The 211334-nt window shown below is 43.6% G+C and overlaps 2 protein-coding genes, 3 long non-coding RNA genes and 1 pseudogene across 7 annotated transcripts, besides 34 other annotated features; 2 read left to right on the top strand and 4 right to left on the bottom strand.

Annotated features, from left to right (window-relative positions):
• Positions 17972-18471: an enhancer, noted in NCBI's record as "H3K4me1 hESC enhancer chr2:85305409-85305908 (GRCh37/hg19 assembly coordinates)". NCBI's record gives its function as "activates a minimal SCP1, AML or CMV promoter by ChIP-STARR-seq in primed H9 embryonic stem cells {active_cell/tissue: H9 hESC(primed)}" and the evidence as "EXISTENCE:reporter gene assay evidence [ECO:0000049][PMID:30033119]".
• Positions 18472-18973: an enhancer, noted in NCBI's record as "H3K4me1 hESC enhancer chr2:85304907-85305408 (GRCh37/hg19 assembly coordinates)". NCBI's record gives its function as "activates a minimal SCP1, AML or CMV promoter by ChIP-STARR-seq in primed H9 embryonic stem cells {active_cell/tissue: H9 hESC(primed)}" and the evidence as "EXISTENCE:reporter gene assay evidence [ECO:0000049][PMID:30033119]".
• LINC01964 (long intergenic non-protein coding RNA 1964) lies at positions 29410-32647 on the top strand. Its single transcript, NR_146453.1, has 2 exons — positions 29410-31974; positions 32078-32647. It is a non-coding gene; the product is annotated as a long intergenic non-protein coding RNA 1964 (long non-coding RNA).
• A 4637-nt stretch (positions 32648-37284) lies between these two features.
• On the bottom strand, positions 37285-125596 carry KCMF1 (potassium channel modulatory factor 1). Of its 3 annotated transcripts, XM_047445126.1 has the most exons (8): positions 125290-125596; positions 82704-82821; positions 68701-68868; positions 61602-61741; positions 53092-53193; positions 50479-50653; positions 47109-47391; positions 37285-43609 (listed from the first exon to the last, which is right to left on the bottom strand). In XM_047445126.1, exons 3-8 carry the CDS (start codon positions 68729-68731, stop codon positions 43348-43350), a joined length of 993 nt encoding a protein of 330 aa, XP_047301082.1. In that variant the 5' UTR covers positions 68732-68868; positions 82704-82821; positions 125290-125596; the 3' UTR covers positions 37285-43347. The 3 variants fall into 3 exon arrangements, with proteins under 3 accessions (XP_047301082.1, NP_064507.3, XP_006712115.1); NM_020122.5 differs by lacking the exon at positions 82704-82821; XM_006712052.4 differs by lacking the exons at positions 82704-82821; positions 125290-125596 and adding an exon at positions 124517-124906.
• Positions 72799-73483: an enhancer, noted in NCBI's record as "H3K4me1 hESC enhancer chr2:85250397-85251081 (GRCh37/hg19 assembly coordinates)". NCBI's record gives its function as "activates a minimal SCP1, AML or CMV promoter by ChIP-STARR-seq in naive H9 embryonic stem cells {active_cell/tissue: H9 hESC(naive)}" and the evidence as "EXISTENCE:reporter gene assay evidence [ECO:0000049][PMID:30033119]".
• Positions 87483-87532: an enhancer, noted in NCBI's record as "active region_16115". NCBI's record gives its function as "activates an Ori minimal core promoter by ATAC-STARR-seq in GM12878 lymphoblastoid cells {active_cell/tissue: GM12878}" and the evidence as "EXISTENCE:reporter gene assay evidence [ECO:0000049][PMID:35858748]".
• Positions 121240-121781: an enhancer, noted in NCBI's record as "H3K4me1 hESC enhancer chr2:85202099-85202640 (GRCh37/hg19 assembly coordinates)". NCBI's record gives its function as "activates a minimal SCP1, AML or CMV promoter by ChIP-STARR-seq in primed H9 embryonic stem cells {active_cell/tissue: H9 hESC(primed)}" and the evidence as "EXISTENCE:reporter gene assay evidence [ECO:0000049][PMID:30033119]".
• Positions 121782-122323: an enhancer, noted in NCBI's record as "H3K4me1 hESC enhancer chr2:85201557-85202098 (GRCh37/hg19 assembly coordinates)". NCBI's record gives its function as "activates a minimal SCP1, AML or CMV promoter by ChIP-STARR-seq in primed H9 embryonic stem cells {active_cell/tissue: H9 hESC(primed)}" and the evidence as "EXISTENCE:reporter gene assay evidence [ECO:0000049][PMID:30033119]".
• Positions 124722-125811: a silencer, noted in NCBI's record as "silent region_11693". NCBI's record gives its function as "represses an Ori minimal core promoter by ATAC-STARR-seq in GM12878 lymphoblastoid cells {active_cell/tissue: GM12878}" and the evidence as "EXISTENCE:reporter gene assay evidence [ECO:0000049][PMID:35858748]".
• Positions 125842-126091: a silencer, noted in NCBI's record as "silent region_11692". NCBI's record gives its function as "represses an Ori minimal core promoter by ATAC-STARR-seq in GM12878 lymphoblastoid cells {active_cell/tissue: GM12878}" and the evidence as "EXISTENCE:reporter gene assay evidence [ECO:0000049][PMID:35858748]".
• Positions 126590-126669: an enhancer, noted in NCBI's record as "active region_16114". NCBI's record gives its function as "activates an Ori minimal core promoter by ATAC-STARR-seq in GM12878 lymphoblastoid cells {active_cell/tissue: GM12878}" and the evidence as "EXISTENCE:reporter gene assay evidence [ECO:0000049][PMID:35858748]".
• Positions 136228-136917: an enhancer, noted in NCBI's record as "OCT4-NANOG-H3K27ac-H3K4me1 hESC enhancer chr2:85186963-85187652 (GRCh37/hg19 assembly coordinates)". NCBI's record gives its function as "activates a minimal SCP1, AML or CMV promoter by ChIP-STARR-seq in naive and primed H9 embryonic stem cells {active_cell/tissue: H9 hESC(naive and primed)}" and the evidence as "EXISTENCE:reporter gene assay evidence [ECO:0000049][PMID:30033119]".
• Positions 136918-137607: an enhancer, noted in NCBI's record as "OCT4-NANOG-H3K27ac-H3K4me1 hESC enhancer chr2:85186273-85186962 (GRCh37/hg19 assembly coordinates)". NCBI's record gives its function as "activates a minimal SCP1, AML or CMV promoter by ChIP-STARR-seq in primed H9 embryonic stem cells {active_cell/tissue: H9 hESC(primed)}" and the evidence as "EXISTENCE:reporter gene assay evidence [ECO:0000049][PMID:30033119]".
• Positions 137608-138298: an enhancer, noted in NCBI's record as "OCT4-NANOG-H3K27ac-H3K4me1 hESC enhancer chr2:85185582-85186272 (GRCh37/hg19 assembly coordinates)". NCBI's record gives its function as "activates a minimal SCP1, AML or CMV promoter by ChIP-STARR-seq in primed H9 embryonic stem cells {active_cell/tissue: H9 hESC(primed)}" and the evidence as "EXISTENCE:reporter gene assay evidence [ECO:0000049][PMID:30033119]".
• Positions 138299-138987: an enhancer, noted in NCBI's record as "OCT4-NANOG-H3K27ac-H3K4me1 hESC enhancer chr2:85184893-85185581 (GRCh37/hg19 assembly coordinates)". NCBI's record gives its function as "activates a minimal SCP1, AML or CMV promoter by ChIP-STARR-seq in primed H9 embryonic stem cells {active_cell/tissue: H9 hESC(primed)}" and the evidence as "EXISTENCE:reporter gene assay evidence [ECO:0000049][PMID:30033119]".
• Positions 138317-138611: a silencer, noted in NCBI's record as "tiled region #477; K562 Repressive non-DNase unmatched - State 18:Pol2". NCBI's record gives its function as "represses a minimal TATA promoter and a strong SV40 promoter by Sharpr-MPRA in K562 cells {active_cell/tissue: K562}" and the evidence as "EXISTENCE:reporter gene assay evidence [ECO:0000049][PMID:27701403]".
• Positions 150174-150343: an enhancer, noted in NCBI's record as "active region_16113". NCBI's record gives its function as "activates an Ori minimal core promoter by ATAC-STARR-seq in GM12878 lymphoblastoid cells {active_cell/tissue: GM12878}" and the evidence as "EXISTENCE:reporter gene assay evidence [ECO:0000049][PMID:35858748]".
• Positions 150514-150663: a silencer, noted in NCBI's record as "silent region_11691". NCBI's record gives its function as "represses an Ori minimal core promoter by ATAC-STARR-seq in GM12878 lymphoblastoid cells {active_cell/tissue: GM12878}" and the evidence as "EXISTENCE:reporter gene assay evidence [ECO:0000049][PMID:35858748]".
• Positions 153369-153458: an enhancer, noted in NCBI's record as "active region_16112". NCBI's record gives its function as "activates an Ori minimal core promoter by ATAC-STARR-seq in GM12878 lymphoblastoid cells {active_cell/tissue: GM12878}" and the evidence as "EXISTENCE:reporter gene assay evidence [ECO:0000049][PMID:35858748]".
• Positions 156739-157248: an enhancer, noted in NCBI's record as "active region_16111". NCBI's record gives its function as "activates an Ori minimal core promoter by ATAC-STARR-seq in GM12878 lymphoblastoid cells {active_cell/tissue: GM12878}" and the evidence as "EXISTENCE:reporter gene assay evidence [ECO:0000049][PMID:35858748]".
• Positions 164942-165011: an enhancer, noted in NCBI's record as "active region_16110". NCBI's record gives its function as "activates an Ori minimal core promoter by ATAC-STARR-seq in GM12878 lymphoblastoid cells {active_cell/tissue: GM12878}" and the evidence as "EXISTENCE:reporter gene assay evidence [ECO:0000049][PMID:35858748]".
• Positions 169542-169591: an enhancer, noted in NCBI's record as "active region_16109". NCBI's record gives its function as "activates an Ori minimal core promoter by ATAC-STARR-seq in GM12878 lymphoblastoid cells {active_cell/tissue: GM12878}" and the evidence as "EXISTENCE:reporter gene assay evidence [ECO:0000049][PMID:35858748]".
• Positions 170033-170694: an enhancer, noted in NCBI's record as "H3K27ac-H3K4me1 hESC enhancer chr2:85153187-85153848 (GRCh37/hg19 assembly coordinates)". NCBI's record gives its function as "activates a minimal SCP1, AML or CMV promoter by ChIP-STARR-seq in naive H9 embryonic stem cells {active_cell/tissue: H9 hESC(naive)}" and the evidence as "EXISTENCE:reporter gene assay evidence [ECO:0000049][PMID:30033119]".
• Positions 170232-170281: an enhancer, noted in NCBI's record as "active region_16108". NCBI's record gives its function as "activates an Ori minimal core promoter by ATAC-STARR-seq in GM12878 lymphoblastoid cells {active_cell/tissue: GM12878}" and the evidence as "EXISTENCE:reporter gene assay evidence [ECO:0000049][PMID:35858748]".
• Positions 171629-171678: an enhancer, noted in NCBI's record as "active region_16107". NCBI's record gives its function as "activates an Ori minimal core promoter by ATAC-STARR-seq in GM12878 lymphoblastoid cells {active_cell/tissue: GM12878}" and the evidence as "EXISTENCE:reporter gene assay evidence [ECO:0000049][PMID:35858748]".
• Positions 176193-177392: an enhancer, noted in NCBI's record as "P300/CBP strongly-dependent group 1 enhancer chr2:85146489-85147688 (GRCh37/hg19 assembly coordinates)". NCBI's record gives its function as "activates an origin of replication core promoter dependent on BRD2, BRD4, P300/CBP, MED14 and CDK7 cofactors, with strong dependence on P300/CBP, by STARR-seq in HCT116 cells {active_cell/tissue: HCT116}" and the evidence as "EXISTENCE:reporter gene assay evidence [ECO:0000049][PMID:35650434]".
• Positions 176193-177431: a biological region, named in NCBI's record as "P300/CBP strongly-dependent group 1 enhancer GRCh37_chr2:85146489-85147688". NCBI's record gives its function as "regulatory_interactions: TMSB10".
• Positions 176232-176421: an enhancer, noted in NCBI's record as "active region_16106". NCBI's record gives its function as "activates an Ori minimal core promoter by ATAC-STARR-seq in GM12878 lymphoblastoid cells {active_cell/tissue: GM12878}" and the evidence as "EXISTENCE:reporter gene assay evidence [ECO:0000049][PMID:35858748]".
• Positions 176292-176880: a transcriptional cis regulatory region, noted in NCBI's record as "candidate enhancer chr2.3019 targeted for multiplex CRISPR interference". NCBI's record gives its function as "positively regulates TMSB10 gene expression with high confidence in K562 cells {active_cell/tissue: K562}" and the evidence as "EXISTENCE:mutant phenotype evidence [ECO:0000015][PMID:30612741]".
• Positions 177372-177431: an enhancer, noted in NCBI's record as "active region_16105". NCBI's record gives its function as "activates an Ori minimal core promoter by ATAC-STARR-seq in GM12878 lymphoblastoid cells {active_cell/tissue: GM12878}" and the evidence as "EXISTENCE:reporter gene assay evidence [ECO:0000049][PMID:35858748]".
• On the bottom strand, positions 180055-180994 carry RPS2P17 (ribosomal protein S2 pseudogene 17; annotated as a pseudogene).
• Positions 187555-187604: a silencer, noted in NCBI's record as "silent region_11690". NCBI's record gives its function as "represses an Ori minimal core promoter by ATAC-STARR-seq in GM12878 lymphoblastoid cells {active_cell/tissue: GM12878}" and the evidence as "EXISTENCE:reporter gene assay evidence [ECO:0000049][PMID:35858748]".
• Positions 189639-190838: an enhancer, noted in NCBI's record as "CDK7 strongly-dependent group 2 enhancer chr2:85133043-85134242 (GRCh37/hg19 assembly coordinates)". NCBI's record gives its function as "activates an origin of replication core promoter dependent on BRD2, BRD4, P300/CBP, MED14 and CDK7 cofactors, with strong dependence on CDK7, by STARR-seq in HCT116 cells {active_cell/tissue: HCT116}" and the evidence as "EXISTENCE:reporter gene assay evidence [ECO:0000049][PMID:35650434]".
• Positions 189736-195114, top strand: LOC105374836 (uncharacterized). The gene is made up of 2 exons (XR_940308.3): positions 189736-190094; positions 194879-195114. It is a non-coding gene; the product is annotated as an uncharacterized LOC105374836 (long non-coding RNA).
• Positions 189775-189834: an enhancer, noted in NCBI's record as "active region_16104". NCBI's record gives its function as "activates an Ori minimal core promoter by ATAC-STARR-seq in GM12878 lymphoblastoid cells {active_cell/tissue: GM12878}" and the evidence as "EXISTENCE:reporter gene assay evidence [ECO:0000049][PMID:35858748]".
• TMSB10 (thymosin beta 10) lies at positions 190086-191101 on the bottom strand. The gene is made up of 3 exons (NM_021103.4): positions 191039-191101; positions 190640-190754; positions 190086-190368 (listed from the first exon to the last, which is right to left on the bottom strand). Exons 2-3 carry the CDS (start codon positions 190737-190739, stop codon positions 190334-190336), a joined length of 135 nt encoding a protein of 44 aa, NP_066926.1. The 5' UTR covers positions 190740-190754; positions 191039-191101; the 3' UTR covers positions 190086-190333.
• Positions 190805-191344: a silencer, noted in NCBI's record as "silent region_11689". NCBI's record gives its function as "represses an Ori minimal core promoter by ATAC-STARR-seq in GM12878 lymphoblastoid cells {active_cell/tissue: GM12878}" and the evidence as "EXISTENCE:reporter gene assay evidence [ECO:0000049][PMID:35858748]".
• On the bottom strand, positions 193821-207787 carry LOC105374837 (uncharacterized). Its single transcript, XR_940309.3, has 3 exons — positions 207734-207787; positions 207187-207271; positions 193821-194197 (listed from the first exon to the last, which is right to left on the bottom strand). It is a non-coding gene; the product is annotated as an uncharacterized LOC105374837 (long non-coding RNA).
• Positions 207788-207887: an enhancer, noted in NCBI's record as "active region_16103". NCBI's record gives its function as "activates an Ori minimal core promoter by ATAC-STARR-seq in GM12878 lymphoblastoid cells {active_cell/tissue: GM12878}" and the evidence as "EXISTENCE:reporter gene assay evidence [ECO:0000049][PMID:35858748]".
• Positions 207898-207967: an enhancer, noted in NCBI's record as "active region_16102". NCBI's record gives its function as "activates an Ori minimal core promoter by ATAC-STARR-seq in GM12878 lymphoblastoid cells {active_cell/tissue: GM12878}" and the evidence as "EXISTENCE:reporter gene assay evidence [ECO:0000049][PMID:35858748]".

Raw genomic sequence — 211334 nt, 5'->3', positions numbered from 1 at the left:
AAAAAAAAAATGCCAGTGTAGTGGCTCATGCTTATAATCTCAGCACTTTGGGAGGCTGAGGTGGGTGGGTCACCTGAGGTCAGGAGATCGAGACCAGCCTGGCCAACGTGGTAGAACCCCGTCTCTACTAAAAATACAAAAATTAGCCAGGAGTGGTGGCAGACGCCTATAATCCTGGCTACTTGGGAGGCTGAGGCAGGACAATCACTTGAACCTGGGGTGTGGAGGTTGCAGTGAACCGAGATCATGCCACTGCACTCCAGCCTGGGTGATGGATTGAGACTCCATCACAAAAAAGAAAGGAAAAAAAAAAAAAAAGAAGAAAAAGGAAAAAAGGGAAGTTTCTGTAAACCTAGGCTTTGAATCCCCCTTTTCTTTTTTATACTACATCTATCTTCAAAAATCAGCATATTGGACTATCAAACATGTTGGTAAGACACAAACGCTAGTTCTAAGAGGATATAACTGGAAGAGTATGGTAAATATCTACCTGAGAAAATTGAAAAAATGATGAATGTGTCACAGTATGCATCACTTCTAATATATGCAATTCACATTTTGCAATGTTTACAGTAACTGCAAAATGACAAGGATGGATGTCCTTGTCATTGTAGCACTAAAAATTCCATCTTTAGCATGAAACTTTACCTCTTATTTTCTACTAAACTGATAAGGCGTGTTTGCCTTGTGAGTAAAATGGCAGTGTGTAAGGAAGCTGGGAAAGGAAATTTGAGTAAGAGAGTGTGGTGTTCTAAAATATGTCCACAAAAAAGGTGGAGCTGGCTCATGCCTGTAATCCCAGCACTTTGGGAGGCCGAGGCGGGTGGATCACCTGAGGCCAGGAGTTCGAGACCAGCCTGGCCAACATGGTGAAACCCCGTCTCTACTAAAAATGCAAAAAAATTAGCCAGGCGTGGTGGCACACACCTGTAATCCCAACTACTAGGGAGGCTGAGGCAGGAGAATCACTTGAACTTGGGAGGTGGAAGTTGCAATAAGCTGAGATCAGGACACTGCACTCCAGCCTAGGTGACAGAACCAGACTCCATCTCAAAAAAAAAAAAAAAAAAAAAAAAGTGGAGCCCATTTCCACTCCCTCATCCCCTCAAGCATGAGCTATCCCTAGTGATTTGCTTAGTGAATGGCATGTGGCAGAAGTGACAGTGTGTGATATTCAAGATCAGGACATACAGAGCATGTGCAGCTGTGCAAGGGGCTCACACCTGTAATCCTAGCACTTGGGGAGGCCAAGGCGGGAGGGTCGCTTTTGGACAGGAGTTTGAGACTAGCCTGGGAAATATAGCAAGACCCTGTCTGTACAAAAAACTTTAAAAATTAGCCAGGCATGGTGGCACGTGCCTGTAGTTCCAGTGAGGTGGGAGGCTGAGGCAGGAGGATGGCTGGAACCCAGAAGTTAGAGGTTACAGTGAGTAATGATTGCACCACTGCATTCCAGTCTTTGCAACAGAGCAATATCCTGTCTCTAAGAAAAGGAAAGCACTGTGGCTTTCTCCATGCGCTCTCTCTTGGATCACTCTCCTGGGGGAAAACCAGAAACCAAGATGTCAGGACACTTAAGCAGCCCTAGGAAGAGTCCCACATGGCAAGGAACTGAAACCTTCTGCCAATAATAAAGTAAGGTCCTTTGTTCACATGTTTATCTGCTGACCTTCCCTCCACTATTGTCCTATGACCCTGCCAAATCCCCCTCTCCGAGAAACACCCAAGAATGATCAATAAATACTAAAAAAATAAAAAATAATAATAATAAAGTAAGGGAGCCATCTTGGAGGTAGACCCCCACCAGACCCTGTCAAGCCTTCAGGTGACTGAATCCCCAGATGACATCCTGATTGCAACCCTACAAGAGCCTGAGCTAGAGTTGCCCACCTAAACTACCAAATTCCTGTCCCACAGAAACCATAATATGAGATAAATTGTTGGTTGTAAATTTTGGAGTGATTTGTTATGCAGCAACAGATAACTAATACAGATTGGGGCTTACGCCACCAGCTTACCATCCTCCTCCACACAATACAGAGCTCGTCCTCTATTAGCAGCCTCCCCATCTTGTGTCGAAACTGAGAATGGCCTCAGCCAAATGAACTCAGCGCTACTCTGCACTATCAACAACGTTCCACTGACCAAAGCAAGGTACATGGCCAAGTCCAGATTCAAAGGTAGGAGAAATAAACCATATGTCTTGGTGGGAGAGGCTGGATAAAGATGTTAATTTTACTGTATTACATAAAACCTCTTTGACATTAGGTAACATGTCATTAACAGAGGGCCTTATTCATCAGAGAAATGCAAATTAAAACCACAATGAGATACCATCTCACACCAGTTAGAATGGCAATCATTAAAAAGTCAGGAAACAACAGGTGCTGGAGAGGATGTGGAGAAATAGGAACACTTTTACACTGTTGGTGGGACGGTAAACTGGTTCAACCATTGTGGAAGTCAGTGCGGCGATTCCTCAGGGATCTAGAACTAGAAATACCATTTGACCCAGCCATCCCATTACTGGATATATACCCAAAGGACCATAAATCATGCTGCTATAAAGACAACATGAACACGTATGTTTATTGCGGCACTATTCACAATAGCAAAGACTTGGAACCAACCCAAATGTCCAACAATGATAGACTGGATTAAGAAAATGTGGCACATACACACCATGGAATACTATGCAGCCATAAAAAATGATGAGTTCATGTCCTTTGTAGGGACATGGATGAAATTGGAAATCATCATTCTCAGTAAACTATCGCAAGGACAAAAAACCAAACACCGCATGTTCTCACTCATAGATGGGAATTGAACAATGAGAACACATGGACACAGGAAGGGGAACATCACACTCTGGGGACTGTTGTGGGGTGGGGGGAAGGGGGAGCGATAGCATTAGGAGATATACCTAATGCTAAATGACGAGTTAATGGGTGCAGCACACCACCATGGCACATGTATACATATGTAACTAACCTGCACATTGTGCACATGTACCCTAAAACTTAAAGTATAATAATAATAAAAAAAAGAAAAAGAATGGAGATTATCTCAGGTAAATGGTTTATAAATAAACTTTTGCCTTCTTTCTTAAAAAACAAAACAAAACAAAACAAAAAACAAAAACACAGAGGGCCTTATTGCACTTTGGGGGAGCAAAATCCTCCCATTTCTCATGCTGCATATTGTTCTAGAGTCCATTCAACTCTAAGTTGCAAAGTCATATTGCAAAGAAGCCTGCATACAGGAAAGAGAGGGATTTGTAACCATTTTTAAAAATCTACCACTAGCAGGAATATTTTGTTGTGCCAGGAAGCACAGAAACTGTCAAAGACTAATGAAGTCATTTGAAAAGGACATATGAGACAACTTGAGGGGGCTTCACTGGCCTAACATGGAAAAATTAGGATTTGTTTTTAAATACTCAAGAAAAGTCCAGGCACAGTGGCTCATGCCTATAATCCCACAGCTTTGGGAGGCTGAGGCAAGGGAGGATCACTTGAAGCCAGGAGTTCAAGACCAAACTGGGCAACATAGTGAGACCCTATCTCTAAAAATAAATAAATAATTAACCGGGCATGGTGACATGTGCCTGTAGTCCCAACTACTTGGGAGGCTGAGGTGGGAGGATTGCTTGAGCCAGAGAGGTCGAGGCTGCAGTGAGCCATGGTTGTGTCACTGCACTCTGGCCTGGGTGGCAGAGTGAGACCCTGTCCCAATAAAATAAAACAAAATACTGAAGAAAAAACAAAATTGGAGTGTGGAGAGATAAAACAGGTTTGACAGAATGTTGAGAATAGCCAAAGCTTAGTGATGGACAGAGGAAGATTAATTTTTTTTAGTCTCTTTACTTTTGGTATGTTTGACATTTTTCTTAATAAGAATTTTCAAAAAGTCACATGTATTTAGGACAAAAAAATTTAGAAAACACAGAAATGTAAAAAGTGAAAAATAATTGGTTAATCCCACCACTCAGAGATAAGTGTTGGTAATACCGGACTGTCCTTCTAGGCTGTTCCTATTCATATTTGCAAACTGTGGCCTCCCAGCCTTGCTCAGAATGTCACTAACCATTGTTGTCTTAGTCTGTTTTGTGCTGCGATAGCAGAATACCACACACTGGCTAATTTGTAACAAACAGAAATTTATTTGGTTCATGGTTCTGGAGGCTGGGAAGTCCAAGATTGAGGAATGCATCTGGCGAGGGTTTCTTGCTGCGTCATAACATGACTGAAGGTATTGCATGGTGAGAGAAGGCAAGAGATTGAATTTGCAGTCTCAAGCTCTTTTAAAATTGGCATGAATCTATTCATAAGGGTGGAGCCCTCATGATCTAAACTGCTCCCATTGGGCCCCGTCTCCCAATACTGCTGCACTGGGGATTACATTTCCAACACATACTTTTTGGGGGACACATTCAAGCCATAGCAATCGTTAAGTAAACACAGCCTTCTGCGACACACCAGGGAGCTGTGCCTCATGGTTACTGGTAGGAGAAGCAACTTGCTTGCACATTGTTACCTGTAATTTGGATCCTATGGACTTGGCACTGTGGCTTTGGGTCCCATGTCTGAAACCCTTTTTTGTTTTGTGCGTTTTTTGTTTGTTTGTTTTGTTTTGCCCTGACTCAGGATCTTAACACTTTGGGAGGCAGATCCCTTCTGGCCCTTAGGGAGATCTCTTCTGAAACCTGTTTAGCTGCCTATTTCTGGGCAGGCCGCCACAACTACAAAGGGAATTGTGAGTATGCCACAAACCTATATTTGAATGCAACCTATCCTAAGCATACCCTAAGCTTCCCTTTCCTTTTCACATTATTAGGTAATAAGAAGACTGAAATGTTGAAATGTTGTTTAATTTATATGGATTTATTTTACAAATGTCACCAAATCAGAACCATATTCTACTTTTTCCACCTTACATATCCTGGGAATATTTTTGTGTGCTATTAAATATATATATATCTATATATATATATATATTTTTTTTGAGATGGAGTTTTGCTCTTGTCACCCAGGCTGGAGTGCAATGGCACGATCTCAGCTCACGGCAACATCCGCCTCCAAGGTTCAAGTGATTCTCCTGCCTCAGCCTCCCATGTAGCTGGGAATACAGGCGCCTGCCACCACACCTGGCTAATTTTTGTATTTTTTGTAGAGACAGGGTTTCACCATGTTGGCCAGACTGGTCTTGAACTCCTGACCTCAGGTGATCTGCCCGCCTCAGTCTCCCAAAGTGCTGGGGACAGGTGTGAGCCACCACGCCCGGCCTTAAATATACTTTCTAATATGATATTTTGTGCTGGCATAATTTTCTGAAGTTGCGTGTTATACATTCAAATTATTTTCCACAGCAATTTTCACAGCTCTAAATAATGCCACAATGAATATTTTTATAAATAAATCTTCCACTACCTCTCTGTCTCTTAGAATAGGTTCCTCGATATGGAATTACTGAATCAAGGCATTTGAACATTCATTTAAAACTCTTCATATGCATCTTGTTTTATGTTAAAATGTTGCCAATGTGATATGTGAAAAAATGATATTTTCCTTTTTTTTTTTCTTGAGACAGCAGGTTTCTCTGTCACCCAGGCTGGGGTTCAGTGATGCAATCATAGCTCGCTGCAGCCTTGATCTCCTGGGCTCAAGCAGTCCTCCTGCCTCAGCCTCCCAAGTAGCTGGGACTATAGGCACGCACCACCATACCTGGCTAGTGTTTTATTTTTTGTAGAGACGGGGGTCTCACTATATTGCCTAGACTGGTCTCTAACTCCTGTGCTCAAGCGATTCTCCCTCCTTAGCCTCCCAAAGTGCTGGGATTACAGGCATGGGCCGCAGCATCTGGCTGATTTGCTTTTCTTTGATCACTGGTGAAACAAACAAACGAAAGCATTTTAATGATTTTGGCGAAAGGTCAGGAGACATTAAGTGAAAAAGGACCCAGAACTCACTCTTTTGAATGACAATTTCTATAATATGACCTGCCACTACTTTAGCACTTGGTAGGAATTAGTATTAGAACATTGGAGCTGGACAGATTTGGGCTTGAAGTCCAGCACCTTCCAGATGTAACCTTGCGCAGATTCCTCACCCCATTTCTTCAACCTGTGGGAAGGGAGTCATAGGAGTCCCCGCCATCCTGTGTGCCGTGGCAATTTCATGAAGTCAAGTCTTAGCTTTTGCCTGCCCTGGAGTAAACACTCAACAAGTTAACTGTCAGGGCCATGACATACACGGACATTTGGAAATATTATCAAGTGTAAACAGATTATTGCTAAATGGTGGTGTACCATGTGATATTTTTGTTGTTCCTTTTTTACCTTGTTCTGTGCTGTTGAAGTTTTCTTTGTGTTTTTGTTTTTTTGTGTGTTTTTTTGAGGTGGAGTCTCCCTCTGTCGCCTATGCTGGAGTGCAGTGGCGTGATCTCAGCTCACTGCAACTCCGCCTCCTGGGTTCAAGTGATTCTCCTCCCTCAGCCTCCTGAGTAGCTGCGACTACAGGCGTGCACAACCACATCTGGCTAATTTTTGTATTTTTAGTAGTAACGGGGTTTCACCATGTTGGCCAGGATGGTCTCAATCTCCTGACCTCGTGATCCACCTGCCCCGGCCTCCCAAACTGCTGGGATTACAGGTGTGAGTCACTGCACCTGGCCGCTGTTGAAATTTTTAATAATTATCATGTGTTTTTTAATGAAGCCGGAAAACTTTTTTAGATGTTTTTTTTTCAAATGCAGCACCTCCTAGCTGGAAGTCCCCACTCCCCAAGGCTTGCAAATGCTTCAGCACTAAGCTGGCCCCCAGACAGCTGACCCCCCAGCCCACCCGCAGCTGATGTCTCAGAAGGCTGCAAGGATCAGTGTGTCGGGGCCGTCTGCCAGGTGCACAGCTGTGACCTCTTACAGTCTGAGCTGCTCTTGCCACAGCGAATTGGGGGCCCTGCTGGCTGGGGAGAGGGTCCAGCTGGAACTGAGCAGAAATGGGGAAGCTGAGAACTGCTGTGATAGCCCCAACCCATCCGGTACTACCATCTGTGCCTCTGGCCTGACAATCCCCGCAGGAGTTGGAATATTTTTAGAGCTGACAGAGGCCTTCCTGATCACCTAGCCCATGGTTCAGCCTTGGCTGCATGTGAGAATCATTCAGGAAGCATCTTCAAACAAGCTGATGCCTGTGTTCCACTCCAGACCTTTTAGAGCAGGATGTCCGGAGGTGGGCCCAGGTATTGGCAGGTGATTCTAATAGGCAGACAGGGTAAAAAACCACCACATCCATTTTTTTCCTTTCAGAATCAGAGAAGCTGAGTGCCTCTCGTAGCATCACATGGTAGGACACATGGTAGGACCCCAGTGGAGTCCTCAGCTGGTACAACAGCACAAATCATCATAGTCCTCCCTTACAACCTGAGAAGACTGAGTGGTTTGCAGAGATTTTTTTTCAGTCATCTCAATTAGTCCACATAATGTGGGGTGAGGAAGGCAGGTGGATATTTTCTCTGTTCCATGGGTCAGAAAACTGAGGCTCAGGAGGGTGATGTGAATTGCAAATTTGAGATAGAAGCAGAATGACAATGTGACTTAATTCCCAAGACATCCAAAGGCAGGGCTACTTCCCAGGGAGCCACTAAGGTGGAAATGCCTTTGCGGGCTGGCTGAGAGGGGCATTCTCGAGCCCTGTTCCAGACCTGCTGCACCAGCACATCTGGGTGTGGGAAGGTGTATGTACAGTTTTTAGAAACTCCTCAAGGGATTATAGTGGACACTACAATTTGAAGATCATTTCAAGTGCCTCTACTGTGGGGACCTGTGGCTACACAGCAACAGTATATTCCAATTTCTAATTGAATTTTAATCATGGGAGGCTGAGCAGAAGAAAATCTCAAAGAAACTATAATTCATATTCTCAGAGAGATAAGATACTATACTCACTAAGCTAGCATAGGATGGTATTTAATTTTAAGAGAAATGGCGACATTGAAAAATAAAAGGCAATGGAGATACGTTGACAAAATTCTGAGTGCCAATGCTTATTTTTGTTTTGGGGGGATTTTTTGTTTTGGTTTGGTTTTTTTGAGACAGAGTCTTGCTCTGTTGCCCAGACTGGAGTGCAGTAGCATAATCATGGCTTACTGTGGCCTTGAACTCCTGGGCAAAAGCAATTCTCCCACCTCAGCTTCCTGAGTAGCTGGGACCCCAGGTGTGATCCACCATATCTGGCTAATTTTTTTTTCTAGAGATGGGGGTGTCACTGTGTTGCCCAGGCTGTTCTCAAACTCCTGAGCTCAAGAGATCCTCCCATCTCAGCCTCCTAAAGTGTTGGGATTATAGGCATGAGCCACCATGACCAGACTTATTTTTGTTTTTTGAGATGGGGGCTCCCTATATTGCTCAGGCTGGCCTCAAACTTCTGGACTCAATCTTCCTGCTTCAGCCTCCCTAGTAGCTGAGATTACAGGTACATGCCTCTGCACCCAGCTGACAATGTGTGTTTTTTGTTTTTTTGAGATAGAGTTTCGCTCTCTTGCCCAGGCTGGACTGCAGTGGCACGATCTCGGCTCACTGCAACCTACGGCCCCTGGGTTCAAGTGATTCTCCTGCCTCAGACTCCCTGGTAGCTGGTATTACAGGCACCCACCACCACGCCCTGCTAATTTTTGTATTTTTGGTAGAGACGGGGTTTCACCATGTTGGCCAGGCTGGTCTCGAATTCCTGGCCTCAGGTGATCCACCTGCCTCGGCCTCCCAAAGTGCTGGGATTACAGGCATGAAGCCACCACGCCTGGCCAAAGCTGACAATGTTTTTTAACCAAAGAACTCATTCTATGCCTAGCCAAACTATCAATGAAATGTCTATGAAACAGAAAGACGTATTAGGACTTGCAAAATGAAAAATGAGCCAACTAATAACTGAGCAAACAAACGTATGTGCCTTTTCTCAGAAGCTACTGTGCACCACAGTTAGAAACTGGCCAGTTCAGACTGCAGCAAGAGGACAGACGACAGAGGCTCTAGGATGGATGCTTTGAGAAAAACAATGGAATGGATGCCTTTGGTCCTAGGGATAATCGTGCTAAGAGGCCTTTGGATAGAGCTGTAGAGCCGCTGGAATTTAGGGAAAGATGTGGCCAGAGATTCAGAGAGAACTAAACAAATGGAAAAGAATGAGGCAAACACAAAAAGTTATGTCAGAAAGGAAATGCAATCACAATACTCCACCTGCTTATTGTGGAGTAGAGTTTCAGAAGCATAATAATGGAAACACTAACTATGGATTTCAGCAAAAATTGTCATATATTTAGGGGACAGCGGAAGCAGGGGGAAGTCATCAGGAGGCTTATTGCTTGAACACACATGTTAGTGACGGGTACCCAGAAATGAGCAATAACTAGGTAAAAGTCAAAACAAGCAGTGCGGTTGGTGGGAGTGTAAATTAGTTCAACCATTGTGGGAGACAGTGTGGCGATTCCTCAAGGATCTAGAACAAGAAATACCATTTGACCCAGCAATCCCATTACTGGGTGTATACCCAAAGGACTATAAATCATTCTACTATAAAGACACATGCACACGTATGTTTTTTTGTGGCACTATTTGCAATAGCAAAGACTTGGAACCAACCCAAATGCCCATCAATGATAGACTGGATAAAGAAAATGTGGCACATACACACTATGGAATACTATGCAGCCATAAGAAGAATGAGTTCATGTCCTTTACAGGGACATCGATGAAGCTGGAAACCATCATTCTCAGCAAACTAACACAGGAACAGAAAACCAAACACGACATCTTCTCACTCATAAGTGGGAGTTGAACAATGAGAATACATGGACACAGGGAGGGGAATATCACATGGGGCCTGTCGGGGGTGAGGGGCAAGGGGAGGGAGAACATTAGAACAAATACCTAATGCATGCGAGGCTTAAAAGCTATGATGGATTGATAGGTGCAGTAAACCACCATGGCACATATATACCTATGTAACAAACCTGCATGTTCTGCACTTGTATCCCAGAACTTAAAGTAAAATAAAAAAACAAAACAAAACAAAATTAAGCAGGGTGGGTGCTAACACTCAGGGAGTCATTGAGGCAACAAGTGACAGCTTTATATTACATGTCCATCAATGGATGAGTGGATAAATAAGATGTAGCATATCCATATAATCAAATGTTATTCAGCAATAAAAAGAAATGAAGTATTGATACATGCAACAAATAGGATGAACCTTGAAGACATTATACTAAGCAAAACAAGCCAGTCAGGAAAGACTGTGCCTTGTGTGATTCCATTTATATGCAATATTTGGAACAGGCAAATCTATAGAGACAGAAAGCAGACTACTGGTTGCCAGGGATTGGGGTGAGAGGAGCGGGAGAATAGGGGAATGACAGTAATGGATACGGGGTGCCTTTTAGGGTAGATGAAAATGTCCTTAAATTGATTGTGGTGATAGTTAATATATTAAAAACACTCAATTCTACACTCTAACTGGGAGAATCACATGGTATGTAAATTAAATATTTAAAACAATTTAAAAAATACATCAACCTAGCAATCATGCTTCTTGGTATTTATCCAAATGAACTGAAAACTTATGTGCACAGAAAACCTGCACATGGATGCACAGAGCAACATTATTCATGAGTGCCAAAACCTGGAAGCAACCAAGATGCCCTTCAGTAGGTGAATGGATAAACGAACCCTGGTACATTCAAACGTGGATTATTATTCAGAGCTAAAAAGAAAAAAGAAGTGAGCTAAAAAGAAATCAAGTCATGAAAAAATACGGAGGAAACTTAAATGAGTATTACTAAGTGAAAGAAGCCAATTTGAAACGGATACATACTGTATGATTCAAACTATATGACATTCTGGAAAAAGTGAAACAGTAAAAAACAAACAAAGATAGTAAAAAGATCAGTGGTTGTTAGAGGTTGAGGGGAGAAAGGGATGAGTAGGCAGATCACAGAGGATTTTTAGGGCAGTAGAATTATTCTGCATGATCCTATAGTGGTAGATACAGTTCATGATTCATTTTTCAAAACCCATAGAACATGCAACACCACAGGTGAACCCTAATGTTAACTATAGACTTTGAGTGATAACCGTGTGTCAATATAGGTTCATTAGTTGTAATAAATGCAACACTCCAGTGTAGAATATTGTCAGCTGGGAAGGTTGGTGGGGACAGGGAGTATATGAGAAGTCTCTGTCCAACACTCCAGTGTAGAATATTGTCAGCTGGGAAGGTTGGTGGGGACAGGGAGTATATGAGAAGTCTCTGTACTTTCCATTCAATTTTGCTGTGAAGCTAAAACTCTTCTGAAAAATAGTCTATTTTAAAAAGAAAAGAAAGCAATATCCCTATTTTATGTGTGTGTGCATGCATGATTATGTGTGTGTATATATAATTTCACTGTGTTCTAACTTTTATAATTGCTATGAGAAATTGACTGCAGATCTAATTCTAGCTTCTTTATAGGTGATCTTTTTCCTGTGGTCTTTTAAAATATTTCTGTCTTACATGTTCTGCATTTCCACTGCAGTGTGTTTAGGTATTGATTCCTTTTTATTTATCCTGTTTCCTATAGCTATGGGTCCTAGTCTATCCTCAGTACTAGACATTTCTCAGCCATTATCACTTCAAAGACGCCTCTCTTCCATTTTCTGTATTTCATCCTCGTGAAGTTTTGACTGGGGTATGTTGAACCTTCTCACCCTACTCTTCTTATTTTCTTATTCTTTTTTTTTTTTTTGTGATGGAGTCTCACTGTGTCGCCCAGGCTGGCAAACACTGGCGCGATCTCAGCTCCCTGCAAGCTCCTCTTCCCAGGTTCACGCCATTCTCCTGCCTCAGCCTCCCAAGTAGCTGGGACTACAGGTGCCTGCCACCACACACAGCTAATTTTGTTTTTGTATTTTTAGTAGAGACGGGGTTTCACCGTGTTAGCCAGGATGGTCTCGATCTCCTGACCTCATGATCCGCCCGCCTCGGCCTCCCAAAGTGCTGGGATTACAGGCGAGAGCCACCGCGCCCGGCCTCTTATTTTCTTACTCTTATTTTCTATCTCCTTGGTCTCTCTCTTTCCATTTTCGATAAATTCTCTCTTCATCTTTATATACTCTTCTCTTTAACCCTTCCATGGAGTAGTTTTGTTCACTTTTTAGTTTGAGAGAATTGTAGATTCACATGCAGTTTTGAGAAAAAACATAGAAAATTCCCACGTACTCTATCCAGTTTCTGCCAATGGTAACATCTTGCAAAACTACAGAACAGTATCATAACCAGGACATTGACAATGATACAGTCAAGATACAGAATATTTCCATCACCCTCATGGAATCTCATGGAACATTTCCTCACCCAAGAATCCCTCATGCTGCCCTTTTATACCCACCCCTACCCACCCCTACTTTTCTCCCACCCCACCCACTTCTGGCAACCATTAATCTATTTGCCATTCTCCATTTCTATAATTCTGTCATTTTAAGAATGTTATATAAATGGAATCATACAGTATGTAACCTTTTGGATTGACTTTTTTTTCCTCTCAGCATAATTCTGTGGAGATTCATCCCCTCTATTCCTATTTTTCTGAGAGTCGTTTGTTTGTTTGTTTAATCATGAACAGGTGTTGAATTTTGTCCAATACTGTTTTTTTGCACCAATTGATATAATCTCATAGGTATTTTTCTTTAGTCTATTAATATGGTAGATTATATTGATTGATGTTCAAATATTGAACCGGCTTTCCATCGCTGGAACCCTGTTTAGTCATGAGGTACAATTCTTTTTGTATATTGCCAAATTTTATTTGCTAATATTTGTTAAGGATTTGTACATCTATATTCATAAGGGAGATTGGTTTATTGAGTTTTTATTTCAACAATTATATTTTTAATTTCTAACCTTTAGTTTGTTTTAAAATCTGTCTTGCTACTGACAATCTCTTGTTGCCTTCATATTTTTGTGTTTCTAGCTTTGTTTCTTTGGTGATAATGAATTGTGAGTTCATATTTTGTTTATCTAAATCTGGGAGGAAACCCTAGAGCTTACATTGGGGATGGTTTCCTCCAAATAGAATTCGCATTTTCTTTTGCTGCAGGCCAGAGAGCCACTCACCTAGGGCCACTTTAACCCTCTTTGTTCCTATCTCCTCTCATCAGGTCTCAGGCCAAGGTCCCCATTCCAGCCCTTTGCTACTGGCCCATGGATCAATCTCGACTGCAAGACAGCAGGTAGCATTTACTGTCCAGGCAACTCTGTCTCTCAAGACTTTTCCCTCTTGAAAATTTCCCTCCATTTCTCACAAAGCCAGCAAAGCAACACAAACAATGGTTTAGGCAAGATCTAGGATTTCCTTCCCTTCCTTCCTTCCTTCTTTCCTTCCTTCCTTCCTTCCTCCCTCCTCCCTCCCTCCTTCCACTCCCTCTCTCCTTCCTTCCTTCCTTCTTTCCTTCCTTCCTTCCCTCCTTCCTTCCTTCCCTCCTTCCTTCCTTTATTCCTTCCTTCCCTCTCTCTCTCTTTCTTATTTCTTTTCATTTTCATAGGAGGTGCCCTAAGAATATCTTGTCTACCACACTGCTGGTAGTGGAATGACATTCCATTGTACATCCACCATATAACAAATACTTCAATGTTTGACACTTCAAATGTTAAGAAGACAGAGTAATTGAACCCTTACACATTGCTGGTAGGAGCATAAATTCAAGACAATAATTTTGGAGAGCTAGTTACTATTATCTAGAAAATTTGAAAATGCACATATCCTACATTTTATTTGTAGCCCATACTCTACAGGAACTCTTCCGCATATGGCTAATAGAGACATAGAATATTCATTGTGCATTGTTTATAAAAGAACTCATTGGAAACAGACTAAATGTTCATTAATAGCATAATTGTGGTATGTTTATGCAATGGAATACTATGCAACAGTGGAAAAGAATAAACCAGACCCACAAGTATTAATATGGGCAAGTATACATAATAAGAGTAAACACAAAGCAAGTTGCAGAGAAATACATATAACATGACTATGTTTGCAAAAAGTTTAAAACATGCAAAACAACAATAAACATGACTTAAGAATGCCTACATATGTAGTAAGAATATGAAGAAATGCATAATAACAATAAACACCAAACTCAGGACAGCAGCCTGAAGAGAAGGCTGAAAATATAAAATATAAATAGAAATAGAAAGGGGGGCCCAGGGACTGAACTGGTATTGTTTGTTTTATTTCTTAAACTGGTGATGAGGACATGGTTATTCACTATATTACTCCTTGTACCTTTTAGGAGGTCTTGCCTTGTCTTCTGGTCAGCTTAATACCTCTGAGTACTTCTAATGGCGTGAATCCCAGAATCACTAGTAGCAATGGAATTAAGTTCAACTAGGGAGAAGATGTGTATGAGAAGACAGCTGAGGCCCACCAATATCTCTGGAGGCTGAGAAGGGGGAGAACTTGGCAAGTGTGGTGTTTTCAAATCCATAGGAGGGGAGAGCTTCAAAAAGGCTTATGTAGTAGGCAGCTTCTGAACTGGCTCCAAAAAATCTCCACCTCCTGGTATTCACATCCTCATGTAATCCCCTCCCATCGAACATGGGATGGACCCAGTCACTTGATTCTAACAAATAGAATATGGTAAATTGATTTCCTAGCTTAGGTTACAAAAGAGTGTGAATTCTGTCTTGTCCAGACTTTCTTTTTCTGGCTCATCTTACTGGCTTGCTGTGATGAAGCAAGCTGCCATGTTGTGAGTTGTCTGATGGAGAGACCCACATGACAATAGACTGAGGGTGGCTGCTAGCCTACAACAAGCAATGAACTGAGGTCTTTGGTCCAACAACACTTGAGGGACTGAATCCTGTCAACAATAATGTGAGTAAGCATGGAACTGGAGCCTTCCTTTGTCAAGCTTTCAGATGAGACCACAGCCCCAGCCAACACCTTGATTGTAGCAAGCCATGCAATCTGCATGCCATAGTTTCAACCTACAGAAACTATGAGGTAATAATGTTGTTGTTATAAGTCATTACATTTTGGGGTAATTTGTTGTGCCTCCATCAATAACAAATACAGATTTTGGTAACTGGAAATAGGAGGCTGCTGCTAACTAACACCTAAAAGTGTGGGAGCAGCTTTGGAACCCTTGGTGTGCACAGACTGGGAAGATTTAGAGGAGCATATTAGAAAAAGCCTAAATTGCCTTGAACACATTGTTAGTAAACATCTTGACTTTGAGGAGGCTGCCAGTGGGGGCTAAAAAGGAAATGAGGAAAATATTATTAGAAACTAGAGGAAGGATGGGTGTGTGCTTATTGTATAGTGACAGAAAGCTTAGTGACATGTCAATCTGAAATCATGTGGAAGCCAGAATACGTGGCTAATGAACTAGGTGATTTAGTTAAGAAGATTTTCAAGTGAAGTATTGAAGGTGTCTCCTGGTTTCTTCTTGCTGCTTATAGTAAATTGCAAGAGATGAAAGATAAATCAAAGGAAGGACTATTAAAACTATTAAACAGGCCAGGTGTGGTGGCTCATGCCTGTAATCCCAGCACTTTGGGAGGCCGAGGTGGGTGGATCATTAGGTCAGGAGATCAAGACCATCCTGGCTAACATGGTGAAACCCCATCTCTACTAAAAATACAAAATACTAGCCAGGCGTGGTGGCGGGCACCTGTAGTCCCAGCTACCTGGGAGGCTGAGGCAGGAGAATGGCATGAACCCAGGAGGTGGAGCTTGCAGTGAGCTGAGATCCAGCCACTGCACTCCAGTCTGGGCAACAGAGTGAGACTCCGTCTCAAAAAAAAAACAAAAAACAAAAAAACAAAAAACTATTAAACAAAAAAGAAGCCAGGACTTTATGATTTTGAAAGTTTGCAGTCTCTCTAGATGGCAAACTATATGAAAGTTAAGAAATGGCTTCTTGGCTGGGTGCAGTGACTCACGCCTATAATTCCTATAGTTTGGGAGGCTGAGGCAGGAGGGTTGCTTGAGCCCAGAGGTTCAAGACCAGCCTTGGCAACATAGTGAGACCCCTGTCTCTACAAAAATAAAAAAAATTAGCTGGGTATGGTGGTGCATACCTGTAGTCCTAGTACTACAGAGGCTAAGGTGGCAGGATCACTTGAGCCTGAGAGGTTGAGGCTGCAGTGAGTCAAGATTGTGCCACTGCATTCCAGCCTGGGCAACAGAGTGAGACCCCATTTCTTTCTTTCTTTCTTTTTTTTTTTTGAGACAGAGTCTCGCTCTCTGCTGCCCAGGCTGGAGTGCAGTGGCGCAATCTCGGCTCACTGCAAGCTCCGCCTCCCGGGTTCATGCCATCCTCCTGCCTCAGCCTCCCCAGTAGCTGGGACTACAGGCGCCCGCCACCATGGCCGGCTAATTTGTTCTGTATTTTTAGTAGAGACGGGGTTTCACTATGTTAGCCAGGATGGTCGAGTGAGACCCCATTTCTAAAAAGAAAAAAAGTATTACTTCTGGGCACTGGCAGAAAAACATGGTCTGGTAATAAAATAAAGGCAAGAGTGTGACTCTACAACCTTTCATTAAGACTCAGGGCCGGGCGCGGTGGCTCACGCCTGTGATCCCAGCACTTTGGGAGGCCGAGGCGGTTGGATCACGAAGTTAGGAGATTGAGACCATCCTGGCTAACACGGTGAAACCCCGTCTGTACTGAAAATACAAAAAAATTAGCGGGGCGTGGTGGCGGGCGCCTGTAGTCCCAGCTACTCAGGAGGCTGAGGCAGGAGAATGCTGTGAACCCGGGAGGTGGAGCTTGCAGGGAGCAGAGATCGCGCCACTGCACTCCAGGCTGGGCGACACAGCAAGACTCCATCTCAAAAAGAAAACAACAACAACAAAAAACTCAGAAAGACCAAAGAATCAGAGTATTACTCAGTCACATATGGGGCTCTTTCAGGAGAATTAGGGTGTCCCTCCCTGATTCTTTCCAATAAAACAATAGGCCCTCCAGAAAGTTTAAGAGCATCGGCCCCCAGCAGTAGCCCAAGACTTTTGACAAATAGAGTGAACCCTGGTGAGATTCACAGAAAATGCACAAAGTTTTTGAGAAAATTATCTAAGCAGAAATACTGCCAGTTTGGGCTGAAAGGGACCAAGATGTACAAAATGAAAGAAGTCTATTGGACCTCCAACATTTTACTGGAAGGAAACAGGCTGAGAAAACCATTCAGGTGCAAAGGATTGTTACCTTTTATGATAAAGGAGGGATGGCTCAGAGGCCGAGCCAAGAGCCTAAAAGATGCAGCCAAAAGTCATGGAGAATTATTCCTAAGTCTTGAAACCTCATCAAGGAACTCCCAATATTTTAGTCAGCTGGATTTGAGAATTTTTGTGGACCAGTGGTTTTCTTACCTCTCATTTTCCCAATTTTTGAGCAGGAATCTCTACAGCTGTGATCCATGTCTGTCCCACCACTGCATGTCAGGTGGATTGGTGCAGGGCAGACATCTGGTCTCTTTGGTTTCATGAATCCACAGATGGAGAGGAAACACACTTGAAAGTTGGAGCTACACCCCAGGCGCTCCCATCACAGCTGGACCTGATTGAGATGATGATGCGGAACTGGACTTTCAGCTGATGCTGAAATGGAAGGAGAATTTAGGGCACCTTGGGAAGGAGTTAATGCGTTTTGTCTGTGAGGGAGTTCTGAATCTTTGGGGGCCAAAGAGTGGACTGTGGTAGGCAGCTTTTGAGAGGGCCCTCTATGTCCTCACCTCTGAGTGTTCATAAGTGTGATGTAATTCCCTCTCCTTGAGCTGCTGGACTTAATGAGCCTTCCTGAAACCAAGGGCACAGACTTGAGGCCCTCCAGACCTGGGTCCTGTGGTTCAATGCATGGCCCTGTAGCTGCAGGTTCCCGGAGAAGGGCGGATGGCAGAGCAGACTGTGACATCTCCAGGTGGCTCCTGAGCACCTGCTCTGCTCTCCTTCCCCTCCAGGCTCTCTGATTTTGGCTGCTTGGCTGCTCGCCATCTTCCAGGCTCTACGCTCATCCTGTGAGGGCATGAACTGATCTGTGCTTCGCCTGCAAGCTCTATTCTCTCCCCCAGACACCTCACACTCTGTGGGGACCCTGGAGAGAAAGGTAGCCTTGGGCTTCTTGGAAGTGCCAGGAAAGGAAAACAATCCAACAGTTTAGGGGCCCCACTTCTCATTGGAGCTGGAGACACTCATCCCCTAGGAAATGCTGGTCCTTAATCACTGCCCTCCTGAACAGACCTGCTGCTGCTATGCCCAGCATCTTTGCTCACCAGCCTCGTCCTAATATGAAGGCCGAAGGCACATTTGGGCTGTGCCAGGAGCCAGGGTGATTGACAGCTGGAGCTCCTAGTGGGGCTCATTAAGGGAAGCTGGGTGGGGCCTAGGGGAGCTCACTCTCCCCTGCCAGCCCCAGACCCAGGCGATGAGCTGGGAGGGGGCAGGAGAGGGGGTCAGATCAGCCAAGCTGGATGTCCTCTGCAGCCTGCCAGCTTGAGGCCCCAGCTGTGCCCACTGCCGAGGGCCAGGCTCTGCTCCTGAAGGCCCAACAGCCAGCCTGGAATATTCATAAGTGCCAAAGCCTCCCACCCCTGGGCCTCTGGGCTTCCTTAGACCCCCCCTGGAACATGCCCTTCATGGCTTTTCGTTCTAGAGACATCACAAGTTACTACGCACTACTCCCAATGCTGCCTCCTCCCTGTCCAAGTCCTCGCTTTCCATAATTTCCCAGTCTTGCAACACACACTGGGCCTGCCTGTCATTTTGATTTGCAAATTGAATCTCCCAAGAGCTAGTTATAATATGCAACATTATAAACCAGAAGTAAACTTCTCTATGTCTAACAAGGGCTACTGGAGAGACTTCTTTCTGTTTATACCCTTTTATCTTGTTTAAATATTTTTGTGTCTTTTTAGTTCCTTTCAAAATCAGGAAAAACAAGAGATATTTCCTTTTTAGAAGGAGAAAAAGCCCATTATTTCCCCTCCTGGTGGTAAAGAGCAAGGACCCTACAACCAGGCTGATTGTGTTTGAATCCCTATCCTGGGTGATCTTGGGCAAGTCACTTAACCTCTCTGTGCCTTAGCGTTCTCATGTGTAAAATGGAGTTAATAATTCCTTCCTGAGGGTTGTGAGGATTAAATGCATTAGTGTATATAAAACGCTTACTGATACATAGCAAATCTTTTTTTTTTTTTTTTTTGAGATGGAGTCTCGCTCTATTGCCCAGGCTGGAGTGCAGTGGCGCGATCTTGGCTCACTGCAACCTCCATCTCCTGGGTTCAAGCGATTCTCCTGCCTCAGCCTCCCAAGTAGCTGGGATTACAGGCGTGTGCCACCATGCCTGGCTAATTTTTGTATTTTTAGTAGAGACGGGGTTTCACCATGTTGGCCAGGCTGGTCTCCTGACCTCGTGATCTGCCCGTCTCGGCCTCCCAAAGTGCTGGGATTATAGGCATGAGCCATCGCACCCAGCCGATACACAGTAAATCTTAAATAAATATTTGTTAAATAAAATTTAAAACTCAGCTGCCTGAGAAAGGAGGCCAGTGAGTCGTAAGGTCCAGTGGCTCCCATCTCAGCCCCTGCCTCCATCTCTTCCTACGCATTTCCGACCACAGGGTCCAGATGTGAGAATTTGTGCTGGTTTCAGTTCCTACTCCAAGCTATTGGCCCAGGACACTGCCCAACTCCGAGGCTCCTGGGCAGGTCCTGTGCACTTTCAGCCACCTGTGTCCTCTGCCTGTAAGCTCCATCCTGAGGACAAGCAGAGCCTGTGGACAGGCCATGCACACCCCAGCTGCCCTCCCATCTGACTTCCCAGTGTACTGAATCCTTCCCTGGGCCACCTTAAGGCCCTAGGACCCTGACTGCAGCTTGCCTGGTCCTCCAACAGCACCACACAGGCCTGTAGCTCCACAAGCTGTGCTGACCTCTTGCCATGGGCCATGGTCTAGGACCAAGTCCCAGGCTTCCCTCTCTGGGTGCAAAGTCCTCTCCCTGCCGGTGAAGTCTGCGGTTCCCTCCCAAGGACCCAATCTCTGTCATCATCCTTTCTCAGCCCTGCCCTGCTTCTCTTGGGACAGAGACGAACTTGAAGATTCTTAAGGATTCAGTTGTCACTAGTGAAGAATCAGGCTGGGCTCAGGCTGCAAAGACTGCTTTCTGGTATGACCAGGGAGGGGGACTGCGGGCAGAGCCAGGGGCAGTGAAAGGGGATGTGTAATGGTAAGGGGTCTTCCTCATAGAAGAAGAGGCAGGGCTGGGGTCACATGAAGGCCAGAGTTTGGGAACAAGACAGCCAAGAGAGAGAAGACAGCTAGCTAGATAGAGTACTTCCTTGTGATGCTTTCTGTCTGAGCATCAGGGCTATTCTAGAGATGGTTTCCGAAAGGAGCATCTGTTCATCTGTTTAACTAGTGTCCTGGGGCAATGATCAACCTCTCTGACCTTTAGTCTCTTTATCTGTAGGATGGGATGATAATGCCTTCCTCAAAGACTTGTCAGGAAGATCCCATGAGATATTGTGGTGGTGACTGCAAAGCGTTTAGTACCTTGCCTGGCATGATAAATCTTAAACATGAATGCTGGGACTGGACCTGGTGACTTACGCCTGTAATCCCAGCATTTTGGGAGGCCAGGTGGGAGAATTGCTTGAGACCAGGAGTTTGAGACCAGCCTGGGCAGCATAGTGAGACCCTGTCTGTAATAAACAAACAAGTAAATTTAAAAAATGCTGAAAAGCCTTCTTGACTGTTATTAACAAGGTCTGTCTTGGGAGGTGGGTCCTAGAATAAGAGCCTGACTATGGGTGAGGGGTCGCAGGCCAGATCATAAAATGACAGGAGGCGTGAGGTGAGCCTGGCAATGATGGCAGCTATATTCTCCCGACATTAATTCCCCAAGAAGTTATCTACTCCCAAATTCTATTTTCTGTCTTTTTTTTTTTTTTTTTTAATCACAACTTAAAGAAACCCTAAGCCTGAAATGGGACCAGAGATAACAGGTTCCACAAGCCTGGTTCGTACCTGGCGCTCATAACAGTGCTGTGGCGGGCTGTTCTGTCTGTGTGGAATGGCCCTGTCTCCCTCCCCAGGAAGGACCAGGGCATAGCTTGGGGTACCACTAAAAAGCAAATTCATAAAGACGGAAAGTATAATACAAGTTACCAGGGGCTGAGGGGAGGGGATAACAGGGAGTTATTTTTTAATGGGTACAGAGTTTCTGTTTGCGATGATGAAAAAGTTCTGGAAATGGATAGTGATGGTTGGATAACATTGTAATACCATTAAACTGTACACTTAAAAATGGTTAAAATGGTCAGGCACAGTGGCTCACGCATGTAATCCCAGCACTTTGGGGGGCCAAGGCGGGTGGATCACAGGAGGTCGGGAGTTCGAGACCAGCCTGACCAACACAGTGAAACCCCATCTCTACTAAATACAAAACATTAGCCGGGTGTGGTGGTGCACCCCTATAATCCCCACTACTTGGGAGGCTGAGATAGGAGAATAGCTTGAACTCGGGAGGCGGAGGTTGCAGTGAGCTGAGATTGTGCCACTGCACTCCAGCCTGGGCAACAACAGTGAAACTCCATCTCAAAAAATAAAAATAAATAAATAAATGGTTAAAATGGTCAATGTTATGTTATGTATAGAAACATATGTGTATGCATATACACATTTTTCTCAAGTGCATATAGATCATTCTCCAGGATAGACCTCTGCTAGGCCACAAAAGAAGTCTTAATAAATTTTAAAAGATTGAATTATCATACAATATATCTTTTCTGAATACAATGGAATAAAAATAAGAATGAATCACAGAAAGAAAACTGAAAAAGTCACGAATATGTGGAAATTAAACTTACTCTTAACCAATGGTTGTTTAAGAAGAAATCACTTGGGAGTTGCTCTGAACCTGTTCTGGTTCGGGGGGTGCCCAGAAAAAAAAAAGAAGAAATCACAAAGGAAATTTAAAAATACTTAGAGATGAATGAAAAATATAAAAACAGGCTGGATGTAGTGGCTCACACCTGTAGTCCCAGCACTTTGGGAGGCCGAGGTGGTGGATTGCTTGAGCTCAGGAGTGCAAGACCAGCCTGAGCAATATAGTGAAACCCATCTCTACCAAAAATACAAAAAATTAGCCGGGCGTGGTGGCACATGCCTGTAGACCCAGCTACTGAGGAGGCTGAGGTAGGAGGACTGCTTGAGCCTGGGAGGGGGAGTTTGTAGTGAGTCAAGATCTTGTCACTACACTCCAGCCTGGGTAACAGAATAAGATCCTGACTCCAAAAACAAACAAACAACAACAAAATATATATATATATATAAACAATACATCAAAACTTATGAAATGCAGTGTTTTGAGGGAAATTTATAATAGTTAATGACCTCATTAAAAAAGAAGAAAGATCTCAAATTAATAACCTAGCCCAACTTTTCAAGAAACTTAGAAAAAGAAGAGCAAACTAAACCCAATGCTAGCATAAGAAATTAATAATAAAAAAATGGAGATAAATGAAATCGAGAATGGAAAAACAATAGAGAGAACCACTAAAACCAAGATTGGTTCTTTAAAAGATCAACAAAACTGGCAAACCTTTAGCTACACCAACAAAGAAAAAAGATAGAGGATGCAAATAACTAAAATCAGGAACAAAAGTGTGGGTATTACTACTGACTTTACAAAACTAAAAAGGATCATAAGAAAATACTATGAATAATTGTACACTAATAAGTTAAATAACCTTGGTAAAATGGGCAAATTCTTTGAAAAACACAAACTACCACACTTACTCAGAAGACATAAAACATCTGAACAGACCTATAACAATTAAAGGGATTGAATTAATAATCAAAAACTTCCAAACAAAGAAAAGTCCAGGGCCAGATAGCTTCACTGGTGAATTCTACAAATACAGAGAAACTAATGCCAGTACCTCTCAAACTCTTCCAAAATTTAGAAGAGGGAACACTTTTTAATTCATCTTATGAGGTCAGTGTTATCCTGATACCAAAGCAAGTCAAGGACACCACAAGAAAAGAACACTATAGAGGGTGGCCCTTATGAACATAGGTGCAGAAATCCTCAACAAAATACTAGCAAACTGAATCCAAGAGCATATTAAAACACCATGGCCAAGTCAGATTTATCCCAGGAATGAAAGGGTGGTTCAACATAAAAAAAAAATCAATCAGTGTAATATACCACATTAATAGAGCAAAAGAAGAAAATCATGAGATCATGATCAAAAAAACATTTCACAAAATCCAAGCACCTTTCATGGTAAGAACACTCAGAAAACTAGGGATAGAAGGGAATTTCTCAATCTAATAAACGGCATTTCTGAGAAACCCACAGCTAACATCATAGTCAATGGTGAACGACTGAAAGCTTTCCTCTAAGATCAAGAACAAGACATGATGTCCATTTTCACCACGACTATTCAACATTGTACTAGAAGTTCTAGCCAGGCAATTGGGCAAGAAAAGGTAATGAAAACCACCCAAATTGAAAAAGGAAGAAGTAAAACTATCTGTATTTGCAGATGACATGATCCTATATTTGGAAAATCCCAAGTAAGTCACAAAACTACTATTGCTAATAAACAATTTTAGCAACTTGTGGGTGCAAAATCAACACATGAAAATGAGTTGTGTTTCTATATGCTATTATGGATAATTCAATTTACAGTAGCTTCTAAAAGAATAAAATATCTAGGAATAAATTTAACCAAGGAAGTGAAAGACTTGTATATTGCAAACCATAAAACATTGCTGAAAGACCTTAAGGAAGACCTAAATAAGTGGAAAGACATCCCATGTGCATAAATTGGAAGACTTACCCTTAAGATGGTAGTACTACCCAAAGCTATCTAGAGATTCACTGCAATCTCTATTAAAATTCTGCCTATTTTTTTTTGAAGAAATGGGAAAGCCAGTTCTCAAATTCATATGATATTTTTAGAAACATTGAGTAGCCAGAACAATACTGAAAATGAAGAACAAAGTTGGAGGACTCATATTTTCTGATTTAAACACTAACTATAGAGCTACAGTAATCGTTCGGGCACGGTGGCTCATGCCTGTAATCCCAGCACTTTGAGAGGCCGAGGCATGGGCATCATGAGGTCAGGAGTTCAAGACCAGCCTGGCCAACATGGTGAAACCCTGTCTCTACTAAAAATATAAAAATTAGCCGGGCTTGGTGGCGCACACCTGTAATCCCAGCTACTCAGGAGGCTGAGGCAGGAGAATCGCTTGAAGCCGGGAGGCAGAGGTTACAGTGAGCCGAGATCATGCCACTGCACTCCAGCCTGGGCGACAGAGCAAGACTCTGTCTCAAAAAAAAAAAAAAAAAAAAAAAAAAAAAAAAAAAAGCTACAGTAATTGAAACAGTATAGTACTGCCACTGGGATAAACATGTAGAAAAATGGAATAAAATTGAGAGTCCAGGAATAAACCCATTCACTTAGGGTCAATTGATTTTTAACATATGTAACAAGACCATTCAACTGAGGAAAGACTGTCTCCTTAACAAATGTTGCTCAACAAATCCACATACAAAAGAATGAGTTTTTTCATTCTTATCTCATACAATATACAAAAATTAACTCAAATACTTGAGGGGATAGATACCCCATTTTCCATGATGTGATTATTATGCATTGCATGCCTGTATCAAAACATCTCATGTACCCCATAAATATGTATACCTACTATTGTACCCACACAAATTAAAAAATTTAAAAATTGGGCTGGGTGCGGTGGCTCATGCCTGTAATCCCAGCACTTTGGGAGGCCGAGGCGGGCAGATTGCTTGAACTCCCAAGATCAGCCTGGGCAACATGGCGAAACCCCATCTCCACAAAAAATACAAAAATTAGCCAGGCATGGTGGCACAAGCCTGTGGTCCCAGCTACTCGGGAGGCTGAGGTTGGAGGATTGCTTGAACCCAGGAGGCAGAGGTTTCAGTGAGCCAAGATTGTGCCACTGCACTTCAGCCTGGGAGCCAGAGAGAGACAAAAAAAAATAAAAAAAATATTTTTACAAATTTAAAAATTAACTCAAAGTGGATCAACAACCTGGCTAGAAGGGATAACACTATAAAACTCTTAGAAGTAAACATATGGGAAGTCTCATGACCTTGGATTTGCCAGTGGATTTTCAAATGTGACAACAAAAGCATGAGCAACAAAAGAAAAAATAGATAAATTGAACTATGAAAACTGTAAGTTTCTGTGTATCAAAAGACATTATGAGGAAAGTAAAAAGACAACTTGCAGAATGGTAGAAGATGTTTGCAAATCATAAAGAACTCTTAGAACTCAAAAGCGAAAAGACAAACAACCCAATTCAAAAATGAGCAAAAGGACTTGGATAGGCATTTCTCCAAAGAAGTGATACAAATGACCAATAAGCACATGGAAAGATGTTCAACATCATTAGTCATTAGGAAAACGCAAACCAAAAACCACAGTGAGATACCACTGCATATTTACTAGTACGAGAATAATTTTTAAACACCAGAAAATAGCAAGTGTTGATGAGAAAGTTTTTCTGATTTAAAAACCTAAATTGGAATCCCTGCATATTGCTGGGATTAATGTAAAATGGTGCAGCCACTGTGGAAAGCAGTTTGGCAGATCCTCAAAAAGTTAAACATAGAATGATCATTTGACCCAGCCATTCCGTTCCTGGGCATTTACCTGAAAGAACTGAAAAAAAGTAGTCAAACTAATATTTGTATGCATGTGTTCATAGCAGTGTTATTCACAACAGCCTAAAGGTAAAAACCACCCAAATGTCCCTCAGTGGATGAATGGAGAAACAAATCGAGGGACACACATGCACTGGGATATTCAGCAGGAAAAAGGAATGAAGTACTGATACATGGTACACATGGATGAACCTTGAGAACATGCTAAGTAAAAGAACAGAGGGTCACATATTGTATGATTCCATTTATATGCAATGTACAGAATAGGTAAATCTATAGAAACAAACCAGATTGGTGGTTGTCAGGGGTTGTGGGGAAGAGAGAATGGAGAGTAATCACTGAGTGGGTTTTCTGGAGTGATGAAAATGTTTTAGAAATAGAAGTGGTGGTTGCTCAACATTGTAAATGCACTAAATGCCACTGAATTGTCCACTTTAAAATGGTTAACTTGGCCGGGCACAGTGGCTCGTGGCTCATGCCTGTAATCCCAGCACTTTGAGAGGCCGAGGTGGGTGGATCACCTGAGGCCAGAAGTTCAAGACCAGCCTGGTCAACATGGTGAAACTCAGTCTCTACTAAAAATACAAAAAATTAGCCAGGCGTAGTGGTGCATGCCTGTAGTCCCAGCTACTTGGGAGGCTGAGGCAGGAGAATTGCTTGAACCTGGGAGGCAGAGGTTGCAGTGATCCAAGATCACGCCACTGTACTCCAGCCTGGACAACAGGAGTGAAACTCTGCCTCAAAAAAAATAAATAAATAAAAAATAAAATGGTTACCTTTATATTATGTGAATTTAAACTCAATAAAAATGTAATTGTGTAGTTCTTGGATGATGTAATAGAATTTGGTGGTAAAATAAACTTGATTATAGATGTAAATGTATAAAATAAAATTATAAAACTTTTAGAAGAAAACAGGAAAAAAACATCATGACCTGGTGTTAGGCAAATAATTCTTAGACATGACACCAAAAGCATGATCCATAAAAGAAAAATTGAGTTTCATTAAAATTAAAAACTTCTCTGTGAAAGATGCCATTAAGAAAATGAAAAGCACTGGGCGTGGTGGCTCATGCCTGTAATCTCAGCACTTTGGGAGGCTGAGGCGGGCGGATCACTTGAGGTCAGGAGTTCGAGACCAGCCTGGCCAACACAGTGAAACCTTGTCTCTTCTAAAAATACAAAAATTAGCTGGATGTGGTGGCACATACATGTAGTCCCAGCTACTTGGGAAGTTGAGGCATGAGAATCCCTTGAACCCAGGAGGCAGAGGCTGCAGTGAGCTGAGATTCCACCACTGCACTCCAGCCTGGGCAACAGAGTGAGACCCAGTTTAAAAAAAAAAAAAAAGAGAGACTGGGAGCGGTGGCTCACGCCTGTAATCCCAGCACTTTGGGAGGCCGAGGCGGGCGGATCACGAGGTCAGGAGATTGAGACCATCCTGGCTAACACGGTGAAAACCCCTTCTTTAGTAAAAATACAAAAAATTAGCTGGGCGTGGTGGCACGCGCCTGTAGTCCCAACTACTCGGGAGGCTGAGGCAGAATTGCTTAAACCCGGGAGGCAGAGGTTGCAGTGAGTTGAGATCTTGCCACTGCACACCAGCCTGGGCAACAGAGAGAGACTCCATCTAAAAAAAAAAAAAGAAAAAGAAAAAAAGAAAGAAAGAAAGAAAATGAAAAGCTAAGCCACAGACTGGGAAAAATTATTTGCACAGTATATATGTGATAAGGACTTGTATCCAGAATATATAAAGAATTCAACCCTGACTGGTCACAGTGGCTCATACCTGTAATCCCAGTACTTCAGGAGTCTGAGGCAGGAGGATCACTTGAGTCCAGGAGTTTGAGACCAGCCTGGGCAACATAGTGAGACCTTGTTCATACAAAAAATGAACAAAATTAGGCCAGGCGCAGTGGCTCATGCCTGTAATCCCAGCACTTTGGGAGGCCAAGGCAGGTGGATAATTTGAGGCATCAAAGTTTTTAGCTGACTTGCTATGCTTCACGGCAGCAATACCAAATGATCCCCCGCAATGCTGTGAGCCCTAGGATTTATTTTCCTTTTTATGGTAGGAGGCCTAACCGGCACTGTACTAGCCAACTCATCATTAGACATTGTGTTATATGACAGATACTATGTTGTAGCCCACTTCCACTACGTCTTATTAATAGGAGCCATATTCACTATTATAGGGGGCTTTAGGAGTTCAAGACCAGCCTGGCAAACATGATGTAACCCTGTCTCTACTAAAAATACACAAAAAATTAGCCAGGCGTGGTGGTGCGCGCCTGTAGTCCCAGCTATTCAGGAGGCTGAGGTATGAGAATCGCTTGAACCTGGGAGAAGGAGGTTGCAGTGAGCTGAGATCGCCCCACTGCACTCCAGCCTGGGCGACAGAGCGAGACAGTGGTGTGTGCCTATAGTCCCATCTACTTGGGAGGCTGAGGTGGAAGGATATCTCCAGGCTGGGATGTCAAGGCTGCAGTGAGCTGAGTTCGTGCCACTGCACTCCAGTCTGGGCAACAGAGCGAGACCTTGTCTCAAGGGAAATAAAAAAAGAAATCAATTCAGTAACAAGGTAAACTGCCAACCCAATTAAAATATGTACAAAATAGACATTTCACCAAAGAGGATATACAAATAACTATAAGCACATGAAAGATGCTCAATATAGTCAATTTGGAAAAGCAAATTTAATCCACATTGAGAACCACTACACACCCATTCAAACTGCTATAATGAAAAGAACTGTTGAGATTAGGCCAACTACCAAGAATCTCTATTTCATATACATTTGGGAACTGAGGAAATGCCCACTGCTCAATGGACATATTCTGAGCTGGAGTTTAGCCAGAACTCCATTTATACCTAGTCGCTATATGCTCTTATTCCGTTTTTTTGTTTTTTGTTTTTTGTTTTTAGAGACAGCTTCTTGCTCTGTGGCCCAGGCTGGGCTGGAGTACCCTGACATGATCATAGGTCACTGCAGCCTTGAACTCCTGGGTTTAAGTGGTCCTCCCGCCTCGCCTCCTGAGTAGCTGGAACTGCGGGCGTGCACCACCACACCTGGCTAATTTTAAAATTTTTTGTAGAGATAGGTTCTTCCTATACTGCCCGGGCTGGTCTCCAACTCCTGGCCTCAAGTGATCCTCCCCTCTTAATCTCTCAAAGTGCTGAGATTATAGGTATGCGCCACTGTGCCCAGCCTGTATGTGCCTAATTCTAACAGGGGCCATGATTACACTTGGGATCTAAGGTTATTCATATCTACTATAAGTCTGTGTCTAATTGTCCTCAAGATGTTTAGTATTTTTTTTCCCCAGTGCTCAATTACCCAAGTAAATAGTCTTAGGTCCCTTTGAGGGAAGGCCTGAAGGAGTCATTACATGTTCAATTGCCACGTGTCGCAGGATTCTTCCTGCTGGAGTTGCAGGCGCTGCTTCAATCAGTGGGTTCTGGGTTCAAAAACTGACCCAGTGTAGAAACTGGGCAAAGGAGAGCGACTTTTTATTGGAGCAACTATCCTCAGCTTCATCATCACCCATCCTTGATTTCTTTTGATGGTTCAATTTGAATAGCACTCTGTTGGCTAATGCAAGTATTTCGCCGTTTGTTTATACCAAGTTCTATTAACCATCTCCAGAAGTGTCTTCTGAACTGACCGTTAGCGCCACTCCCACCGTGCTGCTCGCTACGATAATCGCGCCACCACTTGTCCTCCGTAGCTCTGGAGTCCTGGCCTGCCGGTTGCTAACTGGGCCACTTTACAGAGGCAGAAGCAAGCTCAGGGAGGGTAAACAGGAAGGGTAACTAATTTTCCTGGGATTACACAGTCGGTAAATAATGGAGGCAGCATCGACCCCAGGCAGTCTGGCCCCAGACACCACACTTTTACCCAATTCCCACAGCTGCCTGGAAAATAAATAGAAATCAAATAGATGTTAACAAGGACCTTTGGGAGTTGTCCGGCGTTTGGGCAACGGATTGCTTTTCTGTTTCATGTTAGTCCACCGCCCTCACGTGGCCCCGTCCTGAACTTCACCCTTGTTTGGTCCCAAACTGTAAAGACCCTCACGGTGCTGGGAAACACAGCCCTGCTGGCCTCGGACTGCAGGACAGAATCCTTACCCCTCCTGGGCCTCCGTTGTGTTCTTTCCAAAATGGGATAATGGTAGCAGGTTAATGGAAATAATTAAATAAAATAGTCCATCTAAATTCCTGGATCGAACGAAGGGTCCAATAAACATTAGCTGTGCTGTTGTAGTGCTCAGTGCCTCTCTCTCAAAAGCGGGTGGCAACAGACACCCTCACACCTTCGCTGTAATGAGAGCTCTGCAAAGCCAACTGCAAATATTAGGAATCAGTGTCCTCACGAGGCCAACCCCTTTCCAAGGCTGCTTGGAAAATGCTTTGCTAGACTAGCTTGGATCTTGCTGGCTTGACTCAGATCACAGTTGAGCAAATGTGCAGAAGAGGAAGAGATGAGGGAAGGCCTGGCTCAGTGTGCTCAGAGCTTCGATTTTGAGACTGTTCGGGAGGAAAAGTTCCTCACCAGACAGTGCTCTGCTACTCTTAAAGCTAGAAGGACAGAAAGATTTCTCCACAGTTGGGGTCATGGAAATGTGTATTTTCTCCAAACCTTTTTTTCACTGAACCAGTTGTTGGAGCCTTCCATTTGAGACCTTGTGATGCCTTCATGGACATTATTTCTGCTCATCCACACAGCCAGCAGGGACTTGTGCAGCAGGAGGGGCAGGCTCAGAGTTAAGCAGCTGCTCCAACGTCACACGGCTAGCCTGGGCCTGATCTGGAGCTTGTCCCAGATCTGGAGCTTCCCAGGTTTGGACCTGGGTCACTAGAGCAGAGCCTCCTTGCCTCTTCGTGGATATGGAGCCAATTCACTGTGGCCGATCACCAGCCTCACAGACTAAGGGGGCAGCCCTGCCCCTGCCTACGCCCCTACCACTGCTGAAGCCATCTCCTTGCCGACAAACACAAGCAGAAACTTCTCAGGATCTGCTGCCTCTTGTTCCAAGGATTAGGCGAGCTTCTGTCTTGAGGACAGAAGAGGCAGCTGGAAGATCAGGGTTGTGGTTGAAGAAGGCCTAGGTAAGGTGCCATGACTCAAATGTCCCTAATGGGTGAGGGCTTTCAACTTTTGGAAACTGCAGGGGCAATTTTGGAGACAATGTTTAACTATAGTGTAAAGACTGCCAGTTTAATTTCTAATCCTGAAGAAATGTATATGTGGTCACAGGCTAATATTTCTAAAAGTCATCGAGTGACTTTACGTGTCCTAGCCCCATATTTCCCCAAAGATGACTGTCTAAATGCCCCTAAGAGAGGCTTTGGAGTTCCTTGACTTCTCTGAATTGTTGTAGTAAAGATAAGGCAGAAATTTTGAAGAGATCAGAAAGAAAAACTTTAGAACAAATCTCGTCTTTTCTAGAACTGTCTTCATTTTAATTTACTGTCATATCAGATAACCTGCCAGATGGCTTTTACTGTGTCTGAATTGAGTCAGACCAGCTGGGATGGGATCCTGCCTCCAGCAGTGGTGGGCCCCAGGAACATTTATTTCATCTCAGCATCAAGCATTCCCAAAGCAGCAGGGGCTAACGGGGCCGTAGAGATTACCCCTGCAGCTGTGGGGCTGGCCAGCCACACTTCCATAGATTTGTCTGTAGGGAGACATTGAGCCACATGGATTTGGACAGGTTGTTACATACGCAGACAGCAAAAGCTAAATCAGCATGACATGTCGCTCCTTGTGTCCCTCGTCCCACAGGAGGACACAAGGCTGGAAGGTTGGGACACCAGATGGCATGGACAGTGGGTTGCCCTGCTGTGCAGCAGCCAGCTCTCAACTGCAACCGAGCACTCTACAGACTTAGCAGGCACCTGCAGACGTAACTTGTGGGAGTGGGGAGAGAGGAGGAAAGCGCTGCGCTCAACAGAAACTAGGAAGATCGATGAGAAATGGCCTTGCAGCAGTTCCAAAAGGGTGGGGAGGCAGGTGAGACCACTCACGGCAGCGATGCACAGGGCCACTTAACGCCCCTTGCTCCATGAGGAGTTGCAGGGTGTTCCACCAAGACGCAGGTCAGGTTGCCGTCGAGCCCGGTGGAGATGTGCAGGGTTGCTGGGCACCTGGCAGAGCTGGTCCCTGACACGCACTTTTATCATCAGTAAAATGGGGATGTTAAGAATACCTACCGCAGGTATGTTTGACTTTTTTTTTTTTTTTGAGATAAACTTTACATAAAATTCACCATTTTAACCATTTCGAAGTGTACAAATTAGTGGCTTTTCATATCTTCACAGAGTTATGCAACCGTCGCCATTATCTAATTCGAGAACCTCTTCAACACTCCAGAAAGAAACCCAGTGCACACGAGCTGCCACTCCCCACTCTCTCCTTGCCCAACCCCTGGCAACCACTAATCCACTTTCTGTGTCCATGGATTTGCCTGTTCTGGGAATTTCATTTAAATGGAATCATATACTCTGTGGCGTTTTGCGACTGACTTTTTTCACTTACCATGTTTGCAAAGTTCATCCAAGTTGCAGCATGCGTCAGTACATCATTCTTTTTTATGGCCGCATAATAGTCCATTGTGTAGATCATGTTTGTTTAACCTTTCATCAGTGAATGGACATTTGGGTTGTTTCCTCTTTTCAGTTATTATGAATGATGCTGTTCTGAGCATGAATGTAGGAGGTTTTGTGTGAACATATGTTTTCAATTCTCTTGGATATACCTGGGAGTGGAATTGCTGGGTCACATGGTAATTCTATGTTTAATGTTTTGAGGAACTGCCAAATTGTTTTCCACAGGGACTGAGTATTTTATATTGGTATGCACTTTTGAAATAATAAAAAACACTCTTAACAGAGTCTGGCCCACACCATTCATTCTTTTATCCCATAAATATTTATGGAGCACTTACCGTGTGCCATGCCTTATAGACATGGAGATACAAGGGTGACTAATGGACAGCCCTGCCCTCAGGAAGCTGGCATCTATGTGTGTGTGTATGTAGGGGTGTGTGTGTGTGTGTGTGTGTGCACATAATGTGTATATGGGGTAGGGAGGATGTCAGATGGTGATAAGAGTTATGGAGAAACAGTCCAGGTGCAGTGTCTTACGCCTGTAATCCCAGCACTTTGAGAAGCTGAGGTGGGTGGATCACCTGAGGTCAGGAGTTCGAGACCAGCCTGGCCAACATGGTGAAACCCTGTCTCTACTAAAAATACAAAAATTAGTTGGGTGTGGTGGTGGGTGCCTGTAATTCCAGCTACTTGGGAGGCTGAGGCAGGAGAATAGCTGGAACCCTGGAGGTGGGGCTGGGGTGTACCGGGTGGGCCTGGGATCCCTGTTTTCATTTGGGTAGTCAGAGAAGGCCTCACCGACAAAGAGAAGGAGGCAAGGAAATATGGATCTTCCAAGAAAAGGGGACTGCAAAGGCAAAAGTCCCAGAGCTGTGGCATGCCCGAGGGACAGCAAGGTGGTCAGTGAGGCTTGGGGGAGGGAATAGAGTAGCAGGGGATGAACCCCAAAAAGGAATAAGAGCCACAGCCTGTGGGAGCCAGGGGCTGTGGTGAGGACTCCGCCTTTCCTCTGAGAGGGAGGAGCGGCAGAGGGATTGGAGGTGTAGGTTCTGACAAGATTACCCAGGTGCTGTGCTGGGACATGGAAGTGCGGGGGCAGGCATGCCACTTGGAAGCTATAGCGATGACCCTGTGGGGATATGATGGAGGCCTGGGCCAGCGGCAGCAGTGAAGATGGTGGGAAGGGGGCAGTTTCTGGAAAAGTGTGGAAATAGAGACAGCGGGATCTGCTGACGAAATGGATGTGAGGTTCAAGAAAAAGAGTAGAAAATGATTCCAACAGGTTTTGGACTGAGCAACTGGGAAGCTGTGCTATTTAGTGAGCTGGGGACCTCTTTGCTTTATTCACTGGAGAACCCCAAGTGCCTAGAACAGTGCCAGGCACTTAGTAGATGCCCAAGAAACTGACTGAGTAAATGAAGAGGTGGTGGGATCCATAGTAAAGCCTCAGTTGATGTTTATTCTTTGATACCTATGGTCTCCTGACCTAGGGTGATTCCCGTCCTTCCCCAGCTCTTGAACTCCTCAGATAAAGAAACTTGAGCTTCCACGATTTTTACCAGGTCACTGACCCTCATGGAGTTTTGCCAGAATGACTTAGAAGTATTTGAAGCAGGATGGGGCTAATTAAATCAATGTGCTGTGTTTGCGTAGAAGTTATCTGGCTCTGTCTTTGCTCCCAAGCAAATCCCACTCTTTCTTTCCTTATTTATTTATTTATTTTTTGACAGAGTCTCACTGTGTTGCCCAGGCCGGAGTGCAGTGGCGCGATCTTGGCTCACTGCAACCTCTGCCTTCCTCAAGTGATTCTCATGCCTCAGCCTCCTGAGTAGTGGGGGTTACAGTCACCCACCAATGCCCCTGGCTAATTTTTTGTACTTTTAGTAGAGATAGGGTTTCACCATGTTGGCCAGGTTGGTCTTGAACTCCTGTCTTCAAGTGATCTGCCCGCCTTGGCCTCCCAAAGTGCTGGGATTACAGCTATGAGCCACTGCTCCTGGCCCAAATTCCACTATTGGTCACCTTTGGGTCCCTGTTATGTTGGTTGCCTTCTGAGGCACCTGCCATTTTTTTATGGTTACTTCACACCAGGCACTGTATTAGCACATTATTTAATACTATGATTAGCTACATTTAAGAATGAGACAATAGGCATACTGTTTAATTAAAGTTAATTAACTTGGCCAAGATCACACAGCTAGTAAGCGGTAGGGCTAAGATTGAAACTCACATCTGTGCTTGTAACCACAGCACTTTATCTTCTCCCTGTTCTGGGTGGATATTTACTTGTCAGGAAGGTTTCCATGGGAACTCCTGCACCCAGAGAGCAATTAGACCTTTCCAATTCTAAGCTTTAATTCCAGAGTTCCATTCTCCAGGTTTTCCCTAACTTCACCTCCAACCCAGCTTGATTTTGAGTCCCATCCACTGCCCTTGACACAAAAATGTGCATCTCCTTATCCCCACCGTGAATTCCAAGTTCTAACATCTGATCAAGCAAGACCACCATTTTCCCTTTTTCTTTCACAGCGCAGGCAATGTCAGTAATCCAGGAAATTCCGCAAATTTTACCTCCCCAGAATTGACCTACCAATTATTACCCATGACTTGCCTCCTAGTCCAAGCATGATCTGGGTACTTTTGAGGTAAGAGAGAGAATCCCAAGAGAGAGAACCCTAATTTCTAATACAGAAGATTCACATCCATTCTCATGATTCATTGTAATTTTTCCAACCACTTCTTTTTACAAACTTAATTCCATTCTTTCTCCCAGCCAACATCTGTTATGGCTGGCTACAGAATTTATAAGCATCTAAAAGCTATCTTACAAACACTTCATCAAATGCTGTCTACTTGAAATGTAACAATGTCTAAAATGTGTGCCTTACAACAGTATAAGATGTGAAAAGTGCTATTTGTTGCAACCTTTACATTTTAGGATTCGTGGAGTAATCAACCAACCCACCCCAATCCTTGGTGGCCAGACTCTACCAGAGCTGAAGGCAGTTTGAAAGACAGCTGTGTGAAAAGAATGTGTTGCCCAGGACCACTGGACAAGCGCCTGCGAGTGGACATGGTGGGTTTTGGTTTTCTTAGGTGGACTTGTTCGGGGCTTTATAACCATAGAATGGTGAACACTTGGAAAATACTATGAAAGGATTAAAAGTTTTATCGAAATATGCCAAAAGTGTTCTTAAAAAGATCCGGCCAGGCATGGTGGCTCATGCCTGTAATCCCAGCACTTTGGGAGGCCAAGGTGGGCAAATCGCTTGAGCCCAGGAATTTGAGACCAGGCTGGGCAACATGGTGAAACCCCATCTCTACAAAAAACACAAAAATTAGCTGGGTATGGTGGCATGTGCCTGTAGCTCCCAGCTACTCGGGAGGCAGAGGTGGGAGGATAGCTTGAGTTCAGGAGATCTAGGCTGCAGTGAGCCGAGATTGCACCACTGCACTCCAGCCTGGGAGACAGAGTGAGACCCTGTCTTAAAAAAAAAAAAAAAATACAATCCACCATCCTCCTCAGAACACAGTGACTTGGGGGACAACCCTAGAGCCCTAGGCTGGAGTGAAAGGCATTTGTTCAGGTAGATACTAAAAGGTAATTTTCACTACTTGCTTTTAAACCTGCCATTGGCTTGGCCGGGCACGGTCGTTCATTCCTGTAATCCCAGCACTTAGGGAGGCTGAGGTGGGCGGATCACCTGAGGTGAGGAGTATGAGACCAGCCTGGCCAACATAGTGAAACCCCGTCTCTCCTAAAAAACAAAAAATTTGCTGGATGTGGTGGCGCGGGCCTGTAGTCCCAGCTACTCAGGAAGCTGAGGCAGAAGAATCGCTTGAATCCGGGAGGTGGAGGTTGCAGTGAGCCGAGATTGCGCCACTGCACTCCAGCATGGGCGACAGAGTGAGACTCCGTCTCAAAAACAAAACAAACAAACACCAAACAAACACACAAAACAAAAAAAACCCTGCCATTGGCTAGAGGCAGTTGAGTGTTCAAAATGGGGAAAAACAACCACCAAAAGCCAACAGGAACTCTGAAGAGGGAAAAAAAAAATGGATAAGGAACAAGTCTTGTCCCTTCCGGTCCTGAGTGGGTGGGGCTTATGTTCATGCTGAAGTTCAGGGGGCTCCTTCTCAAGTCCTTCTTTCTAGTCTTGCCCTGTGAAGCTGTAAGTAGAATCAGTATTCCAAAGTCCTTTTCTGGACTGAGGAGAGAGGCCACATGTTCACCCCTCAGGCTCAGACACCAGCAACAGTGGTAACCAGGGTGGTCCTGAAAATTCCGTAGGCAAATGGAACTGAAACTGCAGATGTCACTGGAAGCATTAATAAAACACACACACACACACACACACACACACACACACACACACACACAGAAACAGGAGAGGACGCAGACAGGGACAATAGGAGTAATGGTATTTCACAGGGGATTTAAAACTATAGAAATGAGGCCAGGTGTGGTGGCTCACGCTTGTAATCCCAGCATTTTGGGAGGCCGAGGCAGGTGGATCACCTGAGGTTAGGAGTTTGAGACCAGCCTGACCAACATGGTGAAACCCCGTCTCTACTAAAAATACAAATACAAAATACAAAATACTAAAAATACAAAAAAGTAGCTGGGCGTGGTGGCACACATCTGTAATCCCAGCTACTTGGGAGGCTGAGGCAGGAGAATCATTTGAACCCAGAAGGCGGAGATTGCAGTGAGCCGAGATAGTGCCACTGCACTCCAGCCTGGGCAACAAGAGCAAAACTCCATCTCAAAAAACAAAACAAAACAAAAACTATAGAAATGCCGAAACACCAGTGCCACAGATGACCAAGTCTGTGTTGAACATTACTGACATCTTAAGATGACACAACACTGAAGTCACACTCAGCTATCTCAGTGAATGCAATGGAAACTGAGGTGCACAACACAAAGTTTATTCAAATCAGAAAACAGATAAGCTTCATGACAGGTGGTGATGTTATAAAAGGTAATCTATATCAAGGGTTCAGTACAAATTAGTCTCGGAGCCTGATACAATATGCAATTTATTCTAAAGTACTGTATCGTCAGTGTGATATTTTCCAAGGTAAGTCTGAATCGTGAGTGGTCAGCACACATGGTGGCTGCTATCCGATAGGGCAATTCAACAGACACTGCTAATTAGCATACTATATATTTAAAAATGGACTTTTATGGGGAAACTAGTGTCTTGTTAATTGTCATGAAAGGTTCTCGTGGGCAAAATTAAATGGATTCAAGGCTGGCCAGAATAGCTTTCATGACTAGGGGGTAAGAATCCATGAACTCTCCTTCAGTCCCTAGCGACAGTGGCTGAGGCCTGTGTCTGTTGGTCCAGTCCACTTGCCAATACAGGAGTATTATAGAATCTTACCCCAGGAATATTGCTGCATCTACCTCAAGAAAACCTTATATACAGGGTGTGGTCTCCTTATATACAAGGAGAGAGAGCTGGGACTCCATCCAGCTTACAGAAGAGGATGCTTCTGGGCTGGCTTCACTATTAAATGAATATGGATCTCTTATGTGTGAGGCAGATTCCAAATGCTGTCAGTCTAATTTGGTAGATTTAAGGGAGCAGCTCACTCACCAGCTCTGATTGGTCACGTGACTGACCAAACGCAACCGGCTTGATGACCTTTGAAAACGTTTCAATTGTGTAAGGGAGAAAGGCTCTTTTAGAAAATTCTTACAGGGGAAGTCTGTAAAAATCGCAGTTGGTAAATAATGTTTAGACAAAGCTTCGTACCTACTGGGAACTCAAAAAGTATGTATGAATGAGAGAGCAGCGAACTGATGGTTTCTATAGACAGAGGAGCCAACATTCTACAGGCTACATGCACTGTCTGCCAAGGACACAGTCAGATGCTAGGTTCCCTGTGGTTAGTAAAGGCCTCCTTGAAGAGAAACATCATTATCCAGGCCTGTGGAAAGCAGCCCCAGGCTGTGCACATGCGGCCCACATGGGTTTTCTTTCTTTTTTTTTTGTTTTGAGGAGAGTCTCACTGTGTCGCCCAGGCTGGAGTGCAGTGGCGCAATCTCGGCTCACTGCAACCTCCGCCTCCCGGGTTCAAGCAATTCTCTGCCTCAGCCTCCCGAGTAGCAGGAATTACAGGCATCTGCCACCAAGCCCAGCTAATTTTCGTATTTTTAGTAGAGATGGGGTTTCACCATCTTGGCCAGGCTGGTCCTGAACTAACCTCGTGATCCACCCGCCTTGGCCTCCCAAAGTGCTGGGATTACAGGCGTGAGCCACCACACCCGGCCCCACATGGGTTTTCAAATCAGCCATGTGCAGCCCTCATCCATATCTGTGCACTATCTGTACAGCAAGTAAAGTTACCTGGGACAGTCAGACTTAAGGGTTCTTTTTAATTGATCTCTTTAGTTGCTGTAAAGTTAACTGACTTACTAAAGTTAACATGAGGACTTGAGAGCATTCTCCTTTGTGATTTGAGGAACCCATGTTATTAGGCATTACCCACCTAATAGCAACCGACTAAAATGTGACGTGGAGGTTCAGGATCAACTTCTCTGAGACGAATCGTCTTTCAAAACTTGAATTTGCTAACCAAGTTGAGGAAGTGGCAACAAACATCAAGTCACATTTTATTCGAGGTCTGCTGCAGGGTTCCTTAAATAACGAATGTATGCATTTATAGAACACTGACAGAAATGGGTTGAAAAACTACAGAAACCAAGAGGCAAGAGTACGAATTAGAAACAAACGTTGTGTAAGCACAGTTGAAGCCGATAAGCACAGGGAATTAGATTTTTATACTATTCAGAAAAACAGTCACTTGAATTTGGCTTTGGAATACCGTAATGACTGACTCAGACATAGCCATGTTTAATAGCACAGAATTTCATGACATCGTCACAACCTGAAAGTCTGCAGACTGCTGCTCCATCCTGCACTCTAACCCTAACCTCTACCCACTCCAGGCCAGGCATAGGGTTTCAATTACTGTTGAGGCTGAAATGAGATGAGATGAGAGGCTCCTCCCCAGCCTCTTCCCTTCCACCTGCCCACCCCCATCCCACTTCCGGTCTCAAGGAGAGAACTGTTTTAGTGTCTAGTTGAGCTTTAGAAAGAGCACAGATAACCGTAACTGTTTTCCAGCATGAACACCAACTTTCGCGTATAATTCTGGGATAATTTCGTACCTAGTGTTTTAATTTTTTTTTTTTTTGAGACAGAGTCTTGCACCGTCGCCCGGGCTGGAGTGCAATGGCGGCGTGATCTCAGCTCACTGCAACCTCTGCCTCCCAGGTTCAAGCGATTCTCCTGCCTCAGCCTCCCGAGTAGCTGGGATTACAGGTGCCTGCCACCATGCCCAGCTAACTTTTTGTATTTTTTAGTAGAGATGGGGTTTCACTATGCTGGCCAAAATGGTCTCAAACTCGACCTCGTGATCCACCCGCCTCGGCCTCGCAAAGTGCTGGGATTACAGGCGTGAGCCACCACGCTCAGCCGTGTTTTAATTTTTACTGCACATGAAACCAATATTGCATGTGCCCCTTAAACTGTGCATGCAAACTAAGAAACAGGCATGTCATATATAGTAAACACGGCTGCAGGGCTTCTCTACAAAACTGTTAAGAGCTTTTAGCACCCATTCCTCCATCACACTTAGTTTTTTACACATGCCTGTATCAGTAAGCCATATCAGACCCCACTTACAGTAGACTTAATATTGGTACTGAACACTGTTACAGGAATCCCATTCAAAAGATTCTTTTCTGCAGCCACCTGCTACCGTAACCTCTCTAGTATTCTCCTTCTACCCCCCAACCCACTTTGTCCTTAACTAGAGCTATGAACTATTGATATATGTGCTTACCCCAACATCCATGGAGTAAATATATAAAGCGTTAATATTTGCAGTGAGGAGCCTAGCTTTTTTCCTGGAAACTAAGGCTTGGACGTATCAAGAGAACTCTGAACCTGTTACCCGTTCTTTTAACTGTGGCCCACAGACCGGAAAAAAACACAAAAGCCTTGGTGACCTTTGAAAATCTGTCAGCATATTATTGAAATTTCTAATATTGAGAGGGAAAATGGGGGGTGGGGATAATGGGCTGGATTTTTTTTGTTACGTCTATTATTTCTAATAGTGTAATCTGCTATCCTACTTCATTTCTCTGGGGGCCACAGGGAGAGAAGTTTTCTCTTACTTTACCTGAGCCTAATTATAAGAATCCACTACTTTGTTAGTAGCAAACCTAGGTTCTACTTCTGTGGATTTTTTTTTTTTTAACAAAACAATGCAATATAAATACAAAGATTTCACGGTAGCCAACCACAGAAATTCTGTCTTATGATTGCAGCCATACAAGGAAGCACAGTTATTTCTACTTGTTCAGAGCTGAAATTAAACTTCTTCCAGAGCACCTCGAGGGGAAAGATTTAAATGATTTCTAAACAGGAAGTAAAGACAAGCACTGTAGAACATTTATAAACTTATATCCTAGACACTCAAAACTCAACGAAACAAAAAATTCTCAAAATTCAGGATCTGGTCCTTAGAAATTTGAAGGTGCTGCCAAAATAAACAGTGGTATATTTTGATTTTGTCTCCATCAAAGTCTTTGCAATTAATTTTTATTCAATAGTACATCCAGTAATAAGATTTTCATTCAGAAACTAAAGAAAAAGGACACAAGAATTTCAAGGGCTTGAATATATTTTTATATTGATATTCTGTGTCGTTCTACCCTAAAATAATACATTATTGATTACATACAGGATGAGGTGAGGTATTTGTAAAATATCTGGTAAAAAATAATTAATATACAGTATTCTACATGAGATGGAATCTTATGACTCCTTAGGTCTTCTGCAGTGTTAAAAGTGATCATCTAAATTAAACTGCTCTGAATGGACTTACAGTTGTTCCCTAAAACCATGTTAAAAAATGAAGGCTTTTACATTTTCCCAGAATTTGTGCAGAAAAGGGAAAGTACATATAATTGGCATTTATTTCTCACATCCAAAATAATGCATTCACACAAAACCAGGATCTCCCATGTTTAGCATAAAAAGAAAAAAAATACTGGATTAGAGATATAAAATCTCAGAGTAATGGTTAGGTTAATCCACTAACACCAAAGAAATTCAAGTGGTCAACAGTCTTGAAAATGCTTTATTGAAATGTGTGACTTATGTGCAGATGTGTTTGAAAGACCACAGCTTGAAAACTGATTTTTGAAACTTCTCAACAACCAAATGAAAAAAAATGAAAATCCCTAATGGGCTTGACTTCTAGTGTAACCAGAAGCCTGGTGTAAAGTTTTCCTTTAAACATTATCCATTACAGAACTAAAGAAAACAAAGCTATTGTATTTGGAAATCGTTGGAGTTTGAAGTTTCAGAGGAGAAGCAACAGTTTTTCAGACATGTAGGGTGACTTCTTTTTTGGTTACATTTGGATGAACATGGACTTCACAGTTCTCGGAAGAACACCGGAGGGGTGTTCAAGTCTGTATGCTTGTCATGTTGAAGAAACGGAGATACACGGACAGGAAAGGAAAAGGATGACAGGAGAAAGAGAGGAGACTTTGAAAAGGGCTCAGAGAAAAGAGAACTGGAACGAGACATGATTAGGTTAAGTCTAGTTATAAATTTATCAGAAGCTGTGCGCACCTTTTTAAAAGTCCTAAATTTACATTCCAAAAACTGCCCTCCCAACCCCCAAACCCGCTGTCCCTGCCTTGGAGCTATTGTGAAAGTCTATGCACAAAAACTGAAACAGGAAATAAAAAATAACCCGGCCCTTCCAAACCCCAAAACAAACCCAAAAAAAGCTGTACATTTTTTTTACACATAGGATTAATAATATAGGCATATAGGTGGCATGATTCAATTAAAAGGCTTTACTTTTTATGCCAGAAAAAACCCAATAAATAAAAGGTGCTAAAATTAGCATTAAGAATTTGGTTGTAATATACTGACAAATCTGGGAAGGCAAATCCTCAAAGCTCCCCTGATACTGATCTGTCTCAGCAAACTACAAAGCAAATACATAAATAATGCAAAATATGATTGAGAATGTGAGATTTTTAAAAACAAAGACAACATAATTCAGGTTAACTCTGTTGAACAGTCAATAAATGAAATTCATCTACACCTGAATAAAACATATTTAACAATTGAAAAAATTTTAAACAACCACAAAAAGTAAAAACTTTAAACAAACATGAACAGGATTTGTTTTTAGGGCACACAAAGGCCCCTGCAGCAGATTCCAACAGTAGCTTTACTGGTGTGTCTTCTACAGATGAGTTAAAGAGACAGGCTGAGCTCCACACAGGCAAGATGACTAACAGGGCGACAGGACAGTCACACAGGGCGGAGTGCCACACCCGGCTATAATCCCCAGATTCCACTGCAGAGCTGGCTTTGTGCGTAGGAGGCACACAAAGAAAGGTGATTCAGGCAGACATTATTCAAAAGCTACTTCGTCGTGTAACCATTGAATAATGTTTGGGAAAGCTTTGGGCTTTGTATTTTTTTTTTAAGTTTTACTCCTTGTATTTAACTTCTTAAATAACAAGGTCACTAAAACTCATGCACGCTGCAAAAAACCTCATGCAGTAGTTAAGGTAAACCATCCAAGCAGTTTTTATTCATTAATATTCATAAATACACACAGCAGCTTCATTAGAGATTTCAATTTTCCTCTTCAGTTTGAATGTGGAGTATTAGGAGAGCCTTTTGCATGTCAAGGTACAGGAAGCAGAGATCACCCCTGCACTGCTACCTACATTTACCTGCTAGAAGTAAAAATTAGTTAAGTGGAAATGATTATCATATATATTTTCTCTCTTCCTTTTGAATGTACACAATGTAACAAGAGTGACAGACCTGAAATTACAATCACCAAACAAACCCAAGATAGTTGTTGTCCACTTTCATTGGCAAATACAGCACAGAGGACATTGTCTGCGAATTGGGATGTCATCAAAGAGGAGGTGGTGGAGGCTCATTTCCTTTATTACTCTCTTTTAAATTTAGGTTTTCTAAAGCAACATCTAAAGGCATAATATCTACACAGCCCATAGCACCAAAATCTGCCATCTCCCCCCGATCATCCTCATCTGAGGATGAGCTCTCTTCACGCACTAAAGTGGACAGAAGGAGCTCTTGGACAAACAGGCTGCGGTCTGCACGCTCGCTTTCCATGGACTGGCGCTCCGTTTCAGACATTTTAGGATCATTCAACCTGTGTAAGTTAAAAAGAAAAGACCTTATTGTTAAAAAGTCAATGAACAATGGCATGGCCAATTTCTACAGTGCTCTCCACTGTGAAGTTTTACAGGTGGCAAAATTCAGAATGAGACATTGCTGGAATACTTGGCTGTAATTTATCCTTAATTGTGTTGAGACGAATTCCCCACACTTGTTGCAATACTGTTACCTGGAGGTGCAAATCTATGCTTTAATTAGACTCAATGAGAAAAAAAAAGACATTTAGACTTTTTCCACTCCAGAGAAAGCTAGGTGAAAATTTTCTAAGGAAAACAGGATTTCTTACAGATTAGATGCTTGGGAAAGTATCTAACCAGAATTTCATCTGGGGGTAAATAAAAAGAGGAAAATAAAACACAAAAACAAAATCTGCAGTGAACAGAATATTCAACTGAAAAATATCCTAAGATTTCCTCTGACTTTTCTCTATTACTCTATTTAATTCTTCTTGGTATATGCAGAAGCTAGAAAGGGCAAGAAAACACATACATACAAACTCCTACATTTCTTCTACCAAGGACCTACAGTGTAGCAGGGCAGACACAAGGTCTACCTGCCTGACTTGCTCCCCTGATGCATGTACTTATGAGATCTGGGCTATGCTGGGAAACCTGGCTCATCTGCACAGAGACTAGACAAATTTCTTGATGAAATATAACATTTAGGATATAAATGAAACTGCAAGGCTTGTGAGGATCTTCAAGTTGGGGTTAGCAAAATGAACTGGTCCCACTGTCAAAAGATTAGATCTGGCCAGGCACGGTGGCTCATGACTGTAATCCCAGCACTTTGGGAGGCCAAGGCGGGCGGATCACCTGAGGTCAGGAGTTTGAGACCAGCCTGGCTAATGTGGTGAAACCCCATTTCTACTAAAAATACAAAAAATTAGCCAGGTGTGGGGGTGCGTGCCTATAATCCCAGCTACTCGGGAGGCTGAAGTAGGAGAATCGCTTAAACCTGGGAGGCGGTGGTTGCAGTGAGCCGAGATCGTGCCATTGCACTCCAGCTTGGGCAACAAGAGCGAAATTCTATCTCAAAAAAAGACCGATCTGACTTACACACTCCAATAATCACTTTCTAAAAGGTCAACTATCTTGGACTTCAAAGAAACTGTGACCTTACCATCAGTTGCAGGGCAACATGAATAGGAACTGCCCCTGGTCAAAGAAAAGACCAAAAATAAGGCTTGGGCCCTATATATATCACATAAGAGCTGTGTGACCAGAGAGCAGGATCTCCCCTGCATACACTGCAGCCGTTCTCCTTGCCTTGAAAATTCACAATGCATGTTAATATATTTGAAGTTCTAAGAAGCCCAACAGTAAATAATCTCTTAATTTTCCTTACTTTGCTTTCTGCAACCTTATTAATTGGGGGTGGAAGAACATAAGTAATTACATATATTCCTTTGAATATATGAAGTTAAGAGAGTATTTCTGGGGAAATATTGCCTTAAATAAATCATATGAATATAATACAATAAAAGATGTGGAAAGTGGTTTGCAAACTGCATGGTACCATAGAATGTACAGTATCAGATGATAGAAGGGGGATTTCAAGAAGCTACAACCAGAATCCACAGACAGCACTCAGAGGTCACTCATACCATGCTCTGAGAGTTGGGTGTGGAATAAATGCACAGAAAAAAATTACAGATCAAGCTGAGTAGTTTGGGTCTTAAAAAAAAAAAGGATAGGGCAAGGGTGGGTAGGAAGATGTCTTTTCCAAAGGGCACTGGCAAGACATTCCACCCACAGTTCTGTGAACTCTCAGTAGAAATGCACGCTAGTAGATCTCCTTTTTGAGGTAGGGACTTAGATCTGGTATGTTATAGACCTGCTGCTGGTCAGTCCCTATGGGGAAGGCTACATGGCAGCAGGTAGCTCCATCTGTGGCTCTGTGGTTTTCTTACATTAAAGCAGCATTATCTGGTAATAACCAGGCACAGTTACTGACCTTGCAGAGATAATTCAAAGGTAAATTACCCATTTAAAATGTTTTTCTTGGTTTCATAACAAATGTTGATAACGAGTACCATTAATTGGACCTTTACTATAGGCCAGATAGTGAGCCAGACCATACACATACCAGTATTCCATTTAATCCTCAAAATAATTATCTCTCTAAAGGCAAAACTTCTGGGATACTGATGATAAAATTGAGGTTTGGAGGAGTGAAATGACTTGCCTGAGGTCCAAAACTTGTAATTGGCAAAGCTGGGGCTCTAGCCCAGGGATTTTCAAGCATTTTTTATTCTGCACCCACAATATGTTATTTATAACTATACACATGCACCACTGTATTAACAGAGTATGAGATAAAAGAAACATAAGTAGAAATTATAATATTTTCCTCTAACATCCCAATGAATTGTCATACACACTGCATTTTGGAAATAATCATGTATTACACAAACTTTATTCTTCATTTTACAGTTCTTCCTTTATGTTCCTCTCTGCTCCCTTAAAAGCCCAATTAGTCCAGGTTCATTATCTGTTGAGGCTAAGTCTCCACTCATCATTGCTCTTTTAAGAATTCTTTATATTCCTAAAAGTCACATAAAATGCCTGTGAAGTTTTGGCAGACAAATACATGCAGTTGCTAACAGTTTCAGAAGCAAACAAGAACTCCATCTAGTAGAGTAGTTTACTGTTTTACTAAATATTATTTATACCATAGGAAGCCATTTTTTTAAGTTACTTTTGTGTGCCAACCATAAAAATTTAAATCTAGCTTTTTTAGAAATTCACAGGAGAAAACTGCCACTGTATTATGAAATCCTTCTTATACTTTTAATATTTCAAAGCAGATTAAAACTGGCAATAACAAGCAACGTTAATTATGATAAATACACCTAATATGAACCATATATATATAATGATATAGTGTTTAAGTTTTATGGGTACTATGGCAAAACAATTCATATTATATGATGATATATACCTTGAGAACAAGACCAGTTATTTTATTTTAGAGACAGGGTCTCACTCTTGTCACCCAGGCTGGAGTGCATGGTGCAATCTTGGCTACTGCAACCTCTGTCTCCAGGGCTCAAGCGATCCTCCCACCTCAGCCTCCTGAGTAGCGGGGACTACAGGTGCGCACCATCACACCTGGCTCATTTTTGTAGAGATAAGATTTCATCATGTTACCCAGGGTGGTTTGGAACTCCTGGGCTCTGGCGATCTGCTTGCCTTGGCCTCCCAAAGTGCTGGGATTACAGGTGTGAGGTGCTGGGATTACAGGTGTGAGCCACTGGGTCTGGCCCAGTATTCTTAATTTATCTAAAATAATTACTATGTTTCACATTCTTGGGGAAATACTGAATATGCGTTTTAATCAGAGATCTGTGAGTTTTAATCAAACACAAAATTTTAAAGAAATATAATGCACAAAAGAGAAAAGATAATTCCAGACTGTAGTGGCAATAAAATATTACTTCCCAAACAAAATTCTATTAACAAATGAGCTACCTTGTTAAAAGAAACTGGGAATTCTGTAGAGTCTGCTGACTGCTTTCTGTATTAGCTATGTTGGTTGTTGCTGTGGATTGTGTGATTGTAGTGGTGACACTGCTTGTGTTAGTACGCCGGGTTGCGTTGCGTGCGGTCTCCAGTTGTTGCCGTGCTGCCTGGGCATGCTGCCGTTCTAGCTGCAGCTGCATCTGCAGTTGTTGTAACTGAGAAGCGGAAGGGCCAGAGGAATTAAGCTGTCCTCCTGCAGAACGTCTCACTCCTGATAACTGAGATAAAAGCTCTGCCAATGGAAATGAAGACAATTAATGTCTGCTTAATACTGAGGAAAACAAAACGCTACAGATCACTCTTTTACTGGAACAACATCAAAAGCATTGTGAACAGGTAGGTAACCACCACAGCACACAGTTTAAGAGCTGAATCCTTCTAGAATGCCTCCTGAAGGCAGGAGTTACTGTGGACAGAGAATGCAAATGCATACGAATATTAACCCAGACTGAATTATGTTTGAAGTAAAACTTAAATTGTCTTTAAAATTATTTGCATAATAGACTAATTTAGTGAAGCTTTCTCTTAGTATTTAATGAAGTGGTTTATCTGTGGGCCCAATTATAATATAAGCTCTCTCAATATGTGTTCCATGGAAGCAGGGATGAGGTCTACTGTTGACTATATTCCCAGCTATCAGAACAGGGCCTGATATAGCAGGAATTCAAACATTTACTGAATGACTGAATGAATTATTAGGATTCAGTCCAAGAGGCCTGGATCATTTCTGATGGTGGCCCTTGCACACTCTCTGCCTCTGCTTTCTCCCTCTAGTACCTTCTGGTACTGCTGTTTCAGAGTACCACTGCAGTAGATACCACTACCAGTGCTCAGCAAGGCTGACTGGCTCCTGAGAACCTGCTGCATCTGACTGTACAGCCTACTTAGTGGCCTGTTATGATCCAGACTGTCTTGTGTCCATAAGGCTGTACTCATTAAGAGAGGTGTAAACTTTTGTCCCCGCATCCTCATCTAAGTAAGGTACAGTGAAATGCCTTCTTCCAAGTGGAGGGTCCACCTCGCTTATAGGGAATCGATGACTGCCTTGCAGACACTTTCAGGCCAGCAAAAACTCTTTATCATTAAAACTCATTAACAGTTTGTTTTCTTGCTCACTGTTGCTTTATCCCAGGCTTTTTATAGCACTCTTATACCACTCTTTCATGGAATATACAGTCTATCACTAAAATAAACTAATTTTCACTGACAGAAAAAAAATCAAATGAAGAAAATTTCTCAATTTTGAATTTTGCTCCCAGAAACTACTTTAATTTTTAGTGCCTGCCACCAAAATAGCAGGTAAATATTCCCTTTGGATGAAGAAATATTTTTTAAATCCCCCAAACTCAGTTTATTAGGCTTGTTTTTGTTGTTGCACACACAAATGTCCAAAGCACATTTGGAATTAAAATTTTATATGGTATATCTAACTTTTAAATAACATGATAGGTATAAAATTGTTCTTAGGTTGTTTTTCTTTTTTAAATTTTTATTTTAGGTTTGGGGGTACATGTGAAGGTCCGTTACACAGTTAAACACCTGCCACGAGGGTTTGTCATACATATTATTACATCACCCAGGACCCAATTAAGCCCAGTACCCAACAGTTATCTTTCTGCTCCTCTCTCTCTTGCTACCCTCCCCCAGTGTCTGCTGTCTCCTCCTTTGTGTTCCTAAGTTGTCATTTAGCTCTGATGTTCTCAGTTTCTATTACAGATTTACACTTATCAATGTTTCAGGTGTTCTGCAGGGTGCTCATGGCTTCCAGGTAGGTGCACACTTCACCACATGGACACATTTCAGAATTGTTGCTTTAAATGTGTGCACACTTCCCACTGTCTTACCACTTGTCTGCTTGGTGTGTCTTGCAGATTATCAGGCTACAGTGATTTCTTGTATTTTATTTTGACCCTGTGTTCTGCTACCAACTTCCTAGGTTTGTCATGTACTAGACTCAGTGACATGGCCAGGTTCAAAAACTGTGTTTTTTTTTTTTTTTTTAAGATTTTTCCCAAGCTATTAAACATGTACCTTTCAGTATGTTCTACAACAATATAGTTCTCAAATCAAGGTCAGGACATTAAGTCCTACTTTCCTTTCTTCCATGAGAAGAGCTTAATTCTTTAGTCTTTTCAATTAGCTATAGATAACAGTTCTGAAATGTGTCCATGTGGTGGAATGTGTACCTGGAAGCCATGAGGCGCCTTGCACAACATCTGAGATAGGCATAAATCTGTGACAGAATTTTACACATAACATGTTCTTAAAAATGTTAGCTATACCTTATAAAACCTTAATTTCAAATGTGCTTTGGACATTTTTTTATGTGTACTTATGGAGATTTAACCATGACATTTTGGAGGTATTCAAGTTGAAATCTTTTATGATTTCCTTGGGCTTCAATAGAGGCCACAAATACAACATAAAACCATTTCTTATCATCTTTTGTCTCTAAGAACAGTAGTCTCCCTTTACCTGCAGGAGATACGTTCCAAAACCCCCAGTGAATGGCTGAAATGGGCATTTGGATAATACAGAACCCTATACATACTATGTTTTTTCCTATACATACTTATCTGTTGTGCTAAAGTTTAATTTATAAATTAGGCACCTAATTTATAAATTAGGAACATGAGATTCCCAACAAAATAGAGTAAATCTAAAAATATACTATGAAAGTTATGTGATGTGGTCTCTCTCTAAGTATCTTATTGTCCTGTACTCACCTATTTTTTGACTGTAGTTGGTTGTGGGTAACTGAAACCCAGGAAAGCAAAACCACATGACGGGGGGACTACTGGACTTAAGCAATGCCAGAAGAGTATGAATTACTTTATGTTAAGTGTCTGCTTTTAACACATTTTACACTTTTAATGTATTTGGGAATTTTGTGAAGGAACATGGCTTATGATCAGAGAGGTGAGACTTAAGAACACAAATCTCACAAAAAGTTTTTTTTTTTTTTTTTGAGACAGGGTCTCACTCCATCACCCAGGCTGGACTGCAGTGGTGCGATCTCGGCTCCCTGGAACCTCCACCTTTCAGGCTCAAGCGATTCTCATGCCTCAGCATCCAGAGTAGCTGCGATTACAGGCACCCACCACCAAATCTGGCTAATTTTTTTATTTTTAGTAGAGATGGAGTTTTGCCATGTTGGCCAGGCTGGTCTTGAATTCCTGGCCTCAAGTGATCCACCCGCTCCAGCCTCCCAGAGTGCTGGGATTAAAGGTGTGAGCCACCGCACCTGGCATCACAAAAAGTTTTAAAAGGAGCTCCTCCTTCCCCTGCCATTTCCCTTATTAATGTGAAACTAACTTACCAGCTATAGGATCCATGGCTTCCCTATTGCTTGGAGAATATGAACTCTGAGAAGAAGAAAGTCCACCAGTAGAACTGCTAGTAAAGTGCATGTTTGATCTACGAGCACGAGGACCTCCTAATCCCCGGCCAGGGTGAAACATTCTACGTACATGTCGAACACCACTCGATTCATCATAACCCAAAAGTTAAGAAAAAAACGAAAGTATTTCACAGAAAGAAAAAAAATCACCTGAGTCCTTGCTAGACAGATGTAAAGATTTCCTGAATTGTAAGCATTTAAAAACAGCACATTTAACTTAAAGTGCAAATGTCCCAACTCTATCTATGAGGGCTATTAACCCTAAAAAGACACTCAAATGTAAGGCAACATGTGAGTGTGTGTGTGTGTATTGGGTGTGTGAGGTAAAAAAGTTTCTCTATATAGCTCATGAAATCTCAAATACCACCTATAATGAAAAAGGAACAATACTGAATGTATATTCAGCACATCAAAGGTTCCTTTTGGATTATTAGTTTTACTCTGTCTTCAAGCTTCTTTCCAATGCCGCTGCTAAGCAGAAAACAGATTTGCATTTCTTGTATAAGACACACAGATAGATTAACATGACATTTATCACGAAGAAAAATTCCCAGCAGCCTCAACCGTCTTACACAGCTGAGTGTAAGTCAAACTGAAAAAGGTCCTGAGTTGCAAATAGCTGTCAAAACTCATGAAGACAACCTTACGTTTCCACAAAGGCAAATGAGAGGTGGGGGAGGCCAGATCATATAGAAGAGATTTTTCCTTTAAAGTACCAAACAGACCAGCTTTATAATGCAGATTAATTTTTTGGCTGGCTTCTCAGTTTTTCAGCTGATGGTTCTGGAGTTATTTAAGGACCGGATGGGTAGCTCCAAGAGGCCTTCAGGTGTCACGGTACATGCCCTGTTCCATCATATTCATGAGGATGGTTTGGGTTCTAGAGAAAGTGATATGATCATATTTATATATTTGATAATTTTATATTATGATTATATATACATATATATATGTATCTTGAGACAGGGTCTCACTTTGTTGCCAGGCTGGAGTGCAGTGGTGCAATCATAGCTTACTGCAGCCTTGAGCTCATGGGCTCAAGTGATCCTCCTACCTCAGCCTCTTGAGTAGCTGGGACCACAGGTGTGTGCCACCAGCTGAGCTCATTATTTTGGTAGAGATGGGGTCTTCCTATGTTGTCCAGGTTGGTTTCAAACTTCTAGGCTCAAGTGATCCTCCCACCTTGGCCTTTCAAAGTGCTGGGAGTATAGGCATGAGCCACTGTACCCAGCTGGTGACAGTTTTAGACGAACAATTCATAACCTGAAATCAGAAGCATTGAGTCCACAAAATTAATCGCTCTGGTAGGCCAGTAATCTCAGGGAACACTGCCAGAAACTGTTGAGAGACAAGGAAGGGAATGCAGAAATAAAAGCAAGAGGCTGGGCGTGGTGGCTCACGCCTGAATCCCAGCACTTTGGGAAGCTGAGGTGGGCAGATCACCTGAGGTCAGGAGTTCGAGACCAGCCTGGCCAACATGGTGAAACCCCATCTCTACTAAAAAAATACAAAAATTGGCCAGGCGCAGTGGTTCATGCCTGTAATCCCAGCACTTTGGGAGGCTGAGGCAGGCAGTCAGGAGTTCAAGACCAGCATGGCCAAGAGACCAGCCTGGCCAATATGGTGAAACCCCATCTCTACTAAAAATACAAAAATTAGCTGGGTGTGGTGGCGGGCACCTGTAATCTTAGCTACTTGGGAGGCTGAGGCAGGAGAATTACTTGAATCCAGGAGGTGGAGGTTGCAATAAGCTGAAGATAGCACCATTGTACTCCAGCCTGGCTGACAGAGCAAGACTCCGACTTTTAAAAAAAAAAGAAAAGAAAAGAAAAGCAGGAAAGGAAATTTAAAGCTAGAGCTGACCTTATGCTATCCTACTCAGGAACTCGGCAGGAAATGGCTCTCTCTGGAGAAGGGGACCCCAAAAAGGAAAGGAACACCAAGATGCACACCTGTCCCCACCATCTCACCACACCACACCCACAACAGGGTAAGGCAGCAGAGGAACAGAGAGGGAAAGCAAATAATGCCTCTTCATATTTAACTAATTAAATTTTAATTTGGATTAACATTTTCCTCTTTTGTATGAAAACGCCATCCTGGAAGACACAATTTGGTCAAACTGCCTTAAAAAAAATCTAATTGTAATGAACTAAAGATGAAGGACAAGTCAACTTTCACTTAATGAAAATGGTTCATACAATGGTGATAGTATATAAAAAGAGAAATAAATTGCATCTCAGCACTGAGTCACTTTTAGGAAAAGTTCAAATAAGTAAAAATAATTTGGACATTACTTTTCCTCTTTTGGGGGATATGATCCTTAAAAAAAATCAAAATGACAAGCTGGATGCAGTGGCACATGTGTGCCTATAGTCCCAGCTACTCAAGAGGCTGAAGCAGGAGGATCACTTGAGCTCAGGAGTTTGAGACCAGCCAGGTCGACACAGCGAGATCTTGTCTCCAAAACAAAAAATCAAAATGACAAACATTACAAACAACTCTTTTCCTTGTCATCTCTTAAAAGGATATTAAATCTCTAGGGGCTCTGTGTTCAAGTGTAAGATGAGCTGCAAAGTCATCCGTGACATGATTAGGATCGCCTCCAGGTAACGCTGCACATATTGGACAAATCTGAAATGGAAGTAAAGAAAGCAGCTTAATAAATGAACGTCAATAAGACATCTTTCTGGACGAGTATTCTGCTGTAAGTTTTACTATTATCAAGTTTTAACCAACAGAAAACACAGCAGATCCTAAATCAGTGAAAAGCAGTAGAAACCTAAGCAAGAACTGTTCACACAAGGTCCCTCAGGGTCAAACACAACAGTTTCAGACACACCAAACTTGATCTCTGGCAGGGCCTTCTAACAGCCTGCCTGATTCATTTGTATGGTCTAGCAAAATAGTTTCCATTAAAAAAAACTTTAAAATGTGCTATTTAGTGCACATTTACGTGTAAGTCCAGTCTTGAATGGTAAAGACAGATACAAGCCTATGGCACACTTCTCCAAAGCAAGCTATACTTGAGAGCCAATTCCCAAATAAGACAGCAGAGATCTGATTAAATGCAACTGTGCAAACATTCAACAGACATGTTGAATGTAAGACAAATTATGATTACTGATAATATGCAAATGTGGTCTATAAATTTATGAATGTGACTTCCAAGGGGAATATGGTATGGAAGCCCATTTTTAAACCTTATTTCCTGAAGAAATGGGGTGGTAGGCCAGAAGCTTGTAACCAGGTCAGGCTCAAGGAGTAGTAGAACAACTTTCCATGGGCCTCTTGGCAAGAGATGGGAGAAAGTAGGAATAAAATGGTGTGTACACAGTCACAGTTCGGGGAGCGGGTGACAGGTTGGGAAGGTGGTTTCTATAGTTAACAGAATTGGTGAAACAGAGGGAAGGAGAGGGGAAGGCTAGAAAGAATGAGGAACGTTTTAAAGAGGAAAGGCCCTTACTCTTCCGAAATTCAAATGGACAGATAATGTTCTAACAATGGTAGCCAAGCCTTGAAGTATGAACAACTTCAATCTTAAAGAACAGGGCCAAGAAGAAAGGTCTGAAGCAAGGGGCATGACCAAAAGGAGCCCCAGGAAGTGCACAGTTCAAGTTGTAGACTTGTGTCTTTATCCATAAATAAGAAGGTTAAAGATAGGATATGTGATTCATTGCCAGTACATGTGCCGAAATTCTTTCACTTAGGCAAAATCTAGGCAATTGGTCAACCTTATTGTCTGCTGCCAGCACAGTGGGAGTAGGTGGTAGCGCTGGAGATGAGGGGAGATGGAAAAGGTGAGACTTGGAAGGACAATCCTGGGGTACGGAGGGAAAACAAACTGCTCTGATTCCTGAAGCCCAAACAAACATAACTTTCCATCTTCTAACAACTAGAAAGCAGAAGTCTCCTGAGAGTTCAACTCTGATTTGATATCAGTCTCTCTTATGCCTAATCAGCTGTCCTGATTATGTGACTCAGGACTCTGAGAAATATCCTCAGGAAAACCTAAATATGTTCATGAGAAATAACATTTAAGCATGACAGTGTGCAGAAGAACTAGACAGGTCACAATGGAATGTGATGAGGCAAAAGAGAAAAAGAAGTAGATAGACCTGCCTATGCCTTTCTTAGAAGATGCCAGGAAGGTGGTCAGATTCTTTCCTCTGTCAGAAAAGTAGCTGTATGTGTCAAAGTTTACAGATTATCCATCCACTCTCTCTTTACTAGGGATTTAACTTTTACTATCTGTACCATTCCTGTACTCTGACATTACCTGGTTATGTCTGATATACATATTTTACTTTTCACGTGCTTCTGGTCTTACCTAGCTAAACTGTAAACTCTTTGAGAGATGCAGGACAATGTGATTTGTCTTTGGTTTTAAACTCCGGCCAGACTTGCTTTTTTTAAAAAAAAAAAAAAAAAAAAAAGACCAGCAATGTTTGGAGAAACAGAAAACAAGTTCCAGTTATTTAAAAATAAAACAAGCTACCTTAGAGACTCATCATTCTGAAAAAGTTAACAAGTGCTGGGTTATAGTTTTATTACAATATTATAAGGCTGTATAAGATTTTTATTTAAAGAGAAAATAACCACCAAAAGGAAAAGGCATCTTTCTTCTAAGATACTTTCCTTTAGATTGGCCTTCGGGTAAAATCTATAAACAACTTGAGCTGTCCAATGATAGCTGCAAAGGCTTCAGTACTTGAGGGGACATAAAAATGTTGGTAGATGAGAAAAGTCTCCACAAGGATATAGATTCCTAGAAGGAAAACAGAATGGGAAGCAGAGACATCAAACGTACAAAGAATGTCCTAATAAGATAGATAATTTAACAAGTAGAAAAGCACCTTCGAGACAAGGATGTAAAATAAAATCAAGATCCTTCCTTATCGTGTATTGACTTTGGTTCTATACTCAAAATCTTTTTTATTTCATTGCAGTAATTCTGCTAAGATGGCAGGATGAAGGTATTCAGAACTGCTTCATTCAAAGAGAAATAATATAAAACCAACCAATCAACCAACCAAACTTCCATAACTACTAGGGATAAAGAATTACTGAGGATAAGAAATTACTGTGGTGGGAGGATCACCCAGGTTGACAGCTGGCATAGAAAAATCAAGAGGCTAGGCCAGGCACGGTGGCTCATGCCTGTAATCCCAGCACTTTGGAAGGCTGAGGTGGGTGGATCACAAGGTCAGGAGTTCGAGACCAGCCTGACCAACATGGTGAAACCCCATCTCTACTAAAAAATACAAAAATGACCTGGGCATGGTGGCACACGCCTGTAATCCCAGCTACTCAGGAGGCTGAGGCAGGAGAATCACTTGAACCCGGGAAGCGGAGGTTGCAGTGAGCCAAGATCGCACCACTGCACTCCAGCCTGAGCGACAGAGACTCCATCTCAAAAAAAAAAAAAAGAAAAGAAAAAAGAAAATCAAGAGGCTAGATTTAGAACCAAGTGGAAGATGTTGCCACACTTGGGTCACATGAAGTTAACTCAAATGAGGAGTTGGAAAGGAAAACTAAGCTCAGATGCTGATGCGATCACAGAGGCCTGGTCACCTTTTAGGTTTTACATTTTATATTTAGCAAGCTAACTCATGCTTTAAGACAAAAATGCTTGTTCTCAAGACTGTGTTTTCTGAGAGGAAATGAAGGGAACAAGACGAAGAAAGAAAAAGGAGAGCAAAGCGGGGCAGGAGAAATGGAAAAGAGGTGGTGGGGAGTGGGAGGAGAGACAAAGCAAGCCACTGTGCCACTCATGGGCACAAATACTGCTTAGTTTTGAGTGTGTCTTTATTTCTACATCATGGTGCCTAATATCTCTTACAGGACAGGAAAACTCGACACAAAGGGTAACTTTAGGGTACTGACCCTAAAATTATGACAGCTTGTCAACATTAATATTTATCATACTTCCACTGCCACACGATAGAGTAATATCTATTATTCATATGGAAACATTCCATGTAACACACAAGCTTAAAATTACAACAACTTGTCAATTAAGATTTACTTAACTGGCTTAAGTCAGTATTTCTTTAATTTGGCTAAGAATATAAATCATCTGGGCCAGGTGCAGTGGCTCACGCCTACAATCGCAGCACTTTGGGAGGCCAAGGCAGATGGATTGCCTGAGGTTAGGAGTTTGAGACCAGTCTGGCCAACATGGTGAAACCCCATCTCTACTAAAAATACAAAAAAAATTAGCCAGGCGTGGTGGCACATGCCTGTAATCCCAGCTACTCGGGAGGCTGAGGCAGGAGAATTGCTTGAACTTGGGAGGCAGAGGTTGCAGTGAGCCGAGATCGCACCATCGCACTCGAGCCTGGGCAACAAGAGCAAAATCTCTGTCTCCAAAAAAAAAGGAAAAAACATTTGTATTCACAAATGTCCTTGCTGTTCTCAGTGTCGTCTCTGCTGTTGCTCGAGTTTCCTCTTCTCCTTCACCTTGCCACTGAGGGTCACCATCAGTCTTGCTTTTTATCTGCAGCCCCTTTGGAAGCCTTTACCAATTGAGATGAGGTCCCATCCCAAGAACGTACAGAGTCTCCATTTTTCCACATGGTTCCAGGGCATGACTACCAGCCAGCAACCAGTTAGGACACATTATAGCACAGTTTGTTGCCAATGTCTTTAAAATATACCTTCTGAAGTCATTACTCCACATATAAACACCGAATCACTGCTGAATATACAGAACTTTTCCTCTATGAAAGCACCTAAAGTCAGCATGCCTGATTTTTTTTTTAAAAACAACAGCTCCACACATTTTTCCCCATACAATTATCAACCATTTTAAAGCAAGTTTGGATTTCCTCTGGCCTCTCTCTTGAACTAATACAACTACAGCAGACAGCATTCTCTCGATGGGTACTATTCACAGCTTTAAAAACTATTCTTTATAACCACATTCCTATTTCTAGTTCAAGGATCTATGCTATGAAATCCAGGTAAGTTGGTAAAGTTAAAGTTCTGACTGGCTAAATTTGTTATATTATATAATTTTGTTACCATGGACTAATCCGTTAAGCACTTACTGAGTACCAAATCAGAACTAACTTAACACTTTAGTTTAAAACATTATCAAGAAATGAGCATAGTTCCTGCCAACATTAAAGTTCATATGAATTTCATCTCTTTTTAAAAACTGGGGCCAAAATTGGGGCAGGGCACAGTGGCTTATGCCTGTAACCCCAACACTTTGGGAGAATGAGGCAGGGGGATCACTTGCAGACAAGAGTTTGAGACCAGCCTGGGCCACACGGTGAGACGAAGTCTCTACCAAAATATTTTTTTTAAATTGGTATTTTTCATTATTTCTTCAAACTGGGGTACAATTCACGTCTCTGCTTTTGAGCGGCTCTTAGAACTCAGCTACAGAAACACCCAGGCTTATTATGCCAAGGGATTTTCTGATCACCTGCAATACAATGGGGGGAATGGGGTTTAAAACAGTTTTTCCACAGAAGAGTGATGACCCAAAAAGAGCCATCTAAATTTAAAGCCATCATACAAAACCTGTTGACACATATTATACTTTAGTGCTTATACAAAAAAAGAAAAAAAAGAAGAAGAAGAAGAAGAAAGACATTCTACTGAGTTAACTAAATGCCACGGCCAATGACAACTTCAGGCTTTTGGATCTCCTGCCCAATTAAAAGTATTAGTTGATCCTACAAAATCTGCAGATATAATGAATACAAGACTGAAATTCAAGTTTTGCTTGGAGAATATACATAAAGGACTAGTGGATGATCTATGCTATGTGGTCAAGAAACTCCTTTTGGGCCTTGTAGAACCGTCTAGCTTGTAGCTACCTGCACCTTGGCCATCCATTTTGCCAATATAAATAAAGGTCCTTTCAAGAGTTGAGTGAGCATACTGTTCAACTAGATTACAGTCTAATTTTCTGTTGCTGCAGTGAACAGTTATAGTAAGTGTTCAATTATAAGTGAAATTAACTTATAATTGTGAATTACTTCATATTAAATTATTTTCCCTGTCGATTCCATTCTCCCATCATAGTGCTGAAGTTAGATTTGTCACTGGCTTCTAAAGAGCAGCATTTACAAGTAATTTAGAAAGTCCTAAAAAGCAATTATGTTTTACTTTTAAACATGGTTCTTGTACAAAAATTTATGTGTATGATGACATCTTGGGAATTCACAAAACTTGAAATAGTATTAATATAATTTAGCTACACTGAAAAATAATTCCAAAGAAATCAGAAGGCAGTTCACAAAAGGGATTGCGCTCCTGTGAGAATCTAATGATGTTGCTGATCTGACAGGGAGTGGAGTTCAGGCGGTAATGTCCGCTGGCCCACTGCTCACCTTCTGCTCTGTGGCTTGGTTCCAAACAGGTCATGGACGGGTATTAGTCTGGTCCCGTCCGTGGCCCAGGGGTTGGGGAACCCTGGTCTAGAGGACACATGCAGGTAACGTGGGGCAAAGCAAGATAGCAAACAGAGCATTTAGAAAGGAATATGTTAAGAGGAATAGAAAAGGAGATATATAGCAAGTTGCTGTGTAGATATAATCCCCTAAACCAAAATGATGTAAATCACTCTTGAATTCCCTAATTAAAAAATGCAAAACATTGAGGGGTGAGAGGGGACACACAGTAATATCACCTGGACATTTACATATAACTGTAGCACACTGGAGCTGATAGTATGTTTCACATATATGCAGAGAGGCATTCAAAACACTTAACAACTGGTATGGCATAGGCACCAATCCTTCAGAATGGACACTAGTCAGCATGCTACACTTGGCTGTACCTGCTGAATGCCAGCCCTGCCTCTAGGACTTGACCCACATGACCTGAAGAAATCCTGTACTTTTATATTAAAGATTCTTATCTGCTTGCCATTTTTCACTTTGAAATGTCTAGGTGTATGGGTGGGAACATATGTAGATATAGTACTCATGCAAAGATTAAGGGCTAATGAGGAGAGATAAATCCTTAAAATATTCCACAAAAACCAATATGAAAATAGAGTGACAACTGCCTTGGGCTATGTACCAAAAGCCTGGAAACTTAATGAAGGCATAAACACAACTCACAAGAAACAGACCATGATAGCATTTGTAGGTGGTGGGTATTTAATTTTCAAACTGTGTATCAGGTATGCCAGAGTGTAAACAACAAATTTTGAGTATTTACTTTCAGGGGCGGGATGGGGGGGCATGGGGCAAACCAACCAGAGGCAAGGTTGTGGAAAACTGAGGAGTTGCCTTGCCCCTGAGGGGTGATGAAAATACTATACTAGGGACTATTGGCTGATAATAATAACAAAATATAATAATAAATATTATCAATTAATGTTATATATTTATTAATATATTTATATATTATATATAATAATACATAATTTTTTTTTGGAGACAGGGTCTTGTTCTGTTACCCAGGCTGCAGTGCAATGCAGTGGCACAATCATGGCTCACTGCAGCCTCAACCTCCTGAGCTCAAGCAATTCTCCCACCTCAACTTCCCAAGTAGCTGGGACCACAGGTATGTGCCACCACGTCCAGCTAATTTTTAAATTTTGTGGAGACAAGGCCCCACTTTGTTGTCCAGGCCAATCTCAAACTTCTGGGCTCAAGCAATGCTCTCACCTCAGCTTCCCAGTGTTGGGATTACAGTCATGAGTCACTGTGCACAGTCTAATAATGATTTTAAGGATGCCTAATTTACAATAAGAACTCCATGTTTGTGTTATGGTATTTAGGTAAAGGACCCAAACTTAACAGAAATTAAATCAAAGAAAAATGACTGCAAGTTTTCCACATCAACCAGCATGGAGATGCAACTGAGTTAGGATTCTTCATACTGTACCAAAAGGAAGCAAAGTCACTTTACAGAATAAAAAGAATAAACTAAGAATAGTAATAAAATGTGACAACAGTAGTCTGAGGCTCTCCTAGGTAAAAGATCAGAGCATTTCTGAGCTGTTAAGACAGCAAAATTTGGCTTGATGTCTATAAAAAATAAATTTACCTACTGTTTGAACTATACATGTTATAACAACTTCAAACATCAAACTAGCAGTGTCAGTGGGAATAAAAGTAACCCTATATTATATGCATAGCTGTAGCAGAGTTAAGTAGAGACTCTGGAACCCAGAGGGACTCTAGCTGAGTCCAAACACCTGCCCCTACCCCTGCCCCTTACTAAGCTGTATGTCCTTGAGCATGCTACTTTATTTCTCTGGGTTTCAATTAATTTGTTTTGAGTACATTTACGGGCTTATTAGTTGATGCAATATGCAATTACTGTGCCAAAATTCTCCCAATTCAGTATCTATAGTTCCATATAAAGCCTTCACTTTACCTATTATTATCAATGGTAAAGAGGTGGGGGAGAGACTCTTAGGTGTACTTTATCATTTCTTGAAGGTGGATGCATGCTGACTCAGATGTCAAGTAAAAAATCCAACAAGCTTTCAAGGTAAGACTTTCTTTGTGTATTATTCTGGGTCCATGGCCTTTAGCCACTGGAAAGATCAGGATAGGAAGAACTTCTAGGGACCCCAGAGCTTGACCTAGGAAGCAAGAGATGTGATCTGATGAAAACCAGGTAAGATCAGCGATATGCTACAATGAGATGTGACAATGGATTATTATGATACTACCAAAGGTTTTTAAATTTCCTTGTGAAGTTCCTTGTAGAAGAAAAGTTAAGCAGATAGCAAGGATACTATAACAAGAGATGCACTGCAGGTTGCCATCCTTTTAACCTTTCACAATGCATTGAATAAAGGGCTCCTGAATTTGGTCAAGACTCCATGCTGTGGGTTTAGCTACAGGTTAAGAAACCCAGTGTGGACAGTAAGAGGTATTATTTTGCAAAAATGCAGCCTCCCATGATGTATAAAATTTGCTGTTAAAAGATGATTTTAATAACTATGCAAACGGTATCATTACACTGAGCAGGAAGCAGATGACAGTGACCTAGCTTTATTAATGTTAGAAATAATATACTTTACAACATCATTTTAGTCATAAGGTTGCTGCTTCACTTACCACTTCTGTTGATGTTTCTGCATGTTCAGAAGTAACATGTTCTTGAAGAGATGTCTCCGTATAGCCCATTTTTCCACAATAGGGACAAGTAAAAGACTGTGGCTGCTCTACAGAGAAAGCTTCCCCACCATAGTATAAATCTGAAAAATAAGGTAGAATTGCATTGAGGAATATTAGTTTTTAAACATATAAAAATGTAATCGTACGATACAATAATGTAAAAAAGAAAGTGTGGGCCAGGAGCAGTGGTTCATGCCTGCAATCCCAGCACGTTGGGAGGACAAGGTGGGTGGATCACTTGAGGTCAGGAGTTTGAGACCAGCCTGGTGAACATGGTAAAACCTCGTGTCTACTAAAAATACAAAAATTAGCCAGGCATGGTGGCAGATGCCTGTAATCTCAGCTGCTCCGGAGGCTGAGCCAGGAGAATCGCTTGAACTTGGAAGGCAGAGGTTGCAGTGAGCCGAGATCATGCCACTGCACTCCAAAAGAAAGTGTGCCTAAAATATTCAACAACGTCACGTGATCAAGGAGTGCTTAGGTACCTGTTTACATTTGTAATATCCTTATTCCCATGAGGACTCCATGTTATTCCTCCAAAATTCCTTCCCCAGATAGCTACTACATATATAGCCTTAAGAGAGAACGAGACAAACAACTCCATCCTCCTTCATTTATTTGAAACATTGGTCATTTCACATCTGGCTCTAATTTTATTGTAATTTATTTTTTCCTTATCTGTATATACTGGGGCAACACTGACATTGACAGTAAAAATCAGCAGGGTCTACCATGTAACAGGGACAAATGTGCTCAGAGGGAAAGAACAGACAACCATGATCAATATGAGAACTCCCAGATGTAGCTAGTTGTCTATAGAACATGCTGCTTTTAGAGCAGGAAGGACCCTGAACATTCATTTTTTGTAAATGCTAACTTAAGATACTACCAACAACATTAAGAAATTTTTTTTGAGACAAGGTCTTACTCTGTCGCACAGGCTGGATGATCACAGCTCACTGCAGACTCAGTATCTGGGCTCAAATGATCCTCCTGCCTCAGCCTCCAACATAACTGAACTACAGGTGTGTGCCATCACATCCGGCTAATTAAAAAAAAAATTTTTTTTTTTTTTTGGAAAGATGGGGTCCCACCATGTTGCCTAGGCTGGTTTTGAACTCCTAGGCTCAAGTCATCCTCCCACCTCAGCCTCCCAAAGTGCTGGGACTACAGGCATGAGCCACCACGCCTGGCCTGTCACAAAATATTTTGCCCAACTGGGTTACTGGAAAACTAACCAGTTAGTCTGTAGGAATAATTTGTTCACCTCGTAAGTGTATCTGAAGGAATAAGTCTTTTTTTCCCAGTAGGTAATTGCTATGGTTTGAATATGGTTTGTCCCCACCAAAGCTCATGCTGTGGCTTCATCTCCAATGTGGTGGTGTTGGAAGGTGGTGTCTTTAGGAGGTGATAGGGTTGTTAAGAGGTATTAACACCTTTCTCAGGAGTGAATTCTCGCTCTCTCAGGACTGAATTAGCTCCCTTGAGAGTGAGTTGTTTTAAAGGGAGGCTGTCTGTCACTTACAACTGTTTGGTCTCTTTACACATGCCCACTTCCCCATCTGCTTCTCTGCCATGTTATGACACAGCTGAGGCCCTCACCTGAAGTCGACCAGATGAAGCTGAACAATCTTGGCCCCTTTAGCCTCAACAATTGTGAGCTAAATAGACCCCTTTCCTTTAGAAATTATCTAATTTCAAGGATTTTCTTATACTAAGATAAAACAGAGAGACAGAAACATAAAATAAAATTAAAGTATATTCAGTGTGTTACGCCACTAAAAAGAATTATTTAATTATTTAGCATAAAACAAACACCAAATTTAAGAGAGCTTTTGTGAGAAAAGAAAATGGAAGAAAGTGTTCATTACGTGATAGATTTGTTCATATTCATTTTTAGGGAGATTTAAATGATCATAAAAGTTTTATGTATTATGTATATATTGACCATTTATTAGGTGCACAAGACTTGTTAGGTGAATTTGGAGTAGCTGGGGATAAATATATTAAAAAGAATAGAACTTCCTCATCTGATAAAGGGCATCTACCAAAAACTGAGCAAACATCATTTACTGGTGAAAGACTGGATGCTTTCCCCTAAGATCAGAACAAGACAAGTGTGTCCACTCTTGCCACTCCTATTTAGTATTTTACTGGAGGATCTATCCAGAGTAAATGAAAGGCATCCAGACAGAAAGGAAGAAGTAAAATGATTTTTATTTGCAGATGACATGACCTTGTGTACAGAAAGACTTAAAGAATCCACTAAAAAACTCTTGGCGCCGGGCGAGGTGGCTCACGCCTATAATCCTAGCACTTTGGGAGGGAGAGCGAAGTGGGTGAATCACTTGAGGTCAGGAGTTCAAGACCAGCCTGGCCAACTAGGAAAACCCCATCTCTACTAAAAATACAAAAATTAGGCTGGGCTTGGTGGCTCACATCTGTAATCCCAGCACTTTGGCAGACCAAGGTGGGCGGATCACCTAAGGTCAGGAGCTCAAGACTAGCCTGGCCAACATGGTGAAACCCCGTCTCTACTAAAAATACAAAAATTAGCTGGGCATGGTGGTGCACGCCTGTAGTCTCAGCTACTCAGGAGGCTGAGGCAGGAGAATCACTTGAACCCGGGAGGCAGAGGTTGCAGTGAGCCGAGATCGCACCATTGCACTCCAGCCTGGGTGACAAGAGCGAAACTCTGTCTCAAAATAAAATAAAATAAAATAAAAATAAAATAAAATAAAAATAAAAATAAAAAAATTAGCCAGACATCGTGGTGCATGCCTGTGATCTCAGCTACTTGGGAGGCTGAGGCAGGAGAATCGCTTGAAGCCAGGAGGCGGAAGTTGCAGTGAGCCGAGACTGCACCACTGCACTCCAGCCTGGGCAACAGACGGAGACTCCATCTCAAAGAAAACCAACCAACCAACAAACAAAACAAACCACTCTTGGAATGAATAAACAAGTTCAGTAACACTGTAGGATATGAGATCTATATGAAAAAAAAAATCAATTGTTTGTCTATATGGTTGCAATGAACAATTCAAAAATAAAATTTAAAAAACAGCCGCGGTGGCTCATGCCTATAATCCCAGCGCTTTTGGAGGTGGAGGCGGGGACCACTTGAGCTCAGGAGTTTGAGACAAGCCTTTACAATGTAACAAGACTTCACCTCTACAAAAAATTAAAAATTCAGTCAGCTGTGGTGGCATGTGCATGTGGTGTGGGCTACTCGGAAGGCTGAGATGGGAAGATCACTTGAGCCTGAGATTGAGACTGCAATGAGCCATGATGGCACCACTGCAGTCCAGCCTAGGTGGCAGTGAGAACCTTTCAAAATAGATAGATAAATAAGTAAGATAAAAATTCCATTTAAGACAGTAAAAAGAATACAGATGCTCCTTGACTTACAATGGGGTTATATCCTAATAAACTTGATAAACCTATTTTAAGTTGAAAATGCATTTAATACACCTAACCTACCAAACATCATAGCTTAGCCTAGTCTACATTAAACGTGCTCAGAACACTTATGTAAGCCTACAGTTGGGCAAAATCACCTAAAACAAAGCCTATTTTATGTAATTTATTGAAGACCGCACTGAAAATGAAAAACAGCATGGTTGTATGTCCTTAAAGTTCTGTTTCTACTGAACATATATTGCTTTTGTACCACTATAAGATAAAAAAAGCATAAGCTGAACCATCATAAACTGGGGACCATCTATTCTTAGGAATAAATTCAATGGAAGTGCAAAACTCATACTGTGATAACTACAAAAGTTTGTCAAAAGAAATTAAAAACCTACAAAAATGGAAGCATATCCCATGTTCATGTATCAGCAGATTTAATATTATTAAGATGGCAATACTCTCCAAACTAATCTACCGATTCGACATAATTCCATTCAAAATCCTAGTTGGCTTCTTTGCAGAAACTGACAAGCTGAATCTAAAATACAGAAATGAAACGGACACAGAATACCCAAAATAATATTGAAAAAGAACAAAGTTGGAAGACTCACTCTTCTTGATTTCAAAGCTTACTATGAAGCTACAGAAATCAAGACAGTGTAGTACTGGCATAAAGACAGACATGTAGGCTTGGCATGGTGGCTCACGCCTGCAATCTCAGCACTTTGGGAGGCTGAGGCAGGCAGATCACTTTGAGCTCAGGAGTTTGATACCAGTTTGGGCAATGTGGAAAAACCCCATCTCCACAAAAAATTTAAAAATCAGCTAGGCGTGGTGGCTTCCACCTGTGATCCCAATTACTTGGAAGGCTGAGGGTGGAGGATTGCTTGAGCCTGGGAAGCGGAGGCTGCAGTGAGCCAAGATCGCACCACTGCACTCCAGCCTGGGTGAAAGTGAGACTCTGTGTCAAAAAACAAACAAAAACACCAGGCATATAGATCAATGTGAATAGACTGAGAGTCTAGAAATAAACCCTCATTTATAGTCAACCTATTTTTAACAAGAGTGCCAAGACAATGCATTGGGTAAAGAATAGTCTTTCCAACAAAAGATACTGGGACAACTGAATACTCACATGCAAAAGAATAAAGTTGGCCCTTTACCTCATTCCACATATAAAAATTAATTCTAAATGGGTCAAATATCTAAATGTAAGAGCTAAAACTATAAAACTCTTAGAAGAACACACAAGTTTAAATCTTCGTGACTTTGAATTAGGCAGTGATTTTCTAGATACAGCATCAAATGCACAACAAATGAAAAAATACATAAACGGGACATTATCAGAATTAGAAGTTTTGTGCTTCAAAGCACACCACCAAGAAAGTGAAAACACAACCCACAGAATGGGAGAAAATTTTTGCAAATCATCTATCAGATAAAAAAACTTACATAAGGAATAAAAAACTATTACAATTCAATAACAAAGACACATTATCCAATTAAAAAATGGGCAAAGGATCAAGGTATTTCTTCAAAGTAGATATACAAATGGCCCATAAGCACAAGAAAAGATGCTCAACATAATTTATATTTCAGAGAAATATAAATCAAAACCACCTGAGATACTACTTTACACCTACTAGGATGGCTGAAATAAAAAGGACAAAAAGTGTGGGCTAGGTAAGAAATTATAGCACGAAGCCAGGCGTGGTGGCTCATGTCTGTAATCTCAGCACTCTGGGAGGCCCGCAAGTGGATCACCTAAGATTAGGAGTTCAAGACCAGCCTGGCCAACATGGTGAAACCCTGTCTCTATTAAAAATACAAAAAAAATTTTCTGGGCATGGTGGCGGGCACCTGTAATCCCAGCTATTCAGGAGGCTGAGGCAGGAGAATCGCTTGAACCCAGGAGGTGGAGGTTGCAGTGAGCTGAGATGGCGCCATTGCACTCCAGCCTAGGCGACAAGAGTGAAACTCTTGTCTCAAAAAAAAAAAAAAAAAAAATTATAGCATGAAACATTTATATATTTTCTTACAATGTCTTCTAATCAACTGTAGAAACAATCTGCCTTTTTTTTTTTTTGAGATAGCGTCTTGCTTTGTTGGCCAGGCCGGAATGTAGTGGCACAATCAGGGTTCACTGCACACTTGACCTCCTGGGCTCAAGTGATCCTCCCATCTCAGCCTCCCAAGTAGCTAGGGCTACAGATGCATGTGCGCCACCACATCCAGCTAATTTATTGTATTTTTCGGGGGTGGATGCAGAGACAGGGTTTTTGCCATGTTGCCCAGGCTCATCTCAAACTCCTGGGCTCAAGTGATCTGACCATCTTAAGCCTCCCAAAGGGCTGGGATTACAGGCGTTAGCCACCATAACCAGCCAACAATCTGTTTTCTGGTCACTACAAAAGCTATTATTGCTGGGCATGGTGGCTCACGTCTGTAATCCCAGCACTTTGGGAGGCGAAGGCAGGTGGATAACTTGAGGTCAAGACCAGCCTGGCCAACATAGTGAAACTTCATCTCTACTAAAAATACAAAAAAATTAGCTGGGCAAGGTGGCACACACCTGTAGTCTCAGCTACTCAAGAGGCTGAGGCACGAGAATTGCTTGAAGCCAGGAGGCAGATGTTGCAGTGAGCCGAAATCCGGCCACTGCATTCCAGCGTGGGCGACAGAGTGAGACTCTGTCTTAAAAAAATAAAAAATAAAATAAAATAAAGCTATTATTTGTGTGTTAATAGCACGAACAAAAGACAGAGCATATTTCTTCTTTACTGAAGCACTCTTCTATTTCATTCCTTGTCAGTTGTGTATATTTCTGAATGGTTTTTTTAAACAAGTAAACTATGATTAAGATGAACAGACAGAATTACTTAGTACGTAAAAAGTAAGGCCGGGCGCGGTGGCTTACGCCTGTAATCCCAGCACTTTGGAGGCCGAGGCAGGTGTATCATTAGGTTAGGAGTTCAAGACCAGCCTGGTTAACATGGTGAAACCCTATCTCTACTAAAGATACAAAAAATCAGCCGGGCATGGTGGTGCACGCCTGTAATCCCAGCTCCTTGGGAGGCTGAGGCAGGAGAATCGCTTGAACCTGGGGGGTGGAGGTTGCAGCGAGCTGAGATCACGACATTGCACTCCAGCCTAGGCGACAGGGTAAGACTCCTCAAAAAAAAAAAAAAAAAAAAAAAAAAAGCCAGGCACAGTGGCTCACGCCTATAATCCCAGCACTTTGGGCGGCTGAGTCGGGCAGATTGACTGAGGTCAGGAGTTCGAGACCAGTCTGGCCAACGTGGTGAAACCCTGTCTCTACTAAAAATACAAAAAAATTAGCCAGGCGTGGTGGTGTGCACCTGTAATCCCAGCTACTCGGGTGGCTGAGGCAGGGGAATTGCTTGAACCAGGGAGGTGGAGGTTGCAGTGAGCCAAGATCGCGCCATTGCACTCCAGCCTGGGCAACAAGAGCGAAACTCCGTCTCAAAAAAAAGTAAGATTTATTTCATGTTTAATGAATTTGGGGCTTATGGTATGCTGCTGGGGAGTTTTAGAACACTTTGCCTTTACTTCTTCAACGTACATAAAATTCTAAATGATGTAATTCATTAAATTTTTAATTACTTACCAAAATCTACCCTTGTTAATATGCACTGCATTGGGTGGTCAGTTGTATGCCTTGTTGTTGTTGCACCACTTTCATAACAAGATGCACAAAGATCGTAATCGTAGCAAATTAAACACTTATATCTGCGACCTCGAAAATTTCCTTTTAAACATGCATCACAGCTGACACCTATAAAAAAAAGAAATATCTTTAGTTACCAGTTGTAAAGGCCACTCTTGATTTCATTTTTATGAATGTTTCAGGTGCTCATTTAACCTCATATGTCCTTTCCAAAATGACTAGAAATGACTTAGTAAAATGATACGGGAAGTTTTAGCCATGTGCTGGATTCATTACTCTGATTTATACTCCACATGAAAATAATTTAAAATGACTGATACAGGCTGGGTGCAGTGGCTCACGCCTGTAATCTGAGCACTTTGCGGGGGTCGAGGCGGGTGGATCACTTGAGGTCAGTAGTCCAAGACCAGCCTGGTCAACATGTTGAAACCCCGTCTCTACTAAAAATGCAAAAATTAGCTGGGCGTGGTGGCTGGCACCTGTAATCCCAACTACTTGGGAGGCTGAGGCATGAGAATTGCTTAAACCCAGGAGGTAGGGTTGCAGTGAGCTGAGATCGCGCCACTGCACTCCAGCCTCACAACAGAGTGAGGCTTTGTCTCAAAAAAAAAAAAAAAAAAAAAAAAAAAAGCCTTGATAAGCCAGCAAGAAGGTAAAAACCAAGACGAAGAGGAACTGGTGACTGGAAGCACTAAAGAAGGCTTTTCACCATGAGGGTATTTGCCCAAGCAGGTAAAAATCTAAGCTTAAGGTCCACAGCATTATTGGACAAAGGCCTAGTGAAGGTGGGATAATTAACAGAAGATTCCTCATAAAACCAAGACCCTAATATACTCTCAATGCATGGGTAGGCTAGAAATCCTCCCTAGGGGATTACAAAAATTACCCCAGTGAAAGCCCCCTGCCCTAGGGGCACAAAATAACACAAAAAGCCATAACCACAAACCAGTCCTCATGGGTTTATAGCCCAAATTCTATCAAATGGTTCCAAAGACCTTGGGTCAAGAATTTTAAGTGGTCTTAAATTAGAATTGATACCAAGCATCTGGCATATATAAACATCCAAAGAATAAGTTCATAATTTAAACCATAAAATACACACAAAAAAACAAAGCACCATCAGAAAGAACTAGCAGGAGCAGCAGAATCAGTCATGAGTTCATATCAGAATTGGGGCATCAAATAATTCTTGACCTGTTAAAAGAAATAACTGGGTGTGGTGGCTAACACCTATAATCCCAAGCACTTTGGCAAGGCGAGGCAGGGGGATGGCTTGAGGCCAGGAGTTCAAGACCAGCCTGGGCAACATAGAGAGATCCTGTCTACAAAAAAATTTAAAAATTAGCTGGGCATTGTGGCCTGTGCCTGTAGCCTTAGCTACTTGGAAGGTTGAGGTGGGAGGAATGCTTGAGCCCAGGAGCTCGAAGCTGCAGTGACCATGATCAAACTACTGCACTCCAGCTTGGGAACAGAACAAGACCCTGTCTGGAAAAAATAAAAATAATAATAATAATAATAATAATAATAATAATAATAAAGGAAAGAAAGAAGCTTGAACAGGGCTGGGTGCCATAGCTCACACCTGTAATTCCAACACTTTGGGAGGCTAAGACAAGAGGGCTGCTTGAGGCCAGGAGTTCAAGACCAGCCAAGGCAACATAGAGAGATCTCATTTGTATTTGTTTAAAAAAAAAAAAGTTAAAATATGCCAGGCGCAGTGGCTCACGCCTGTAATCTCAGCACTTTGGGAGACTGAGGTGGGCGGATCACCTGAGGTCAGGAGTTCAAGACCACCCTGACCAACCTGGTGAAACCCCATCTCTACTAAACATACAAAAATTAGCCGGGCGTGGTGGTGGGCGCCTGTAATCTCAGCTACTTGGGAGGCTGAAGCAGAAGAATGGCTTGAACTCAGGAGACGGAGGTTGCAGTGAGCCGAGATCATGCCACTGCACTCCAGCCTAGGCGACAGAGTGAGACTCTGTCTTTAAAAAATATTTTTAAAAAAGTTAAAATTTAAAATTCTGTAGGTGGGTTTCATAGTTTTATTCACATGTGATCTGCTTGTTTATGCTGAAAACCCAAATACAGCTAAGTTATTAGAAGCAGTAAGCAAAGCTGTTAGATAGAGACCTCCTAAATAAAGTACTGATTGTATTTCTTCACTGCAAAACAGACAGAAAAACATATTATTAAAAATATGTCATTTATTACAAAAAAATTAGTGAGGCATGGTGGTGTGTGCCTGTAATCTCAGCTACTCGGGTGGCTGAGGGAAGAGAATCACTTGAACCCAGGAGGCAGAGGTTGCAGTAAGCTGAGGTTGCGCCACTGCACTCCAGCCTGGGTGACAGAGCGGGACTCCTATCTCAAAAAACCAAAAAAATGTCATTTGTGATTCCATCGAGATGTGCCAAATTCAAAGAGAAGGAAAGTAGAACAGTGGTTGCCAGAAGCTTGAGGAAAGGGAGAACGGGGAGTTACGGTTTAGTGGGTAGAGAGTTTTCAAGTTTGGGATAATGGAAGAATTCTGGAGATGGACAGTGGTGATGGTTCCAAGAATGTGAATATACTTAATGCTACTGAACTGTACACCTAAAAGGGGTTAAAATAAATTTTATGCTATGTATATTTTACTGCAATAAAAAAATAAGCCATTTGCAACAGCATTTTAAAAAAGTGCCTATGAATAAATCTAACCAAAGATAGGCAGCCCTTTATGAAGCAAATTAGTAAAAATGTATTCAAAGACACTAAAGGACTTTAAAAAATATAAATACCAACTTCATGGACTGGAAGGTTCATAATAAAATGTCAACAGATTTGTGGATTCAATACAATTAATAACCAAAATTTAAAAAGAATTTTTTTGTGGGGCATGGTAAGCTGACTCAAATGTTGATGCAAGTTACAAAAAGGGCCAAGGAGAGTCAAGATGCTCCCAAGAAAAATGAGATAGAGGGACTTGTTTTATATATCAAGAGCTAAACTAATAAATAATAAGTAACACCATAACAAATAATAAACCTATAATAACTACAGTAAGATGGAATGGCACCAGGGTAGAGACAAACTGGCCCATGGAATAGAACGGAAAGACCAGAAACAGATGTTGAAATCTGTTTTACAACAGCAAGGTCACTAAAGAGCACTGAGAAAAAAAGGGAATGGACAATAAATGGTGCTGAACAGGTGATTATCTGCATGTGGGGAAAACAGAATTGGATCTCTCCCCATATCCTATACACACAAAAAATCAATTCCACATGGTTTAAAGACGGATTCAAAAGAACAATGAAAAATATCTCTAGAAGACAATATAGAATATTTTTATGAGTCTAAAGTAGAAAACAATTTCTTAAATCTTTCTCTTTCTCACACACACACGCGCACACACACACACACACACACACTCTCTCTCTCTCTCTCTCTCTCTCTCTCTCACTCTCCAAATCAAAAAGTAAGAGATAAGTCCAACTACGTTAAGACTTTTTCTTCATCTTTTGTTTTTGTTTTATTCTTTTGAGATAGAGTCTCACTCTGTCGCCGGGGCTGGAGTGCAATGGTGAGATCTTGGCTCACTGCAACCTCCGCCTCCTGGGTTCAAGCAATTCTCCTGCCTCAGCCTCCCAAGGAGTTGGGATCATAGGCGCCTGGCACCATGCCCAGCTAATTTTTGTATTTTTAGTAGAGACGGGGTTTCACCACGTTGGCCAGGCTGGTCTCGAACTCCGGGTGATCTGCCCGCCTGGGCCTCCCAAAGTGCTGGAATTACAACAGGCGTGAGCCACCACGCTCGGCCTTTTTCTTCGTCTTTTCACAGCCTACATTGATTGAAAATATAAGGTTCAGAAACTGGCGATATGTACAACATACATGACAGACAAAAGTTTGGTATTCAGAATGCATTATGAACTCTTACATATCAGTAAGTAAATGATGAATGCTTAGTAGAAAAATGGAGAAACCTGTCAAAGGGCACTCAAAGAACAACAAACATAAATGGCCAGTAAACATATGAAAAGATGCTCAATCTCATTAGTCATCAAAGAAGTGCATGATTAACATCCGTGAGCTAGCATTTTACATTTACCAAACCGGTAAGAAACTACAAGTTTCATGATATCAAGTGTTAGTGAAGATAAAGGGCAGCAGAAGTGCTTATACCCTGCTGGTAGGAGTGTAAATCAGCACAACCACTTTGAAAAATTTGTTCATATTTTTAGTCAAGTTAAACACATATACCTCCTATGATACCGTAATTTCACTCTTAAATAAATTCCCGGGGAGGGAATCTTTTGTCTGTGTGCACCTAGAGAATGTGGAAGAATGTTGACGGCAGTTTTTGTAACTGAATTTTAAAAAGGCTACTCAGGGGCTGGGCGCGGTGGCTCACGCCTGTAATCCCAGCACTTTGGGAGACCGAGGCGGGCGGATCACAAGGTCAGTAGATCGACACCATCCTGGCTAACACGGTGAAACCCCGTCTCTACTAAAAATACAAAAAAAAATTAGCCAGGCGTGGTGGCGGGCGCCTGTAGTCCCAGCTACTCAGGAAGCTGAGGCAGGAGAATGGCGTGAACCCAGGAGGCGGAGCTTGCAGTGAGCTGAGATCGCGCCACTGCACTCCAGCCTGGGCGAGAAAGTGCGAGACTCCGTCTCAAAAAAAAAAAAAAAAAGGCTATTCAGATTCAAAGGCTCAACAGTTCAATATGCACAGAATGAATTGGAAAAAGAATGAATCACAGCAACGGTAAGAACATCTGCCTCAGATGAGTGAAAGGAAATTTCAAAGAATACATACAGTATTGGCCGGGCGCGGTGGCTCACGCCTGTAATCCCAGCACTTTGGGAGGCCGAGGCGGGCGGCTCATGAGGTCAGGAGATCGAGACCATCCTGGCTAACACAGTGAAACCCCGTCTCTACTAAAAATACAAAAAATTAGCCAGGCGTGATGGCGGCCGCCTGTAGTTCCAGCTTCTGGGGAGACTGAGGCAGGAGAATGGCGTGAACCCAGGAGGCGGAGCTTGCAGTGAGCTGAGATCAGCCACCGCACTCTAGCCTGGGCAACAGAGCGAGACTCCGTCTCAAAAAAAAAAAAAAAAAAAAGAATACATACAGTATAAAGTTGAAAACCAGTATCTAGTTTAGGAAATCAAACATGTAGTAAAACTATAAAAGGAAAATGAGGGAATGATAAAATTTTGGTCAGTGGCTCCCTCTGGGGTTTAAGGTGATGAAGAGATGAGTATGTGAAGCTTTTACGGATCTTGAAATGCAACGTTTTTACATCTGGCCAAGAGGATCTGTAGTACCATTCTTCTCTTTTGCATTTATTTTATGAAAATTCTCATATATCCAACCAATATTTTATTTTTAAAAGTCCCTTCCTTCTAAACAAAAACAAACAAACAAAAAAACAGAAAGCAAAGCTGGAATTGTTTACAACAACCTTTGGGCTGTCAGTGGACTGTCAGGTGGAAAACTGGAAAACCAACATAGTTTTGGCAGATTGTAGATTTTTGAGACAAGGTCTCACTGTCACCCTGGCTGGAGAGCAGTTGCACAATCTCGGCTCACTACAGCCTCGACCTCCTGGATTTAAGCAATCCTTCTACCTCAGCCTCCTGAGTAGCTGGGACTACTGGTGTGCGCCACCATGCCCGCATAATTTTTGTATTTTTTTTGTAGAGATGGGATTTCGCCAAGTTGCCCAGACTGGTCTCAAACTCCTGGACTCAAGCAATCTGCCTGTGTCAGCCTCCCAAAGCACTGAGATTACAGGCATGAGCCACCGAGACCAGCCTAGGTTGTAGATTCTTATTGTTTGTTGAATGAATATGTTTTTATTAAAACAAAAAACAACAACAAAAAAAACAGGCCGGGCGTGGTGGCTCACACCTGTAAGCCCAGCACTTTGGGAGGCCGAGGCAGGTGGATCACCTGAGGTCAGGAGTTCAAGACCAGCCTGACCAACATGGTGAAACCCCATCTCTACTAAAAATACAAAAATTAGCCAGGCGTGGTGGCAGGCACCTGTAATCCCAGCTACTCCGGAGGCTGAGGCAGGAGAATTGCTTGAACCTGGGAGGCGGAGGTTGTAGTGAGCCGAGATCGCACCATTGTACTTCAGCCTGGGGAACAAGAGCAAGATTTCTTCTCAACAAAACAAAACAAAACAAAACACCATGGGATTCCCTGTTATTACTTAGCCATTAACAATAAGCACTTAGACAAATCAATGTTCTCTGCTCAATTTCTCTTCATCTATGAAGTTTGCTACGAGAATCAAATGAGGAAAAAAAAAGACATGAAAGCCCTAAATTTTAAAATGGTAGTATTATCTCATTCAGATGCAGTAAGATTTTTTTTTTTTGTGACAGTCTCGCTCTGTTGCCCAGGCTGGAGTGCAGTGGCGCAATCTTGGCTCACTGCAAGCTCTGTCTCCTGGTTTCATGCCATTGTCCTGCCTCAGCCTCCCGAGCAGCTGGGACTACAGGTGCCCACCACCACACCCGGCTAATTTTTGTACTTTTAGTAGAGACAGGGTTTCACCACATTGGCCAGGATGTTCTCGATCTCCTGACCTCGTGATCCGCCCGCCTTGGCCTCCCAAAGTGCTGGGATTACACGCGTGAGCCACCGCGCCCGGCTGCAGTAAGATTATTTTATCGCTTTCCCAGAATACAATTTGATCTCAATAATATACACCTTTTAAATTAGTTTTCAAAATATCCTTCGAGATCCTTGAGATCTCAAAAGCTGCAGTGAGACTCCCCGATCAACTTAAGACAACCAAATGATGGCATCATGGCAGCAATTTTTCAGCAAATTCAACAAATATCGATTATCTAATATGTAATATGTTTTAGGTGCTGAGGATACAGCAATGAACAAAACAAAGCCCTGCCCCCAAGAAACTAACATTTAGTGCGTGAAGACAAGCATAAAAATAAAAGTTGGCTAAGTGTGGTGGTGCATGCCTGTAGTCCCAGCTACTCAGGAGGCTGAAGTGGGAGAATTGCTTCAGCCCAGGAGGTCGAGGCTGCTGTGAGCTATGATCATACAACTGCACTCCAGCCTGGAGACAGAGCAAACCCTGACTCCAATAAAAGAAAAAAAGTTGTAGAGCAAGGTGGAAGTAAGTGCTATGGAGAAACATAAAGCAGTGAAGGACAGCGTGGGCAAAGAAAGTATTACTAAAAAAGATACCTGAGCAAAGAGATGGAATACTTAAAAATTTTCTTATTCAAAATAGCTTCCAGGTCAGGCGCAGTGGCTCAGGCCTGTAATCAATACGAACACTTTGGGAGACTAAAGGGAACAGATTGTTTGAGTGCAGGAGTTTGAGACCAGCCTGGGAAACATGGAGAAACCCAGTTTCTACAAAAAACATACAAAAATTAGCCAGGTGTAGTGGTGAGCACCTGTAGTCCCTACTTCTCAGGTTGAGGTGGGAGGATCACTTGAGTCTAGGAGGTTGAGACTGCAGTGAGCGGAGATTGTGCCACTGCGCTCCAGCCTGGGTGCCAGAGTGAGACCCTATCTCAAATAAAAACAAAAAACAAAATAGCTTCCATGCATGACGATGCTTTAAGCATAACACTGAATTAATCAATGGGGGGAGATACCTATGATATCTATTTAGGTTCACAAATGAAAGTTTAACATGATAGTATAATAATATTGACAAAAAATTGTAGTGTGAATTTAGGTGCCAGGAAGGTAAACCCAGCTCTGAACTTTTTGGTGTGTAGCCTGACATTATTCTGCAGGCCTGCCTTTTCTTTCTGAGGTGGGGATGCCTACTGGCAAGTATAGATGAACAAAGCTTAAGGCAACTGTGCATGGTGATACTGACACTCTTATCTTTCAGTAAAAAGATGCTGATACTTATCCCTTGCTCGCTCTACTCTTGTGATTTAATTCAAAGCTACCTAAATGGTTCACATAAGGGATAGGGGGTGGTAGCCTCAGGCTTCACTTAAACCCAGCTAGAGTTCCGTAACTGTAAGCCCTTTAAAAAGGAAACAGGGTTTTTTTTAAATTTACTATCTATTTTTGATAAAATCATTTCTGTAATATATATATTTTAGCTTCTCAAACACCGAAAGGCCTTTTATGATTCAAGGTCAGTATTTCAAATACAGATACATATATACATACGTATATATATACGTATGTATATATACACACACATATATACGTATATATATACACGTATATGTATATATACACACACATATATACATATATATACACACACACATATATATTTAAGTCAAACAGGTAAGTTTACAGCAGGGTTTCTTACAACATAAGATTCACTTTATTAATAATAATCTATGTGGCAGGCATGCTACAGAGGGTTTTTTGGTGATTAGCATACTATGAATAAGAAGTCGAGGGAAGTAAAAATGTTTTATAACATACAGTTTTTCCATATAGCCTGCTATCATCCTTTCTCATTGTTTAGTTTATGAAAGCTCTGTCCTTTAATTCCTTCTGTTGTCATGAACTTTTTGAAGTTAATATTTAATTTTATAGAACATTCCATACTACCTAAGTCTCTAAATAAAAGTACAGAAGCACAGGCTTTTTCAGTTTCTCAACAGTAGCCCATTGTCCCCTTTAGAATGACTCTCACTCAATACAGAGGCCCTCCTAAGTATATGTGTCAGAATCTGTGTCATTTTATGACACAGACTAACAAAACCTGCTCCACTACTGTCAACTACAGGTAATCTAAAGTTCCTATGGGAGGAAATAAGTTAGCTCTTTGCTGCAGTCCCTTGGTTTAACAATAGTGATTTTACCTGGTATCAGGAAGTCAGAGAAATCTGAAACAGAACAGATACATGGCATATGTAAAACTATCAATTCCTTCACAGGAAGAATGAAGTTGCTTCTGATGAGATATCAGTACACTCTATTTAAGATATTAAAAAATCAAAGTTCTGGCTGGGCGTGGTGGCTCACGCCTGTAATCCCAGCACTTTGGGAGGCCGAGGTGGGCGGATCACCTGTGGTCAGGAGTTCAAGACCAGCCTGGTCAACATGGTGAAATCCCATCTCTACTAAAAATACAAGAATTAGCTGGGAGGTCGAGGTTGCAGTGAGCCAAGATCACGCCACTGCACTCCAGCCTGGGCGACAGAGCGAGACTCTGTCTCAAAAAAAAAAAAAAAAAAAAAAAAAAATCAAAGTTCTGAAAAGTATTATAACAGAAACAAGAGTTCAAATATTGTAAAATAATGCCTTGAGAGGCAAAGCTGAATAACCACTAGTTGTCTAGATAGCACTGACATCCATTACATTAAAAAATATTTAGGTTTCATTTACCTTATACTACATATATTCTGCAAAAACTGAGTTAACCAAATAATAACATGTGCAACCCATCACTGAATAATCTAGCTTAGTCATGGCTGGGTGCAGTGGCTCATGCCTGTAATCCCAGGGCTTTGGGAGGCCGAAGCGGGCAGATCACCTGAGGTCAGGAGTTCGAGACCAGCCTGGCCAACATGGCAAAACCCCATCTCTACTAAATATACAAAAATTAGCCTGGCGTGCTGGCCTGTGCCTGTAATCCCATGTACTCGGGAGGCTGAGGAAAGAGAATCGCTTGAACCTGGGAGGCAGAGGTTGCAGTGAGCCGAGTTTGCGCACTGCACTCCAGTCTGGTGACAGAGCGGGACTCCGTCTCAAAAAAAAAAAAAAAAAAAAAATCTAGCTTAGTCATACTGTGTCATAAAGAAGTTCAGAAATCACTAGTTTGTAAAATGCTAACTTGAACAAGCTACATCATAAGGTTACGGTGTTATATTTGTAATCCCCCATCCAATCAAGTTCACCTAGCAAGATAAATGAAAATGCTAGGACATACAGTTTAACCCCTTTTTCAACACTGTCACAGATAAAACCTAAATGAAAAAAATGGTGTATATCTGACAACCACCTATCTGAAAAAGTTATATCTGAACACATTCATATTATCAGCATATATCTTGTATTTAGCAGTTCTGTAAAACAAATGAAAGCTATGAACTAAAATTTTAAGGAGAAAAGGATGCCCTCTAGTGGGAACACATTTTTAAAAAGCCACTGAAATAATACGTAGTCTTTTCTTTCTTATTAAAAAAATAAAAATAAAAGAGGTTTTTAATATTCGTTTACAGCTTTTTAAAGGAGAAAATCTCAGGTTGGTATACCTTTTACTTTTTAATAAAATTAGTTTTTAGCTAGGGAATAGAGAGTTGATGGGAAAGAAAAGGTCAACAAAGGGCAAGTTACTTTCAAGAAACACAGGGAAAAAAGAATACAACAGGAAGTCGACCTCATTTGGAATTTGAAGGCCTGGGATTATATAGCACTTGCCATTGACAGCCGATTTTGACTTCTAGCTATCATGTGATTTGGGGGGGTGGGGTGGAGGGAGGGAGGGCCTCTTTTCTATTCTGTGAAATGTCTGTGTATTATCTCTTCAAGGCCCTTGCATCTCTCCAAGTGTGACTTTTTTTAAAAAACGGTGTGTATCATATAGGCTATATAATTTTGATACTGAGAACTATACAGAGAACAATACTATTAAATGATAGACAATCTCCAAGAAGAGACTCTGCATTTAAGCAGTTGAAAAATTGTGCAACCCTTAGAAGAGGATCTTAGATGGCCGGGCGCGGTGGCTCACGCCTGTAATCCCAGCACTTTGGGAGGCCGAAGCGGGTGGATCATGAGGTCAGGAGATCGAGACCATCCTGGCTAACAAGGTGAAACCCCGTCTCTACTAAAAATACAAAAAAAATTAGCCGGGCGCAGTGGCGGGCGCCTGTAGTCCCAGCTACTCGGGAGGCTGAGGCAGGAGAATGGCGTGAACCCGGGAAGCGGAGCTTGCAGTGAGCCGAGATTGCGCCACTGCAGTCCGCAGTCCCGCCTGGGCGACAGAGCGAGACTCCATCTCAAAAAAAAAAAAAAAAAAAAAAAGAAGAGGATCTTAGATGAATACAAAAGCAAGTAAAAAAGATGAACTAGGCTGGGCGCAGTGGCTCACGCCTGAGATGGGTGGATCACCTAAGGTCAGGGGTTCGAGACCAGCCTGGCCAACATTGTGAAACCTCGTCTCTACTAAAGATACAAAAATTAGCTGGGTGTGATGGCGGGTGCCTGTAATCCCAGTTACTCGGGAGACTGAGGCAGAATCACTTGAATCCAGGAGGTGGAGGTTGCAGTGAGCCAAAATTGTGCCAATGTGCTCCAGCCTGAGTGAAAAAGCGAGACTCTGTCTCAAAAAAAAAAAAAAAGATAAACTATAGTATAAGTAACTCAGTGAAAAGCAGAAGTAACCAGAATTATTTTGCTTAAAGAAAATGGTCAAAGGATACTTCCAGATGTGAAACTGCTGGAGAAAGGAAATCTAAGACAAAGTTTATAATGCTTCATAAACTGGGAGCCTAGATCAGGAGTGGAGAGCTGTTTCATCTTCTACTTAAGAATCACAGAGGAAATATAAATCATCCCTTGCCAAAATAAAAAGAAACTCTAGGGTTTGTCTGTTTTTTTTTAGAGAGCTTTCCTTAGTTATTTTTAGAAATAGGAAGAGAATAAAAAGATCTATTAAATATACATATAACTCTATATACGCATATTTTTAAAAACCTATGCCCTGTGTTTAAGGGACAGACTCAAGAGGAGAGAGAAATGGGGTATCGAGACCCGTACAAACACACTCTTCAAGAGAAAACCTATGGCTAAAGAGATTCCACAGCAGAGAAAGAGAAATGAAATAGGGGGAGAGCATGATCCAGGAGCAAGATCCAGAAGAAAGAGAACCGGGAAGCTTAGTAAGTAGGTTTTGCAATATGTGTAGTCTTCACGCAGTAGTCTTACTTGAAACTGATACATTCATTCAGCATTTAAAACATTTAAAACAACCCTTTCTGACTGGAAATCGGCTTTTCTACTTTTTTTTTCCAGGTAGAATTCTGTGAGTCCTGTGATATGTAACAACAAGGAGCATCCACCCATCCTTTCATTATTTATTATTTATTATATGCCAAGATACAGCAGTGAACAAAAATATTTGCTGAGGACACAGCAGTGAATAAAAATTCTTGCCACACAGAGGTCGTCCCTCTAGTGGTTTAATAGCAAGTTCCTTCACTTTTAATTATGTACCTAATGACTTACATATATTACTTTGTCAATCTTCACAAAGTCATGAGGTAGGTGGAAAGTGTGATAAAACTTCTTTTGTGGCTACAGATGATTTAAAGCTGGTTCAAATCTGCCCAACAAAGTGAATAGAAAAATGGGTGAAATATTGTATTTAAAGAGTTCTTTATGAACTTTGTGAAAGAGGGAAGTTTAATTCATTTCTAAAAGTTTTCAGTATAGAGGAACTTGGTCCACTTTGGAATAACTGATTGGTTTGCCTCATTTTAAAGAACTGATCTACACTCTTTTATTTGTTCATAGAAATGCATCCCTGTTCTGAAAACAGAAACTTATCTTAGCAACAATGGACTTGCTCATGAGTGAGCTTAGGAACAGCCTTTCAGAGCCTCTTATCTGGAAATAGAGGAGCTTCTATATTACTCAATCTACTATTATACTCAGCCATGATTAGAGCTGTTTTCTGACTCATAAAATGAAGGAAGAGGAGGTGGATAAAGAGTGCCTGGGACAATGTGGGAATTCAATAATATCTGTTGAATGAATTAAGCAAATGAAAAGAAGGGGACGTTTTCCTAGAGTAATTAGATAAGAGCTCAAAAAGAGAGAAGGGAAAGCGGGGGGGATTAATGTGTGTCTATAACAGACTTTTTTTTTTTTTTTTTTTTTTTGAGATGGAGTCTCACTCTGTCGCCCAGGCTGGAGTGCAGTGGCGCGATCTCGGCTCACTGCAACCTCCGCCTCCTTGGTATAAGACTTCTTGACAGAAGAATTACTGAATAATGAAAGTAGAGGGGGGAAAAAGAAGGCCCTGAACAAGTACTTGTTTTCTACAGGAGAAAAAAGTAGATAAAAATGCTGTACCAAATACCTCTAGGAGTAAGCCACCAGGTGGCAACAATAGCCCAGGAGACCCAGGTTGCAAGTTTTAACATGCAATAGGGTGGTTAGTGGGAAACAGGTGGCTTTGGGAGGCTGAGGGAAACACTTTGGGAGGCTGAGGCAGGAGGACTGCTTGAGCCCAGGAGTTTGAGACCAGCCTGGGCAACATAGCAAGACCTCATCTCTATTTAAAAACACACACACACACACACACACACGCACGCACGCACGCACGCGCGCGCCAGTATTTCCATATACATGTGCAATTCAGTTTAGTTGCTTTAAACAATGCACACTAGATAGAAACTGCTCTGTTTTGAAAATTCTGCAGACAGGTCTGTGGCAGCAAGGCAGAGAGAGCTTGGTTTAGGCTCCAACTTTCCCAAAAAAAGAAAAGCCCTTTTAAGGGAAGGTGATGATTTTTAATCTGCTAAAGACCTAGTCACTGAACTGTTGATTCTTTTACAGATGGATAAACTGAGGCACACAGGCACTAAGTAATTTGCTCCAAAGGCAAAGAGCCATTACATGGCAAACCAGTGATTAAGATAAAGGGTTGCCTACTGAAGCATATCTTTTGATAATAATCCTTTTTTCCCCAGAAGTAGATGCCTTCAGAACTTTATTTATTATGATACGGAGATATATATTTAACACATTGTTTATTGTTTTTCCCTTGACTTCTTATTTTTTAAGAAGATTCTACTAATTACACAACTTCTCTGGAATGAAATCCTGAGATTGAGGAATTACTCTTGAGGCAGGTGCTTACAGATATTTATTTTCAGAGGTTTATCACCAAACAAAACTCTACTTAAAGTCACTATTTTAAGTTCTTACTCTAGAGTAGTGTTTTCTCAACTTTTTGAAAATTACAGGCACAACTTACAGGCAATGCAAAGACTGTGTACCACTGAGCACTGAAAACAGGGTCTAAGAGCTGTTTAGAAAGCCTTCCCATCATATACTCGGCTAATAATATATGCACAGCAACAGGGACCTCTGGCCTGAAAAAGACACACTACATGTTAAGAGAATAATGTCATTTCAAACAATGAAAGGGGGGAAACACATTTAATGTCTCCCCTCCCCCACCCCTGCCTAGGATTTTTTGGTCTACTGTTTAAACATTCTTTTTTTTTTTTGAGACAGAGTCTCGCTCTGTCGCCCAGGCTGGAGCACAGTGGTGTGATCTCGGCTCACTGACACTTCTGCCTCCCGCGGTCAAGTGATTCTCCTACCTCAGCCTCCCGAGTAGCTGGGATTACAAGTGCGTGCCACCATGCCTGGCTAATTTTTGTACTTTTAGTAGAGACGGGGTTTCACCATGCTGGCCAGGCTGGTCTCGAACTACCGGCCTCGTGATCCGCCCACCTCGGCCTCCCAAAGTGCTGGGATTACAAGCATGAGCCACTGCGCCCGGTCTAAACACTCTTATACTGACTTTCTGCAACTGTTTGAGGGAAAGGAAAACTGGAAATCCTTAATGTACTGCAAGATGTATAAGGAGGGAGCAGAATACATACTGTTCGCTAAATGTTTTTTTAATGTTATCTAAACTAGAAATGTCTGCACATGTATTTGTGATAGATTCCCAGTCAAGTAAGGCACATGACAGCTCATTGTACTGAGGTGGGAAAAGATCTGCCCTGGGTCTATATTTTAAGACCATTTCTCATTGACTTAACACTACTATTTCTAGCAACCAAAATTTTTGAGCACTTGCAGTACCCACTTAGTGCTTAGAGCCTAAATGGGGAATAAGGATAAGTAAATAAGCATTTAAAACAGTATGAAGACTAAGGGATAGAGACCTACAGAAACAAAGCCAAACATATGAAAATGATGAAAGATGACTTGTTCTAGCTGGGGAAGTACAACAGACTCACCCTGACACAACTCTTCATACCAAGCAGTTCCTGAAATCCTCGCTAAGACACTGAAATATAACTTCAGGTCCCTTTGTTCTAATGTTCTCCACATATAGAGCAGTTATCCTAAATCCAGTCTCAAAAACTCACCACAAACATGAACTAAGTCACTTTCCCCTGTTTTGTAGGCTAACCAATTTAAAATGTTAGCAAGTCCTCCAAAATCCTACCGTCAACTGTTAAATTACATTTCTTTATGTCTGCTCCAGTTTCTTCACGGATTTTAAAATAAAGGGACCTACAACAAACATAAAGCTCTGTATAGGAGTAGGAATAATTAATACAAAGTATAGAGAATACTCTAGCACTGGCGGAAAAGAGTTGTGGTTTATGTCTGGTTTAGGAGGCATGTGAGTCTGATTTTAGACATGTTTGGTTTGAAGTGATAAGACATGCAAGCTGAAAGGTACAGTAAACAGTTGGTTAGGATGAACTGATCTTTGGGAGACTTTCTCTGAGAAAGGATGTCTTTGTATCACTGAGAGTGATATACGGTAATACGGAAAAGAAAGAAGGAAGGGACTAAGCATAAACATAAAATGAGGAAAATGGATAGTGCTTATACAGTTTGATGTGAATCTCAAACCAAGGTATACAAATACAGTATAATTATACAAAATTTAAAAGTTTTTAAACACTGGCTTTAATATTCATTAACAATGCATCAAGAATGACTGAAATGCAACACACAAAAAACAGTTCACTCATGAAAAAATAGTATGGTAATAACTCCAATCCAGAAAATTCAACAACACACTTTAAGAGCATGTAAACAAATACCAACTTTATCAGGAGTTGACTCTTGCCTGGCTATAGAGATTGCTTACCTGATCTTTGCTTTCCTCGTCAATGAAAAAGAAAAAGAAAAAGCATCATCTCTCTACATTACAGGACCATCACAGGCCCATAAACATAATCCCTTTGCCCTTCCTCTACATTTCAAGAACACTTGAAGTAAAGTTGGTCGATGGTTAGTTATTACTACTGTTTCTCAGCTCCAAGCCCCTTCTGCTGGGTCTAGGAAATGGGTCTCAACCAGTGGCCATGTTGCCCCCTAGGGGTCACTTAGCAATGTATGGAGACACTCTCAGTTCTAACTATTAGCGGGACAGGGAGGGCTAATGGCATCAATTTCAGGGAGGCTAAGAATGTTACTAAACATCCTACAAAACACAGGACAGCCCCCTGGCCCAAAATGTCTACGATGCCAAGGCTGAGAAACCATGGTCTAGGATCTGCCAACTCATTTATTCAGAATCCCTTAGCAGCTTGCTTCCGGTTTACACTCTGCCAATGGGAGGCTTCAGAGGGACAAAAAAAAATGGGAAGAGGTCAGCATCTTTCTGGCAGCAGGTCTTCTTCCATCCAGAGCTCCAATACTAGCGTCTTCAGGCACTCTCATCACCAGCTAGTTGCATCCTGCTCAGAAGGCCAAATACCAACTGTGTGGAGATGTGCAGGTGGGCCTTTGAACTCCTAAATTCTAGTAACTCAAGTTTTTCCTTTTTTGCAATGATGGTTTTACATCTGTACTGTCCAATAATAGCCATTAGCAATTAAAATGCCTTGTCAGGTGACAGGGCCCAGAAGCAGTGATACAATAAGTACACCAAGCAAGCACCAAGTAAGTCTAAACAGCATCCTCCACTAAGAGGAACCAGGGTTCCTCACAGAAATGAAGGATTCTATGGGTTGGGCAGGGCAAATACATGAGCCTGTAATATATCCAGTTCTAAAATGAATCATCTAGAAATGACTAATGAAGAAAGATGGGGACATATCAAAAGTACACAGAAGAAACCTTAAAGGGGTTTCACCAGCCAAACCTGGGACAATTTGAGCATCAAGATAAATAATAAAAGTAATAGACTGGCCGGGCACGGTGGCTCACGTCTGTAATCCAAGCACTTTGGGAAGTGAGGCAGGCACATCACAAGGTCAAGAGATCGAGACCATCATGGCCAACACGGTGAAACCCCACTTCTACTAAAAATATAAAAATTGGCTGGGCGTGGTGGCATGCGCCTATAGTCCCAGCTACTCGGGAGGCTGAGGAAGAAGAATTGCTTGAACCCGGGAGGTGGAGGTTGCAGTGAGCTGAGATTATGCCACTGCACTCCAGCTTGATGACACAGTGAGACTCCGTCTCAAAAAAAAAAAAAAAAGTAATAGATTATAACTCACTGAATAACACAGGAATCCACGACTCCATACTGATATAAAGGAATAAATAAATCAGAAGAAGGAAGCAGAAAAAAAATCTTCCTAGTGGTAGAGACTGACTAGAAATTACATTCCAGCTCCTTACTTCACTGGTACTAGAAGTATGCTGTCCAATATGGTAGCCACTAGGCACATGTCACTATTTAAATGTAATCTGCTAAAATTAAACTAAAAATTCAGTTCCTCAATTGCACTGGCCACATTTCAAGTGCTCATGTGGCTGGTGGCTACTGCACTGGATAGTGGTGCACCGGACAATGACATTTGAGAGACTGAGCCATAATTTTGTGAAAATAAGGTCTAGAACAGTCTTTTTTATTGAAGACAGTCTCAATTTGGTCACCCAGGCTGGAGTACAGTGAGGCAATCTAGGCTAACTGCAGCCTCTGATGCCCTGGTTCAAGCAATTCTCATGCCTCAGCCACCCAAGTAGCTAGGGTTACAGGTGTGCACCACTACACCCAGCTAATTTTTGTGTTTTTAGCAGAGACGGGGTTTCACTACGTTGCCCAGGCTGGTCTTGAACTCCTGGCCTAAACTGATCCCACCTCAGCCTCCCAAAGTGCTGGGATTACAGGGGTGAGCCACCACGCCCGGCCAAGAGCAGTCTTAAGGTAAGATCTCATTTTGTTGCTTTCTGAAACTCTTAAAATTTTGTATTGAAATTGAAATAAAAGACAATTTCAAAAGGATGAAGAGAATAAAAAGAAACAACAGGAATACAATTCTGGATGTGAAAAGCAGAATTAGGTAACTGAATTAGGAGACTGGAAAGAACTGAATCCCAGTATGGGCAAAGGGGAAAGCTAAGAATCCAATTTACAAAGCAAATTCAACAAAATGTCTGGGACTGGCAGCAACATTGCTGGAACCCTAGTTAGGGTGAAGAACTGCTGAAGGATAGAAGATGGATAAAAGGTCTTTAAGAAGCAGTTAAATTTCTAAGTTGCTTCTTCAACATTATGCTGCACTTCAAGTGGAAAGTAGAAGTTTATTCATTAAAGAGGGTCTCTGACCCCCAGGAACTCAAGGCATCGTTGAAAACGGAATAAAGTGCATATTTTATTGAAAACAGAGGGATTAAGTAAGTATATCATTTCCAGAAACAGAAAAAAGAAAGAAGAGGGGGGAAGAGAGAAAGAGACAGAAATCAGAACATGGAAGAAAACTGGAACCCTACTCTAGAAGCTTCAATATCCTCAAAGTAAGAAAAATGGAAGGGAGGAAATAACCAACAGAGTAATTCAAGAAAACTTTCCAGAACAGAGAATAGGAATTGCCAGGCTGAAAGAGCCCCTGTACAGCACGACCTCACTGAAAGGGCATCTGTACAGCAATGTCCCACTTTCTTGGCACCAATTTCCTGTATTAGTCCATTTTCACACTAGTATAAAGAACTACCTGAGACTGGGTAATTTATGAAGAAGAGAGGTTTGACTGACTCACAGTTCTGCAGGTTTAACAGGATGCATGACTGGGAGGCCTCAGGAAACTTACAATCATGGCAGAAGGTGAAGGGGAAGCAGACACCTACTTCACAATGGTGGAGCAGGAGAGAGACAGCACGAAAGGGGAAGTGCCACACACTTTCAAACAACCAGATCTCATGAGAACTTACTATCTCAAGAACAGCAAGGGGGAAGTCTGCCCCCATGATTCAATCACCTCCCACTGACATATGAGGATTACAATTTGAGATGGGATTTGGGTGGGGATACAGAGCCAAACCATAACATATACATACAAAAGTACGCATCAAGGCTGGGCATGGTGGCTCACACTTATAATCTCAGTACTTTGGGAGGCCAAGGTGGGAAGACTGCTAGAGCCCAAGAGTTTGAGACCAACCAGGGCGATATAGTAAGACCTCCTATCTACAAAAAAACTGCCAGCTATTTGAGAGACTGAGCGGGGGAGGACTGCCTGAGCCCGGGAGGCAGAGGTTGCAGTGAGGTGAGATTGAGCCACTGCACTCCAGCCTGGTAGACAAAGCAAGACCCTGTCTCCAAAAAAAAAAAAAAAAGAGTACATGTCAATACTTGCAGTGCTTTCAGTCTTTCCAGTGAGCGACTGAAAACAGGCACAGAGCAGCATGAAAGTTGAGTGGCTTGATACGCATGTTTCCAGCTCAGGTCCAACAAAGCAATGCTCTGCCTCCTTCTTTCAGCTCTCATTTTGTAAACAAGTGTCGTTTTCATGGTCTATTTAGTCCCATGTTTTCACCTTTTTGTGCTGTTTCTTGGTAGTTTCGCTATTTAAATGGCTCCCAAGTGTAGTGCTGAAATGCTGCTAAATATATATAAGATATATGAGATATATATCATGTAACATATATCTCAGATATATGATGTATATATCATATATATCACATAATATATAATATGATATATAATATATATCATATATAATATATCATATGATATATAATATATATTATATATTATATATCATATTATATATTATATATGATATATATATCATATTATATATTATATATATTATATATCATATTATATATTATATATGATATATAATATATATCATATATAATATAATATGTGATGTATTTTAGCAGAAATACACATAAAACAAGGTTACGTATTGATCCATCGAAAAAATGTTATAACCAGAGGCTCAGAGGAACCTCACCCTGAGATTCCTCTAGGAACAGAGGTTCAGTAATTGCTAACTTGGTGTTCATGTAAACTTTATAGAACACAACTAGCGGCTGGGCACGGTGGCTCACGCCTGTAATCCCAGCACTTTGGGAGGTCAAGATGGGTGGATCACTTGAGGTCAGGAGTTCAAAGCCAGCCTGGTCAACATGGTGAAACCCCATCTCTACTAAAAATACAAAAAAATTAGCCAGGCGTGGTGGCAGTGCCTGTAATCCCAGCTACTTGGGAGGCTGAGGCAGGAGAATCACTTGAACCCAGGAGGTGGCGGTTGCAGTGAGATCACGCCATTGCACTCCAGACTGGGTGACGAGACTCTGTCTCAAAAACAACAACAAGAAAAACACAATTAGCACCTATAACAAGAATTAATTACACATACATACATAAAATCACACAATATCATACATTTTCTTTGTAACCTGAGGACACAGTGGTACCTGGGGCCCAGTCCCCGTATCTTATCTGGACTTGGCTGGTCCTGCCCAAGTGATGTCGAAGTTCCTGATCTCGCCTTAAGGAAAAAGGTTCAGCTGATCTCATTTCACCCCATGAGAGTGTCCCCCTCTGACCTGTTCCTGGGAGCTGGAGGTGGGCCAAGTGAAGGGCAGTCCTCTGACTACCCCTGTGCTGGAAATCCAAGCTGGTCCATACAATAACCCTGCTAAACGCTCCATATATGTTGGGTCCTGAGTTTCCAAGGTGCATTTGTGACCTTGCCCAATGATTTCTCCAGACTCTTGGAAACTCGGGGAAGCCGAAGGCAGACTCTGTTCAGCTTCTCTTCTAAGGGCTTCCACCTAATAGTGCAAACTGCTCTTTCCTCACATGGTGAGACCTGGGCTTGCTATTCCATGTTTCATAACTAAACAATATGTGGCTCAGATAGAAATGGATATACTGGGAGTAAACCTGCAGAGAAAGGGAAGAGGATTATCAAAACAAAGATCCAGTTAGTGGATATGGACATGTGGATGAGATGTTCTATTTCTTTTTTTTTTTTTTTTTTTTTGAGACTGAGTTTTGCTCTTGTTGCCCAGGCTGGAGTGCAGTGGTGCGATCTCGACTCACTGCAACCTCTGGCTCCCGGGTCCAAGCGATTCTCCTGCCTCAGCCTTCCTGAGTGGCTGGGATTACAGGCATGTGCCTGGCTAATTTTGTATTTTTAGTGGAGATGGGGTTTCTCCATGTTGGTCAGCCTGGTCTCAAACTCCCGACCTCAGATGATCCACCTGCCTTGGCCTCCGTAAGTGCTGGGATTACAGGCATGAGCACCGCGCCTGGCCGAGATGTTCTATTTCTTAATATGAGTAGTGGATGTGTGGACGTTGGTTTTATTCTCTTTTTACTAGATACATACTTTTGTACACTCTTCTAAATGTTATGACACATTTCACACACATACATAAAAATTCCATTCTCAAAGAAAAGAACTGGCTGGCCATATGTCTTTAAAATGGCAAATATTATTTAGATTTTTTTTAAAAAGACATAAACTTCTTAAAAGAAAATGAGGGCCGGGCGCGGTGGCTCACGCCTGTAATCCCAGCACTTTGGGAGACCAAGGTGGTGGATCACAAGGTCAGAAGATCGAGATCATCCTGCCTAATACGGTGAAACCCTGTCTCTACTAAAAATACAAAAAATTAGCCGGGCATGGTGGCGGGCGCCTGTAGTCCCAGCTACTCGGGAGGCTGAGGCAGGAGAATGGCGTGAACCTGAGAGGCAGAGCTTGCAGTGAGCCGAGATGGCGCCACTGCACTCCAGCCTGGGTGAGAGTGCGAGACTCCATCTCAAAAAAAAAAAAAAAAAAAAAAAGAAAATGAGAATATTTAGTGGGTAAGGCCTTTCTAAGCAATATAAGGAAAGTGAAACTATAAATAGGGGAGGGTGGAGCACACTGTAAATTTGATCATAAATAAGTATAACACTTTAATATTGGCAAAAGGTTCCATAAACAAACTCAAATGACAACAAGTAGGGAGAAATATCGGTAACAAATATAACAATGGGCTCCTAAACATTAAGAAAAAGACCAGTAGGAGGGGAAAAAAAATAGAAAAATAGGAACTGATATGTGACCAGGCATTACTGAAGAGGAAGTATGTCATTCAAATACATGCTTGGTAAATAAAAGAAGTATGCTTAGTTAACAATAATTTATTGTATATTTTCAAATAGCTGGAAGAGAGGATTTTGAATGCTCTTAACACAAATGAGTGATAAATGTTTGAGGTGATAGATAAGCTAATTACCCAGATCTGGTCATTACACACTATATGTATTTACTGAAATATCACTATGGGCTGGGTGTGGTGGCTTATGCCTATAATCCCAGCATTTTGTGAGGCCAAGATGGGAAGACCATTTAAGGCCAGGGTTTGAGAACATCCTGGGAAACATAGTGAGACCTCATCTCTAGTTTATTAAAAAATAAAAATAAAAAAATAAAAAAGCAAAGTATCACCATGTACCCTAGAAATATGTATAATTATCACGTGTCAATTAAAAATAAAAAAAGTTAGGCCAGGCACAGTGGCTCATGCCTGTAATCCCAGCACTTTGGGAGGCCGAGGCAGGTGGATCATCTGAGGTCAGGAGTTCGAGACCATCCTGGCTAACACGGTGAAACCCTGTCTCTACTAAAAATACAAAAAATTAGTTGGGTGTGGTGGTGGGCGCCTGTAGTCCCAGCTACTCAGGAGGCTGAGGGAGGAGAATGGCATGACCCCAATAGGCGGAGCTTGCAGTGAGCTGAGATCGTGCCACTGCACTCCAGCCTGGGAGACAGTGTGAGACTCTGTCTCAAAAAAAAAATAAATAAATAAATAAAAAAGCAAAATATCACCATGTACGTACCCTAGAAATACGTATAATTATGATGTGTCAATTAAAAATAAAAATTTAGGCCAGGCACGGCGGCTCATGCCTGTAATGCCAGCACTTTGGGAGGCTGAGGCGGGTGGATCTTGTGAGGTCAGGAGTTCAAGACCAGCCTGGCCAACGTGGTGAAACCCTGTCTCTACTAAAAATACAGAAATTAGCTGGGCACGGTGGCAGGTGCCCGTAATCCCAGCTACTTGGGAGGCTGAGGCAGAAGAATCACTTGAACCTGGGAGGCGGAGGCTGGAGTGAGCTGAATCCCAGCTACTTGAGAGGCTGAGGCAGGAGAATCACTTGAATCCGGGAGGCGGAGGTTGCAGTGAGCTGAAATTGTGCCACTGCACTCCAGCCTGGGCGACAAGAGTGAAACTCCATCTCAAAAATAAATAAATAAATAAATAAATAGGCCTACAGTCCTCCAAAATTTTCAGTGTCATTCATAAAAAGGCCTAGTTCAAGCAAGACTCATGAAAATCTCAAGATAGAAGACTGAGGCATGACCGGTAATATAAAGGGTAAGCAAACAATCCTACGAATCACAACTGGCTTCATTCTCAGTTAAGACAGACCCTGTGCCCACCTGCCCCCCTCCAAAAAATTCAGTTGTTCTCACACTCTGCAAGAGTTCTAGCTTAGGCACCACCCACAGGTCAGAATATACTGCAGTCCTCCCAACCCAAAGTTTTGCTTTCTCTTTTTTTTTATTATTATTTTTTTTTGAGATGGAGTCTTGCTCTGTCGCCCAGGCTGGAGTGCAGTGGCGCGATCTCGGCTCACTGCAAACTCCACCTCCTGGGTTCACGCCATTCTCCTGCCTCAGCCTCCAGAGTAGCTGGGACTACAAGGTGCCCGCCACCATGCCTGCCTAATTTTTTGTACTTTTAGTAGAGGCAGGTTTTCACCATGTTAGCCAGGATAGTCTCAATCTCCTGACATCGTGATCTGCCCGCCTTGGCCTCCCAAAGTGCTGGGATTACAGGTGTGAGCCACCACGCCCCGCCCCAAAGTTTTGCTTTCTGAGGTTTCAGTTATCCGTGGTCAACAGTGGTCTGAAAATATTAAATGGAAAATTCCAGAGACAAACAATTCATAAGTTTTAAACTACCTACTGTTTTGAATAGTGTGATGACATCATGCACTGTCCCACTCGGAGGTGAATCATCCCTTTGCTTGGCGTATCTGTGCTGTATACCTGCCCACTAGTCACTTAGCAGCTGGTTATCAGATGAATAACAGGATACATAGGGTTCAGTACTATCCACAGGTTCAGGCATCCACTGGGTGGTCTTGGAAAAATGTCCCCCCTCAGATAAAGGGTGACTACTGTAAGGCAGAACCAGGGCCTTTACCCTATGCTAACCCTTTTTAGCTTCCTCACACAATTACATGCTTGCTACATCTTCTTTCATTTGCCCAGTTATCTTGGGCCTGTAAGGTCCTGTACTTGACCCTATTTTATATATGTTTTTATTAGTGACTTAGAAAATGACAGTAGGCCAGGTGTGGTAGCTCACGCCTGTAATCCTAGGCAGGAGGATTCCTAGAGCCCAGGAGTTTGAGATCCACCTGGGTAACATCGGGAGACCCGGTTTCTATTTAAAACAAACAAACAAAAAATTAAAAATAAAAAAAATAAAATGACAGCAAACATTTATAAGCTTGTGCATAAAACAAACAGTTAAAATACTAGATGACAGAACAGAGATTGAAGCGAGGCAAACGGGTATGTAAAACAAGACTTATTTTTTTTTTTGAGACGGAGTCTCACTCTGTCGCCCAGGCTGGAGTGCACTGGCACGATCTTGGCTCACTGCAAGCTATGCCTCCAGGGTTTGCACCATTCTCCTGCCTCAGCCTCCCGAGTAGCTAGGACTACAGGTGCCCGCCACCACGCCTGGCTAATTTTTTTTTTCTTTTTTTTAGTAGAGACGGGGTTTCACCGTGTTAGCCAGAATGGTCTCAATCTCCTGACCTCGTTATCTGCCCGCCTTGGCCTCCCAAAGTGCTGGGATTACAGGCGTGAGCCACCGCGCCCGGCCAACAAGATGAATTTTAAAAGGACTTCGTACAAAGTTTTGCCTTTGGATAAAACAATTCATGTGATAAGAAATCCTGGATTAATTAACTAAGCAAAACCTTAGCGTCAATATTAGCCCAAGATGAGATGCAGTTGCTAAAAATGCCAGCAAATAAACAAGCAAGCTTAGATTGCATTAATAACCATACAAGATTCATAACTGTGATATATCTACAACATTTTACTCTGCCAGACCATATGTGAAGAACTACATTCAGTTCTGTGTGTCTTGTTTTAAAATGGGAAACAAGTACAGTAGTATATATAGTTATATAGTTAGTATATATAGTATATAGACAGAATGGCAAAGTATCTAGAAACTACACCAAGAGAAATTACTAAAGGACAAAATGGGCTGTTCAGCAAAAGAGCTGGGAACAGGCAACACTGAGGGGATGCCACAGCTCCATACAGAGCTATCACAAAGAGGCAGTACACTCAGTTCTCTGTAGCTACTAAGGTCAAAACCAGGAGACACTAAATGCAACCTGGTATCCTGGATCCCACACAGAAAAGGGATATTAGTGAAAAAAAAAAAACACAGTTAAGACCTCAATAAAGTCAGGAGCTTTATTAGTAATAATGTACTAGTGTTGGTTTCTTAGTTTTGCCAAATGTACCAATGTAATGCAAACTATTAACATTAGGAAAAACCAGGTAAGGAATATATGGGAAGTCTCTATACTACCTTTGCAACTTTTCTGTAAATCAAAAATTATCCCAAAATAAAAGTTTATTTTTAAAAAGTAAGCTAACAAGGAGGCAGGTGGTTCAAAGGATGATTCTCTGATGGTACAGTGAATGCTCTGTCAATGCATGCGTTATGGTCAAAGATTAAAAGACAAACTGAAATGCTTTTGAAAGGGTTTCTGCATATTTCATAGGACACTGGTACCATCTAAACTGGAGGTTAAATGAATTTAGTAGGGCCATTAATATTTATACTGGAGACTGAAAACCAGAATGTAAAGAACAAAGCTAACTGAAGTAGATCCATCACTACTAGGAAAGTAACAATTTTGTATTTGCAATAATGTTATTAATATAATCAATTCTTCTACCTGTTTTGAGGAGGATGCCAAAGCCTACCATGGTTAGGTCAATGAAGGACTGCATATATGATGGTGGTCCCACAAGTTTATTTTTACTGATACCTTTTTTATGTTTAGGTATGTTTAGAACCACAAATAGCATTGTGTTATAACTGCCTACAGTATTGAGTACAGCAACATATTATGCAGGTTTCTAGCTTAGATAAACAACAAGCTATCCATATAGCCTAGGTGTACAGTAGGGGTTTGTGTTAGTACACTATGATATTCACACGATTATGAAATTGTTTAACAATGGATCTCAGAATGTATCTATGTTGCTAGGCAACATGTGATCGTGTGTTTTTCAAACTACAGGTTGTAACTCAGTAAAATAAATTTAGTCACTATCACTCTCAACTGGGAGGTATCACCCACACAGGACATTCTGGAACTGTATGGGGGCTATTTTTTGGTCATCACAATGATTAGGGGCTCTACTGGCATTTATTGAGGAAAAGTGCCAAAGATGCTAGGCATTTTGCAATGCACAGAAAATGCAATAAAGAATTGTTCAGCATCCCAACAGGATTTTCTAAACCTCCTACCAGACATTCAAGAAGGAAACTAAAAACCCAAAACTTTAAAATTATGTAAGGCTGGGGGCCAGGTGCAGTGACTCACACCTGTAATCCCAGCACTTTGGGAGGCTAGGGCAGGCAGCTCACTTGAGGTCAGGAGTTCGAGACCAGCCTGGCCAACATGGTGAGACCCTGTCTCTACCAAAAAATACAAAAATTAGCTGGGCATGGTGGTATACGCCTGTAGTCACAGCTACTCAGGAGGCTGAGGTGGAAGAATCACTTGAACCTGGGAGGCAGAGGTTTCAGTGAGCCAAGATCACGCCACTGCACTCCAGCCTGGGTGACAGACAGAGACCCTGTCTCAAAAAAATGAAAAAATTAATTAATTAATTAATTAAAATAAAATTATATAAGGCTGGGAGTAGTGGCTCACACCTGTAATTCCAGCACTTTGGGAAGTGGAGCAGGAAGATCACTTGAGACCAGGAGTTTAAGACCAGCCTGGGCAATAGTGAGACCCCATCCCTACAAAAAAAAGACAAAAAAGAAAAAAAAAGAAAACCCACAAAACAAAACAAAACAAACCCAAAACTTTAGCTGGGCATGGCGGCACTTATCTGTAGCCCTACCTACTCAGGATGCTGAGGTGGGAGGATTGCTTGAGCCCAGGAGTGCAAAGCTGCAGTGAGCTATGATCGTGCCACTACACTCCAGCCTGGGCAACAAAGCAAGACCCTGACTCTTAAAAAAAAAAAAAAAAAAAAAGTAAAATTATCTAAGCATAATACCTAATTCAATTTTTTAACCTTAACACAGAATATTATTCACAGTTTTAGTAAACACTTACTTTCTAGTATGTCACTATTACACAAATATTGTTTTGCTTCATTTAGGATTTACCAAAGACTGTTTAACATTCCAGAAAACTGGATGACAAAGCTGTTTGTAGCTGACTTTCCAGTACACTGTACCTGATCAGACTGCTTTCGGAGCTATAACTTCCAAATATGAAATAGAGACTGAAGAGATTTATTTCCAAACATTATCAAATTACAAGGGGCTTATGAAACACAGGGTTCTTGCTAGATTTTATTGAGATTAAAAAATATATTTCATAGCTGGGCGCAGTGGCTTACGGCTGTAATCCCAGCACTTTGGGAGGTTGAGATGGGCGGATCACGAGGTCAGGAGATCGAGACCATCCTGGCTAACACGGTGAAACCCCGTCTCTACTAAAAACACGAAATTAGCTGGGCATGGTAGCGGGCACCTGTAGTCCCAGCTACTCGGGAGGCTGAGGCAGGAGAATGGCGTGAACCTGGGAAGCGGAGCTTGCAGTGAGCCGAGACTGTGCCACTGCACTCCAGCCTGGGTGACTCCATCTCAAAAAAAATCAATATCGTCTTAGTTATATTTAATTTTTTATGACACAATAGGTAGAAATCTATGTTGTAAAAATTAAATATTGAACTTATTTATTTTGAGGTTGCTATTATTTTTCTTTTTTTTTTAATGTCCCCTGAAGTCTACCACACATCTATTCCTGTTTCTTTTTCTAATCTATCCTTTATTACTCATTGCCTATTAAGGAGTATTTTCTCCAGGGGACATTTAAGTACTAGGGGCTGAATGTAAATGCCACCAGGTTTTCTGTGAGATTTCCTCACTTCCTTGTCTCCTGTCAGGGCCTCTAACTGGGAATTATTTTGACACTATAATTAGGTCAAACTCACTAGTGACTATGTGATACTATTTTTATTTTTCCATGTGGAAAGTATGTAATTTGTCTTATGTTATCCCTACATCAAACAAAATTATTTCCCCCTTTCTCTTATATGCAAATAATTCTGCTTTTACTCATTCTAACAGTTTTCATTCTGGTATCTACCCATATCTATAAATAGTATAGGAAAATGAAAGTTCTTCTGATCTTATTTCTTTTAAGTCCAACTTATTTATTGTAAGTAGGTATAGGTACTCAGTTATTTCACTGTAACGTCAGATTCTAATGTAGTTAAAGACTCACCTATTAACCTTACTTCAGGATAATCAATAGGCATTAAATTATTTGTTATAAAAAATAAATGAGGCCGGGTGTGGTGGCTCACGCCTGTAATCCCAACACTTTGAGAGGCCGAGGCAGGCAGATCACGAATTCAGGAGTTCAAGACCAGCCTGGCCAACATGGTGAAACCGTGTCTCTACTTAAAAAATACAAAAATTAGCCGGGTGTGTTGGCGGGCACCTGTAATCCCAGCTACTTGGGAGGCTGAGGCAGAAGAATTGCTTCAACCCGGGAGGCTGAGGTGGCAGTGAGCAGAGATCACGCCACTGCACTCCAGCCTGGGCGACAGAGCAAGACTCTGTCTCAGATATATAAATAAATAAATAAGAGGCCAGGCGCAGTGGCTCATGCCTGTAATCCCAGCACTTTGGGATTACTCCAGCCTGGGTGACAGAGCAAGACTACGTCTTGGATGGATGGATGGATGGATGGATGGGTGGGTGGATGGATGGATGGGTGGGTGGGTGGGTGGGTGGACAGATAGGTAGGTAGATAGACAGACAGACAGATAGATAGATAGATAGATAGATAGATAGATAGATAGATAGATAGATAGGTAAGAGGCCCAGCACAGTGGGTCATAGCTGTAATCCCAGCACTTTGGGAGTCCGAGTTGGGTGGATCACTTGAGGTCAGGAGTTCAAGACCAGCCTGACCAACATGGTGAAACCCTGTCTCTACTAAAAATACAAAAAAAAAAAAAATTAATTGGGCGGGGTGGTACACGCCTGTAATCCCAGCTACTTGGGAGGCTGAGGCAGGAAAACAGCTTGAACCCAAGAGGCAGAGGTTGCAGTGAACCGGGATCACGTATCACTGCACTCCAGCCTGGGTGACAGAGCAAGACTCTGTCTCAAATAAGTAAGTAAGTAAGTAAGTAAATAAATAAATAAATAAATAAATAAGGCGTTGGCTCTGACAGGGTTGAGAATTATTAATTTAGTGGATCTTAACCAGAACTTCTTAAAAACAGAAAAGAATTAGAAATTATCAGACTATACTGCAAATCAGGTATTATTTTATAAAGTGTTTGTTTCCATTATGTATGTGTTTTCTGGGTGCTATAAATATGTATTATAGGCTGGCCATGGTGGCTCATGCCTATAATCCCAGCAGTTTGGGAGGCCAAAGCGGGTGGATCACCTGAGGTCAGGAGTTTGAGACCAGCCTGGCTAACATGGTGAAACCCTGTTTCTACTAAAAATACAAAAAAAATCAGCCGGGCATGGTGGCGTGCACCTGTAATCCCAGCTACTCGGGAGGCTGAGGCAGGAGAAGTGCTTGAACCTGGGAGGCAGAGGTTGCAGTGAGCCAAAATCACACCACTGCACTCCAGCTTGGGCAACAAGAGAGAAACTCCGTCTCAAAAATAAATAAATAAATAAGTAAAATGTACTTTTTGGCTGGGCACGGGGGCTTATGCCTGTAATCCCAGCACTATGGGAGTCCGAGGTGGGCAGATCACTTGAGGTCAGGAGTTCAAGACCAGCCTGGCCAACATGGAGAAACCCTGTCTCTACTAAAAATACAAAAAACAATAGCTGGGTGTGGTGATGCACACCTGTAATCCCAGCTACTCGGGAGGCCGAGGCATGAGAACACTTGAATCCAGGAGGCGGACGTTGCAGTGAGCCAGGATTGCACCGCTGCTCTCCAGCCTGGGTGACAAAGTGAGATTCCATCTCAAAAAAAAAAAAAAAAAAAAAAAAGAAAATGTATTTTTTGCTGTAAGTCAACATCAAATTAGTATGCAAGGCACTGCTAAGTGCTCCCTCAACCCCAAGGCCTTTCAACCCTTATAGATGAGGCACAATAACTGAACAGACACCACTCAACAATTTTACAAGGTACCTCATGCTCCTTGCCTCCTTCAGAAAGGTCTCCTCCCTTCCTGAGATCTGTGTCCTACTCTGTGATCCATTTCCTAATATGATGCCTTCCTCTTAAGAGGAGACCATGGGGAGTGAGGGGTAAGAAATATATGCCTTCTTCAAGTCCTCAATTGCTTTTTCACCTTTTCGGTCTTAAAAGCAAACAAAAGAATCATGGGCATGGTAACCGCCTTTTTAGATATGATGAAATCCAGAAAGCAAAAAGGAAAGGCAGAGGATATGTCTATAATAAAAATGAGTATCTTTTGGGGAACCAAGACACTACGTATAAGCCAAATGAAAATGGAAAAAAAATCCTATAATTAAAAAGGTTTAATATCCTCAAGACCTACAACAATCAGGAAGAAACAAGCAATTTTATGAGGGAAAAAAAAGTGAGCACCACAAAAAAATTTTCAGTGAAACTAAGTTGCAAACCTGTTCTATGACTGAGTAGTTGTCACGCTAGGTATAGTCATGCACAACACTTAAATCAACAATAGACTGCATAGCCACGGCAGTCTCATAAGATCATACATTTTTATTGTATCTTTTCTATGTTTACATACAGTTATTATTCTGTTATAATTACCTACAGTATTCAGTACAGTAACATACTGTACAGGTTTGTAGCCTAGGAGCAATAGCTTAGCCTGGCCAACATACATAGCCCAGATGTGTAGTAGGCTATACCGTCTAGGTTTCTGTAAGTACACTCTATGATGTTCACACAATGACAAAATCACCTAACGATGCATTTCTCAGCACGTATCCCTCTCATTAAGCAAAGAATCACTATACATACCCAGCTACTTATTAAATTATCTCATTAATTCTAATAATTTTTAAAGAGACTTTTAGGTTAGGCCAGGCATGGTGGCTCACTCCTCTGTAATCTCAGCAGTTTAGGAGGCCGAGGCAGGTGGATCACCTGAGGTCAGGAGTTTGAGACGAGTCTGGCCAACATGGTGAAACCCTGTCTCTACTAAAAATACAAAAATTGGCCGAGCATGGTGGTGCACATCTGTAATCCCAGCTTCTCAGGAGGCTGAGGCAGGAGAATCGCTTGAACCCAGGAGGCGGAGGTTCCAGTGAGCCGGGATTGCACCACTGCACTCCAGCCTGGGTGACAGAGCCAAGACTCTGTCTCAAAAAAAAAAAAAAAAAAAAAATCTTAGGTTATTTAGGTATAAAGTATTATCAGCAAAAAGAGAGATTATTTTTGATTTTTAGCTCTTATTTTCAAATGTTTGCTTATTTATATTGGTTCTTGATTTCCTGTCTTATTATCGTCAATTTACAAGTGGTTGGGTGACATTACTTTAGAGGGAGAACACTATCAGCAATTCTAGACACCTGCAGTGTAACAGACAATACTACACAACGAAGACTCACCTTTCACATAACTGTCAAATGTCCCAAAAGAAAAACCTGTTTATAATTACTTGAGTGTAGAAGCTAAATCAATTTTTATATAGGTACTAAGTACTTTTGCATGATTTTAACATACACACTGAAATCACCAGTAATACAATTGCTTGGAACTTGAAACTATGAGCTGTTCAAAAAGAAACAACATTGACGGCAATACTGCTTGTGGTATCTGAACTTCAATACAACATGTCTGTTATGGACTTGCATTTGAAGCCATCACATTTATAGAGTATCTGACTTCTTCATTACTTCTTTAAATAACTTCCTAAGCATCTGTATCTTGAAAGGCATATTATCACATATTGTTTTCATTTTTCCTTTACATTTGAGCATTTTACTTAAAGTATGTGAATAAGAGTTCTTTTTAAAAATGGATTTTTTAAAGACACAGGGTTTCAATGTATTGCCCACGCTTGTTTTGAACTCCTGGCCTCAAGTGATCTTTCCAACTTGGCCTCCCAGTGTTGGGATTACAGGCATGAGCCATCGTGCTCAGCCAAGAATTCTTTATAAAAGAATTCTAATGAATAAACACAGAAATAAAAATGATAAAGTTGGAAAGTCAACCTCTTGCAATCACTAACAAAGGATAGATAGATCCAAGTAGCTCACATCAGTGACAGACAATAAAGGAACAGCCTGACATCTGAACCCACTGAGACAACCAGACATTCTAAGCCTGTCAGTATGATGTAATAAGAAGTATAACACTCATATTCTTATAAAAACATATTCGGCACCTACGAAATATTCTTACCAAAGACAAAAACCTGAATCAAGACTCTAGAACTGATACCCTGAAACTCTGAACATATCTATCATAGCAAGAAAAACAAAATAATAAAATTGGCCAGGCACGGTTGGCTCACACCTGTAATCCCAGCACTTTGGGAGGCCAAGGTGGGTGGATCACGAGGTCAGGAGTTCCAGACAAGCCTGACCAACATGGTGAAACCCCGTCTCCACTAAAAATATGAAAATTAGCTGGGGTTGGTGGTGGGCGCCTGTAATCCCAGCTACTCAGAAGGCTGAGGCAGGAGAATTGCTTGAACCCAGGAGGCGGAGGTTGTAGTGAGCCAAGATCGCACCACTGCACTCCAGCATGGGCAACAGAGCAAGACTCCATCTCAAAAAAAAAAAATTAATAAAATTTAAATTTCGAAAAAGGCTCTAGAACTGAGCACCACTTAAAAGAAATACAGGCGATGAAAAGAATGTATTAAAATATCATTAAAATGCAATCCCAAATATGGGAAATACTATCAAAGGAATGATCCAGTTTTTTCAACAAATAAACAGTATTTTCAAGAAGAGGGCTACTATAAATAGACATTTTAAAGGACCTATCAACCAAATGTAACATGTGGATCTTATCTGGATCCTGATTTTAACAAACTAAAAAGACATACTTGACAAATGAGAAAACTGAACATGAACTGAGTATTAAATATTAAAGAAGTGTTGTTGGCTGGGCGTGGTGGCTCATGCCTGTAATCCCAGCACTTTGGGAGGCCGAGGTGGGTGGATCAGCTGAGGTTGGGAGTTTGAAACCATCCTGACCAACATGGAGAAACCCCGTTTCTACTAAAAATGCAAAATTAGCTGGGTGTGGCGGCGCATGCCTGTAAACCCAGCTATTCAGGAGGCTGAGGCAGGAGAATCGCTTGAACCCGGGAGGTGGAGGTTGCAGTGAGCTGAGATCACGCCATTGCACTCCAGCCTGGGCAACAAAAGCGAACCTCCGTCTCAAAAAAAAAAGAAGTATTGTTAGTTTAGTGAGGTGTGATAGTAACATTGCAATTCCATATACACACACAAGTGTGTGTAGTGCATCACTATCCAGTAGTTACAGATAAATACAGAAATATTTGTGAGTAAAAGGATATGCAGGTCTGAAATTTGCTTTAAAATGTTCATACTTGGCCGGGCGCGGTGGCTCACGCCTGTAATCCCAGCACTTTGGGAGGCCGAGATGGGCGGATCACAGGGTCAGGAGATCGAGACCATCCTGGCTAACATGGTGAAACCTCGCCTCTACCAAAGATACAAAAAAATTAGCCGGGCATGGTGGCGAGTGCCAGTAGTCCCAGCTACTTGGAAGGCTGAGACAGGAGAATGGCGTGAACCCAGGAGGCGGAGCTTGCAGTGAGCCGAGGTCACGCCACTGCACTCCAGCCTGGGTGACAGAGCAAGACTCTGTCTCAAACAAAACAAAACAAAACAAAACAAAACAAAACAAAACAAAACAAAACAAAACAAAACAAAAAATGTTCAAACTCAAAAATGGGGGGTAGGTCAAGCGCAGTAGCTCACACCTGTAATCCCAGCACTTTGGGAGGCCAAGGTGGGCGGGTCACTTGAGGTCAGGAGTTTGAGACCAGCCTGGCCAACATGATGAAACCCTGTCTCTACTAAAAATACAAAAAATAGCCAGGCACGGTGGCGCATGCCTGTAATCCCAGCTACTCGGGAGGCTGAGGCAGCAGAATCGCTTGAACCCAGGAGGTGGAGGGTGCAGTGAGCCGAGACTGCACCATTGCACTCCAGCCTGGGGCACAAGAGTAAAATTGCATCTCAAAAATAAATAAATAAATAAATAAATAAATAAATAAATAAATAATGGGGGTAGAGAATTGACCAAAAAATGATAAAATGTTGATGTGAAGCTGGGTAATAGATTAAGGGAGTACATCAACTATGTGTTAATCTCGGTCCATACAAAACAAATTATCTCCCAACAGAAAAAAGTGATTATCACCTCGGTGATCTTCTCTGTATTGCAGGTTGACACTATCTGTGGATCAACACTCTGTGAGCTACTCAGTCGTGATGAGCTCCTCTTATATTACCATCCAACACATCTATTATGTCATGAGGACAGTGACAGTCTTGTCTGATACTCCCTAATGAAGCAAAGATACTGTCTTTGGTTTTTTTGTTTTGTTTTGTTTTTTTCCTGTTTCTTTTCTTTTTTTTTTTTCTGACACAGGGTCTCACTCTATTGCCTGGGCTGGAGTGCAGTGGCACAATCATGGCTCACCACAGCCTCCACCTCCTGGGCTCAGGTGATCCTTTCATCTCAGCCTCCCAAGTAGCTGGGACTACAGGCATGTGCCACCATGCCCGGCTTAATATTTTTGCAGAGAAGGGGTTTCGTCAGTTGTTCAGGCTAGTCTCGAATACCTGGGCTCAAGGGACCTGCCTGCCTCGACCTCCCAAAGTGCTGGGATTATACACTGAGCCCAGCTGAAAGATACTGTCTATGGTGATGCTGTAATCTCAGCACTTTGGGAGGCCGAGGCGGGCGGATCACAAGGTCAGGAGATCGAGACCATCCTGGCTAACACGGTGAAACCCCGTCTCTACAAAAAATCAGCCAGGCATGGTGGTGGGCGCCTGTAGTCCCAGCTACTCAGGAGGCTGAGGCAGAATGGCATGAACCCAGGAGGCGGAGCTTGCAGTGAGCCAAGATGGCACCACTGCACTCCAGCCTGGGCGACAGAGCTAGACTCCGTCTCAAGAAAAAAACAAAAAACAAAAAAAAACCACATATAAATAAAATCGTTAAAACTGTATGCAAAGTATTTATAAGGATGGTAGACAGCTATTTTTCTGTATCCAAGAAGAAAATGAAGATGGTTACTAAGAGCCAAAACGGGCCAGGCGCGGTGGCTCACCTGAGGTCAGGAGTTTGAGACCAGCCTGGCCAACATGGCGAAACCCCATCTCTACTAAAAATACAAAAATTAGCTGGGTGTGGTGGCGTGCGTCTGTAGTCCCAGCTACTTGGGAGGCTGAGGCAGGAGAATCACTTGAACCCGGCAGGCAGATGTTGCAGTGAGCCGAGATCGCGCCACTGTACTCCAGCCTGGGCGACAGAGTGAGATTCCATCTCAAAAAAAGAAAAAGAGCTAAAATGATGATTGCTTACCATATGCCAGGCACTACTCCAAACATTTTATATATAAAACCATCTAATAACAACCATTCTCTGAGGTTACTAAACATTAAGCCTATTTCATAAAATGATGCAGAGAGATAAACAACTTACCCAAGGTCACAGTAAGTGACCAGGCTGGGGTTTGAACTCAGACAGTCTGGCTCCAAAGTTCCATTCCTAACTTCACTACTCATTATCTCAGGAAAAACTTAAGAGTAAACAGGAAAATTTCATCCATTGCAGAAGTGTGGCCTCAGGGTACTGATGAACTAATAAATTCTCTCTGAGCCTGCAGTTTTGGGTCTCTCATACCAGCAGCATACATAGTAGAAAATGGGTTGAAATATGAGTCATGGGATCTAGATTCTAGTCCTGACTTTGTCATTAACTTGTAATATGATCTCAAGTAGTATGGTTCAATCTTTCTTCTAGACCACAGTTGGAGGTATTATGAAAGGGGGCTGGGGAGGAGGCTGTTGCGGCTGATTTCCTTCTGGACCAAAAGGTCTATTATTCTATCTTCCTCTTGATTATATTGGAGAGAAATGGACTAAAATAAACTAATTCATTATCCAGATGCCAAACTGGCCTATTTCCCACAGTGTGATCTCCAGGCCTGGACCTGTCTCACTGTAGCACTGGCACAGAAGACACATCGGGCTTTCTACCACTCTCCTGCAACTGTGGGAAAAAAGACAAAGTTCACAGGCCACCAAAATGATGTCTACCTGATAGAAAGTTTAAACTAGAGAGAAAGGCAACATAATCACATCAACTCCTGACTTCAAGATTTCTAATGATATTGCTGCTGAGCATGTATTTATTCATATTCATTCAACCAAATTAACTACAGTTGGGTCATCCCAATGGCCTATACAACATCTCCACTTGAACATCTAATAGACATCCCTAATTTACGCCTGAAACAGAACTCTTGACCTCCATCTCCAAAATGCTTCTCCCTTCCTCCTGCCTTCCCCATGTCAGTAAATGGCCCTCTTCTCTACCACTTGCTTTCACAGAGATGACTGAGCTGTCATCCTTGATTCCTCCTTTCCCCTACATTACACCAGCAAGTCCTCATTGTCTCTACCTTCAAGATACATCTGGGCCAGGCCACCACTACTCATCACTGTCATGCCTCCATCCTAGCTCAAGGCACCTTCATCTTCTGACTAAAGCAGCCTCCCAATTAGGAGTCTTGCCTTCTACTCTCGCCTCACTCCACCCTGCAGCTAGAATGATCTCGAACACAAGTGGTTAAGTCAGTAACTTGCTCAAAACCATCCACTGGGTTTTGAGCAAGAATCAAAATCAAATTCCTCACCAAGGCCTAAAATGTCCCATATAACCTGGGCCCAGCTTATCCCTACCTCATCTTCTCTACTCCTCTTCTTTGCCTAGCAGCTTCAACCACCCTGTTGTCCTACCGTGTTCCAACTCAGGACTTTTATACTTAATGAAGTCTCTGCTCCAATGTCACCTCCTCAAAAGGCCTTCCCTGATCATCCTTTCTAAAACAGCAACACACACACCAATCATCTGACTTCCAAGGTTATGCAATTTTTTTTTTTTTAATTAAAACAGAGATAGGGTCTCCCTGTGTTGCCCAGGCTGGTCTCAAACTCCTGGGCTTGAGCAATCCTCCCAACTCAGCCTCCCAAAGTATTGAGATTACAGGAGTGAGTCACTGCAATCCTTATTCTCTCACTCTACTTTATTTTCTTCAGAATATTTATCACCTTCCAAAATTATGTTTCATTTCTACTCCACCCCCCAACCCCCAGTCTCCACTAAAATATAAGCTTCAGAGTGAGAAGAAGTTCCTCTTATCTTTCATTACTCTATCCCTAGCTTCAGTAATAGTGTCTGGCACAGTATTTGTAGAATGAATGAGTTTTCCCAGTCTCTATTATGTGCCAAAATATGCACTAGGTGCTAGAGATACCTCCAGCTGTTGTCATCTCTCCTTCCCTTCACAGCCAAACCTTTGGGTAGTGTCCTCAATTTCTCATATTCAGTCAGAATTTAACACATTGCAATCTGGGTCCAGCCCACTCCTTTGAAACTGCTCATTAAGTTCCACAACCTTCCCTATTCCAATGGCTCAAGCCAATGAACACGGCATTCCTTATCTTCTTGACCTTTCTGTAGTGCTATTGACCATATTCTTCTTCAGGAAAATCATCTTCTTAAGTTTCAACACCAATACTCTCACCTGGTCCTCCCATTCTCCAGGCTGTTCAGTTAGTTTCCTGCTCCTCCAATGCTCAATTCAGTTTCCTTATCTTCTCAATCCATGTATTTTCAACATCACTGAGCAATCACTCTACAACAATGGACACCTCTTAGCCTAGTCCTCATGTTCACATGTTCAAATCCCCCTGGACATCTCTACCTGGATGTCCCTCAGGCACCTCAAACCTAACATGCCAAAACCAAAGTCCCTTCTCTTTTCCCTGCTTCCTGCACCCACCCCTGAAAGCATGCTTCTCTGTCCTCTATATGCATCATGATGAATGGCAACGCCCAATTAATCAAGCCAGAAACCCAAGTTTTCTTAGACTTTTCATTCTTCCACAATCCTCATGCTTAATCGATCACCAGATATGACTCTTACTCACCTCTACAACTACAGCAATTATCTTTTCTTGTGGTAATGAAACTGTCTCCCTCCTATACCTTCCTCCCTGCAGATCCATCCTCCAAAGTGCTATCTTTCAGAGCACAAAAATCAGATGTTACTCCCTGGCTTAAAATTACCTAAAAACTCACTCCTCATCACCCTACCCTCTTGACAAAGCTCATCTCCTGGCATTTATCCCTCCCTTTCTGCCTCAGCAATGCTATCTATGCCTTCCCCCTACACCACAAGCCTGGCAATCCATCAACTATCATTATTTTTTGAGATGCCTTTATAAATTCACCATCAAAGTATGGAGCCTCTGTATCTGTTTTTTCCACTATATCTGGTAAATATAAATTTATTACAGTTCTTACTACACTGTATTATAATCACCTGTCTCATAGGACTGAAACTCCCTTTTTTTGTCACCAGTGCCCAGCACATCTCCACAGAGTAAGTTTTCAATACATATTTATTAGAAGAATCGATTAAAGCAGAGGTCAGCAAACTATGGCCCGTGGAGAAATCTGGTCCCCTATCTGGTTTTGTACAACCTGCTAAGAATGGTTTTTACATTTTTAAATGATAGGGTGGGGGGAACTTAGAATATCTGGTGGTGCCTGAAAATTATATGAAATTCAAATTTCAGTGCCCATAAAGATTTACCAGATCATAGTCATGTTCATCTGTTTATACAAAGTCTCATGGCTGCTTTCATACTACAACAGCAGAGTAGAGTAACTGCAATCAAGACCATGTGGCCTACAAAGCCACATTTGCTATGTGGTTCTCCAAAGAAAAAGTCAGATGGCTTCTCAACTAAACATGAATGAACATGGGCTTTGGTCTGTGATAGAGTTTGATTAAAAATCCTGGCTTTCTCTCTTACTACCTATGGGACCTACGACAAATAACCTAACCTCTCTGAAACTCAACTTCCTAATTTGTAAAAGGGAATAACATATGCCTTGCTGGGTGGATCTGAAATTTTAAGCCTTTAAACTGAGGTCTCTGCTGTAGGAACCAGTCTAAAAGTTCTTGGTACAGAGCTTAATGTTAAGAACCCAAACCCAGGTTTGAATTCCAGCTCTATCAAACACTGTGCCATCTTAGGGAAGGTACTTAACTTCTCAGTGCATTAATTTCCTCATCTATAAAACTGAGATAATGATACATATCTCATAGGACTGTTTAGAGAATTAAATGAGTTGGTACATGTGAAATGCTTACAACAGTGCCTGGCACATAGTAAGTATTCAATAAATATTAATATAGCAGATGCTTGGTTAATATTAGTTTCTCCCCTTGCTGCCTCTTCATCTACTCTACTTCCCACCCCCATTCCCAAGAAGCCTACTTTTTTTTTTTTTGAAATGGAGTTTCACTCTTGTTGCCCAGGCTGGAGTGCAATGGCGCGATCTTGGCTCACCGCAACCTCTGCCTCCTGGGTTCAAGTGATTCTCCTGCCTCAGCCTCCCGAGTAGCTGGGATTACAGGCATGCGCCATCACACCCGCCTAATTTTGTATTTATTTATTTTTTTTTAGTAGAGACGGCATTTCTCCATGTTGGTCAGGCTGGTCTTGAACTCCCGACCTCAGGTGATCTGCCTGCCTCGGCCTCCCAAAGTGCTGGGATTACAGGTGTGAGCCACTGTGCCCGGCAGAAGCCTACATTTTTAAAGCAGACAGACAAGTAAGTCAACACTCACATGACAAGTGCTATTATACTATAAAAGATGTCTTCCAAGTCAATACACAAGCAGGGTCCTCCTCTTAGCTCTCTGATTGGGCTGACCCTGACTCCTCTGCTCTTGCTTCTAAATATGAACATACTTCTCCCTTCTCTATGCTTTCATCCTTAGAAATCTAGCCTATCCCCAGGCTTCAGTAAAGAAGGCTATGAAATTCTTAAATCTAGCCCCAATTTCTCTCTCCTGAACCCCAGAGTAGTATTTCCCACTTCTGATTTCTACCTAGTGGCCTACCATCACCTTAAATTCAAAACATCAAAAGCTGAAAATGATTCTTTTTCCTGTCTCTCCCCTCCTAGATGCCCAATTTACTACAAGAACCTGCAATTCTTCCAGCACTCTGGCTGGCTGTCCTGCAATTTATACTTTATTCCTTGCTCTCTCAACAATAAGCCTTTATCTTAAGGCATCTTTTTTCTTTCTGTTCCTGTGACGATTGACTAATTCAGATCCTTTTTATTTCAAGCTCAAGCTCATTCCAGCAAAAAGGTCTACAGGTCTCCCTGCTACAGGCACAGGCACCAATCTCTCACATACTACCATAACAATCTGCTTCAGTGATACCAATTTTCATTGTTCCCTTTCTCTGCTTAAAACTTTTAATGCACTACTCCTTCCTCTGTCCCACAATCTGTATGGGAAAAGAACAAGACTGACCTTCACATGACAATCAAAATCCTTCACTTATCTACCTTGCTCCCACCTTCATTTCTTATCTTATCTACCGTGATAAAAAATACCATCACCTTACATTTATGCAGTGCTTTATCTAATTTAGAAAACCTAACATGCACCGCCATTTCATCTTGACAAAGGCCTTAGAGAGTAGCTAAACAGGCATTAGTGTCCTCCTTTTACAGATGAGAAAACAGACTACTAGCATTGAACCCAAGTCTAAACAAATAAGTCCCTGTCCCACTTCACCCTTGGAACCTTAAGTAAGTCCATCAACCTTTCTTTCTTTTTTTTGAGACGGAGTCTCACTGTGTCGCCCAGGCTGGAGTACAGTGGCGTGATCTCGGCTCACTGCAACCTCCACCTCTCGGGTTCAAGCGAGTCTCCTGCCTCAGCCTCCCGAGTAACTGGGATTACAGGTGCCCACCACCACGCCTGGCTAATTTTTTTTTTTTTTTCTTAAGTACAGACACGGTTTCACCATCTTGGCCAGGCTGGTCTCGAACTCCTGACCTCGTGATCCACCCACCTTGGCCTCCCAAAGTGCTAGGATTACAGGCGTGAGCCACCGCACCCGGCCCAGCCTTTCTAATATACCTCACTCCCCCTGCTAACATACGGGAGTCTTCTGTTCCAGAAACTCTGGTCTCCTCACTGTTGTCCCACCTACCTCTCTCCAACACACTGCATGTTTTCTTAGTTCTGCACTTTACCTCCTACATTCTCTCACTTGGCGGATCCCCTTCCCCCAACTCATCCTATAAAAATACGATACTTCTTCAAGTCTTGAGTTTAAATGCCACCCTAAGGAAATCTCTTCTCTGACACCCAAATAACACCTCATTCCACTTGCCAACACTACAGAACTTGTAGTAAATGAGCTGACACTTTTAATTGCCCCAGTCATACAAGGGTTATTTTATTTTAAATACTTAGACCTTATTGCTTCAGTCATACCACATACTTTAGGAGGAAAAATTCTAAGAGTTTTCTAAATGCCTCATAGTACTTATCATAATACCTTGCACATAAGGACCCAAAGTTTTAGGTTAGACATCCAAGGCCAGTGTTTTTCAATAGGAGGTGACAATCCATGAATAGAATGTGAAATCAATCTAGAAGGTCACAACTAGTATTTTGGTTTTTAATGAAGCAGAATAGAAAACAAAGTATATGTTTCAAAGTAGTGATAAGTACTATTTTGCATTACTCTTGCTTCATTACATATGTATGTGACTACTGCATCAGAATATAAAATATATTTCTGTGTTATATTTTTTTAAAAGTTTGAGAGCTGCTAATGTATGTAGATGACCTAGTTTCTAGGCCCAAGGGTTTTTTTTTTTTGAGATGGAGTCTGGCTCTGTCACCCAGGCTGGAGTGCAGTGACACAATCTCGGCTCACTGCAACCTCCGCCTTCTGGTTTCAAGCTATTCTCCTGCCTCAGTCTCCCCAGTAGCTGGGATTACAGGCACTTACTGCCACACCCAGCTAATTTTTGTATTTTTAGTAGAGACGGGGTTTCACCATGTTGGCCAGGCTGGTCTCAAACTCCTGACCTCGTGAGCCGCCTGCCTGGGCTTCCCAAAGTGCTAAGATTAGAGGCGTGAGCCACCGCGCCAGGCCAGGCCCAAGGGTTTTACATTCAAACTAGGAAGATTCACCTTCCACCAAACCCCACACCCTTCAGGAAACATCAGTTAAATAGAGTAATAGAGTAACAGGGGTCAAGAAAGACAAAGCTTAAAAGAACGGTAAATGTAGGGAAAGTTTGTAAAGAAATGTTCTTAGAGATGTTTGGGACACAAACTGAGTATGTACTTTCCACCCCCTGCCATTTAGTTAGTCAAAAAGACCTTTCTATAGAAGCAGGGCTTCCGAAATGTGTTTCTCAAAGCATTCACAGTTCAACAGTCCTCAACACAGCCTACAATGCGAGGGTGTCCAAGATCTGGCTCGAACTACGCCAACTTCACTTCCTACCCCTTTCCACCCCAATCATTGCCCTCCAGCCACATGGCCTCTGTGCTGTTCCAAGAACATTCCAATTTCAGGACCTCTACACTTGCTGTATCCTCAGTCGTATTTTTTTTTCCTTTAAATCTCTCTCATTTAACTATGGCTTTTCCTTAAATGTCCATCTTCAGATAGGCTTTTCCTGACCACCCTATCTAAAGTAGCCCATACTCTGGCCGGCCATGGTGGCTCAAGCTTGTAATCCCAACACTTTGGGAGGCTGAGGCAAGGGGATTGAGCCCAAGAGTTCGAGGCCATCCTGGGCAACATAGTGAGGCCCCAACTTCACAAAATAAATAAATAATAGAAGTTTCTTTCTTTCTTTCTTTCTTTTTGAGACAGAGTTTTACTTGCTGCCCAGGCTGGACTGGAGTGCAATGGCGCAATCTTGGCTCACCGCAACCTCTGCCTCCCGGGTTCAAGCAATTCTCCTGCCTCAGCCTCCCGAGTAGCTAGGATTATGGGCATGCGCCACCACACCCAGGTTATTTTGTATTTTTAGTAGTGACGGGGTTTCTTCATGTTGGTCAGGCTGGTCTCGAACTCCTCACCTCAGATGAGCCACCCACCTCAGCCTCCCAAAGTGCTGGGATTACAGGTGTGAGCCACCGTACCCAGCCTCTGCTAAGCTTCTTTAAATATAAAAGAAAAAAATAAATAAAAGGTCATGAAACCAGTATATGTTAAAAAATAATTTTAAGGTGAAAAAGAAATGAAAAATCTAAGTTCTTAGGACAGAAACTGAAGCAGAAATCCACAGCCAAGTGTGATGGCTCACATCTGTAATCGTAGCACTTTGGGAGGCTGAGGCGGGAAAATTGCTTGAGCTCAGGAGTTTGAGACCAGCCTTGGCAACACAGCAAGACCCCATCCCTACAAAAAATATATATAGAGTGTGGGCTACTTTATTTACTTATTTTTTCAAAGAAACTTCTATTATTTATTTACTTATTTTGTGAAGATGGGGTCTTACCATGTTGCCCAGCTTTGTCTCAAACAATCCTCCTTCCTCAGCCTCCCAAAGTGCTGGGATTACAAGCATGAGCCACCATGGCCAGCCAGAGTATGAGCTACTTTAGACAGGGTGGTCAGCAAAAGCCTAGCAGACCCTCAACGCATAAATGTGAATATGTTTTTCAACTGAGGCATTTTTTAAATGAAAATTTAGCATTTGAATTAAAATATGATGAATGTAAAATTTAAGATTTAAGACTTTGGCTGGGAATAGGGACTCACTCCTGTAATCCCAGCACTGTAGGAGACCAAGGTAGGATTGCTTGAGGTCAGGAGCTCAGGACCTGCCTGGGCAACATAGGGTGACTCCATCTCTATAAAAAATACAAAAGTCAGCCGGACGCAGTGGCTCACGCCTGTAATCCCAACACTTTGGGAGGCCAAGGTGGGTGGATCACCTGAGGTTAGGAGTTCAAGACCAGCCTGGCCAACACAGTGAAACCCCATTTCAACTAAAAATACAAAAAAATTAGCTGGGTGTGGTGGCAGGTGCCTGTAATCCCAGCTACTTTGGGAGGCTGAGGCAGGAGAATTGCTTGAACCCAGGAGGTGGAGGTTGCAGTGAGCTGAGATCACGCCATTTTACTCCAGCCTGGGCTACAAGAACGAAATTCTATCTCAAACAAACAAGCAAAAAAAACAAAACAAAAGTTAGCCAGGTATGGTGGCACATGTCTGTAGTCCTATCCACTCAGGAGATTGAGGTATGAGAATCTCTTGAGGATGGGAGGTCAAGGCTGCAGTGAGGTACGATCACACCCCCACACTCCAGCCTGGGCAACAGAGTGAGACTCTGTCTCTTAAAAAAAAAAATTTAAGACTTTGTAAGAAAAAAATGTAAATATATCATAAACAATTCTATGTCAGTTACATGTTGAAATGGTATTTTGGATATAGTGGGTTGTTATTTCATTATTAATTTCACCTCCTTTTTTAAAAATGTGGCTACCAGGGAATTTAAGATTATGTATGTGGCTTACATTAGATTTCTATTGGATAGCAATGGTCTATGCCAATTCTGCAAGTAGATTTGTTATTTCTCTTCCAATGGTGGCTTTTAAAAAGCTTGTAGAAAATATGATCTAGAATAACGAAGAAACATGAAAATATACAGCATGTCTGACTCAGAATGAAGACCCTTGATACTGATCTAATATAGGAACACTTGTATTTCTCATCTACTGTCACTTGACGTTCTTATCACCAGTTTTCCTAGAGAAGAGAAAATCAGTCCCACCTCTGTGACCACTATGTATATTCATATGTATAGCCATACAAACACACTGTATAATTTACATTGACTTAGAACCGCAATTAACTACATACAAATCCCTAACAGTGTCAGACTGAACATCAAGATCTTTGAACATGAAAACTACCTGGGTTCCCATTCACCATCCAACCATCCTCAACTCCCAGCATGTATTTCAATATCATAGAAAAGAAGGGCCGGGCATGGTGGCTCAGCCTGTAATCCTAGCACTTTGGGTGGCGAAGGCAGGTAGATCACCTGAGGTCAGGAGTCCAGGACCAGCCTGGCCAACATGGCGAAACCCCGTCTCTACTAAAAATACAAAAATTAGGGCATGGTGGTGCATGCCTGTAATCCCAGCTACTCGGGAGGCTGAGGCAGGAGAATCACTTGAACCCAGGAGGTGGAGGTTGCAGTGAGCCGAGATTGCGCCACTGCACTCCAGCCTGGGCGACAAGTAAGACTGGCTCAAAAAAAAAAAAAAAAAAAAAAAAAAAAAAAAAGAAAATAAGGAACACATCTGTAACTCCTTTATATAATCCCTGCCTGCTCTACTTCAACATCCTTAACTCCTAATTTAGAAAACTTCTCTGCTTACACTGCCAAACCTCTACAACCACAGAGGACACCAAAGGAGAATACTGGTGGAACAAGAACAGTAGGGTACAGCTATTCACCCCAATAGTTGTTAGTTATCTAACCATTCACAAAAACCCGTAACACAAAAACTACACTGAACACAAAAATAAATGTTTAATCCCTTTAGCTCTTTTCTAAGTATCAAAAGATAATCACAAATCTATGAAGAATTGCCAGGCACAGTGGCTCACGCCTGTAATCCCAGCACATTGGGAGGCAGAGGCAGGCGGACCAACTGAGGTCAGAGGTTCGAGACCAGCCTGGATAACATGGTGAAACTCTGTCTCTACTAAAAAAAATACAAAAATTAGCTGGGCATGGTAGTGGGCGCCTGTAATCTCAGCTACTCAGGAGGCTGAGGCAGGAGAATCATTTGAACCCAGGAGGCGGAGGCTGCAGCTGAGCTGATACTGCGGTACTGAACTCCAGCCTGGCCGACAGAACCAGACTCCATCTCAAAAAAACAAACAAACAAACAAACAAACAAAAAGCCTGGAGAATAAGACAGGAGTGCTGCTGGAGAGACCCTTTACTTTGCTGAGTAGGGAGGATGACAGAGTCTCAAAGGAACAATAAAAGTCATAACCAAATAATAAATTATAATCAAATATACCTGTGACTGTTCCAAGTCAACTCATCAACCTAGTACTCTAAAAAGTGACTCTCCTAATGAAAATCCTCTTACTGTAGAAAAAGTTGATATCATGACACTGGCACTGAGTACCAGCAAAAGAGATTAAAAAAACATTAAAATTCAACAGAAAAGGCCAGGCGCGGTGGCTCACGCCTGTAATCCCAGCACTTTGGGAGGCCGAGGTGGGTGGATCACGAGGTCAGGAGATCGAGACCATCCTGGCTAACACGGTGAAACCCTGTCTCTACTAAAAATACAAAAAATTAGCCGGGAGCGGTGGCAGGTGCCTGTAGTCCCAGCTACTTGGGAGGCTGAGGCAGGAGAATGGCATGAACCCGGGAGGCGGAGCTTGCAGTGAGCCGAGATTGCACCACTGCGCTCCAGCCTGGGCAACAGAGTGAGACTCTGTCTCAAAAAAAAAAAAAAAATTCAACAGAAGATAATGTGCAAACCTAATTAGTCATGATATCAAGATGCTTCATCCACTTATTCTTCTGCTATTTCTTCTAGCTGAGGGTAATACAACTGACCCACTCTTCTGATCTCAGTTTTTTTTTTTCTAGTAGCAGTGATTAAGTTACAGGGATCCATCTATACTTCTTTGCCAGTACCCCCGTGGCCACTGGCAAAGTTTGATGGACTGCTGGCTGGCACTGTGGCCATAGAAGAGATGAGGCTAGGCTGGGTGTGGTGCTTCACACCTATAATCCCAGCACATTGTGAGGCCGAGGCAAGAGGATTGCTTGAGCCCAAGAGTTCAAGACCAGCCTGGATGACACAATGAGACCCTATCTCTACAAAAATTTCAAAAATTATTCAGGCGTGGTAGCACATGCCTGTACTCCCAGCTACTTGGGAGGCTGCGGCAGGAGGATCACGTAAGCCCAAAGGTTGAGGCTGCAGTAAGCCTTGTTTATGTCACTGGACTCCAGTCTGGGTGACAGAGTGAGACCCGGCCTCAAGACAAAAAAAAAAAAAGATATGAGGCTAATTGACTGTGTATATGAATTGGATGAACTCATAATTCTACTTTGCTACAACTCAGAGAGCCAACAACTAAAAACAATTCTACAGGCAGTTACCATGGTTAACAAACACCAAGAGGGCCATCAGGGATGTAGCAGAGAGGGAATGGTGGAAGGTGCCTAACAAGGCAATTCATTCATCTCTTGTTCATTTCATTGGGCAGTGTTTTCACTTCCTGGTACCCAGCTCTCAAGACATTCCATCAGGCGTGAGAGCTGGTTTTCTGTTTCCAACATCCTGTAGCTACAGATCCATTTCCAAGCTTCACACCCACCTTGCCTGTCTTTCCTCTGCCAACACCCACCTGGCCACTGGTCCTTACCAACCCAAGAACAGCCTATCTTTTCCTGGCTCCTCACTTCCTTCTCATGTAATCTAGGTAATATGTTCCTTTAGGAAACTGTCTGCCTTATCCCAGATCTTTAACATAAATCAAGACATGGCTAACATATAAAAATAACTGGCTGGGCGCAGTGGCTCATGCCTGTAATCCCAGCACTTGGGAGGCTGAGGTGGGCAGATCACCTGAGGTCAGGAGTTCAAGACCAGCCTGACCAACATGGAGAAACACCATCTCTACTACAAAAAAAAAAAAAATACAAAATTAGCCGGGCGTGGTGGCGCATGCCTGTAATCCCAGCTACTTGGGAGGCTGAAGCAGGAGAAACACTTGAACCCGGGAGGCAGAGGTTGCGGTGAGCCGAGATCGCGCCACTGCACTCCAGCCTGGGCAACAATAGTGAAACTCGGTCTCAAAAAAAAAAAAATTACCAAATTTTAAGATGCTCTGATCTGTATACTGCTTACGGGTTCTTTTCTCAATTTTAATGAATAACTTCAAAGACTGAAAAAATACCTTATAATTTTAAGGAAATGAAAAACATCATGGTCCTTAGCACAACACTAAAATTAATTAAAAAATTAATCTTCTATAAAAAAAGACTTTTATTAGGAACAGCATTCTACTTTTAACTTTTATGAATATGCAGTTTAGGGAGCGCTTCCTTTGAGTCCATATGCATGAAAGTAGCCCCACAGCTATATTTATAAAGTGATTTTTTTTTTTTTTTTAGACAGAATTTCGCTCTTGTTGCTCAGGCTGGAGTGCAATGGGTGATCTCAGCTCACTGCAACCTCCGCCTCCTGGGTTCAAGAGATTCTCCTGCCTCAGCCTCCCGAGTAGCTGGGATTACAGGCGCCTGCCATCACGCCCAGATATTTTTTTGTATTTTTAGTACAGATGGGGTTTCACTATGTTGGCCAGGCTGGTCTCAAAATCCTGACCTTAAGTGATCCACCCATCTTGGTCTCCCATGGGATTACAGGCATAAGCCACAGCGCCCAGCTCATAAAGTGATTTAAAAAACATTATTTCTAGGATAATTCAATGACAGCTTAGCCTTCACTAAAAACTTTTGGAGCTTCTAGTTTAAAAACAAAAAAAACATGGCCAGGCGCGGTGGCTCACACCTGTAATCCCAGCACTTTGGGAGGCAGAAGGGGGAATCACTTGAGGTCAGGAGTTCGAGACGAGCCTGGCCAATATGGTGAAATCCCATCTCTACTAAAAATACAAAAATTAGCCAGGCACGGTGGCTCATGCCTGTATCCTAGCACTTTGGGAGGCTGAGGTGGGCAGATCACCTGAGGTCAGGAGTTCGAGACCAGCCTGACCAACATGGACAAACCCTGTCTCTATAAAAACACAAAATGAGCCAGACATGGTGGCGCATGCCTGTAATCCCAGCTACTCGGGAGGCTGAGGCAGGAGAATCGCTTGAACCCAGGAAGTGGAGGTTGTGGTGAGCTGAGATCGCGCCATTGCACTCCAGCCTGGGCAACAGGAGCGAAACTCCATCTCAAAAAGCAAACAAACAAAAATTAGCCAGGCATGGTGGTACATGCCTGTAATGCAGCTACTTGGGAAGCTGAGGCAGGAGAATTTATTGAACCTGGGAGACAGAGGCCACAGTGAGCCGAGATCATGCCACTGCACTCCAGCCTGGATGACAGAGTGAGACTCTGTCTCAAAAAAAAACCCAAATACATTGTGCACATGTACCCTAAAACTTAAAGTATAAAAAAAAAAAAACCCAAAAACCAAAAGACAAAAAACCTAGGCAAATATATATGATAGATATCATAAAGTTGATGTTTTGAAAATAAGTTATGATGCATGGATTTCTTTTAAAAAGGTTGCAAAGCTTAATATGAAGGGGTCTGTTTAGTTATTTCACATCATAAGTTTCATAAGCTGCTACTGTGAAAAAGTTACCATCTTACAAGACTGCTGCTAAGGCTGGGCACGGTGGCTCATGCCTGTAATCCTAGCACTTTGGGAGGCCGAGGCGGGTGGATGACCTGAGGTCGGGAGTTCAAGACCAGCCTGACTAACATGGAGAAACCCTCTATCTACTAAAAATACAAAATTAGCTGGGTGAGGTGGCGCATGCCTGTAATCCTAGCTACTCGAGAGGCTGAGGCAGGAGAATCACTTGAACCTGGGAGGCGTAGGTTGCGGTGAGTTGAGATCGCCTCATTGCACCCCAGCCTGGGCAACAAGAGCGAGGAAAGAAAAAAAAAAAAAGATTGCTGCTAAAACATCTTAAAATCTCAGACTAAAAGGAATCTCTTCCAAATTGAGTTCCCAATTTGAAACAAGAACATGTAGTTATGTTTTACTACATTTTAACTTAAACATGAATATAAAAATATGGGAAAATGAGCTTCAAAATGAACTTTAAATGAAATTATGAAATCAAAGACCCCAGAAATTAAAATGTGATTCATTTTCCCATAAATTTACATTCTTATATATTCTCTATTGAAAGTCAAGGTAAATGTAATTTACGATTTATTCAAACTGAAAAAGTTGCTGGGCATGGCAGCTCACACCTATAATCCCAGTACTCGAGAGCTGAGGTGGGAGAATCACTTGAGCCCAGGAGTTTGAGACCAGCCTAGGCAATACTGGAAGATCCAGTCTCTACAAAAAAGAAAAAAAAAAAAAGTCGGGTGTGGGGCGCACACCTGTGGTCCGACCTGCTATGGAGGCTGAAGTGGGAGGATTCTTTGAGCCTGCGAGGTCAATGCTGCAGCGGGCTATGCTGGTGCGCAGCATGGGCGACAGAGACCCTGTCTCAAAAACAAAAAACGAACTGAAAAAGTCTTAAGAATGTCATAATCTGTTAACAGATTACAGTTAAAGTACAATAAGTTGTAAGAAGACCTGATGGTAAGGATCTTATCAGTGGGAGTCCACTTACATTTCTATAGGGAGGCAAAAGGCACTGCATTAAAATCACATGCTAATTACCAATCTTGGCTTTGCAGTCCCCAAATCCCAAAACCAAATTATTTCTGTCTATATGTGTGCTTCAGTGGCAGATAACATTTTTTGAGAAGAGAAAATTAAGGCTAGGAGCAATGGCTCACACCTGTAATCCCAACACTCTGGGAGGCTGAGATGGGAGGATCACTTGAGCCTGGGAGATGGAGGTTGCAGTAAGCCAAGATCCCACCAATGTACTCTACTCTAGCCTGGGCAACAGAGAGTAAAAAAAAATAATTATAAAAAAGGAGAGAGAGAGAGAAAATTAGAATCTACTAAGAAAAGAGTGGTACAACTTTCAAAAAGTTGGAGCTGCCATTCTACAATGTATACATATTTCAAAACATCATGTTATACATGATAAATATATACAATTTTTGCCAATTAAAAAAATAAAAACAAAAAAAGTTGGGACTAAGTAGATTAATGGCCTACGTAGTCTTGTATTTTACATTTTAAAAATAAATAGTATCAGATACTTCTGAAACTAGCATAACAATATGACCACCTGCTCATTTATCCACTATCATTTTTACATGTGAAAATCTTCAAAAAGCTAGAGAAATTATAAATCAGATAAAGATAAGGACTCTACTTGAAATCTCAATTTGTTTTTTTTTGTTTTTTTTTTTTTAAAGAAATAGGGTCTCTCAGCCTCCCATCTAGCTGGGACTACATGTGCACATCACTGCAACCGGCTTGAAATCTCAAACAATTTTACCCAAAATCAAAAGTAGCCCAGAAAGAGTTAAGAAGGTGCTGGGCGTGGTGGCTCATACCGGTAATCCCAGCACTTTAGGAGGCTGAGGTGGGTGGATCACTTGCGGTCAGGAGTTCGAGACCAGCCTGGCCAACATGGTGAAACCTGTCTCCACTAAAAATAGAAAAATTAGCCAGTAGCAGTGGCAGGTGCCTATAATCCGAGCTACTCGGGAGGCTGAGGCAGGAGAATCACTCGAACACAGGAGGTGGAGGATGTAGTGAGACAAGATCACGCCACTGCATTCCAGCCTGGGCGACAGAGCGAGACTCTGTCTTTAAAAAAAAAAAAAAAAAAAGGAGTTAAGAAGGCACTCAAGAAAAAAGTGCTAGAATCACAGTAGAGTACCTCTCTGAAATTTGACAAAATTAGTAAAAGTTGGCAATTACTTTGTCATCAGTGTTTATCCCTTCCTTATGGCATGTTTCACAATGCACTGTGGAAGCTACGTAAAAAATGCATCTTCCTTGCCAGACTTAAAGTAAGGAGCTGCATCTTATTCACTTAGCCCCACATTCCTTGGAACCTAGCAGACTGCCTTACACATAGTAGTGACTGAAAGGTTGAATGATTTAAGGCGACACATGTACCTAGATCCAGGTAATCAATTAGGCTCTAATCTATGCAAGAACATTCATGATTTCATTTTAGCTAATAAGCAGCGAGCAATTTGTTAAGTTGCTTTTTTTTATTTGGAAAGCTTTAAAAGTAGATTTTAAGCTCTGAATAACATACTTACATTTTAAATGTATTTGAAAGTATGATAGTGAGACATTTTAAAAAATACATCAAGATAAAAAATGATTGGGTTCACTGTGAACTAGACAGTGTTGGCAGGGTGAACACAAAGTGGGTGCTAAAGTCTATAAAATGTTAACATGACAAGAACACCACAAAGTGAGTTAAAAGTGGCCCTACAATTCTCACTGGAAAAGTATTAACGGGCAAGCAGGAAAAATGTAGGGTACTGCCATCTCCACTAAGGGTCTGTAGGGTGGGGAGCCTGTTGTCCACTCCTGAGGAACAATTATTTCCATTCCTCATGGTGCTGCTGAAAAGTGAAGTACGGAGGAGCTGGTTCAGTCTGTGAACTCATTTCCCATCACCCAAAGAAAATGACGGAATCCCAAGCTGACTGGGCCCCTTCTAGACTCTTGATAGTTCAAGCTCTATCAACTCTCTAAAGCGCCAGTCTAGGGCAGAGGTAAAGTAAGGCAAACTACAGCCCTCAGGCCAAATCCAACCACCACTTTTTTTTTTGGAGATGGATTCTCACTCTGTCGCCCAGGCTGGAGTGCAGTGGCACGACCTCAGCTCACTGCAACCTCCACCTCCTGGGTTCAAGCAATTCTCTGCCTCAGCGTGAGCCACCACGGCCGGTCCACCACCAGCTTTTATATAGCCCGAAAGTTAAGAATGGTTATTTGTATTTTTGAATGGTGGGGGTGTCAAATGACAAATCATATTTCATGACACATGAAAATTATATGAAATTCGGCCAGGTGCGGTGGCTTACGCCTGTAATCCCACCACTTTGGGAGGCCGAGGCCGGCGGATCACGAGGTCAGGAGTTTGAGACCACCCTGGCCAACATGGTGAAACCCCATCTCTACTAAACGAAATACAAAAATTAGCCGGGCGCAGTGGTGGGCGCCTGCAATCCCAGCTACGCGGGAGGCTGAGGCAGGAGAATCACTTGAACCCGGGAGGTGCAGGTTGCAGTGAGCCAAGATCACGCCACTGCACCCTAGCCTGGGCAACAGAGCAAGACTGTGTCTCAAAAAAAAAAAAAAAAAAAAAAAAAAAAAAAATATATATATATATATATATATATATATATATATGAAATTAAAATGTCAGTGTCCACAAATAAAGTTTTAATTGGAACAGAGCCATGATCTTTCAATTACAGGTTGTCTATAGCTGCTTTCGTACTATTACAGCTCCGCCAAGCCTGCAATGTTTGCCACCTAGCCCTTTACAGAAGAAGCATGCTGAACCCGGGACTAGAGCATCTCTCTATGCTCCTGGTTGCATTGCCTTTCTCAGAGGCACTGCTTCACAAGGTTGAGCCTTCAAGCTTGACAGGTGTCCATCTCAGGACTGTGTCATCCAAAGTTACATTAATAAAATCATAGGATTTAGTGTAATTCATTAGGGTGGGTACAAAGACAAAGTAACATATTACCTGCACACATAAGGCCCTGAAAAGGAAGCACCAAGCAAGTACAACATGATAGGCTTGTTCAAACCTTTTACCAGACTATTATATCCAGTTCAGGATCACACTACTGAAAGGAAATGAGAACTACAGAGAATTTGGAGGTGGACAGATGACTGAGAGTGCAAAAATTACACCACTAAAGAAACACGGAGGCTGGGCGTGGTGGCTCACGCCTGTAATCCCAGCACTTTGGGAGGCCAAGGCGGGTGGATCACCTGAGGTCAGGAGTTCAAGACCAGCCTGACCAACATGATGAAACCCGATCTCTACTAAAAATACAAAAATTGGATGGGTGTGGTGGCAGGCGCCTGTAATCCCAGCTACTTGGGAGGCTGAGGCAGGAGAACTGCTTGAATCTGGGAGGTGGAAGTTGCAGTGAGCCGAGATCACGCCACTGCACTCCAACCTGGTGACAGAGTGAGACTCCAGCTAAAAAAAAAAAAAAAAAAAAAAGAAAGAAATAAAGAAAAAGAAAGAAAGAAAGAAATGCTGAAAGAAATGGGATTCTTTGGCCCAAAAAAGGCAAAGGTAAGAAAAGAACTAATAGCAAGGGTGCCAAACACTGTATTTACTGATAGGTCAAAGTCTTACTGATGACAATAATGACAGTCTGAACTAATATTCCACAAAATATGTATCTAATGAGTTAAATGTGATTCGTGAGACTGCTATTCCTGTCTTAGGCCATAAACTAGACCCTTGAAAGAGAATCACTTGTCGAATATTGTACTATAAGTCTTCAACAGATGTATTTAGGTATGTTCCTTTTTCATTAGGTATGTTCTATTTACTGACATTAACATAAGTTACTAGGAAAGGTGTGCTACTAGTGTGCTGAGGTTCAGCAATATTCAAGTAACTAAAAGGTAATATAAGTTTCATAACCACACACCTTTGCACAGCACCAAATGGGGGGAAATGGGCTTAAATTACAGAATATATGTTACATTCAAGAATGTTCCAAATATGAGATTTTAATTACTCTAACAGAGCACTGGGGGTGAAGGAATTTTCTTCCCAGGACACTTCAATTAGAATGCTCGTCTGGAACTATCTGTATGCTTTCTTAGACCAAGGAGAATGGGTCTGAAACACTCTTCCATGGCTGTGATTCTCTAACTAACCCTCCCAGTTTTCAAGAGTAAGAGAGCTTGCAGCCATTGCTCACTTTTGTTTTGTCTTGAAGGTGGTCAATGTACACAGGACTACAGTTTAAGATAAACTTTAATATCCCAAATTGAAAACTGATTATAACTTTAATTACGAGTTCTTAAAATTACAGAGATAAGGATACATTTCGATTAAGCAGACGAAGTGGGGAAAAGAGGCATAGCTTCCTACTTCTGTGTCCCTTTCAATGAGGCTAGGTACCTCATTATTTCAAAATGCCCAACACTTGAACACTGTAAGTACTCAACAAATGCTTTGCGAAGAAAATATAGTATATTTCATATTAGTTTTGTAACTTTTAAAATACAGAATCGTTGAACACAGAATGTTGAGTCAATTTCAACGTCGCAATTAGTAATGCGAATTTTGAAACTTGTTCTAAATACAATTTTAATCAATCTGAGTTTTTCAGCCTTGAAATTCTAAGGTCCGTATTTCCCAAAGAATATCCTTCCCATAGTGCTAAGCACACACTAAACTGACTCACTAAACTTTCTCCACTCCTACATCACCTATACAGGATTTTAAAATCCGGAGTACACAAACTTTCAAGCCACTTCTACAATCTTGTATTAACCTTAGCAGGACAAACTTTTCGCCAAGACTCTTAACACTTTTTATCCAAAAACCTGTAGTAGTGAAACAAAGAAAACACAACCCCCTCCTCCTTTTCTAAACCATATGGCAATAAATTAAAGTTAACTTATTTCTTACCAGCTCAAAGCCTATACATCGACCCTAAACATTTGTCTCTTTGTGCCCTGGGACTGGGCTTAGAGCTGTCTGCTTATTTGCAACTGTACTCCAATCGTGTTTTAAAATGGCAAAACAAGGTCCAAAACGACCCCCGACCATGAACAGACCTCACCATCGTCATTTTCCAAAACCTGGTCTGGTAGGCAGCACATGCCGGCGAGGGCACCAGGGCCGCGGGGAGCGAGCCCTGCTCCGCCTGGGTGACTGAGCAGGGAGTTTGCTTGCTGCGGCGGGGTCGGATCCACCCCGGGAACTTGGTTACCCGAGCCCAGGGACGCGCCGAGGCCTAGCCGCGAGGCCGGGGCGGGCTCCAGGCGGCGAGGGCTTCCCGTCCCTTGGCCGCAGAGCCTTCCCGCCAGCCCCGCGGTCGCCCGCAGGCGGGGACACTCGCCGTCGTCTCCCGGCGACCGGACGCGCCTGCCGGGTCCCGGGCCGGCTCTTTTGCCTCCTGCTGCCGCCCGCGGCCCGGCTCTGCGACCACACCGGGCTCTTCCGGGGCGGCGGGAGCGCTAGGCCGCGCTGGGGCCCGCGGCTCCTGAACCGGCCGGGCGGGCCTTGGCGTCCGGTATCAGTCCCGAAGGCCGAGCTCCCGCCGGTAACGGGCCCCGCCGCCTCCCCTCCCCCTCCGCCCCATGACAGTGCAAACCCTCCGGCCGCCCGGGCCGCCCCGCCTCCAGCACCAGGCCCAGCTAAGGGCCGCGGCCGTGGCGGCAGCGGCGCCGCGGCTCTCCGCCCTCGCTCGCTCGCTCCCGGGTCCAGCGCCTCGGGCCCGGCTCGGGCTCGGCCAAAGTCTCCGCCGCTTCCCGGCCGCCCTCCGCCGCGCCCGGCCCGGGCGGGGTAGGCCGAGGCCCGGGAGGTGCGGGTGGGGGCGGGGGCTCCTCTCACCTTCATGTCGGGACATCCTAGTTCAGACGGTGGCGGCGCGGCCCCTCCCGGGCTCCGGCTGCAGTGTCCCCCGCGGGGTCCCGGCGCTGCCCGCGCCGGCCGGCCGACTCCCACTCGACTCCCGGGCTCGGCCGCGGGGGCGGGGTGGGCAGGGGAGCGCTCCCGCGGCGGCGGCGGCGGCGGCGGCGGGGAGGCGGCGCGGGGCGGGAATGGGGCCGGGCCTGGTCGGGGCTGAGCTCCTCCAGGAGGCGGGTCCGACGCCGCAGCTCCGCCGGCGCCCGCCGTGACTCCGGTCACTCTCGGGCCTGCCGGCTCCCGGCAGCGGCGCGGCGCTCCGCAAATCCCGCTCCTCCCCTCCCCCGGCCCACCCCCCGCCCCTCTCCCCCGGCTCCCGGCCGCCGCCTCCTCCTCCTCCTCTTCCTCCTCCTCCGCCTCCTTCCGCCGCCCGCACGCCAGCCCCGCCTCTCGCTGCCCTCGCCGGGCCCAGCCGCCCGGAGGCCCCGCGGCCGGCGGTCGCGACGGGGGCGACGCGGCGACGGCGGCTCGGGGCGCGGCGCTTGCCCGCGCTAGCCAGCAGGCCGCGATCGGGCGCCCGTGCCCAGCCTCGGCCTGGCCGCCGCCGCCGCCGCCGCGCCGCGCGTAGGGAGGAAGAGGAAATGCCCGGCGCCGGCTCCCGCTGCTCACCGGCGCGGCCCGAGGGGCGCCCGCCCGCCACGCCGCCCCTAGCCCCGCCTGGGGCGGGCCTAGGCCGGGCTATAGGGGCCAGGGCCTTGGGCTGCGCCGGCCGCGGGAGGTGGGTGCTTCTCGGCGGCGAGCTGCGACTCGGAGAGACTCCTGTCCGCAGGTGCATGGCTTCCGGGCGGGCCTCGGGCAGCGAGCTCCAGCCCCACTGAGAGGCCGCGGACCGCCTGGGGACTTGTGTTTGTGTGTATTTTAAGCCAACAGCCCAGAAAGGGAAGGCGACTGGCCCCCGGTCTTCGCCAGTGTTTCCCGGCCGGGTTACTGGTGGTCAGGAGGGAAGCCAGGAGGCTGCCGGGCTCCGAGGCCGATTCCTTGCGAACCATCTCCGTTAAAGACTCCGCGCCGGGCAGCCCGGGAGTCCGGCGGTACCCGCGCAAACTTTGTCCCAGCGCCTTGGCTCACCGTGAATGCCCTGCCTTGAAAATTTGGAGTTTTTTGTTTCCTGAAAGTGGTCTGCTTTTCCGATTTTATCTGTGTTTTCCATTTTTACCTTCTTATTGTCAATTTGTTTTCAGGCATTATTAATTCAACAAATCTTTGTACTGCCCCTTACCACGTGTCGATGGTTCCGTGGTTTGGTGGAAATAGATCGCGCTTTGAAGTCAAGACGGATCGGCCATGGAATTTTGGCTCTGAGATCCTCTGTGTAACCGTGGATGAGCTACAAGGCCTGCTGAGCCTCCATTTGTCTGGTTTTTGTGGTTGTTTTAATTTATCTTTTTCCATTTGAAGTTGTGGGTTTTGCATAAAATTGAACTGTTACCAGGCTAAGTCAACTGAAATTGGAATCTGGGGTACTGCTTGCTTTGAGGTTACTCTTATACTGTCCACCATTTGCTGGCTGTGTGATCTCTAAACCTCTCTGTGCCCTGACTTTTCTATCTTTAAAATGGACGTAACAACAGAGGTTTAATAATAAGAGGTTTGGAGGTTAAGTGCTAAAATGCATATAAAATACCTAGCACAGGACACAGTAAAAAGATTGTTACCGTATTTCATTGAATCTGGTTTTAAGACACTTCCTGATTTCAAAGAAACTAAAAGCTCATCTTGAAGTCCAGGAAGTAGGTTTTGGGTCACTCAGAACTCCCAAGGGACTGTATTTGGTAGTAACTAGTGATAAACAAACTGGAGTTTAAATGAGGACTTTGTCACCAGAGATATTTTTATTGCCTGTATGGAGCTCCTGCACAAATTTATTCCATTTCTCTTGTAGAAAGAGATCCAACCTGGCCGTAAATGGGGTGTGGTGGAGTAGAAAGAAGGGTATTAAGTAAAGCTCTGTGTCGATGCCTTTCTGAGCATTTTACGGTGTTGGCATATGTGATCCTGGGTATCAGGAGCCTCAATTTCTTGGGCTGTAAAAATGGGGAGAACAACGCTGATCCCATTGTCTCCTGATGGGTAAGTGATGTCTATAAATAAATTGTATAGAGATTAAGGCATTATCAGTGCTGTAGTCTGATAAAATGGTGGAGCAGATAGGAAAGCCTACAACAGTACTGAACTGCAGGAGGGACTAAGAGTAAATATAGAGATTTCATTTGCTTGGTTTTGCAGAGGGTTAGCTAACTAAACAGATAACTTTGTTTTCGACAGTTACTTCATTTTTTTCAGTCAGGCAAGAGTAAGGAGAGAGTAACTAAACCATTTTTTTTCCTCTTTAAATAAGAGTAAGCAGAAATATTATGGTTATTTGGGGTTTTCATGACCTTCATTCACTTAGCGGTCAGGCTGTTCAATTTAAAACAACCTTTTGCTTGCTGCCCTGCCATATGGGAAATTTCATTTCCAAAAAAAGGATTAATTTCCAGCCTGGGCGAAACCCTATCTCTACGGAAAATATAAAAATTAGCGGCCAGGAGCAGTGGCTCATACCTGTAATCCCAGCACTTTGGGAGGCCGAGGCAGGTGGATCACGAGGTCAGGAGTTCAAGATCAGCCTGGCCAAGATGGTGAAACCCCATCTCTACTAAAAATACAAAAATTAGCCTGATGTGGTGGCACGCGCCTGTAATCCCAGCTACTTGGGAGGCTGAGGCAGAGAACTGCTTGAACCTGGGAGCATTCCAGCCTGGATGACAGAGTGAGACTCCGTCTCAAAAAAAAAAAAAAAATTAGCTGGGCGTGGTGGCATCCGCCTTTGGTCCCAAATACTCAGGAGGCTGAGGTGGGAGGATTGCTTGAGCCCAGGAGGTCGAGTCTGCAGTGAGCCGTGATTGTACCACCACATCCTAGTCTGAGTGACAGTGTGACACTCTGTCTCAAAAAAGAAAAGAAGATCAAGAAGGATTAATTTAAATCCTTATACCAAATTGTCTACCAAATGATTTTTGTTCCACTCCAGAAATGTTTTCCTCCAGTCCCTTCCTCTCTCTGCACCCTCCTGAGTTCTCCTTTCTTCTGTGGACAACTGTAACTAATGCGTGTTTTTGCTAGGCTGACCCTTCTTTCATACTATGGCCCAATTATGTTTTTTCAAATAAGCTAATGGATGTAAGCACTGGTGAAATCTGAATAAGGTCTGTAGTCTACTTGATAGTATTGTACCAATGTCAGTTTCCTGGCTTTTGATATTTTTCCATAGCTTTGTAAGATGTTCCCATTTGAGAAAGTGTACCTGGGCCCTCTTTGCAACTACCTATGGGTAAATGATTATTTCAAAGTAAAAAATTAAAGTATAGGGACAGAAATTAGATCAATGGTTACTGGCAACTGGAGCTGGGGAAGGGTGGACTGATCACACTTTTTGAGATGATGAGAATATTCTCTAACTTGATTGTGGTATTTACATTACTGGATGACTCTGTGAATCTGTCAAAACTCATAGAACTATACACCTAAAAGGGTGGTTTTTTTTTTTTTTTTTTTTTTTAGATGAAGTCTCGCTCTTGTCCCCCAGGCTGGAGTGCAATGGTGTGATCTCGGCTCATTGCAACCTCCGCCTCCCGGATTCAAGCGATTCTCCTGCCTCAGCCTCCCAAGTAGCTGGGATTACAGGTGCATACCACCACGCCCGGCTAATTTTTTGTATTTTAAGTAGAGGCGGGGTTTCACCATGTTGGCCAGGCTGGTCTCGAACTCCTGACCTCAAGTGATCTACCCGCCTCGGCCACCCAAAGTGCTGGGATTACAGGCGTGAGCCTCCGCACCCAGCCAAAGGGTGGTTTTTACTTCTATATAAATTATACTTCAGTAAACCTGAATTAAGATAAGGAAAGCAAGCTCTTGGCCGGGTGCAGTGGCTCACGCCTGTAACCCCAGCACTTTGGGAGGCGGAGATGGGCGGATCACGAGGTCAAGAGATCGAGAGCATCCTGGCTAAATGGTGAAACCCTGTCTCTACTAAAAATACAAAAAAATTAGCCAGGCGTGGTGGTGGGCATCTGTAGTCCCAGCTACTTGGGAGGCTGAGGCAGGAGAATGGCGTGAACCCGGGAGGCGGAGCTTGCAGTGAGCCGAGATCGCGTCCAGACCTGGGTGACAGAGCGAGACTCCCTCTCAAAAAAAAAAGAAAAGCAAGCTCTCATCACCCCAGCCTCCTGGGGCTTGTAGGATGAAATGTAACTTTAAGGCCCAACGTGCTTTTCCAGCATACGGACTCTTCCTGCCAGCGCACCCTGGGCTTCCTTGTACTGTATTAATTCCTGCCCCTGTGCCTTTGTGCATACTCTTCCTTCTGCTTAGGTGGAGCATAGGAAAGTAAAGTCAAAATTCGGGTTCCCTGTACTCCTGTAAGCCTTCCCTGCCTCCCTTAGGCAAACCAGTAATTTCCTAACTTCCTCCTCTGCTCACTCATGTCGTGCTGTAATTTTTAATTCGTTTTCATCTTTTTTCTCAACTAGACTCCTCAAAGGCAGCGACCACATTGTTCTTTGTCTCTGGGATCCAGTAGTGTTGAATGAGTGAGTGAATGAACAAATTATTTATTTATTTATTTATTTATTTATTTTTTGAGACAGAGCCTCTCTCTGTCGCACAGGCAGGAGTGCAGTGGTGCGATCTCGGCTCACTGCAACCTCTGCCTCCCGGGTTCAAGTGATTCTCCTGCCTCAGCCTCCTGAGTAGCTGGGACTACAGGAGGGTGCCATGACGCCTGGCTAATTTTTGTATATTTAGTAGAGACGGGGTTTCACCATGTTGCCCAGGCTGGTCTCAAACTGCTGGCCTCAGGTGATCCACCCACCTCAGCCTCCCAAAGTCCTGGGATTACAGCCATGAGCCACCAGGCCCGGCTGTGAATGATGTAGAGCTGAAAGAAAAACTAATGGTTCTCAAAGTGCGGTCCAAGGTCCCCAAGAGGTGAGGTGAGGTGCTAGGATTTTCATGCTTTCAGCAAACAGCACATCCTAACAGATTGAATGCAGAAGAAGAGAATCCAGCTGTCTTCATTTAAGCCAAACATTAAAGAGATCTGAAAAACAATATCGTACTTCCACATTTTTTGGGAAAAAATAAGTTATTTTTCTTTAAAATGTGTTCTGTTACTAGATAGTGGGTTTATTACTGTTTTTAAGTGACTACGTTTTTGTTTGTTTGTTTGTTTGTTTGAGACAGTCTCATTCTGCCACCCAGGCTGGAGTACAATGGCGCCATCTCGGCTCACTGTAACCTCTGCCTCCTGGTTTCAAGCAATTCTGCCTCAGCCTCCCAAGTAGCTGAGATTACAGGCCCCCGCCACCACGCCTGGCTAAGTTTTTTGCATTTTTAGGAGAGATGGGGTTTTGCTGTGTTAGCCAGGCTGATCTCAAACTCCTGACCCGCCTTTGCTTCCCAGAGTGCCAGGATTACAGGCGTGAGCCACCACGCCCAGCCGACTATGTATTTTAAAAATATTTTCTCAGTTTTCTAATATGAAAAATATTGACAGATATAATACTTTTTTTTAAAGTTCTTAGGGCTGGGCACAGTAGCTCATGCCTGTAATCCCAGCACTTTGGGAGGCCAAGGCGGGCAGATCACGTGCAGGAGTTCAAGACCAGCCTGATCAACATGGTGTATCCCCATCTCTACAAAATATGCAAAAAATAATTAGCCGGGTGTGGTGGCACACACCTGTAATCCCCGCTACTCAGGAGACAGGAGAATTGCTTGAACCTGGAAGGCGGTTCGCTGGAAGGCAGTGAGCCGAGGTCGCACCACTGCACTCCAGTCTGGGCAACAGAGCGAGACTCTGTCTCAAAGAAAAAAAAAGGTTCTTTGGCGTCTTCGACAATTTTTAAGAATGTAAAAAGATTCTGAGACCAAAATATTTAAGAATCTGTGCCTTAGAGACTGTTAACAAAGCCCTCATTGTTCAAATGAGAAATGGTCATGATGCTGACATTTAGTGCTCTGGTACATGTGGCTGGCCTTATTGTAAGCACTTTACTTGAGGATACTATTATGTCTTCATGTTACTGATAAGGCAAGTGAGGCACAGAGAGGTTAAATTGACTTGCCCAAGGCCATGTAGCTAGTCACTGGTGGAACCACAATTTGAGGCCCTGATGTTGGCTACAGTTTTCTGCCACTTCCATGAAGTCTGGAAAGGGTCAGAAGGCCCAAATGCCATCTGGTTACTTCACCAGTTCTCTGTTATCTATCAATCTCACAGTCACTATGCAGGAGTCACTGAGGCCTCAATTCTGCTTTGCAGTCTTCATCCCAAATTCTGCCACCCTGAATGTTTTCAAGTATGGCCTTACAATTGGCCTTACAAGGCCTTGATTTTTTTCAAATCTGTGTGCACTTCCACTTCAACCACCCATTCCTCTCTTGTGACCATGCTCGAAACTCTAATAATCTGTCTTATTGTAACTTCCTATTTTTCAGTTTTCTTACTCTCTACCACTAAACCTTTTTTTTTTTTCTTTTAATGTCCAGCGTCTTGCTGTGTCACCCAGGCTGGAGTGCAGTGGTGCGATCATGGTTCACTGCAACCTTGAACTCCTGGGCTCGAGCAATCATCTTTATTTATCAGTGGACACTGAGTAGCTGGGACTACAGGCGTGCACCACTGCACCCAGCTAATTTTCTTATTTTTTGTAGAGACAAGGGTCTCGCTTTGTTACCTAGGCCAGTCTTGAACTCCTGGCTTTAAGTGATTCTTCCACCTCAGCCTCCCAAAGTGCTGGAATTAATAGGTATGAGCCACCACGCCTGGCCTAATCCTTGATGTTTGCACTTGCTGTTATGGTTTTTGTTTGTTTTTCTGAGACAGAGTCTTACTCTGTTGCCCAGGCTGGAGTGCAGTGGCCTGATCTCAGCTCACTGCAACCTCCGCCTCCTGGGTTCAAGTGATTCTCCTGCTTCAGCCTCCCGAGTAGCTGGGAATACAGGCGCCTGCCACCACGCCCGGCTAATTTTTATGTTTTTAGTAGAGGCAGGGTTTCACCATGTTGGCCAGGCTGGTCTTGAACTCCCCACCTCAAGTGATCCATCCGCCTCGGCCTCTCAAAATGCTGGGATTACAGGTGTAAGCCACCACGCCCAGCCGGTTTTTTCTTTTGTTTTTCCCTTTTTAACCCCATTCTCTACCTTATGCAACTGGTGCCCTGTGGTCAACTCAGACTTCTCATTCATGCCCTCAGCTCCTTAAACCCCTCATCCTCAAACTCTACCAGCTTTGCAAGCTTCCAAGCCTGAATTGCCTGACTCAGTTTATCCCTGTGTGTATCTGCTTGGGGTGTAGAATATAACAACTAAAAATGATAGAAGTGTACAGATTGTGGCTGTTATGAATCTAGGGCATTCAACTGCGGTTGGACCTCAGTGCCATTGAGCAATCTTTGTCTTTGGTCAGAACCCTCTTCTATAAACATTCACCACTTGGTTCCAACTGCTTACTCACCCACGTGCCTAATAGATAACCTCACCTCCTAATTCACAGAGGGAGGAAAGTTCAAAATGCAGGAACTTTCACTTCCCACTGTGAGCCTCCAAGGGAGTGTGTACATCTGCATCCTGCTGCCTCATGCATGGAGATAGCCTTTCTGTTCAACCTGTCATCTGTTATGATCCCACTTCATCCCATCAATGGGATCTTACTCCTTCAGCCACCCCCTTGGCACCTGTACTTTCAGCTGCTCAGCCTCTACTGGTCCGTTGCCCTCAGCCAAAAAACGCCCCTTCAACCCTGCACTCCTGGTTATTACCCTATTGTTTCTCTCTGTGGACAATCTTCTTGAAAGAATTGTCACTCCCCTTCCTCAGCTTAGAAACTGGTTTATCTGATTGCCTGACTTTTGGTGCTGTTGGTTACCCTCTCATTTTCTGGGATACCACTATCATCATCTTCTCTTTCATGTCTTTGCTGTTTTTGTATCCCCTATTGGATTGAGCAAAGTCATCAGCCTAGTCAAGTCACCCCCCAACAAGATGAAACACAACAGTCATCCTAGACTCCTTCCTCCCATTTATCTTCCATAGCCAATTGCCAAATCCTGTGATGTTTACCCATTAAACATCTGTCAAATCAGTCCCTTTCTCTTTATTCCCATGGCCACCAAACCATTCCAGGCTGCTATCATCTCTTCTCGAGATGTGGAGTGATCTTGGCTCCTCACTATCATACTCCCTTATGTGGTCCTTTGTACTGACCTGAGCAATAATGATGCTGAAGGCCCCACTGTTCGCTGCCAGCCCACAGAGAAGAAGTCTATGCCAGAGAACGAGTGACCAGAAGAGGCTATGCTCACAGAAGTCAGAGAAGCAGAGTCTTCAGGAAGGGAGAACATCGGTGTCCACCAAGCAGAGATACCTCATGAGATAGATTGAAGTGTGGCCCCTGGATTTCAGAAATGGATGTCATCTGTCCATGGAGGAGTAGGGTAAGAAGCTGCATTGCAGTAGGCTGAAGGGTGTCCTTGGAAGCCTAGAAACTGACAGTAGCTATAGATGACTTCTAGAAGATGAGCTGAAATAAGAATGTGAAACAAACTCAACCACTAGGAATCAAATCCAAATTAAAAGGAGACACCATTTCACCTCTTAAATTGGCAGAAAAATACTTTTAATAATACTTGATAATGAGGATGTCAAGAAAGGAATATGACTTGTTACAAGCATTCCAAATGGGATTTTATGGTAGGTTTCAAGAGCAATAGATTTTTGCCCATTCTTTGCCATAGTAATCCCAGCTCAACTCAGTCTATTTAAGTAATTACTGATAGATGCAAAGATTTTAGACACAAGAATGTTTATCACAGTGTTCTTTTTAATATTTAAAATTGAAAACCTATAAATTATTGTCTATCCAAACCAAAAGCAGCAACTAAAAATGGGTAATGAACTAGAAATATGATGTGTTTTTAGTGAAAAAAGCAGGTTACAAAACATTCTTTTCTAAATTATGTATGTACAGCCTGATGTCATTATTGTTTTTGTTTTTTTGAGACTGGGTCTTGCTCTGTCATCCAGGCTGGAGTACAGTGGCATGATCATGGCTCACTGCAGCCTCGACCTCCCAGGTTCAAGCGATCCTCCCACCCTCACTCTCCTGAGTAGCTGAGCCTACAGGCATGTACCACCAGGCCCAGCTAATTTTAAGTTTTTTTTTTTTTTTTAGAGTTGAGGTCTTGCTATGTTGCTCATGCTGGTCTCAAATTCCTGGCATCAAATGATCCTCCCACCTCAGCCTCCCGAAGTGCTGGGATTACAGGCGTGAGCCATGGCACCTGTCCTCATTTTTTATTTTTAATAAAACATGTAAAGATTGGATGGCTATCAGAGTCAATATGGTTATGGGGGTATAATATGGATGATGTATTTTTTTTTATGTTACCCAGGTTTGTTATATGGTATATAGCATGATGCTGAGGTTTGGGGTGTGAATGATTATATCACTCAGGCACTAAGCATTGTACCCAGAAGGTAGGTTTTCAGCCCTTGACTCACTCCCTCTCTCTTCCATCTAGTAGTCCCCAATAAATACATATTTATTGAGTCTTCTGGGTCCACTGAGGACACAATCATGAAAAAGAAAACTATGTCCCCATCCTGGAGGTGTTTACATTCTGGTGACAAAACTAATTGAAGCAGTTCTGATTGATGTTTTGAGAGCTTATGATAAGGTATGAAGGACTTTTTTTCCTTTTAGTTTTGAAATTTTCTGTAATGAACATATACACTGGTTTCATAGCCCTTTTGTTTCTTTTTTCTTTCTTTTGTATTTAAAGAAGCTTGGCAGAGGCCGGGCATGGTGGCTCACACCTGTAATCCCAGCACTTTGGGAGGCTGAGGCAGGTGGATCACTTGAGGTCAGGAGTTGAAGACCAGCCTGGCCAACATGTGAAACCCTGTCTCTACTAAAAATAACAAAAATTAGCTGGGCGTCATGGCACACTCCTGTAATCCCAGCTACTTGGGAGGCTGAGGCAGGAGGGTCACTTGAGCCCAGGAGCTGGAGGTTGCAGTGAGCCAAGACTGTGCCACCACTCAACAGAGTGAGACTCCGTCTCAAAAAAAAAAAAAAAAAAAAAAAAAAAAAAAGCTTGTCAGAGAAATAAATGAGAAATTAAAAGATGGTAAGTGGAGGCCCCAGAGTGAAGGGAAGTGTTTTTGGTTTTAGGAATAGGAGAGTCTAGTGTGTTTAGAGGTTTAGGGGAAGGATCCAGGAGAGGCAGCAGAGAACTGAAGGGTGTATGTGTGTGTGGAGCAGGGAGGTGGGGGTGGTGAGGGTGGGAGATGGAGGGGAGAAGGAGCCCAGATAAATTTAGCTTCCACCAGGAGCAGGATGCCTCTTCCTCTGCTGGTGCTATAGGAAGGTTGCCAATGGGCCGGGTGCGGTGGCTCATGCCTGTAATCCTAGCACTTTGAGAGCCCAAGGTAGGTGTATCACGAGGTCAGGAGTTCAAGACCAGCCTGGCCAGTATGGTGAAACCCTGTCTCTACTAAGAAAATACAAAAATTGGCCAGTGACGGTGGCTCGCACCTGTAATCCCAGCACTTTGGGAGGCCGAGGCGCGTAGATCAGGAGGTCAGGAGGTCAGGATTTCAAGACCAGCCTGGCCAAGATGGTGAAACCCCATCTCTACTAAAAATACAAAAATTAGCTGGGCATGGTGGCTCGCGCCTGTAGTCCCATCTACTCAGGAGGCTGAGGCAGGAGAATCGCTTGAACCCGGGAGGTGGAGGTTGCAGTGAGCCGAGATCGTGCCACTGCACTCCAGCCTGAGAGACAGAGTGAGACTCTGTCAAAAAAGAAAAATTGCCAGTGGAGATAAAGGTGTCCATTTGGGTAGGTCAGGAAGCTGTGGTATTCATGCCTCATGGCCTTCATTTTCTTAGAGCGTAGGGTAAAATCATGCCATTTTTTGCCTCTGTGCCTCATAAGTTTGTACTCCTTCCTCCTTTAAAAATCAGCTGTAAGAGCTGGATGTGCTGTAAGGGCTGGACGTGGTGGCACATGCCTGTAGTTCCTACTTGGGAAGCTGAGATGGGAGGACCACTTGAGTCCGGGAGGTTGAGGCTGCAGTGAGCTATGATTGCACCACTGCTCTCCAGCCTGGGTGACAGAGCAACACCTTGTCTCTTGGGAAAAAAAAAAAAAAAAAAAATCAGCTCCAGACCCCTGCCTTTGTGAACCTTTTCTTGAAGGAAAGAGTGTGGGTTGGGGCCACTTCCAGTGGAATCACCAGGAGGGGAGTGGAGGGAGGAGGGAAGGTGCTCAGAATAAACATTCAATGTCCCTGAGCATTCCTAGATCAACCGGATCAGGATCTCTGAAGGATGGGGCTCAAAGATTGGCATTTGAAAGAACACCCGTGGGGATCCTGATGGTGCAATAAAGTTGTAGAACCACCTCACTAAGTGCTCCCAATTCCTTTTACAATTCTCTATTATTGCAATTTAATCCTTTCACTTCCCCCACTGGGCTGCCCTTGGGCAGGAGTAGGTGTCTTTGTTTACATACTTGTAGCACAGCCCTGCAGTTGGCTATCATAGTGGGCTTTGGGTGCTTATTTGTGAAATGAATGATGTGTACAAAACTGGAACCCAGATGTCCTGATTCCCAGACTCATAATTTGCTCTATCACATTTTATCTCTAGAAGCTGCTGAATTCCTCAGGAAGGCATTTCCTGGTCCAACTGTGCCTAAAACTCATATGCCAATTTAAAAAGCACAAATCCACATAGAAAGATTCTCTGAAGAAGGAGACAGTGTATGGGGGATTGGTTGCTCTAAGGAAGATTAGAAAATGAGGTCACCTGAAAGTGAAGGGAGCGGGATGCACACAAAGTAACAAGCCCCTGGAGCAGGTCTGTTCCAAGTGTGTCACCCAGGTCTCCCCCAAAAACCATCAAGGAGTTAGAAACATACTGTGGAAAAGATCCCTAGAATGTAACAGTTAAGAAGCTGGATGCTCAGGAGGTAATGAGTCATAGAATGCTTGTGTGTGGACTGCATGGAATCCAGAAAAGGGGAAGCCATAGGTTAGAAATTATAGCGTCTCAGCTGGGCACGGTGGCTCACGCCTGTAATCCTAGCTCTTTGGGAGGCTGAGGTGGGTGGATCACCTGAGGTCAGGAGTTCGAGACCAGCCTAGCCAACATGGCTTCACCGTCTCTACTGAAAATACAAAAATTAGCCAGCGTGGTGGCGGACGCCTATAATCCCAGCTATTCAGGAGACTGAGGCAGGAGAATCGCCTGAACCCGGTGGGGTGGAGGTTGCAGTGAGCCAAGATCGCGCCACTTCATTCCAGCCTGGGTGAAAAAGCAAAACTCTTGTCTCAAAAAAAAAAAAAAAAAAGAAGAAGCAATTAGAATTTATAGAGTTGTTGTAATATCCAAAGGTATAGATGCTCTGATACCACTGGGTAGTGCTGTTAATTTAGAAAGAACTGGTCCAAAAGAATGCGAATTCATCTTAGGAGAAATGGGTGTTTCCACTAAGAACAGCTCATCCCTTTTCTTTAATCATTTAGTAACTCTTTATAGATTACCTCCAATGTGTCAGGGGCTGTATTCACTGTGTCTTGCCGGAGATATGACAGTGGGCAAAACAGGTACAGGACGTACCCTTGAGAACTCACAGTATTATTCTTGTTTATTCATCAGGTTTCTAACCTGTAATTTGATATGCTTTGTGGATTTGCCTGGCACTCTGAGCAAATGACCAAAACCAATTATTCTGCCAGGTAGGCCTCTGTTCTCACGTTAATAACATTCTAGTTGTGAGTCATTTATGACTTCGATGAGAGAGTATAAAACAAACAGTTCCATTAGGGGTTGGTTTTTCCCTGGACAAATGGGTACAGAGCTGGGCCTGCTGATGAGCTCAGCAAGAAGTCCCCACCCTGGGAAGCCCTGCCAACTGCCAGCACCTTGTATTCAGCAGGCTCTCAGCCACACACAGGCTAAGTCACAGCCCCTGGCCCCATTAGGAATGTGTGTATCCTTTCCTGCCTGAATGGCCCACTGAGAGGTCGTTGGGAAAATTCTTGGAGCGTCGGATTCCTGGATGTCTTGAATTCCAAAGAGCTTGAATCAGCACAAAGCTTAGGGCCCAGGGCTGTATTTTAAAGGAAGACGCAGCAGGGGCAGGTGATGGTAAATAGAGGAGAGTGAACATGGCGGGAACAGACTTCAGGCTGCACCTGTGACTGAGGACAGCCCCCAAATTCTTAGTTCTGAGAGAAACCCCTGAGGGCCAAAAACAGCATGCTCAGTTCCTGGTAATTCCTTAAAAACAGGCTTCTATCAGACCTGGCTCTAAAAAAACATTCACTCAGGCTGGATCCAGGTTTGGGGCCCTGAGGCTTATATATTTGGTACAGGCAACTCTTAAGAAAGAAGTGCAAAATTAGATATAGGGCTTGGAAGCCCTGTTTGAGGAAGCCAGGGACCCTGAAGTGTAAGCTTCAGTAGTTTCACAGTAAATCCACCTATGTGTTCATGCTGGAGAGTAAAAATATCCCATGTCTGTGATCCCAAAGGATCAGAGGGCTCTCTGGATGCTTAGAGGAAGGAAGGAAGCAGGGATGAGAGCAACTTCAATGTTTTAATTCATTGATCTTATTAATAAATCACATTCCCAGCCGGGCGCGGTGGCTCATGCCTGTAATCCCAACACTTTGGGAGGCCGAGGCGGGCGGATCACAAGGTCAGGAGATCGAGACCATCCCGGCTAACATGCTGAAACCCCGTCTCTACTAAAAATACAAAAAAAAAAAAAAAAAAAAAATTAGCCGGGCGGGGTGGTGGGTGCCTGTAGTCCCAGCTACTGGCTGAGCCTGGAGATTGGCATGAACCCAGGAGGCGGAGCTCGCAGTGAGCCATGATCGCGCCACTGCACTCCAGCCTGGGCGACAGAGCGAGACTCCGTCTCAAAAAATAAAAATAAAAAATAAATCACATTCCCTTTTCTTCATCCCTTACATTCAGTTAAAGGTTTAAATGCTAGACTTGGCCAGGCATGGTGACACACGCCTGTAATCCCAGCACTTTGGGAAGCCAAGGCGGGTGGATCACTTGAGCCAGGACTTCGAGACCAGCCTGGGCAACATGGCGAAACCCCATCTCTACAAAAAAAAAAATACAAAAAAATTAACCTGGTGTGGTGCTGCATGTCTGTAGTCGCAGCTACTTGGTAGGCTAAGGCGGGAGGACCACTTGAGCCCAGGAGGTCGAGGCTGCAGTGAGCCATGATTGTGTCACCGCACAACAGCCTGGATGACAGAGCAAGACCCTGTCTCAAAAAAAAAAAAGTAGATTCTGAGCTACTCGAGGACAGCAATCATATCTTATTTGTCTTTGAATCCCAAGTACTTTGCAAATAGCATTTGTTGAATGGATGAATGAATGAGTGAGTGAGTGAGTGAGTGAGTGAGTGAGTGAGTGAGTGAATTCTCCCAGGAACTGAGACCTGATAGTCATATATTCCCCTCTCCCTTCCTCTTGACTGCTCCGGCAGGTGGCATAGACTAATCATGAACTCTGGAGTAAGACCTGAGTTGAATCCCAGCTTTGCCACATACCATCAGGGTGACCCTGGGAAAGTTACCCAACATCTCTCAGCCTCAGTTTCTTTAGAAGGGAGCCAATAATACTTCCCCTCAAGGTTGCAGTGAGAATCAGTAATAAAGTGCCTGGTATGTCACAGTTCTCAACAAATGTTGACTATTGTATTATTACTTTAGGTCTGGGGTAGGCAAACCAGGCCATGGGCCAAATCTGGCCCCCCGCCACCATTTTTGTAAATAAAGTTTTATTGGAACACAGGGAACACAGTCATGCCTATTTGTTACTTTTTTTTTTTTTTAAACAGAGTCTCTGTCATCCAGGCTGGATTGCAGGGGTGCCGTCTCAGCTTACTGCAACCTCCACCTCCCGGGTTCAAGCAATTCTTCTGCCTCAGCCTCCTGAGTAGCTGGGATTATAGGCATGCACCACCAGGCCTAGCTAATTTTTCTTTTTTTTTTTTTTTTCTTTTTTTGCAATGGAGTTTCGCTCTTGTTGCCCAGGCTGGAGTGCAATGGCACGATCTCGGCTCACCACAACCTCTGCCTCCTGGGTTCAAGCAATTCTTCTGCCTCAGCCTCCTGAGTAGCTGGAACTACAAGCGCATGCCACCATGCCCAGCTTATTTTGGTATTTTTAGTAGAGACAGGGTTTCACCATATTGTCCAGGCTGGTCTCAAACTCCTGACCTCAGGTGATCTGCCCACCTCAGCCTCCCAAAGTGCTGGGATTACAGGTGTGAGCCACCGCGCCCAGCCCTAATTTTGTATTTTTAGTAGAGACTGGGTTTCTCCATGTTGGTCAGGCTGGTCTCGAACTCCTGACCTCCGGTGATCCACTCGCCTTGGCCTCCCAAAGTGCTGGGATTACAGGTGTGAGCCACCTCACCCAGCCTGTTACTTCTTATCCATGGCTACTTTTGTGCTACAATAGCATAGTTAAAAAATTGATACAGAGACCTTATGGCATGCAAAGACTAAAATATTTACCACAGAAAAAGTTTGTCAACCACATACCATCAGGGTGACCCTGGGAGAGTTACCCAACATCTTTCTGGCCCTACAGAAAAAGTTTGTCAACTTCTGATTTAGGCCTTTATCACTTTACTCTCAACTTGTAGTTGTCTCCTAACTGGTCCCCAAGCCTCTCGTCTTTCTCCCATTCTGTTCTTTCTCTACTCTGTGGCCAGTTGTTTCTTTTCTTTTCTTTTTTTTTTTTGAGACAGAGTCTCGCTGTGTCGCCCACACTGGAGTTCAGTGGCCCAATCTTGATTCACCGCAAGCTCTGCCTCCCAGGTTCAAGCAATTCTCATGCCTCAGCCTCCCGAGTAGCTGGGATTACAGATGGGTGCCACCACACCCAGCTAATTTTTGTATTTTTAGTAGAGACAGGGTTTCACCATGTTGGCCAGGCTGGTCTAGAACTCCTGACCTCAGAATGATCCTCCAGACTCAGCCTCCCAAAGTGCTAGGATTACAGGTGTCAACCACCATGCCCTGCCCTTCTTTTTCTTGTTTTTTTTTAGATGTGGTGTCTCTAAAAAGCCATTGCGGCCAAACTTTTTTGTTTTTTTTGTGTTGTGTTTTTTGAAATAGTGTCTCTTTCTGTCACCCAGGCTGGAGTGCAGTGGCATGATCATGGCTCACTGCAGCCCCAGACTCCTGGGCTCAAACAATCCTCCCACCTCAGCCACAGGAATAGTTGGGACTACAGGCACACATCACCACACCCAGCTGATTACTTTTTTTTTTTTTTTTGAGACGGGGTCTTGCTCTATCGGCTAGGCTAGAGTGCAGTGGCGTGATCTTGGCTCACTACAACCTCCACCTCCTGGGTTCAAGCAATTTCTCTGCCTCAGCCTCCCAAGTAGCTGGGACTACAGATGCCTGCCACCATGCCTGGCTAATTTTTGTATTTTTAGCAGAGATGGGGTTTCACCATATTGTCCAGGCTGGTCTTGAACTCCTGACCTTGTGATCCACCCGCCTCGGCCTCCCAAAGTGCTGGGATTACAGGCGTCAGCCACTGCGCCTGGCCCCAATTTTTTTTTTTTTTTTGTAGAGACGAAGTCTCACTATGTTGCCGAGGCTGATCTTGAACTCCTGGGCTCCAGCAATCTGCCTGCCTTGGCCTTCCGAAGTGCTGGGATTGCAAGCATGAGCCACTGTGTCCAACCCAGATGGACACTTTGGATAGAGTCTACTAGGCTTGCCTTTAGCTTTCTGCTGTCCTGTCGTCTCATCGCATCCTGTTATGTAGTCCATAGCTCACTTCATTCCAGGGGGCAGGTTGAAAGCAGACTCAGCTGTTTGTCCTGGGCTGATCCCTGAGTTCATGTTGCTGTTTCCCATAACTTCGCTTTATAATCTGGCACCAGGGAGCCAGTGGCCAGGGACAGTCAGTGAGCTTACATGTTTTCTTGGAAATCATCACCCATCCCTGGGCTTGGCCTTTAGTTTTCGTCTTGCGGTCCTGTCTTGCTGTCTTCATTGCTTGCCCTGTAGATTGGATTTTTGACTCTGAGTACCTGGAGCATTTGATCCTGCCTTTGTTCTCCTAGGCACTGATCCATCAGAACTCAGGGAAAACACAGGCTTAGAAATCAACACTGGCATCATCCCTGCACTGCATGGCCAGATCTGTGCCTCACTCCACATATCTTGGCCCCAGTATGATTTCATGTACATTCCCAAGAACTTTTGATGTAGACCTGGATTATAGCTACTATGTTTTATTGGGATTCGGTGTTGTAGCATGGGGTGTTGACATTGTCCCTTTTTGGGAACCCACCCCCAACTCCAATTTCTTTACCAATCCCAGTCTGCAACCTAATTCCTGATTTTGAGCTTCAACTTGTTCTTCTGTTTTTGGATACTGTCCCAGACTATTTTCTATCAGTGTTCTGAGTTTTCTTGAGTTTTTTGAACCGAGTACCTGTGCTCTCTCTCTCTGCACCACTGCTGCCACCATCCTAGTGCTGAGGCCAACTCTCAGAACTCAAATGGGCAGACATCAGGGATCACGGGTCCAGAAGTATAAATAGTGGCTCATCTCACACAATAGAGTTCATTCACTCATGGAAAGCACTTAGCGTAGTATCTGGCCCAGAGTAAGTCTATATAAGCATTACTGATAATTAGGATGTGCCAAAATGAAGCACATACTCTCTCTTATACAGGGAGATCTTTGGGGTAAAAAATGAAGGCAAATCACCAAGGAATGTGGTTCATTGGCATAATAATATGTAATTTTTTTTTTTTTTTGAGACGGAGTTTCGCTCTTGTTGCCCAGGCTGGAGTGCAGTGGCACAATCTTGGCTCTCCGCCTCCCGGGTTCAAGCAATTCTCTTGCCTCGGCCTCCCAAGTAGTTAGGATTACAGGCATGTGCCACCACACCTGGCTAATAATATGTAGCTTTTTAAAAATTATTATTATTATTTTTTTTAAGACGGTCTCACTTTGTCACCCGGGCTGGAGTGCAAGTGGCTCAATCACAGCTCACTGCAGCCTTGACCTCCTGGGCTCAAGCAAGCCTTCCACCTCAGCCTCCTGAGTAGTTGGAACTACAGGCGAGTGCCACCACATCCGGCTAATTTAAAAAATTTTTTTGTAGAGGTGACGTCTTGCTATGTTACTCAGGCTGGTCTCAGACTCCTGGGCTCAAGCAGTCCTCCTGCCTTGGCCTCCCAAAGTACTGGGATTACAGGCACGAGCCACTGTTCCCAGCCTAATCTGTAGTTTTTAAAGAAATGTTATTCACATACTATAAAATTCACACTCTTCTAAAGGTTTTTAGTATATTAACAAAGTTATGTAACCATCCCCGCTATCTAATTCTAGAACATTTTCATCAGCCTATACCCATTCGCAGTCATTTCCCGTTTCTCCCACCCTCGGTCTCAGGCTGCCATGAATCTACTTTCAGTGTCCATGGATTTGCCTATTCTGGACATTCCATGAAAACGGAATCATATATACTATGTGGCCTTTTGTTTCTGGGTTTTTTTTTTTTTTTTTTGAGATGGAGTCTCGCTCTGTCGCGCAGGCTGGAGTGCAGTGGTACGATCTTGGCTCACTGCAACCTCTGCCTCCCGGGTTCAAACGATTCTCCTGCTTCATCCTCCTGAGTAGCTGGGATAACAGGCACACACCACCATGACTGGCTAATTTGTGTACTTTTTTAAAATAGAGATGGGGTTTCACCATGTTGGCCAGGCTGGTCTCGAACTCCTGACCTCAGGTGATCTGCCCGCCTTGGCCTCCCAAAGTGCTGGGATTACAGGCATGAGCCACTGCGCCAGGCCTTGTGTCTGTTCTTTCACTTAGCACAACGTCCTTAAGGTTCATCCATGTTGGAGCATGTCTCAGTACATCTCATGGCTGCATAATATAGCCTATTGTATGGATATACCACATTGTGTTCAGCCATTCATCAGTTGATGAGCATTTGTGTTGTTTCTACTTTTGGCTATTGTGAATAGTGCTGCTATGAACATTTGTGTACCAGTTTTATGTGGACACTTGTTTTCATTTCTCTTGGGTGTATACCTAGGAGTGGAATTGCTGGGGTATATGGTACCTCTGTTTAACTTTTTGAGAAATTGCCAAATTGTTTTCCACAGCAGCTGCACTGTTTTACATTCCTACCTTCAGTGGATGAGGGCTTCAATTTCTACACACATCCTTATTGACACTTGTTATGGTCCCTCTTTTTATTATATCCATTCTAGTGGATATGGAGTAGTATCTCGTGGTTGTGATTTGCACTTCTCTAATAACTAATAATGTTGAGCATCTTTTCTTTTCTTTCTTTCTTTTTCTTTTTTCTTTTTTGAGATGGAGTCTCGCTCTGTTGCCCAGGCTGGAGTGCAGTGGCACAGTCTCAGGTCACTGCAACCTCCAACTCCTGAGTTAAAGCGATTCTTTTGCCTCAGCCTCCCGAGTAGCTGGAATTACAGGTGCCTGCCACCATGCCTGGCTAATTTTTTTGTATTTTTAGTAGAGACAGGGTTTTGCCATGTTGGCCACGCTGGTCTTGAACTCCTGACCTCAGGTGATCTGCCCGCCTCGGCCTCCAAAGTGCTGGGATTGTAGGCAAGAGCCATCACGCCCAGTTGAGCATCTTTTCTTGTGCTTATTGGCCACTTGTATATCTTCTTGGGAAAAATATCTATAGCAATATATAACTTTACACACAAATATCCATCTTTTCTAGTACAGTCTGAGACTGTGCAGGAGGTCTGACAATTGCTTCTTCAGTTACCATCAGTGGTTAGAGTGGAGGGGACATATCCCGAGACATGCTTGGAGGAGAAGGAAACTGTGTTGGTTGATATTTTTCCTCAAAGTTGCTTCTCTTGACTGTCAGGTGGCATATGACTGTGGGGATTAAATTGAGTACTGAATATGGGCAGTGTGATATTCAGCAGCTCACACTGGTTCAGTGATATCAATTATTTAAGTCCTGCATCTGGCCGAGTGCAGTGGCTCATGCCTGTAATCCCAGCATTACGGAGGCCGAGGTGGGAGAATCACTTGAGTCTGGGAGGTCGAGGCTGTAGTGAGCCATGATTGCACCACTATACTCCCGCCTGTGTAAAAGAGCAAGTCTGTGTCTCAAAAAAAAAAAAAAAAAGGAAGAAAGAAAGGAAGAGAAGGAGGAAGGGAAAGGAAGGGAGGGAGGGAGGAAGGAAGGAAGAAAGGGCCGGGCGCGGTGGCTCACGCCTGTAATCCCAGCACTTTGGGAGGCCGAGACGGGCGGATCACGAGGTCAGGAGATCGAGACCATCCTGGCTAACACGGTGAAACCCTGTCTCTACTAAAAATACAAAAATTAGCCGGGCATGGTGGCGCGTGCCTATAGTCCCAGCTACACGGGAGGCTGAGGCAGGAGAATGGCGTGAACCCGGGAGGCGGAGCTTGCAGTGAGTCGAGATCGCGCCACTGCACTCCAGCCTGGGCGACAGAGCGAAACTCCGTCTCAAAAAGAAAAAAAAAAAAAAAAAAAAAAGGAAGAAAGGAAGGAAGGAAAGAAGGAAAGAAAGAAAAACACAAAAGTTCTTCATCTGTTCTGATTGGCTGATGTCTGAGCCATAATCCTTATTGAACATTTGGAATACCATGCCTGCCTATACAATATCAAGCACTTGTGCCTGGCAAATGCTTGGTAATTGCTACTTTCCTTTCTTTCTTTCTTTCCTTCTTTCCTTCCTTCCTTTCTTTCCCTTCCCTTTCCTTCCCCCTCCCTCCCTCCTTTCCTTCCTGCCTCCCTCCCTTCCTCCCTTCCTTCCTCTCTCTCTTTCTCTCTCTCTTTTCTTTTTTTTTCTTTTCTGAAACGGAGTTTTGCTCTTATTGCCCAGGCTGGAGTGCAATGGCACGATCTCGGCTCACTGCAACCTCTGCCTTCCGGGTTCAAGCGATTCTCCTGCCTCAGCCTCCTGAGTAGCTGGGATTACAGGCGCCCGCCACCATCTAATTTTCTGTATTTTAAATAGAGACAGGGTTTCACTATGTTGGTCAGGCTGGTCTCAAACTCCTGACCTCAGGCGATCCACCTGCCTCAGCCTCCCAAACTGCTGGGATTACAGGTGTGAGCCACCACGTCCGGCCTCTCTCTTTCTTTTCTTTTTTTCGACAGGGTCTCACTCTGTTGCCCAGGCTGGAGCACAGAGGTATGATCATGGCTCATTGCAGCCTTGAACTGCTGGACTCAAGCAATCCTCCTGCCTCAGCTTCCCGAGTAGCCGGGATTACTTACAAGCATGTGCCACTGTGCCCAGCTAATGTTTAAAATGATATCTTTCCCTTTACTTTTGGGCTCCTTTATGTCACTCCATCACTGACAGTAGGCCATCCACGGCTCGTATCTATGTTTCACTGTTCTGCATCCCTGAATTTTCACCTCATCCTGGATCCTGAAGCCTGCTTTGATGCTCTTTGGTGAGTGTTCTGGTTCTTTATTATGAAAATGAGATTTTTCTGTACAGCCCTTTGCCTTGGCAACTTTGGCAATTGCTCCTATTTCCAAAGTTGCCCCTGGAGCCACAATGTCTATTAATGTGAGGGTCCACTCTTAAAGGAAACATTTCTGTACGGATACATTGGGTTCACACTTACTAATGTTCTCACTCACTGATAGCCGTGGTGGCCATCAACTGATGTAAATGTTTTTTTTTCTTTTTTTTTTTTTTTGAGACAGAGTCTCGCACTGTCACCCAGGCTGGAGTGCAGTGGCGTGATCTCGGCTCACTGCAACCTCTGCCTCCCAGGTTCAAGCGATTCTCCTGCCTCAGCCACCCGAGTAGCTTGGATTACAGGCGCGCACCACCAGGGCCAGCTAATTTTTGTATTTTTAGTAGAGATGGGGTTTCACAATGTTGGCCAGGATGGTCTTGATCTCTTGACCTCGTGATCTGCCCGCCTCAGCTTCCCAAAGTGCTGGGATTACAGGCGTGAGCCACCGGCGCCCAACCAACTTATGTAAATGTTGAAAACGAAAGTGTTAATTTTGAGATTGTTTGCTAATGCTGAACAAATGGAAACAATTTAAATGTTATTAACAGGGACTGGCTAAATAAAGCATGATACAGCCATATATTGCACAGGTTGGCATACTTTTTCTGTAACGAGCTAGATAGTAAACTCTCCGGGCATTGTAGGCCACAGTCTCTGATGCAACCTTTCAATTCTGCTACTATAGTGCAAAAGCAGGCTGAGACTCTATGGAAAGGAATAGGCATGGCTATGTTCCCATACAACTTCTTTTAGGTGCTGGGCCATATTTGGTCTAGAGGCCATACTTTGCTGACCCTAATATAATAAGTCTTACTATGTGACCATTAAAAAGAACCAAATAGAATTATATGTACTGACAAAGATATCCATCAAGTTGTTTTTTTGTTTTGTTTTGTTGAGATGGAGTCTCGCTCTTGTTGCCCAGGCTGGAGTGCAATGGCGTGATCTCAGCTCACTGCAACCTCCGCCTCCCAGGTTCAAGTGATTTTCCAGACAGCCTCCTGAGTAGCTGGGATTACAGGCGTGCGCCACTACACCCAGCTAATTTTTGTATTTTTAGTAGAGATGGGGTTTCACTATATGTTGGCCAGGCTGGTCTCTAACTCCTAACCTCAAGTGATCCGCCCACCTCGGCCTCCCAAAGTGCTGGGATTACAGGTGTGAGCCATCACACCTGACCCCATCAGGTGTTTTTTTTCTTTTTGTTTTTGTTTTGTTTTTTTTTTTTTTTAAAAAGAATATAAGGCCAGGTGTGGTGGCTCACGCCTGTAATCCCAGCACTTTGGGAGGCTGAAGCGGGCGGATCACTTGAGGTCAGGGGTTCAAGACCAGCCTGACCAACATGGTGAAAACCTGTCTCTACTAAAAAATACCAAAAAATTAGCCAGCCGTGGTGGTGCGCTTCTGTAATCCCAGCTACTCGAGAGGCTGAGGCAGGAGAATCGCTTGAACCTGGGAGGCGGAGGTTGCAGTGAGCCGAGATCGTGCCACTTCACTTCAGCCTGGGTGACAGAGCGAGACTCTGCCTCAAAAAACAAAACAAAACAAAACCAACCAAACAAAAAATATATATATAGCTGGGCATGGTGGCTCACGCCTGTAACCCTAACACTTTGGGAGGCTGAGGTGGGTGGATCACCTGAGGTCAGGAGTTCAAGACCAGCCTGACCAACATGGTGAAACCCCGTCTCTACTAAAAATACAAAATTAGCTTGGTGTGGTGGTACATGCCTGTAATCCCAGCTACTCGAGAGGCCGAGGCAGGAGAATCGCTTGAACCCAGGAGGTGGAGGTTGCAGTGAGCCGAGATCAGGCAATGGCCTGATCTCCAGCCTGGGTGACAGAGCAAGACTCTGTCTCAAAAAAAAAAAAAAAAAGAAAGAAAAAAAAGAATAAGAATGTATAGGCTGAGCATGGTGGCTCACGCCTATAACCCCGGTACTTTGTGAGGCCAAGGTGAGAGGATCGCATGAGCCCAGGAGTTTGTGACCAGCCTGGGCAACATAGTGAGACCTTGTCTCTACTAATATCAAAAACAAAAAACAACAAAAACAAAACAAAAAGTATATATATATATATGCATGTACATTTTTTGGAGGGGGAGGAGAAGGGGTCAAAGTTACACACACAGACACTTGTGTTTCTATAGGCTGACAGGACACAGGAGTCACACCAATTTGGGACCCATAGGCACTTTTTCTTACGTTATTGTTTGAATGTTGTACAATGAGAGAGCTTGGTTTTTGAAATAATTAAATGTAATTGAATTGAGATTTGTTTTGTTTCGTTTTTTTGAGACAGGGTCTCACTCTGTTGCCCAGGCTGGAGTGCAGTGGTGAGATCATGGCTCACCGTAGGTTCCACCTCCTGGGCTCAAACAGTCCTCCTGCCTCAGCCTCCCGAGTAGCTGGGACTAAAGGTGCATGCCACCACGTCTGGCTAATTTTTTGATTTTTATTTTTTTGTAGAGATGGGGTCCTACTATGTTGCCCAGGCTGGTCTCAAACTCCTGGAGAATTGGGCTTAACCAGTCCTCCTGCCTTGGACTCCCAAAGAGCTAGGATTACAGGCGTGAGCCATCACGCCTGACTGGGATTTGTTTTTAAAGTTCCAAAGAGCTTTACTAGTCTTAATCGTAATGTACATAAACTTGTATTCTATGTAAAATATAACAACTTCACAATCATAATAACCATACAGCCATCATTAGCACAGCGCCTCTAACCCACAGCCTCTTACGATTATAAATGGGAGTTCAGATAGATCCATGGACGCAGGGGAGGTTTGGTTGAGGAGCCAGGTCAGAGTCTTGGTTGGAAACACATGCAACTGTATCTGGAACCAGGGTCTGAGGCGAGCTGGGGACAGAGGGACCTCACTTCCAGCCTTCTCTATCAGCAACCCTCTAACATAGAGCTATTTCCAGGTCTAAAGGGTCTCAGAAATGTTCCAACAGCTTCTAGCTTCCTGGGCATTAGCTGCATTTTCACCTACCGGTAGCCCTAGTTCCTCATTTGCCAAAGGCCCACTGCAGGCCGGGCCCTGGTGCCAGCAGAGGAGGTCTGCACCCTCACAGCTGTAGCAGGAGGGAGACGTGCAGAGAGGTGAAGCTCACGGCCCTGGAATACGTGCACCACGGAGGTGAGTGCAAGTGGGTGGGGACTTTGTGGAACAAGTCACATCTGAGTCACTCTGAAGTATGAATAGGAGTCCACCTCATCAACCAAGGCAGGGCAGGAAATTCCAGGCAGACAGTAGTGCAGGGATGAAGGTCCAGAGACGGAAATACTTTTGAAGGCACCATATGAAGTTTATGAACAGAGGTGGAGCTGAGACACCACAGATCAGAAAGGGGAACCAGCAGAGGGTAGCAAGCAGGGGAGACAGGAAGTCAAATTTGAGCTTTAGGGAGATTTTTCTGATGGTAGGGGAGGAGAATGTGTGGGTAGAGCAGTTACTGGCCTCTTGTCCGTATAAGAAGTAATGTGGGCCTGGACTTGGAGCAGAAGTGATTCAGACCTTGCTCGCCTCGCCTCTGAGCCATATTCAAAGCTGCCCTACCAGCCTGCTGTGTCCTCTCCCCTCCCCTCCCCTCCCCTCCTCCCTCCCCTCCCTTCCCCTCTCACCTCCCCTCTCCCCTCCTCTCCCCTCCCCTCTCCCCTCCCCTCCCCTCGTATACTGTTGGTGTGCCAGCTCTCCTTTAGTCTTCAAACTTAAAGCTTGGGTGTCACCCACATCAAGAAAAGTCTATTGACTGGGTGTGGTGGCTCATGCCTGTAATCCCAGCTACTCAGGAGGCTGAGGCCGGGGGATCCCTTGAGCCCAGGAGTTCAAGGTTGCAGTGAACTATGATCACACCACTGCACTCCAGCCTGGGTGACGGAGCAAGACCCTGTCTCAAACAAAGCAAAACAAAAAACCCCAAAAAACTCCACTGATGTCCCCACCCCATCCCCCACCATTCCCGAGCTTGGTCAGGGACCCCTGCCCTGGACTCTATGATGCTCTGTGCATTTCTTTTCTTTTCTTTTCTTTTTTTTTTTTTTTTTTTTGAGACAGAGTCTCACTGTGTCATCCAAGCTGGAGTGCAGTAGTGCGATCTCGGCTTGCTGCAATCTCTGCCTCCCAGGTTCAAGTGATTCTCCTGCTTTAGCCTCCTGAGTAGCCAGGATTACAGGCATGTGCCACCACGCCCAGCTAATTTTGTATTTTTAGTAGAGACAGGGTTTCACCATGTTGGTCAGGCTGGTCTCGAACCCCTGACCTCATGATCCGCCCACCTCGGCCTCCCAAAGTGATGGGATTACAGGCATGAGCCACCACGCCCAGCAGCTCTATGCATTTCTGAGTGTGAATCCCATTGCTTTATGATTGTGTTCTGGTTTTTGTTTTACCACTAGATTGTGATTTTCCTACCAGGTCTCATTCATTCTTCTGACTCCAATGCCTATCACAAAGCCTGGCACAGAGAAGATAAGAGCAAATATTTGTGATTGAATGAGTAAATGATGAATGAAAAGTGAAGACGGGAGATGAGAGAGGTATTTGGAGGTGGAATCAGGGTAACTTGGCAAGTGATTGGCAGGGATAGTGCAGAGGGTGGGTGGTGAGAGGGTGGCATCGAAGATGACTCCAGGTTTTCTGGTTTGGGAGTAGGGGAGCTCTGAACTGTTTTTATTCACAATACTTCTGCCACCAAATGTGTGAGTTTTTTCTTATACTGACCAGTTATTCAACTCTCCAGATACCAATTGGGTATCCAACAAATCAATTCCATTCTGACATTATCTACCTAGAATTAGTGTCAATGCCACCAAAGAGCTCCATCCCGCAAGACTGCCCTGATTTCAGATGTCGGTTGCTGGTACCAGGTTACCATCTGTATTTCTAACCAACCAGCTATAGAAGTCCTAGGTTACCACAACCCCCTCTTCATGTTCAATAATTTGCCAGAATGGCTCACAGAACTCGGAAACACTTTCGTTAGGCTTACCACTTTATGATCAAGGACATATGCTCAGAGACAGCCAGGTGGAAGCATAGGGCATGGTATTGGAGGGGCACGCAGGGCTTCTATGTCTCCTCTGGGCAGGCCGCCCTCCTAGCACTTCAGTGTGTTCACCAACTGGAAGCTCCCCGAATCTCATCATTTAGGGGTTTTTATGGAGGTTTCATTACACAGGCACAATTGATGAAATCATTGACCAATGCTGATTGACTCAATCACCAGCCCCTTTTCCTTCCTGGAGGTCTGGGGATGAGCTGAAAGTTCCAATTCTGTCATGCCTTGGTCTCTCTGGTGACCAGCCCCCATCCTCAAGCTATGTCGGGGACCCCCAGCCACCAGGCACCTTATTAGCACACAAAAGATATCATTCCAGGGATTCCAAGGGTTATAGGAGCTGCGTGCAAAGACTGAGGACAAAGACAGAATACATATTTACCACAGGAGGTGCTGGTGCCATTAGCCAACATGGGAGATATGAGAAGAGGAGCAGATGCCGGGCGCAGAGGCTCACGCCTGTAATCCCAGCACTTTGGGAGGCTGAGGCAGGTGGATCACCTGAGGTTGGGAGTTCAAGACCAGCCTGACCAACATGGAGAAACCCTGTCGCTACTAAAATTAGCTGGGCATTGTGGCGCATGCCTGTAGTCCCAGCTACTCAGGAGGCTGAGGCACTAGAATCGCTTGAACCCGGGAGGTTGTGGTGAGCTGAGACTGGGCCATTGCACTCTAGCCTGGGCAATAAAAATGAAACTCCGACTCAGAAAAAGAAAAAAAAAAAAGAAGAGGAGCAGATATGGGAAGGAAGATAGTTTCAGTTATCTACTGTGTCGGTGACACAAACAACAACAATTATTTATTTATTTATTTATTTATTTTTTGAGAGAGTCTTGCTCTGTCACCCAGGCTGGAGGGCAGTGGCGCAATCTCGGCTCACTGTAACCCCTCCTTCTCCCAGGTTCAAGCGATTCTCCTGCCTCAGCCTCCCGAGTAGCTGGGATTACAGGCGAGCACCACCAAACCCCACTACTTTTTCATATTTTTAGTAGAGACGGGCTTTTACCCTGTTAGCCAGGCTGGTCTCAAACTCCTGACCTCAGGTGATTCACCCGCCTTGGCCTCCCAAAGTGCTGGGATTACAGGCAAGAGCCACCGCACCCAGCCTTTAACAATCATTTATTATGTCTCCTGGTAATTGGGGGGGACTGGCACATTCATTCCCACTCCTGGACCAAGTTGACAACCCCAGCTTGGCTTGGCTTCTGACTGACCCATTTCCCTTTCTCTCCCATATGTTTACATACCTGTTGTATCTCAGTGGAGGCAGAATGCCTTTTATTGACCTTGTTTCACCCATGTATCTATGGATCTTTCCTCTCAGTCTTCATCGGGGGGCCTCTTACCTGTATGCAGACCTATAGCTCAGGCCTCCAGCAGCTTTGTGAAATAAAATTTGTCATGTGACTGATCTTCTATAGTCAGAGAGAACAGAGAATATATGCTAGAGCTCTTTCTCACATGTAACTGAAAGCCTCACTTTAGGCATGACTGGATCTAGGGATGTAAATGTGGCAAGGCCCTTGATTTCACTCCCTGATGATTCAGTCTCACTTCCTATCTCTCAGCTCTATTCTTGGGGGGGTTCTCTGTGTGGTGGCAAAAAATGGTGATAGTAGGCCAGGTGCAGTGGCTCACGCCTGTAATCCCAGCACTTTAGGAGGCCGAGGCAGGCTGATCACTTGAGGTCAGCAGTTCAAGACCAGTCTGGCCAACGTGGTAAAGCCCCATCTCCTACTAAAAATACAAAAATTAGCCGGGCGTGGTGGTGGACGCCTGTAATCCCAGCTACTCAGGAGGCTGAGGCACCAGAATCGCTTGAGCCCGGGAGGCAGAGGTTGGTGAGCTGAGATCACACCACTGCATTCCAGCCTGGGCAACAGAGCGAGACTCCATCTAAAAAAAAAATGGTAATAGTAGTTCCAACTCATTCCTTTCCAGATCAAGTCAAGCCAAAAAGGGCAAGCCTTTTATCCACAGGTGCCTGCAGCAGTGCTGAGAGTCACTCTGATGGGGCCAGTAGGGTCATTTGCTGGCCCCTGAATGGATCTCTGAGGTCAGGAACCTGCAGCAGGGTCTTGTGCTGGAGAAAGAGGGGTGGGGAACAAGCAACAAGTATTCACTTTAAGGGGCAATGCTCTGAAATCCCTCCCCTATGCAGATGGAGCTCAGACCACCAGTCCAGTGCCTGGCACATTGTAGCCCTCAAGAAATACTTCTACTTCTAAAAAGATGGCACCACAGAGCCATGACTAGGATTCTGAGACAGAAGCTATGTCCTGGCCTTGTGGCCAGTGTGGGCCCAGTGAGCGGAAGATACCTGCTGGCTGAGTCAGGATACTCTACACGCTTACAGGGCACTGACCCTTTTTGTTTTAGATGTTTAATTACTAGTCTGTCTAGGGAAATACAGGTGAGAAGACAAAAATCCCACACATGGGGAAGTTGCAGAGTCATGAAATCTCTTAAGGTGATTATAGCCTTAGTCCTTACAGTATATAGTTTCCAGTTGTTTTCCTGAGATTGAACCTAGAAGCCCAATTTATCATTTTTTTTTTCCTTGAGACGGAGTCTCAATCTGTGGCCCAGGCTGGAGTGCAGTGGCATGATCTCAGCTCACTGCAACCTCCGCCTCCCGGGTTCCAGAGATTGTCCTGTCTCAGCCTCCCAAGTAGCTAGGATTACAGGCACGCACCACCACACCTGGCTAATTTTTGTATTTTTAGTAAAGACAGGATTTTGCCATGTTGGCCAGGCTGGTCTTGAACTCCTGACTTCAGATGATTGTCTCAACTTGGCCTCCCAAAGTGCTAGGATTACTGGCGTGAGCCACCACACCTGGCCCAATTTATTAATTTTTTTCACTCATCTAATAAAACCCTTGTTGATCATCTAAGAGCTCTGGGCCAGACACTACAGGTGTAAAGGTGAATAAAGGCCTAATCTTTTGTTTTTGTTTTTGTTTTTCTTGAGACATGGTCTCCCTCTGTCACCCAGGCTGGAGTGCAGTGGTACGATCTTGGCTCACTGCAACCCCAGCCTCCTGGGCTCAAGTGATCCTCCTGCCTCAGCCTTCCGAGTAGCTGGCACTACAGGTGTGAGCCACCACACCTGACTAATTTTTATATTTTTTGTGGAGATGGGGTTTTGCCATGTTGCCCAGGCTGGTCTCCAACTCCTGAGCCCAAGCAATCCACCCACCTCGGCTTTCTAAAGTGCTGGGATTACAGCGTGAGCCACCACACTGGCCAATAAAGCCAAATCTTAGCTCCTAAGAAGTTCACAGCCAGAGTGGGGAGAGTGACTAAACAAATGACCATGGTGAATTTCATAACTTCAGATGAGAAAGGTATAAAGGAAGAGCTTTGGAAGGAGAGAGCTGCCCCCTCCTCCAGGGGCTCACTCACCTGTGGGCTCTGTAGAAGCCCTCTGAAAAGCAGTTTCTCAGCACAGTGAGCTCGAAGTCGTCTCCATTCACACCTGGAGCACCGCCCTGTATTGCAAATGGGAGGGTAAAGTTGGTGTAAATTTTATGGAGGGCAATTTGGCAATAACTAACAAAATTTTGCCACCATTTTCTCTTCTAGGACTGCTTCTTTCCTTGCATGTGTATGAAATTACATTTGTATAAGGTGTTGCATGGCAGCACTGTTGGTAATAACTAAGACTGGAAGTAACCTCTGTGCTCAACATAAATAACAATGATGGTGCAACTGCATAAAGAAATACTATGCAACTATAAAAAAAAGAGGAACCTCTTTAGGTACTGATCTGGATCATTCCAAGATATCCTGATATATGAAAAAGCATGTATCTGAACCCTGTTATATTAATAATATGCTGCCTTTTGTAGGAAAAAAAGGAAAAAAGTATATATATGCATACACACTCATATAATTTGTATATGTATAAACTAGCTCTGGAAGGAAACAAAAGAAACCAGTAGATCCTCTGGGGAAGGGAACTGGGTGTCCCAGAGTGGGAAACTCCACTGTGTATTCTTTTTACCATTGGAATTTTGAACTTATTATGTTTTGTTTATTTATTTACTTATTTATTATTTTTTTGAGACGGAGTCTCGCTCTGTTGCCTAGGCTGGAGTGCAGTGGTGCCATCTCGGCTCACTGCAAGCTCCGCCTCCTGGGTTCAAGTGATTCTTATGCCTCAGCCTCCCAAGTAGCTGGGATTATAGGTGCCTGGCTAATTTTTCTATTTTTAGTAGAGACGGGGTTTCGCCATGTTGCACAGGCTGGGATTTCAGGTATGCGCCACCACACCCTGCTAATTTTTGTATTCTTAGTAGAGACAGGGTTTCACCATGTTGGCCAGGCTGGTCTCAAACTCCTAACTTCAAGTGATCCGCCCACCTAGGCCTCCCAAAGTGCTGAGATTACAGGAGCAAGCCACTGTGCCTGGCCTGATTTTTTAAAGAGCTCCCTCCCCCAGTCTCCCTAGCTGAGATTGGGGGGTGAGGGCAATTTGCATCTCAGGGAAGGTATGCTGGTCTCATTTCATCTCAATGATCCTTTATCTCCTCCACCAGAAAGCCCATCTTTGGTCATTTCTTTCTTCACATTGACTTGGCATAAACTTTTAACGTTATCAACAACTGCTTAGCCTAATATTAGCTTTCATTTCCCTTCTCCTTCCCACAGAAGGCTTTGTGCTTTCACGAACTCCCGGTTTGGTCAGGCTAAGGTTCTGGATTTCAGTCTTGGCTCTAGCGGCCGGCAGCTGTGTGGACACTCTACCATCTCAGTCTTTATTGCTTGACAATTGTAGCTGCTTTCAGCAAAGTTTGTTAAGCTCAGGGGCTGTTCCAATTGTCAGTTCTTCCTCCTCTGGTGGGGAAAGTCCCCTTTAAAGCCACGTGCTTAAAACTGAAACCTGCAGGCCATCACAAAGGCGGGGTCTCCACACCCATCTCAGCTCCACCAACTGCAGGCTCCCAAGTACCTCTTACACCCTTGCTGATGACCGCCCTTGGAGGAAGTTCAAGGCCAAGGTGGCTTGAGAAACCCAGCTCTTGGCAGTTTCTAAATCTAGATTAATTTTCCCTCCAGAGAGGAAATTTTGTTGGTTGCAACCTGGTTGCTGCCATGTGACCAGGCTTGGCCAGTCCAGATCTTCCCCCAGGTAGAAGGATCTGGATAGACTGACGGCAGACAAATAGAGACTGTTCTCAGCAGCCACGGCAGTAGACTGCAGACTGCAGCCTTAAGTAACCACCCCCCACCCCTACCCTCATCCCCTTCACTTTCACCACTACCCTTTCACATCACCACCATCATAATCACTACCCCTGCCGTCACACCAAGGTCACCTTACAACTCCATTTGTCTAGCAGAGACTTCACTGAAAGATTGGGGTAATAACTAAATAACTGCAGAGGATGAACATGGTCATGTATCTGTGTAGCTAAAGGAACAGTCCCAGTGCATCCCATGGATCTGAGGGAGGCCTAAGGAGCTCTACCAGGAACATCCCTTCCCTGCAGACCTGCTGGTGGGTCCGCAGCTCAGCAAACTAGAAAACTGTGGACACGGCTGGGTGAGGTGGCTCATGCCTGTAATCCCAGCACTTTGGGAGGCCGAGGTGGGCGGATCACCTGAGGTCAGGAGTTTGAGACCAGCCTGGCTAACACGGTGAAACCCCCATCTCTACTAAAAATGCAAAAATTAGCTGGGCATGGTGGCGGGCATCCCTACTCAGTAGGCTGAGGCAAAAGAATTGCTTGAACCCGGGAGGAGGAGGTTACAGTGAGCCGAGATTGTGCCATTGCACTCCAGCCTGGGCAACAAGAGTGAAACTCCGTCTCAAAAAAAAAAAAAAAAAAAGAAAAAAATAACTGTGTAGACTCTGACACTGTGGCATAAATATAAATGTACCCTAACATGCATGGGAACTTGTTTCTAACTTAGCATGTAGCGTGATGAAATGAAAAATAAGGTCTGTTATACCACATAAGGGTTCAGTTAAAGTCTTACCTCAGGATGTTTCTCCTCTGGTTTCACTTTTTAAATGAGTAATAAATCACACGTGTCATCTTTATAAGAAACTCCAGGATAGAGTTTTATTATTTTTTTTCTGGTCTTATATAAAAAAGAGTTGTACTTCTTTAGATTCAGGAGTGTGCCTTTTTTTTTTTTTCTTTGAGACAGGGTCTCATTCTGTCTCCCAGGCTGGAGTGCAGTGGTGTGACCACAGCTCATGAGGCATCCTCCCACTTCAGCCTCCTGAGTAGCTGACCACAGGCGTGTGCCACCACACCCTGCTAATTTTTAAAATTTTTTGTAGAGGTGGGGTCTTACTATGTTGCCCAAGCTGGTCTTGAACTCTTGGACTCTCACATGGACCTCCCAAAGTGCTGGGATTACAGGTGTGAGTCACCATGCCCGGCCAAGAGTTTGCCTTTATCACATAGTTATTGTAAACTGCATAACTAATCAGATTTCCCTTTTCACACAGGCTGCTAGGAAACTTTGAGTCAAATATACGGCCCAGCTCTGGCAAGCATTGAATTCTTTAAGCTCTGAATTTTTTTTTTCTTTTTTTCTTTTTTCTTTTTGAGATGGAGTTTCACTCTTGTTGCCCAGGCTGGAGTGCAATGGTGCGATCTCGGCTCACTGCAACCTCTGCCTCCCGGGTTCAAGTGATTTTCCTCCCTCAGCCTCCCAAGTAGCTGGGATTACAGGGGCCCACCACCACGCCCAGCTAATTTTTTGTATTTTTAGTAGAGATGGGGTTACACTATGTTGCCCAGGCTGTTCTCGAACTCCTGACTTCAGGCGATCTACCGGCCTCAGCCTCCCAAAATGCTGGGATTACAGGTGTGAGCCACTGTGTCTGGCTAAACTCTAAATTTTTTTTTTTTTTTTTTTTGAGACGGAGTCTGTCACTCAGGCTGGAGTGCAGTGGTGTGATCTTGGCTCACTGCACAGCCTCCTCCTCCTGGGTTCAAGCGATTCTCCTACCTCAGCCTCCCGAGTGGCTGGGACTACAAGCACAGGCCACTGCGCCCAGCTAATTTTTGTATTTTTAGTAGAGACGGGGTTTCACCATGTTGGCCAGGCTGGTCTCGAACTCCTGACCTCGTGATCTGCCCGCCTGGACCTCCCAAAGTGCTGAGATTACAGGCGTGAGCCACTGCACCCAGCCTAAGCTCTGAATTTTTAATCCCTATTCCTGGCTTGACTTTTTCTTTACTTTTGTCTCAGTTTTTTTTTTTTTCCTTTTTTTACTGAGTCTTGCTCTGTTGCCCAGACTGGAGGACAATGGCGCAATCTCAGCTCACTGCAACCTCTGCCTCCCAGGTTCAAGTGATTCTCCTGCCTTGGCCTCCCGAGTAGGTACGATTACAGGCACCCACCACCACGCCAGGCTAATTTTTGTATTTTTGTAGAGATGGAGTTTTACCATGTTGGCCAAGCTAGTCTTGAACTGCTGACCTCAGGTGATCTACCCACCTCAGCACCCCCAAAGTGCCGAGATTATAGGTGTGAGCCACTGGGCCCAAGCCCTTTTGCCTCCGTTTTAATTTCTGTCTTGTTATAAACTTGTAAACCACCATAAACCCTTTCCAGATCAAGATGGAGATTAGACCAGCAGATGTGTCTTGTCTAACCTCCTTTTATACGCAAGTTGAAGAGGTTGTACTGAAAACAACATGGAAGACTACTGGACATTGCACATTGAAATTAAGGTCATCTGTTTTTTTTTTTTCGAGATGGAGTTTCGTTTTTGTTGCCCAGACTGGAGTGCAATGGCTTAATCTCGGCTCACTGCAACCTCCACCTCCCAGGTTCAAGCGATTCTCCTGCCTCAGCCTCCCGAGTAGCTGGGACTACAGGCACATGCCACCACATCTGGCTAATTTGTGTATTTTTAGTAGAGATGGGGTTTCACCATGTTGGCCAGGCTGGTCTCCAACTCCTGACCTCGTGATCCACCTGCCTTGGCTTCCCAAAGTGCTGGGGTTACAGCCACCACGCCCGGCCTAGCCCAGGACATCTTTTTTTCTTCCTCCCCAAAAGGAAAACTACCCAGTCTGAATGAGTATCTTCTAAATCATTTTTAGATTTTGGAAGTCTCAACGTCAAGACTCAGGCATTTTGTTTGTCTTTTGAGACAGGGTCTCACTCTGTTACCCAGGCTAGAGTGCAGTGGTGTGACCACAGCTCACTGCAGCTTCTACCTCCTGAGTTCAGGCGATCCTCCCATTTCAGTTTCCTGAGTAGCTGGGACCACAGGCGCATACGATCACAGCCGGTGAATTTTTTCATTTTTTATAGAGATAGGATCTCCCTATGTTGCCCAAACTGGTCTTGAACTCCTGGGCTCAAGTGATCCTCCCACCTCAGCCTCCCAAAGTGCTGGGATTATAGGCATGAGTCACCACGCCCAGACTTTTTTTTTTTTTTTGAGATAGAGTCTTTCTCTGTTGCCCACGCTGGAGCACAGTGGCATCATCTTGGTTCAATGCAACCTCCACCCCCTGGATTTAAGTGATTCTTGTGCCTCAGTCTCCTGAGTAGCTGGGATTGCAGGTAGCGCGCCATCACACCCAGCTAATTTTTGTATTTTTAGTAGAGATGGGGTTTCACCATGTTGGCCAAGCTGGTATCGAACTCTTGGCCTCAAATGATCCACCCGCCTCAGCCTCCCAGAGTGCTGGGATTACAAGCATGAGCCACCCCACCTGGCCTGTTTTGTTTTTTGAGATGGGGGTCTCACTGTGTTGACGAGACTGGTCTCAAACTCCTGGGCTCATGCAATCTTCCCGCCTCAGCCTCCAGAGTAGCTGTGACTACAGGCACGCACCACCAATTCTGGTTAAGCCTCAGACATTTTTGATCTCTGATCCTCTGTAATCACCCATCCATGAGTCAAGAGGGGACTCTTGATATAACTGCCTGGGTAGGGAAGATCATGGGGTAGCAGAAAATACCAGGGAAAAACACATATAAACACTTACATCAAAATATTATTCATCGGTTTAAGGATACTATTTATTTATTTGTTTATAGATGGAGTTTCGCTCTTGTCACCCAGGCTGGAGTGCAATGGTGCAATTTTGGCTCATCGCAACCTCTGCTTCCCAGGTTCAAGCGATTCTCCTGCCTCAGCCTCCCGAGTAGCTGGGATTACAGGCATGTGCCACCATGCCTGGCTGATTTTGTATTTTTAGTAGAGACAGGGTTTCTCCATGTTGGTGAGGATGGTCTCGAACTCCCAACCTCAGGTGATCCGCCCGCTTTGGCCTCCCAAAGTGCTGGGATTACAGGCGTGAGCCACTGCACCTAGCCTAAGCATAATATTTTTAAAAAGAAAAAAAAAAGACTACTTTTAGAACACCTTTATTTTTATTTTAATTTTTTTTGAGATGGAGTCGCACCCTGTCGCCCAGGCTGGAGTGCAGTGGTGCAATCTGGGCTCACGGCAACCTCCACCTCCCAGGTTCAAGCAATTCTCCTGCATCAGCCTCCTGAGTAGCTGAGACTACAGGTGTGCACCACCATGCCCAGCTAATTTTTGTATTTTCAGTAGAGACAGGGTTTCACCATGTTGGCCAGGCTGGTCTTGAACTCCTGACCTCAGGTGATCCGCCTGCCTTGACCTCCCTAAGTGCTGGGATTACAGGCATGAGCCACCGTGCCCAGCCCACCTTTATAGAAAATTGAATTTATAGAAAATTTATAGAAAAATTGAACAGATAGTAAAGGAAGTTCCCATATATTTTCCTCTCACTGTTTCTCCTATTATTAACATCTTGCATTAGTGTGGTACATTAATTACAATTAATAAGCCAATATGAACACATTATTAGCTAAGGTCCATAGTTTAAATTAAAGTTGACTTTTTTTCTTCTTTTTTGTGACAGGGTCGTGCTCTGTTGCTCAGGCTAGAGTGCAGTGGGACGATCTTAGCTCACAGCAGCTTCAACCTCCCAGAGTCACGGTATCCTCCTGCCTCAGCCTCTTGAGTAGCTGGGACTACAGGCACGTGCCACTACACCTGGCTAAGTTTTGTATTTTTTGTAGAGGTGGGGTTTTGCCTAGGCTGGTCTCGAACTCCTGAGCTCAAGCAATCTGCCTGCATTAGCCTCCCAAAATGCTGGGATTACAGGTGTGAGCCACTATACCTGGCTTGTTATCTTCTAGAAGTTTCATAGTTTTCCATTTTCCATTTAGGTCTATGATCCATTTTGAGTTAATTTTTGTGAAAGGTGTAAGGCCTGTGTTTAGATTCCTTTTTTTTTTTTTTTTTTAATTGAGATGGAGTTTCACTTGTCACCCAGGCTGGAGTGCAATGGTGCGATTTTGGTTCACTACAACCTCTGCTTCCCAGGTTGAAGCAATTCTCCTGCCTCAGCCTCCCGAGTCGCTGGGTTTACAGGCATGTGCCACCACACCTGGCTAATTTTGCATTTTTAGTAGAGACGGGGTTTCTCCATGTTGGTCAGGCTGGTCTTGAACTCCCTACCTCAGGTGATCTGCCTGCCTCAGCCTCCCAAAGTGCTAGGATTACAGGCATGAGCCTCCGTGCCTGACCTAGATTCTCTCTCTCTCTCTCTTTTTTTTTTTTTTTGCCTATGTACATCTAATTGTTCCTAACTCTTTGTTAAAAAGACTGTCTTTTCTCAATGTATTGCCGTTGCTCCTTTGTCAAGGATCAGATGGCTGTATTTGTGTGTATCTATTTCAAGGCTCTGTATTCTGTTCCATTAATTTATTTGTCTATTCTTTTGCAAATACCATACTGCCTTGATTATTGTAGCTTTATAGTAAGTCTTGAAATTGAATAGTGTCAGACCTCTGACTTTGTTCTTTCTCTTCAGTATTGTGTTGGTTATTCTGGGTCTTTTGCCTTTCCATGTAAACTTTAGAATCAGTTTGTAGAGATCCACAAAATAACTTGCCAGCCTTTTTGTTTTTTTTAATTGGGATGGCCTTGAGTCTACAGATCAGGTTGGGCAGAATTGTCATCTTAATAATATTGAAACTTCTCATTCGTGAACATGGAATATTTCTCCTTTTATTTTTATAGGTTTATTCCAAAATATTTCTTTCTTCTATTTTGGTGTTAATATAAATTGTATTGTGTTTTAAATTTCAAACTGTGGCCGGGTACTGTGGCTCACGCCTGTAATCCCAGCACTTTGGGAAGCCAGGGTGGGCAGATCACCTGAGGTCAGGAGTTCGAGACCAGCCTGGCCAACATGGTGAAACTCCATCTTTACTAAAAATACAAAAAATTAGCTGGGTGTGGTGGTGGGCACCTGTAGTCCCAGCTACCTGGAGGCTGAGGCATGAGAATCGGTTGAACCCAGGAGGTGGAGGTTGCATTCAGCCCAGATTGGGCTACTGTGCTCCAGCATGGGTGACAGAGTGAGACTCTGTCTCAAAAAGTAAATAAGTAAAAAATAAAAATAAATTTCAAATTGCAATGGTTCATGCTAGTGTTTAGGAAAGCAATTGACTGTTGCATATTGGCCCTGTGACCAATGGATTCTGCAACCTTGCTATAAGGCTTATTAGCATTAGAAGGTTCTTGTTGATTTTTTGGGCACAGAGACATTAATGCCATCTGTGAGGAAAGACAGGTTTTTTTTCCTTACCAACGCTTATACCTGCCCCCTACTTCTTCTTCTTTTTATTTATTTATTTATTTATTTTATTTGACAGGGTCTTGCTCTGTCACCCAGGCCGGAGTGCAGTGGCATGATCATGGCTCACTGCAGCCTTGACTTCCTGGCATCAAGTAATCCTCCCACTTCTGCCTTTCCAGTAGCTGGGACTATAGGTGCACACCATCATGCCCAGCTAATGTTTCTTTTCTTTTTTTCTTTCTTTTTTTTTTTTTTGAGTCACAGTCTTGCTCTGTTGCCCAGGCTGGAGTGCAGTGGCTTGATCCCACTGCAACCTCTGCTTCCCAGGTTCAAGGGATCCTCCCACATCAGCCTCCCAAGTAACTGGGACTACAGGTGCACACCACCATGCCCAGATCATTTTTCTGTTTTCATAGAGACAGGGTCTCAGTATGTTGCCCTGGCTGTTTTTGAACTCCTGGGCTCAAAAGATCCTCCCACCTCGACCTCCCAAAGTGCTGGGATGAAAGGCATGAACCACCTGCACCTGGCCTTTAAAATTTTTTTTGTCTTCATATTTTATTGCATAAGTTAGGATTTTCAGTGTGATGTTTAATAGGAGTGTTGAGAGTGGATGTAATTTTCTTGTTCTTGAATTTAGGGGGAAAGCATGTAGCTTGTTACCACTATGTATGATGTTAACTGGTTTTTTTGGTAGATTTTATCAACTTGAGGAAGTTTCCCACTATTCCTAGTTTTCTGAGAGTGGTTGTTCATTTAACATGAATGAATGTCGGGTTTTGTCAAATGCATTTTTCTGCATCAATTGATATGATCATATGATTTTTCTTTTTATTCTGTTGATGTGATGAGTTACATTAATTTATTTTGAATGTTGAACCAGCCTTGCATACCTGGAGTAAATCCCACTTAGTCATGGTGTATAATTCTTTTTATACATTGTTGGATTTGATTTTCTAATGTTTTGTTGAGGATTTTCACATCTATGTTCATGAGAGATATTGATCTGTAGTTTTCCTTTCTTATAATGCCTTTCTCTGGCTTTGGTATTAGGGTAAAGCTGGCCCCATTCAATGAGTCAGGAAGTTGCTCTAAAATGTGCACCTGGGATTTGTCTTAATTAGGTGTGGTAAGGTGACAGACACACAGACAACTGTCTTTGAAAGAAGAACTTATTATTTGTGTTTCCCAGGAGAAGGGGGTATGCAATAGAGGGCCACATGGGGAAGCACCAAAGTAGGTCAAGAGGCAGAGTGAGCCAGGGGACAGCCCGGCCCAGAGCCTATGTTGTGTTTTCCATGGGAAAGGCAAGGCAGGGCAAAGGAAACAGTTTAGGATTAGCCGGTTAGAAGAATTCCAGTGGGCTTTGTGGCATAGAGGCTGTCCCTAGTTGTCTGGTACCTGACCCTGGGTTGATTTAGGGAAAAGAAAATATTGTCTTGATGTCTGAGAATTAGATACAAAGGGTGGTTCAGGGTATGGACTCTGGATTGCAGGACAGGTGTTAAACAACTTTGGCCATTAGTTTGGCCCTGTGACTAATGGATGTGAAACAGACAAATATAGACTAAGAAAACACAAAACAGAAGTACTGTCACTGCTTCTATTTTCTGAAAAAGATGAGAGGAAATTGATATCATTAAAAACATGTTTGTTAGACTTCACCACTGAAACTCTCTGGGCTTGGTGTTTTCTTTTATGGAAAGCTGTTATTTATTGATTTTTTTTTTTTTTAAGACGGAGTCTTGCTCTGTCACCCAGGCTGGAGTGCAATGGAATGATCTTGGATCACTGCAACCTCTGCCTCCTGGGTTCAAGTGATTCTCCTGCCTCAGCCTCCCAAGTAGCTGAGATTACAGGTGCCTGCCACCATGCCCGGCTAATTTTTTGTATTTTTAATAGAGTCGGGGTTTCACAATGTTGGCCAGGCTGGTCTAGAACTCCTGACCTCGTGATCCATCCGCCTGGGCCTCCGGAAGTACTGGGATTATAGGCGTGAACCACTGCGTCCGGCCAGATTATCGATTTTTGATTTTTCTTCTTTTACATTTATATGTAATGCTATAAATTTACCTTTAAGCACTGCTTTCACTATAGCCTACAAATGTTGATGAGTTGTAGTTTCTATTTTTTTTTTTGAGATGAGTCTCACTCTGTTGCCCAGGCTGGAGAGCAGTGGTGCGATCTTAGCTCACTGCAACCTCCACTTCCCAGGTTTAAGCGATTCTCCTGCCTCAGCCTCTCGAATAGCTGGGATTACAGGTGCCCGCCATCACACCCAGGTAATTTTTGTATTTTTAGTAGAGATGGGGTTTCACCATATTGGCCAGGCTGGTCTCCAACTTGTGACCGCAAGTGATTCACCCGCCTTGGCCTCCCAAAGTTCTGGGATTATAGACGTGAGCCCCCGCGCCTGACCTGTATTTTCATTTTTATTTAGTTCAAAATATGTAAACATTTCTCTTGACAGCTCTACTTTCACCTATTTATTTGGAATATTTAAAATTATGTTGTTTATTCTCCATATATTTTGGGATTTTCCAGCTATCTTTCTCTTACTGGTTTTTAATTTAATTCCACTGTGGTCTCAGAACATATTTTGTATTATTTCTATTCTTTTAAATTTGTTGAGGCATGTTTTGTGGCCCTGAATATGGTTTATCTTGGTGAATATTATATGTGAGCTTGAGTATAATGTGTATTCTGCTGTTGCTGGATGAAATATTCTATAGATGTCAATTAGATCCAATTGATTGATGATGCTGTTCAGTTCAACTATATCCTTACTGATTTTTTGCCTCATGAGTGGGTCAATTACTAATACAAGGGCGCTGAAGTCTCCAACTAAAATGGTGAATCTGTCTATTTCTCATTGCAGTTCCATCAGTTTTTGCTTCACATATTTTGATGCTCTGTTGTTAGGTATATCTAGGTTAAGAATTTGTTATATCCCTCTGGAAAACTGACTCCATTGTCATTACATACTGCCTTCTTTATCCATGATATTTTCCTTGTTTTGAAGTCTGCTTTGTCCAAAGTTAATATAGCTATTCCAGTTTTCTTTTTGGATTAGTTTTAGCATAATATATCTTACTTCATTCTTTTATTTTTAATTAATCTGAGTTTTCATATTTAAAGTGGATTTCTTGTATACACCATCTAATTGGGGTTCTTTTAAAAATCCACTCTGATGATCACACCATCAGAGTAGATTTAAAAAATGGTTCAGATTTAAAATGACTATTGATATAGTTAGATTAATATCTACCATATTTGTAACTTTTCTATTCATGTCACATTTTTTTTTCTTGCTCTGTTGCCCAGGCTGGAATGCAGTGGCGCAATCTTGGCTCACTGCAACCTCCGCCTCCCAGCTTCAAGAAATTCTCCTGCCTCAGCCTCCCCAGTAGCTGGGACTACAGGTGTGCACCACCACGCCTGTCTAATTTTTTATATTTTTAGTAGTGATGGGGTTTTGCCATGTTGGCCAGGCTGGTCTTGAACTCCTGACCTTATGTAATCTGCTTGCCTCAGCCTCCCAAAGTGCTGAGATTACAGGCATGAGCCACAGTGCCTGGCCACGTGTTATTTCCTTTTTTTTTTTTTTTTTTTTTTTGAGACGGAGTTTCGCTCTTGTTGCCTAGGCTGGAGTACAATGGTGCGATCTTGGCTCACTGCAACCTCTACCTCCCAGGTTCAAGCGATTCTCCTGCCTCAGCCTTCCCGAGTAGCTGGGATTACAGGCATGTGCCACTACACCTGGCTAATTTTGTATTTTTAGTAGAGATGGGGTTTCTCCATGTTGGTCAGGCTGGTCTCGAAACTCCCAACCTCAGGTGATCCGTCTGCCTTGGCCTCCCAAAGTGCTGGGATTACAGGTGTGAGCCACCTCTCCTGGCCTATTTCATTTTTTATTGTGGTAAAATATACATAACATAAAATTTGTCATTTATTATTATTATTATTTTTGAGATAAGTCTTAATGCTGTTGCCCAGGTGGGAGTGCAGTGCTGTGATCTCAGCTCACTGCAACCTCTGCCTCCCGGGTTCAAGTGATTCTCCCACCTCAGCCTCCCGAGTAGCTGGGAGTAGAGGTGCAGTCCACCATGCCCGGCTAATTTTTGTATTTTTAGTAGAGATGAGGTTTCAACTATGTTGGCCAGGTTGGTCTCGAGCTCCTGACCTCAAGTAATTCACCCACCTCGGCCTCCCAAAGTGCTAGGATTACAGGTGTGAGCTACCGCGCCCGGCCCCAAAATTTGTCATTTTAACCTTTGTTTTTTTTTTTTTTTTGGACAGGGTCTTGCTCTGTAGCCCAGGCTGGAGTGCAGTGGCATGATCTTGGCTCACTGCTACCTCTGCCTCCCAGGCTTAAGGGATCTTCCAACCTCAGCCTCCTGAGTAGTTGCAACTACAGGTGCACACCACCACACCTGGCTCCTTTTTAAAGTTTTTGTAAAGCTGAGGTCTCACTATATTGCCCAGGCTTATCTGAAACTCCTGGGCTCAAGTGATCCACCTTTGTCTCCCAAAGAGTTGGGATTATAGGTATGAGCCACGATGCCTGACAAATTTTATTTTATTTTATTTTATTTTATTTTATTTTATTTTATTTTATTTTATGAGTATTGTCCTGTAGCCCGGGTTGGAATGCCTGGAGTGCAGTGGTGCAATCTCGGCTTACTGAAACCTCTGCCTCCTGGGTTCAAGAAATTCTCCCTGCCTCAGCCTCCTGAGTAGCTGTGATTACAGGCATGTGCCACCATTCCCAGCTAATTTTTGTATATTTAGTAGAGACGGGGTTTCACCATGTTGACCAGGCTGGTCTTGAACTCCTGACCTCAGGTGATCCACCCACGTTGGCCTCCCAAAGTGCTGGGAATACAGGTGTGAGCCACTGCACCCAGCCATGCCTGACAAATTTTAACAATATTTAAGTGTATAATTCAGTGGCATCATGTACACTCACAATGTTGTATAAACATCACTGCTGGACCAGGTGCGGTGGCTCACACCTGCAATCCCAGCACTTTGGGAGGCCGAGGTGGGCGTATGACAAAGTCAGGAGTTCGAGACAAGCCTGGCAAACATGGTGAAACCCTGTCTCTACTAAAAAATACAAAAATTAGCGGGGTGTGGTGGCGGGCGCCTGTAGTCCCAGCTACTTGGGAGGCTGAGGCAGGAGAATTGCTTGAACCGGGGAGGTGGAGGTTGCAGTGAGCCGAGATCGGCCACTGCACTCCAGCCTGGGCGACAGGGCGAGACTCCATCTCAAAAAACAAAACAAAACAAAACAAAAAAACACTGTTTGTCTGTAGATTTTTTCACCATCCCAGAAACTCTACCCATTAAATAACAACTCCCCATTTTTCCCTTGACTTAGTCCCTGTAAACTCTGTACTACTTTCTCTCTCTCTAATTTGGGCTATTGTAGGCAACGATATAAATGGACTCATACAATATTTGCCCTTTTGTGTCTGGCTACTTCCACTTGTAAATAACGCTGCAGCACTTCACAAGTGTTACAAGTGGTGCAGGTACCATTTATGCATTCACAATTCCTCCTTCCCATCCTTTATAACATTGCGGTTATTCAGTTCACTTATACATATGCTACAATTGCCTAATACATTGTTGCTATTAGAACTTTTATCAGTTATCTATTAGATTAATTAAATATAAGAAAAAGGATTTCATTTTACCTTCACTTATTCCTTCTTGGATCCCTCTCTGAAGAACTTCTTTTTAGCATTTCTTTTTTGTTGCTTTCTGGCCTGGTGTGGCCCTTAGGTATTTAATACTACAGTACTCTCCGAATTGTTTCTGCTTTAGTCAAGTCATGGAGCAGTGGAAACAAAATATAAAATATGTTCCAGTTCTCTGCTGTCACTCCAGAGATGACCACCAGATGGCGCCCGTTCCCACTTCCTAAGGCCTCTTGTCTTCCGCACTGTAGCCGAGACACGCACGCGGGGTACCTGCAATCCGCTGATGGCTGCCGACTGCAGGCTGGTAGTTGAGTTCGTCAGTCTCCCTCCAACCCTGCATGTGTTTAGGACTCTGTGTTTAGGACTCTGTGTTTAGGCGTCCCTTGTAGGAACCAGGGCGGCAGGCTTTCCTCGGGAGCCTGGACGCCTCAGGTCATCATATAGTGATGATGATGGGGGGCCCGCCGGTGAGAGGGATCAGAGGCTGGCGGCACACCCCTCTTAGCACTGGCAGCCATGCCATGCAGGGCCACCCCACTATCCTGCAGGGTCACACACGCACGTCCCTCTGGACCAGGGAAGCTACGCATATGGGTGCAGCTGGGGGTAATTACAGACTGTAGGAGTGGTGGGGTCTGTGGGAGCGCAAGCTCGTCTCGAAGGTATTCATATCCAAAATTGCTTAAGACGCTGTGCTGCTGGCCCGGCACGATGGCCGTAATCCCAGGATTTTGGGAGGCCTTGGCGGGAGGATCACCTGAAGTCAGGAGTTCGAGACCAGCCTGGCCAACGTGGTGAAACCCCGTCTCCACTAAAAATACAAAAATTAGCCAGGCGTGGTGGTGGGCGCCTGTAGCCCCAGCTATTCGACAGGTTGAGGCAGGGGAATCGCTTGAACCTGGGAGGCGGAGGTTGCAGTGAGCTGAGATCACGTTATTGCACTCCAGCCTGGGAGTGAGACCCCGTCTCAAAGAAAAACAAACAAACAAACGACAACAACAAAATGTGCTGGCCTCAAAACGCACATCTGTAAACTACTTACCACCTTTAAAAAGTCTGGCGCGGGATAAAGTCCAAACGCGTTAGCAAGGCCCTGGGGAGCTTCATAGCTCTTCCCACCCTCCTTTCCATCCTGTCTCCCGCCTCTCTCCAATGCACTTTATGCTGTGTCCAGACTGAACGTGCCACGCCCCTCCACGCCCTTTATCCAGGGCGTAAGCCCTTTGTCCGGAAGGCCCTTTCTCCCCGTCTTCATCTCATTCAAGATCCAGCTGACGTGTGGCCCGGACTCCCCGGTGAGCTGTGGGTACATCCCAGGCTAGCTGCTGCAGGACCGTCGCGCCGCTCAACTCCAAGGAGCACCGTTTGCTCTGGAATGTGTGAGAATGGCGCCCCCTGGTGGCCCGGGAGTTGTGCAACGCGGCTGGGCACGCAGCCAGCGCTCACTGCAACTTGTCACTCGGGTCACCCTTCTCCGAGGCCACCTCCACAGCTGGCCACCAGAAGGCACCCTTCACCTTTCCGGGGCCTCCGTATTCATAAGCGAATTGATGACTAGGGAACCGATTTATGCATGGTGGGTGGCGCTGTTGGGTCTCAAGCTTGCCTTTCTCTGCCTAGCCCCGGGACCTCCTGAACCCAGTAGAGGCCTACCTTGAGGTGTATTTCTGCCCCTCTCTCCCCCATAGCTGCTCCTGAATACTCCTCAGCCACAATTTCTTCCCAGGTGGACAATATGGGCTCAAGAAATTGCTCCCTGAGTCATCAGATCCTCTCATGATGCTTAAGCTTTAATACAACATCCCTGCATGCCCCACTTGCCTAGACCTGCCCTGGATCATCAGTCTGTGCCCTCTTGGCTTGGGGAGGCCAAGAATGGGGCCTGCCTGTGTGTGGGCCAGGCAGACAGCCTCCTAGAGAGGTGACTTAGAGGCTCTGGAAGGCTCCCTCGGCTCCCTAAACCTGTGGGCAGGTGGAGAGGACCCAGCGCTGAACATCTCCCAGAAGAGATGGGAACAGCTAGTGGCTGAAGGGACATGCATCATATTCTCAGTAGCGCCTTTAGAATTTCTAAAAAAGAAGAGGCTCAAAGGCAGCAATCTGGTTATGTTATGGGTGGAGGGTGTCCAGGTTCTTGGCAGTTTGAACAAAGGATTGGACAAAATGCACAAACAAAGCAAGGAAGGAATGAAGCAACAAAAGCAAAAATTTATTGAAAACGAGAGTACACTCCACAGGGTGCGAACAGACCAAGCATAGGATTTTCTGGGGTTTAAATACCCTCTAGAGGTTTCCCACTGGCGACTTGGTGTACACTCTAAGTAAAAGAAATAGTGGCCCACTATCAGTCTGATTGGTTGCAGAAATTAACCAATCAGAGGCTGAAGTGAAGTTACAAAGTAACTTACACCTTTGTAAGTGTCTGATTGGTTGTGGAAAGCAACCAATCAGAGGCTGAAGTGAAGTTACAAAGTTACACTCCTATGCAAATATCTGGTTGCAGAAATCAACCAATCAGAGATACTTTCAATTTTCCGTCGGCCCCACAGAAAAGGGGGGTGGGGTTTGCAAAGGGAGTAGCCTCCAGTCCTTTTGTTACTTAGGTGTGGAAAGTTGGGGTTTTCCTTTTGATTTAGTTCTAGAAAGTCAGCGTGAATCGGCCTTAGGTTCCCTGCCTCCAGACCCTATTTTTCTGCTTCAGTCAGGAGGGGGTGGTCTGGGGATGTGGGGGGCAACTATGGGTTTGCCTTGAAACTCTATATGCCTTGTAAGGATGAAGCGTTTGCAGCTTAATTAAAACAGAAACATTTCCAGAGATGCCTTTATTCATGTTTATATGAGGATATTATAAGTGCTTATTTTATTTAAGAGGTTGATGAAGATTATAGTGGGGAAAAGCATCCCTTGGTACAGTTCAGGTCCTGGTGACAGGTTTGTTCACGAGCAGTGTTGGTGGTAAGGAAACTCTGATGGGTTTTAGCATTTTAGTGGGCTAATCCAGGAAGGAATGGGCTGCACCGGGATTACGTGGGTTGACCCCAGGGGAAGAGAATGAGAGGAAGTGTCAAGACAAAGGGAGAGAGGTTTGGGAAACTCCCCAGGACTGGGAGGAGCCAGAAGCCTGCAGTTTCCTCAAGGACCTGAGACTCTCACCCACTCTCTGTGTTCAGGGAAGTAGCCTCCCCTGTAGGAGCACTGATGTGGTAGATATAGTTAATAGTGGGGTGCAGGACCAGATTGAATTTCTTTTTTTTTTTTTTTTTAGACAGGGTCTCACTCTATTGCCCAGGCCTGGAGTGCAGTGGCTTGATCTTGGCTCACTGTAACTCCTGCCTCCCAGGTTCAAGTGACTCCCCTGCCTCAGCCTCCTGAGTAGCTGGGATTGCAGGTGTGTGTTACCACACCCAGCTGCTTTTTTTTTTTTTTTTTTGAGACGGAGTCTCACTCTGTCGCCCAGAGTGCAGTGGTGCGATCTTGGCTTACCACAACCTCCACCTCCCAGGTTCAAGTGATTCTCCTGCCTCAGCCTCCCAAGTAGCTGAGACTACGGGCGCACACCACCATGCCTGGCTAATTTTTGTATTTTTAGTTGAAACGGGGTTTCACCATGTTGGCCAGGATGGTCTTGATCTCCTGACCTCGTGGTCCTCCCACCTCGGCCTCCCAAAGTGCTGGGATTACAGGCGTGAGCCACAGCGCCCGGCCTAGGAAATGAATTCTATACAGAATAATCAGAGTGGTTCCTGTGCCCTTTGGCTGCTTGTGCAGTTAAGCACATTTATCATGACTATTATAAATTATTTCCTTTTAATTATAGCCAAGTTAATCATACACAAAATTTTTTATAGCTTTTCTTTTTATGAACCTTATCATGATTTACACAGACAATTTACAACATGCTTGAACTTTTTGTTTTGTCATAAATTTCCCTCTTTCTTAAATAAACAGTCATTTTACTGTAGGACAAAAATTTACCACATAAGATTATTTCTCATACAAAATTATTCTCTTTTCTTCTTAATCTTTGTTACCAAAAATACATCTTTACATCTGTGACTCTCTTTACATCTCTTTCACCTATTTACTAGTTTCTTTTTACCTTCTTTCATAAATAGGCTTTACATAATCTCTGTATTACATACAATTCTTTTTGTCAAAAGAATATAACTTTATGTCTTCCTTATATTTTTTTAAATGTGCATATTTTATACATAGAATTATATAACTAGAATCAATCCCTCCCTCCCTCCCTCCCCTCCCTCCCCTCCCTCCTTTCTTCCTTCCTTCCTTCTTTTTTTTGAGACAGGGTCTTGCTCTGTTGCCCAGGCTGAAGTGCTATGGCATGATCATGGCTCAATGAAGCCTCCAGCTCCTGGGCTCAGGTAATCCTCCTGCCTTAGCCTCCTGAGAAGCTGGGATTACAGGTGCCCGCCACCACACCCAGCTAATTCTTTGTATTTTCAGTAGAGACAGGTTTTCACCATGTTGGCCAGGCTAGTCTCGAACCCCTGACCTCCCACCTTGATCCACCCACTTTGGCCTCCCAAAGTGCTGGGATTGCAGGTGTAAGCCACCAAGCCTGGCCTAAGAATAAATTTATTATGAGTAGACTCATGCAATTATGGAGGCTGAGGAGTCCCACAATCTGCTTTCGACAAGCTGGAGACCCAGGAAAGCCTGGGCTATAATTCAGTCTGGGTCCAGAGACCTGAGAACCAGAGGAAATGATGATATGAATCTCAGTTTTGAGGCGGCAGAAGATAAAAGATGTCCCAGTTCAAGCAATGAGGCCGCATAAATACTGGGGAGGGCAATCTACTGGGCCCACCAGTTCAAATGCAATTCTCATCCAGAAACACCCTCACAAATATACTCAGAAACAACGTTTAATCTGGGTCCACTCAAATTGACCATAAAATTAACCATCACAGGCTCATACCAAGATGAGCATATTTTGGCTGGGTGCAGTGGCTCACTCCTATAATCCAGCACTTTGGGAGGCCGAGGCGGGTGGAGCACCTGAGGTTGGGCATTCAAGACCAGCCTGACCAACATGGAGAAACCCTGTCTCTACTAACAATACAAAATTAGCCAGTCTTGGTGGCACATGCCTGTAATCCCAGCTACTTGGGAGGCTGAGACAGGAGAATTGTTTGAACCGGGAGGTGGAGGTTGTGGTGAGCTGAGATCGCACCATTCCACTCCAGCCTGGGCAATGAGCGAAACTCCATCTCAAAAATAAAAAATAAATAAAAATAAAGATGAGCATATTTTGCTTTACCAGTTAATATGCTGAATTATGACAACAGATTTCCTAGTATTGAAATTTTATTGCATCCTTGGAATAAACCTTATTTGGCCATGTTTTGTTATTGTAATATACTTTTTTGATTAAATTTACTAGTATTTTATTTAGAAGTTTGCAACAATATTCACAGTAGATTTTGTTTTCAGGATCATATTTGCTTTGTAAATGTTTTGGAAGGCATGTTAGAGTGCTCCAGAGAGAAAGAGCCAATAGGATATGTATATATACAGTTGGCTTCTCATATCCAGGGTTTCTACATCAGGGAATTCAATTAATTGTGGATTGAAAATATCTGGGAAAAAAGCTTTTATACTGAACATGTATAGACTTTGTTTTCCTTGTCATTATTTCCTAAACAATACTGTTTAACAACTATTTGCATAGCCTTTACATTGATATTATAAATAATCTCGAGATGATTTAAAGTGTACTGGAGGATGTGCATAGGTTATATGCAAATACTATGCCATTTTATAGCAGGGATTTGACCATCTCTGGATTTTGCTATCTGCAGGGAGATAAGAATTCCTGTCCTACAGGATATATAACAAAATAGTGATTGTTTTAAGACGCTAAGTCTTGGAGTTATTTGATATGCAGCAATAAGCCAGAACAAAATGTGTTTAAGAATATAGTTTGGCCGCGCACGGTGGCTCATGCCTGTAATCCCAGCACTCTGGGAGGCCGAGGCGGGTGGATCACCTGAGGTCAGGAGTTTGAGACCAGCCTGACCAACGTGGTGAAACCCCGTGTCTCCTAAAAATACAAAAAATTAGCCAGGCATGGTGGCGGGCACCTGTAATCCCAGCTACCTGGGAGGCTGAGGCAGGAGAATCGCTTGAAACTAGGAGGCAGAGATTGCAGTGAGCTGAGATCATGTCATTACACTCCAGCCTGGGCGACAGAAAAAGACTCTGTCTCCAAAAAAAAAAAAAAAAAAAAAGAATATGGGCCGGGCACAGTGGCGCATGCCTGTAATCCCAGCACTTTGGGAGGCCGAGGCGGTCAGATCACGAGGTCAGGAGATCGAGACCATCCTGGCTAACATGGTGAAACCCCGTCTCTACTAAAAATACAAAAAAAAAAAAAATTAGCTGGGTGTGGTGGTGGGCGCCTGTAGTCCCAGCTACTCAGGAGGCTGAGGCAGGAGAATGGCATGAACCCGGGAGGCAGAGCTTGCAGTGAGCCGAGATCGCACCACTGCACTCCAGCCTGGGTGACAGAGCGAGACTCCGTCTCAAAAAAAAAAAAAAAAAAAGAATATGATAGTCCTAGCTACTTGGGAAGCTGAGATGGGAGGATAGCTTGAGCCCAAGAGTTCAAGGCCAGCCTGGGCAACATAACCTGGAACCCATCTCCCATAGATATGAGGGGCGACTGTATATAGATATATGAGAGGGGATTTATTAGGGGAATTGGCTCATGAGATTAGGGAGGTGAAAAGTCCCACGACAGACTGTCTGTAAGCTGGAGACCGTGGAATACCACAGTGGGGCTCAGTTCAAGTCCTAAAGTCTCAGAACCAGGGCAGCTGATAGTGTAATTCTCAGTCCAAGGCCAAAGGCCAAGAACCTGGGGGCTGCTAATGTAAGACCCAGAGTCCAAAGGCCAGGGAGCCTGCAGTTCTGATGTCCAAGGTCAGAAGAAGAAGGATGGCCCAGCTTCAGGAGAGAGAAAAAAAGAATTTGCCTTTTCTCTGCCTTTTGGTTCTATCTGGGCCCACAGCCAATTGGATGTTGTCCGCCCACACTGAGGGCAGATCTTCCTCAGTCAGCCCACCCACTCACATGCCAATCTCCTGTGAAAACACCCTCACAGACACACCTAGAAAGAATGCTTTACCAGCTCTCTAGGTTCTCGACTCCCCACTTTATTCAGTTTTGCTTTCTGTAGTTTTAGTTACTCCTGGTCAACCTTGGTCTGAAAATATTAAATTAAAAATTCCAGAAATAAACAATCCGTAAGTTTTAAATGGCTCATCGTTCTGTGTAACATGATGAAATCTCATGGCATTCCACTCTGTCCCTCCCAGGATGTGACTCATCCCTTTGTCCAGTGTTTCCACGTTGTATACACTACTCACCCGTTAGCTAGTCTCTTAGCAGCCATCTCAGTTACGAGTGACTGTCACAGCATCACAGTGCTTGTGTTCAACTGTTTAATTGTTCTATTTTATTATTAGTTGTTAATCTCTTACTGTGCCTAATTTATAAATTAAACGTTATCATAGGTGTGTACAGGGTTCGGTACATGTGTGGCTTCAGGCATCCACTGGGGATCTTGGAACATACCCTCCATGGATAAGGGGAGACTAGTGTATTACTTAATCAAGTCAAGTTGACAGCTAAAATTAACCATCACAGGAAGCATATGTCCTTTTCTAACTACTGAAACAAATTTTGAGGTATTGAAGTTATTGCTTTCTTGCAGCTTTGAAAGCAATCGTCTGTGAAACCATCTGGGCCTGGCACTCTTCTAAGTGGTAACAATGTGTGGGTGTGCACGCGTGCGCATGTGTGTATGTGTGTATGTGTCAGAGAGAGAGAGAGAGACATTATTCGGTGCATAGATTTATGGCTGATTTAAAAATATTGGACTGTCTGGCCAGGCATGGTGGCCCACGCCTGTAATCTCAGCACTTTGGGAGGCCAAGGCGGATGGATTACCTGAGGTCAGGAGTTTGAGACCAGGCTGGCCAACATGGTGAAACCCCATCTCTACTAAAAATACAAAAATTAGCCGGGCATAGTGGCGCAGTACCTGTAGTCCCAGCTACTCCGGAGGCTGATGCAGGAGAATTACTTGAACCTGGGAGGCGGAGGTTGCAGTGAGTCGAGATGGCACCACTGCACTCCAGCCTGGGTGACAGAGTGAGACTCTGTCTCAGGAAACAAAAACACGACCAGGCGTGGTGGCTCACGCTTGTAATCCCAGCACCTTGGGAGGCTGAGGCAGGCGGATCACCTCAGGTCAGGAGTTCAAGACCAGCCTGGCCAACATGGTGAAACCCCATCTCTACAAAAATACAGAAATTAGCTGGGCATGATGGCAGGTGCCTGTAATCCCAGCTACTTTGGAATCTGAGGTGGGAGAATCGCTTGAACCCAGGAGGGGGAGGTTGCAGTGAGCTGAGATGGTACCATTGCACTCTAATCTGGGTGACAGAGAGACTCCGTCTCAAAACAAAAACAAAACAAAACAAAAAAAGAAAACAAAAACAAACAAAAACCCAGTGACTTATATATCATAATAGAAGCTTATTCATCTTCCTGATAAAGATTAAAGATGTCTGGAAGGAGTAGTCCACGCCTGGTATAGCAACTCTGAGATCCCAGTCACCTTAATGCTTTCTGCTGCACCATCCTACATCAGTTTCCATCCCTAGTGTCATTTCGTGGCCCTGGGTGGGAGTGGGAGCTGGGCTTCTGCATTCAGTGGTCCTTGTGGTGGGCCAGGCCTGGCATGGGATGTACTGGTGCCCAGATCCAAGGAGAAAATGTCTGCTAGAAGCCAGGTGCCTGTGCAGATGAAATGGAAAAAAAAAAAAAAAACCTCAAACAGTGTGATGGTTAATTTTATGTGTGAACTTGGCTATGGTGTCAGCTATTTGGTCAAACACTGTCTAGATATTGTTGTGAAGGCATTTTGTAGATGTAATTAACATGTTCAATTAGTTGACTTGAAGAAAAGGAGATAGTCTTTGTGGGTGAACCTCATCCAATCAGTTTAAGGTCTTCAGAGAAAAAACTGCAGTTTCTCTGAGAAGAAGGACTTCTATCTTACGACTATAATATGGAAGAACTGCTTGAATTTCCATCTTGATGACCTGTCCTATGGATTTCAGACTTGTTAACCCCTGCAATCATCTGACCCAATGATACAGGAGTTAAAAAGAAATTATTTAGGCAGAGAGTGAGGGGAAGGAAGTCCTCGGTAAGGTTTTCCTTTTAATGAAAAGCAGCCCCCATATCATTTTCTTTTCTAACAAAGAGCAGCCTGTAAAATTGAGCTGCAGACATAGACAAGCAAGCCAGAAGCCTGCGTGGGTGAATGCTGGCAGTTATGACAATAGGAAAATGTTACCTGGAACTAGGCAAATTCAAAATGGCGCTCCACCTTCCCTTCTCTTTGCCAGCCATGTGTACAGTAAGGAGCAGACAACATGGTGACCACCAAATGGAAAGCCCATTTTCACAATAAGATTAGGATGGGGTGGCCAGCCTTCCTGAGCACTACGTAAGCGTCACACCTGGTCCAACCAATCTGTGGGCCCTACGCAAATCAGACACCACCTCTGCAAGCCTGCGGAGCACTCCCATTCTGGGCCAGATTTCCCATTTGGAATTCCCTCTCTCTCGCAAGATAGAGAGCTGTTCTCCTTTCTCTTTCTTTTGCCTAGTAAACCTCGGCTCCTAAACTCACTCATTGTGTGTGTCCGTGTCCTTGGCATGAGACGAGGAACCCCAAGTATTTACCCCAGACAAAAACAACAACGGCACTTCACCAATTTCTTAAAATCTCTTTCACTCCGTGTGTGTGTGTGTGTGTGTGTGTGTGTGTGTGTGTATCTCCTATTGGCTCTGTTTCTCTGGAAAACCCTGATAGAACCAACGAATAATTTGGGGACTCAGGAACCACTTTAGCTATTACTATTGATGTCAACACATTCCAAGGCCTGTTTACACAATCCCTGAAATTCAGCTTCCTTACTCAGCCCCCAAGCCATGTTGCTGGGTTGCATGCACCATGGCTTTCAGCCTAGACTGTGTGAGCGGTAACTATTATTGTGTCCATGGTTTGGTTTTCTATTCACTTTAATGGATCGTTCTAAAGGTAAATGTTTCCTGAATAGCCCAGTTTACTAGCTTTTATTTATTTCTTCAAAATTAGGGCACAAGATAAAATAATTTCATGATAGGTTAAATCCATTGTTGGTTTAGACCACATGCGTGATCTTCCACAGAGTTGGACTGAGTACTACTTATATATTACTCTCTCTCTCTCTTTGGAGACAGGGTTTCACTTACTTGCCCAGGCTAAGTAGAGTGACGCGATCATGGCTCACTGCAGCTACCACCTCCCAGGTTCAAGTGATCGTTCTACCTCAGTCTTCCAAGCAGCTAGAACTATGGGCATGTGTCAAGATGGCCAGCTAATTTTTGTCTATTTTTTGTAGAGATGCCAGTGGGCGGGGGGTGTCTCACTATGTTGCCCATGCTGGTCTCCAACTCCTGGACTCAAGTGATCCACCTGCCTCAGCCTCCCGAGGTGCTGGGATTACAGGCATGAGCCACTGTGTCCAGTCCACTCTTTCTTTTTTAAAAATCTATTTTCTGTGAATGATGAAATATTCGGATTCTTATTTAAAAAATTTTTTTTTCAGGCTTAATTCACTTTATTTTTCTTGTATAAAAACCCTATGTTGTAGCCACATCTGAAGCCTGGGTCCGCTGCACCGAGACTCTGGTGTGGGTCTTGACGAGGTGGTCAGTGAATTCCTGATAGGGAGACTTGGTAAATACAGTCTCCTTCCAGAGGTCGGGGGTCAGGTAGCTGTAGGTCTTAGAGATGGCATCAAAGGTGGCCTTGGCGAAGTTGCCCAGGGTGGCAGTGCAGCCCCGGGCTGAGGTGTAGCAGTCATCGATACCAGCCATCATGAGCAGCTTCTTGGGCACAGGTGCGGAGACGATGCCAGTGCCCCTGGGTGCAGGGATGAGGCGCACCAGCACAGAGCCGCAGCGGCCTGTCACCTTGCAAGGGACGGTGTGGGGCTTGCCGATCTTGTTCCCCCAGTAGCCTCTGCGCACGGGGACAATGGAGAGCTTGGCCAGGATGATGGCCCCACGGATGGCTGTGGCCACCTCCTTGGAGCACTTAACACCCAGACCGACATGGCCATTGTAGTCTCCGATAGCAACAAACGCCTTGAACCTGGTGCGCTGGCCGGCACGGGTCTGCTTCTGCACCGGCATAATCTTCAAAACCTCATCCTTGAGAGAGTCCCCCAGGAAGAAATCAATGATCTCAGATTCCTTAATGGGCAGGGAGAAGAGATAGATCTCCTCCAGGGACTTGATCTTCATGTCCTTGACCAAGCGGCCCAGCTTGGTGACAGGCATCCACTCCTTATCCTCGGCCTTGCCTCCGCGAGCTCCGCGGCCTCGGCACGGCCCCGTCCACTCCCGCGACCCCGGCCCCGGATGCCACTGCCGAAACCTCCGTGGAAGCCACCGCGGTTCCCTATCCCATGGCCACCAGGGCTCTGGGCCCCCCCGCTGCACCGGCGTCATCCGCCATTTGGTGTTTTCTCGGAGAAGAAGCAATTTTTAATTTAATTTTATTTTATTTTGGGGCAAGATCTCATTTTGTTGCCCAGGCAGGAGTACAGTGGCACCATCGCGGCTCACTGTAGCCTCGACCTCCTGGGCTCACGTGATCCTCTGACCTCAGCCTCTGGCTGATTTTTAAAATATTTTGTAAAGATGAGGTCTCACTATGTTGCCAGGCTCGTCTCAAGATCCTGACCTCAAGTGATTCTCCTGCCTCAGCCTCCCAAAGTACTGGGATTACAGGTTTGAGCCATTGTATCTGGCAGGACATTTTTTTTTTTGAGACGGAGTTTCGCTCTCATTGTCCAGGCTGGAGTGCAATGGCATGATCTCGGCTCACTGCAACCTCCGCCTTTGAGGTTCAAGCGATTCTCCTACCTCAGCCTCCCAAGTAGCTGGGCTTACAGGCGTGAGACACCACTCCCGGCTAATTTTTGTATTTTCAGTAGGACGGAGTTTTGCCATGTTAGCCAGGCTGGTCTCAAAATCCTGACCTCAGGTGACCTGCCTGCCTCAGCCTCCCAAAGTGCTGGGATTATAGGCATGAGCCACCACGCCCAGCCTATTTTTTGTATTTTTTTTTGTAGAGACGGGCTTTTGCCATGTTGGCCAGGCTGGTCTTGAATTCCTGGGATCAAGTGATCTGCCTGCCTTGGCCTCCCAAAGTGCTGGGATTACAGGTGTGAGCCACGATGCCCGGGCTGTCTTTTGTAATCTTGACATTTTTGAAGGATATAGGCCAGTTGTTTTATATAATGTCCTTTAAATTGGGTTTGTCTGGTGTTTCCTCATGATTGGATTCAGGCTATGCATTTTTTGTCAGCAGTATCATGAATGTGATGCTGAATTCATTTCAGTGTATCATATCAGGAAGTACGTAATGTTGGTTTATTCCGTTATTGGTGATGCCAATTTTAACATGATTTTAAAAAATGATAGCATGTGACCTAGATTTGAAACAATCTCTGTCTTCCCTTTCCCTAGCCAATGTGATTAGATCGGGGCGGGCAGTTGACCTAATTCAGGCCAGTGAAAGTTAGGCCCAGGGTTTTTGTTCAAACTGGATGAAGAGAAATTCTCTCTTCTGCCGCTTCTACACCTGGGAGGAATATAATTTTTGAGCTGCAGCAGCCATAATGTCGCCATGAGGGGAGGGTCAGCCTGAGGATGAAGATACAGAGCTGAGAGATAGAGAAAGAAAAACCAGGTCCCTGTGACGTCATTGAACTATCTCCATCAGCCACACCTGAAGCAAAACCTACTCCATGGACTTCCCATATACGTGAGTAAATAAATCCTTTTTGCTTAAGCAAGGTTGGATAGAGTTTTTGCTTTTGCTTTTTTCGTCACAAACCAAATAATCCTCATCATACGATTATACACCTCACTCATTTTTTTCCTAAGAACATGCCAGATCAAAAAACCTGAACATCTGAGTAGCAGGAAACACAATAAGAGATAGCTTGGCAGGAGATAACATTTGGACAAACAAAGCGACTCAAAGAATGGGTTCTTTTTAGCTACAGATGCTTCCATGAAGGTCTTGGGGCTGCATTGATGTAAGAGTGGGCATTTTTCCCTGCAGCATTGTCTTCTGAGAGAATAAGGTTTTTCCACAATATAGAATAAATTCCTAACTATGGATTGTTTGACAACCTTGAATAGCATTTGTAGGGCCAGTGGTTTTTATCTTCTAACCAATAGTCCTTCTGATCTTGTTGACTTCTACGAAGCACACCAACGTAATATTGAAGAAATAGACACGGATGCCACAGGACTTCAGAGTAAATGTAGAGTAAAGCCAGGGCTGAGCCAACAGTGCTGTCTCTCGGATACCTCAGTCTTCTGAATTTCACAGGGGAGGTAAAAAATCATCTTAGTGTCCTTTTAGTTTTAAACCAGGACACATAGTTCCATGATCCCATATTTTGTCATTAATCTGAGTCATCTCATCATTCTATCTTTGAGAGAATTACGTTACAAAGAATAAATTTTGTAGCCAGGCATGGTGGCTCATGCCTGTAATCCCAGCACTTTGGGAGGCCGAGGCAGGTGGATCACCTGAGGTCAGGAGTTTGAGACCAGCCTGGCCAACATGGTGAAACCCTGTCTCTAGTAAAAATACAAAATTAGCTGGGCATGGTGGCCCGCACCTGTAGTCCCAGCTACCCGGGAAGAATTGCTGGAACCCAGGAGGCGGAGGTTGCAGTCAGCTGAGATCGCACCACTTCACTCCAGCCTGGGCAACAGAGTGAGACTCCATCTCAAAAAAAAAAAAGAATCCATATTGTTTATCCTGATCAAGTACCTAGCATAGGACCCAGTACTTAGCAGATGCTTAATATATTGTGGTTGAATGAATGGAGAAAGCAATAGATCAATTAATAATTTTATTGCTTCTTCAATTTGTTTGGCCCTAACTAGCCATTAACTCCCACCAGTCCAGCCTGCTGTTCTCTCACTTTGTGCTTCTACCCACACCACCCCCAGTGTTAGCTTCCTGGGTTTTGCTTGATGCAGCTTCTATCATACTGCGATATCTTGTAAGTTCACCTTGCCCTTCACCGGGATCACCATAGGCACCAACTTTATTATGGCCTTGTTTTATTGTCTCTCCGTACAATATGTTGGCAATAAAACTAATTTATAATACTCACTTGGGAACTTGTAAAAAACACTTTCTCTCTCTCCAAAGCAGTATTGTGTCTCTCTGCGTACTTTCTGGGAAATGCACTGGTTATAGAATGCTTCAGTTTTCCCCTCTGAAACTCAAAGCAGAAAAATGAAGTCACATAGATAAATAAAAATTTATTTTCATCTGTCAGATTACAATTTCTGTAATTTCCCATATAATCCGAAGTCTTGCTAATTCTCCCTCTGCAATATCTTTTATATCAGCCCTGCTTTCCTATCCCTATAGTCAGTGGTGTTCTGGAGCCAACTGGCAGCAGCTTGCGAAGAGCCAATTGTTAAATTTTCAGAAAGCAGGCAAGTTGGTTGTTAAACGGTTGGCAGCTTGAAATTAGCAATATTTACACCGCGGAAATCAGCAAAAGCTACAAATCAGCTCCTCCCCACCTCTACTCAGAACTGAGCTGATTATTAGATATTTGCCATCATACTAATATGTGAGGGTCTTTCCTTGATTAAAGTTTTTCCTACCTTTTGTCTGAACTACTATAATATCCTACTAACCAGTATTTCTTTTTTTTTTTTTTGAGACAGAGTCTCGCTCTGTTGCCCAGGCTGGAGTGCAGTGGCGCGATCTCGGCTCACTGCAAGCTCTGCCTCCCAGGTTCACGCCATTCTCCTGCCTCAGCCTCCCGAGTAGCTGGGACTACAGGCGCTCGCCACCACGCCCAGCTAATTTTTTGTATTTTTAGTAGAGACGGGTTTCACCATGTTAGCCAGGCTGGTCTCGATCTCCTGACCTCGTGATCCGCCCACCTCGGCCTCCCAAAGTGCTGGGATTACAGGTGTGAGTCACCACGCCTGCAGAAATACTTTCTGCAGTTAAACTTTTCTCTTTCCAGCTGATCGTTGTTAGAATACTTTGACTATAAGTAACAGAAAACCCAACCATAGACTTCCTAAATGTAATAAATATTTATTGTTTCACATAACAAAAAGTTCAAAGATAAGGCACTTTTAGGAAAACTCAGCAGCTCAAGGGCTTACCAACTACCTAGATTCTTTCCATTTTCAATCTTTGCCACCCTCATGATGTTAGCATTTCCCCCAGATGACTGTCATCTTTCACATGTCACATTCTCACATCACCACATTTGTACTTATGCCTGTTTTAAAAAGGAAACAAAATCTTCCACGAAGCCTGTTTACAGGCTTCCTGTGAGGTCTCCTTGGCCTGGATCACAACCCATGCTTATTCTTAGATAATGGAATTACCATGATTGCTTCAGACCACTGGTTCCCAACCCTTCAGAACCAACTCCTTCTTACATATCAAGTATTTTATAACACTCCTCTTTCCTGAAATGAAAATCAGAGATAATATAACCTGCCCCTACACACACATTAAAAACATAAATATAAGCCCTAACCGGAATATAAAGGTAAAATAAAGGTAATTTATAAAGAAAATAGGTATATGCATTTTAATATATATAGCAAATTGTATTATGAGTTCTAATTATTTTCCGCTTTCCCCACAATGGAATTATACATCCCAGCCTGATGACTTGTAATTTACATTGCCTCTTTGACCAACGTAACATGAATGGAAGTGCTACGTCTGAGAAGACGCATGACTTTGCCGTAACAACAACATGTCTCAGATAGGGGTTGCTCCTTTAGCCTGGCTGTCAGAATGAAAAAGACATGTGGAACAGGAGCAGAGCAGCAACTGATGTGTAATGTAAACAAGAAATAGATTTGTGTTATTTTAAGCCATTGAGATTTTGGGGTTTTTTGTCACTGCAGCATAAGTTATCAAAAGCTGACTAATACAAGATGGTACAACAATATTCTAGCATATAAAGAAGTAGTCTTCACTTTATGTATGTTTTCACTTATGTGTAATATTATCATGATCCAGCAGCTTCAGATGGACATGATACAATTGTGTTGTATGAAAAAATTCAGAAACCAAGAGGATATTTCTATTAGTGAAATGATTTTCTGCAATAGTGATCAATTCTTAGTGAAGCTGCAAGTTAAAAAAAAAAAGGCATCCCTCTATTACATGATAGTTTTCATTCTTGGCAAATAAAGTTTATAGTAAAATTGGGCAAAATTAGTTGTTGCTGGACTCATATAAAGAGATGTTTTACCTATATGAATAGAAGTCATGCATCTATTTATATTACATTCAAAAACAGGCAAAATGTATACATGCTGTTAGAACACATATAGTTATATGACTGGGAAGAGGCATTAGGGTGTGTTCAGTTTGCAAAGATTCATCCAACTGTACAGTTCTGTGTATTTTTCTATATATATGGTTTTTAAATTTTTGTTTTGTTTTTGAGATGGCGTCTCACTCTGTCACCCAGGCTGGAGTGCAATGGCGCGATCTCGGCTCACTGTAACCTCCGCCTCCCGGGTTCAAGCAATTCTCCTGCCTCAGCCTCCTGAGTAGTTGGGATTACAGGCACCAACCACCATGCCTGGCTAATTTTTGTATTTTAAGTAGAGATGGGGTTTCGCCATGTTGGCCAGGCTGGTCTCGAACTCATGACCTCAGTTATCTGCCCATCTTGGACTCCCAAAGTGCTGGGATTACAGGTGTGGCCACCACACCTGGCCACCATATATATGTTATAATACAGTAAAGAGTTAAAACAAAGTCATGCATGAGACAAATATTTGATGTGTAGGATTGTTCTATGCATTTCAGAATGTCAAACATTTCTGGTCTCTGCCTATGAACTGCCAATAATGTCCCCTAATTATTATGACAACCAAACCAAAACAAAATGTCCTCACAGATTTTTATATTGCTGAACCCCAAAGTGCCTTAAATTTATACTACTCAAGCCTCATTTCCTGCACTGGGCCCTCTGAAGCTCATTGATTGATATCTGCATAATATTGGTCTTCTATTGGCCATTGTTCATAGGCAGGGTAGAAGAAGATGATGTATGGGTGTTGGTGTTGATGTCGTTATTGTTGTTGGTAGTGGTGATGGTGATGGTGGTGGTGGTGGTGGTGATGGTGAAGATGGTGGTGGTGGTGATGGTGAAGATGTTGGCAATGGCGATGGTGGAGGTGGTGATGGTAGTAGTGATGGTGGCAATGGTGATGATGATAATGGTAGTGGTGGTGTGATGGTGGAGATGATGGTGATGGTGGCAATGGTGATGGTGGTGGCGGCGGCAATAGGGATGGTGGTGGTGGTGGTGATGGTGAAGGTGTTGGCAATGCTGATGGTGGAGGTGGTGATGGTAGTAGTGGTGGTGGTGGCAATGGTGATGATGATAATAGTAGTGGTGGTGTGATGGTGGAGATGATGGTGATGGTGGCAATGGTGATGGTGGTGGTGGTGGCAATAGGGATGGTGGTGGTGACGATGGTGGCAATGGGGACAGGGTGGTGTGGTGATAGTGGTGCTGTTGATGGTGATGATAAAGGTGGTGGCAATGGTCATTGGTGATGGTGATGGTAGTGGTGTGGTGGTTGAGGTGTGATGGTGGCAATGGTGATGGTAGAGGTGGTGATGGTAGTAGTGATGGTAGTGATGGTGGTGGCAATGGTGATGATGATAATGGTAGTGGTGGTGTGATGGTGGAGGTGATGGTGATGGTTGCAATGGTGATGGTGGTGGTGATGGCAATAGGGATGGTGGTGGTAATGATGGTGGCAATGGGGATGGGGTGGTGTGGTCATAGTGGTGCTGTTGATGGTGATAAAGGTGGTGGCAAGGTCATGGTGATGGTAATGGTAGTGGTGTGGTGGTGGAGGTGTGATGGTGGTAATGGTGATGGGTGCTGGTGGCGGCAATGGTGATGGCAGTGATCACAGTGATGGTGGTGGCAATGATGATGGTTGTGATGGCAGTGGTGGTTATGGTGTTAATGGCAGTGATGGTGGTGGCAGTGGTGGTAGTGGTTGGGTACGTAGCCATCTGTATCAGCCACAGCATCCTCCACATGCTATCACATACATCTTAGATAACTTTGCCCCAACCCTCAAAATCTGCAGTGGTTTCCAACTGTCTACAGGAAAAACCACACCCTACTTACCTTCTAGGGTAATTTTGAAGTGCTTTTGTTTTCAATGAACCTTTACCTTTCCCATTGCTGAACATGCTGTGGTATCACTATACCTTGCTCCTCCTTCTATTGAGAAAGCCCTGCTCTCATTCTCACTTCTCTAGGTCTTCTTTCAAATGATTCCTCTTCCGTGAAGCAGCACCATGTCCCAGAGTTAACCACTCCTTTGTCTACTTTCCCAGAGGGTTTTACTTAAATCTCTCTTTAGCATTTATTTTATTCTGCCTTTTGTGTAGTTAGTTGGCACATGTCTTCTGTAGCCTCCACAGGCCTAGTACAATGATGGGCACTGAGTTCTTAAAAAAAAGCGTGTTGAATTAAGCGGAACAGGAACACAGCTTCTGAATTTCTCAGAAATCAGCAACCCAATATCCAAAATCTTTTAGCTGGCTGAGACCTATAGTTGTCATCTGGGTAATATAGGCTTCCTACCAATAGCTTCAATTGTAGGTTAACTGTACTTCCCCTTATTTCAGTAGGATTTCATCCTGAACTGGGCTCAGGGAGGGAAATGAAAGTATTTGCCTTCCCTGAACTTCCACAAGTTCACCATGCTTGGGCCCTGTCAATGTGTACATAGAATAGAATAGAACCAACAAGACAGTGGGGGAGGAGGGCTGGTAGCAGCTTGGCTTTAGCATAGCCAAGTTGGAGCAGGCGAGGCCATATGATACTTCAGTTACAATTCAGTGAGCACTTATGAGTGTCTACTAAGTGCTGACTACTGTGAGAGTCACCAATATCAATTAATAAGAATCTTTCAGCCGGGCATGGTGGCTCACGCCTGTAATCCCAGCACTTTGAGAGGCTGAGACGGGTGGATCACCAGAGGTCAGGAGTTCAAGACCAGCCTGGCTAACATGGCGAAACCCCGTCTCTACTAAAAATACAAAATTAGCCGGGCGTGGTGGTGCATGCCTGTAATCCCAGCTACTCAGGAGGCTGAGGCAGGAGAACTCGGGAGGCGGAGGTGTGGAAGTTGTGGTGAGCTGAGATTGCACCATTGCACTCCAGCCTGGGCAACAAGAGCGAAACTCCATTTCAAAAAAAAAAAAAAAAAAAAAAACAACAACCAAAAAGTTAGCCAGGCGTGGTGGCTCATGCCTGTAATCCCAGCTACTGGGGAGGCTGAGGCAGGAAAATCGCTTGTACCCGGGAGGCGGAGGCAGTGAGCCGAGATCGCACCATTGCAGTCCAGTCTGGGAGACAAGAGCGAAACTCCGTCTCAAAAAAAAAAAAAAAAAAAAAGTCTCTCTATTTACTCTAATGGGGGAGGTGATGTATGTGTCCAGGTACCAGGAGGGAGGTGCAGATAGGAGTTCAGAGAGAATGCCTTTGGGCATGAGTCTCCCTGCCAAGCCTAGGTGTCCTGACTCTGGTCTGCTGTGGCTATCTCACTCACCAGATTTTAAATTCCTCGTGGACAGGGACCGTATCTTATTCGAATTAACTGTCTTCACCCAGTGCCCAGCCTCTTGGGGCCGGGCAAAAATGTGGGACGAATCTCTAAGCAGTGTCCTATCCACCTTCCTTAAAGAAAACTCCACCCCTGTCTTTATAAGCCTGTTTCTTCTGCTTCTGAATGGCCTGCAGCCCCAGGTTCCCAACTGTCAGGCCCCCTTGGGCTGGTCCTATTCCTTCCCTGTGGGTTTGAGGTGTCATCCCTTGGAGCTTGGCCGCCAGCGCCAGCGCCAGCCCACCCTTCCTCCCTCCCACCACATCCCCACCCTTCCTGCTGAGCACTGGGTGGTAGCAGATCAGTCTAGCACTTCCTCTAATGGCTAATGTTTTTGTGGGAGGTTCTGAACTAGGGTTAAAAGACAAAAGCTCTTCCCCCCTCCCCTCCCCCAGTTCTAGTGTTGGTTCTTCTAGTTCTGACGTTCCCGTTGCTGTATCCCTAGATCCCGCCTTTGTTTTAAGCTCCCGAAGAAAGGCTTCCGGAGACTTTGTGACCTCACCCAATTTCCAACATTCCAGATTGTCTTTTCTTTCTTTAAAATCAGTGTTCCCTTCTGAGTCAGCTAGGAGGAGGCCAGAGGGAAACAGTGGGGCTTTCGAAGCTTATCAAAAGCAAACCTTGCTCTTTTGAAAAAGCATTTTCCAACGCAACCTGGGGACAAAGTGGGGTTAAATTTTACACAGATTGCTTACGAGCAAGAGTTAAGTGGCTAACAAGTCATGAAATCTTACGGAGAAGCAGGTAAAGCCAAAATTAAAAACTCCCTCCGAGTCAGCCCATTCTGCGACCCACCTCCTCCCCTTTGCGGCAGGAACTCTACTCCATCGAGGGGCTTTGCTGCAGTGGCACTGCCCACGCATACTCAACTAAAAGACTCAGACCACGCCAGCCATGCCACGAGGTGTGTTTTATTTTCATTATTCATACAAATAATTTTCTATAATATCCCGGGGCAAACCGGAGAATTTGGCAGTCCGATTGGGGGGGGGTCCCTTCAGAGACCCACAGGCCGGTGGCATCGGCGCGGAGTGCCCAGGTTCACAGTGCAGCTTGTGGCTCGTGTCCATCTTGCAGGTGGCTCTTCCTCCACATCACGACTGGGGTCTCGAAGAGGACGGGGGTAGGAAATCCTCCAGGATCTTAGGAAATTTCACTCCGCTTCTCCTGCTCAATGGCTGTGGAGAGCGGGAAGCGGGCGCTGGAGGGGAGCTGCAACCCCCACCCGCAACCGAGGTGCTTCCCGGTGTGGGCGAGGCACCCACGAGGTGTGGGGATTTAGAAGGAAGCTTGGGGCTGGGGAGAAACAAGGCGCTTTGTGAAACTGAAAGAGTGGCCGGGGCCGCCCACACCGGGGACAACGGCGGGGTGGGGGGTGGAGGAGTGGGTTTGCAAGGAAGAGCAGGGTGAGGGGCTGGGCTGGGGCGCGGGAGACCGAGGCACACTCACTCTCTTTGGTCGGCAGGGTGTTCTTCTCCTGCGTCTCCGTTTTCTTCAGCTTGGCCTTATCGAAGCTGGCGATTTCCCCCATGTCTGGTTTGTCTGCCATTTTCTTAAAACAATCCTAGTGGGCAAACCAAGGCGCTTGACCTGGGCCTGGGGGCCAGCGTCCCCTTCCGCGCTCCCCGCCGACGCCTCTCGACGTGGCACTCGCGCCAAGGCGTGCCGAGCAGCCCCAAGGCCGAGGATCTGGGCGCGTCCCGCACCCCTCTTCTCGGTCCCAGGGCGTGGTCGCCGGCCCCTGCGTCCGGTCCGAGAAGGGCGCCTGTCGCGGTTGCGGCGCGCCCGCCCGGTGCACCGGATCCGACCACACCCTGGGTGGGCCCCCCGCCCCGGCGCCGCACTCACCGTGCAGTCTCGTTCCGAGCCCGAGATCCTGGTGCTCCCACTCGCGTTGCTGCAGCAAGAAACAAAAGAGCGGCGCCCGCCCCTAGCCTTATATACGCCGCGCCCCGCCCCGCCCCTCACCCGCCGCAGCAGGGGCGGTGCTGGCACCCGAGGGGCGGGAGCAGCGCGGGCTGCTCCTCGCCCTGCCGCGCCCCCCGCTGGGCTACCAGCCCGGCTGGGCGCGGCTTCTCCCGCGCCGGGCACCCCCAGCTCGCAGTGTGCCCAGCGTGGGGGCTGTAGTCGCCGCCAGAGTGGGCGCCAGGCCCCCGGCTTTGCTTTTGCGGCTACATTTCCCCCTTTCCGGGAATCTGCTGCTCACCCCGCAGAAAGGATATGGGACCGGCGTGGGAGGGTGTGTGGTTTTGTGCGTGTGCAGATATGATGTGTAGCCGTGGGTGTGGATGTGCGGGCGTGCACGCGCACTCTGCAGCAATCCTCGCTCTAGGAGACGCCCCACCCCAGTCGCCCCCAGGCCTCTTGCTTTTGCTCCTCCAGAGTCCCCTTCCCTCCCCCACTTTTCCTCTCCTTAGGGAGGCTGAGTCCTAAGGTGGTCCTGCACTAAAAGAATTCGAGCCGAGGGTCCCGTAGTGGAGCGGGGGGCGGGGGGGTGTAGGGGGAGGGGGGAATAGGTTTCCAGCGCTCTTTGCTCAGGTTGGGGGCGGTTGCCTTCTGGTCAGTCGTCCCCTGTTCCCTGAACTGGGCGGTTCCAGCAGGATCGTTGGCGTGGCGGGTGTTCCTTAAATGCTGTTAGACGCATTGTGTGAAGGGCTGTGGTGGGAACAGGGCGTCCCGAGAAGGCTCGCAGTTTGCCTTTTCTCGTCGAGCTCCTAGAAACACTGTATCAGCGGGTGCGGTTTTCCTCCTTGAAGTTAACCTTGAGGATAATAGAGACCCACATGCCTACAAACGTTCTTGTTTTTCTTATTAACCCATTGTAGGAGTGGTATACTGCAATTATTCACATCTTTCTTAGAAAAGTTGTATTTTCAGCCTGTGCAACACCGTTAGGTAATAAGTTCCATAAATTACCAGCCCCGGAGTTAAGGCTGGTCATTCTTTTATTTGTCCTGACCTTTCCTTTTTTAAGTGTGAAGTATTACCGAGCTCTTTAAAGTGGGATTTGGTGGTGACATCCTAAATTCGGTCCTGATTTTATTTATTTACTTTTTTTGAGACAGGGTCTCACTCTGTCACCCAGGCTGGAGTGCAGTGGTGTGATCACGGCTTATGGCAGCCTGGACTTCCCCGGTTCAAGTGATTCTTCCACCTCAGCCTCCTGAGCAGTTGGGACTGCGGGCGTGCACCACCACTAGCGGCAAATCTTTTGTGTTCTTTTTGTAGAGACGAGATTTCACCATGTTGCCCAGGCTGGTCTCGAACTTCTGGGCTCAAGCCATCTGCCTGCCTTAACCTCCCAAAGTGCTGGGATTACAAGCCTGAGCACCACTCCCTGCTTCTCCCCTCCTGATTTTACCTGCTTTTCTCACGTTCCTTCAGTTTGGAACAGTGGGAAGAGAGCATAGGCTTGTGTGACCTTGGGCAAATCTTTTCCTTAGTTTCTTCATCTATAAAATAGCCTTGGCATAAACTGAGGTGAGATAAAGAAGAGGCATAGAGTGGATACTTTTTCTTTCTTTTTTTTTTTTTAGCAGGGTCTCTGTGCAGCGGTGGGATCACAGGTCACTGCAGCTTTTTTTTTTTTTTTTTTTTCTTTTTTGAGACGGATCTCACTCTGTTGCCCCGGCTGGAGTGCAGTGGTGCAATCTCAGCTCACTGCAACCTCCGCCTCCCGGGTTCAAGCGATTCTTGTGCCTCAGCCTCCCAAGTAGCTGGTATTACAGGCACGTGCCACCATGTCCGGCTAATTTTTGTATTTTTAGTAGAGACGGGGTTTCACCATGTTGGCCAGGCTGGTCTCAAACTCCTGACCTCAAGTGATCTGCCCTCCTTGGCCTCCCAAAGAGCTGGGATTACAAGTGTGAACCGCTGTGCCTGGCCTCAAGTGGATACTTCAAATAGCAACCTCATTAGAATATCACACTTATATTTGATGAGTGCATTGGTTAACTTCTGCTGCAATATGCCATGTAACAAACCACCCAAAGCTTAGGAGTTTAAACAATGATTTATTCTTGTTCCTATATGGGCAGGTCAGATGGTGCTGGGCTGGGCCGGGCTGAGCTTGGCTCCAGACTTTGTATTGGGTCTAGGTTTGCTCCACAGGTATCTTATCCTCTGGCTGATTCTTTGGTGATGGCAGAATAGCAAGAGGGTTGTACTGCAAGATAGTGTAGAAATGTTAAAGTGTCAAAGCCTGTCATATCCTGTCATGTTTGCTGCCATCCTATTGGTCAAGCCCACCATCAACAGAGTGGGGAAAATATTCCACCTATGGTAAGAGAGGGAGGGTAGTGAACATTTCTTGAATGAAAGTGGAACTTCACGTCAGGGTCAGCAAACAACTGGTAACACACAGCCCCCAAGGTGGCTTAATGCAATACAAGTTTATTTTCTTTTTTGTTTTTTGAGATGGAGTCTTGCCCTGTAGCCCAGGCTGGAGTGCAGAGGCATGATCTCGGCTCACTGCAATATCTGCCTCCCGGGTTCAAGCGATTCTCCTGCCTCAGCCTCCCGAGTAGCTGGGATTACAGGCATGCACCACCATGCCCGGCTAATTTTGTATTTTTAGTATGGATGGGGTTTTACAATGTTGGCCAGGCTGGTCTCGAACTCCTGACCTCAAATGATCCACTCACCTCAGCCTCCCAAAGTGCTGGGATTACAGGTGTGGGCCACCGCGCCCAGCCTACAAGTTTATTTTCTACTCATGCAGCAATATTCTGTGCTGATGTTGCTGGTCAGGCAATTCTTTTCCATCTAGTGACTCAGGAACTCAGGCCCCTTCTCTCTTGTTACTCTGCTCTCGTCTAGGTCCTTGAAGTCCACACCATCCAGCCAGTGGATGGGGAAAGAGGAGAGGCTAGAGGACCACACTAGAGTTTTTATGGACCAGGCTTGGAAGTAGTCTCCATTACTTTCGCTCTCATTTCTTTGGCCAGAGCTCATTCACTTGGTTTCACATAACTGCAAGGAAGGCTGGGAAATATAGTCTAGCTGTCCCTAGGAGAAAAAGAAAGCAGGGTTGGGTGGTCTTGGAGAGGTCTCTGCCATACACTGTTGAAGGATCTGCTAAATTGAATGTAAAAATATCCAGATTTTCAGAGACAGTGATTCTTTGGAGGGTTTCACTGGCACTTGACTCCTTTTCAGTTGCAATGCCAATAATTGTTTAGGTATTATTATAATACATTCCCGGGCCCCACCTTTGACCTGGGTGTAGGAATATTCAATTGTACCAATTTGGACCCATGGTGAACTTTCATTCCAACTTCCCTTTATTGAGAAAACAAAGGAATTGACTTCTAAATACAGCTATGGAGACCTATGTTTGGAGACCGAGTAAGTATGCAAGACTCCCAAACAAAGGAGCTTTAGGGGGACTTGCAGACAGACATTCCTTATTCTTGCTCAGTGCAGCCCTGTGGCCCATCTCTACCATAGCAGGCAGCCTCTTAGGCATTCATTGCTTAAGGACAATGGTCAAAATCTATGTCTCAGCCAGTCCCATGGGCAGTGGTTTTAAAACATCTGCATATTCTTTGACATTTTCCCACCATTTCTTGGGTACAGACTGGCCTTAGTGACTTTCTTTTAGTGAGTAACACATGGAATGAATGATGCTTTGTGACTTCTGAGGCTAGGTCATAAAAGACCACATGGTTCTTTCTGATGTTCTTTCAGGATGCCTCCAAGTTGTGAGAAAATCAAGCATCTACAAGGAAAGGCCACATGTCGGCATTCCAGCCACAGCCTCAGCTGAGGTCAGAGCTAACAGCCAGCATCAACCACTAACCACACAAGTGAAGGAGACTTCGAAGCTTCAAACTGCCCCAGCTAATGCCAAGTGGAGCAGAGATGAGTTGTCCCTGCTGAAATTGCAGACTCATGAGCAAAATAAATGTAGTTGTTTTAAGACACTAAGTTTGAGAATGTTTTGTTACACAGCATGAGATAACTGGAACACCATGAGGTAGATAAATTATAACCTGGTGATTCCAGGCACTCCCATCTCATTTGGGGATTTTTTTCCTAGATACTTAAAGTAACACACATATACTTATTCAATAAATGTTTATTGAATGCTCACAAAATATCTGGGAGCATTCTGGCTGTGGAAGATACAATGAAACTCTCGAGTTACAAGTGTAGTGTAGTAAATGACTCAAAGTCAGTCAATATTCACGGTCATGCCTTGTATTCACTTATGACTTGGGGTGCCATTTATATGTGACAACATTTCAGCTTGCTGCTGGGAACAGATTTTATACTGTTCACAGATGGAATAGACAAAGCTGAACTACTAAACTGCAATGACATTGCCATTTTCTTTGTCAAGAAGGATGTTCTGGAAAATGTAGAACTAATAAGAGGAACTAAGAAAGTCTTGATGACTGTCAACTTGGGGGTCAACTTTGGAGGCTTGCCATGGGGCTTCATTCCTCAGACTTGTCCAACTTGACACTTTTATCAGAGACTGGAATGAGGATGTAGATAGAATAATGATTATGTTATGAAGGATGAATCTCTAAGCTCCAAAACCAGCTGGATACCGTAGAGAAATGAACAAAATGTGATGAGATAAACCTGATAGAGACAGATGTGGAAGCTTCCTGGCCCTAATATGAATCCTACAAATACAGGGAGAGATGATTAATGTGGTTAACTGGCAAATGGCAGTGAAATTTGTGATTGTATGGATAGGAAGAAAGAGTCCAGTCCAGATTTCCTTTGAATGTGAGAAAACCATTCACTCCTGCTATAGGACCTTTGCCCTCGTTTATGCTCTTCTTGGCCTAAACATATGCATTGCGCACATTTTTCCTTCATTTAGGAACCTGCTGAAGTGTCTCTTTCCTCAGAGAACTCTCCTTGGCCATCCATATAGAGCAACACCCTTGCCATTCTGTTGCTCTTTAGTGTCTTTCATTTTTCTTCATAGAATCCATCTCTAACCAATATACAAGTAAACATGCTACACATTCATTTCTTTGTGTATTGTCTATGTCCTGCCATAGAAAATGGGAGACCTCATCTGTCTCGTTCACCACTGTATCTCCAGCACCTAAGGCAATGCCTGACATATAGTAAGTGCTCAGTCAATATTCTTTGAACAAATGCATAAACCTGGGCCATTTCCAGGCAGAGCAAAAAATGCTTAACTTCCTAATTGAAATGGAATGAGCTACTTTGGGGTAAGTGATCAGTTCCCTGTCATTGGAGGCATTCAATCAGAAAAGGCTATCCTCAATGAGAAGAGGATAGCCAAGTATTTGGACTGTTATAGAGATGGGCCAGAATAGGCTCACAAGTGAGGAAAGCTTGCCCTAGATGACCTTACTGGTCCGTCTATTGCTACTATTCCATTTGTGAAACAGTCTCCTTCTGAGTGCCAGTTTTGCCAGCCTGAAGATTTTACCAGCCTGAAAATAGTTGCTAACCTCACACAAAGGAGGCAGGGGAAGCAAAGAAATCAGGATGTGAATTCCATATTCTCCATACCATGAAACTGCTGTATGTTTTTGTAGGTCATGGGGCTTAAGGGCTCATCCAAGATAAAATTGTGAAGAAAATAAAATGGGCCTTTGAGGTTCAGCCTCAGCAGAGATTGTTCTGCTCTGTGGAGAACAGTGTGGATTAGTGCCTACGTAAACCTTGGCAGTTGCTTAGGTAGCCCAGGTGGCTAAAGGCCACAGTGTGAGTGAGAATGTTACTGTTTGATTTTCCATATCTGCTGTTAGAATAGCGATGATGACAGCGACTTACATTACTGAGCAGATACTGTGTTCCAGATTTGGCAGTAAGGACTTCACATGTATTATCCTATTTAATCCTCGACAAAATAATAGTGTGAAATAGCAGGATTTTGAACATCTCTGCTTTATAGTATAGGTATCTAAGCCTTGGTCGACGTCACACAGCTGGTCATTGGCATTGCTGGGACTTGAATCCCAAGTCTGGCTGATTCCAAAGCCTGGGCACCTCACCACTGCACCGCCCTTGCCTAGACCCTGCGGCAGAGTTTGCAAACTGCCAGCCTGGATCCAGCTGGCATATGTATTTTGTCTGGCCACACTAAATTTAACATAGACTTCAGGCAACCCCCAAACATTGGAAGATTTCTGTACTGAAGATCTAGTAGCACTGGGTCTGTATTTTCTCATGGCAACACCACAGTGAACAGCTGCCCCCTTGAAATGAGGCATGTCCTCTTCACTGTACTGGATTTCTATCATTCCTTAATGTCTCTCCAGCATGGAAACAAGGAAACAAGTGTCAATTGCTGCTTATTATATTTGGGTTGGTGTTCTGCTTATAGTACAGAATTTTTTTTTCTTTTTTGAGATGGAGTCTCGCTCTGTCACCCAGGCTGGAGTGCAGTGGTGTATTCTTGGCTTACTGCAACCTCCGCCTCCCAGGTTCAAGCAATTCTCTTGCCTCAGCCTCCCTAGTAGCTGAGACTACAGGCATGCGCCAGCACGCCCAGCTAATTTTTATATTTTTAGTAGAGATGGGGTTTCACCATGTTGACCAGGCTGGTCTCGAACTCCTGACCTCAGGTGATCCACCCGCCTCGGCCTCCCAAAGTGCTGGGATTACAGGTGTGAGCCACCGTGCCTGGCCAGAAATATTTCTTGATCCTTGGTCTCTGTGTGAGCCAGCCTTCAAGATGGCCCCAGCAAGTGCCTCCTATTCCCATCCTTGTGTAGTCCTCTCCTCTATTGTACTGGGGTTGTCCTGTGTGACTGATGGCATATGGCAGAGATGATAGTATGGCATTTCTGAGATTAAGTTACAAAAGACTGTAATTTCCATTTTGGTGCCTGGCTCTGTCCTTCTCTCCCTTGGATTTCTCATTCTGGGGGAAGCCACTTACTGTGTTTTGAGCAGGCCTGTGAAGAGGCCCATGTGGTGAGGAACTGAAGCCTCTGGCTAACAGCCAGTGAGCAGCTGAGACTTGCCAACAACTGCATGAGTAAGTGAGGAAGTGGGTCCTCTAGCCTCAGCTAAGCTTTCAGAGGACTGCAGTCCTGGCCGTGGAGTTGATTGCAACCTCATAAGAGAGTCTGAGCTAGAAATTATTCAACTAAAGTTGCTCTCAGAAACTGTGACTTTATGTTTTATGTTGCTAAGTTTTGGAGTAATTTGTTTCTCAGCAATAGATAAACTAATTCACTCTCAAAAATAGGGAGAAAATACATAGAGACAGCAAGTAGAACAGTGGTTACCAGTGGCTGGGGGAAGGGGAGAATGGGGAGTTCTTGTTACTGGTACAGAATTTCAGTGTGAGATGATGAAAAAGCTCTAGAGATGAATCATTGTGATGGTCATCCAAGAATGTGAATTCACTTAATGCCGCTGAACTGTACACTTAAAAATATAAATTATATGCTATGTATATTTTACCACAATAAAGAAAAAAGTGAAAAAAATGAGGAGGAAAGATGGAACAAGAGTGCCATGTGATTCAAGAAAAATAAGAAAGCACATTTATTTGTGAAAGTAAAGAATATTTGTATCATTATAAAACCTGCCATAGTAAGAGATTTGACTGTACATGGGAAAGATGAGTGACACCAATCTTAATGAACCAGGCCCGTTTTGCTTCTTCATATGATCTGCCTGGCTCCTGTAGGTCTCTGAGTCAGCTAAGCATACTGTAGATCAGTGGTTTAAAAATTTTTGTTGACCTGAGAGGTCACTCCCACCCCCAAGAAATACATTAAGTACCTTTAATATTGTTACCCAGTACTCACATGAGCACTCACAAATGAAACAAAAGTTTCACTAGAACAATATTCACCCTTACTCTGAATGAAGAACTCTGACCTTCTCTGTCCTATTCTATTCCTTTTCATTAATTTTTTTTAATGTGAAATAATGATAGATTCACAGGAAGTTGCAAAGATAGTAAACCGAGGTCCCTGGTATCCTTCTCCCAACTCTTCTCAGTGGTAACATCTTACATAACTATAATAATTCAAATCAAAACCAGGAAATCAACGTTCATCCAATCTATAGACTATTTCCATATTTCACCAATTTTTACATGTATTCATTTGAGCATGTGTAGTTTCAGGCTTTTATTTATTTATTTATTTTTTTGAGACAGAGTCTGGTTCTGTTGCTCAGGGTGGAGTGCAGTGGCATGATCTTGGCTCACTGCAACCTCCACCTCCCGGGTTCAAGTGATTCTCTTGCCTCAGCCTCCCAAGTAGCTGGGATTACAGGCCATTTTTTTTTTTTTTTTTTAAGTAGAGATGGGGTTTCACCATGTTGGCCAGGCCGGTGTCGAACTCCTGACCTCAAGTGATTCACCTGCCTTGGCCTCCCAAAGTGCTGGGATTATAAGCATGAGCCACTGGGCCCAGCCATAGGCATTTTTATTACCTGTATAGAGTTGTATTACCACTATCACAATCTAGTTACAGATTTATTCCATCACCATACAAGGAGTCCCTCATGTTACCCTATTATAGTCCCACACATCCCTACCCATAACCCTTGGCAGCCACTACATAGTGGACCCTGTCTCTATATTTTTTAAAAAGACAGAAACAAGATCCATCCAAGTTGTTGAGTACTTCATACACTTTTATTTCTTTGTGTTCCTATAGTATGGGTGTACTGCCTGTTGAAGGACATTTTGGTTGTTTCATATTTGGGCTATTAAAAATAAAGCTGCTCTGAAGATCTGTGTGCATTTTTGGGGGTGGACGGAAGTTTTCATTTCTCTGGGATAAATGCCCAGGGTTGGGAGGCTGGGACTACTGGATCATTTGGTAAGTGTGTGCTGAGTTTTGTAAGAAAATGCCAAACAATTTTGCAGAGTGGTCGTATTGTTTTACATTCCCACCAGCAATGTAGGAGAGATCCAGTTTCCCAGCATTCTCACCAGTACTTTGTATTGTCAGTGTTTTAATTTTAGTTATTCTAATAGGTGTGGAGTGATATCTCATCATGGCTTTAATTTGCATTTCCCTAATGGCTAGTGGTGTTGAATGGTTCCTTGCCATTTTATCATTTTATTAAAAATGCTGATTATGACCTGCCAGTCTGATTTTATTACCCACTAATTGGCTGTGACTAGCAGTTGAAACACCACTGTAGAGGGATCCCTTTATCAGTGGCTTGGCGTCTATTATTCAGAAATCATCCCTTTCACATCTAAACTCTCCTTTCACCTCCACAAGACAGATGTTTCTGAAATTTTATGTGTAACTCGGATGTTCTCTGGAATCTGACCAAGATCTAGCTAAGAATGATTCCAACTCCTTTTTGATGCTTCCCCATGATTTTTCTGAATTTTCAGGCATATTCTGTTCTTATAGTTATTTCTCATCTCTCAGAGTTTCTGTGTCTCCACATTAATGCACCTCCATATGTAGATAGCCCTTGGCCGTGATTTCCTTTTTCAGAGGAACAATATACGGCTGGTATGTGCAGTACAACTTTTATCAGAGGTTTTTGGGTTATGGGGAGAGACAGACATATCTTTAATGACACAACTTTGTGCCACTGGGGACCCTCCTGTGCTTCTCCCAAGTATTCCCAAACTTACACTATCTCCACCTACCCCCCAACATAATTTTTTTTATTTATCTATTTTTGAGAAGGGGTCTCGCCCTGTCATCCAGGCTGGAGTGCAGTGGTGTGATCACGGCTCACTGCAGTCTCAACTTCCCTGGCTCAAGTGATCCTCCCTCCTCGGCCTCCGAGCAGCTGCAACTACAGGCGCATGCCCAGTTATTTTTTTTTTAGTTTTTATTTTTAGTAGAGATGAGGTCACGTTATGTTGCCTGGGCTGGTCTCTAACTCCTGGCCTCAAGTGATCCTTCTGCCTTGGCCTCCCAAAGTGTTGGGATTACAGGCGTGAGCCATTGCACCCTGCCTCCTGTACCCTTTCTGATTCTCTCCTTCTCTTAATTCTTTCCCTTGAGAAATACCAACTCTCCTCTTTCTCCCCAGTAGAATAGTGTACTTGTTCAGTGTACAGCAGAACAATGTTCCTTGCTTCCTTCATTCTGGCTAAAGGAGGTTTTTGGGCCTCCTTTCCTACTACCAGCAGCTGATCCCCAAAGACAATTCCTTTCCTCAGTAGAGTTTTGGTGCCAGCTGCTAAGATAATACTGCCCCACGGGAAAACATAGAAACTTCCTGAGGCTAAGTTTGCAAGGCTGGCTGGTTTCAACACACAGGAATGAACTGGCTCTGTGAAGAGGGCCCCAGGGAAGGCCGTCCAAGCCAGGAATTTAGGGAAAGTAGCAGTTAGATCTTGGGGAATTTTCCAGGTTAGGAAGGTCAAGGGGAAGTCTGACTCATCAAGAGCCCCCCACCTCCATGACTCTGCCAAGAAAACAGACCCTGAGATGTGTCAGCAGCAGAGGATTTGGCGGCAGATGCAGCAAGGATGGAGAGGATAAGCGCCAGGAGAACCTCTTCTTCCTGACAGCCATGAAGCAAGGAAGCCCCTGAGCCTTGAACCTTTCTGGGGAGGAGAGAGAGAAGGAATCACTCAAGACCAAGCATTTCTGCGGGGAGACTGAGTGAAGCCTTAGCAGACTGCTTCAAACAGGAAGAGACTGAGTTTCCTTTAATCGGCTCACTTACTACCCATCTGCCAGTGTGGGCACCCAAGCACTGCCAGACAAAAAGCAAGCTGCGTTTTTCTTTCTTCCTAAGTATTGGTCTTAGTGTGTACATTTTGACCTCTTTCCCTGATATACTGCATACAATTTAAAAATCTCTCCCATGTGTTTTTTCTTTCTCTAGTCCCAATGTCTGTATGTTTTCTGTAAAGGAAGTACAGTGTAAAAGTGATCCCAGCCCCAATATGGTGACTGGCTGGGTGACTGTGTTAATTATCCTCTTTAGATTGCAAGGAACAAAGACTCACTTGGGATCCCTTAAGCAAAAAGGGCATGTCAGTTTAGGTTTCCCTGGAAGCAAAATCAGACAGGTTTAATGTGCAGGATATTTATTAAGGAGTTCCCTTGAATTCACTCCTATTGAAGCAGAAGAAGGAAGTGGGATTGGGGAGAAGGAGAAGTCAACCTAGACAATGTAGGCTTAATGACACCCTCAGTACCCCCAACACCGCAGGGGACCTCTGAAGCTAATGCGCTGAAGCAGATGGGCTGAGATGGGCTGAGACTGTAAGGGCGAGGTGGCTCTCTGTAGCCAAGGCAGTGCTACAGAGAATGACACCTGGAGGCTACCTGCTGGCAACATTCCTAGCCAGCTGGTTCGACAAGTCCTTTCTTGAAGGGGAACCTGAGTAGTCCCTTGCAGTGTCCACACCAGGGGACTTAGGCTAAGAATGCCCTAGGGCTGCAACCAGACTGCTGCCAGCCGCCCCCGGGAGCTCTGAGTTTCTCCCTTGCCTGCTTTCCTGACCCTTCTGCTCTCCCTGTATACTGTCTCTGCTTCCTCTGTGCACCTGGTCTGATTTCTCCTGGGTACTACCTGGATGGCCCTTACCGTGTTCTGATCAAATGCTGGAGGAGCCATTTACATTGACCTAGGACGGTGATTCCCAAACTGTGTTCCACGGAATTCTAGTCCTGGAGCTGTTACTATATCCTTCAAAAGCTGGGTGATATTTATATATGGGTTCATTGTACTCTTTTGTCTTCTTCTTATATTATAATATTTATATTATATTATTATATATTATATATAATATATATAATATTATAATATATATAATATATATAATATATATATAATATATATTATATATTATATATAATATATATTATATATATTATATATAATATATATAATATATATTATATTATATTTATTATATATATTATATATTATATTATATATATTATATATAATATAATATATAATATATATAATATATATAATATTATAATATATATATTATATAGAGAGAGCACTCTCTATATAATATATATAGAGCTCTCTATATAGAACTCTATATATATTATATATAGAGAATGCTCTCTCTATATAATATATATAGAACTGTATATATATTATATATAGAACTTGCTATATATTATATATAGAACTCTATATAGATTTTATATATAGAGCTCTATATAGATTATATATAGAGCTCTATATATAGATTTTATATATAGATATTATATATAGAATCCTATATGTATTTATATCTATATATAATATCTATATATAGAGTTCTATATATAATCTATATAGAGTTCTATATATAAAATCTATATATATCTATATATTCTATATTTAAACATAGAATATAAATATAAAATATATAGAATTCTATATATTTATAATATATATAGAATATAATATATAATATATAATATATAGACTTCTATATATAATATATATAGAATTCTGTATATTATATATTATATATAGAATTCTATATATATTATAAATAGATAGAATTCTATATATTATATATAGAATTATATATATAATATATACTGTACTATTATATATTATATATTATAATATTATTATTATATATATTATATATAATATATATAATATTATATATAATATATTATATATAATATATTATGTATAATATAATATATAATATTACATATATTATATATAATATAATATATTATATAATATATATAATATAATATATTATATAATATTATATATAATATTATATATAATATTATATATTATATACTGTCTGTATATTATATACTGTCTGTATATTATATTATATACTGTCTATATATTATATTAATATATTATATATATTCTATGTAGAATATATTTCAAATTCTATATAGAATATATATTCATATATATGAATATATATTCTATATATGTATATATTCTATATATGAATATATATTCTATATATATTCTATATTCTATATATATTCTGTATTCTATATATATTATATATATTCTATATTCTATATATAATATATATTCTATATATAATATATATAAATTATATATAATATATATAATATATATATTATATATAATATATATAATATATATATTATATATAATATATATAATATATTATATATAATATATATTCTATATATAATTTATATATTATATATTATATATATATAGAATATAGAATATATATATCTATATATAATTATATATATCTATATATAATTATATATATATTTATATATATAATATAATATATATTATATATAAAAGAGGATATAGTAATATATATATCTTCTTCCTCATATATGTAATACATCTCCTTCTTAAAGAAAATGCTAGCTGGTAGTGAGAGGTGGCAGTACAGGGAAATGGGTGAAAGTTTGGACTCTAAAGGTAGACTTTGTGAGTTTGAATCCAACACCTACTAGATGTACAACCTTGGCCAAGTAACTTAACCTCCCTGTGCTAAGCTTCCCTGATCAAGGGCTGCACACAGGGTGGCTCCTGTTATGTGGAGATACTGGGTGACTGGCGTGTTCATGGCAGTTATTTTATGAAAACTATAAAGTCTCAAGCCCAAAACGTATTTTAATAAAACGGTATATATATGTATACAAGCACCAACTGGAAAAAATAATATTATTGCTGTCCTCATTTCTGGGAGGCTGTAAAGCGTATTTTTCTTAGTAGAGAAAGACCTTTCCTTGGAATAAGCGTGTTCATGCACTTTTGGAGAGAGGCTCCCTTTTAAGCCGGGATTCTGGCCCATGAGGAAGTTCTACAGGGGCCATCACAAGAAGGAAAGCAGATCTTTGACGCTCCCATGGCCACGGCGCCCTATGGTCTGCAGGGGGAGGGGACCTGGGCAGACAGTCTTCCTCAGCTAAGGCCACTAAGATTAGTCTGTGAGGCCAGGCCCCGTATTGATCGCCATTCATGTGGCAAAAGGAACTTCCTACCCAGGAAACAACAGATCTCTGGCAAGAAAGAAGGAAGAAGGAAAGAACACCCCACACTTCCTTTACCCAGGTCATAAAATGACCAGTTGCCAGATGCCAGGACAGTATTCCGATAGCTGATGGGGCCTCGGGGGCCAAGTGGAGGTCACGGCAGTCAGCCAGCCAGATCAGGGCAGGGGTTGCTGTTAGCATGTTGCATCTCTTGGAAAGACTGGCCAGGCATGGGGGCTCAGCTCTTGAGGCCACTGTTACTAATGAACGAGTTGGACTAACAAGAATGGTAATCCTGAGGTTTTCTGCAACATTCATTTTCTTCACTGCCCTATTCCCTGCAGCATTATTTATGATCATGAAAAATGGCAAACAAGCCACGCTGTGGGAAGTTCTTCAGGCATTAGGAAGAATCAGTAGATTGTTATGTTTTGAAGTATAAGGCACACTCTCAATTGGAGTGGCCACATAATACATGCTCAAGAAGTAGCCAGTTTTAAAAAAATCATTAAAATTTAAGAGATTATCAAAGATGTGCTTGTTATTTTATGTATGTATGTATGTACATATGTATGTATGTATTTTTGAGATGGCAGAGTCTTGCTCTGTGGCCCCGGCTGGAGTGCAGTGGCGAGATCTCGGCTCACTGCAGCCTCTGCCTCCTGGGTTCCAGCGATTCTCCTGACTAGCCTTCCGAGTAGCTGGGATTACAGGCGCCTGAAACCATGTCTGGCTAATTTTTGTATTTTTAGTAGAGACGGGGTTTTGCCATATTGGCCAGCCTGGTCTCCAAGTCCTGACCTCAGGTGATCTGCCCACCTCGGCCTCCCAAAGAGCTGGGATTACAGGCGTAAGCCACTGTGCCTGGCTTGTACTTGTTATTTAAAAAAAAAAAAAAAAAAATCAGAAATACAGAAGCGTACAGAGTAGAAGCAGAAAGACCCTCTTTCCTTCCCTCCCCCACCCCACACCCATCTCACTCCCTCCCCAGATAAGTCATTAATTTGCTGTCTTCTCATTCTAGAGTCTGCAGATCTACCGCATTTGTAACTTTCAAATTCTAAGGATTGTTTCATTGTTTTAATGTTTCAGTGACCAGCTCACTGATTCCCTAACTGCGGTCTGTATGCGCGTGTGTATTGAGTCAATATTTCCCAAGAACAGATTCCTTTCCTGGAATTTCTAGGTGCTAACTGCCTTACAAAAAGCTTTCACAGCTGGGTGCGGTGGCTCACGCCTGTAATCCCAGCACTTTGGGAGGCCGAGGTGGGTGGATCACCTGAGGTCAGGAGTTTGAGACAAGCCTGGCCAACATGGTGAAACCACATCTCTACTAAAAATACAAAAATTAGCCGGGCATATTGGCTCATGCCTGTAGTCCCAGCTACCCTGGAGGCTGAGGCACAAGATCACTTGAACCTGGGAGGGGGAGGTTGCAGTGAGCCGAGATCGCGCCACTGAACTCCAGTCTGGGCAACAGAGTGAGACTTGATCTCAAACAACAACAACAACAACAACAAAATAAAACTGAAACAAAACAAAATGCTTTTACTTTCCTATTGCATATTGCCATGCTTCTATTTTTGCCAGTTTGAGAGGTGGAAATGTACCTGTTTTAATTTGCTTTTAAACATTATTTTATTTAAAAAAATTGTGGTAAAATATACATAACATAAAATTTACCATTTTAATCATTTTTAAGTGTTCAGTTCAGTGCTATTAAGTACATTCACATTGTCAGGCTATCATCGTTATCCATCTCCCACATTAATTTGCTTTTATTTCATTAGCTAGTGAGTATTTTTTCATTTCTTCATGCACTATTATATTTCTCCTTTCCCTCTCTCATTTTCTTCTTTCCCTCCTTTTCTTTCTCCTCTTACTCCTCTCTCTCTTTTTTTTTTTTGTCTTTTTATGATCTCTGCCGATTTCCCAAATAGCCTGATAACCCTTTTTCTTTCTCTTTTTTAAAAATTAGGAGCTTTCTACATTATGTGTATTATGTTTTGTCAGTTTTCATATATTCTGCTTGGCTCTTTATATATTACATTAGTTATTGTCTTTACAACATCCCTGCAAGACAAATATTCTGATTCCCATTTTGCAGATGAAGAAGATAAAGTTCAGAGATGTTATGTGACTTACCTAAGATCACACAGCTAGTAAGTGGCACAGACAAGATGTGACTCCAGTTCTGTCTGCTTCCGGGGCCCAAGTCCTTTTCACAGTGCTCAGGACAAAAGGAAACTGCGTGAGATGGTGATACTCTACTAAAGGCAGGCAAGACTAGAGGACAGTGGGAGTTCAAGAGACTTCAGGGGGAGGCTGGGGTAAAAGAGTCTGGGGGATCTAGAAGAAGCTGATGTTCCTAATCTTGGAGGAAGTGAGAGATAGACTCCCTTTCCCCCTGCTTCTCTTGTTGCCTGAAGGACCACTGAAACGCTGATGAAACTGGGGGTCTTATGAGTATTCACCCTCCATCACCACCAGCACTGTGGCTGTGGAGTTGAGGCCAGAGGGTGTGGTCTAGAGGCCCTTTCTGGGTGCTAATTCCGGGAAGTTTCTTGTTCTCCCTCTTGCCTACATCCAATTAACCTCCAAGTGCGGTGGATTTTACTTTTATGATAGCACTTCTCTTTGACCCCTGCCAGAGCCTGGTGCAGGTCCCTCTCATGTCCCCTCACTGTCTTACCACTTCTGCTTTCACTTTCTCCAGCTTCCCTTCCGTGCTGCTGTCTGAGTGATCTCTCTAAAGTGTATGTATGATTACACAATTCCCCTGCTTAAAACACTTTGATGGCTCTGCCACGTCTTCAAGATATGGGCCAAACTCCTCATCTCAGCTCTGGGGCCCTTCACTTCCAGCTCCTGCTATCTCTCTGGCTTACCCTTACCTGCCTTGATCTATGTGCAACAAGACTGAATTCCATGAACACAGCCAACTCTCTCTCATGCCTCAAGGCCTTTGTCTCTGCTGTTCTTTCTCACTGGAATGCTGCTTTCTGGTTAACTCTTACTCAGATCTGAGGTTTCTGTTTAGTTGACATTCCTGTAGAAACTCTCCCTAGAATGACGGTGGGGTCATGGGCTGTCATGGACCCTCATCACACCACCCACACTACCATCCTGTAATTTCCTTTTTGTGAAATTTCTGTCTCTCAATCTTGGCTGCATATTAGAAATGCCAGGGCAGCTTTAAGGATGCTGATGCTGGGGCCACACCCCCCCAGAAATGCTGAGTTAGTTAATCAGGGTGAGGCCCAGGTTTTGGTCATTGTAAAAGCTCTCCAGATGATTCTAATGTGCAACCAGCAATAACAGCTCTTGATAGAAAGCTCCGTGGGGCCAGGAGTCATGCCTGTCACAGTCACTTTTTTTTTTTTTTTTTTTTGAGATAGAGTCTCACTCTGTTGCCCAGGCTGGAGTACAGTGGCGTGATCTCGGCTCACTGAAACCTCTGCCTCCTGGGTTCAAGCGATTCTCCTGCCTCAGCCTCCTGAGTAGCTGGGACTGCAGGCATATGCCACCACGCCCTGCCAATTTTTGTAATTTTAGTGGAGACGGGGTTTCACCATGTTGGCCAGGCTGGTCTCGAACTACTGACCTCAGGGGATCTGCCCGCCTCGGCCTCCCAAAGCATTGGAATTATAGGCGGGAGCCACTGCACCCAGCCACAGTCATCTGTATAAACCCTCACTTGGCACTGAACTGTTCAGGTATTCGATAAGGGTGTTGCATAAATGAATGAAGCAGTTTCTAGAAAAGATGCAGGGTATGCATTGGATAGCAAGTTAGAGCTTTTTTTTTTTTGGGACAGAGTCTCACTCCATCACCCAGGCTGGAGTGCAATGGCATGATCTTGGCTTACCACAACCTCTGCCTCCTGGGTTCAAGCAATTCTCCCGCCTCAGCCTCCCGGGTAGCTGGGACTACCCGGCATGAGCCAATATGCCCGGCTAATTTTTGTATTTTTAGTAGAGATGTGGTTTCACCATGTTGGCCAGGCTTGTCTCAAACTCCTGACCTCAGGTGATCCACCCACCTCGGCCTCCCAAAGTGCTGGGATTACAGGCGTGAGCCACCGTGCCTGGCTGCAAGTTAGAGCTTTTAAAGGTTTTATAGAACAATCACTCCCCTGCCTTGTAAGAACTCACCGATCATTCAGGCCACTTTTAGAAAAAATTCCTAGTTTTGTTTACTTGTTTACTCATAGTGAAAACTAAATGTTTAGCTCATTGTCACTCGTGTGTTGCTGGGCCCCCTGTGGAAGGCCTTCTCTCTTCTCTGTGCCCACAGTGAAACCTTATGCCAACTGTCAGAGATCTAAAACCCACCTCTAAAGGAATGGTGTGTAATTTAAATATCACTGGAAATTTCTTGAAAATTTTCAACAGTAAGCCATCACAAAACCCCCTTGTCAACATCTCTGCTGTCTTTCCCCTTAATGGGTGTCTCCAGTCTCCTTGCCTCTAGCTTCTTCACCCTTCTGCCCCTCTCTGGTAAAAAAAACCCTTTTTCTTCCAATGTCCAGCAATTCAGCTCTTTCCTTCTGCTGGTGTCTCCCAAATAGCGAGGCAAAAACCTGAAGCTAGCTGAACAGTGACCACCCATTGTTTTTCCTGTGCCCTCCTGGGAGGCCCCAGTTCATCTCGACATATTATGAAGCTCTTTCTGTCAGGACTCCTTTGTACAGGCACCAGCATTGCACCCGGCTTCTAGGAGCAAGTGAGCATTCACCTAGCATAGTGTCACCATGTGACACATATGCAGGGCGGGGAGGGGCAGGAGACCAGTGGAAGCACAAGGATGGCATGGGGGCTGGCCAACGTCACTCTAAGTAGACATACAATGATCAATGCCCTTCAGCCATAGACCACCAGGGACACACTTGAAATTGCATTAGTTGGATTTATTGCTCTTTGCGATGAGGGAGAATTCTCTTGATGTGTGTCTTTTGTGTGTCCAAATTTTCTCATATTTTGGGGAATTGTAGGGCATATCAGGAAGAAGGTGTTAGGAGGGCTTGTTATAGGATTTGGACTTGTCAGGTGATTTGGGGGAGAGTTCAAGGAAGTGGGGCTTTGCTCTGGGTTGGGTGCTATCAAGTATTAGTCAGCTTGGGATGCCATAAAAAATACCCCAGACTGGGTGGCTTAAACACAGACATTTCTTTTCTTTTTTTGAGACAGAGCCTTGCTCTGTTGCCCAGGCTGGAGTGCAGTGGTGCAATCTCGGCTCACTATAACCTCTGCCTGCTGGGTTCAAGTGATTCTCCTGCCTCAGCCTCCTGAGTAGCTGAGATTACAGGTGCATGCCACCACACCTGGCTAATTTTTGTATTTTTAGTAGAGACGGGGTTTCACCATTTTGGCCAGGCTGGTCTCCAACTCCTGACCTCAGGTGATCTGCCTGCCTTGGGCTCCTAAAGTGCTGGGATTACAGGTGTGAGCCACCGTGCCCAGCCCAGAAGTTTATTTTCTTACAGTTCTGGATGCTGCAAGTCTGAGATCAAAGTGTTGGCAGGTCTCTTCTCCGAGGCCTCGCTCCTTGGCTTGCAGATGACTGCCTTCTTTCTGTGTTACTCACATGGTTGCCCCTCTGTGTATGCAGTCCGTGCTGTTCTCTTCTTTTTTTTTTGAGACAGGGCCTCACTCTGCTGCACAGGCTGAAGTACAGTGGAGACCATGGTTCACTCCAGTCTTGATCTCCCAGGCACAAGGGATCCTCCAGCCTCAGCCTCCTGAGTAGCTGGGACCTCATTCATGCACTACCATGCCAGGCTAATTTTTTTTTTTTTTTTTTTTGTAGAGACAGTGTCTCCCTTTGTTGCCCAAGCTGATCTCGAACTCCTGGGCTCAAGCCATCTTTCTGCCTTGGCCTCCCAGAGTGCTATGATTACAGGTATGAGCCACCATACTTGGCACAAATTTCCTCTTTTTATAAGGACACCAGTCAGATTGGATTAGGGCCCATCCTTACAGCCTAATTTTAACTTAATCATCGATTTAAAGACTTTATCTTCAAATACAGTCACATTCTGAAGCACTAGGGGTTAGGGGATTAATGTATGAATTTTGGGGGATCTTAATTTATCCCCAAATAGAATCTTAACGTATCTCATCTATGAGGTGGGAGAAATGAATGGAGGTGAAAACTGGCCTTGGTAAAGGAGCAGCCATCACTCCTTAGTCAGAAGAGGCGGATGACTGGACACCCTTTCTTGTGACTTGGCCAATGTTCATGTTTTGTCTGTGTTGAGATGTGATTATGGAGGGGTTTTGCTTTCATCTTCA

Source organism: Homo sapiens, chromosome 2, assembly GCF_000001405.40.
Source record: "Homo sapiens chromosome 2, GRCh38.p14 Primary Assembly".
Classification (NCBI taxonomy): Eukaryota; Metazoa; Chordata; class Mammalia; order Primates; family Hominidae; genus Homo; species Homo sapiens.
This window is presented reverse-complemented; position numbering and strand designations above follow the sequence as displayed.

Coding starts and splice junctions, on each gene's coding strand:
- KCMF1 (XM_006712052.4), bottom strand. CDS start 124,556: ATGTGCTGCCTACCAGACCAGGTTTTGGAAAATGACGATG. Junction 68,869..124,516: donor GGTTTTGGAAAATGACGATG/GTGAGGTCTGTT, acceptor TTTTTTTTATAG/GTGTCAGCTGTGATGCATGT. Junction 47,392..50,478: donor AGCCATGGATCCTATAGCTG/GTAAGTTAGTTT, acceptor TTCCATTGGCAG/AGCTTTTATCTCAGTTATCA.
- TMSB10 (NM_021103.4), bottom strand. CDS start 190,739: ATGGCAGACAAACCAGACATGGGGGAAATCGCCAGCTTCGATAAGGCC. Junction 190,369..190,639: donor CACCCTGCCGACCAAAGAGA/GTGAGTGTGCCT, acceptor CGCTCTCCACAG/CCATTGAGCAGGAGAAGCGG.